The sequence below is a fragment of the Desmodus rotundus genome, chromosome 6 (genome assembly GCF_022682495.2).
Source record: "Desmodus rotundus isolate HL8 chromosome 6, HLdesRot8A.1, whole genome shotgun sequence".
Classification (NCBI taxonomy): Eukaryota; Metazoa; Chordata; class Mammalia; order Chiroptera; family Phyllostomidae; genus Desmodus; species Desmodus rotundus.
In genome coordinates, this window is record NC_071392.1 from 134,023,881 (window position 1) to 134,312,238 (window position 288,358).

General features: G+C 39.4%; 3 protein-coding genes across 5 annotated transcripts; 1 reads left to right on the plus strand and 2 right to left on the minus strand.

Moving 5' to 3' along the window:
- Positions 1-12,649: 12,649 nt before the first annotated feature.
- Positions 12,650-127,919, plus strand: XRN2 (5'-3' exoribonuclease 2). 3 transcript variants are annotated; one of them, XM_024559838.4, is made up of 30 exons: positions 12,650-12,829; positions 34,980-35,107; positions 35,185-35,296; positions 37,409-37,520; positions 38,918-38,976; positions 39,054-39,143; positions 42,049-42,121; positions 42,254-42,304; positions 42,799-42,956; positions 46,995-47,069; positions 47,154-47,287; positions 47,390-47,447; positions 47,532-47,639; positions 51,993-52,037; positions 55,440-55,571; positions 61,498-61,616; positions 63,993-64,128; positions 65,335-65,442; positions 65,530-65,619; positions 66,263-66,335; positions 71,504-71,587; positions 72,525-72,622; positions 73,251-73,330; positions 74,581-74,637; positions 88,440-88,508; positions 88,605-88,736; positions 91,029-91,156; positions 120,148-120,211; positions 125,165-125,303; positions 127,380-127,919. In XM_024559838.4, the coding sequence occupies exons 1-30, from the start codon at positions 12,755-12,757 to the stop codon at positions 127,443-127,445; spliced, it is 2,853 nt and encodes a 950-aa protein (XP_024415606.1). In that variant the 5' UTR covers positions 12,650-12,754; the 3' UTR covers positions 127,446-127,919. The 3 variants fall into 3 exon arrangements, with proteins under 3 accessions (XP_024415606.1, XP_053781923.1, XP_071077903.1); XM_071221802.1 differs by lacking the exon at positions 12,650-12,829 and adding an exon at positions 33,687-33,793; XM_053925948.2 differs by lacking the exon at positions 47,532-47,639.
- Positions 127,920-134,467: 6,548 nt separating this feature from the next.
- Positions 134,468-135,789, minus strand: NKX2-4 (NK2 homeobox 4). The gene is made up of 2 exons (XM_053925927.1): positions 135,336-135,789; positions 134,468-135,081 (listed from the first exon to the last, which is right to left on the minus strand). Exons 1-2 carry the CDS (start codon positions 135,784-135,786, stop codon positions 134,468-134,470), a joined length of 1,065 nt encoding a protein of 354 aa, XP_053781902.1. The 5' UTR covers positions 135,787-135,789.
- A 79,743-nt stretch (positions 135,790-215,532) lies between these two features.
- NKX2-2 (NK2 homeobox 2) lies at positions 215,533-217,392 on the minus strand. The gene is made up of 2 exons (XM_024559886.4): positions 217,106-217,392; positions 215,533-216,195 (listed from the first exon to the last, which is right to left on the minus strand). Exons 1-2 carry the CDS (start codon positions 217,362-217,364, stop codon positions 215,633-215,635), a joined length of 822 nt encoding a protein of 273 aa, XP_024415654.1. The 5' UTR covers positions 217,365-217,392; the 3' UTR covers positions 215,533-215,632.
- Between the last annotated feature and the right edge of the window lie 70,966 nt (positions 217,393-288,358).

Below are 288,358 nucleotides of genomic sequence, written 5' to 3' on the forward strand. Positions count from 1 at the left end.
AAAAAAAAACCTCCCTCACCCTGAGGCAAGCAAATGTTTACTGAGTATCTTTATCTTCCTAAAATCTGGGCTAGACCTTCCAGGTATGGAACCTAGCCGTTTGGACCACTTCTCCCTTTACATTGCAAATGTCCTCCTTTGATGTATTCAGCAACACCCTCTCCTGTGTCTGCAAAGATAACCACCCAAAACAAACCTTTGCATAGTAAAAGAGGACCTTCTTTGATGTAAGGTGCCGGGAAAACCAATAAAAGCTTAGTCAAGGCAGTAGTCAGCGGGCTCCCCCCTTGAGGGAGTGGCAGAGGCGCTCAGAAGGACTCTCCTTTTGAGAGAGTGGCCACACCATCCCTTTTCCCCCACAGGACCTCTGTAGTCCATGTGTATGTGTATTGGAATACTGAAACCTCAATAGCAGATCTTGCGGGCTGAGATCTGCGTCAACCCATAGCACATTGGTCCCATCTGGTGATGATTCTTGGGTGGGTCAGTTTATGTATGTCGGAGAGTTCTCTCCAACGAACTCTCTCGTGAGCCTGGCAGTTTCTCCCACTGCTGCAACCCCCACACATTCTTACAGCCAGAGGTTTTGAGGCTTAATTTTCCAGCACTGGAGCCCTGGGTTGTGCGGTCTGTCTTGCTCCCCAGTTATTCCTCGCGGCTTATCCACATGCAAATGTGGGGTTGTCTGGTCTGCCAGCTGCTGCCTTGCACACATAGTTCACTACCTTTCCATGATTCCTCTCCAGCACAGCTGCCCATCTCCACTCCTCCTACCAGTCTGGGTGAATGTTTCTTCTTTAAGTCCTTGGTTGTTGGACTTCCATACAGTTCAATTTTCTGGCAGTTCTGGTTGTTGTTTTTAAATCTGTTGTCCTTCTTTTGGTGGTGTGAGGAAGGAAGAAAAGCATATCTAACTACACCTCCATCTTGGCTGGAAATCTACCTTGGTCTTTTAAAATTGCTAGAGTACTCCTTTATATAATATACCACCTTTATCAAACCGTTCCTCCTTTCTACTCCAAAAAGTGCTGCCTTGAAATTTCCTGTACCTGACACTTCAGCCCTCATAGAGGGTATGGACCAGAGGTGATCATTTAAGACTTAGTCCCTTTCTTGTTTTGGTTCCAGCAAAATGTTGCTAATGAACTCTGGTGAGAATCAGCAAACAGTGCTTTGCTGAGAAATCCTGTTCTAAAAATCATTGTTTTCCCCATAAAGAAATTTTGCTGCTTGAACGCTTATCAGTGAGATTTCAGCCTCCCTCTCTTAATGGAGGGTAAGTGTTGTGGGTCACTTTGATGGGAACAATTAGCATCCATCCAATGCCTCCTCCCCCCACCATACAATATAACTATTTATATTAATTTCATAGATCCAAGGAAATAAGATCCTGGGTCCTCTCTCAGTCCTGACTTAACATTAACTCCTTCAAACACAACCCAGTATTTGAGTCCATCAAATACTGCTTTGTTCAGATTTTCCTTACCTAAATTTCACCTTTCCCCAATGCTAGAATGTCTTTGTCTCTTCTTTTGTTTGGTGAGACTCCATTAATTCCCCTGGAGTTTTCTCCCTTGTTGCAGCATGCAAATCTAACTTTACTGGACTTTAGATTTGGCCCTGATGGTCTTTAGCTCTTACACTCCATCACTGGCCACAGCATGACTTACCACTTTCTACTGCTTCCAGCCCTTCTTCTGGCCTGGGAATTTCTGCTCTGTCTATTGGCTGCCCAATACCTGGCTCCCAGACCCACAAGGCTCAACTCCAATTTGTAGTTTGTTTGGAAGATAAGGAAGAAGAGAAGCCCACCAGAGACCCTGCCAGTCACTTATGAGCCTAGCAATGCCTCAGAGTGTATAATGTCATTTTTGTGAGGCTAGAGGAGCCCTGAAGCCCTTGGGTTTTTCTATACTGGAAGCAGTATCTGCCTCTATCTTCCTATATAATTTTTTTAGTTTAACATACAAAAATTTAGTATTTTATATATAGTAGACCATTAGCTTTTGTTATTTTTGTAATTTCTATTCTTCTATTTGTTCTGATACTAAAGAATTTTCTCTCCTTGCTACATGTTGATGTATAAAAAACCACTTTAATATTTAATGGTCTGAAAAACAATTTATTATTATTTTTTATAATTCTGTGGGTTCACTGTACTTAGCCTGGTAGTGCTTGTATGTCACTATAAATATATGTGTAGGAATGCTTATCAGTTTGTAGGTTGAGGTCTTATCTTCAATACTTTTTTATTCTTTATTATCTTTCCAGCTTCCTCCATTTACATCTCCAGAGGAAATTATTACTGTTTGAAATATGTACTTTCTGTCATACAACCTGTGGATTTAAACAGAAATCTGCCAGAATTTTTTTTTAAATATGTTTATTGATTATGCTATTACAGTTGTCCCATTTCCCCACCCCCCCTCACTCCGCTCCATCCTGCCCACCCCCTCCCTCCCAAATTCCCCCCCTATAGTTCATGTCCATGGGTCATACTTATAAGTTCTTTGGCTTCTACATTTCCTACACTATTCTTACCCTCCCCCTATCTATTTTCCACCTATCATCTATGCTACTTATTCTCTGTACCTTCCCCCCCTCTCCCCCTCCCACTCCCCTATTGACAACCCTCCATGTGATCTCCATCTCTATGGTTCTGTTCCTGTTCTAGTTGTTTGCCTAGTTTGCTCTTGTTTTTGTTTTAGGTGTGGTCCTTAATAACTGTGAGTTTGCTGTCATTTTTACTGTTCCTATTTTTTATCTTCTTTTTCTTAGGTAACTCCCTTTAACATTTCATATAATAAGGGCTTGGTGATGATGAACTTCTTTAACTTGACCTTATCTGAGAAGCACTTTATCTGCCCTTCCATTCTAAATGAAAGCTTTGCTGGATACAGTAATCTTGGATGTAGGTCCTTGTCTTTCATGACTTCAAATACTTCTTTCCAGCCCCTTCTTGCCTGTAAGGTCTCTTTGGAGAAGTCAGCTGACAGTCTTATGGGAAGTCCTTTGTAGGTAACTGTCTCCTTATCTCTTGCTGCTTCTAAGATTCTCTCCTTCTGTTTCATCTTGGGTAATGTAATTATGATGTGCCTTGGTGTGTTCCTCCTTGGGTCCAGCTTCTTTGGGACTCTCTGAGCTTCCTGGACTTCCTGGAAGTCTATTTCCTTTGCCAGACTGGGGAAGTTCTCCTTCATTATTTGTTCAGATAAGTTTTCAATTTTTTGTTCTTCCTCTTCTCCTTCTGGCACCCCTATAATTCGGATGTTGGAACGTTTCAAGATGTCCTGGAGGTTCCTAAGCCTCTCCTCATTTTTCCAAGTTCTTGTTTCTTCTTTTCTGGTTGGATGTTTCTTTCTTCCTTCCGGTCCACACCGTTGATTTGAGTCCCAGGTTCCTTCGCACCACTATTGGTTCCTTGTACATTTTCCTTTGTTTCTCTTAGCATAGCCTTCATTTTTTCATCTAATTTGCGACCAAATTCAACCAATTCTGTGAGCATCTTGATAACCAGTGTTTTGAACTGTGCATCCAATAGGTTGGCTATCTCCTCCTCCCTTAGTTGTATTTTTTCTGGAGCTTTTAAGTATTCTGTCATTTGGGCCTTTTTTTTTTTTTGTCTTGGCATGTCTGTTAAAGGGGCAGAGCCTTAGGTGTTCCCTGGGGCGGGGTAATGCTGGTAGCTGAGCTGTGACGCTGTACGTGGAGGAGGGGCAGAGAGGGAGCAATGGTGCCCGCTTCACTCTCCTCCGGATTTCAATCTTTCACTCCGCTACCCACAATCAAACTGGGCCCCTCTGGTGCTGGTTCCCAAGTGGGTGGGCCTGTGCACACTCTAGGCCCCTGTGGGTCTCTCCAACGACCTCTCCTGTGAGGCTGGGAGTCCCTCCTGCTGCCGCCCCAACCCCCACGGGCGTTTTCAATCAGAGGTTTGAGGCTTTATTCCCCCCCGCCCCCCCCCCCCCCCCCCCGCGCTGGAGCCCTGGGTTACGCGGTCTACTTCGCTCCCCACCGTTTGTCTTGGTTTATCTGTGCGCGAGTGTGGGGCCGCGGGGTGCTACCTGCCGCTCTGCCTGCCCCGTTCTCTGCCACTCTGAGTCCGCCACTCTGAGTCCGGCCCTCTTGGTTTATCTGTGAGCGAATGTGGGGCCACAGGGTCTGCCAGTGGTCAGACTGCTTGCCCCTTTCGTCCCACACTCCGCCAGTCTCGGTCCCGCCACTGCCACGGGAGTCCTCTCCGCCCCGGTGCCCGTCTCCGCCCCTCCTACTGGTCTGGATGAATGTTTATTTTTTATCTACTTGGTGTCAGACTTCCTTGCCGTTCAATTTTCTGTCAGTTCTGGTTGTGCAAGGAGGCACAGTGTGTCTACCTACGCCGCCATCTTGGTTCTCTCATGTGTTGTCCAGAATTTTCTCATATGTCATATTAGGGAATGAAATGTAGTAGGAGTCTTTTATAGACTGGATCTAGGACTGCTTTACAAGCAAATCATATTCTACTGGGCTTTGACTGTTTGGGTTACATGAGCATGGGATTTGTTATCTAAATCCATGCAATAACAAGTATGGATGGACTTAAATTGGTGTTACTGGTAAAATCCTGTTCTTTGAAACCTAAGTATATACAGCCAAAGCTTGCTAAAACATCAATAGTGGTCTATACACAATTTTTTTGGGGGGGGGCATTACATGAAATCTTTAATGAAATTGGGGGAGGGACATGAACAAAACAGACGGGTGATGGGGCCAGGCTTGGAGACAAGGAGTGTGGGCATGGGGCTGGGCAAGGTGCTCTCCTCTTCCCCACAGCAACCCTCCCCCATCATCCCACTGACAGGGGGACCTATACACACTTCTATAGAGAGAGCATCATCTCCCAAAGTACCTGAGGGATACTAGGCCCATGAAATATCTTTTTTTAAAAAAGGTTTTTATGGTTAGAGAAATACAGAAAGGAGGCATATAACAAGGCTTTAAGGATGGCACTCTGCTTTGCTCAATTTAACTCAGAGCTGCCACAGTTATTTGACAACAGATCTTTCTCTCAAGCTTTGGGGCACAACGCCCATGGTTATGTCTTCAGTTAACTTGAGGTGTGTGCATAGACAGAGAAAGTTTGGAGTTAAACAATGTTTCTGAATATATTTAGCTATGTGTACATACTGAGGCCTTCAAAAGACATCTTTCAGTTATCTGCATATCTGAGCTTCCTTCTGAAGTTCCTTGATTATACATAGCTGAATATAAAATGAGTGATTTGTACATTTGCTCTCCCATGTCATGTTCATTTGTTCCTGTGAATTATGCTTGGTGATAATGATCACAAATTGCTGTAGGTAGCAAGGAAACTTTGAGACAAAATCCAGAAATCTGGAAAAGTAGCTTTGGGTGGGTTCTAAGAACAGAAACTTATAGATCCCATTTCTATTTTTATGGTCTAAGTCAGATATCTCAAAGTTTTTGGTGTCAGGCCTCCTTTATACTCTTAAAATTATTGAATACCCCAAGGAGCATTTGTTTAGGTCATCTATCTTATCAATATTTTACCATGTTAGAAATCAAATCTCAGAAAATTTAAAAATAAGTACTAATTCACTTAAAAATAACATGTTAACATGCCTTTATGAAAATATCTATATTTCCCAAATCTAAAAGAAATGAATGAGAAGACTGGCATTGTTCAACATTTTTTAAATTCTTCAAAATCTGGCATAATAGAAGAAAAATGATTGCCACAGTTGCTTATGATGTGATAACTCAATTGATGATTCAATCAACCAAGTTATCACATGTCACGTTGCCTCTGAAAATTTCCACAACAGCTGGAGAATGGGAGAAAAGGGGGCAAATCACATCTTAATATTTTGTGAAAAAAAGTTTTGACCTCATGGACCCCCTGCACTGTATTTTGAGAACTACTGCTTTAAGAATTCAGTTCAATAAAAATTGATAATACTGGATTCTGGCAAGATAAATAAATAGTTCCCTGCCTCCAGGGAACTTAAGTGTTTCCTTCCACCCTCATTTACAACCAAATATTACTGGTATTTTAAGACAGTGTTGTTCTGATTCCTCCCTATTATCTCTGATGACCCTGCTAGATTACTACATCTCTTTTCTTTTCTAAATGTCTCTGGCAATTATTGTTTGTGCAATTTATTTGATCATAAACTGCAGTAAGACTTCTTTATTGTTAGTCAGACTAACTTATTTTATTTTGTATTTTGTGGTTGTATCTTATCCTTGTTACTGATGGTTCACTCTTTATGAGGGCAATAACTTATTTTGCTTTTAGTACCCAACATATGCCTCAGACTGTGGATCTTAAATATATATACTTAGTAATTTGATTTGTAACTTAATTAAAAAGTGTGGCAGACCAAACCAAGAAATCAAGCTCAACCCAAAATATCTCACCTCACCCCAAATAGGAACAACCCCTATTACTGACCAACTTCAGCAATGAAAGAAAAGACTGACATCAGGGCATGACATCATTATGTTCCACATTAATTGCAGCAAAAGAGCAGAGAAGAGATGAAGCACTGGAAAGAATGCTCAGAGAGACTTCCAGTCAAGATGGAGGCATAGGTAGATACACTTTGTCTCCTCTCACAACCAAAAGAAGGACAACAAGGAATTAAAAACCAAAAAAAACCCAGAAATGCCAGAAAATCAAACTGTATGGAAGTCTGACAACAAAGGAGTTAAAGAAGAAAACATTCATCCAGACAGGTAGGAGGGGTGGAGATGAGCAGCTTGGTAAGAAAGTATGTGGCAAGGCAGCAGCTGAAGGACCAGGAAAGCGAGACAGTGGCTGGTGATCCCACATCTGTGTGTGGATAAACCAGGCGGAACAACTGGGGAGTGAGACAGACTGCACAACCCAGGGTTCCAGCATGGGAAAAGAAAGCCTCAAAACTTCTGGCTGCAAACACCTATGGGGGTTGTGGCAGTGGGAGAAACTCACAAGGCAGAAGGGTGTAGTTATTGAAAATTCTCTTGTTTTGTATATTTTATTGATTATGGACCCCGTGGTTTGGAGAGACCCACAGGGGGTCTTGTATGTACACAAATCCACCCACTCAAGAATCAACACCAGGAGTGCCCAATTTGCTTATGGGTAGCAGGAGAAGTGACTGAAACCTGGGTTAGAGTCCAGCAAGCACCCTTGTTCCCTCTCTGACCCCTTCCCCACAACACAACAATGTGGGTTGCCCTGGTGAATACCTAAGGCTCTGCCCCTTACAATGTAACAGGTGCACTGAAACAAAGAAATAAGGCCCAAATGAAAGAATAGATCAAAACTCCAGAAAAAGAACTAAGCAACGAGGAGGTAGACAACCTATCCGATGCAGAGTTCAAAACACTGGTAATTAGGATGCTCACAGAAATGGTTGACTATGGTCACAAAATAGAGGAAGAAATAAAGGCTCTGCAGAGTGAAATATAGAAAAATACACAGGGAATCAACAATGAAGGGAAGAAAACCAGGACTCAGATCAATGATTTAGAACAGAAGGAAGAAATAAACATTCAACCAGAACAGAATGAAGAAACAAGAATTCAAAAACAAGAAGAGAGGCTTAGGAACCCCTGAGACAACTTTAAACATTCCAACATCCTAATCATAGGGGTGCCAGAAGGAGAAGAGGAAGAGCAAGAAATTGAAAACTTATCTGAAAACATAATGAAGGAGAACTTCTTCAATCTGGCAAAGGAAATAGACTTCCTTCCAGGAAGTCCAGAGTACCAAAGAAGCTGGACGCAAGGAAGCACACACCAAAACACATTATAATTAAGTTACCCAAGATTAATGGTAAGGAGAGAATCTTAAAAGCAGCAAGAGAAAAAGAGACAGTTACCTACAAAGGAGTTCCTATAAGACTATTAGCTGATTTCTCCAAAGAAAACTTACAGGCAAGAAGAGGTTGGAAAGAAGTATTCGAAGTCATGAAAGGCAAGGACTTATGCCTAAGATTACTCTATCCAGCTATCCCTTAGCTATCATTTAGAATGGAAGGGCAGATAAAGTGCTTCCCAGATAAGGTCAAGTTAAAGAAGTTCATCATCACCAAGCCCTTATTATATGAAATGTTAAAGGGACTTATCTAAGAACAAGAAGATGAAAACTATGAACAGTAAAATGACAACAAATTCACAACTATCAACTGAACCTAAAAAAAGCAAACAGAAACAAACTAAGCAAACAACTAGAACAGGAACAAAATCACAGAAATGGAGATCACATCGAGGGTTATCAGTGGGGACTGGGAGTAGGGAGAATGGGGGAAAAGGTACAAGGAAATAAGAAGGATAATTGGTAGGCACAAAATAGACAGGGGGATGTTAAGAATAGTATTAGAAATGTGGAAGCCAAAGAACTTATATGTATGACCCATGGACCTGAGCTGGGGTGGGGCGCTGATGAGAGGAGTCATGGAGGGTGGAGGAGAATAAAGGGCAGGAAAAAATGAGATAACTATAATAGCATAATAATAAAATATGCAAAAAAAAAGAATGCTCAAAGAATTACACCCTTCCTCCTTGATTGTTTAGATTAGACTTGCAATCAAATACTAAAAATAAAGTAGCTATAAGTTGTTTGACTAACTTACCTGCTGTGGACTGAATTATGGTAGACCAAAATTCATATGTTGACACCCCTATCCCCTCATGTGACTGTGTTGGAGATAGGGCCTGTAAGGAGGATACTAAGGTTAAGTGAAGTCATAAGGGTAAAAGCCCTGATCCAAATAGAACTGTCCTTATAATATTAAGAGGAAGAGACAGACACCCAGAGCTGAGCTCTCTCTCCACCATGTGAGGACATGGTAAGAAGGCAGTTATCCACAGTAAGCCAGAAAGACTTTTCACCAGATGCAGGCCATTCCAGCACTTATCTTGATCTTGGATGACTTCCAGCCTCCAGAATTGTGAGAAAATAAATGTCTATTTGTTTTAAAAGAAAAAAAGAAGTATGGCAGAGATAAAACTATGTGTTCACCAATCCTGTTTCCTTTTCTTATTCTTGGGAACTCAGGACTAAGTACCTGATATTAGAAATAACGAAAGATTAGATTTCCTAATCTCCTTTGCAGGTGGGTTGGGACCATGTGACTGGGATTTGGTCAAATAGGGTATGAATAGAAATAATGTAAGCCACCACCAAGCCTGGCCCTTAAAGACAGTCCTCCTGACCTATCTTCCTTTCCAATAGTGACTAATGAGCTGAGCTGGTGGACCACAGGATGAAAGCAGTAGGATCCCTCAATCACCACATGGAGGAGAGCACTGGGGAGTTGCCCAGGCCCATATATGGTAAGCTAATGAGATTTCAGGCATTACTTGTTACTGCAGCAAAGCCTAGTTTATGCTGATGTAGACACACCTTGCAGATATTGCAGGTTTTGTTGCAGACCATCACAATAAAACAAGTTATAATCTTTATACTGGTGGAGGATTTTGCCCTCAATTTGAAAAAAAAACCCACAAAATCTGTGAAGCGCACTAAAGTGAAAACCAATAAAACAAGGCATGCCTGTATATGAGAGGAAAGAATGTTCACAAATGAAATAGGGAAATATATAAGATATAATACTATATATTAGAAGTCATGAAGTGCTATGGAAAATGAGAGTGGGCAGGAACCAAGTTTGGGCTTATGTGCCTGGAGAGATGTTTTGGAGGAGAAAAGAAAATGAGTAGAATTAGAATCGGCAGTATAAACTGGGTAAGGTAGGAATGAGCAGGAAACAGAGAGAGTGAAGACAGCCTTGATGTTAGAAAGTTAACACTAGATGGGGCCTGGAAAAATGAGGCTTTGCTAGATTATTAAATTGTCTAAAACCTTGTAAGTGGAACATGCTACTAAGATTGTGGGGTTTCTTCAAGTTAAAGCGTGAAACCCAACAGATAACCATTTAATGCATAACATTCACTAGGTACTTAGCATGTTTTGAGCTGTCCTGTGAGTGTTATATCATTGAATTTTCAGAGAAATCCTGTGAAGTGTATAATCCTCATTTTAAAGATGAAGAAAGTAAGGTTTAGAGAGGTTAAGCATCTTGACCAATATTAGTCAGGATTCTAACAGAGGAAAAGAACCAACAGGGTATGTGTGTATGTACATAAAAATTACATATATAAATACACAGACAGATGGGGTGGAGGGGATGATGTACTTTAAGGAATTAGCTCATGCAGTTGTGGAGGCTAGCTAGTCCAAAATCTGATGGTGTAGACTGGCAGGCTGGGGATTCAGGGAAGAGATGTAGTCTCCTGGCAGAATTCCTTCTTATTCAGCCCTGTGATTCTAGACCATAGTGACCCAAACATGAGACTTACCCTCTTTTTTGACTTCTAGAACAACAAAAGACACACACTAAGCCAAAGTCTAGTATATTTTACTGGTAACACTGAGCTGGGGAAGGTGTTACAATGCTTAGCCCATATCCTCCTGCCACCTTTCAGGTTCCCCTTCATCCTTCCCTTTCCTGAGTGCTCAGAATTCCAATTTTTATACCTCTTTTACGCAAAGCAATCTTAGCACCCAGGACAATTAGCTGTGTACTTCCCAGATTTTGTTAACTGGTTTTTTTGGACTCTTTCCTTTGTAAGGGATAGGAATTTAACTCAAACTAGCCAAGGGCAAAATAACTTATTGGCTCACGCAATTAAAGGACAGGTTTATCAACCAAACTGTAGGAAGATGGATTTGGCTGTACTCAAAACCACTGAACTACAGGCTTAAATCTGCTTCTTTCAATGCAAACTGGCAACAAGTCTATTCTTAGGTTCCAGCTTTCAACCACCTGGGAGGGGCTTCATTACCTTTCTTACAGTTTGAAGTTCAAAAAGCTGGGCAAGGACTGTCGTATCCCAATTTGCTCAGCTGCCCATCCCTGTGCCAACTGTCTATGGTGTGTGTGCTCCTATAGAAACACAGTACCTCCCAAATACTGATAAGAAGGGGCTATTTCTAGGAGAAATGAGGGAGTTCACCATAGACCTAATACTTTGGGACAGTTTTTGGTGTCCTTAAGTAAAATAGGGCTAACCATTTCACTGATTTCCACATCAGCAATTTAAACAAAGTAGCATCACACCACAGAGGAGGAGGGGGCAATGAATACTGCATGCCAGGTAGCATGGAGAAATACTTTCATAGAGGCCTCTTGAGGTGAGCCTTTAGGATTGAGTGTGATTTGGCAAACCAAGAGGGGATTCCCGGGAGACATACTTCCAGGTTTCAGAAAATGGAAATACTGTATTTTGCTGTGCATAATGTGCACTTTTTTGCCTAAATTTTAGAGGGAAAAAAATAAGGGTGCGCATTATACATGGGTACTACCTGAAGTACCTCGTATCTGTTCTTATATTTTGAAATTATGTTACATAAAATTTCTTGTACCATAATGTTTTCAAAAATGCTAAAATTCCTTTATAATACAAAAACCAAGTATCTAAATATAAATAAATAAATAATTAAATTAAAAATTAATATGAAAGATTTTTCTCCTGACAGTTTGGCCCAAAAACGTAGGTGTGTATTATACACGGGAGCGCAGTATACACTGCAAAAAACGGTAAATACCTCCTCTTCCAGACCTCTTTTTATATATGCTGAAAAAACGTATTTGAAGTCATGAGAAAACAAAGGATAAAAGTATACTGTTAGTGCAACGACAGGATTAAATAATCTTTACCTGGACTGAAGTATAAGCTGTGTGTATAAGAGTGTGATTTAACCACCGCCCCCGCCCCCCCGCAACTTGGCTTTGTCACAGTACTGAAAATAGCCACCTCAGAGCGCTAAAGTCACGATTAAAGGAGATAATCCCTTACCCCAGCTATCCCCAACCGTTTTGGCACCAGGGACAGGTTTTTCCGGGGTGGGGGGGGCGCCGGGGGGGGGGGGGGCGCGGAGACAGGAGGCAGAGCTCAGCCGGACTTCCCTCCCGGCGGTTCCTAACAGGACAAGGACCAATAACGGTCCGCGGCCCGGGGTTTGGGGACCCATGCCTTTGCCAATGCTTTAGCACATTTTAAGCACTTAAATAAATGCTGGAGATTTTCAGCAAATTTTAAACTCATAAATGTAGCTGGAAGGCTGAATTAGATACTAAATGCCCACAGGTTCCATCTAACACCTAAAGTGAGTTATTATGTAAGCCATCTACCATTAGTGCAAAATACTTAAAAAACACTCCTTTTGAAAGTCCAGGTACGTACAAGACCGGGTAAAACGAGGAAGTATAAATAACGAGTCACTTTAGACGCTTTGATGCTACTCTAAACTGAGCTAGGTGAGAAAGACGTGGCCAAATCCGCAAGGAGGAGCTCCCCAGCGGCTTTCAGAGCGCGGAGATCCCCACCCCAGGGGAACCCCAGGACTGGGGAAGCGAGGTAAGAAGAGAGCCGCGGCGAAGGCGCGCTCGACCTGGGGCTCCGGGAATGGCACCACCAAGATCTAGCGCGCGCCAAACAAGGCTGGTCGCGGCCTCAAGACCCGCTCGGCCGCTCACCTCACCTCCGACTACCCGCAGGACGGAATCTGACACCGCCCCGACCGGTAACGACCTTAGCTCACTAGAGCTTCCTTCTCGGCTTCCCCGTTGGCGCCCTCGTGATGTCACTTCCTGTCGCAGGCGCTCACGTAGGAGGAAGTGTCCGAGGCGGTAACTCTTGCTACTCTCTCCGTTACGTTAGTCCACTAGCCGGGCCGTTGCCTCTTAGCTGGGTCGCCGTTATGGGAGTCCCGGCGTTCTTTCGCTGGCTCAGCCGCAAGTACCCGTCTATCATTGTTAACTGCGTGGAAGAGAAGGTGAGCGGGAGCCTGGTGACCGGCGCGCTAAAACTGTGATCCCTAGCGCGCCAAGGCCGCGGCCCTCGGACCAGCCGCCTACCCCTGGGTCGTCCTGCCGTGGTCTTCGCCGCCCTGTCGGCCCCTCGGGAACCTATGGCCAGACACGCGGTGGAGCGCGGTCATTCGCTTTCTTGGCTTGCAGTTTAGCGGCCTGGGCGGGGCGAAGGGCGAGCTGGGCCTGAGCTCGTCGGCTCTTCCCCCGCTGGTTTTCCCTGGACCGGAAGGCTCCGCCCAAGGCTTTGTTTCTTCCCTGCACCGCGCGCTTTGGGTTTCTGAAGTGGCTCCGAGGCAATTGGGCCCTGTCGGGCTGCTTTACCGAGTTTGATAGTTAGGGATACGTGGATGCTGATTCCAGCCTTTAACGACCTTTTAAAGTAATCCCCCGCTACGAGCTTTTTGTTTACTGGAAAGCCTGAAAAGTTTTTTTCTTTTTTAGTGTTGTAGACCGTTTGTTGCTGGTGGAGCCTACCCTGAAAGCAGCACTTTAGAACATCTAGGGGCAAGAAAGAAGTGCCTCTTCTAGGTACCCCAACTGCTGGACAATATCGTTGAAATTTTCAGAATTCTTGGGAGCATTTGAACGTTACACTTTTGTTTTTAGTTTGCTGATGTGTATGTATTCTTGGCCAGTCTTGTGTTGTCTTTATCATTTCCATGATTTCTTCCGAGGTCAACATTGTACTCTTAATTAGCATTTCTGGAATGGGAAGGGTCAGGGGATTATCATGCTTTCCACCCCTTCGTTTTTGAAGGAGTGCCCGTCTGTCACAGCGAACTGATTTCTTTTGCATAGGTTGTTGAGATCTTGGGTTTTTTGTTTAGCTTCTGTCCAGGAAGGAACCAAAACCCTAATTTTGATGGCATTCTCAAGTATTCCTTGCGTTTTTCTCAAAGAGCAAGTGTTCAACTCAATGCCTGTTTCCTTTGTTTTAAAAACTTTTATCAAACGTTATTAACTTTATTTGAATCTCATCGCATTTTTACTCTCCAATGATAACCACTTTTAACTGTTTTGGTTCTCTCTCTAAATTTCATCCTTATTACCTGATTCACTGATTTTGAATTGTTGAATTCTAGCTATGATAGAAGAGGTTTTGGTCACTGATGCAGCCACACTCCCCACCCCCGCAAGCCTCACCCTCAAACCTCCTAATAATAGTAAATCACATCTTTATTTCTTCTAATGGTAAACTTAACATGCTTTTATTTTTTATTACATCTCCTATGTAAAGTATCTCTTGATTTTTATTTTTTGAAGTTAGGTACTATTTTTTCTAGCCCTGCCACCCCTACTCTTCACCCAAAGCTTGTGAGTTGTACTTATGCCCTGTTGGCATCCGATATTAAATTTTCAAGGTTTTGACTATACAAGTTTGTGTTAATAACTGAGAAACAAAATAGTATTGTTGATTATTGTCATTGTGCAAATTCAGGTTATGTACTGTGATTGTTTCTCTTCTTGTACAACTCTTGTCCTTTGCTTGGTTTTGCCTTTCTCTTTTCCTTTTTTACACGGATGCCCCTCCAAACTGTACTTTATTAGGTATTCTCTCGAGTCCGCTTTCTTAGAAACTTATTCTTAAGGTCTTTATTTTGTTGCTGTCACACCTGGTTATTTAGACGTGCTGGAAAGCTGCTGCTTAATATTTTTTTTTAAATTCCTTTCCTCAGTCGGAGGTTTTCTGATCTTTCTGGGCTTAAATTCCTCCTTGGTTTTTATTCTCAGTTCAGTTTTCAAGAAATGGTCTGTGGGATGTGAGTTTTCTGAGTCCATTCTACCCTTATACACACATATGCCCTTATGATCACTAGCTAGTCATAGAGTTTGAGTTTGAAAATTAGTTTTCCTCAAAACTTTGAAAGCCTTTTTTTAAAATACTGTCATCCAGTATTGTTATTGAGAAGTTGAATGTTAATGTGATATATTTATTTAACCAACACTTACATATGTTTACCACTTACCAGGCTCTGTTCTAGGCATTTTACAAATTAATTTATTAATTCCTATAACAACATGACTGCTACTATGTGCTTATTATTGTTATTATTGTTAATGGGAAAACTGAAATACAGAGGAGTGAGTTAATATACTCCATCTCTCTTGTCTAATACATGTCAGAGCCAAGAACATGCTTTTAATTTTTATGTTCTGGTTTCATTCTTTTGTAGTTGATCTGTTTTTCTTTCTGAAATGTTGTAAGATCTTTATCCTTGATAGTGTGAGTTTTCATGATTATGTATTTAAGTATAGGTTTTTTTAAGTTAAAATTTATTTTTTATTAGTACTTGGCTAACTGTGTTTGGAGACTTGTGTTCTTCAATTCTAGGGAGCATTCTTTATTACATACGATTTTTTTTTTTACCTCTTTCTCTGCCCCCTCTGAATTCTGGATACTAGTCCTGGGGAATGATTTTTCTTTTCTTTCTCTGTTCTCTTCTCCCTCAAGTCCTCCTCTTCCTCTTTTGCACATGTTTAATGTATACAATTTAATACATTTGACATGTGTTATTCATGAAACCATCATTACCACAATCAAGATAAGAAACAGCAACTCTAAAATATTCCCCTGCCTCTTTGTTATTCCTGCCACCCCTCCCTATTGCCTGTCTTTAGTCAACCACTGATTGATTTCTGACTCTGTAGATAAATTTTCATTTCATACAATTTTATATAGATGGAATTATACAGTATTTACTCTTTTTAACCTAACTCACTTCCATTCAGAATAATTATGTTGAAATTCATCCATGTTGTTAAATGTATCAATAGTTTCTTTCTACTTTTGAATAATATTCTATGTTGTACATATATCACATTTTGTTTATTCATTCCCCGGATTGGTGAACATTTTGAGAGAGATCTGACCAGATCACTGGGGGGTATTAGGGGAGGGGTCATAGGGGGGGTAGGTTGCCCAAGGCAATGGTAAACTCTAGGGTGGGATTGACAGGCTGGATGCCCCCAGAATGCATGGAATTATGGGCTACAAGATTGGAAATAAAAGAAAGGTTTTAGCTAGCTCTTCCTCTGGGATGCTGGATGATTGTGCTACAGCAGCCTGTGTTTCCCAATGGACAGTGTTTTGGATGGGAACTCTTGGAGCTGCCTAGGATCAGGTTGGCCTGGCAGAGTGGCAGGAGTTGTTCTTCTTCAGGTGTTCTAGAGGGGACCAGCTCTGAGGCAGAAGCCTGCCATTCTTCCAAAATTGGGTAACTTTTGCATCTTGTTGGTTCAGTTTGTTAACTCACCCCACAGAAATAAGATAATTGAAACTAAAAGAATGGGGGTGTCAAACTCATTTTCACTGGGGGCCACATCAGCCTTGCAGTTGCCTGCAAAGGGACGAGATAATTTAAGGACTGTATACATGTACCCTATTTTTTCAGACTATAAGACGCACCCCCCCAATTTGGGAGGAAAATGGGGGTGTGTCTTATAGTTTGAATGTAGCTTACCTGGCTTGGGGGGGGGGGATGCGGTGGAGCAGGGAGTTTTTTTTCCTATTTTCCTTCTCTAAAACCTAGGTGTGTCTTACGGTCCAGTGGGTCTTATAGTCCAAAAAATACGGTAACTACTCCTTGACTGTTAAGGAGTTGAAATTATGTTCGGCCCTTGAAGGCAGCGGAGAGGCTGATGTGGCCCCCCCCAGTAAAAATGAGTTTGACATCTCTGTAATAAAGGGATGATAGGAAAACTCAGTTGTTAAAGATTTTAGCCTTAATTGATAGGCTTAAGTGACTAACACATGTGGAAAGCTGTTTTTCCAAAACTGTGAAGCTTTTGAATAAAGACTCCTTTCCTTTATCACTAAACCTTTGCCTCTGGAATTTTGCCTACTGGGTCACAGCAGGCATCAGGACCCCACTTGCTGTTACCTAACAGTTTGAATTGTTTCCCCGTTTTTGGTTATTAAAAAAAAAATCTATGAAGGCTGCTGTACAAGTCTTGTTGTATATATGCTTTCATTTCATTTCTTTTAGTATTCTTTTTCTTTCACCTGAGGACATGCTATTGACTTTTTAGAGAGGGGGAAAGAAACATCCATGTGAGAGAGAAACATTAATTGCTTGCCTCTTGCACACGCCCCTAGTGGGGACCGAATGTGCAACCTAGGAATGTGCCCTGACTGAGAATCAAACCCAAGACCTTTCCGTTTACAGGATGGTGCTCCAGCCAATTGAGCCACATCAGCCAGGGCTATGCTTTCATTTCTGTAGAGAAACTACCTAAGAGTTCAATGTTTAAATTGTATGTTAGTGTGTGATTATTTAAAAAGAAAAACTTGCCAGACTGTTTTCCAAAGTAGTTGTGCCATTTTACATTCCCACCAACAGTGGATGAGAGTTCTAGCCACTCTCATTCCTTGTAAGCACTTTGCACGGTTAGTCTTTTTAGTTTTAGCCATTCCAATGTAGAGATGTTACGGTTTTAATTAGCATTTCTCTAGTGACAAATGATGTCGAGCATCTTTTTAGGTGCTTATTTGCCTTCCATGTATCTTGAATGAGGTGTGTATTCAGATCTTTTGCCTGTTTTTAAGTTGGGTTGTTTTCTTACATGTTAATATATCTTTTGCAAATATTTTCTCAATATGTGGTTTGCCTTTTTACTTCTTAGTCATGCAAAGAAAAGCAACGTTTTTTAATTTGAATAAAGTCTTGATTTATTTTTTCTTTTATATTCCTGCTTTTTGTGTTGTATTAAGAAATATTTGCCAAAGTCAAGGTTACTAAGATTTTCTTTTCTTGTAGAAATGTTTTATAATTTTAGTTCACCCTGTGGTTTCTGTTTTTGGTTTTTTAATATGGTAAATCACATAGATTTTAAAATGTTAAACTCATGTTGCATTCCTTGGGTAAACCCCACTTGGTGAATGCTATTGGATTCAATTTGATAAAGTTTTCTTGAGACTTTTTATACTTATGCTCAAAAAGTATATTTATTTATTACGTTCTTGTAATGTCTTTGTCTAGTTTTGCTATTAGAGTAACATTAGCTTCAGATTGAGTTTTGTGGTATATACCCTCTTCAAGAATTTTGAAAGTTTGTATAAAATTGATATTATTTCTTCCTTAAATGTTAGTAGAAATCACTAGTGAAGCCATCTGGACTTGAAGTTTTGGGGGAAGGTTTTTACCTATAGTTCAGTTTTTTTAGTAGACATAGAGCTATTCACATTATCTGTATCTTTTTGAATGAGGTTTTGTAGTTTATGTCTTCCACAGATTACTGTATTTTGCCATGTACTATGCACACTTCTTTGCCCAAATTTTTGAGGGAAAAATTAGGGCGCACATTATGGGTAGTACTAATTCATATCTATATAAATATTTTAAATTCTTTTATTTATGCTCATGTATTAAAAGTGTAACTCTAGAAAGCAATAATGATAGCAGCATGCAAAACAATACCCTGGAATATAATAATTGGTTTTGTTTCTAAACATAAATAAATAAATAATTGAATTAAAAAGTGAAGCCAAATACTTTTTTCCTAAAGTTTGGGCCAAAAACGTGGGTGCGCATTATACATGGCAGAATTATGGTATGTCGATTTCACCTAAGTAGTCAAATTTGTTGGCATAAAATAGTTCACAGTATTTCTTATCCGTTAAATAGTGATAGAACATGTAGTGATGTCACTTGTCTCATTCCTGATACTAATTTTGTCTTTTCTCTTGTATTCTGTATGTTGTTTTCCTCTATTATTCTGGCTAGACTGATCTGAAAAAACTGGCTTTTGGTTTCATTGATTTTTCTCTATTTTTCTGTTTTCTATTTCCTGATTTCTGCTGTTATTTTTATTACTTATTTCTTATGCAGACTTTGAGTTTAGCTTGTGTTTCTTAAGCTGAAAGTGGAAGTCAGTGCTTTGGTACATTGCTTCTCTGATATAGGTGTGAACTGCCATAACCTGCTTTCTAGGTACTGTTGCAGCAGCTCCATTGCCAGAAATACTGACATACAGAGTTTTCATTTTCATTCAGTAACAAATACATTCTAATATCCCCTTTGACTTCTTTGGCAGATTGGTTATTTGAGAGAGTTAATTTTCAAACATTTGGGAGATTTTCCAGGCATTTTTTCTGTGACTGATCTAATTCAGTTCCCTTGTCAGAGAGCACATACTTTCCATAATATGAATCTTTTTAAACCTTATCTGACTTGTTTTATGGTGTCTTGATAAATGTCTCATTTTTACTTGAAAAATATACAAGTTCAGCTGTTGTTGGGTGGAGTGTTCTGTGTCATTATGCTGGTTGATAGAATATGGAAAGCATGACCAAGACTGATTTTCTGTCTTCGTGTTCTGTTAATTACTGATAGGAGTGTGGAAGTCCACCATAATTTTTTGGATTTGTCTATTTCTTCTTTCAGTTCTGTTGGTTTTTGCTCCTTGCATTTTGAAGCTCTTTCATTAGGCACATGAACGCTTAGGAGTGTTTTCTTGATGAATAAACTCCTTTGTCATTATAAAATGACTTTATCCCTGGTAATCTTTGCTCTGAGATTTACTTTGTCCAATACTAGTATAGCCAAGTCTATTGACTAGTGTTAGCAAGGTCGGTTTCAGTCCTTTTGATGGGGGCGGGGGGGCTCTATAAGTCTTAATGAGTAGGTTTTTTAAAAAATCCTCGCCCAAGGTTGTTTTTTTATTGATTTCAGAAGGGGAGGGAGGGAGATGGAGAGGGAAGAAAACATCAGTCAGTTGCTTCCTATACATGCCCCAAGTAGGGATCAAACCTGCAACTTAGGTATGTGACCTGATCAGGGATCAAATTCTCAACCTTTTTGTGTCTGGGATAATACTCCAACAAAATAAGCCATTCAGCCAGGCCTAAAATGAGTGTTTTGTTTGTTTTTTTTGGGGGGGGGGGTGGTTGTAGGTAATGTAACAGTTGCATTTTGCTTTTTCAAACGTTCAATTTGATGATCTCTGCCATTTTTTTCATTGTGGCAAAATATACATAATATAAAAATTGTTCTTATAACCACTTTTAAATGTAAAATTGAGTGGCATTAAGTATACTCACAGTGTGTGCCAACATCATTTGTTTCTAGAACTTTTTCATTCATCCCAAATATAAACTCTATCCATTAAGCAATAATTCCCTGTTCCCCCTACTTTCTCCCTCTATGAATTTTCTTATTCTAAGTACCTAATATAAGTAGGATCATATAATATTTTTCATTTTGGTCTGGCCTAATTCACTTAGCATGTTTTCCAGATTCATCCATGTTTACCATGTTTTAGAGTTTTATTCCCTTTTAAGGCTAAATAATATCTCATTGTATATATCATATTTTGTTGGGACACTTGGTTATTTTTACCTTTTAGCTATTGTGAATAATGCCACTATGAACAACAGATTAGTGCTTTGGGTATATACTTACGACTGACTGCCTTTCTTTCATTTCTTTTGGGTATATGCCTATGAGTGGAATTGCTGGATCATATGATAATTCTGTGTTTACTTTTTGGGGGAACTGCCAGACTTTTCCCAGTCTCTGCCTTGTAATTGGGGCATTGTGGTTAGATTGAAATATGTCATCTTACTATTTGTTATCTATTTGTTTCCATTTTCCAATTCTGCTTCTTTTGGATTGAGTGTTTTTTTAATGATCCCATGTTATCTCTCCTCTCCCTTCCCCTCCCCATTCCTCTCCCCTCATCTCTATGTCTCTTAGCTTTTTAAGTACTCATTCAACCATCAGTTTCTTCACTTTGCTCATATAGTCCATTCATTAGTTTTCTGTTCTTAGGAAAATGACTTAAGCTCTCCTCAACTCTAAAGAACTGGAACTTCCTGCGTTACACTACACTGCTCCCTATTGTCTCCACGTTTTGGTCATTTCTATATGAAAGCTGAAATAAGGCAGTGTCACTTTGACCTCAGCTGGGAGTGTGGGTGTAGATTTTTTATAGTTCAGCTCATGTTTGCAAATGACATTGAGAGAGCCACAAATACGTATTTGGGGGCTACAGAAATTTTAGTGAGTAGGTGAATTTACAGAATCAGAATGTGTGGAAAATGAATATCAGCTATATATATATTGAATACTACATAGGGTGGTTGTGTGGATTAAGTCAATTAATACAATTTAAGTACTTCCAACAGTACCTTGCACAGAAGCCCTTGATATTTCAGAATTTTATTTGGTAGCTTAATTTTCAGTAGTTTGTATGTCCTGGTGAAAATGAAGATATTTTTGTATCTAACACTAGGTAACTATATAGTATATAGAATTGTGCACTGTTTTCATGTAGTGAAAGCCTGGTTTCTTAACCTGCTTCTTTTTTTTCTTCTCTCTTCCTTCTATTTCACTGAATACTTTTTAAATAACAGGCACTGCTGTAAGGACAGAGGGAATAATAATGAATTGGGGGTGGGGGTTGGTCTCTGAATCTGCATTTTATTTTCTTCAATATGATTTTTTTTTGGAGCTGGCTACTGTATTTTTTAAACAGTTTTATTGAGATATGGTTTACATACCATACAGTTAACCCATTTAAAGTCTATAATTCATTTTTTTCATATATTCACAGATGTATGCAACCATCACCATAGTCAGTTTTTGAACATTTTCATCACCTCAGAAAGAAACCTGTACCCTTTAGCTACCATTCCTTTATTCTCTGCTCTCACTTTCTCTGTCCCTAAGAAACCACTAATCTACTTTTCTATCTCTGACTTTCATATGAAAGGAATCATATAGTATATGGTTGGGGGGGCTGACTTCTTTCATTTAAAAAACATTAGGTTTTCAAGGTTATATTTATGTTGAGCCTGTATCAGTACTTCTTTTTTTTTTTTTTTTTTTAATGACCAAATAATGTTTCATTGTATGTGTATACCACATTTTGTTTATCCATTTGTGTGCCCATAGACATTGGGGTTGTTTTCACCTTTTGATTATTATGAATGGTGCTGCTACATTTATGTACAAGTTTGTATGGACATGTTTTCATTTTATTGGGTATATACCCAGGAGTGGAATTGCTGGGTAAACATGGTAACTCTGTGTTTAATTATTTAAGGAATTGCCAGGCTATTTTCCAAAGTGGCTGCAACATTTTACATTCCCACCAGCTATGTTTGAGGGATCCAGGTTCTTCAAGTAATTGCTGACACTTGTCATCTCCCCTCCCCCCCTTTTTAAGCCATCTTGGTGGGTGTGAAGTGGTATTTCATGGTAGTTTTGATTTACATTTCTCTTGTGGCTAATGATATTGAGCATTTTTTCATATGCTTATTGTTCATTTGTGTATTTGGAGAATAGTCTTTTCAGATAGTTTTTCTATTTTTAAATTGGGTTATCTTATTATTATTTCTTAGTCCTCACCTGAGGATATGTTTTATTGATTTTAGAGAGAAAGGAAGGGGGGGGAGAGAGGGAGAGGGAAAGAGAAAGAAAGAGAGAGATACATCTCACACATGCCCTGACCAGAGATTGAACCCACAACCTAGTGTGTGCCTTGACCGGGGATCCATTCCTGCAACCTTTTGTTCCGGAAAATGCTGCAACCTACTGAGCCACCTGGCCAGGACATGTCTTTTTGTTATTGAATTATAAGAGTTTTTAAAAACCTATATGTTACGAATACAAGTTCCTTGTTAGATACATGATTTTCAAGTTTGTTTTTTTCCATTCTGAGTTGGCTTTCCACTTTCTTCACAGTGTCCTTTTGTAACGGGAAGCCTGGGGTCCAGCCACTTGTCACCATGTATGTGCATACATGAAGATTGGTAGGGAACGAAATAGGTATTTAGAAACAGGGTTCCCAATTTGAAGGGCCTGGGAGCATTCCTGCTCTGAGCCAACCTGTCCCGCCAGACACTGAAAACTAGCCACCCCCAGGAAGATTAAGTCCAAATCCATGTCCAGAAGTTTCCCTATATTGTTTATCTGTAGCCCAAGGTTGCTACTTAACCATTCTGTCTCTACAGTTCCAGGCTCTCTCCCTCTGGTGCCATAGTTGCTATTGCCTCCCAGCAGCTCTCTCTCTTTCTCTCAGGATCTGGGGTGGGCTGACAAACCACTCCAGACGTTGTGCAAGGGAAGCTCCATTGTTGGGGAACTTCTCGGCTAACACCCCTGTGTGCTGTTCTTAGGGTGAGAGAGTGAAAGCAGTCTAGGGCCCATGTGCTGTGCTGCATTGGGTCACAAAGGCTGGTGCCCAGTGCAGCACACATCTGAGCTTGGAACCCTGCTTCCAGAAGCTGGTTTCCAACCCTGTGAGTGCTAACCCCCAAGCAGTCCCGGAGTCTGCTGCTCCCATCCATGCAGAGAAAAAGCAAGAACCCAAGAAGCCAAAAGGGCGAGTTGCCAAGAGACCAAGAGTGAGCGTCTTCCCACCTTCTGTTTAAAAGTCCTCTCCCAGAATCCCATGTGCTCTGGAAGCCAGTGTGAGTGTCCACCTTTTTATCCAATAAGAGCTGTTATGGACCATGTTTACCATTGCTGTTCTTTGAGCTGCCATGTTGCATAAGGGGGCAAAGTCTTGAACCACTGTGCTCTGTGGTACAAGGCTTCCTTTTCAGAGTCACAAGCTGCCCGATGCCTCTAGCAGTCTCCCTCAGCCCCTTCCTTCATCAGGAGGGCAAGCCACTTTTAATTATAAATTCCGTCTAGGGGTTTTCTCCCTGCCCCCTTCCTTTTCCAGCAATGTGGCCTGACACTCTGTTACATTTTGATGCATAAAAGTTCTTCATTTTAATGATGAAGTCTAGTTTTGTTATTGTTGCTTGTGCTTTGGGTATCATAAATAAGAATGTATTGCTAAATTTATGCCTGTGTTTTCGTCAAAGAGTTTTACAGTTTAAGCTCTTAAATTTAGGCATATGATTCCTTATAAATAAACTTTTATACATGGTGTGAGGTTAGGGGCAAACTTTATTTTTTTTGCATGTTCCTCTCCAGTTGTCACTACCATTTGTTGAAAACTGTTCTTTCCTCATTGAAAGGTCTTGACTCCCTTGTCAAAAGTCAGTTGACTATAGATGTATGGGTTTATTTCTGGTTTTTTAGTTCTCTTCCTTTAATATATATGTTTATCTTTGTACCAGTGCCACACTGTTTTGACTACTGTTGCTTTGTAGTTTTATTTTATTTATTTTTATTTTTAAAATTATACTTTATTGATTTTGCAATAACAGTTGTCCTGGTTTTTCGACCATTGCCCCCTTCCACCCAAAACCCCCACACGCTCAGGAAATAGCCCCACCATTGTTCATGTCCATGGTCATGTGTATAAGTTCTTTGGCTACTCCATTTCCTATACTGTATTTTACAGTCCCATGGCTATTCTGTAACTACCTATTTGTACTTAATACCCTCACCTCTTCACCTATGTGCCCACACCCCACTCCTATCTGGCAACCATCAAAACACTCTCAGTATCCATGATTCTGTCTCTTCTTGTTTGCTTAATGTGCTTCTTTAGATTCAATTGTTGATAGATTTGTAATTTTTGCCATTTTATTGTTCATAGTTTTGATCTTTTCTTAAATAAGTTCCTTTAACATTTCACATAATAATGGTTTGATGATGATGAACTCTGTTAGCTTTTTCTTTTCCGGGGTGCTCTTTCTGCCCTTCTATTATAAGTGATAGCTTCGCTGGGTAGAGCAATCTTGGCTGTAGGTCCCTGCTTTTCATGACTATGAATATTTCTTGCCAATCCCTTCTAGCCTGAAAGGTTCCTTTAGAGAAGTTGGCTAACAATCCTGTGGGATCTCCCCTGTAGGTGGCTAACTGCTTTTCTCTTTCTGCTTTTAAGATGCTCTCTTTCCTTTTAACCTTTGGCATTTTAATTATGATGTGTCTTGGAGTGGGCCTCTTAGCATCCATCTTGTTTGGAACTGTGTGCTTCCTGGACTTGCGTGTCTATTTCCTTTACCAAATTAGGGAAGTTTTCTTTCATTTTTTCAAATTTTCAATTTCTTGCTCTTTCTCGTCTCTTTCTGGCACCCGTATGATAGGAATGTTGGAACACTTGAAGTGTCTCAGAGGCTGCTTATACTATCCTCATTTTTTTGGATTCTTTTTTTACAATTGTTGTTCTAATTGGTTGTATTTTGCTTTCTTATATTCCAAATCATTGATTTGATTCTCATCTTCATGCATTCTACTGCTATTTCCCTGTAAATTGTTCTTGTTTCAATTAGTAAATCCTTTGTTTCTCCCTGGATCTTTTTTATGCTGTTGAGGTCCTTACTAAGCTCCATGAGCATCCTTATAAATAGTGTTTTGAGCTCTGCATCTAATAGATTGCTTATCTCCATTTCGTTTAGCTGTTTCTGGAGTTTTGATCTGTTCTTTCATTTGGGCTATGTTTCTTTGTCTTCTCCTTTTGGTAGCCTCCCTGTGTTTGTTTCTATGTATTAGGTAGAGCTGCTTTGACTCCATGTCTTTGTAGTGTGGCCTAATGTAGTAGGTGTCCTGTAGGGTCCAGTGGCACAGCCTCCCCTATCACCCAAACTGGGTACTCAAGGTGTGCCCTTTGCGTGGACTGAGTACACCCTTCTCTCGTAGTTGAGACTTGGTTGCTGTTAGCAGATCAATGGGAGGGATTTACCCAGGACTGTCAGCTGCAAGGATTGGCTGTGACCACTTACCACCAACCTCTGCCTTCTGTGTAGGATCAGCTGTGCAGGGGCAGGGTAATAGTGCTCCGACTGTGGTCTGTAGCTGTCCATTGGTTGTGTTGGCCCTGGTGTTTTTCAGGTGGTGCAGGCCAAGGTCAGCCCACACCTGTGTTTTGTCTGGGGTCACTCTGCCTGAGCTGTAAAGCAATCTGAGATGGCCGCTGCTTGTGCCGGATCTGGAGATTTCTAGGCAAAGCCAAGCTGTGAATCTATGCTGGCTGCTGCTAGCGCTAAGTCTGAGGCCAGCTGTTGCTTGTTTGAGAGGATTTAGGAAGTTGTGAAATGTGAGCCAAGAGCAATCATTCATATGGAAAAGCAGCTTGGGTGGGTCCATAAGTTGGGTAGAACATTGTCTTGGGGATCTCCAAGGTGGTTCACATAGTGTTAGCCAAGTTGATGGAGTCTCAGATACGGCATCAGCTTGCTGGCTCTGTGGGTGGAGGGTTTAGAAAAGGGATCATGGCCTCTGCTTGCCTTGATGCCAGACACTTCATTTTCTCCCTGTATGCCACTGGTGCCTTTGAAGCTGCTACCCCGGATCTGGAGCTCAGAAGGGGTGAGTCCGTGGGTGGGGTCTTTAAGAGGAACTACTTGGTGTCCCAGAAGTTGTGGGGACTTATCTTCCTGGTACTGGAACCCTGGGCTGGGGGGCCTGGTGTGGGGCTGGGACTCCTCATTCCCGAGATAGCCCTCCTGAATTTTTATCCTTGTGGGTGTAGGACCATCCTGTTCCATGTCTATGCCCCTTTCTACCAGCCTGGATGGATGTGGTTTCTTTAATTCCATAGTTTTCAGACTTCCCTTCAACTCAATTTCTGATGTTCCTGAGTGATGATTGTTCTATATTTTAGTTGTAATTTTGATATGGTTGTGCGAAGAGGCAAGTCATGTCTGCCTATGCTGCCATTTTGACTGGAAGTCCAACTGTAGTAAGTTTTGAAATTGGGAAGAATAAGTCTTCCTAGTTAGTCATTTTCAGGATTATTTTGATGATTCTGCTTCCCTCACAGTTCCATGATTTATTTATTAATTCATTCATTCATTTTTGAATAAATTCATTGAATTTATTGGGGTGATACTGGTGAACAAAGTCATACAGATTTTAGGTGCCCAGCTCTACAACACATCATCTATACACTGCATTATGTATTCACCACCCAAAGTCTCCTTCCATCACCATTTATCTCCCCATACCCTCTTCTGACCCCTACTACCCCACCTTTTCTCACCAATCAACACACTGTTGTCTGTATCCATGAGTTTTCTCATTTTTTTCTTTTTGGTTACTACCTCCATTCTCCCAGACCCTGATCCCATACCCCTCAACTGACAGTTGTCAGCCTGCTCCTTCTGAGTCTGTCTCTATTTTGCTTGTTAGTTCATTGTGTTCATTTGATCCCACTCAGTGAAATCATCTGGTACCTGTCTTTCTCTGACTGATTTATTTCACTTAGCATAATGTTCTCTAGGTCAATCCACGCTGACACAAAGGGTAAGATATCCTCTCTCTCTCTCTCTCTCTCTCTCTCTCTCTCTCTCTCTCTCTCTCTCTCTCTCTCTCTCTTTTGGCTAGGTAATATTCCATTGTGTAAATATACCAGGTTTTTTTATCCACTTATCTACTGGTGGACACTTGTGCTGCTTCCAAGTTTTGGCTGTTGTAAATAATGCTGCAGTGAACGTAGGGGTGCATATGTTTTTTCGAACCGTGTTTGGGTTTACTTGGATGCATACCTAGAAGTGGAATTGCTCAGTTATTAGGCAGTTTCATTTTAAATTTTTTGAGATATCTCCGTACTGCTTTCCATAGTGGCTGCACCACTCTGCATTCTCACCAACAGTGCACAGAGGTTCCCTTTTCTCCATATCCTCGCCAACACTTGTTTGTTGACTTACTGATGATAGCCATTCTGACAGGTGCAAGGTGATATCTCATTATAGTTTTAATTTGCATTTCTCTGATAATTAGTGGTGTTGAGCATCTTTTCATATGTCTATTGGCCATCTGTATATTCTCTTTGGAGAAGTAGCTATTCAGGTCCTTTGCCCATTTTTTTAATTGGGTTGTTTTTTTTTGGTGTTGAGTTTTATTACTTTCTTATAAATTTGAGGTATTAACCCCTTATCAAATGTATGGACAAGTACGTTCTTCCATTCAGTGGGTTGGTTATATTTTCATTTTGTTGATAGTTTCCTTTGCTGTGCTAAACCTTTTTAGTTTGATGTAGTCCCAATGGTTTATTTTTTTTCTTTTGTTTCCTCTGCCTGAGGAGATATATCAGAAAAAATAATCTTATGAAAAATATCTGAGATTTTACTGCCTGTGTTTTCTTCTAAAACTTTTATGGTTTTGAGTCTTACACTGAAATGTTTAATCTGTTTTGAGTTTATTGTTTTGTTGATGATTCTTTTTTATTTTTTAGCATTTTTTATTAATGTTTGAATACAGTTGTCTCCATTTTCCCACCACCAGTTTCCCCTGCCACACCCACCCCACCTCCCACCCTTAATTCTGCCCCCCTTTGCCTTTGTCCATGGGTCCTCTATACATGTTCTTTATTGACCCTTTTCCTTCTTTCCCCCGTTATTTTCCTCCCCGCCTCCCATAGATTTTATTCTTGTATAAGAAGGTTGTCTAGTTCCATTTTTTGCATGTACCTGTCCAATTTTCCCAACACCATTTATTGACTAGTCTATCTTTATCCCACTGTATGTTTGTGCCTCCTTTGTCAAATATTAATTGACTTTAAAGGTGCCCTCTGTTCTGCCCCATTTATCTATACGTCTTGTTTTTATGCCAGTACAATGTTGTTTTGATTACTATGGCCTTGTAGTATAGTTTGATATCAGGTAGTATGATCCCTCCAACTTTGTTCTTTCTCAAGATTGCTTGGCTCTTCAGGGTCTTTTTGGAATATTTGTTCTAGGTCTGTGAAATATGCCTTTGGTATCTTGGTGGGAGTTGCATTGAGTCTATAGATTGCTTTGGGTAGAATGGTCATTTTAATGATGTTAATTTTTTCTGCCCATGAACATAGTATATGCTCCCAGTGATTAGTACTTCAGTTTCTTCAGTGTCTCATAATTTTTCAAGTACAGGTTTTTGCATCTTTGTTTAAATATATTCCTAGGTATTTTATCCTTTTTGATGTAATTGTGAATGGGATTATTTTGTTGGTTTCCCTTTCTGATAGTTCATTATTGGTGTATAAAAATCCAACTGATTTATGGATATTTATTTTGTATCCTGCTTCTTTACTGAATTCATTATCAGTTCTAGTAGTTTCTTGGTGGAATCTTTACAGAGTTCTCTATATACAATATCATGTCATCTGCAAATAATGACTGTTTTACTTCTTTTCAGTTTGGATGCCTTTTATTTCTTCTTCTTGTCTGATTGCTGTGACTAGGACTTCCAGTACTCTGTTGAATAAGAATGGGGAAAGCAGATATCCCTGTCTCGTTCCTGATCCTAAGGGAAATGCTTGTGGTTTTTGTCCATTGAGTATGACATTGGCTGCAGGTTTGTCATATATGGCCTTTATTACATTGAGGTTTCCCTCTGTTCCCACTTTTTTGAGAGTTTTTTATCATAAATAAGTGCTGGACTTTATGAATTTTAGAATGAGCTACCAAGTTAGGTTTTTCTTTTTCTTTTAATTCTCACCTGAAGACATTTCTTTATTGCTTCTGGAGAGACGGGAGGGAGAAAGGATATCATCAGTGCAAGAGAGAAGCACCAATTGGTTGCCTCCTGTATGCTCCTGGGCCTGGTATTGTACATGCCCAGACCAAGGACTTAATCCACAATTTAGGTACGTGACATGACTGGGAATCCAACCTGCAACCCTTTGGTTTCGGGACAACACCCCATCCAACTGAGCCACATCAGCCAGAATGGTTTTTCATTTCTTTGGTTAATTATTTTAATAATTAATTTATTACTATTTTGGATACTGTTGTGAATGAAAGTTTCTTAATTTTATTTTTTGGATTGTTCATTGCAAGAAATTAAATTGGTTTTGCATATTCATCTTGAATCCTGCAACCTTAAAAAACTAATTTCTTTTAGTGGATTCCTTAGGATTTCTTACATAAAGATGATGTCATGCAAAATAGGGATAGTTTTATTTCCTTGTTTCCAATACAAATGCCTTTCTTTTCTTCCTTCCTCCCTGTCCTTCCTTCCTTCCTTTCTTTTCTTTATTTCTTCTTTCTTTGCCTAATTGTCCTAATTAGAACTTTCACTACAGATTAGAATAGAAATAGCAACAGTGGACATCCTTGTCTTACACCTGATCTTAGAGGGAAACCATCCACTATGTCATCATTAAGTATGACGTGAATTGGATTTTTTTTGTTTTGTAGGTACCCTTTATAGTGAGGAACTTCCCTTTTATTCCTAATTTATTCCTAATAAATTCCTAATTTATGAGTGGGTTCTTTTTTTTCTTAAATTATGAAAGGGTGTTGGATTTTGTCAAATGCTTTTTGTACATCCATTGAGATGGGCATGCAGATTTGTTTTTCATACTGTTTAATCTGATATGTTAATTAATTTTGGGATGTTAAGCCAACTTTGCATCCCTAGGATAAATCCCACTTAGTCATAATGTATAATTTTTTTTATATATTGCTGAATTCAGTTTGGTAGTATTTTTTGAGGAGTTTTACGTCCATGTTCTATAGATATGTTAATCTGTAATTTTGTTTCCTTATTAGATCTTTGTCTGGTTTTGGTATCAGGGTGATATTGGCCTCATATGTGTTGGAAAGTGTTTCTTCTACTTTTTGGAAGGTTTGTGAAGAATTGGTATTCTTCTTAAATGTTTAGTACCATTTAGTGGTGAAACCATCTAGACCTAGGCTTTTTTTGTGGTTAGCTTTTTGTTTACTGATTCAGTCATTTCACTTCTTATACTTTTATTCAAATTCTCTCTTGATTCTGTAGTATGTGTCTTCTTAGTAATTTGTCCATTTCAGAAAATAAATACATCATTTATTTGTTGGTATATTATTATATTGTTTTTTAATAATTCTTTCTTTTTCTCTAAGATTGGCAGTAATTTCTTCTCTTTTGTTTCTGATTCTAGTAATTTGAATCTTCTCTTTTTCTTGGTTATACTGACCAAAAGTTTGTCAGTCTTTTCAAAGAACCAGTTTCTGGTTTCATAAAGTTTTTTCTCTATTACTATTTTCTTGTTACCTGTTTTATTAATTCCCATTCTAATGTTTATTGTTTCCTTCCTTCTGATTGCTTTGGGTTTAGTTTGCTCATATTTTTCTAGTGTCTTAAGGTTAGATTTAAGGGAAATCTAAAACCAAGTTCTGTAGTTTGGAATCTGACTTAACAACAGTGGAAACTCATTCCAGTGGAACCTTTTTCTAATGTTAAACAAAAATACACCTACTTAGCTATTAGCAAAGAGTAGTGGTTTCTGCCTCATATTTGAGGAGCCAGAAAGCCTTATAATGTTGATGGGAACAGTAGGTAGGTATGAAATTCATTTTGGGGGTTTACTTCAAAACCTGTGGAGTGTTTTTTTCTTATACAGACTATTTGTATATTTGTACCATCTTTACGTTTTTAAGTACCTTCTTTATCTTGATCCCTTAGCTTTTTCCCCCCACACATAGGATATTTCCCACCTGCCTATTTGGGATACATATATCCTCCCTTTTCCCATGAAGTAGAGAAGTGGACTTCCCCATTGGCAGAACTACCTTGACCACCAGCCTTCTGGGTAGATGTGCTCCCTATTCCTCTTGGGAACTGCTAGTCAGCCAGCCAAAGTACTTCACTGCCCTTCATACTTAAGCACCCATGTTCTCTGGGAACATCTATATCCAAGTTGCCTTGTCCACATGGAGCCCCAGAGGGTGAGAGGAGAGGGAAGAGTGCAAGGGTGACCCACCTGGCTGTTCCTGCTGCTGCTGCTGCTAATGGATTATCCAGAGACTATCCCTTGAGCCCCCACACTGAGTCTCCCACTTCTTGGCAGCAGAGCTCCTCTCTGCATGTTTTAGGCTGTGCTCCATCTTGTCAGATCTACTAGTTTTGCACATTTCAAGTCACAGAGGGTTCTGGTTTTCTAGCACGCGGAGCAGTTGTGGGTATGTTTATTTTTAGTCTTGTGGTCTTGGGGTAGAAAGGGAAGGCTGGTCACTTTATCATCTGAAAAACCCAAAAGATAATGAAAAAGTGACTTGAAATGAATTGGTTTTAGGTTTCAGAGTGGCTTTTCTTTTAGCAGCCCTTTGATTAAAGACTCCTTAACCCAGGCATACTAGCATTGTTTTTGGCAGGGCTCTTGAGTGAGTTCCTTTGTTGAGCATTAAAATCTTCTCCTAAGGAAAGAATTTCTGGATTTACATAATTAATGTATTGAATATATCTATAGTACTCCTGAATGAAATATATGTTTAGTTTTCTTAATGGGAGTGGTTGAAGCTTATTTTTTTAATTAGTACCCACCATGCCCTCTTCCCCATGCTCTGCTTTTTCTGTAGTAGTAGTTCTCATGCAGCTATATTCAACATTCATCAAAGATCTATAATATGCCTAATGCTGCATTAGGTACCAGGGCAGAGATTAGCAAGCCAGTGACCTCTTGTTTTTGCCAGTGACCTCTTGTTTTTATAAACAAAGTTTTATTGGAACAGAGCCATATCCATTCATGTTCATATTATGACTGCTTGCACTTTACAAAGGCAGATAGGCATTGTAACTGAGGTAATACAAGTCTAAAATATTTATTAACTAACTTCCTGGGGAGCATAAAGAAAATAGGTCTCAACTCTCCTGAGTATAGTGTCTGCTTGGTGTAGGAGAAAGGAAAATGTGGAGTTTGGAGTGTAGAGTTTAGATGGAGACTTAGCCTCTTGCCTTCATAGTTTGTTGTTGTTTGGGGGTCATCGGATTATCTTCTATAGTATCCCTCAAAACTGACCTCCTGCTGTCTTTACCACTTATTCCATTCACTGCTTTTTTTTACTTTAAATTTTATTTTTCAATTACACTTAACATCCAGTGTTATTTTGTATTAGTTTCAGGTATACAGGATAGTGGTTAGACAATATATACTACCATTCACTGCTTCTGATCAAGCCCTTTTTTCCTGATTCACAGCATGTTTGTGTAGAATACTGGTAGCTTCTTTCCTGTTCTGCTTTAAATCCCTTTTGATATCCTTTACTCCCAATTATAAATATAAATTGAAGCCCAATTTCATTCCTGCCCCTCTCAAAGATAGTCACTGTCCTGATATTGGTGTTTATCCCTTGCTTTACTCTATGCTTTCCTTGCATGTGTATTCATCCCTGAATACACATGCAATGAAAGTATTATTTGTCTGTATTATAGTTTCTCGATGTGGTGTACTGTATACTTTTTATTCTGCAACTTGCTTTTTTGGCTCAGCAATATATTTGTGATTATCCTGCTCTATATTTTTGAATCTCATTTGTGTCTGGCATTCCAGTATATGAACATACCAGAGCTTATTAATACATTCAGTAGGCTCTTTTTTTGCTAATTAAGTTGACCTCTTAATTTTATTTTTTAAAAAGATTTTATTTATTTACTTTTAGAGAGGGGAAGCCAGAAAGAGAGGGAGAGAAACATCAATGTGTGGTTACCTCTTGCACACCCCCTACTGGGGACCTGGCCTGCAACCCAGGCATGTGCCCTAGACTGGGAATCGAACCAGTGACCCTTTAGTTCACAGGCCAGCGCTCAATCCACTGAGCCACGCCAGCCAGGGCCTTATTTTTTATTTTTTAACAGCTTTATTGAGATATATATCATAGAGTTTATCCATTTAAAGTAAAAAATTCAGTCGTTTTTAGTATGTATACAGAATTGTACAACATTTACCATTATTTAATTTTAGAACATTTTTAGCACTCCCAAAAGAAATTTTGTACCCATTTGCAGTCACTTCCTGTCTCCCTGTCCCTTCACCCACCTTCAGATTGAAGCCAATCTATTTCCGTTTCTAGATTCCGTTTCTGAATTGTATAAATGGTATATTTTATGGTCTTTTGTGCCTAGCTTTCACATAGCAGGTGTTTTTCAGATCCATCCATGCATGATGTGGTATATGCATAATGGGTATGTATTTATTTATCCTCACCTTTGGATATGTCCATTGATTTTTTTTTAGAGACAAAAAGGAACAGGGCATGGGGAGAGAAACATTGATGTGAGAGAGGAACATTGACTGGTTGTTTCCTGCATGCGCCCTGACTAGGGATTGAACTAGCAACATAGGTATGTGCCCTGACTGGGAATCAAACCCGCAACCTCTGGTCTATGGGAAGGCGCTCCAACCAGCTGAGCCTCCTGGCCAGGGCCATGATGAGTTTTTAAACTGTTCACTAACTTTTTTTTTGGCTATTACAAATGATGCTTTATATATATGGGGGAACTGGTATTTTTTTAAATGACTTCTACTGTTTGTAACAGTAAAAGTCTGATCTCATATTCTTATCATTGCTAAAGCCCTGGAAGAAAAAGACAAAGGTAATATTCACTACAAAAATATAAAAATGCTTCTAGGAGTAAGTAAGGCATAGTCCTTACCTTTTGAAGAACTCAGTGTGGTTGGATTAGAATGACTAATTATAAAACCATGGAAGAGTTATAAGTGAATAAACAATTCTGAGGAAATGCAGAAGAAAGAGCAGTTAGTTTTTGAGATAATGTATACAAAGTATTATAAAGTGAGTGACATTTAATCTCAGTCTAGACCTTGGAAAATAAATAGGATTTTGGAAAATGGAGGTTGGCAGGGAAGAAAAAGGAGAAACAGTGTGCAGAGGCACTGAGAGATGATAGAGCATTTTCCAGGAACTTAGAAGAGATAAGGTGTGCCTGATCAGTGTTGTGGCAGGACAGGAGACTAGTAAGGGTCCAGGCTCATTGGTGTGCACCTGCTGTGGGAATCATTGGAAAAATTAGGCAAGATTAAGACACAGCCACAGTTGTATTTTAGAAAGGAAACTGACAGCATAGATGGTGGACTGGAGATAGGAGAGTCTAGAGGTGGGGCAGTCCATAAAAGACTGTTCCTATCTTTCAGGTAAGAGATGATACTCTGATGTTGGTAATGGTAGTGGGAATAAGGAGAAGTGGAGATGCACTTTTCAGATTAAATTGACCAGATTTATTGATAATGGGTGGTGAGGGAAAAGAGTTCTAAGATAATTCCCCTGGTTTTTCACTTGGACATCTGAATGAGTTGAGACTTTGATAAGTATCTCCCATGTAATTAGGATTAATTTGTTGCATTGGAAGTTACTGCTTTCTGTAGGTGAAATGTCTGCTTCAGTTTGCTCTAAGGAGTAAAATAACTTTTTATCTTACAGTTCAATTCAGAAATGAAACCGTTTCATGCTGAGCCTAGGATGTGTTAATTTAGACTTGAACAAACTACTATTAATTATCTCTTTCTCAGCCAAAAGAATGCAATGGTGTAAAGATTCCTGTTGATGCCAGCAAACCTAATCCAAATGATGTGGAGTTTGATAATCTGTATTTGGATATGAATGGAATCATCCATCCCTGTACTCATCCTGAAGACAAGTATGTAACCCATTTTTGTCACCAATATCACAAGTTACAGAGGAGTACTATGTTACATTGTTTGCTTGTTATTATAGACCAGCACCAAAAAACGAAGATGAAATGATGGTTGCAATTTTTGAGTACATTGACAGACTTTTCAGTATTGTAAGACCAAGACGACTTCTCTACATGGCAATAGATGGAGTGGTGAGTAATAAAATTATTAACATAGAATCCTTTGTTTTTTGTTTTTGCTGTGTTTCTAGTGTTTACCGTGCAAGTAAGCTAAATAATGAAAAATGTTGACTCTGGTCAATTTGAGAAAACCTCATCCTTCAGTCCTTCAAACATTTTTCTGTGCCTCCTTTGTGCCAGGTACTGTGAGATGCTGGGGATATTGATGACTGTCTTTGTTTTTGAATGGCTTACCACTAAAGGGACAGAATCATAGTAAATGAGTGCAGTTAGTTACCAATTAATGGGCTTCATGGGCACTACTAAGTAACACAAGCATGGTGTTGAGCAGGGGTGTCAAACTCATTTTCACTGGGGGCGACATCAGCATTGCCTTCAAAGGGCCGAATGTAATTTTAGGACTGTAAAATGTAACTAATCATTAACTAGGGACAAGGACCTCAGCACTGCCTCAGGGTAGAAACAAGGCACCAGGCTGGATAAAACAAGGTAGAGGGCTGTGGGCCTTGTGTTTGCCACCTGTGGTGTAGAGGGAAGTGGGTGTCAGTGCTACTCAGGAACTTAGGAGATAGAGAGGAAGTGACTTCTGTCCCATTTCTCAAAGGATAAAAAATAATTGGAGGTTTGTGGGCAGTGGAGGGGAATAGTTGGGACAGACATGGGGAAGAAGGACCTTCCAAATTACTCAGATGTGCCATGCCTTTGACCACACTGACACATTTGGATGACTACAGGTGTTTTAGATTGGAAGGGAAAGCAGAACAATGGCTTGAGAACACCTTGCCTGCCACACTCAGGAGTTTTGATTTTATCCTATAGGCAGTGGATAGTCATCAAAATGACTTAAGAGAGGAATAACTTTCTGATCTATGATAACAATACCAAGTTGCTTAGGTTGTAAATAACCAGCCAACTACATTTTCAGGGTTCAGGGAAAATCAAGGTAAATCATCACCCTAAATTTATTTAGCCATATGCAAATAGATGTTCTTTCTTTTATATTTAATAATCCTAGTGGGTAATGGAATGATTTTGTAAATCCAGATAACTTTGGGTCCAAAAAGATTTTTTTCTGTGAGGTTCTATTTACTGAGTGAAAAATCTTGGCTACTTGATAACTTGTTAAGTTGTAGTTAAGTGGAATAGAGAATAAAGGGAACAGGAATGTGTTTTATTTGGAGCATATTTCAATTCACATTTAGCTAAATTTCTTGTAGAAAGTCTTTAACTTTAGTGTGCTAGATCAAGTATAAAACATGTGCCTATTTTTATGTATGTGTATATGTCTCGAAGACATTTTTTTATTAAGATAGAAGTGTAGATCATAGAACGTGGTACTTGAAGGAGATTGGGCGATCTCACTTTACAGGATTGGGAACTATCTAAAGAAAATATAACATAACTTACAGGTGTGGACAGGATATTTATGAGTCCCTTCCAACCCTAGAACTCAGTTCAAAAATTTCAAAACCTTACAGTCCGGTTCATTTCATTCAGGCTTATTTGGTGATTTGAATTGCATTTGGTCAGAGTGATTTAAAAGTACTTTTAGTTAAAACCTTGTTCCCTTTTTAACTGCTGTACCTTACTGTGGTGACAGTAGTAATTATGAACCTCACTGTGGGATATAAAGAGTAGAAATGCCATGAGGTCTTACAGATCAAGAAGTAGTTTTCTTTTGCTTTTTCTGGTGCTTTTATGGGGCAGTGTGCATCCCACTGGAGACCATCCTTCTTTTTAGGCTTGGACATAGAGGTCTCCCTGATTCTGGTTCTGTAGAAACTAATCAAAAAAGACCCTGCTGACTGGGTCTTTGAGTAAAATGAGCTTTCCTTGTTGGGAAACCATAACCCAGTGGAACTGATGTTAGGTGTGGGCCCTGCAGTGTTAAGTGCTATGCCTTCACAGAATGTTTGTCCATCTGACTGAGCTCAGTTTTTAGGTATTTGGTCCAAATTTAAGTTCTCGGGGTCTACTGTCTATTATGAAAAGTTTGTTAGAGATATTACTTAACCTTTTCCATCTTAGTGTACTGTTTTTATAAGAACAGCTGATTCAAAATGTATAGATTTAATTGTGAATATTTTGAATAGTATTATTTCAATATGAAATACATGTTTTTAGGCACCACGTGCTAAAATGAATCAACAGCGTTCTAGGAGGTTCAGAGCATCAAAAGAAGGAATGGAAGCAGCAGTAGAGAAACAGCGAGTCAGGGAAGAAATACTGGCAAAAGGTAAAGAATATGCTTCTTAAATTTGGACTTTTTACAAGATGTATGGAGAAGGAGATAGGGTGGTAGCTTTTTCTTATGAATAGGCAAAGTTTTAGTTTAGTTAGGATTCCAGAATACCTAAGGAAATTTTATGTTTACCGTTGAAGAAAAGTAGTTCGTCGAACCCTTCACTCCAATTAATAATCTTATTTATTTCCACACTATAATCAAAGGGAAGCTTGGAAATAAAAGGAGGGAATTCTGGTAGGGAGAGCACATTGTCAGTGTCTTTCAGGTCAGCTCTTAAGCTAACTTTTATGCATCTATAAAACAAATATATTAAGAGTGCTTCTTATTTCTATGGGGCTGTTAGAAAGCTGCATTTCTGTAAACATTTTTCACAGATCCACCTTGGTGGCTTGTTTATTGCTTCCCCTAAGAACTCAGGTCTATGTGAGGAGGCCTGGGATGATCCAGATTTACAGGCTTTCACTTTCAATATAGGTTGATGCCAGTAGGTGCTGAGGCAATGAGGTACCCAGGGTTTTCCCATGGGGGGATGTAGAATGGAGTGAGTCCCCAAAGCCTTGACATTTCTGATGCCCACTGGGACTGGTTCTCTCCCAAGACACCTGTGTGTGAGATGGGACATGGTTGTCACAGGGTGATTGTTTGGTATTTTATTATATAAGGCAATATAGCATGATAGACAACGAAAGCCATAATTTATTGGGTAGAGATATTACACTTGGCAGTTGAAAAGAAAGATACCTTAGTGTAGTCAGCTCAGGCCTGCAATTATAATAAATTTTTATGTTATTTTAATTTGCTGGAAGTATGCAAGTATATTGCCAATTAGCTGCAGCATGTACTTAATTCTCTAAAACCTGTTTGTATTTATAACAGGTTGTCTTTGATTTTAAACATGTCTTTTTTCTTGAAAATGTTATGAAATATATTTGTGTCTTGAGGAGAGGCTAATCAGTGATGCAGAGGAAAAGTACAATTTTAAAGGATTTTTATTGCTATTTAGTTGACAGTTTTGTTTCTTATATAAAGCTGTGATAAACTCAGCATTTTAATTTTGTTTTACTAAGGCACCTTTATCCTAAGTACTTATCAGAATTAAAACCCCTAACTCCATGTATGTGTGTGTGTTCTGCTGCAGAGAACATTAGGAAGAACATTAGCATTTTAATATTTTTATGTAACTATATTATCTTTTGTGTGCCATATATTGTTTTGCTGTCAAGTTAAAGCTTAAATTAAATTTGAGGTGAGGAATCTTACTTCCTCCAAAACGGGAGAACATTGTTCCTCAGGTGAAAGTACTTCTCTAACTTTTTGTTATTGCTCTAGCTTAATATTGAATAATTCACTTTTTTATGGAGAGGACAAAACATTGCCTTTTTCTTTAGGTGGCTTTCTTCCTCCAGAAGAGATAAAAGAAAGATTTGATAGCAACTGTATTACACCAGTAAGTAGTCTCATACTTTTCTAACTCTTGCTAACTCTTTAAGTCATAGGTTAATTTATTTCCTTGTTTCGTTTTAGGGAACTGAGTTCATGGACAATCTTGCTAAATGTCTTCGCTATTACATAGCTGATCGTTTAAATAATGACCCTGGGTGGAAAAATTTGACAGTAAGTTTCACATTTTGGTACTTCAGAAAGATTAGGGTGATCATTTGAGGTTGTACTTGTATGATTGATATTATTTGTCCTTTCTTCTCCCCGTAAAATGCTAGTTGACTGTTAGAGGATGAAAAGTATCCAGGGTTATTGGAAATGGGATGCCTTATATGATCCAGTTTTATAGACAGCAGAATTTTCTCTCAATGTCAATTTTGTCCTCTTATTATCAGATGAAGCCATAAAATTGGACTTAAATTTTATTTTATTTTTTAAAAGATTTTATTTATTTGTTTTTAAAGGGGAAGGGAGGGAAAAAGGGAGGGAAGTGTCAGTGTGTGGTTGCCTCTCATGTACCCCCTACCGGGGACCTAGCCCACAATCCAGGCATTTGCCCTGACTGGAAATAGAACCAGCAACCCTTTGCTTCATAGCCTGACACTCAGTCCACTGTGCCACACCGTCTAGGGCGCAACTTAAATTTTTAAAATATATATGTGTGTGTGTGTGTGTGTGTGTACATGAAAGTAATTTTTTAGTATATTTTATTGATTATACTATTACAGTTGTCCTATTTTTTTCTCCCTTTATCCCCCTCCGCCCTGTACCCCCTTCCCTCCAGAATTCCCTCATGTCCATGGGTCGTACATAGAAGTTCTTTGGCTTCTCCATTTCCTATATTAGTCTTAGCTCCCCCTGCCTATTTTGTACCTACCATTTATGCCTCTTATTCCCTGTATCTTTACCCCCATTCTCCTCCCTCCCCCTTCCCGCTGATAACCCTCCATGTAATCTCCATTTCTTCGATTCTGTTCCTGTTCTAGTTCTTTGCTTAGTTTTGTTTTGTTTTGTTTAGGTTCATTTGTTGATAGTTGTGAGTTTGTTGTCATTTTACTGTTCATAGTTCTTATCTTATTTTTCTTAGATAAGTTCCTTTAACATTTTATATAATAAAGGCTTGGCGATGATGAAATCCTTTAACTGGACCTTATCTGGGAAGCACTTTATCTGCCTTTCCATTCTAAGTGATAGCTTTGCGGGATAGAGTAATCTTGGGTGTAGGTCTTTGCCTTTCATGACTTTGAATACTTCTTTCCAGCCCCTTCTTGCCTGCAGTGTTTCTTTTGAGAAATCAGCTGATAGTTTTATGGGAACTCCTTTGTAAGTTAACTGTTTCCTTTTCTCTAGCTGCTTTTAAGATTCTCTCCTTATCTTTAATCTTGGGTGATTTAATTATGATGTGCCTTGGTGTGTGTTTCCTTGGGTCCAACTTCTTTTGGACTCTCTGAGCTTCCTGGACTTGCATGTGTATTCCCTTTCCCAGACTGGGAAAGTTCTCCTTCATTATTTTTTCAGATAACTTTTCAACTTCTTACTGTTCCTCTTCTCCTTCTGGCACCCCTATGATTTGGATGTTGGAACATTTAAAGTTGTCCTGGAGGTTCCTAAGCCTCTCCCCTTGTTTTTGAATTCTTGTTTATTCATTCTGTTCTGGTTGAATGTTTCTTTCTTTCTTCTGTTCCAAATCTTTGTTCTGAGTCCCAGTTTTCTTCCCTTCACTGTTGGTTCCCTGTGTATTTTTTTTTTATTTCACTTAGTTTAGCCTTCACTTCTTCCTTTATTTTGCATGCATATTGAACCATTTCTGTGAGCATCCTGATTACCAGTGTTTTGAACTCTGCACCAGATAGGTTGTCTATCTACTCGTTGCTTAGTTCTATTTTTGGAGCTTTGATCTGTTCTTTCATTTGGACCATATTTCTTTGGGCACACCTGTTATGTTGTTAGAGGCGGAGCTTTAAGTATTCACTATGGCAGGTTAACCCACTTCACTGTGTAGTGGTGCTGTCTGTGGGGGAGAGACCAGAAAGGGGAAAATGGTGCTTGCTGTCAGCTGGCTTTCAGTCACTTCCACTGCTGCCTACAAGCGCATTGGGCCCGTCTGGTGCTGATTCCCAGGTAGGTCTTTGTACATTCTGCGACACTGTTGGTCCCTCCAATGGACTCTGCTGTGAAACTGGGAGTTTTTCCTGCAGCCGCTACCTCCACAGGTTTTTATAACCAGGGGATTTGAGGCTTTATTTCCCTGCTCTGGATCCCTGGGTTGCAGTCTCTGTCGTTCTCCAATTGTTTTTCCAAGTTTACCCACAGGCAAATGTGGAACTGCCTGAACCAAGAGCAGCCGTTCAACCTTTCTGCCCCAGCTGCCTGTCTCTGCCCCTCCTACCAGTCTGGATGAATGTTTCTTCTTTAACTCCTTGGTTGTTGGAATTCCATACAGTTCGGTTTTCTGGCAGTTTTGGTTGCTTTTTGTTTTTAAATTGGCTATTGTCCTTCTTTCAGTTGTGCGAGGCAGCAAAGTGCATCTGCATGTGCCTCCATCTTGGCCAGAAGTCCTAAAAACAATTTTTAAATGAAAATGTATTAGAATCAAATAACAGCAAGATTAAATTTGTGGGTCTGCCTTTAAAGAATGGCTGTGTTCTCCTAAGTATTTAAGTAAATGTAAATGAGCTTTTATGTAATTTTAGGTTTACAAGCTTTTTTCTGTATTAATTAGATATCGCGAATTTAATGGGTATCTTTTATTGATTACTCCTTGACCCTGCATGGTTCAGTGCTACATTTTTGGAAAGTAGTGAGAGTAGTAGAAACTTGTGAACTGATCAGATATTCTAAAGGCTAAGGTTGACCCAAAGTTTACATTTTTGCTATTTCATGTAGTAAGTTAATCAGTGAAGTAATTTGGGTGTTTAACACACATGCACACACATCTTATTAAGAAAGGTTTGCAATTAATAAGACTATTTTAATATTATAGAGTTATTTCAATTTATTTTTAAGATAGTCAGTTCTGTTGATTTTTGTGTGATAAAATTGTGAATGAGCCAAAAGTGTTAAAACCGGTTTTTTATAGGTAATTTTATCTGATGCTAGTGCTCCTGGTGAAGGAGAACATAAAATCATGGATTACATTAGAAGACAAAGAGGTAAAGCTCATTTGTAAATATTTGATTATATATTCTATTAGAAAGACAAGCCATTATGTATAAAATGTTTAGTAAAATGTGATATTCCTATGGTAAAAATATATTTATAAATATTTGTTTTCCCCTCTTTAGCCCAGCCAAACCATGACCCAAACACACATCATTGCTTATGTGGAGCAGATGGTAAGTTTCTTTTTGGGCATTTGATTGTCTTTGATTAAACCATAGCAACTTGATGGGTTGGTGGGTAGTAATGGATTATTAATGGTTGCCTGGAAATTCTAAAATGCCTTGCCTATTTTATCTTTGATTGGACCTAGTTTTGAGTTATTTAATTTGTGATTGATTTACCTGTGTTTAATCATTTTTTACATTAAAACCTTAATATTGTTGCACATACCTTTAAAATGAAAATTTCCCTAGTGTTGACTCCTGAATGGTAGTCTAACTCTTAGGACCATGTATCTGGAGGACATCTTGTTGGCTGAGAACTACAAGGAATTGTTTGGCTTTTTGGCTTTGCCACCTGTTTATGTGCTCCTTTGGACTTTCCTTTGTGCTGGTGTCTGTCTTTTTTTTTTTTTTTTTTTTTTTTTTTTTGTAATGTCCTGTACCTTTCATTATGGTAAGGAACTTCTCAACGTGCTCACAGTTCTGTATTTTGTTGTTGTTGATAGCTGATCTCATCATGCTCGGCCTTGCTACACACGAACCCAACTTTACCATTATTAGAGAAGAATTCAAACCAAACAAACCCAAACCATGTGGTCTTTGTAATCAGTTTGGACATGAGGTCAAGGACTGTGAAGGTTTGCCAAGAGAAAAGATGGGAAAGGTAAGAGTTTGAGGTGGTAGTTGCCTCATTAAAAAATTTATTTTTTTAAAATTCTACTTCTGTATTGTGATAAAACATACTGTACAGGAATTGGCAAAAATAGGTTTATGGTTCATATGGGGAAAGACTATATGGTTAAGATTACAATAATACAAGAATAAACTTCCATGTACTCACAACTGTAAACCCACTTTTGCCCACTCCTGTATATTTTTATTGTAAAAAAAAAACAACAACAATGTTAACCATTTTAAGTGTGCAATTTAATGGAAATAAATATATTCAGGGTGCTTTGTTTTTAAAATGGATAGAGAAGACTCTGGTTGATTAGATTTTTACCTACTGTTCCATTACTCCTCACAGAGATATATCTTTTTTTCTCTTAAGATTTTTTTCACTTGTTCTTTTTTTTCAATTACAGTTCACATTCAATATTCTATATTAGTTTCAGGTGTACTGCATAATAGTTAGGCATTTGTATAATTTATGAACTGATCTCCCAGATAATTCTAGTACCCACTGGGCACCCTGCATAGTTATTGCAATATTATTGACTATATTCCCTATGCTGTACTTTCCATCCCCCTATTCTGTATCTACCAATTTGTACTTTGTAATTTCTTACCTTTTTTAACCAGACCTCAAATCCCCACTTCCATCCAGCAACCCTGTTCTCTGTATCTGAGTCTGTTTCTGTTTCTTTTTCTTAATTAGTTAATTTTTTTTTTTCAGATTTTGTTTATCTATTTTTAGAGAGAGGGGAAGGGAGGGAGAAAGAAGGGGAGAAATATCAATGTGGGAGAGAGATATAGATCAGTTGCCTCTTGCACGCCCCCAACCAGGGACCTGGCCCACAACCCAAGTGTGTGCTCTGACTGGGAATGGAACTAGCAATGTTTTGAATCACCGACCAGTGCTCAATCCACTGAGCCACACCAGCCAGGGCTCTTTCTGTTTTGTTAGTTTTCTTTGTTCTTTGGATTCCACATGTAAGTGACTTCATATAGTATTTGTTTTTCTCTGACTTATTTCACTGAGCATAATACCCTCTAGGTCCATCCATGTTGTTGCAAATCGTAAGATTTCATTCTTTTTTTTTTTTATGGCTGAGTATTGTATAATATATATGTAGCACTTCTTCTTTATCTACTTGTCTGTTGGTGGGCATTTATGTTGCTTCCACATCTTAGCTGTTGTAAACACAGGGGTGCATATATTCTTTTGAATTAGTGATTTTGATTTGTTCAGGTAAATACCCAGAAGTGAAATAGTGGGTCATGTAGTAGTTCTGTTTTTAATTTTTGAGGAACCTCCATATTGCTTTCCATAGTGGCTGCACCAGTTTTCAATATCACAAACTGTGCGCGAGGGTTCCCTTTTCTCCACATCCACACCAACACTTTTGTGGATTCACTGATGATAGGCATTTTGACAGGTGGGAGGTGATATGTCATTGTGGTTTTAATTTGCATTTCTCTGGCAATTAGTGACATTGAGCATCTTTTCATATGTCTGCTGGCCATCTATATGCCTTCTTTGGAGAAGTGTCTATTCAGGTCTTCTGCCCATTATTTAATTGGATTGTTTTTGGTGTTGAGTTTTCCCAGTGCTTTATAAATTTTAGATATTAACCCCTTATAAAATGTATCAATATCATTGGCAGATATCTTCCCCCATACAGTAGGTTGCCTTTTTTTTTGTTGTTAATGGTTTCCTTTGCTGTGCAAAAACTTTTTAGTTTAGTGTAGTCTCATTTATTTATTGTTCCTTTTGTTTCCCTTTCCCAAGGAGAGATGTCAGAAAAAAATATTACTTGGAGCAATGTCAGAGTTTACTGCCTGTGTTTTCTTTTAGGATTTTTGTGGTTTCAAATCTTACATTTAAGTCTTTAATCCATTATCAGAGTTTGCTTTTATATATGGTATAAGAAGGTAGTCTGGTCTCATGTTTTTTTTAATGCAGCTCTCCAGTTTTTTACAAGACTACTTACTGAATAGATTGTCTTTACCCCGTTGTATGTTCTTGCCTCCTTTGTCATATATTAATTGACAATATAGGCCTGGGTTTATTTCTGGTCTCTCTATTCTGTTCTATTGCTCTATGTATCTTTTTATGCCTGTACAATGTTGTTTCAATTACTATAGCTTTGTAGTATAGTTTGATATCAGGTAGCGTGATACCTCCAACTTCATTTTTCTTTCTCAAGATTGCTGTGGCTATTTGTGGTCTTTTGTGATTACATATAGATTTTAGGATTATTTGTTCTAGTTCTATGAAAAATGCCATTAGTATTTTGATACAGATTACAATCTTTAGATTGCTTTGTGTAGTATGGACATTTTAATGATGTTAATTCTTCCTCTTCATGAGCATGGTAAATGTTCCATTTATTTGTATCTTCAGTCTCTTTCTTCAGTGTCTTAGAATTTTCCAAGTACAGGTCTTTTACCTTTCTAAGTCAAATTTATTATTAGGTATTTAATTTTTTGATGCAATTGTAGATGGAATTATTTTCTTAATTTCTGATTGGTAGTTCATTATTGTATAAAAATGCAATCGATTCCTGAATATTAATTTTATACTTTACTGAATTCATCAGTTCTAGTAATTTTTTGGAGGAATCTTTTGGGTTCTCTATATATAGTATTGTGTCATTTGCAGATAGTGACAGTTTTACTTCTTTCCAATTTGAATGCCTTTTTTCCCCTTGTTTGATTGCTGTTGCTAGGACCTTCAATACCTATGTTGAATGTAAGTGGTAAAAGTGGACAACATAATCTTATGGAGAACAGTTGTTGTTTTTTCCTGTTGAGTGTGATGTTAGAGTTTGTTGTATGTGGCTTTTATTATATTGAGGTATGTTCCCACTAGTGATTCTCACTTTGCTGAGAATTTTTATAATAAATGGATGCTGGATTTTGTCAAATGCTTTTTTTCTGTGTCTATTTATATGATCATATGATTTTAAAGGGTTGTTTTTATTATTTATTACTTTTTAGAGAGGGGGGAAGGGAAGGAGAAAGAGGGAGAGAAACAGCAATGTGTGGTTGCCTCTCATGCATCCCCTGCTGGGGACCTGGCCTACAACCCAATCATGTGCCCTGACTGGGAATTGAACCGGTGACCCTTTGGTTCTCAGGCCAGCACTCAAGCCACTGATCCATACCAGCCAAGATGATTTTAAAGTTTTTAAGTAAACAAACATTTTAAAGCATGTACACACTCTTTCTATTTCCACTTTTTCTAACATATCTTGAGCCTTACATCTTATAGATAATAATGCCTATCACATATGATTTATTTGTAGGAGTTATTTGTTTCAGTCATTATTCTTAAAAGGAACTACAAATCAAATATGTTACACTTTTTGTTTTAAATATTGAAGTTAATAATGAACATATTAACTTTCTACGTATTTTGGGTCACTTGATTATATCCAGTCCCTTTTAAAATGGGTTGTATCTGTTTCAAGATTATAGAACCTTTTAAAAAGACATGGTGAGATTGCTGGGGTTGGGGCGGGGGGGGGGGGCTGGCGAGTATAAGAGGACTATATGATAATGGAAAAAATAAAGATTACATTTTTTTTTTTTAAATGACATGCTGAGTGAAAAAAAGCAGGTAACAAATATATGTTCACAGAGAAAGATCCAGAGGAATTTACAGGGGTTGGCAAACTACAGCTCTCCGGATCTAAGAATGATTTTTACCTATTTAATGGACTGTCAAAATAAATAGAACATAAAAACAATATGCAACAGAGACCATAATGTGACCCCCACGGGCTAAAATATTTACTGTTTCCTTTAAAAAAAAAAAGAAAGAAAAGAAAAAAACAAACATTTGCTTCTCCCTAGTGTGTGACTGGGATTATGGTTAATTTTTATTTTTAAAAATAAAAAATGGGTTTCATGAGTTTTTTATTTAAAAATTAAAGTATTAAAATGGATCTTGCTTTAGGCAAAGTCATATTTATTTGGTTAAGAAACTTACAGGGTTTAGAGTAGATTTGTTTAATCTTTACTCCCTTTCTTGTAGCACGATGAACTTGCAGATAGTCTTCCCTGCACAGAGGGAGAGTTTATCTTCCTTCGTCTTAATGTTCTTCGTGAGGTATGTAGTCATAATCATTGGAATCGGCACTCTAAAACAAGGCGATTTTAATAGCTTTAATGGCAGTGTTCTGTTTGGTCGTAGTATTTGGAAAGAGAGCTCACCATGGCCAGCCTACCATTCACATTTGATGTTGAGCGGAGCATTGATGACTGGGTCTTCATGTGCTTCTTTGTAGGAAATGACTTTCTTCCTCACCTACCATCATTAGAGATTAGGTATGTGTGTTTCCGTGAGTTTCTAAGAGACTACTGCTGTAGCCTCCTTGCCTTTATACTGCATACTGGCCCTAATGCATAATGTTTGTTTCCTGGTTGTAGGGAAGGTGCAATTGACCGTTTGGTTAACATATACAAAAATGTGGTACACAAAACTGGGGTAAGTTCATTCTTAGATAATTTCAAAACAGAAGTATTTGCTTTTTATAAGAAGGTCATTTTCTATGTATTTTATCACTTACAGGGTTACCTTACAGAAAGTGGTTATGTCAATCTGCAAAGAGTACAGATGATCATGTTAGCAGTTGGTGAAGTTGAGGATAGCATTTTTAAAAAGAGAAAGGATGATGAGGTAAAGTGTTTCTATTGCAGTAGCTAAATTGCTCCTGTCTCTAATAGGCTATGATGATCCTGTGATTGTACTTTTAACCTCTTTCAGTGCGTTCTTATATCATTATAGTGTATCAAACATCAGTGTAATCATTAGTGGTCAGTGCTTTAATTATTTAATAAAGGTTGTGATGCTTGCTGTGTGGAACTATATTGCACACTGTGTGAATTGCATTGTAATTTTTTTCTCTCTTCATGATCTTAATTAAGATATAAATTGAAGTGCTTGTCTAATCAGTAGGATGTAAAATGAGGGTTCCAAGGCTACAAGAATGCTGGGATTGAGCTAGTACCTGTCATGTTTATAGGACATATTTATTCTCTGGAAGAAAGGTTAAGAGCTAGGAGCTCTACCCTGCTAATAGAATGTACAGTATCTGGGTTGGATTGCATCAGCCATGGCAGATGGTTGCAGCTTTGAGTAAGAAATTTAAACATAAAAGAAGAAAATAAAATAACCAAGCTCTTAGAAATTGATTATATCTGATAAGGCGAGGGCTTAGGTAAGAAATCCAGGTTTTTGACTTGGTAGTTGGGAGTTTGCTGATGCCATTCCCTGAGATAGAAAGTACTGAGGTAAACAGGTCAGGGTGGTGACAAGGTAGAAATTGAGTTTCATTTTGGAGATAACTAAGTTTTAGGGACCCCTCAAGCACTCAGGACACTTGAAAGGGAAAGTATGGGAAGCAATTTGATAGATGTGTGAAAAGCTCAGAGAAGAAGTTTTTTAAAAGGAGGTATGAAAACCATTAGTAGTTGGAAGGTACTTCAAGTGATGAGTGTGAACTTGAAATCTCTGGGAGCTTGTGTGTAGTGAAATTGCCTCCAATGGAAACCTCAAGGAGAAGCGTGGACATCTAAGGAGAATGAAGAGCCAGTTCTAGAGAGATGGGAGGGAATACCTGAAGAGAGGGGAAGCCATTAATGCTGCCTGAGGTGTCAGAGCTATATGGACAGGTCCCTAGTCTTCAGCCAGGGGTTCAGAGGCCCTGGGGAGTGGGGGCAGCAGCCTGGAGGCTGAGTGTGTTGGAGGGTGATTGTGGGGGAGTGGGAAGGCAGGGTAAGCAGTGGGTAAAATGAACAGATAGTAGTAACTTCTTAGAAAGCAAAGGAAGTCCTTTTGGGAACTGATTTATAAAAGGTAATATGGCTATTTTGATCAAATAGCAACATAATATTGTTATACTGCTTCATGATCTAACAGATTCAAACATGTCATTGTATCTAATAAGATTCTTCAAGTTAGTTATTTTAGAACTTTGGGTAACATTTTAAGTAAAAGTAGACTGTTAGCATTCTTTCCAAAGCCTTTGGTATTTGGTATTTTTCACATGTAAAATTTAAATAACAGAACTAACTTTGTCTGGGATATCAAATGTCTACCAGAATATCTGCCATTTTTAACTACGTTTTCAACAATTATAGTGGCTTCACTTGACCTGCTACCATTTATGCTTAAGAAAAATATATATTTATTGTGTAATACTTCATGTAAAAACATCTTGTTAGAATAGTCCTTTTATGTGGCTTTAGCAAACTATATACTACTAAATATTGGTCATTTTTGGCATTAGAACAGGTTGTATGGGATTTGGTAGATACCAGAGTGCTTCAGATTTAGGTAATAATGGTTTTCAGATGGCCTGGCAAACACAGCATTTTAAAAGTATGGATCTTTTTGGTGTCCTTGACATCATATGATGTCCATCAGTGTGGTTGGGCATGGATGTGGGTGAGGGTTATGAAACCTCAGAAATTCAATATAAAAGTATATGGTGGTATGTATTTTCCTGGACAGTGTGTCCACTTTTGACAGATTTCCAGAGGAGTTGATAGCACCCAGATGGACTGTTCTGCTTATGTGTCACTACCACTCTTAGAAATACTGACCAGCAAAATAGATAGAAGAGGAATACCTTCAATATTTGTTACTAAAATTAAGGAATTAGGTCAGAAATGTGATGCTTTTTATTTTTGAGCTTTGAGGTTTGCCTTTTATCTTGCAAATATTGTTCATTTATTCAACAAATACTTAATGTGTTACCATGTGCCAGATAGTTTTCTGAGTGTTGCTGATACAACAAAAAAACAAATCAAAACAGAAAAACACAAAAATTCCTAACTTCACAGAGCTGACATTTTTCTGGAGGAAATGGATGATAAGTACAAAAACTTAAGCAAATTGAATAATGTGTTAGTGATAAGTGCCAGGAAGAAAATTAAAGCAGGTGAGGAAATATCTGGGAAGGTGGTGATAGGTAGTTTGCCATTCTAGAAAAGATGACTAGAGAGGACTGCACTGACAGATGACTTTGTATGAAGACCTGAAGGATGTGAGATGTTTACAGGAAAAGCATTTCAGATAGAGGGAGTAGCCACTGGAAAGCCTCTGGGGCAGGAGCATACCCAGATGTTCACAGAACAGCAAGGAGCCAGTGTGGTAGGAGCAGAGGAAGCAAAGGAAAGGTAATAGAAGTCAGAAAAATGATGGAGGGCTAGATCTGGTAGGACCCTTCAGGTCATTATGAGGACTTCAGCTTTCATTCTAGAGAGTTTTGAGTATGAAAGTGACAAGAATGTACACATATCAATCATAAAAGGCTCACTAGCTCTTACATTGAGACTCACTGTATGGAGGCAAAGATAGAGGCAATGACCCCATTTAGGAGAAGTGAACCCAGTTAGTATGGAGGCAAAGAAATGCTAAGCCAAGTCCAAGGGAGCTAGTGTAGTCATAATGGATATGACGGGAGATAGCTGGATTCTGTATGTTTTGAAGATGGAACTAATGAGATTGGCTAATGAGTTAAAGGCTAGGTGAGAGAAAGAAAGCTATAAAGAATGATTACAAGGCATTTTGTCTGAGCAGTTGAAAAATGGTCTGAACAACTGTGATGAGAAAACCTGGAGAGTGCAAATCTGGGGCAGGGATTCCATTTTAGATTCTGTGTGGGGAGAGATCCTCACTCTCCACTCAGTCATAAGCATATAGATGATGTTTAAAGCCATGAGGCTAGGTTATTTACTCCCGTGAGAGTAGAAAAGTGGCAAGGTCCAAGTATTGGTCTCAGATGAACACCAACATTAAGAGGTTGGGCAGTTGAGGAGTAAGGGCAAGCAGCAAGAGTGAAAGAGGAGAACCAGGTGAGTGTGGTGTCCTAGAAGACAAGTGAAGAGCGTGATTCAAGAAGGAAAGAGTCATGGTCAGATAAGGACTGAGAACAGAGTAATGGATTTTGCAGTTGTAAGTCAGTGGTGACTTAGGTAAGAGAAGTTTAATTAAAGATGGGGTAAAAGCTTGATTAAATAAGTTGGTGGTTTTCATATCTTGGGAGATTTCAAGGTAGTCAGTCACTGTGTATTCAACATTCAGGCCCTCTTTTGGCAGAAAACATTTTGTTAACACATATTGCAGTTGGCAGTAGTGATTGGAAGAGAGAGAAATGAAGCTAGTAGAATGACAGTACAGTACCAGATGGCCCTGTTTTAGGCCACAGCTGCAGCCACGGCCATCTTAGCTGTCATTTCAGTGCCTTCACAGGCACTGAATCTTGGGCATAAGAGGAGTGCTTTCGGGGATAGAGGAGGCCTTTGAATGGTCCAAATAGTGGAGAGCAAAATAACCCCAATCCTAGGAAGTTGAAACCATGGCTACATTTTGAAAACTTATCACTGCAGACAGGACCCTTTCCTGTGAGTTAAATTGGCACAGAATATGCAGTGCAAACATATGAATTTTTCTTTCTTGCATTAGATTGACTTTTTGGAACCAGAGGTGGGAGTAGTGTTTGTATAAAGCCCACTTCTCTCTTTACCCACTTATGCCATAGATGTTACAGAGTCAGAAACTGTCAAGCCTTTTTTTAGGTAACACAGGCTTGTTACTAAATTCTCTTGTCAACATCTTTAAATTTGATATCTTGATTATTAACTGAATTCAGCTACAACTTAGAATTATTTGTTTCCTTACTCATTTGTATCTTCTTCATATTGGGAGCCTGTTTGCTCCAGGCTAAAACCAATGGTCTTTGTCATGAGTCTTCCATACTTTGTGAAATTATATCAAAAACTGTGTGGGGAAAAAAAAGGAACAATTAAATTGTATCTAAACTCAATACAGAATGCTCTCTACCCATCTAAAGTTCTGGTAAGCAGCACTTTAAACATATAGTCCATTACATAGTTTAATTATGTACCTAGGTTTCTGAGGTCTTCCTTTAAAACTTTAATTGCCTCCTAAATTATTCCTGATAATGTTTAACTCTTACATTTTTGTGTAATTATTTGACAGAATATGTGGATTTTATACTTTTAGGACAGTTTTAGAAGACGACAGAAAGAAAAAAGAAAGAGAATGAAGGTGAGTTTGAATTAATTTTGAAACATTGGCTGTAGCATAACTTTACAGTTTGGGAGGAAGTAGTTTATTACAATAGCTTTTTATTCCTTATCCAGTGGGAGTTGGCTAGGGACATAGAGTTCACTGGGCTGCCTTCTTACCTAGAAAAAAAATGCAAGTGTCAATTTTATTTTATTTTAAAAAATTACATTTTATTCTTTATGCTATCACAGTTGTCCCCGTATTTCCACCTTTCCCCTCTCCACTCAGCCCCCTCCCTCCCTCAGGCAGTCCCAATGTCGTTATCCATGTTCATGGGTCATTCATATATGTTCTTTGCCTCCTCTATTCCCTATACAGTACTGACATCCTCATGACTATGCCGTAACTACCAATTTGTACTTCTTAATACTTTCACCTTTTTCACCCATTACCCACCCCTTCCTATTTGGCAACCATCAAAACATCCTCTGTATCCATGGTTTTGTTTCTGTTCTGCTTGTTTGTTTGCTTTGTTTTTTAGATTCAATTGTTGATAGATATGTATTATCACCATTTTATTGTTCACTTTTTTAATCTTCTTAAAGAAGACCCTTTAACATTTCATGTAATAGTGGTTTGGTGGTAATGAACTCCTCTAGCTTTTTCTTGTGTGGGAAGTTCTTTACTTGTCCTTCAATTCTAAATGATAGCTTTGCTGGTTAGAGTAATCTTAGGTGTGGGTTCTTGCTTTTCATCATTCTGAATATTTTTTGCTAGTCCCTTTTAGCCTGCAAAGTTTCTTTTGAGAAATCACCTTGAGTCTTACGGGAGCTCCCTTGGAGGTCACTAACTGCTTTTCTCTTGCTGCTTTTAAGATTCTCTCTTTATGGTTAACCTTTGGCATTTTAATTATGTTGTGCCTTGGTGTGGGCCTCTCTGAGTTCATTTTGCCTGGTTTGACACTCTGGGCTTCCTGGACTTAATCTATTTTCTTCACCAAGTTAAGGAAGTTATCTGTCATTATTTTTTCAAATAGGTTTCCAATTTCTTGTTCTTTTTCTTCTCCTTCTGGTGTCCCCCTGATGCAAATGATGGTGTGCTTGAAATTGTCTCAGAGGCACCTTACACCCTCCTCATTTGGGGGGATTTTTTTCTTCTTCCTGTTCTCATTGGTGGGGTTTTTTTTAAATTTTATTTTGGTTTTGGTTTTGGTTTTTTTTTTTGCTTCCTTACATCCCAAATGCTGATTTGATACTGGGCTTCATCCACTCTGCTATCGATTTCCTGTAAATTGGTCTTTATTTCAGTTAATGTATCCTTTGTTTCTGAGTGGATCTTTTTTACTCTGTTGAAGTTCTCACTAAGTTCATTGTGCATCCTTATATCCAGTGTTTGGAACTCTGCAGCTAGTAGATTGCTTGTCTCCATTTTGTTTGTTTTTTCTGGAGTTTTGTTCTGTTTTATTTGGGCCATGTTTCTTTGTCTCCTCATTTTGGCAGCCTCTGTTTGTTTCTGTGTATTAGATAGAGCTGCTATGTCTCCCAGGCTTGGTAGAGTGTCCTTATATAGTAGGTTTACTATAGGGTCCAGTGGCACAGCCTCCCCTATCACCCAAGCTAAGTACTCAAGGTGCATCCCCCAGCTCTTGGCCCTGGTGCTGGGCAGTTCAGTTCCTCCTCATATGTCTCTGGTGCCTTTCAGTCTGCTGCCCCTCTGCTGGAGCCCAGAGGGAGTAAGGCCAAGTAAGTCTGTGCACAGGACCTTTGAGAGGAACTGCCTGGGACTCCAGCAGTTTCGGTCTTCTGCAGCCTCAATCCTGCTTGTTTTTCTAGACTGAAGTTATGGAGACTTCTCTTCCTGGCATTGGAACCCTGGGCTGGAGGGCCTAGTGTGGGGCTGGGACCCTTCACTGTTGAGATATCCCTCCTGATTTTTGTCTGCCATACATGGGACCAACCTGTTCTGTGTCTCCACCCCTCTTTCTAGTCTTGGTGTGGTGTCTTTAATTCTGTAGTTGTAGGACTTCTGTTTACCTTGATTTCTGATGGTTCTGATGGTGGTTCTATACTTTAGTTGTTACATTGATAATAGTTGTGGGAAGAGGTGAGCTGTGTTTACCTGTGCCGCCATCTTGACTGGAAGTCCTAGTGTTGATTTTAAAGAAGTCCTTATTCTGGTCTGGCGTCTGAAGGGATACACTTGAGGGGCAGGAGGGGCTGGATGGCACTTAGTTATTTGAATTTTTTACAATAGTCAGGTAATACTTTTGTAATAAAAACAGTTAACCCTTTGTATCCTCTTGAAAGTTACTACAGTCTGTTTACGTCTTTGTTAGGTTGGTCTTCCCAGACCATGACACTCAAAACTTTGTTGTTTCTCTATGGAAATCATTAGTAACTCTCTGGTCCCCTCAGAATACAGTTTTTTCTTCATACGGCTTGCAGAGTACACAAGGATCTGGTTGAATTCTAGCTACCCAGCTTTTCTCCTTCTGCCTTTTATGCATATATATACCATATCCCTCCAGATTCAGAGCATTACTTTCATTTGGTACTTCCAAATGGATTTTTGACTTCACAACTCCTTCATATCTTGCCTTTTCCACAAAGTCTCCCTGTTGCTTCTGCTTGTAGTCTAAGTTTAAGAGTTTTTTCTTTTAACTCTGGTGCTTCTTGCTGTGATATTTGTTTTCTTAATTGCATGCTTTATAGTCACTTCTTTAGTTCTTGTTTTCTTGTCTTCCTTACAGATTTTAAATTCAGGGAATTTAGGGACTGCATTTTGTTACTGTATTTCATTGGAATTGAGCAATTTCAGGAACCTAGAAGGGAGAAAAGTAGAGTTGTTTATTAGCATTTAGGTTCAAAATCACTTAAATTGGGAAGGGCATATTTATTTCCTACCTTATATATAATTTCTTTCAGTAAATATCTATTTTAAAGATCTGTCTTTTATTAGCCAGCCACAACTGTTTCCTATTACAACTTTAAGCATAGCTCTAATTAAATAGAAAGAGTTAAATTCTGGTAAGGTGAAGAGTAAATTAAAATTATATTTTTAAGTATAAATCAAACTCTTCACTCATTTTTTATTTTAATAGTTTTATTTATTTGCCTAAAATTATGTCTTCAGTGTATTCTGAAATTTTAAGTAAACATAATAGAATAGAATGGCCTAATTAGATTTGAATAGATTTTCTGTATATATCATAACAGTGATTTATATATACTTGTAGAGCAGAGTTATAAAATATTACAGACTGTTGTTTACTGGGTAAGTTACAATCAAATTAGTGTCAATAATTTTGTAATATTAACGGAAATCCATTTTCATCTTTTAAGTGCTTACACTGGGGCTCTTTATTTTGTTGCCTTTTTTTTCTTCCAATCATCTGTGCTGTGATTTAATTTTAATTTCTACATCTATTTCCCTTTATGTTAGAGAGATCAACCAGCTTTCACTCCTGGTGGAATATTAACCCCTCATGCCTTGGGTTCAAGAAGTTCACCAATTTCTCAAGTAGCCAGTAATCCGAGACAAGCAGCCTATGAAATGAGGATGCAGAATAACTCTGTAAGTGACTGACTTTTATGTGGCATTGAAGAGTGATGAATATCAGGTGCCTCTTGCAGCTGTGTGTGAATTTTATTACTTAGGTGGGAGTTGTTTTATAGGTTATTTTTCAATTTCTTTTGCCTTGAAATATTTTTAATTTTGTTAAATTCATTTTTATCAATATGAAAATACGCAAATGATGTGAAAAAAATATATGTAAATATATACACATATAGCTAAGTGGCTGTAGTGATTCTGTAATGCAAATAGGACAAAGGTACTAGGTGATGATGCTAGAAGCATGATATGGTCATACAAATGTCTCATAGCTGGAGCAAGATAGTAATGTGGGCTATACTATTTCCCTTTTCCTTCTAGGGATCAGTGATGGTCATTTTGCAGAATAATCCTTGTTTCTCAAACATAGGTACTCTTAACTGCCTAAACTGTCACTCTCCAAACTCAGCTTCTTGTAATAGTGCCAATAGACCATGAGCTCACAGCACATGGTGGGGCAGCAGCAGGGGTGAGGGAATAGACTGTCAGCTGACATTCACAGACAGCAGATAATCAAAGTTACTGCTTTTTTGGGGATAGTAGGCATGAGTGAAAGAGAATGTGTTATAGAGGGAGGCAAGATAGTATATAATCATTGCTATGCTATACACAAGGAAATGGCATAAGTTTGGATGTTTAATTTTTATTCTGATAGTTACTGTGTTGATGCTAAATCCCTTATTACAGGGCAATACTGTATGTAGAAGTTTGGCCATATCAGGAGACTGATTGAATTTGCATTGCCATAAATTCATACCTAGAAATTTTTTAGGGAGCTTAGATTTGGAATTTGAGAACTGAGATTTTGTATCTCTTGGGAGAAGCAGCCTAGGCTTCTGTTGTGTTTTTGTTCTGTTTGACACTTGTTTTCTTGTCTTATTCCTTAAAGCGTTAGTAGAGTGGGATGTGGAAGGTCAGTGAAAGAGATTGCAATGAGACATGAATAGAACAGAAGAAAACTGATGTCCATTATTTAAGATGATAGTGATTATAGTCCCCTCTAGAGTAGAACTGAGAGTAACAAATATTCTCAAACAGCATGTTGATAATAGAATACTTTTCTCTTAATCTCAGGGAGGCAAGGTTTAAACTGTGCCAGCTATGATGCTTTGTGAAAGATTCCAATATTAAATTCAGATTTTATAGGACTAGACCCACTGTTGCGTCATGTCTGCCATGAGAATAGGAGTGGGGAGATTGATGATTAGGTTGCTTATTTGATCAGGTCTTAATTCCTCTTGACACAATTATTTCTTTGGAGTCTTTGTATGGAGGAATTTTCATCTAGAATGTTCCAAATTTAGAGAAATCATGAAGTAAAATTATAAAATTAATTTAAAATCATGATGTTAATTTAAAGGGAAGCCTTTAAGGTTATGTTTTATTTTTTCTAAATGTTTGGCATATTAGTCTCCAGTAGTTGACGAGAGTCTACTGATGGTCTGCATTGTTAATGCTCTATTACATAGCTTTTATTTCCTCGTACATGTTTTTAATTATTTCATATAAGTGCTTTTAAATATTGCATTCTGAAGTGTGCTTTCATTATATCTGTGGCCAGTCTTAGTTTAATAAGATTGATTGCAAAAATAGTATTTTCAAATAAAATTTGAGCCCTGGCTGGTGTGGCTCAGTGGATTGAGCACACTAGCCTGAGAACCAGAAGGTCATCAGTTCAATTCCCATGCCTGGGTCGCAGGCCAGGTCCACGGTAGGGGGTGCATGAGAGGCAACCACACATCGATGTTTCTCTCCCTCTCTTTCTCCCCCCCTTCCTCCTCTCTAAAAATAAATAAATAAAATCTTTTTTAAAACAGAAATTTGAAGTGTCACGAATCTGGTATGTTCAGGAAAGAATTACTTTTATTAGAAAAGATGGAACAGAAAGGAGAACTAGGAGATTTAGTATTGAAGAACAAATACCTTTTTTTTTCTTGAAGGTATAATATTATTTTTGTTATCTAAAGATAGAGTTTATGTGTTGTTTGTCAATTTGGGAAAGTTTGCTTTTTGTAACAACGACTCTGTACTAGTTCTGGCCAAAATGGAGGCGTAGGTAGAAACCCTTTGCTTCCTCACACAACCAAAAGGAGAAAAACAACCAATGGAAAATCAAACAACCAGAAGTGCCAGAAACTGCATGGATCTCTGACAACCACGGAATTAAAGAAACAGTCAAAGAGAGCAACCAGACTGGTAAGGTGAGGCAGTGGACTGTGGGGGTGGGGCTGGCTGCAGAGCGTTGGCAGGCTGCATAAGAGGGGCTGACTTAAGGGGAAACTGAGATTCAGTGGTGGTTGTAGATTACAACCATGGTTGTTGCACTGGGAAAAAAACCCAGTCTCACAGGAGAGTTCATTGAAGAGTATGCTAGAGACAAACAGGGGAGCTGCACTGTTCCCTCTCTGGTCCCTTTCCCACAGGCAGCACATTGGCGCAGAAAGAGGGCTGCCCTGCCTTGGTGAATACCGAAGATCCCGCCTGCTTACAACTTAACAGAAATAGGGCCAAAATGAAAGAACAGTGCAAAACCACAGAAAGAGAGCTAATCAGGGAGGATATAGCCAACCTATCTGATAGAGAATTTAAAGCCCTGGTAATCAAAATGCTCACAGAACTGATTGAGTTTGGTTGAAAAATGGAAGATACCCAAAATGAAATAAAGCAAAATATTCAGGGAACAAACAGTGACAGGAAGGAAACCAAGACTCAAAACAACGATTTGGAACAAAAGGAAGAAATAAACATCCAACAGGAACAGAATGAAGAAACAAGAATTCAAAAAAATAAAAAGAGACTGAGGAATCTCTGGGACAACCTGAAGTGTTCCAATATCTGAATTATAGGGGTGTCAGACAAAGAAGAACAACAACAAGAAATTGAAAACTTATTTGAACAAATAATGAAGGAAAACTTCCCTGATCTGGCGAAGGAAATAGAATTCCAGGAAGTCCAGGAAACCCAGAGAGTCCCAAAGAAGTTGGAACCAAGGAGGAACACACCAAGGTACATCATCATTAACTTACCCAATATTAAAGACAAACAGACAATCTTAAAAGCAGCAAGAGGGAAGGAAAGAGTTACCTACAAAGGAGTGGCCATAAGGCTATGAGCTGATTTCTCAAAAGAAACCTTACAGGCAAGAAGGGACTGGCAAGAAGTATTCCAAGTCATGAAAGGCAAGGGCCTACCTACATCCAAGATTACTGTATCCAGCAAAGCTATCATTTAGAATGGAAGGGCAGATAAAGTGCTTCCCAGATAAGGTCAAATTAAAGGAGCTCATCATCACCAAGCTATTATTATATGAAATATGAAAGGGACTTATCTAAGAAAAGGAAGATCAAAAATATGGCAGTAAAATGACAACAAATTCACAACGATCAAGAAATGAACCTAAAAAAACAAACAAACAAAAAAACTAAGCAAACAAGTAGAACAGGAACAGAATCAGAAATGGACATCACATGGAGGGTTTTCAGTGGGATGGGGGAGGAGAGAAAAAGTGGGGAAAGCTACAGGGAAGAAGCAGCATGATTGGTAAGCATTAAATAGATGGGGAGAGGGCAAAAATGGTATAGGAAACAGAGGACTCAAAGAACTTTATATGTACAACCATGGACATGAACTAAGGCGGGGGGATGCAGAGTGAAGGGGGAATAAAGGGGGGAAAGTTGCAAAAACTATAATAGCATAATCAATAGAATATAATTAAAAAATAATAAATATAAAGCAGCATTTCACAGGCCACCAAAAAAAAACCTTCTCTGTACTTAGTAGATAAAAACATAACTCTCATAATTGATCTAAGTGGATTACTGTTGGGTTTAAAAAATGACAAAGAACCCTGGCCAGTATGGCTCAGCAGGTTGGAGCATCATTTCCATAACCAAAAGGTTGCAGGTTCGATTCCCAGTCTGGGAACATGTGATCTCTGGTCTAGGCACAAGCAGTAAGCAACCAATTGATGCTTCTCTCTCCCATCGGTGTTTCTCTCTTTCCTTCCCGTCTCTCCAAAAAGCAATGAAAAAAAAATGTCCTCAGGGGAGGATAAAATAGAAAAAAACAATAATGATGATGAGCCCTGGCCAGGTAGTTCAGTCTGTTAGAGCCTCATCCCAATATGTCAAGGCTTCTAGTTTCATCCCCAGCCAGGCCACATGTGAGAATCAACCAATGAATATATAAGTGGAATAACAAATCATTGTTTCTTTCCCTCTCCCTCCCTCCCTGTTTCTCTCTTTCTCTGTTTCTGTTTCTCTCCCCTCTTTCTCTCCCTGTCTTTCTCCCTCCCCTTCCTGTCTCTCTAAAACCAATTTTTTTTAAAAAAAATGGTAAGTTACTGAATGGTTAACTACCTTGTGCCAGGCAGGTAGTATGTTATTAATCTTTCACACATTATTTTATTCCTTGCAATAACCTGTAAAGAGATAGAACATTATCATCTATCTCCATTTGAAGTGGAGGCTGACATAGGTTAAATAAAATGTGCAGGACCATACAGTCAGTAAAGATTAGACTTGCTGTTTCAAACTCAGATCTGTTTGTCTAAAATACCCATCTCATTTTCCAAGTACAACAACAGTTCCTTCCTGGGTTTATTTTTATTAATGTTTATTTTTTGACAGTATTGGCCATATAGTATCATGATAAAATTGATAATACGCATTTTGAAAGGGAAAGTGTCAAAGTGTCATAAACTCTGTGAAATACAATTTTGCTTTGTTGTAACTATTCTTGGCCTGTGGTATGAACCACCTTTATGCTAAGGTTTTAGTTATAGTACTAAAAGAGCCTTCTCAGCTCTCAACTTAAAAATAATTTAATTTAGTCAAAATATCTAGTATACTGTGAATAACAGAAGGAACTTGTACCATGAAAACCTTTTCTGCCAATGGTTTTGCTCATATAACATAAAACTAAGGTTTCAGAAGATTATAATTCTAATATTAAATATTAAAATACTTTAGGGTGCTACTATGTTCATTGAGTTAGGTACAGAGGGAAGATAATACTGATAATACATTTTTAAAAATTATTTTTTTTTAATTTTTAGAGAGTGAGAAAGAGGGAGGCCGAAAGAGAGATCTCGATTTGTTTTTCACTTATGTACGCATTCATTGGTTCATGCTTTTATATGCCCTGACCAGGGATCAAACCCACAATTTTGGTGTGTCAGGATGGCACTCTAACTGGCCACGCAGTCAGGGCCAGTACTAATAATTCACTTTAAAATAATACTTTAAATTGGCATCTAAGTCTGAAATAATAAAATCTGTATTTTTCTAAGATAACTAATAGATTTTTATTTGTACATTGAATTTTAAAACAGTATATATAAAATAGCTTAACAGTTATCTTGCAGAGTCTTGACAGTTGCTTTACAGAGTGGTTGTACTAGGTTGAACACTTACTATTTAACTTCGTTCTTACCAATATTGAATTTTAATGTATTATTTATACATTATTAATTTATATACATATTTTTTTTCCAATTATAACTTTGTTATGTAATTGATGGCAAGTGATCATGAATTTGTGATATGAGGGAACTACCAAAGAAAAAAATACTTAAGTCCTATCATTTTAAATGTGTAAAATTAAATTTTTCTTTTTTCTTTTGAAGCAGTTTTGTCCTTAGAGTGTTCAATTTTTTCTTTTTTTTAAATCTAAGCCCAAGAGGTTTGGTACTGTATTACTTGTTTGTGGGGAGGTGGAGTAGGCCAAGATCAGTCTTTGAACTTTCTAAATATATTTACCATATCTGTTTGATAGCTTTTAAAAAAATGTGGTATCACGAAACATGGTGGTAATAGAAGTTTGATGTAACTTCTTATGTGAAATGAATAATTAAATCCCTCCTCTGTAATGTTGCAATTGTCTGCAGAGTCCTTCAGTATCTCCTAATACAAGTTTCACTTCTGATGGTTCCCCGTCTCCGTTAGGAGGAATTAAACGAAAAGCAGATGACAGTGACAGTGAACCTGAGCCAGAGGATAACGTCAGGTGAAGCCATTTTTTTCATAGCATTTTGTTAGCAAATTGCTGAAATAGGTGCGGTCTAATTAATTCTATTTAGCTTAGAGCAGTAGTGCCTTCAGATGCTTGCCTGTGATCTTTTTATCCACTAGTAATTAATGTGGAGGGTTAGAATAGTCAGTAAATTCCAGTGAGATGTGTAAACCATAGCTGTTAAACTTAAGTGTCTATATTAGTATGCATGCAGGTTTTCATCCTGCATGCATACTAAAACCGCTTTTTCCTCTGAGACCAGGCACTAGATTGGCTAGACATGAGGTGTTTTCGATCACGTTACAGTTCTGAGACTAAATTTTCAAGTTGCTTAACCCAGAAAGTTCAGTTACACTTGCATACTTAATGTAGTTTGTTTTAATCTTCTCATTTGAAAAGGTTATTCCTCAAAATGAAATATGCAAAACATTTGGTTAAGAGATAAATATGTATATTTTTAAAAACCACAAACTTACCTAAAAACCACAAACTTACCTATGCACAGTTGTATTTCAGGGAGAGAAGTTTCCCTTTAGCTGTATATTTCAAACAGAAAACTTCGATTATTTAATTTACTCAGATGGTTTTTGGTCATTATATAACAATAGTATGTATAACAGCCTCTTGTGTAATTAAATCTAGGTTTGAGGCCTGGGCTCCAAATACAAAAGACCAACGATATCAGTAATTGTAACTCATTATGAATTTAGCGAAATGATATATGTCAGAGGTAAACAAACAATAATGGTCCACGGCTCATGCTGCTTTTATAGGACACAGCTGGTGTGTTTGTATTTATGATTAGAAACTTCACAACTGTCATGTGTGGTACTTCATTTTCCTAAATGTTCTTTGATGTGGTATTCTGAGTTCTCTGGTGGCCTGTGATTGAACATTTACCTGATCGGAGCTTTTATTCTCTGATTTTATAATTCTGGACTTCCTTCTTAGAGTGTTTTTTGTTTTACTGTGTAGCCATTATATCAATCAGTGAATACTAGCTTAATAGTTAACTTGATTAATTTAGTACGCTATTGTTTAATCCTGTTCCTGAAGACAATAAAGGTAGAAATGCTTGTATCAAAAAAATATTTGAGGTTTTAGGCATTTATTTTATTGATATTTTCTGTAAAATAGTGCTAATGCACATTATGGATAGTAGATATTTCTCCTACTTGATGTTCTGTGAATCCTGTGTGTGTGTGTGTGTTAGAGAGAGAAATTAAAATTGATATGGTATATTCTGAAACACAACTGCCGTTAATTTGTAAGATTTGATGCATAGTAGAAAATAGCCCGTTAATAGGGAATCATCTTGATGTTCTTGATCTGTCCTGGTGTTTTTGTCTTTTTATTTTAAAGTGGTCTTTGCCTCCTTTTCTTCCTTCAATAAAATGTTTAAATGTTTTTGAGAATGAAAAATGAGTACGTAAAAAAACATACTTTGGGTGAAAATGGGGTTCTTCTTCACATTATGTTTTTGGTGATTAGTGATAATTTAGCGAATCGATTGACTTGCTTCTCAATTTAGCAGAACGTACATACATACCTTAAGCCAACAGCAACTCTTTATCTCAAATAGGGATAAGGGGGCCCAAGGGTAGAATAGATATATACATAATGTCTGCTTGGTTCCTAGATTATTTTTTTAATAAACAATGTTTTTACCTTTTAAAAAATTAATTGTGCAAATTATTTTTTTAAAAAGCAATTTGACTATTTTTGTAAATTTAAATATGTTTTAACAAACCGAGGAACGTGACCAATATAAAATATGCTCAGTATTTGAATCTTAAAAGTGTAGTTTTAGAATTGTTCCACAATCAAAAACATGTAAAAGAGTCCTGGCTGGTGTGGTTCAGTGGATTGATGCCAACCTGTGAACCAAAGGGTCGCTGGTTGGATTCCCAGTCTAGGGCACATGCCTGGGTTGCAGGCCAGGTCCCCAGTTGGAAGCACGCAAGGGGCAACCACACATTGATGTTTCTCTCCCTCTCTTTCTCCCTTCCTTTCCTTCTCTAAAAATAAATAAATAAATAAATTTTTAAAATTAAAAAAAAAAAACCATGTAAAACAGTATGAAAATTTGAGCAAACAAGTGTTATTAAAGTAGTTTAAAAAATGGTTATTCTTTTTTTTAAATATAGTTTTATAATGGCCTTACTAGTTCATGTTTTGGTTTTTGGTGTTTTAAGTTCATAATAAATCCTGTGAAAGTGGACTTTTTAGAAATAACTAAATGAAGTTGTATTGGCATAACTGTTTAACTCATTTACATTTTACCTGGATGCTAAATGTAAGTTGATTTGGGTGATAAATTGGTAGACAGTTAACTGAATATTTATTCTACATGAACTGGCTTTGACTTAGGCTATGGGAAGCTGGTTGGAAGCAGCGGTACTACAAGAACAAGTTTGATGTTGATGCAGCTGATGAGAAATTTCGTCGTAAAGTTGTACAATCTTATGTTGAAGGGCTCTGCTGGGTTCTTCGATATTATTACCAGGTATAAAAAGAATTATTTTCCTCTAAATCCCCAGCTAATTTTAGGAAGATAGTGATTTCTATAATAATGTATGTTAATGAGCTATGTTCTAAAATTAAACCCACACTCCCTTTTTATAAGTTTCTTATTTAGAAGTTCATTACCTTAAATAATACTTGTTTGTAAAGCTCCTTAAATGTTAATGTATAAACAAAGGTAATTTTTGTTGTGTTGAAGAATTTCATCATTGAATTCTGTGGTCAAGTATACTTTGTCTTTCATATGATTAAAATTGGTGTTTTTTTAAAATTAGAATAAAATAACTGAATAATTAATAATCTGGAAAATGCTAGTAACAATTTGAAAGGAATTTGAATGATATCCTCTCCTCCATGTAATGTATTGATATTACGTGAAGTACATTCTAACTGAAGTAATATCTTAAAACCTTTGATAATTGAGATGTCAGACTGGTGAGAGATTAGTTAACATATATAGGATATAACATTGTTAGACAATACCTGGTGTGGAAAGCAAACCAAGTTAGGTTTGGTGTGACCTGGGAATAGATGAAGTTTCTTGATAAGTAGAAATTCATTTAATGCACTAAACAGTAATACAGTATTGATTGTAAAATATTCTAATTTCATATTTTATTCTACTCTTAAGATATTAATTCCCTAGGCACAGAATCAAAACACCGATCAGGAGGACTCGTCTTTTCTATGACTATAACTTGCTTTTGCTTTCTCTTTGAATGGTTTACTTAAATATTTTTACAGTAAATAGAAAGTTGTCCCATGAAAATATAATAGGGAATTGCAAAATGACGCTTTTGGCTGTTTTACTCTCAATCTTGTTTCAATGATGCCCCTTACTCATCTGTATAAATTCAGTGTCAGCTGCAACAGCTGCTTTTCATTATATTTGATGGTGGCAGCTCTAGAGTTGTAGAAAAATGTCACAAAACACATTTTAAGGATAAAAATCTTAACCAAATTATGTCTGTAAATGTTAAGTTTGGTGTTCATTGATTATTAAAGATGCCTTGCAGAAACCAGATTTAATCAAAACACATTTAGTACTTGTGGAAAAAATTAATATTTTGAATATATACTAGAAGTTGTATGTTTTATCGATGGAATATTGTAGGTTAATAGTCTATTATTTGGTTTTATGCTGTGGCTATTATTAATAGATTTTTGTTGTTGTTTTTAATGATTGTAGGGCTGTGCTTCCTGGAAGTGGTATTATCCATTCCATTATGCACCATTTGCTTCAGACTTCGAAGGTATTGCAGACATGCCTTCTGATTTTGAGAAGGGCACTAAACCGGTAAGCTTGATTATTTAGAGCCATTTAATTCCATAGAATTTTGGCTTAGAAATTGTGTCTTATCTTAAACTTTTTTCTTCCCTGAAGTTTAAACCACTGGAACAACTTATGGGAGTTTTTCCAGCTGCAAGTGGTAACTTTCTACCTCCATCATGGCGGAAGCTCATGAGTGATCCAGTGAGTCTTAGTATTTGGAATGTGTTGATAACTGGGTTTTTTTCATACATTTTACTAACATTAATCACAGTTGCTTTTGCATCTCAGTTGAAACAGTGAAGTAAAGAAACAAAAGTATTTGAGTTCTACTGTATATTTTTCACTTTTTCCCTCTGATTTCTTGTCATCAGTACCCCACCCCGTAAATAAAATGAATTTGTGTTTTGGAGAAATTCTTATGACAAGCTGTTTTGTTCTCAGCCTGTTTTTACTTGTTCCAGCCCTGTGTGGTGGCTATAAGAGCTCCAAATACTGACCTATCTCAAATCATTGAGCTTGCTTTGTGTGCTAGCTAGAAAGAGTGAGACCAAGCCAGGAAGTAGGAATTATTAGTCAGTAAAATCCTAGCTCACTGTCTTGAGTTGACAGTTGTCAGCTCTACAATTCTGTAATAATGACTTTTTTCCCATCATTTAAAATTAAATTGTTGATTTTTTTTTTTAACTAGATCTGGGATTAATGACCTGATATCTTAACAGTTTTTAGAAGGAATGAAACCTCAGTGTCTCATCAGGCTTGATAACTTAAATGAAAGTTTTATCAAATTCTATGTAACAGAACATGTAACTTTTGTTTTGAATCTTTACTTTTCTCCCTGATATAGGATTCTAGTATAATTGACTTCTACCCTGAAGATTTTGCTATTGACTTGAATGGGAAGAAATATGCATGGCAAGGTAAAATTTAGACATTATTTCTATTAGATAAAATAATTTTAACTTGTTGGTAAAACTGAGCAAACATTTATGGAATGAAAGAATTTTTATAAAAGATAAATATTTTAAGAATTATATGTTAAAATTTAATATTTTTATTTAAACTGGGATTAGCAATGATTAATAGTAATATTCTGATAAACAGTAAAGTGGGTTGAAATAGGTTAATCATCATATCTTTTATCTCCTTTGATTAAATTATGAGACTTCGGCTTTGCTTATTCCAGTTAGCAGCTCATTGACACCTTGTTACGTTTCTGACAGAGTGTGTCTGCGAAAATTGACTTGTACTACATGAAAACTTTTGGAAAATGTATTAGAAACTTAGTTTAAATACTTGACATTAATCATTACTTAAAATTTATCATTATTATTTTCTCATACCTTCTGTTCACAGATTTTGTAAGGATGGCAATATAAAATTAGTACTAAATTCAAGATGCTATTTACCACTCAACAGTATATGATAATGACTGACCGTAAAACAAAATAAAAAGTCTCTCACACAGTAAGCTAAGTATTGTTCCACACCAGTGCCCCTTTCAGCAAAATAATTTTAACCATTTCTTCCACCATATATGAGGGAAGACCCCCCCAAAAAAACATAATTATCTTCTGGAGGTCAGGCCCCTTGTAGTATATATGTAATATATGCTAGGTGAGTGTTCTAGGAACCCATCCGTACCATTGTACCAACTGGTGGTGGTGTGAGAGGCTTCATTCAGCTTCAGTGAAATTTTTTCAAGACTCAGCATGTTTGCCCAATTCATGATGGGTGATTTAGGAGCTCACCTGCCCACACCTTACTAAGAGTTCAGTTTTTGACCAAAAATGACATGAACCCCATGCCCCACCCTTCCTATTCACCTGATCTTGCCCCAAGGAACTGTTTTTGTTTCCCCATGAAAAAGTCCTCAAAGGGGAACCATTTTGCTGATGTGGAAGAGGTGAAACAAACAAACAGCAGAAGCAAAGAGGCATCAAAATTGACAAGTCCAAAAACTGTTTTGAGCAGTGGAAAAAACATCTCAATAGGTATATTGCATCAAATAGAGAATTTTTTGAAGATGACTGAAGTTTAAAGATGAAAGAATAAATACACAAGTTTTTATTCTTTCTGGGTTTTTTGGGGGTCCCCCCTCATATACATGTTTTCTCTTTTTCCTTAATTATTCCCCGTGATATGGATGACCAATAAAATGACTCAGTTGTGGGACAAAAGGAGCTAAGTAATAATTTATAATTGAAAATCATTATCTTTTGAGATTTTTAGGGTTGACTTTTGGTTTATATAGTAACAGAACTTTCATTTACTTTAATGGAATGATAGTGGGAAATGTAACCCATTAAATGGGGTTAAGTTTTGTGCTCTTTGGTCATATTTTGTTATAAGCAAATGGATTGGGTATTAGGTGGTTTTTGAACGTGCTTTGTGATGGAAGAGGAGGGATAGGAGAAGGGAAGGTGGTAAAGTAAAAATACATGTACATATATTTATGTTTTAAACTAGCCTTTACATGGGTTTGTCAAATAAATATATAAGTATGCAGATGATTTGCTGATTATGTCACTGTATTATAGTATAAATTCTTGGGAGGAAAAGTAAGGCAATCACAATAGTTATAGTTTTTTCACATCCTCGCCAATGTTTGTTAGTTTCTATTTTTTTGATAGTAACCATCCTAATGGGTAAGAAGTGGTATCTCACTGTTTTTGACATTCATTTCCTTAATGATAATTGATAGTGAGCAATTTTTCCATGTACTTATTGTCTATTTCTACATCTTTGGAAAAATGTTTATTCAAGTTCTTTGCCTATTTTTGAATTGGGTTTTTGTTGTTGTATAGTAGGGACACTTTATGTATTCTGGACACTAGTCTCTTACATGACATATATTTTCTTACATTCCGTGGGTTGTCTCTTCCCCCTTTGGTAGTGTTCTTTGATGCATAAACGTTTTTAATGTTAATGAAGTTCAGTTTTTATTGGACCTGTTGTTGCCTCTGCTTTTGGTATAATATTCAAGAAATTATTGCTAAATTTAATGTCATGAACCTTCCTCTCTCTGTTTCCTTCTAAAGGTTTTTAGTTCTAGTTCTTACATTTAGGTCTTTGATTCATTTTGAATTGATTTTTATATATGGTATAAAGTAAGGCTTTAACTGTATTCTTCTGCATCCAGTTTCCCAGTACCATTTATTGAAATGTCTGTCTTTTCCCCAGGTCTTGGCCCCCTCATTGAAAATCATGTGACTGTATGTAGTGAGGGTTTATTTCTGGGCTCTTTCTTTATGTTCATCAATGTGTCTGTCCTTGTGCCAACACCATACTATTTTAATTAGTCCATTAGCCAGTATCATACTAATTAATTACTGTAGCAATAAATTTTGAATCAGGAGGTACAGTCCTCTAGCTTTGTTTTTCTTTTCCGATGTGGACACCGGCCCGCAGTGTCCAAGGCGTTGTGACTGAGATGAGACAAATTCACACGGACTACTGAGTCCTGTGGAGGAAAAGGGACAGCACGGCCACTCGGCCACTCTCTCAAGAGGAGAGCTCACCAACCTTTGCCTTGAGAGGCTTTTATTGTTTTTTCTGGGCACATCACATAGAGGATGGTCCTCATTTACTATGCACAGGTTGATTAGGTGGTTACCTTTCACAGAAAACAAAGGAGAGGATGTTGCTAATTACATGAAAAAGGAAGGATATTTGCAAATGTAAAGGGAAATGTGGTTGAATGGTAACACTCCTCCCTGGGAGGTTTAGCAGTTTGCTGCCTCAATTCTGGGTGAGGAGGTTTTAGCAAAAAGCAAGTCTCAAAGCAGCCTAGGTACAATGCAGGCCTGATTCCCCAAGGGAGAACCCTTCCAAGGGCATGGGTCGCGCGTGCGCTTCCTTGTGCTGGACCTTGCTTTCCACTGGCCTTTCCGAGTGGGAGCTGGGTCCACGCCATGCAGAACAGTCTCCTATACTTTTCCAAGATTGTTTTGGATATTTGGGGTCCCTTGAGATTCCAAATGAATTTTAGGATGGTTTTAAACTCAGACCTTTAATGTTTTTATATTTCATATTATAGCTTATTTAAATATTTTAATTTATTTACTCTGTAGCAAGAATGCACCTTTCTTGAGGTAAAATTTAGTACTATTAGGAAATATAGTTATTTTTCCATATATATCTTTAAAACTTATTAAAATTAATTCTTGTCTAAGTTGAGTAAATCTTAAAAAGGTAGATTAAATGTATCTGGGTACTTTTTCAACATCTATTGAACATGTGTACTTAGCAACATTATATGTAATAATAATAATGTATTTTCATAATATTTGCTTAGTATATATATGAGGAATATTGCATAGTCATTTTGAATACTGGGCATTTTATATATGAACAGAGAATTTAAGTAATTTGACCAGTTAAACAGTGGCAGAACAAAGATCTGAACCCAAAGACTCTGACCGCTGTGTTTACCTTACTTGGGCTACCTACCTATTGGTTGTTGAGAGGGTTAAAGGAGCTAATGCATGTAACATAGAAAATAATTGCTAAGACAAATAGTGGCTGCTATTGTCATTTTTACTATTAGCTCCCTCTCAGTTACTACCATTTTCACATCTGGGTATAAGGTATTCCTTCCTACCCTGGCCAGTAGGACTGATTTCTTATTTAGTAACATAGTAACATTGCTGTCATTTGCACTGCAAGTTGCTTACTGTTTGGAGTTTGCTTCTAGTGTTAATATTGTAGGAAAATCTGATAATTTGTTTAGATCCTATATCTAGTAGGTAGTAAAGAAAAGATAGATAATGTTATAGTTTTTTATGATACAAGTTTTCTTAAGTGTATGACTAAATAAAACTTGAACAACTCCCTAGGTTTTTTTCCATGTGTTTTCCAATAACCAAATAGCCTGAATCAGATGATAGGTGTTTATATCTTTGAGATCACTTTTTAGACCTTCAAAATTCACATTAAAACTTACTTCTTTTTAACTTTAAAAAATATTCTAGGTGGTAAAATTGAACATGTTTTCTAACCTTGAAAATATGGTAGATAAATGATTGCTGACAACTTAGGAAATCTTTCATTTATCATCATTTTAAAGGCAATAATAACAAATATAGCAGTTTTGAGTAACAATAGTTTCAGAATTATTTAGCTGTATTTAGCATTTCTCTTTACTATGTATTTAAAAATTTTTATATAGCCAAAATACTATAGTATATATAACAGAACATATATAACTTCAATAACTTTGTATATTTTTCTAGTAATAGGTACTGTTCTTACTAATGTGCTCTTTGAAAATTATTCATATGTGTTCAAATAAAACAATGGCCTTAATTCTAGCACACTTCAGAAGACAATTTTCAGCCTGAAAATGAACACCTATTCTACACTGTGCCACCACCACCCTCCCCCCCAGTTATTTAAGCAAGTCTCTTAAAATGTTTTGTATATAATTATTAGGTTTTAAAATGTAAACATAATACTGTGCAGTTTTAGAGCTGGAAGGCACATTTCAAATATTCTAGTTGAAAAGCCCTTCTGTGTATTTTAGTTGTGTGATTTTTTTTGAAGGTGGGGAGTGAGAGGTGGGTAGAGAGAGAGGCATTGATCCGTTGCTCCTGTATCCTCCCCAACTGGGAATTGAACTGACAACCTTTTGGTGTACCAGGCAATGCTCCAACCAACTGAGCCACCCAGCCAAGACACCGTATAATCAGATCTGTTTTTACAAAAGAAGAAACCAGGTCCTAGAAAGATGAAAGGATAACCTCAAGCCCTTGTGAGATTAGTTGGCTTGACCAAGAGCATCCTCATAAGTAAGGTCCAGGTGGCCACTTGTTCATTTAATTCAAAAATTTTAGCATCACAGTTAAGATTCAACAAACATGGTTTTCTACATGAGCCATTTTAAGGATGGGAAATGTAAAGAATCTTTGCTTTTAACACCATGTGGAATACATTTACACCTTAATTTTGTCTAAATAGAGTTCAGTTTCGAAATGTTTTGCTATAAGGAGGGGTACTCTACTAGAAATGTTTATTGGTAGACTGAAGATTAGTTGGTATGTAGATGATCCTAATAGCTGGAGTGGGTGGTGTGCATTTGTTTCTCCAGGTGTTGCTCTGTTGCCATTTGTGGATGAGCGAAGGCTGCGAGCTGCCCTAGAAGAGGTATACCCAGACCTCACTCCAGAAGAGAGTAAGAATTGTAGTGCCACTTGGTCAACAGTCTGTGTAATATAAACTTTACATTTTCTTGTAAAATTCAACCCTCTTCTTTCATTTGTCACATTTCTCAAACGGGACATAAACCATTTATTTTACCTCTTTATAACAAAAGTTAACTTTGCTTCTTAAAACTTGTCCATAAATCAAATAGTAGTTAAAAAGTTTTAAGTTATAATGTTTGTTAAATTCATAAGCACCACTTTAAGAATATCCTTTAACTTTTTGATTCTTATATGACATCCACTCACAAAAGGATTTTTGTGTGTTAGGGAGGTATTATTAATTTCCTCTCTCTCCCTTTTTCCCATCATCTCCCCTAAAGAACAGAAACTTTGCTCGAAAGGTTATGTTGATACAAAAGCATTTGCCCTCAAGAATGCTAACTTTGAAATGTTATTATGCACAGAAAGCGGTATTTTGTCATGCTACTGACAGTTCAAAGTGTAGGGAAACTGCAAAGCTGAGCTCTACTGGAAAATTTATTCAATGCCAGTATAATAAGCCTATAGAAATAATTTCTCTTTCAGCCATCCTTAGAATAACTTTTGTTGTTACATGATGTTGTTAGATTCCCTGAGGAAATACAATTCATGTTTCCTCGGGGAATGTTCATTTCTTAGAGTAAGAAATTGAGTTCTGTATAAATATGAAAACTTTGTCTATCATCTTGCAATGTTATATTCAGATATTTTTTAGTGATAATTTTTCTGATAGTCATTGATCTTTGAAACTTTGTTAGAATTTTATTTCTATGAAGACCACATATGCAAGTCTTGTTGCTTTTAAATATTTTTTGTAAATTTGTAATTAAATTTTTAGAATTTAGATGATGCTTATTTCATTCTCATACATATCACTCTTGCAGATGTAATTGTTTGTTCTTTATTCTTTTCTTACTTCCCCCATAGCTAAAAGAAACAGTCTTGGAAGTGATGTCTTATTTGTTGGAAAATATCACCCACTCTATGACTTCATTGTAGAGCTATACCAGACAGGCTCCACAGAGGTATGGTCTCTTTTTTCAGTCATGAAGTGTTTTTAGACTATATTTAGTTAATTAGGAATGTGTTTTTAAGATTTTGGTAAAATAAAAAAATTTATTGCTTTAACCATTTTTAAGTTTATAGTTCAGTAGCATTAACACCATACACAATATTGTGCAACCATCACCAGTATCCATTTCCAAAACATTTTCATTTTTCCAATCAGAAACTCTGTACCTATTAAACAATATTAATAAATAGTACTTTCCCATTCTTCACTTCCCACCCTCTGAACCTCTCTCTTACTTCCTGTCTCTCTGAATTTACCTGTTCTTGATACCTCACTTAAATAGAATTATACAGTATTTGGGGGGTTTTTGTGTCTGATTCATTTCACTTAGCATGTTTTCAAGGTTAATGTAAGTTGTAGCATGTGGCAAGAATTTTACTTAACTTTTTGTGGCTGAATAATACCTATTATATGTATATACCAACTTTTGTTCATCCGTTCATCTGTTGATGGGAACTTGAGTTGTTTCCATCTTTTGGATATTAAGAATAATGCTACTATGATTTTGGTGTACAAGTATGTGTTAGAGTCCCTACTTTCCATTCTTTTGGGTATAAAATCAGGAATGCATTTATTCACAGCCAGTGGATTTACCACCTGAACTATGTCATGGGATTCAAGGAAAGTTTTCTTTGGATGAAGAAGCCATTCTTCCAGATCAGTAAGTATTTGTTTGTGTATAATTGGGGTACCTGGGACTAAGTTTAGTTAACATTTTTACCTTGTTGCCTAAATGTTCTGTTTTCTAGTAATGGCGAGAAAACAAAACAACAGGAAGCCTGTTGAACTAAAAAGAATCTTGATGTCAGAACCCAGCTCTTTGATATTAATAGCTGTGTTACTTTGTGTAGGGAGCCCAGGAGGTTCCCTAAAACCCTTTCAGGAAAGCCATAAGGTCAAAACTATTTTCTTAATAATACATAGACATTGTGGTGTTATTTACCATTGTCACTTTTTCTCTCTTGAGCATGCAATGTAGTTTTCCAGAGGCTATACGTAGCATGATAATCTCAAGAAATTGAATCAGAAGCATATAAGAGAATCAAGCTGTTAAGATAGATGGTAAAGAAATTTTCAAAAATGTAAAACAATGATCTCATTTTTTTGTTTTGCTTTGTAAAATAGTTTTTATTTAAAATGTTATTTAACTTAACATGCAATAGGTGTATTGTTGCTATCTTTAAGTTAGTAATTTTTAAATTTATTCATTTCATTTTTTGTTAGGTAAATTTTGATAGACTAAAACCAAAATAAAAAGTCTTTGGGGCCCTCAGTTTTTAAGAGTTTAAAAGGGTTCTGAGGTCCGAGCTTAAGAGCTGCTGCTCAAAGGTGTATATCCAGGAATAAAATTTGCTGGTTATGAGTATGTGTATCTTTATTTTTTCTAAATATTGGGTCATCTTCCAAAGTGATTACACTATTTTATAATCTCAACAGCAGTTTGTGAGAGCTCTTGTTATTCTCTGTTCTTGCAAAACCGTTGGAATTATCACAGCCTTAATTTTTGTCAACCTGATGGGTGCTGTTTGGCATTTCGTTGTGGTTTAGAGTTGCATTTCTCTGATTACTAATGAGAATGAGGCCAATATTTGGTTTTCTTCATTTATAAAATACCTGTTCTATTTTTCTGTTTATTTATCTGTTCCTCCATACCCCTGTTGGTTTGTACCATAGGTATTCTTTACAAATTCTGATAAGCCCTTTGTCCACAATTGTTTTATATTGATGAGATGACAGACTAGGCAGACACAGTCCTATTTTAAAGATGTAAATTATTATGATATAGTTTTTATTGGTGTGTTTTAATGATTTCTCTTTCTTAAAGCCTAACAAACGTAGCAACATCTTACTTCTACTTATCTATAAAGTTACACTTTACAAATAGATGCTCCTTCTCTTGTTTTTCCTTAGAATAGTAAGTTCTCCTGTTCCCGTGTTACGGGATCTGACACAGAACACTGCAATCAGGTAAGTTTTCCAAAATTCATGGCATTCAGAACACAGCTCTGAACTTCAAATAAGTTTAAGATTATTTCTGATTCACAAAGAAATGGCAGTTTTTATTCCACCAATGCTTTGAGATTAGAGAAGTTTGTGTGTTGCAGACTTCAGAGCAGAGCCTCTTGACTTTAAATTACATATATTGTTAAGGTTACTGATTTGCTTCTCTGCTTTCTGGTTTCCCCTGGCAACCTCTAATTTTTCCCGGATTAGGAAAGTGGGAGATAGAAAGTAGGAGTTTCTAGGGATAGTTTGCTGTAGGGTAGTAAACAGAGCTCTGCACACCAGAGGCCCATACAGCTTCACTTTAAAATAACAGATCATTTTAATTATACATGTGGCCCTGCAGAACTTAAAAATAAAACTATTGTATACTTTATTTTGGTTAAGATGAAATAGAATGAATCTCTGATCTTGTTGGCAGGGTTTGTTATTTTCTTCAGTCTTTAGAGGAAAGTAAGGCAAGCACATCCTAGTAAATCAGGGATTTTGTAAAAACTATTCCTGAATCCTCCTTTCCCACTCATTATTTCTCCTCTCACTCAGAAAATATTTTTGATTTTACTTAGATTGCTCTTTGTGAGTATAAGCATCTTTATGTTCCTATCTTTAATGGATTTAGAGAGCAACTGTCATACAAGAAAGGCTTTTATTTAAAGAAAACCATTGTGAATTTAGAAAATCTTCGTAGATTAGTTGCTTTTGTTTATCTTTACACATAATTTGTCCTCGCTCTTTGTCCTTGGGCTCTTTTGTTAAGGGTGGAGTTTAGAATTGTAAGCCGGACTCCCATGCCCATTAGGAACAATCTGGCTCCCACAGATCTGGTGTGGATACTCTGTATTAACACTTGGGGTCTCTGGCTTGCTGCAGTGCTTCTGGCCAGTTAATCCTACCAGTTCTGTCTTTGGATTGTCACATGTTTACTTGTATTCCTCAATTTCTGTGCATGTTTTCTAGGGCCTTCCTCCCCAGCCGTCTAGAAATAATTAATTCTACTTAACTTTCTAATTAGAAGGATAGAGAGTTGTCCAAGGGAAGAGTTATAAAATTGACAAATTCCAGAGTTTTTGATTATATGGTGTTGGTGGTGGTTGTTTTTTAATCCTGAAAGGACCTTTGGTATTATTTGTTATCTATTGTGTTCACAAGATTATTAAATTTATAAAGCAAATCTCAGATCCAGGTGCTTGTCAGGTATATGTTGAAAATAACTTCAAAATAAAATTGATTTAATTGAGTTAATATTGTAGAGATTCCTGAAACCAAAGTTAACTTTCACGTTATGAGTTAATTTTCAGTGTTTTCTTAGAGGGGTAATATTGAGGACAAGATTCAATTTACTGCAGTTTGGGGTTTGTTTCAGGGCTTCTCGTGTATCCTGGTGGTGTTTTTGCTTTATATACCTAAATCTGACATCTGGTCAGGATGGCAGCATAGGTAAACATGGCTTGCCTCCTCGACAACCACACCAAAATTGCAACTAAAATATAGAAAAACCATCACTCAGAACCATCAAAAGTTGAGTTGAATGGAAGTCTGACAACTACAGAATTAAAAGAAACCACATTTATCCAGACTGGTAGGAGGGGTGCAGAAGTGGAATGGGCTGGTCCCACATCCACATGTGGTGGATAAAAATTAAGGAGGGATATCTTGGGAGTGAGGAGTCCTAGCCCCACACCAGGCACCCCAGTTCAGGGTTCCAGTGCTAGGAAGGTAAGTCCCCATAATTTCTGGCTGAAAAATCAGTGTGAATTAATCACTGGAAGAAAATTCTGGAGTCACAAGCAGTTCCTCTTAACCCATACAGGGGAATTCCTCAGACTTCCTACGTCTGAGCTCCAGCACTGGGGTAGCAGCTTAAGGCACCAGTGGCATACAGGGAGAAATGAAGTGTCTGGCATCAAGGCGACAGCTGGGGGACAGCATTCTCCCAGACAGAAAGGTGGACAGAAGTCATTGTCCCTTTTCAGAACCCTCCCCCAACAGAGCCACAAAGCCAGCAGGCTGGAGCCATATCTGAGACTCCACCAACCTGGCTAACATTGTTCATTGTTTGCCCCACCCTGGATATGCCCCAAGACTCTGTCCTATCAAACTTGATGGCCCACCCAAGCTGCTGTTCCATATGAATGGCTGGTCTTGACTCTTTCTTCAGACCTTCCTAAATCCTCTCAAACAAGCAACTGCCAGCCTCTGGGAGCCCCCAGGCCCCATACCTCTTGCTCAGTGGTCCCAAGCACAGCGGCAGCAGGAACCAGCTTAAATTCACAGCTTGGCCCAGCACAAGTAGCAGCCATCTCAAGATTGCTTTACAGCTCAGGCAGGGTGGCCCCAGACAAAACACAGGTGGGGGTTGATCTTGGCTTGCACCACCCCAGAAACCCAAAGCCAGCCCACTCAGTGGATGACACAGATTCATAACGGCTCTAGAAACAAACACAGGGAGGCTGCGAAAATGAACAGACAAAGAAACATGGCCCAAATGAAAGAACAGATAAAAACTCCAGAAAAAGAGCTAAATGAAATTGAAATAAACAATCTCTCAGATGCAGAGCTCAAAATACTGGTTATAAGGATACTCAAGGAACTTAATGAGGATCTCAGCATCATAAAAAAGATCCATTCAGAAGCGAAGAATACACTAAATGAACTAAAGTACAATTCACAGATAAACAACTGTAAAGTGGATGAATGGATGGAGCTGAGAATCAAATCAATGATTTGGAACATGAGGAAACAAAAACAACAATCAGAACAGGAAGAAAAAAGAATCCAAAAATATAAGTATACAGTAAGCAGCTTCTGGGACAATTTCAAACGTTCCAGTATTCGCATCAGAGACGTACCAGAAGGAGAAGAGAAAGCAAGAAATTGGAAATCTATTTGAAAAGTAATGGAAGAAATTTGGTGAAGGAAATAAACATGCAAGTCCTGGAAGCACAGAGTCCCAAACAAGATGGATACAAAGAGGCCCACTCCAAGACACATCCTAATTAAAATGCCAAAGTTTAAAGATAGAGAATCCTTTTTTCTTTTATTTTTTTTTACGTTTAATGTATTGATTATGGTATTATGTTGTCTCATTTTTTTTCTACCCTTTATCCTCCTCCACCCTGCACTCTCCCTGCCACCATCATTCTTCCACCTTAGTTCATGTCTGTGGGTCATACATATAAGTTCTTTGGCTTCTCCATTTCCCATACTATTCTTAACCTTCCCCTGTCTATTTTGTACCTACCATTTATGCTTCTTATTCCTGTACCTTTTCCCTCACACTCCCCCCTCCACCTCCCTGCTGATAACCCTCCAGATCTCTATTTCTGTGAATCTGTTCCTGTTCTACTTGTTTGCTTAGTTTGTTTTTGTTGTTCTTTCTTTAGGTTAAGTTGTTAATAGTTGTGAGTTTGTTTTCATTTTACTGTTCATATTTTTGATCTTCTCCTTTTTCTTAGATAAGTCCATTTAACATTTCATGTAATAAGGGCATGGTGATGATGAACTCCTTTAACTTGACCTTATCTGGGAAGTTCTTTATCTGCTCTTCCATTCTGAATGATAGCTTTGCTGGATAGAGTAATCTTGGATGGAGGTCCTTCCTTTCATGACTTAGAATACTTTTTTCCCAGCCCTTTCTTGCCTGTAAGATTTCTTTTGAGAAATCAGCTGATAGTCTTATGGGCTCTCCTTTGTAGGTAACTATTTCCTTTTCTCTTGCCGCTTTTAAGATTCTTTCCTTTATCTTTACTCTTGGGTAATGTAATGGTGATGTACCTTGGTGTGTCCTTCCTTGGTTCCAACTTCTTTGGGATTCTCTGAGCTTCCCGGACTTCCTCTATTTCCTTCACCAAATTGGGGAAGTTCTCCTTCATTATTTTTTCAAATAAGTTTTCAATTTGTTGCTCTTCCTCTTCTTCTGGCATCCCTATGGTTTGAATGTTGGAACAGTTAAAGTTGTCCTAGAGGTTCCTAAGCCTCTCATCATTTTTTTTTTAATTCTTGTTTTTTCATTCTGTTCTGTTTGGAAGTTTATTTCTTCCTTCTGCTCCAAATGGTTGGTTTGAGTCCCAGTTTCCTTCCCTTTACTTCTATCCATTTTCCTCTATTTCACTTTTCAGAGCCTTCCCTTTTTTCTCTATTTTGCAACCATACTCAACCCTTTCTGTGAGTATTCTGATTACCAGTGTTTTGAGCTCTGCATCTGATAGGTTGGCTATCTCTTCTTCACTTAGCTGTATTTTTTCTGGAGCTTTGATCTGTTTTTTCATTTGGCCCATATATTTTTGTTTCAGCGCACCTGTTATATAGTAAGGGGTGGAGCCTGAGGATTCACCGGGGCACAGCAACCCACGTCACTGCATTGGGGTGTCATATGTGGGTGAGGTGTCTGAGAGGGAACAAGGTTCTTGCTTAGCTTTCTGCTGGCTTTCAGTCACTTCCTCCACTACCCACAAGCAAATTTGGCCCTTTTGGTGCTGATCCTCAGGAGGCTTGCCCTTTGTACCTTCTAGGACCCTGTGGGTGTCTCCAACAACATCTCGTGTAAGGCTGGGAGTTTCTCCTGCTACCACTACCCTCAGGTTTTTTCAGTCAGAGGTTTTGAGGCTTTATTTCCCCACACTGGAACTCTGGGTTTCACGGTCTGTATCAGTCCCCAGTTGTTCCAGTTTGTCCGCTTGCAAATATGGGACTGGCCTCTCCTCCAGCCAGTGCCTCACCTGCAACAGTCCTCCAGCTGCCACTTTGCCAGATGTCCTGTCCACCCCTCCTACTGGTCTAGATGAATGTTTCTTCTTTTAACTCCTTGGTTGTCAGACTTCCATACAGTTTGATTTTCTGGCAGTTCTGGTTATTTTTTGTTTTTAAATTTGTTGTTTTTCTTCTTTTGGTTGTGTGAGGAGGCAAAGTGTATCTACCTATGCCTCCATCTTGGCCAGAAATAAAGAGAGAATCTTAAAAGCAGAAAGATAAAAGCAGTTACCATATTTTGTTGTGTATAATGCAGTTTTTTTCCCCAAACTTTTGAGGGAAAAATAAGCATTCACATTATAATGGGTAGTGCTAATTCTGTATCTCTGTAATATTTTTAATTCTTTTACTTATGCTTATGCTTTAAAACTGTAACTCTAGAAATCAATAATGATATCCATATGCAAAGTAACATCCTGGAATATGATAATTGGTTTTGTTTCTAAATTTAAATAAATGAAAAATTGAATTAAAAAAATTAAAACAAAAGCTCTTTATTCCTGATAGTTTGAGTCAAAACATGGGTGAGCATTATACACAGAAGCATGTTATACATGGCCGATAGTTACCTACAGGGGAATTCCCATAAGACTGCCAGTTAATTTCTCAAAATAAACTTTGCAGGCTAGAAGGGATTGGCAAGAAATATTCAAAGTCATGAAAAGCAGGGACCTATAGCAAAGATTGTTCTACCCAGCAAAGATATCATTTAGAATCAATAGGGCAGATAAAGAGTTCCCAGACAAGAAAAAGCTAAAGGAGTTCATTGTCACCAAGCCATTATTATATGAAATGTTACAGGGACTTATTTAAGAATAAGATCAAAACTGTGAACAATAAAATGGCAGTAAAGACACATCTGTCAACAATTGAATCTAACAAACGAATTAAGCAAAGAACAGAGACAGAATCATGGATACAGAGAGTTTTGATGGTTGCTGATTGGAGGGGGACATGGGGGAATGGGTGAAGAGTTATGGGGATTAATTAGTATAAATAGGTAGTTATAGAATAGCCATGGAGATGAGAAGGACAGTATAGGAAATGGAGTAGCCAAAGAACTTTTATGCATGACCCATGGACATGAACAATAGTAGGATTTCCACTATGAACATAGTGAGGGTGTGGGGGGTGCTTGGTGGAGGCAGAAAGGGGGAAAAATTAGGACAACTGTAATAGCATAATCAATAAAATAAAATTTTAACCAAAGAAAAAAATATAAACCTAAATCTGAAAATGAAGCCTCTGGTGCCAGTTGTCAGTTACTTTTCTCTGTTTTGACTCCTGGCATTATTTTCCGTTCTCTGTTTGGATGCATTCAGCATTCTATCCCATATTTGAAGAGATGTTTCCTCAAGTTGAGTTTAGGTGAATTCTTCACATCATATTAGGTGTTATCTATAGTGTTGAGAAGGTTTATTATAGAGATTATTGAAGTGTCTTAAAACTCATGGAAGGACCTGGTAAGAATATATAGTTAGCTGTGGTTTAGGAGATTTTTTTTCCAATTCTTTTTTCATAAATCATTCAACTTATTAATTGCTTACCTTTTAATAGAACTGAGCTATCTCCCTTAATTTAACTTATCCTGATCTTCCTCCACCATTACAATTTGCTTAGACATATTTATTTCTAGGGTAACTCTTTGTAAACCATAAATATGTAAATTCTGCATATAATTTTAAATGACAAAAAAGTTATTTTCCTGGTTCAGTTTTCTCTTCCTCCAGTCCTGTATACACACACACACACACACACACACACACACACACACACACCCCTTTGTTTGCCTCAGACTCCGACTTTGTTCCTTTCCCCTTGCCAGTTCTCCTGGCTCATTTCTCCTTTCGGTCCCTCGACCTCCTGTTTTCTCAGTTGCCCAGATTTAAGAGCTCATTTATATGCATTGGCTTCTCACTTCACATCACTCCCAGCCTGTTTAGATTTTACTTATTTACTTTCAGAGAGAGGGGAAGGGGAAAGGAGTGAGAAAGAGAGGGAAAGAAACATGCAAGAGATACATGGATTGGTTGCCTATCACATGCCCCCAACTGGGGACCTGGCCTGCAACCCAGGTATGTGCCCTGACTGGGAATTGAACCAGCAACCCTTATATTTGCAGGGTGGGGCTCAGTCCACTGAGCCACACCATCCAGGGCATCCCAATAAACCTCTTTTGTACTCTCCTCTTGGATTACTATATTAATCTCGCAGCTGATTCATTTGACTCCACCCTTCTTCCCACTGAATGTATTTGTATGTGATCTGAGGCTTTTATTTTTCTCTCTCTTAAAGACTATCACCCTTTAGAAATCTTTGGTTACTCTCTAGTGCTGATAGGGTTACACTCTTGCTTTTTCAAGGCCTGTCATAATTTAGCAGAGCTATACTTCTGTGCCTGAATTCCCACAGTTCCTCAAGGACACCTCCTTACCCACAGGGATCCCTTCAGTATTCCGTTGACCTTTGTGCCTTCCTCCCGTAGTTTGGAATGCTATAAATGGATTTGTAGCCTACCCTCCATTATTTCTCTTCTAAAAGGTAATCTGTAATTTATATTATCTTTATTGTTCTTTTTATCAGTATCATTGTCAGGTTTTAGCATAGTTCTAAACTTAAGTAAAAGCTCAGTTATTTGTAGTGTTGGAACTAGTGTTTACCAAAGTCTTCTAGGGGCCCAAACTTATTTCTTCAGAAGAGTGTTTCTCAAACTTTGTATTCACCTTTGGATGGATCAGGCAAGGAGGTATAGAATGTTACATCTCTTCAAGTAGATTTTTTAAAAACACAAATGTGTGTGAAGATGGGTTTGTTTGTTTCTTTGTTTGTCTCTTTTTTAATGTAATCATTAACTGTAGTTGATTGTAAGGCTTGTGGTTGGCAAACAGACAACTCAAAATCCAAAGCCTGAAAGAGGTGGAGTTAGTAACAGACTTAATGGTTGAAAACACTTGGGAGGGTTTAACTTTGACTGCCTTTAATACTTCCTAGGACACTGAACTGGTCTAGAAAGTCAGAAAAGATGTCTTAAGTCCTATAAACTCTTTAAGTGTTTTTAAAATGTCAAGTATATTAATCAAAGTGTTCTCTGCAAAAACAGTTTGCATTGGTATGCTGATTTAGCATTTATTATGGAATGTAGCAAGGAAAGGTAGAGTGAAAATTAAACTTGATATATGGAGTTTTCTGCTTTCTTTGTGAAGTATGCTAACACTCTCAATAATAGTACTTAAAAGAGCATTTCTAAGGATAATTCTTAAAGTGAATTGAATTGGAAAAAGGTGGTATGCATTCTAATCCTTTTCTATTGAGACTATAGTATATTCTTGCAAACATTTTTGAAGTGCTTCTTGTATAAATAAAAGCACTGTTCAGTTTCCTTATTTTCAACCATGCTTCAGTTTTAAATTTATATTTATTTTGTCCTTAGTGTGTTTATGAAGACAATTACGTGATTAAAATAATACGAAAGTTACCTGCCAAGGAAGGGATCCATTATGCTACCCCTGGGTCAGAGCTGATCTGGTGGATAGAACCTTATGCTGGGTGTGTCAGCATTATTCCACCTGGAAGAAAAGGTTAAATATATTTCTCCCATTTACCAAACTTGATGAAACTATATAAGTCAAAACACAATTCTCTTACCTCAGCTGGGCAGCCTGTTGAATCCATAGTCTGTTCTGTTAACGCATTTTCTCCCTGAGAGTCCTTCTGTCTTATCTCAGTGTTATCCCTCTCCTGATAAACTCTCCCTAATTAATCACTTTTGTTTCTGGTGGTAGAAATTTGTCAGTGAGTAATCTGTATTGTTTCCCCTTTATGATTTACAGTATTTTTATTTCTATACTTAACTAAAATAAAATTACTTTTATTTTTAATCCTCTACCTATACGAATTTCAATTACATATATCTGAAAAACAACAGAACTTCAAAAGTTTGGATAAGATGAAAGTTACCCCTTTGTTTTTGCTTAATGGGTTCCTGCCTAGTCTACATCTCTCACTTTTGGAGGTCTGTTTAAGTTGTAGCTTATCACACTGGAAAAGAATAGTTGAGTTGCACTCTAGCTTCTTTTGTTATTTATTTTGTTATTTTTAAAAGCAATAGTAGTTCTAAGTATATTTTGGGGAACAAATCAAAATACTAAAAATCTTTTAACCAGTGAAAGTTTAGCTCATTTTAGGAGAGAGTAAGTCTTCAAATTGTTCCCAAAGATCCAACAGAAAAGAATGCTTTAATCTTTGAGATCATTAATTGTGTCCCTTGTCCTGTTAGTAGGGACCTCCAAACTTATTTTTAGATATTCCTTTCTGTCTCTTAATGGTTTGTACCATGTTGATAATGTAGATCATTCTATTGAGTATGGTTCTGAGGGAAGCTAAGAGAGATACAGAGATTGTTTTCCTATTAGCTTAGAAATATTTCTCTTTTCAGAGTGTAAACATGAATAACAGAATTTTTAAAACTATTTTATTGAGGAATAATTGACATTCAGTAAACTGCACATGTTTGAGAAATAAGTGGGTTTGTTTTCCCAAACATTAGTTTCAGCTATCTTATTAAATTTCTTGTTATAACCATTGTCCTTCAGAAGAGATTATCCCTGTGACCCCAAGATTATCTCTCCTCCCTGGGAGCTTGTTACTTTGTCTGTCTCCTTCATTTTCTTAGTTTCACCTCTTTTCTCTGCATGACTTGCAGATCTTCATCTTGAACCCTCACTTGAATGTGCGCTTCATTTCGTTGCCAGCCCTGCCATTTCTTTTGCTTGCCCAACATTTCTACCTCAAGCACATGTTGAAGCTCCTTTTGGTTCTCTCCCCCTGCTCTCTTATACACTGCTGCTGGGTAGTTCTTTTTGAATTGCATCTTTGATTGCTTTTACTCCCTTACTAACATCTTGAAGTGGTTTTACGTTGTGGTCAGAATAAGCGCTTCACAACAGTATCCCATTTCAGCTGTCCTGTCTTGTTTCCCACTACTGTTCACATACTTTGGCACTCCAGTTTAGCCCTTCACAACTGGGGTCCCACCTGATAGCTGAGTCTGAGAACTTGAAGCATTTTTTGTATGTAACAAATCAGTTTTTGTCCAGTGCCTCTAGAATCATACTAGTCACATATCTTCCTTGGGAGAATAGAGGATGTAGTCACTCAAATCATTTTTTGAGGGCTTACTTCTTTCCCTGATCCCCATTAAGAAAACTGCTCCAATAAAACTGAGTAACTCCTTGTTCCTGGGACCCCTTTCTGTGTCTTTGTTCCATTGTTTCTTCTGCCATTCTGTAACCATAATCTTTTAGATGATGGTGTTTTCATTAGTCCCAGGTAACAGAATCCCCTTACCCCACCACTTTCCACACATGCCTTTAGCCCACACTCACAAAGACTTGCATGTGGAAGGCGTATGCACACACATGCTTTGACTCAGCATCTTTTCTGTAGGTATTGTTTCCTTTTCCACTTTATTCCTTATAAATCTTATTAAACATTTCCTATTTTCTTTATTAGAAGAGAAGGCAGGCTCAATGTGTGTGGACCTCCACCCCCACCATGAGACCATACATGCAGCAAGCACTAAAAGTTTGGTAAACTGCTGAAAAGTCCTGCTGAAACAGAGATAACTGCTTTGAGACACTGTAATTGCAAGTCTTGCTTAATTACCAAATTTCTGTCTTTAATTTGTATTTGCAAAGCACTAACAAGCCCAAATACTTAACTACTGTTCTGTCTATCATCCTCTTAAAACTTTAACATTGCCTGTCTTGACTCGCCCTGACTAAGCCACCTGGCCCAGTAGAGAACATTTGAGATAAAGACTTAGAGTAAAAAGTGAGTTGTAAGAGGAACAGATTGAGTAAATGAAGTGTCGTTCATTTGTTCTTGAGCTCATAGCACTTTTATTATAAATGAAGCTACTTTTGTGTACTTAGTTAAATATATAGTTAAATCCTACTGTAAGAAAATTTCTTTATAACAGATGGGCCATAATAATTTACAGTGCAGTATTTGAATAGAATAAAAGTTAGCTATCTAAAATATCAACCAGTTCACTAAAACCTTTTTAAAACAATTTGTAACCGTTGGAGGAATTTTGGAAAATATAAAAAGGAACAAAGAAGGAAAGGATAGGTTGATTGTACACAGAACATCACTGGTCACCTTTGCTAATTATATGTCTAGTCTCTTGTATATTTTTCACATGTCATTGTTCTATTACTAAAATGTTTAACAACTAAGAATTTCATTTTTAGGAAGAACCATAGTTTCTATAACCAATCTGCCATTATTCATGAACTTAGGATTTACAGTTTTTCTATATTGTGAACACTGATGTTATGAGCGTCTTTAAGTATAAATCAGACATACATCCAGAGTTCTAGAGAGGCTTTGCTCTGTCATAAGGAAGACTGTGTACTTAACCAAACTTTGGGATAGACTCATACAACCGGAGAGGAAATTGGACCCAGCTTGTTAATGTACAAAGTCTGAATGTACATCCGTATAAAAAAAGTCATTGTGAGGTTTTCAAAAACATAATAGAGCAGGATATATAGGGTTCAACTGGAAAGTTTACTGTTTTCCCCCCACAGATTATCTATGTATAAATTTTGACTTTGTAACTGTTTATATTGGTGTTTCCATCTTTTTCTTATTGCAAAGAGATGATCTTCCCTAGAATGTTAGAGGGAGAGAGGCTTTGCCAGGGACTCAACAAAATGAAAAGTGTTTTCTTGGTATTGTTGTAAACCTCTTCAGTCTGTTTCCTTTGTTTTTTAAATGTATTTCATTGATTATGTTATTACACTTGTCCCAGTTTTTTCTACCCTTTATTCGCCTGCACCCTGTGCTCCCCCTCCCACCAGCCTTCCCCACCTCCCCTTAGTTCATGTCCATGGGTTGTACATATAGGCTCCATTTCTTATACTATTCTTAACCTCCCCCCTGTCTATTTTGTACCTGCCATTTATGTTTCTTATTCCCTGTACCTTTTCCCCCATACTCCTCTATCACCCTCTGCTGATAACCCTCCATGTGATCTCTATTTCTGAGAATCTGTTCCTGTTCTAGTTGTTTGCTTTAGTTTGTCTTTGGGTTTTTGTTTGTTTGTTTGTTTGTTTACATTCAGTTGTTGATAGGTGTGAGTTTGTTGTCATTTTACTGTTTGTATTCTTGATCTTCTTTTTATTAGATAAAGTCCATTTAGCATTTCATATAATAAGGGCTTGGTGATGATGAACTCCTTTAACTTGACCTTATCTGGGTAGCACTTTATTAACCTTTCCATTCTAAATGATAGCTTTGCTGGATAGAGTAATGTTGAATGTAGGTCCTTGCCTTTCATGACTTGGAATACTTCTTTCCAGCCCCTTCTTGCCTGCAAGGTTTCTTCAGAGAAATCAGCTGATAGTTTTATGGGAACTCTTTTGTAGGTTAACTGTCTCCTTTTCTCTGCTTATAAGATTCTCTCTTTATCTTTAATCTTGGGTAATGTAATTATGATGTGCCTTGGTGTGTACTTCTTTGGGTCCAACTTTGGGACTCTCTGAGCTTCCTGGACTTCCTGGAAGTCCTACTTCCTTTGCCATGGTAGGGAAGTTCTCCTTCACTATTTTTTCAAATAAGTTTTCAATTTGTTGCTCTTCCTCTTCTCTTTCTGGCACCCCTATGGTTTAGTTGTTGGAGCGTTCAAAGTTGTCCTGGAGGTTCCTGAGCCTCTCCCCACTTTTTTGAATTCTTGTTTCTTCATTCTGTTCTGATTGAATGTTTGTTTCTTCCTTCTTCTCCAAATGGTTGGTTTGAATCCCAGTTTCTTTCTCTTTACTGCTGGTTCCCTGTCCATTTTCCTCTATTTCACTTTTCATAGCCTTCTCTTTTTTCTCTATTTTGCAACCACACTCAACCATTTCTGTGAGTATCCTGATTACCAGTGTTTTGAACTCTGCATCTGATAGTTTGGCTATCTCTTTGGGCTTAGTTCTATTTTTGTAGCTTGGCTCTGTTCTTTCATTTGGGCTTTTTTTTTTTTTTTTTTTTTTGGTCTCAGGACACCTGTTATGTAGTAAGGCACAGAGCCTTAGGTGTTTGCCAGAGCGGGGCAACCCACTTGCTGTGTTGTTGCACTGTACGTGGAGGAGACATCTGAGAGAGAACAGTGACACTTGCTCGGCCCTTGAGTGGCTTTCAGTCACTTCTCCCAATACCCACAAGCAAATTGGGCCCTTCTCGTGCTGATTCCCAGGTGGATGGGTTTGTGTACATTCTAGGACCCTGTGGGTCCCTCCAAGGAACTCTCCCGTGAGGCTGAGGGTTTCTCCTGCCACCAAAATCCCCACAGATTTTTACAGTCAGAGGTTTTGAGGCTTTTATCTCCCTGTGCTGGAACCCTTGGTTGCATGGTCTGTCTCGCTCCCTAGTTGTTCCTTCTGGTTTATCTGCATGCAGATGTGGGGCTGCCTGGTCAGCCAGCCACCACCTCACCTGGTCTGCCAGCTGCTGCCTTGCCTGCCCCGATCTTCCAGCTACCACCTTGCAGTGAGTCCTCTCTGCCCTGCCCTCATGTCTCTGCCCCTCCTACCAGTGTGGATAAATGTTTCTTCTTTAACTCCTTGGTTGTCAGACTTCCAATACAGTTCGATTTTCTGGCAGTTCTGGTTAATTTTTGTTTTTAAATTTGTTGTTTTCTTTTGGTTGTGCAAGGAGGCAAAGTATATCTACCTACCTGTTTCTAATATTATATTAGAATTTCTTCAAAATTGAGGCAATGTCTATCATATATCTGTGATCACCCACAGTTAGCTAGAGTGTGCCTTTTCCCATAGAAAGTTTCATGAAGGCTGTGTATTAGAAATTAGCGGCAGTTTGGTGAGGAAGATATTTATTGACCAAAATAATTTTTGGAGAAGACTTCTGAATTTTAGTTATTCTGTTTAAAAATGAGAAGTACCTCAGTCTATATGATGGTTAAGTCAGGTTGATATAATAATATTATTAAATTGTGTATTGTTCTTTTCTAGTATTAATTTTAAAGACCCACACTTTGCTGAAGATTACATTTTTAAAGCTGTAATTCTTCCAGGAGCAAGGTAAAAACAGTACAGATATAAAATATAAACTATCTAGATTTTTTTTTTTAATGAACAACATTTATCCTTGTAACTCTCATATTTCCAAATGGTCAGAAAACCAGCACCAGTACTGAAACCTAGTGACTGGGAAAAATCCAGCAATGGACGGCAGTGGAAGCCCCAGCTCGGCTTTAATCGGGACCGGCGGCCTGTCCACCTGGATCAGGCAGCATTCAGGACTTTGGGGTGAGTGGTAGGTTTCTGTCCTTTGTATATTTTACTTTTTCTGAACCATCCACAAAGCATTAAGTTAGTATTTATACCACAGATACTTAAGAGACTATTAAATATAATTTTTTGCGATATTTTAATGACTTTCATACTTTACTGTTTTCTTCTGTTTTTAAAATTCACTGGTGTTCCTTTGGTTTATATCACTATTTATTGATTGTGAATTCCATTGTTTCCTCTTAAAATTTTTCTATCTGTCTGAAAGTTATTTCAAGGGAATAAAATATTTTCTTTATCCTCAAGAAAGTTTTAGCTGAACTAATCCCTTAAAAGTGTTAACCAGTACGTTAGTACACAAAGCCACCCGTCTTCTAGATTTTTTTGTAACCACTATTCAAACAGTGATATTTCATTGTTGCTTGAATTTTCATTCCTTTGCCTATTAGATTGAGTCTCTTAATATGTATACTTGTAATTTGTATTTCCTCTTCAGGGAATTTCTGATTTATTTTTTATGCTTTGCTGTTACTAGCTGTTGAATTGTCTTTTTCCTAGCTACAGGAAAAACTATATGTAGAGAGGGGACTTTGAAACAATAACAGGTAAAAAGCTGGAATTAAAAGAACAACAGACTGGGGGAAATATTAATGAGCTATTGTTTATGAATTAATGATAACATATAAATACATATCTCCAATTCATAGGAAAACCTTAAGATTCAAAATTAGATTTAGGCGTTAGGTCATTAGCAGCATATACTTTATATAGTAAATAGTAAAGGACAGTGAGTGTGCATAGTAGTTAAGAGCATGGGTTTTGGATCTTAAATGTCTGTTTAAATACCTTTTCTAACACTTGATATTTTTGTACAAGTTACTGAACAGCTCTATGCCTCCATTTCCTGTGTGTAGAATGGGAATAATTATTATACCTAACTCAGGAACTTGTAATGAGGATTAAGTGAGCTAATATCTATCAAGTGCTAAGGATAGTTCCTCAGCACTGGAAATGTTGGCTTGGGTGTTTGGTTGTTTTGGAAGTCTTTATTCCTAATAGTAAAAGAAATGCAAATTTAAAATATTGTTAAGATATCTTTTTGTAATATTTCACCTGTTTTCTAAAGCAACGTAGAAGTACCTCTAAATGGAGTTATGAGTTCTGAAGATAGTCTTAACTTTGATCCAAATTTCTAATTTTTGGAATTTATCCTAAGAAAATAATTTTAGAGGAGCATAAAGTTAATCTGCCTAATCATCTCTAAAGCATTGTTATCTGTAATACAAGTACCATATGAAAGTAATGGTTTAGTAAAATATGAGACATAAACATTGTAAAGTATTGTGTAGTTGTACATATTACAAATTGTGAATACTATGAAAGATAGAGGGAAGTGTTTGATATGGTAAATTGAAAGTAGCATGATATAGAGTAGTAGTGTATATAGTTGCCACTCTGTATCCACAGTTTTCACATTCATGGAGTCAACCAACCCTGGATCAAATATATTGTGGGGAGTCCTGGCCCGGTTGGCTCAGTTGGTTGGACCTTCATTCTATACACCAAAGGGTTGCGGGTTTCATCCCCAGTCAGGACACATACATAGATTGTGGGTTCAGTCCCCCGTTGGGGTGCTTATGGGAGGCAACCAATCGATGTTTCTCTATCACATCAGTGTTTCTCTCTCCCTTCCTCTCTCTAAAATCAGTAACCATAGCCTTGGGTGGGAATTTTAAAAATACATATATTGTGGGGGAAAATCCCCAAAAGTTCCAAAAAGCAAAACTTGAATTTGCCATATGCTAAGTACTACACTGAGTCCATGTGAACAAAGTGATTTTATGCATACACTGCTGTAGCTTATGTACAAATATAGATTATGTAACAAATACTATACCATTTTATTAAGGGACTCCTTGGATTTTGGTATCCTCAAAGGGTCTAGATCAAATCCCCTGCATACCAAGAGTCATCTGTATAGTGATAGCAGTAGCATGGGTCCTTTAGGACAAAAGTGAAATACAATGGAAAGAAAGAAAAATAGACTCACTTCCTTTTACTTAGTGTACTAAGTAAATATTTAAATGATTATCCATTAAGAATCGTGGTGTGAGAAATGAACATGTATTGTCACCATTGATATCAGGTACTGTTTTGAACTTCCTTAGTAATCTTTGAAATTTTCATTATCTTGATCAGATCTAGTAGTAAAGAGATGGCTAGTAGCACTTGTTTAATTTGTGTCAACTGTGATGTAATGGACATATCTAGATATAATTTTTTTTTCCTGGTTGTGGGGTCCTTTTACAGCCATGTTATGCCGAGAGGCTCAGGAACTGGTGTTTACAGCAATACTGCGCCACCACCCATGACTTACCAGGGTAACATATACAGGCCGCTGTTGAGAGGACAAGCCCAGATTCCGAAACTTATGTCAAGTAAGTTTTTACTAATTGGTTATTTTACATGCTAAATTAAATATTACCCCAAAGATTGGTTTCTGATCTTCATTGCTAAAAAGATTTATTGTATCCATGCAGAAGTAGTAGACTTAAAAACATTAATTCAGCAGAACTCTTAAGAACGTATTTCATGCAGCCTTCAGATATTTTTATGGTGTATATATAGTTAATTGAATATATGAATTGGTATTTATCTTCATTTATAAATCTTTTGAGTTAGCATATGTAAAAACATGTATGTGGAATGCATTGCAATTTATTCCATTAATACAAGTATTGGGGCAATTAAATCACATGCAGTAGATATGTAATAAACAACCACTTAATTGAAAGACAACAGTATCCCTTTCTCTTTTTTTTTCCTTTTTTAAATTAATTAATTTATTTTTATTTAGTTACAATTGTCTGCATTTTCTCCCCATCTCTCCACCCCACCCCAGCCAGTCTCACCTCCCTCCCCCACCTCTACCCTCCCCCTTGATTTTGTCCTTGTGTCCTTTATAGTAGCTCCTATAGACCCCTCTCCCCAATATCCCCTCCCCACTCACCTCTGGCTATTGTTACAATGTTCTTAATTTCAATGTCTCTGGTTATATTTTGCTTTTTTTCTTTTGTTGATTATGTTCCAGTTAAAGGTGAGATCATATGGTATTTGTCCCTCACCATCTGGCTTATTTCACTTAGCATAATGCTCTCCAGTTCCATCCATGCTGTTGCAAAGGGTATAAGCTCCTTCTTTCTCTCTGCTGCATAGAATTCCATTGTGTAAATATACCAGAGTTTTTGGATCCACTCGTTTGCTGATGGGCACTTAGGTTGCTTCCAGTACTTGGCTATTGTAAATTGTGCTGCTATGAACATTGGGGTGCATAGGTTCTTTTGGATTGGTGTTTCAGGGTTCTTAGGGTATAATCCCAGCAGCGGAATTGCTGGGTCAAAGGGCAGTTCCATTTTTAGTTTTCTGAGGAAATTCCTTACTGTTTTCCACAGTGGCCGCACCAGTCTGCATTCCCACCAACAATGTACTAGGGTTCCCTTTTTTCCACATCCTCTCCAACATTTGTTTGTTGATTTGTTTATGTTGGCCACTCTAGTATCCCTTTCTTGAACGACTATATCTTGGAACCACCAAAGATAAAGCCAGGCATTGCTTTAGATAGGAATATATCTGTAACCCTGTGGTTCTGAGAAGACTTTGTTTTTTTCCTGACCTCTTATAACTTGTTTTGTGGACAGAAGTGGTTCAGAAATGGTAACCATGAAAATAATTACATGGCATTTGGATTGCAGTGGAAAAGGGACAAAATAGTTGAATGTTAATGCTTCACAGACTTTGCATTAAGTTTAAATTGTATCCCATTTAATGTTATTTTTGAGCTCTGTGTCTGTGTTCCTTTATCAAAGAAGTCTAAGTCACATGGCAAATTTTCAAAACCACTTTCTTCATGAAGCCCTTTCTTCTTCATTCCTGGTTGTCTGGTTGCTACCTAACCAGACAACGTCAGAATGGTAATGGAAGAAAGTGTGGCAAATGCTAACATTTGTTAAATCTAAGTATAATATTTTAGTATTTTTCTGAGTCTTTGGACTATTTCATAAAAATTAAATTTATAAAAAGGGCTCTGTTACTTATGTTGTACATTACATTCCTGTGAATTAACAACTGGAAGTTTGTACATCTTAATTTCTTTTCCTTTCCTGCCCATTTCTCCCCACTCCTCTCTTCTCTGGCAACCATCAGGTTGTTCTTTGTATCTATGTTTGTTTCTGTTTCGTTTTAATTTGTTTTGTTTTTTAGATCCCACATATAAGTGAAATTATATGATATTTGTCATTCTCAGTCTGTCTTATGTCATTCAACATAATACTCTCAAAATCCAATCCATGTTGTGGCAAATAGCAAGAGTTCATTCTTTTTTATGGCTGAGTATTATTCATTGTGTGTGTGTCACATCCTCTTTAACCATTCATTTATTGATGAACCTACATTGTTTTTATACCCTGGCTATTTTAAAGTGTTTCAGTGAACTTAGGAGTGCGTAGATCTTTGTGGATTATTTTCATTTTAATCAGATAAATACCCAGAAGTAGAGTTGCTGGGTTGTACAATAGCTCTATCTTTAATATTTTGAGGAATCACCATACTGTTTTTCATAGTGGCTCCTGTAGTTTACAGTCCCACCAACAGTGCCCAATGATTTCCTTTTTCCGCATCTTCATCACCACTTACTATTTTTTTGATAATAGTTTTTGATAGTATTACAGTTTTTCATAGTAGTCATTCCGATAGGTGTGACTTTGATCTTCATTTCCCTGACGATCTTTGATTTGAGCATCTTTTAATGTGCTTACTGGCCATCTCTTTGTCTTCTTGGGATTGTTTGGTTTTAGATGATGAGTTGTATGAGTCCCTTTACATATTTTGGATATTGGTCCCTTATAGGATCAGTCATTTGCAAATACCTTCTCGTTCAGTAGATACTTCCTTTTTGTCTTGATGGTTTCCTTTGATGTGCAAAAGCTTTTTAGTCTGATATAGTCCCATTTGTTTATTTTTGCTTTTGTTGCCTTTGCCTAAGGAGAACTATCCAAAAAAAAAATACTTACAAGACTAATGTCAGAGTTTACTGCCTATGTTTTCTTCTAGGAGTTTTATGGTTTTAGATCTTAGATTTAAGTCTTTAATCCATTCTGTGTTAATTTTTTTATATGATGTAAGAAAGTAGCCTAGTTGCATGTATGTGTATCTGTCTAGTTTTCGCAGCACAATTTATGAAGAGGCTCTTTCCCCAGTTGTATATTCTTTCCCCCTTTTTTTGTAGATTAATTGATCACATAACCATTTGTTTATTTCTAGGTCCTCTATTTAATATAGTTTGAAATTGGTGAGGGTGATACCTCCAACCTTGTTCTTCTTTCTCAAGATTGCTTTGGCTATTTGTTTTTTGTTGTGGTTCCATATAAGTTTTAGAATTACTTGTTCTGTGAAAAATGTCATTGGTATTTTAATAGGATTGTATTGAATCTATATGTCGCTTTGGATAATATGCACATTTTAATGATACCAGTTTTTCCAATCCATGAGTACAGTGTTTTCTTCCATTTGTATCTTTATTTCTTTCATCAGCGTCTTGTAATTTTCAGAGTATAGGTCTTTTACCTCCATGTTTAAATTTATTCCTAGGGATTTTTTTAAGGTTTTATTTATTTATTTTTAGAGAGAGGGGAAAAGAGGGAGAAGGAGAGAAACATCCATGCGTGGTTGCCTCTCACATGCTCCCAACAGGACAGCTGGCCCAGAACCCAGGCATGTGCCCTGACTGGGAATCGAACTTGAGACCCTTTGGTTCAAAGGCCGGCACTAAATCCATTCAGCCATACCAGCAAGGTTTCCCTACCCTGCCCCGGTGTATGTTTTTTTAATCAGTTGTAAATGAGGTTGTTTTCTTAATTTCTTTTTCTAATAGTTTATTAATGATGTATAAAAACACAACTGATTTCTGAATATTAATTTTGTATCCTGAAACTTCACTGAATTCATTTATTAGTTTTGATAGTGAAGGAGTGGGTCTGATTGCTGTGGCTAGAACTGCCAGTACTATGTTGACTAAGAGTGGTGAGAGGAGGCATCCCTGTCTTGTTACTGATCATAGAGAAAAAAAACTTTCACCTTTTTATCATTGAGTATGTTGTTAACTATGAGTTTGTTATAGTTGGCCTTTATTATTATGTTGAGGTATGTTCCTTCACACCCACCTTGTTGAGAGTTTTTATCATAAATTGATGTTGAATTTTAGCAAATGCTTTTTCTGCATCTATTGAAATGATAATATGATTTTATCCTTTTATTTGTTTATGTGGTATATCATGTTGATTGATTTGCAGATATTGAATTGTCTTTCTATTTCTGGAATAAATCCCACTTCATCATGGTGTATGATCTTTTTAATGTATTCTGATTTTGCTTTTCTAATATTTTGTTGAAGATCTTTGAATCAATGTTGATGGAAGGATATTGGCCTATAATGTTCTCTTTTTGTAGTGTCTTTTGGTTTTGGAATCAGAGTAATGCTGATCTATTAGAATGAATTGGGAAGCTTTCCCTCCTCTTCCATTTTTTGGAGTAGCTTGAGAAAGCCACCCTTCTTTCAGTGGTAGAATTTACCTGTGAAGCCATTTGATTCTGGACTTTAGTTTGGTGAGAGTTTTTGATTACTGATTCAATTTTGTTTCTAGTAATTGGTCTGTTCAGATTTTCTATTTCTTCTCCATTCAGTCTTGGGATATTATGTTTCTAGGAATTTACCCATTCCTTCCAGGTTGTCTAATTTCTTGTTATATAATGTTCTTTTGTAATCCTTTCTATGGCTTTGGTTATCAATTTTCATTTCTTATTTTATTTATTTAGGCCCGCTTTTTTTCATTGATGAGTGTCAAGGTTTATCTATGTTGTTTATCTTTTCAGAACCACTTCTTGGTTTCATTGGTCTTTTGTATTGTTTTTTTAGTCTGTATTTATTTCCACTGTGGTCTTTATGATACTTTCCTTCCTTCTACTCACTTTGGGCTTTCATCTTATTTTTCTAGTTTCTTTGGGTGTAAGTTTAGATTGTTTATTTGAGATTTTTCTTGTTTCTTGCAGTAGGCCTGTTTCACAATGAATTTCCCTCTTAGAACCACTTATGTTGTGTCCAAAGATTTTGGATTATTTTTCTATTTTGATTTGTCTCAATATATTTTTTAATTTTTTCTTTGATTTCTTCATTAATCCATTCATTGTTTAGTAGCATTATGTTTAACCACCATGTGGGGGGGAGATTCCAATTTTATTTTTGTAATTCCTATCTAGTTTCATACTGTTATGATGAGAGAAACTGGTTGATATGATTTCAGACTTCTTAAATTTACTGAGATGTGTTTTGTGCCCTAACATGTGGTGTATCCTGGAAAAGGCTTCATGTATATTTGAATGTGTATTGTACTGGTTTGGGGAGGAATGTTCTGAAAATATGAAGGCCACTATTTCCCTGTTGATTTTTCTTTCTGGATGATCTTTTCCTTCTTTTATTTTTGTTTTAATTTTAATTTTGTATTGTTATTCAATTACAGTTCTGTGCCTTTCTCCCCATCCTCCACCCCAACCCAGCTGAACCCCCCTCCCTCCCCCACCTCCACCCTCCCCCTTGATTTTATCCATGTGTCCTTTATAGTAGTTCCTGTAATCCCCTCTCCTCAATGTCGCCTCCCCACTCCCCCCTGCCCATTCTTAGATTGTTCTTAACTTCAATGTCTCTGGTTATATTTTTTTCCTTTTTTCTTCTATTTATTATGTTCCACTTAAAGGTGAGATCATATGGTATTTGTCCCTCACCACCTGGCTTATTTCACTTAGCATAATGCTCTCCAGTTCCATCCATGCTGTTGCAAAGGGTATAAGCTCCTTCTTTCTCTCTGCTGCATAAAATTCCATTGTGCAAATGTACCATAGTTTTTGGATCCACTCGTTTGCTGATGGGCACTTAGGTTGCTTCCAGTACTTGGCTATTGTAAATTGTGCTGCTATGATCATTGGGGTGCACAGATTCTTTTGGATTGGTGTTTCAGGGTTCTTAGGGTATAATCCCAGTAGCAAAATTGCTGGGTCAAGGGCAGTTCCATTTTTAGTTTTCTGAGGCAATTCCATACTGTTTTCCACACTGGCCTCACCAGTCTGCATTCCCACCAACAGTTCACTAGGGTTCCCTTTTCTCTGCATCCTCTCCAACATTTGTTTGTGGATTTGTTTATGTTGGCCACTCTAACTGGTGTGAGATGGTACCTCATTCTGGTTCTAATTTGCATTTCTCTTGATGGCTAGTGATGCTGAGCATCTTTTCATATGTCTCTGGGCCCTCTCTATGTCTTCCTTGGAGAAGTGTCTATTCAAGTCCTTTGCCCATTTTTTAATTGGGTTTTTTGTCTTCCTGGAGTGGAGTCATGTGAGTTCTTTATATGTTTTGGAGATCAAGCCCTTGTCTGAGGTATCATTAGCAAATATGTTTTCCCATACTGTTGGGTCTTTTTGCAATTTGGTGCTGTTTTCTTTAGCCATGCAGAAGCTTTTTATTTTCATGAGGTCCCATTTGTTTATTCTTTCCTTTATGTCCCTTGCATTAGGGACATGTCTGTGAGGATGTTGCTGTGTGGAATGTCTGAGATTTTCCTGCCAATGTTTTCCTCTAGGACTTTTATGGTATTACGACTTATATTTAAGTCTTTTATCCATCTTGAGTTTATTTTTGTGTATGGCATAAGTTACTGATCGAGTTTCATTTTTTTGAATGTAGCCATCCACATCTCCGAACACCATCTGTTGAAGAGGCTGTTTTTGCTCCATTTTATGCTCCTGCCTCCTTTGTCAAATATTAATTGATCGTATAGACTTGAGTTTATTTCTGGGCTCTCTATTCTGTTCCATTGGTATATGTGCCTTTTTTTATGCCCGTACCACGCTGTTTTGATTACAGTGGCCTTGTAATACAGTTTGATATCAGGTATTGTGATCCCTCCTGCTTTGTTCTTCTTTCTCAAAATTACTGGAGCTATTCGGGGAACTTCATGGTTCCATATGAATTTCTGAAATTTTTGTTCTATATCTGTGAAATATGTCATGGGTACTCTAATAGGAATTGCATTGAATCTATAAATTGCTTTGGGTAGTATGGCCATTTTGATAATGTTAATTCTTCTGATTCATGAACACGGTATATGTTTCCATTTGTTTGTGTCTTCCTTAATATCTCTTCAGCGTTGTGTAGTTTTCTGAGTACAGCTCTTTTGCCTCCTTGGTTAGGTTTCTTCCTAGGTACTTTATTTTTCTGTTGCTATATCAAATGGGATTTTTTTTCCTGATTTCTGTTTCTGCAGTTTCATTGTTGGTATACGGAATGCCTTTGATTTCTGAGTATTGACTTTGTATCCAGCTGTTTTGCCAAATTCATTTATTAGGTCGAGTAGTTTTTTGGTGGAGTCTATAGGATCTTCCATGTCCACTATCATGTCATCTGCAAACAGTGACAGTTTCATTTCCTCCTTTCCAATTTGGATGCCTTTTATTTCTTTTTCTTGCCTGATTGCTGTGGCTAGGACGTCTAATACTATGTTGAATAGGAGTGGTGAGAGAGGGCATCCTTGTTTTGTTCCTGATCTTAGTGGGAAAGCTCTAAGTTTTTGTCCATTGAGTATGATGTTGGCTGTAGGTCTCTCATATATGGCCTTTATTATGTTGAGGAATGCTCCCTTTATTCACAGTTTGCTGAGTGTTTTTATCATAAATGGGTGCTGTATCTTATCAAATGCTTTTTCCGCATCTATTGATATGATCATGTGATTTTTGTCTTTGCTGTTGTTGATGTGATGTATTATGTTTATTGATTTGCGAATATTGTACCATCCTTGCATCCCTGGGATGAATCCTACTTGGTCATGGTGTATGATCTTTTTAATGTATTGCTGGATGCGGTTTGCCAATATTTTGTTGAGAATTTTAGCATCTTTGTTCATCAGCGATATTGGCCTGAAGTTTCCTTTCTTTGTTGTGTCTTTATCTGGTTTTGGTATTAGGATGATGCTGGCTTCATAAAAAGAGTTTGGGAGTCTTACATCAATTTGGATTTTTTTGAATAGTCTGTGAAGGATAGGGGTTAGCTCTTCTTGAATGCTTTGTAGGATTCTCCTGTGAAACCATCTGGTCCAGGGCTTTTGTATGTTGGGAGTTTTTTGATGACTGCTTCAATTTCGTCTGCTGTTATTGGTCTGTTCAGTCTTTCGCTTCTTCTTCATTCAGTTTTGAAAGATTATATTTTTCTAGAAATGTGTCCATTTCTCCTAGGTTTTCAAATTTCTTCGCATACAGTTCTTCGTAGTAATTTCTTACAGTCCTTTGTATTTCTGTGGTATCAGTTGTAATCTCTCCTCTTTCTCTTCTGATTGTGTTTATTTGGATCCTGTCTTTTTTTCTTGATGAGCCTACTTAGAGGCTTGTCGATTTTGTTTATCTTTTCAAAGAACCAGCTCCTGGATTCATTGATCCTTAGAATTGTACTTTTAGTCTCTATGTCATTTAGTTCTGCTCTGATCTTGGTTATTTCCTTCCTTTTGCTTGCTCTGGGCTGTCTTTGTTGTTGTTCCTCCAGTTCTTGTAGGCGTAGGGTTAGGTTGTTTGTTTGAAATGTTTCTATCTTTTTAAGGTAGGCCTGTATTGCTATGAACTTCCCTCTCAGGACTGCCTTTGCTGTGTCCCATAGGTTTTCGGTTGTTGTCAGTTCATTTTCATTTGTTTCCAGAAAGTTTTTGATTTCTTCCCTAATCTCGTTCTTGACCCATTCATTGTTTAATAACATACTATTCAGCCTCCATGATTTTGAGTGTTTTGGGGTTTTCCCTTTGGGGTTGGTTTCTAGTTTCAGTCCCTTGTGGTCAGAGAAAATGCTTGGTATGATTTCAAGTTTCTTGAATTTGTTGAGGCTTGCTTTGTGTCCTATCATGTGGTCTGTCTCTGAAAAAGTTCCATGTACACTTGAAAGGAATGTGTATTTTGCTTCTTTGGGATGAAAAGCTCTATATATATCAGTTAAGTCCATTTCATCTAGGGTATTGTTAAGTGACACAATATCCTTGTTGATATTTTATTTGGAAGACCTGTCCATTTTTGACAGTGGAGTGTTAAATTCCCCTACTATAATTGTGTTGCTGTCAATATCTTTCTTGAAGTCCTCCAAGATTTTCTTTATGTATTTGGGGGGTCCTATCTTGGGTGCATATATATTTACAATGTTTATGTCTTCTTGGTGTATTCTTCCTTTGAGTATTATGACTTTACTTTCGGGGTTTCTCTTTATGGCCCTTCTTTTGAAGTCTATTTTGTCTGATATGAGTATTGCTACCCCTGCTTTTGTTCCCTGTCCGTTTGCTTGGAAAATTTGTTTCCAGCCCTTCACTTTCAGTCTGTGTAAGTCTTTTGTCCTGAGGTGGGTCTCTTGTAGACAGCATATGTGTGGGTCATGTTTTCTTATCCATTCAGCTATTCTGTGTCTTTTGATTGGAACATTTAATCCATTTACGTTTAAGGTTATTATGGATAGGTAGTTATTCATTCCCATTTTTTCCTACTTGTGTTCCTCTCTCTTTCTCTTTTCCTTCCTTTCCTTAAAGCAGTCCCTTTAGCATGTCTTGCAGAGCTGGTTCTGTGGAAGTGTATTCTTTTAGACTTCTTTTGTCTGGGAAACTCGTTATTTGGCCTTCTATCTTGATTGAGAGCCTTGCTGGATAAAGTAGTCTTGGTTGCAGGCCTCTGGTTCTCATTACTTGGAATATTTTTTGCCATTCTCTTCTGGCTTGGAGCGTTTCCATTGAGAAGTCAGTTGCTAACCGTATTGGGGCCCCCTTGTATGTTACTTCCTGTTTCTCCCTTGCTGCCTTTAAGACCCTCTCTTTGTCTTGGAATTTTGCCATTTTAATTATGATGTGTCTTGCAGTAGGCCTCTTTGGGTTCCTCTTGCTTGGGCCTCTCTTTGTTTCCTGGATTTGGGTGACTTTTTCTCTCCTCAGATTAGGGAAATTTTCCATCATTACTTTTTCAAACAGGTTTTCTATCCCTTGCTCTTCTTCTTTTCTTTCTGGTATTCCTGTTATACGGTTATTGTTACGTTTCATGTTGTCCTGCATTTCCCTGAATCCCTCTTCATTCTTTCTGAGCCTCTTTTCCTTTTCTTGCTATTTCTGGGTGTTTTTTTCTACTTTGTACTCCAGCTCCCTGATCCGATCCTCTGCTTCATCAAGTCTGCTTTTCATTCCTTCTACTGTGTTCTTCAATTCAGAAATTGTATTCTTCATTTCCTCTTGGCCCTTATTGATAGTTTCTATTTCCTTTTTCATGTTGATATAGTTTTCACGGAGTTTATTGTAGTTTCCCTGTAGTTTCTGGTAGTTCTCTGTGAGCTCAGAGAGCTCAGTGAGCTTCCCGATAACCATTGCTTTGAACTCAGTATCTGATAGTTGACTTGCCTCTTTTTCAGTTAGCGTTCTTTCTGAGGCTTCCTCCTTTCCTTTCATTTGGGGATCGTTTCTTTGTCTTCCCATTGTTTGTGAGACTCTTCTTGTTAGCCTCTGCTTCTTAAATTGATCTGTTCTCACTCCCTGGGTTTATGGCATGAACTTCTGTGGTAGAATGCCAGTGGGATTCGGTGGTGCGATGTCCTTAATCTCCTGAGCTCACTGGTGTTGAGTCTATCTGACGTTTTTGGGTCTATCTGTGCCTAACTCTGGTTTTTTCAGCTCTGCAGGTTTTGTTTTCTCACCTGTGGGAAAAAGAGAAAGGGGAGGGGAGTGAAAGAATGTAAGGAGGGAAAAAGGGAATAGAAAAGTAAAGGAAGGAAGGAAAAAGGAATAAAGAAAGATCGGAGGCAAGATAAGAAGGAATTTTAACAAAAATTAAAACAAAAGAATAAATAAAAGAAGGCCGGAAGAAGGAATAAAAAAGGTAAAGGATGGAAGGAAGAAGGAATAAAAAAAGAAAGAAGGACAGAAAGGAAGAAGGAATTCAGGGGGAAAGGAGGAAAGGGGAAAAAAATAGTCTTCTGCTGGCTTTAAACCTGTCAGGTTCGTTCTGCTGGTCTTCCTGTCTGTGGAAAGGGAGGGGGTGTTTGGAAGGATTGGTTTCACTTTTCTCCCTTCCTGAGCCACACTCTTCACTGTTGTTCTGCCTCCAGTCCAGTTCCTCATGGTCCTTCTGCTCCCCACTAGGCCTTTAGTTCACTAGTTGTGCTGTCCTTGAGTTGCACTAATTATGGGCAACTCAAACTCCCCCTTCTTGCTCTCTGCTGTCTTAGATGCTAGGGGCTCTCGTCGCTGCTATGGGGTAGTTCAGCCCCCTACTGGGTCTTGTCCTTATGGGAATGCAGTCTCCCCTAGCCCTGCAGTTCCCCTGTGCTGGGTGTTCTGCCTTCCTCCTAGAGAGCCAGTAGGCCCTGCAGGGCTCTGTGCGCAGGGGCTAGGTGGGAGTTCTTCAGAACCGATGCTTTTAGGTGTGGTCCCTTGCAGGCAGCCAGGCCATTGATCAGCCCATCTGGTGGTTGGGCCTGGGTCGCGCTAGGCCAGCTGGTCTGCTGGTCTGGGCCTGAGTTGTGCGGCCCTGTGGTCCGCTGCTTTGGGCCTGTGGGTGAGGCAGCCAGTCTCTGCTCCCGGTGCACACCCACCCTAGGTTTCAGGTGTGGGCGCCCCGCCGGGATTTCACGTGTGGGCCCCAAGTCCACTAATCTGGGTGCGCGCAACTGGGCTTCAGGTGAGCTCCTCGGCTGCTTATCTCGAGTTCACACTCCAGGGGCTGAGGGGGGAGGGGCGGTAGAGGCCTCGGCTGCTGAGGAGAGTTCTCTAACTAGCTCCTGAGTCCCTCTATTTTCTTTTTCTTTTTGAGAAATTCTTCCTATTCAAGCCCCCCCCTGGTCCAAACAAGCACCTGTCTGCTCACACAGTTCAGCCTGGCTTTCTCCCAAGAATCCTGCAGCAGACCCTGCGCAGGGGCGGGGGCTTCAGCCGCTGTGGGTCCCTTGCTTGTCCCAGGGACCTTATTGTCCTTAAGCACTCTCCTTACCATCAGGTCTTTCAATGTCCTCTATCTTTGGTCTCCGATCTTCATATATGCTAGAATACCGTTGGCTGTTCGCTCTGGTCCTCAGATCAGCTAGGTGTTTCACTGGTGTTGAGGGGAAGTGGACGCTGCTCCCACCTATCTCGCCGCCATCTTGCAATCCCTGGATGATCTTTTCATTGATATATATGACGTGTTAAAGTCTGCCGTTACTGGGTTAACACCAATCTCTCCCTCATGTCTGCCGATACTTGCTTTCTAGTTTATGTTCTCGTACTTTGGTACCTAGCTATATAAAAGTGTTATATCTTCTTGCTGGATCGATCCCTTTATTCTTGTAAATGCCCTTCTTTGTTTCTTGTTCATCTTCATTTTAAAACTTTTGTCTGATAGGATTGTTGCTACCCCAGCTGTTTATTGCATTTGTATGAAATACCTTTTTTCATTTCTTCACTTTGTCTATGTACATCTCTCAATCTGAAGTGAGTCTCTTGTAGACTACATGTACACTTTTTTAATCCATTTGGCACAGCAGCCCTGTGCCTTTTGGTTGGAGCATTTAGTTCCCTTACATTTAATGTAATTACAGGTAAGTGCTTACTTTGTTTTCTGGTTGTTTTGTAGTTCTCTGCTCCTTCTTCTCGTGCTCTCTTGTACAATGATGTAATGATTGGTTTTTGTTCCTTTTTCTATTTTTGCGTATCTGATAAAGCTTTATTGTTTGTGGATACCATAAAATTCATATGTAACTAGCTGTCTTTATAGCAGTCTATTTTAAGTTAATGTTTTCTTAAGTTCTGTGTTCTAAAAGCACTGTATTTTTTACTCACCCTCCTTACCAATTTTTTTTTGTCATCATATTTTATATCTGTGTGTGTATATGTATCCCTTAATTTATTCCTATAGTTACACATGATCTTAATACTTTTGTCTTTTAACCTTCATACTAGCTTTGTAATTGGTTGATCCACTACATTCACTAGATGTTTGCCTGTTAGAGATTTTTTCTTTCCTATGTTTTCTTAAGTTTTGCCCCTTTTTTGCTGAAAGTAGTTCCTTTAATAATTCTTGAAATTCAGATTTAGTGATGAACTCCTTTATCTTTTGCTTGTCTAGGAAACTAACTCTTTCAATTCTGAATGATAACCTTTCTGGGTAGAGTATTCTTGACTACAGGTTTCTACCCTTTCACCACTTGCAATATATAGTGCCATTCCCCTATGAGCTGCTGAGTTTCTGCTGAAAAATCAGGTGATAGTCCTTTGTATATAACTAGCTGTTTTTCTCTTGATGCTTTAAGAATCTCTTTTCATTTTTAACTTTTGACATTTTAATTATAATGTGTCTTGGTGTGGGCATGTTTAAGTTCATCATATTTGGGACTTTTGTGCTTCCTGGACTTCGATGTCTGTTTACCAGGTTAAGAGAAGTTTTCAGCCTTTATTTTTTTTTTGATATATTTATTGATTATGCTATTACAGTTGTCACATTTCCCCCTCTTCACTCAACTCCATCCTGTCCTCCCCTCCCTCCCACATTCCCCCCCTATAGTTCATGTCCATGGGTCATACTTATAAGTTCTTTGGCTTCTACATTTCCTACACTATTCTTACCCTCCCCCTGCCTATTTTCCAGCTATCATTTATGCTATTTATTCTCTGTACCTTTCCCCCCTCTCTCCCCCTCCCAATCCCCTATTGATAACCCTCCATGTGATCTCCATTTCTGTGTTTCTGTTTCTGTTCTAGTTGTTTGCTTAGTTTGCTTTTGTTTTGGTTTTAGGTGTGGTTGTTAATAACTGAGTTTGCTGTCCTTTTTACTGTTCATATTTTTTATCTTCTTTTTCTTAGATAAGTCCCTTTAACATTTCATATAATAATGGCTTGGTGATGATGAACTCCTTTAATTAGACCTTATCTGGAAGCACTTTATCTTCCCTTTCATTCTAAATGATAGCTTTGCTGGATACAGTAATCTTGGATGTAGGCCCTTGCCTTTCATGACGTGGAATACTTCTTGCCAGCCCCTTCTTGCCTGTAAGGTCTCTTTTGAGAAATCAGCTGACAGTCTTATGGGAACCCCTTTGTAGGTAACTGTGTCCTTTTCTCTTGCTACTTCTAAGATTCTCTCCTTCTGTTTCATCTTGAGTAATGTAATTATGATGTGCCTTGGTGTGTTCCTCCTTGGGTCCAGCTTCTTTGGGACTCTCTGAGCTTCCTGGACTTCCTGGAAGCCTATTTCCTTTGACAGACAGGGAATGTTCTCCTTCATTATTTGTTCAAATAAGTTTTCAATTTTTTGTTCTTCCTCTTCTCCTTATGGCACCCCTATAATTCGGATGTTGGAACGTTTCAAGATGTCCTGGAGGTTCCTAAGCCTGTCCTCATTTTTCCGAATTCTAGTTTCTTCATTCTTTTCTGGTTGGATGTTTCTTTCTTCCTTCTGGTCCACACCATTCATTTGAGTCCCAGTTTCCTTCCCATCACTATTGGCTCCCTGTACATTTTCCTTTGTTTCTCTTAGCATAGGCTTCATTTTTTCATCTACTTTTCGAACAAATTCAACCAATTCTGTGAGCGTCTAATAACCAGTGTTTTGATGTGTGCATCCGATAGGTTGGCTATCTCTTCCTCGCTTAGTTGTATTTTTCTGGACCTTTGAAGTGTTCTGTAATTGGGCCTTTATTTGTTTGTTTGTTTTGTCTTGGCATGTCTGTTACTTAAAGGGGCGGAGCCTTAGGTGTTCACCAGGGCAGGGTGACACTGGTCACTGCACTGTGACGCTGTACGTGGCGGAGGGGCGGAGAGGGAGCAATGGCGCCCGCTCCACTCTCCACCGGATTTCAGCCACTCCCTCTGCTACTCACAATCAAATTGGGCCCCTCTGGTGCTGTTTCCCGAGTGGGTGGGCTTGTGCACACTCCAGGCCCCTGTGGGTCTCTCCAACAACCTCTCCTGTGAGGCTGGGAGTCTCTCCTGCTGCCGCCCCAACCCCCACAGGTGTTTTCAATCAGAGGTTTGAGGCTTTATTTCCCTGCACTGGAGCCCTGGGTTGCGCAGTCTGCTTTGCTCCCGCCTTTTGTCCCGGTTTATCTGGGCGGGAATGTGGGGCCACAGGGTCTGCTAGTGGTCAGACTGCCTGCCCCGTTTGTCCCACACGCCGCCAGTCTCGGTCCCACTATGGCCATGTGAGTCCTCTGCGCCCTGGTGCCTGTCTCTGCCCCTCCTACCGGTCTGGATGTATGTGTTTCTTTTTTATCTACTTGGTGTCGGACTTCCTTGCCGTTCGATTTTCTGTCAGTTCTGGTTGTGCAAGGAGGCGCAGTGTGTCTACCTACGCCGCCATCTTGGTTCTCCAGAGCCATTATTTTTTTAAAATAGGTTTTGTGGCCCCTTTCTTCTTCTTCTGGGATCCCTTGATTCAAATGTTTGTGCGCTTGATGTTGCCCCAAACATGCCTTAAACTCTTCTCATTTTTTAAAAATTTCTTTTGCTGCACCAATTAGGTGATTTCCAGTGGGAAATTGATGACTCATTCTGTATCATCTAATCTGCTATTGATTTTCTCTAGAAAATTTTTTTCATTTCAGCTATTGTTTGTTGGTTCTTCAGTCCTGTTGGTTCTTTGAGGGGGTGGTAGTTTTATATTTTCTTTCTCTCTGTTGAAATTTTCATTGAGTTTATCTTTTCTTCTCCCAAGTTCATTGAGCATCTTTATAACCATTGTTTTGAACTCTTTATCAAGTGTTGCTTGTCTCCATTTCAGTTAGCTCACTCTTAGGTTTATTCCTGTTCTTTCATTTGGAATATATTTCTGTGTCTCCTTATTTTAGCTGCCTCTCTGTGTTTGTTTGTATGAGTCATGTGAATCCGCAACCTCTCCTGGTTTTGAAGGAGCGGCCTTTTATAGGAGCTTCCCTTTTGTAGACTTTGTGCTGAGTGTCTTTTTGGCAAGCCAGCTGGAGGTGGAGCAGGTGTAGACTGCATGGAGACCTGGGGCAGGCTGTGCCAGCACCAGTTAGTCAGGCCCATTATAACTGTAGTTGTATCTGGCTCAGGCCATGGGGAGTCCAGAGGCAAGCCATGCTGGAGCCCCCTTGGTAGGAATGTTGGAGCTGGAGCCTGAGCAGATGCAAGCTGTGGGGAGTCCTGGGGCAAATCCTACACTGCCATGTTGGACTGGAGGCTGGCTTAATGCTATTGAATGGAGCATTGTTAGACTCCATCCTGAAGTATGCAGACTTCTGCAGTTTTCTTTTATTTAGTGCAGCACGAAATGAGTACAGAGGTCCTCTTGGGGAACTGATTTGATGCAGTAGTATACTTACCTGCTTTTCCTCCAAGATTTAGTAAATAACATTTCTGAGTATTTTCACACACACACACACACACACACACACGGAATATGTGTCCAGCCATACCACATACAAGTGAATGGTCTAAAGCACTATCTATGCCTTGAGATTTTATCAATCCATGGGGAAAATTTATCCAGATTATTGTTAAAGCTAGCTGTTTATTGACATATTCTTATCAGTTTCTTTTTTCTTACGGTTCTTTGGCATTTACTTCTATCCATAATGGTATCACAGCTTCCAAATAGGAAGAAAAGTTGAAATGCAAACTGCTAGAGCCAGGCATAATCCCTGTGGGTTAGTTAGTTTAGCCACTATTTCTGAAGATGACGGTTATAAGGAATTTCTGATGTTATTGCACTGAGTAAACTGAAGAGGACTGGAAAGAGATTTGATTAGCAAAGGTGAAAGCATGCATTCTTTGTTACGCAGCTTCCTTCCATTTCACATGGTCTATCTAGATGTTTTCACCTAGATAGCTACTTACTTAAATCCTTGAAAATTCTTTTAACTGAAATTAGTTTTTAAAAATTATATCAATACTACAACATTATGGATATGGTGTGGTTGTGTTTTTTCAAATATACATCAAATTAAATATAGGTATAAAGACAAGTTTCATGGCCCATAAGTTTCTTGGACCCCTAGACAATCATCTTGAGTACCCGCTGTGGTAGGCATACCTCACTTTGGGAAATGTTGCCTCGATCAGTGGTTCTTAACTTTTAGGGAATCATAGGCCTGTGTGGGAATTCGTAAAAGCCCGTGATTTACTCAAGAAAATCACTTCATTGTGGGGTTCATGTAATTTTGAGTGCTCGATTTGAGGTTCCCTTCTAGCATTTGGGGTCCCACTCCAACAGTAAGAGAAAGAAAAAAGTCAGGAAGTTATTCAATTTATGAAGAACACACCAGAGGTAAAGAATTTCATGCCTTTAGAGGTCTGCAATTCTGTAGTTTTTATTTGCCCTCTTTGGAAACAGACAACTCTTGTCAGCATCTGGGCATTTTATTTCAAATGGTGGGGTACTCCTCTTTTATTATTTTGAGTAACTCCTCATTTGCCATTGTTATATCGCTTATTACCTGTAATTTTTTATACTTAAAAAGAAATTTTGATTAGGTTGTCTTTCAGTTAAAATCTTTTTAAGTATGTAATTAAAAAATAGGAAATGTGTTCTGTATAGTAGAGATTGACTTTCAGCAAGTGGCCCTCTCTGCCCCGTGACTTGTAAACATTGAGTCCCTGTTAATTAGTACTGGCACTCTAATTATATTTAACATCTTTCAAAGGAGGTGGGGATGGGAGCAGTAAAAACATGTATAGAAGAAAATCAGCAAGAATGTGATATTTAAATTGAACGAACAGAGGGGAATTAAGATACTCTGGGCTGAGAGAAAATAATGAGTTTGAAGTACAGGGTAAGTAGAAATAGTATTAAGCTTAGAATAACTGATGTAAAATTAGTCTGGGAGCATTTACTGGAACAGAGTATAAACAGGCTGATTTTTAAAAATATTTTTAGCAATATTTAAAACGTATATTACAGCTTCACTACATGTTAAATAAAATGTGATACAAAACAGTAAAACTTAAGAAAACCACTAGTAATTTCACCAACCTGTAATAATCAGTGTTTTTTTCATTAGTCTTCATATATGCAGTTTTGAGGATTGGGTTATACATATATTTTTACATATACTTTTTATTGAAATCAGTAGCCATCAGAGTGCCAGATCAGTAACAATCAGAATGCCAGGTCATAAGTATGCAGTTTGGTTAACTTTTATGAAATGAATATTCTCAAGTAACCACCTCTCATAACAAGAAATACAGAATTACCAATGCCCAAGAAGTGCCCTTATTGTGTCCTCTCCCAAATATTACCCCAGTCCATTAAAATAACCATCATCCTTACTACAATACCATAGAATAGATTTGTCTTCATTTTTAACTTTTATCTAACAGACTCTTGTACTATTACCCTTTTTAAAGTTTTCCCCCTTTTGTTCAATGCGTTTCTGAGATCCACGTTGTTGCTTGCAGTAATAATTCATTCTTTCTCATTGCTTGCAGTGTTCTATCATATGACTTTTATCACCATTTATTTCTCCAGTTGGGATAATGTTTGGGTTGGTTCCCAGTTTGGAGCTGCTGGAATAGTACTGCTGTGAAATTCTCATGTCTTTGGTACACATGTGTAAACATTTTTGATGGCTAAATACATAGCAGTAGAATTGCAGAGTTAGGGTTATGTGCATGCTCAGCTTTAGTGAATAAAATGCCAGGCACACTTCCCAAATTACATTCCGTTTGTACCTATTTACTTTCCTACTGGAAGGCAGTGGTACCTCATTGATGTTTTAATTAGCATCTTCTTCATTACTTAGTTGAGTTTTTTTCACGTTTGTTGACTACTTGTATATTTGTGTGTGGTGTGCCTGCTTGAGACTTTTGTCCATGTTTCTATTGGGCTTGGGTTTTTTTGGTCTTTTTGTTTTGTAGGAGTAGTTTTATATTCTGGTTATTAGATTTTTAAATTGGGAATACCATTTTCCACTTGAGAACTTGACTTTTCACTTTATTTGGTAGCATGTAATGATCAGAAGTTTATGCCAACATTTGGGGAATATGGGTGGAAGACATGTGGGAATTTTTTGTGCTTTTTTACAGTAGTTTTTCTCTGAGTCCTGAAATCATCACAGAAATATTGAGGACAAGGAGAAAAATTCCTAGATTTATGCTGTGTTTTGTTGTTTTTGTAATACCTTTTAAATGCTGTTTCCAATTGCTTGTATGTAAAACTAGAATTAATTTTTGACTTTATATCTACAACCTTACTAAATTCATTTATTTCTGAAGTTTTTCTGTACTTTTATATTTTTTTTGCCTACTCAATCATGTCATCTACAAGCAGTGACATCTTTTACTGTCATTTTCTGTTCTTAACATCTTTGGTCTTTTTGTTTTATTACACTGGCTAAGACCTCTAGTTTAATTTAACATCCTTGTTTGATTCTCAGTCTTAAGAAAAAAACTTGTAATATTTCACCATTAAATGTTATGTTTGTTACAGTTTTTTTCCTTCATAGGTTAACATCTATTAAATTGAGGATTTTTGTTTCTAGTATCTATTGATTGAATTTTATCAAATGCTTTTCCTCCATCTTTTGAGATGGTAGTGTTTTCTTCTTACGTTTCTTCTGTTAGGCAGTAAGTTACATGGATTAATTTTCGTCTATTATGGCATTCCTGGGATAAGCCTAATTTAGTGTTGTAACCATGCAAACTGGGGCTCAGCCACTTGGCACCTTGATCCACATGACCCAGTGATTTATGTTGAAGGAAACAAGTCTTTAGTAACAGGCTTTCAGCCTTGGGGTTTGCTGAGAGCACTCCTGCTCTGAGCCCTTCTCTCCCATGAGACCTAGAACTTCTCTTGCTCCCCAAGAGACTACAAGCCAAAACCATGCCCAGAAGTTTCCCATTTTCTTATCTGTTCTTAAGCTGGTCATGCAAACAGATCTCCATCCTCTCTGGAATGTGCACTTGCAACTTTCAAAGTCACTATCCTCTCGTAGCCGCTGTCTCCTTCAGGATCTGGCACGTACTGTTCTCAGTCTCCATGTAGTAGTCCAGAAACTGTGTGCCAGGCTACACTGGATGGATTGTGGTGTCCCAGATGCTGGAGCCCAGGAAGGCACATGTCCCTGAGTGGGACCCTATCTTCAGGAGTGGGCTCTTATCCTCTGTGTGGTCTAAGCTCCTGGTGGACCTGGCATCTTCTGTTTCCTTGAGTGCTCCTATCCAAGCGGGGAGCAGGGCCAGAGGCTCAGGATATCCAAAGTGCCAAAAGCTCAGAGGGAGAACTTGCACACCTCGTTCCAAAGCAAGAGAGTAATTTCTCTATACCAAGCATCCATACCAAGAGTGCAAGTGAGAGAGTCTGCGTGCCTTTGCTTTTTCAGAGAAGGCCCTCCTGAAATCCCATGTGTACAGGAAGCCAGTGGGAGCATCCAGCTTTTCCTGTGGTGCACCAGTGTCCACCATTTTTGTCAGCTCCCCATTGTCTTTGACCCACTTTCGGTTGCCATTTTTAGTAAGGGCAAAATATTCCCAGCCACACATGGACCCACGTGTATCTGTTCATCCTGAGTTTGGCCCCTGCAGCCCACACAGGCACTGTGTGAGCTTCCCCCCCACATCCCAACCCCCATGTCATGAGTAACCTTGCCTGCTCACATTCTCACAGTCACATTACAGTTTGATTACATTTTGCCCTAGGTGGCAGCCTTCTTCTGCAGCCCCTTCCTTCAGGAAGGCACAGGCTGTTTTATCCGCCTTGGTTACCTTAAACCTGTGCCTTCTGTTCCATTGGCACCCTTTCCTGCCCTCCTGCCTTTTTGGCAGGATGCAGGGGGCGGTCCCCTATTTTCCAGGGACCTATACTCTGACCTACCCTATTACAATAAAATATTTTTCTTTTTCACATGTCACTATGTTCTGTGTGTCAGTATATGTAGGGTACTTTTTCATCCATGTAAAATGAGAAAGATTAGCTTGTAACTTGTTTTTTTCACACATTTTGGCTTCATAAAACAAGTTAAAAAGTATTCCCTACGTTTCTGTTTTCTGTAAGGGTTATTGTGAGATTGTTGTCATGTCTTAGTTTTTAGAAGACTTCAATGGTGAAGCCATTTGGGCCTAGCAATTTCTTCATGAAAAGGTTTTTAATGGTAGATTCAAATTCTTAAGTAGATATAGGTTCTTTGTTCTTTTAATTTTTTTAGTTATTGTGTTGATTTGGTAACCTTCCCTTTTTTTATAGGTATGTACCCATTTATTCTAAAATTTCAAATTTATTGCTAGAAGTTGTTCATGATATACTCTTCTTTTGTTGTTTGATTTCTTTTTTTTTTCACTTTGTATTTTTTAATTTAATTTTCAGTTAGAGTTGACATATGTATATCAGTTTCAAATTTACAACATAGTGATTAGATATTTATATACCTTACAAAGTAATCCCACCTGACCCTATGCATACCCATTATAGTGATATTGACTATATTCCATATGCTATACTTTGCATCCGCTTAACTGTTTTGTTATTGCCAATTTGTGCTTCTCAATCCCTTTACCTTTTTCACCCATCTCCATCCCCTCCTTTCATCTACAAACCGTAAGTTCTCTTTTTTTGTGAGTTTATTTCTGTATTTTTGTGTGTTTGTTTTTCTTTAGAGTCCACATATAAATAAAATCATATGGTATTTGTCTTTAGCATAATACCTTCTCATTCCATCCATGCTGTAATGATCATTCTTTTTTATGGGCCAAGTAATATGCCATTGTATATATGTACCACATCTTTATTCAGTCGTCCTTCAGTGGATAGTTTGGTTGCTTCCGTATCTTTGCTGTTGTATTTTAATATTTTGAGGAATCTCCGTATTATTTTCCATAGTGTCTCCACCAATATGCAATTCCACCAGCAATGCATGAGGGTTCCCTTTTCTCCACATCTTCATCAGCACTTGTTTGTTGATTTATTGATGGTAGTCATTCTGACAGATAGGAGGTGATACCTCATTGTGGTTTTAATTTGCATTTCTCTGGTGATTAGTGTAATTGAGTATCTTTCCATATGTCTGTTGCCCATCTGCATGTGCTCTTTGGAGAAATGTCTGTTCAAGTACTCTGCCCATTTTTTAATCAGATTATTTGTGGTTTTGGTGTAAAGTTGAGTGAGTTCCTTATATATTTTGGATACCAGTCCCTTATTGTAGGTATCATTGGCAAGTGTCTTTCTCCATTTAGTAGGTGTTCTTCTCTTTTCTTTTTTTTTTTTTTTTAAGATGTTATTTGTTTATTTTTAGAGAGAGAGGAAGGGAGGAAGAAAGAGGAAGAGAAACATCATGTGAGAGAGATATATCACTCAGTTGCCTCTTGCATGCCTCCAACTGGGCACCCAGCCCACAATCCAGGCAGGTGCCCTGATGGGGAATTGGACCAGCAACCTTTTGATTTTCAGGCTTGGAGTCAATCCACTGAGCCACATCAGCCAGGGCCAGTAGGTGTTCTTTTTCTTTTGTTCGTAGTGTCCTTTGCTGTGCAAAAACTTTTTAGTTTAATGCTGTTCTGTTTACTTTTATTTTTGTTTCCCTTGCTGAAGGAGACATATCCAAAAAAATGTTGCTAGGACTGATGTCAGAGAGTTGACTGCCTATGTTTTCTTTTAGGAGTTTTATGATTTCAGGTCTTACATTTGTTGGGTTGGCCAAAAAGTCCGTTATATTTTTTTCTGTAAAATAAAAGGCATATCTTCATTTTCACCAATAATTTTATTGATTTGAATAGTTTGAGTATGTCAGCTATCTCCCACTATTGGCTTCTAGTGGATAGAGGCCAGAGCTGCTGTTTAACATCTTCCAATGCATAAGACAGCCCCACAGCAAAGAATTATTTGGCCAAGTGTCAGTAGTACCAAGAAACTTCACAAAACACTTTTGACTCATTCGATCAGTCACAGCACCTTCTCTATGCACTGCACAAATCTTTTTACATTTCAGTTGTGTTTTTTCCTTTCTTGAAATAATAAAGCATACTATGCTGAAAATGTTGCTTATTTTTTCCCATCTTCAATATTAAAATGGCTGTACAAAAATTCACCAACTTTGATAACTTTTTTTTAATGCACACTGTCACAATACAATCTAACAAAAATTGTTCGAATGAAGTTAAAGACAGCTAAGCACTAGACCCATCATACAGAAAAAAACAAACGAACTTTTCGGCCAACTCAATAAGTTTTCAGTTCATTTTGAGTTTATTTTTGGTATAAGAAAATGGTCCAGTTTCATTTTTTTGCATGTATCTGTTCAGTTTTCCCAACACCATTTATTGAAGAGGCCATCTTTAACTCATTATATATTCTTGCCTCTCTTGTCTCATGATGTACTCTGAATATCTTTTTAATGTCTATAAGACTTTAAAATTAAATTCTTGATATTGGTAATGGATACTGTTCCTCTTCTTGATTAATGTTGTTAAGAACTATTTAACATTATTGGTTTAGTTTTTTGTGTTTTCATTGAACTAATTTCTAGTTTTGTGGGGGTTTTCCCCCATTGTATATTTTCTACTGATTTCTGTTTTTGTCTTCGTTATTCCCTTCTAGTTTCTTTGGAATAAATAGCTATTCTTTTACTGATTTGGAGATGGAAATGTAGGTAATTTATTTGCAGTCTTCCTTATCTAATATATGCCCTTGAGTGCTATAAATTTCACTTTAGCTTTATGTCATATATTCCTTTTGTTCTGTGTCGTATGTTCATTGTCATTCAGTTCATAATATTGATTTCCAATTTTTAAAATTACATACTCATAGCCCTGGCTGGTGTGGCTTAGTGGTTTGAGTGCCAACATGTGAACCAAAGGGTTGCCAGTTCAATTCCCAGTCAGGGCACATGCTTGGGTTGTGGGCCAGGTCCCTGGTAGGGGGCACATGAGAGGCAATCGCACATTGATGTTTCCCTCCCTCTCTTTCTCCCTCCCTTCCCCTCTCTAAAAATAAACAAATAAAATCTTTAAAAAATAAAAAAAAATCTTGCTAATTTGATAAGCAAAGGATTATGTATCTTTCCCTTAGAGTATGATTGTTTAATTGCTGCTTTGACACATTTTTACGAACCAGTTTTTCTTTCATAAATTGTTCTTTTCCCTTGCTGATTTATTAATTTGTGTGCAAGTTTTCCCTTTTTATTTGTAAGCAGAAGAGTGCACAGGTACATCTTTTTTTCTAGAATCATAACTGTTGATTATGGAAAAGACTTGGTGGTGGTTCTATGTAGAGACAGATAAAGAAAGAAGTGATCTGTGGCAAAGTAGATTCAAATGGAGAGGGTAGGAGAGGATGAACTGAAGGCTGAGTAATTGAATGTGATAAGTGAGGGAGAGAGAAGATTCAAAATAAGGCCCATCTGTGCACTGGGGACTCCTGGACTTTAGAATATGGGAACCCAGGAGGGTGAAAGAATGTGCAAGAATATAATGAATCTGATTTTTGTCAAGGACATTGAAGTCATATGCCAGGAGATAAATATGGGTCTGATACTTGCTCAAGAGAGAAAATTGGAAACTATCTACATATAAGCCAGAAATGTAAAAGTTCAAGAAGGATTTGGATAGGTTAATGAATTTTAATGGCCCTTGGTTATAAGAGAACCTAGAAAAACTTGGAGTTGTGAGGTTGGGCTTCCTAGAAGGTAATCATGTCATACATATCACTATTCCCTGATAACCTTTTTAAGACACATGTTGGATAAATAATTGGCCTAATCTAGAATGGTCATTGTTGGATAGTAAATGGCCACAGGTGTACGATAAGCCCAGAAAATGCTGCTGACTATCAAGAAAGGAAACCCCATGTTCTGTGATTTTTTTTTCCCCAGTACTCTTGTACATGGTTCAATATATGATTTGACTTTTGTTTTCTTTAGTTTACTGTCATTAATACTTTTGTGGCATATTTATTTTATGGCTTATTGTGACTTCTAGATTTCATATTTATACAGACAGACTAATCCCCACCTTTCTGTCTATATCTTGTCATTTTTATCTGATCCCTTATTTTGATGTTTTTTTGAATACTGAATCTTTTAGGGTAGGTAACATTACCCTTTTTAAAAGGGAAGTGATTTCAAATATTTTAACCAAGATCTTTTTTTTTCTTCTCATGAATCTTTGTTTGTCAAGGTGCTTACTACCAAAGTGTAATTAAGCATTTGTTAAGTATGTCTATTTTTCCTTCCTGTGTTATTACATAATTTATATTATTCTGTTAATTCTACACTTTGGAAAAGTTGAAAGTTTTCAAAACCCTAATTCTGCCTTCTTGAAAAACCCCAAGCTTCTGAGCCTCCTGATTGAGGTGGTTCTCCTCTGGTCCATCTGAAATAAAATAACATGAAGAATCATCTCTGCCAACAGCACAAGTGCATGTGAAACTTGGAGTAGCGTAGTGTATTGGGGAGTGGTTAAGAGAACTTATCCTGTGGCTTTTACTCTGTCCTGTAATAGCCTTGCGATCTCAGCAGGTTTTTGTCAGTACTCATGTTTCCTCATTTCTAAAATGGTACAGAGAATACCCATCTCACAGAATATTCACAATAAATGAATTTAAGTTATTAAGCACTTGAAACAGTACCTGGCAGATAGTAAGTACTGTGGAAGTACTAAATGATACAAAAAGACCTGATTTTCTTTTTATAGAACTTTGAACTTTATATGATGGTCAGAAATAGTTTGTTTTAGTAAAATTGGCATATAAACCATTTCATTAATCTTTTAAAAATATTTTTAGTTTCATACCTATTTTATGTGGTAAAAAATTACACTCAAGAAGGGCCATTTGGTCAAACTACCAAGTGTCAAATGTCTGCTGTAAGTGTTTCTTACTGTTGGTCTTTAATTTGTCTTTGATGTGTCATTTTTTGGCTGATAAATAATTGTCCAGTTACTGATAACTTCGTGGAGTCAAGGGCAGCCCTGAATACTCAGTGCGAATAAAGCATTTCATTTCTACAACCCAGAGAACCTGATTTGTCACTTCTCTTAATTTCAGTAAGTAAACTTGTCAATTAGCCCTATTTGAAGTGTGATTTTTTGATTAGTAAACATGGAATTTTTTTCTCTGATTGCCACACTGGTTAGCTAAATTGTCACTTGAGTTATTGGTGAAGCCTTGGTCTGTGTGGCCTTTAGGAGCTCTAGGAGAGGGATACCTTTTTAATGACTAGAGTAAAAATTAACTATCATTTTTCCTGTCTCACCTGTACCATTCTTAAGTGCAATTCACTGTCTCAGAATTATGTTTTGTAGCTTTCAAATGGATCTTCTGTTAGAGCCATACAAATGAGTGATAAGTTTATTTTACCTTCTGCTTTATTACTTATCAGCCAGGAAATATTTCTTCTTTATGAATACTTCAGGGATATATATATGTATGTATGTATGTATGTGTATATATATATATTGCTCAGGGCCACATGAAGAGATTTGTTTAAAGGTTGCCTTCAAGTTTGCCTTTGATCCATTTTATTTTTCTTCTTTAGGATTGAAAGCAAGAGATATTTTAATAATTGTGTGACACAAATTTTTTAAGTTTCTCAAGATTTGATTAGGTTTTAACAAAGAACTGTAGTTTCTGCATGTGCTGAGTGTTTTATGTGGGAAAAATATCATTCTGGAGATGAGAAATAGTAAAAGCTCAATAGAGTAGGAAGTACCTGGCATACTAGAAGTGATGGAATGGGAACTTGTGCCATATTTCTGGGTACTTACAGGTGTATAGGTAGACTGTTGAAGGGTTCCCCCTCTCCAAAAAGCATTTATACTTAATGAACCTTACATTCCAATTCCACTTAGAAATATTGGTATGCTTAATCTAACATTTAGCATATTTGAATCTGATGAATATGTATTGTTGATGGTGATGATATTCCCTCTATCTGTACTGTTCCTAGGAGAAAATATACAAGCTTTTTTCTGCATTTATTTTTCATAAAACATTAAGATGAGTATTTCTGAGGGCTTTTCTTAATGAAAATGTATTATTTTTTAATTAAATTTATTAGTGATCCAGGATGGAAGCTTCTGTGAGTACCAGAGAGAGTATGTATGCTTGTTGTTGTTGTTTTTTTAAGATTTTATTTATTTATTTCCAGAGAAGGGAAGGGAGGGAGAAATAGAGGGGGAGAAACATTAGTGTGTAGTTGCCTCTCACATGCTCCCTACTGGGGACCTGGCCCGCAACCCAGGCATGTGCCCTAGTCTGGGAATCAAACTGGCAACCCTTTGGTTTACAGACTGGCGCTCAATCCACTGAGCCACACCAGCCAGGGCGAGAGTATATATTCTTTAATACTACCATATATAAAGCAACACTATGGAACTAGAATCAAGGAATTAAGTCTTAATTGTGAAAGGTGGCATGTTTTTCAGACTGACCACGATTGTGGGACGTGTGAAGTACAGCATTAGACAGGAGTCTGAATGAAACTCACTTTATTTCTTTCAACTTGTGTTATATTAGCTTATTTTGTATATGCAACACACTAAAATAAAATACTTCTGGGAACATATTTAACTGATTTTCACTAAACCTAATTTTTGTACATAATCTGAATAGACCAATGGACTGCAAGTTTAACAAAGTAATGACCAGAAAAAGTAGCCCAAATGTTGATTTTGCTTTCATAGATTGCTTTCTCACTGAAAATTACATAATGTGTTAACGTAAGTGTATCTTGAGTTTTTCCATAGAATTAAACCACACAGATGAAATGATGGTTGTCTTCTAAGAATTTCTGGTTTTACCTCCTCTAATTATGATTTTCTGATATTAGTAGTGATTCAGAAGTTATTCTGGGTCTACACTAGTGATCCATCTTGCCCTGTTTTCTGTGGATTGTATAGTGATTAGCCTTCTAAGTTTGCATTCAGGTTTAGAATATGTAATGACCATTGTGCAAACTCCTCAGCGTTGTTTCTCAGTTTGACTGCTACTAGTTTGATTTTTATGAGGTTAAAAAGTGTCTTAATTCAAATCAACTAGATATGCCACTTCTCCTTCAATTTAGAATGGGATTCTTCTGGGAATAATGGTGGTGAAACCTTCCTTGTTCCTTTCCAAGAGCAACATCTCGTGAGTTTGGCTGCTGTGGACCTAGGGGCAGCAGGCTATGGAGCTATAGATATCACTTATCACAGCTGCTCCCTCAAGGGTAGCTTGTCCATCTAGGAAACTTTCTTCAGTCTAACAATGACAGCTGAGTTGAGGTGGGAAGAAGCCCAGGGCAGAAATTGCCAGTTTTCTCATGCAGCCATGTACTGAAATTGTTCCATATTCTCCTTTGTTGGGGGCTTCTTAAAACACAATTTCACTTTTTTCTCTTTCCTTTTTGTTTTAAGTAAACCCAGGTCGCATTTGTTGGTGGGGGAGGATTAGAATTCCAGAGATAAGCTTTCATTTCTTCTTTCCTTTAAAAAAGTAGTTTTGAAAAGCATGTTTCTAGTTTGTGTCTCCATTAAAATGTGAGCCTGAATACATTATGGTAAGCCTTGTTGTCCTTGGGTCTCAGGAGTGTGGAGGAGGTTACTGTCCTCACACAGTGAACTCATTAGACAACTCCTGGAACCAGCTGTTTTAATTAGGTCACACGCAGACCTGGCTGAAGGGTGGCCGAGGTGACTACAAGACTGGAGACCAGAGTGGTTTTTGGTTGATACCAGCCTACTGAGATACTGAACTCCCCTCTTGACCAGTGTTGTAGAGTGTTCCCTTAATCCTGCTTATGTAGTGGAGCAGTAGCCATTTAATTGTTTCTTATAGCTGTATGTAGCTAGTTCAGCTTTGTGTTAGGGGAAGAGTTTTGACTATCAGAAAACAATAGAAAAGTGGGTGGTCCCTTTATTAACAAGTCTTTCTGGCCTGTGTTGGAGAGATTGTGTGCTCTCTGCTGTATGCTATGGTAGCTAGGTAAGTCAGTGTCCCTTTTGAATTAACACATTTTATGGAGAATATTTCAGGATTTCTGTTATTCAAGTTACTGTATGTTAAGTTTGTATTTATGGGAAAAATGTATTCCCGTTAGCACAGCACTTAAAATATAAATGTAAAAATATACATGTATACCTTTACATACACATGCACACATAGAGAAATGTGAGAGTTTAATGACCAAGGTTACTAAAACTGTTCCATTACCAAAGGAAAAGTAATAAAGTGAACAAACTTATTGACCCTGCTGGTTTTGTATGTTTTTCCATTTCCAGTCTATAATTATATTAGTTTATTTAGTTTATATTGTCTGAATTTTTTGCAAGATTTTCTATAAAATGCATAGGTAGCTGAATAGTGATTACTTACACACACACACACACACACACAAAACACAACTCCTGATAACTCTTCCCTGTTTATTTTCCAGATATGAGGCCCCAGGATTCCTGGCGTGGGCCTCCTCCCCTTTTCCAGCAACAAAGATTCGACAGGTAATAATGAAACAAACAGCACTTTAAAATATTTTTCCACATCAACATTTAAGGTTTGTGCTTTCTGTTTGAAATATACTTTTTTCCCTCTAAGCAGTTTCTCTTGTGCCTATCCTTTAGGAAAATAGATGGTTAACACATTGAAGTAAAAGGCTCATGTTTATATACTTTCCTACTTTTCTTGGTTCTTGGCCTTTATTTTGTTGAAACTTTTGAGGTGCCCTGAAAAATGCAACAGAGAGAGCTTAAAATTGTATTAGGTTTTGGGATCACTAAACAAATTTCTTTTTAGAAGGGTTGTGCAGCTTAATGAGGCATAACTAATGGTGTTCCACTTCTATCATTTCTGTGCCGGCAACACAGCATTAGTACAGACTAACCATTGATTCTTGCTACAAACCTCTTGAAGTCCTAATCAGCTTCTTTGGTACAACTTCTTCAAGGCTGACAAGCCTATTGTATGGCAGTGTCACTGTAGGTCAGTAGTTATTAGTTGCCACTGAAAACAGTTTCTTTAACTACTTAAGACTGAACTGAATTAAACGCAGAAGGGACTCAGAAGAGGATTATGGGATCTGCAGTCTAATAAGTACCATGGACTAGGGCGAATGTGACATGGTTTAATAACAAGGGATGTTTGACATGTGTTCTTTCATTGGTAAGTTGTGTGCTTTTAAGTCAGTTGGCCTCTACATGACAAGACAGCTAGACATGTTATGAATAATTATATTAACATCTGTAGAATAATTTCTGAAGGACACCTGTAAAATCTATCATTTTATGCTAGTTTTGTCACCTCAGTGCTAAAACATGATAGTGCTAAGCCCCATCATGGTAATAAGGCTTTCTTCTTTGCCTTCCTAGTTTTAATCTGTTTTGTCCCCTTCTCCTCTAGCGTTTTTAGCAGTCTGATCTGTTCACATCTAAAATTGTTATGAACACAGTTATAAATGTTGCACCCCTTTTAAGAAAACCTTTTCTTCAGAATCTCCAAAAGATAAGAGACTTTCAAAAGGATAAAAGAAAACGTGGTATTCAACTGTTTATTAATAAATAGTATCACTATTTATTGTAAGCTGCATTTTCAATTTAAGACAACTGAAAATGCCTGTATTCGTTTTGTTTTCAATGTAATTGCTCAAAGCACACTGATGTACTATTTCCAATCCTCAGTTGCACCATTTCCCAAACAGAAATTAAATGAGTAAAGGGTAATTTTTTCCCAAGTTATATATTATCATGTAAGAGCTCATCTCTTTAAATAACAGTCTTTCTGAATTGCTTTTGTCAGGTTTAATTTTAAGACTTGATTTCGCTACCCCGTTGCTTTCCTTTTTACCATATTATTAATAATTGCTAGCTAACATTTATTATCTGCTTTCAAAGTGTCAGCACTGTGCTAATTATGCTTTTAAACACACAACTTCACTCATTCCTCCTAGCAACCCTTTAAAGATGTTATTTTTACAGATGAGGAAACGAAGGCAAAGAGAAGTTCAGTAGCTTACTTAAGGCCTTCCTTCTGTACTGTTCTTTACTAAGAAACTTTTCACTTGAACAAAACTCATCAGAATACTTGTTTTGAGCATAGTATTATAGTAAAGACACAGGGACTTAAAGGATGTAAAGGACCTACTTCCACTTCTGAGGCACACTTTGTTTCCCAATAGCTTTTCTTTCCTCTACATATTAAAAGTTTTCCTAAGATTATCACCAATGTCCTGATGTCCATCATATTTTGGGGGGGGGGGTCTGCCCTAGTCAAGTATTGGTATTATTCTGACTGACTTTGTGAACCTAGCATATTAGGTACAAATTTTGTGAGGGTTTTTTGGTTTAGTTCTAGTCATAAACTTAAAATCATGCCTTTAAACAAAAGTTTAATGTGAGCATAATAGAATTCTGTCTTATGTCTTAAATCATGGTCATTTAAGAAGTAAACCATTGATTCATAAACAGAGTTTGAATGCAGCCATCCTAAACTTCATTAGCCTATTAGTAAATGCAGTACATCACTCATTTTGGTAGCACTTGTTAATCATTCCAGGCTTACAAAACATAGAGGAGAAAATATAGTCAATGTGACTTTGCTAATATGTCACAACTAGTAAATAGTAGAATTCTTATTAGAACAAGGTATTATTCATCCTTATTTCAGTACTTTTCCACTGCACTATTTTGAATGTTTGGTTGAGAGTCCTGTGGAAAAGAAAAATTTTAGTGTACCTTTTTTTCTAAACTATACTATTTTTTTAATTATCTCCTCTTTTGAGATAGCATTTATAATTCATATATTCATTTCACTTAAAAATACAAGAGGAACACACACAACCCTTGCCTCTCCATGCAAAGACAGCCTAGTGTTAATATATGCAGAGATGTCCAGCACTTGGCATCACTTGAGTTCTGGCCCATTTTTTATGTAAAGAAGCTTCTCTTTTCTGGCCATATTCAAAGTAGCCATTTAGTGTTTAGTAGCTCAGTTAGTCATGGAAAAAATCTTTAAAAACTCTGATTTGCCATGCCTATAAAAAACAAAAACCAATCCAAATTGGAGTCACTACTTCACATTGCCAGCTACTTTCCAAAGCATTAATTTAGATACTTAAGAATATTCTTGCTATCCATGATGCCAAATGCCTCCTCAAATTAGTTGCCTCAATCAGTAGCTGTTAATTTTTAAAAGTTAAATGTATTAACCCCAATACTTCTATCACATATTTAAATGTATTTTCTAAGGCAAATTTCAGTTTGTAAACATTTACAAATATAATAGTATAAAAATATAATAGGATAGAAATATGATAAACTTGTGGAAAATAAAAAACCTTTATGCCAGTAAAGGGCAAAAAAAGAAAAAAATCCTGTCCCTTGTTCTTTCTGTTTAATTTTAATTAGGTTATTTTATGACAATTATCTTTGTCAAAAACATTTTAGATAATCATTTTTTTAAAGATTTTACTTAACTTACTTTTTAGAGAGAGGGAAAGGGAGGGAGAAAGAGACAGAGAGAAACACCAATGTGTGAGAAATACCCTGATCCGTTGCCTCTTGCCAACTGGGGAACCCGGCCCGCAACCCAGACCAGGAATCAAACCGGTGTTTTAGTTCGCAGGCCAGCACTCAATCCACTGAGCCACACCAACCAGGATTTCAATAATCATTTTAAACAAAAAGGAGAACTTTGTGTTTTTAAACTGTGGCTTTGTTCATAACCTATCTATAGGTCATAAAATTATGTAAAGTTACATTTATAATGTATATTTTTTATACTAGCAGATTTACCTGTAACCCAATTGAGTTTTATTGTAAAACTGAAAAAAAAAATCAATCATAGTTAATACAATGTGTAAGTTGCATTTTTCATGTGTGGGTTTTGCATTAATGCCCCAGTTTTGATGAACAACTTTGGTACAGCACAAATCTTCACCCCTTACTCCTGCAGAGACCGGAAGAGACCATTCCTGTCTCTGCCTAAGGAGCTATTATTACTAAACAGATGAGGCATTTTTGCTAAAGTATATTTGTATTCATAATGAACCCGAAAAATAAGTAAAGGCCCTGCAGATATGCATGTTCTTTCTGAAATGTAGATTTATTTTTTATTTTATTTACTTACAGCAAGTTATATTATTAGAGCTTTGGTTTCACTACTAACCGTGAAGAATAGCATTGGCCTTTTAAGAGTTCTTCAGAGAGCTATTCTTCAAGCTATCACACAAAAATAACCATCTTTAGTGTTTAAAAAAAAAAAAAATAAGGCAAGCCCAAGTAAAGGGAGGAGATTGGGGAGTAGAGAGGATGGTTTCAGACTTGAATAGCTTTGAGAAGAAAGCATTTATCCAATGAGCCCAACTTAGGGTTTTTTTTCCTAAGACCCAGGAGATGAAATTCATATGCTGATACAGTTATAACTGATTCCAGCTCATCGGTGCTTTAGCAAATTTAAAGTTTGGTTGTAATTTTTCCTAACATCTTTAATGGCCCCAAAGCTTCTAATTTTAAAATATATTGGAGAATTTTGCTTTTGTTTATTATTTATAGTGACTATTCTATAAAATCGAAGTTGATTAAAATGCCTCAAGGAGAAAGTTACGTTTTAAATGGTGATTGCCTTTTGAAAGTTGTCTTTGCTACATTGTTTATGTGATAGTTTTAAATTATGATTTCATACATCATACCTGTTGCTTTGTATCTGCAATGTTAAAAAAGGCACTTGAAGGCAATTAAAACATTTCTTTTTGACTAGTAATCTGGGCCAGCAAACTGGGTTATAATAGCTGTTGAATCTGTGTTCCCATGTAAACTGTACACCAAATGCCAGTCAGCCCATACCAATTAGTGCTCATGTTGCTAGGTCACCGTGGTCAATTGAGAGCTGCATCAATAGAACTTGAAAAGGTTTCCTCCCGATCAGACCTTCTGACATATTGAGCAGAATAATGGATGGGAAAAAACAGCCAAGTTCCCTACCCTAGATTCAAAAAACTCAGCAGTAAGAATTCATTTGCAACCTGCAATTAACTAGAAAGAATAGACTCCAAGAATAAGTCTGGACATTTTAAAAAATAAAGCCTCATTCTCCTGTCTTGTACATGTTTACTCTGTAGATAACATCTTAAATGTAGCCAAGTTGGAGATCTTGGTCCACATCTTTATATGACTAAAAAGGAAATTTCACAATTGAAAATGAACAAAGTGTTTTTTAAAGTCAGGCCTTTGTGAATTATTTGAGTTTTAAACACCCTTTTTAATAAATGCTGATACTTCATGAAACATTAGACTACACTGGCTATGTGGGATTACAAAGGCCACTTTGATATTACATATCCCATATGACAAATGCAGCAGAATCGGATTTTCCTAAAATTTACATATGATAACCTTCCAGTTTTAGGCTTTGGGCTGTATAACATGCTTGACTTTTAATGCACACATGATGCTTTTCTGCAGAAGCGTTGGGGCTGAACCTCTGCTGCCATGGAACCGGATGCTCCAAAACCAAAATGCAACCTTCCAGCCAAACCAGTACCAGATGCTAGCTGGGCCTGGTGGCTATCCACCCAGACGCGATGATCGTGGAGGAAGACAGGTGATATGGTGTGGGATGTGGAACGAAAAGCAATACTGCTCACTTTCTACTTAGCCATGCTTCTCAGGACTCAGTATTTTCATAATAACATTTCTGGATAAGATGTTAGTAGAGTAGCTCAGCTGAACTTGGGTCTCTAATTAAAAATACATATTGGGTGAGTATCTGCCTTACTAAGTAGATTATACCTTGAAGATGCCAAACAATTTCCAGACCAAAAGCCTTTCTAATCATAGTAATCAGTGACATTTAATACAAATGTGGTCAGTTCCCAAAACACATTGTTTATTCTCTAAGGATACTGCTTTTTGTTTTACTACAAACTAGATCTCTATAATAGATCTCTATTCACTAGAAGATGAATGCAGGAATCTACCTTTTCAGTTGTTACCTTTATCTTAGAAGTTTTCTCTCTTGATTTATTTGACATCTCTCCTCATGGAAGTAAATCTCTCCTTCATAAAAAAAAAAATGTTTCTATATATTTTTCTACAAAATGTAAACAGCTATACATTGAATGAGTATAATAATTTCTGGGTACCTTTAATAGATGTAAGCTTCATTTCTTTTTCTTATAGCATGCAGTTTTAGCAACATTTAAAACTGAGGTCTATTTGCTTCATTCTCTTTGTCTCCCAGCCATTGACACCCTATCCAGTATTAACATGCTCTTGAATCAAATCCTTGCCAGAGAATAGGATCAGAATGCTGTGATTCAGAGTATATGGTGTTTGTGGAGTTTGGTACCTATGGTGATGTGAAGTGGTTTTAAATTGCTTACCTGGTGTTGCCTACATGCCTTTCTTAGTGTTTGCAATATTAATTTTGTAACTCAAGATCTTACTTTGTGTCCCTTGTTCTGATAGCTAAGAAAAGTCTTTTTTTACACTTTTTCAGTGTAGTCATACAAGTCACTGTTCACTTTACAAAGAAATAATCATCTTAATTATCTTTTGAGAGAATTTTGTTAGTTTATTAGACTCAGTTCATAGAATTATACTTTAGAAACCTTTATCATATTGTAGATTGAAACTCTTTATTCTACTAGAATCAATGATACTAGGCAATCTAAATAATATTATTGAAATGACGACATCTTGGAGAATGTTAGTCCAGTCATCTTATTTTCCCAGTCAGGAATTGAAACTCTAAACACTTGCAGTTTGGCAGCAAAGCTGGGAACTTCTGTAATTCTGACCCCAGTCATTGTCTTTCCTGCCTCCTGTAGAGAAGACCGTCCCTTTGAAGGAGCACTCAACTGTTACAGGATGTAAAATTCTTAATCATTTAGGAGATCAAAACCACTTGGTAAATTTATAATTCTTTTAGGACCTTTTGGAAGTACATTTCTTTTTCTCAATCTCTTTCACTGATTTTTATTAAATCACAATTATTGAAGTACTGTTAAATTGTAGCACTTCATTGTTAAAAACAATATAATTGTGACTTCACTATATTTTTAGTGAAGTTTATATAACTAAACAAGACCTTAACCTACAGTGTGTCTTTGAAGGGTCTACAGAAATGTTATTTGCATGCATTCTAAGGTATATTATGGATGTCACTAGTAATTGATTATATAATAATCTAATTTAATGCTCTACTGTTTATAGCTACAAAGAAAAATCCCTAAAATTAATAGTTCTTTAGCTCTTAATTGGCTTCTTGCCTTGGTTAAGGAAATGTACTTTCCTGGTGTAAATGTATGAACAATATGACCTGCCAGGGCTGGTAGGGAAGATTGAGAATTTCAAGGATTTTACACAAAATATTTAACTATATACTTTATTTATGTGGATTTCAAGGAATTTTGAAATTGCTTTTGTTAAGGCTTGTTTGGTTAGTTGTCAGTAATAACATTTGTGCTATTACTAATGTCCAACTTTATAACTAGCTTTGTATAAATAAAGCTGTAGACCAAAAGCACCTGTGTATTTATGGAGACTTTCCATGAGATTTATCTTTAAGACGTATTTGCCTTCTTTATGGTTTATTTTTCCATAGAGATGAAAAATTACATTTCTTTGCAGTGGTATTAATCCAGAATATAAAATTCTTTCATTTGCTTGTTTTCAGGGATATCCCAGAGAAGGAAGGAAATACCCTCTGCCACCACCCTCAGGAAGATACAGTTGGAATTAGGCTTTTGTAAAGCTTTACCAAATTCTTTCATCATTCTACAATTTTATGCTATTTGCGGAAAGATTTCTTTCTCAAGTAGTAGTTTTTAAGAAAACTACAGTACTTTGTGTATTTCTTTTAACTGTATATTTCTACTGATCTGATCTCACTGTTTTATGTTGCTCTCCAAAGATGTGTGTTGCATAATACAGTGGATCTGAATTTATTACTGCTTGTAAAACACTTTGATAGAATAGGAATACTGGTTTTTCATTATGGTTAAAAATCAAACCAGCTGTGGATTTAAAAACACAGTGTATTCTAGATCATCTATGATCCATGCTGATTTTTAATGCAGAAGAATTAGGTATGAACTCTTGAGCTGGAACCCTCAGCCAATGAGAATATATATTGTTCAGTATTTCTTTGGAAACATTTCATTACTTGTACTTGTCTTACGAAATTTCTGGACTTTAGTAAAAAAAAAAGCGAAAACAACTTTGGTCTCTTGTGTTCTTATTCTTTTATAGTATTTCAACTTTGAAAAATCTTTGCCAAGTATCAAGTTTTTAATCAGTTTTTCAGAAAACATTTCATTTCTACAATTAGATGTCGAAAGGAAATCAGTGAAGTAGATGTTAAGATGATATATATGCTCAGCAAGACCACCCAACCAACCCATACATTAGTGTGTCTGTCAGCTACTGATTTGGCTAACTATAAAATCTTTATGAGACTAAATTGTTTACATTTTACAAATTTCATGTAGACTCCTGTACCAGTTATAAGGACTTTTTGAAATTTTTAAGAAAGGTTAAAAAGTGAAATTCATAGGTAAATAGTCCATGCTCCTTAGCATTTGTGTGTGTGTGTATGTGTGTGTGTTATTCATAATAGATTCCAATTTGTACTCATTTTTTTCCCTTGCTACTAAACACACTATAATTCCTTAAATTTATGGTTGGAGTTCACACACAGCACTTCCATATGTGTTTTTATTTGATCACCACAACAAACTGAGATACATTATAAAGACTTGCTGCCTTGTTCCTTCTTTCCATTCTAGCCTAAGATTGTTAAAATAAGATTTCTCTTTGACCTTCTGATTTAGAACATTTTTGCTTTAATATTGGACTAAGTCACATCTGTTAGTCTTATTCTCTGGGGGGGGGGGAATCCCACCTTAATCTTAAAAAAGAAGGTACGTGTATTTTGAAGCTATTGAGTTAATTGCTGTTGATGGGAAAATAGAGCAGAGTCCTTTATTTTTGAGACAGTCTCTCCACTGGGAATTAATACAACCCTTGTGTATTACTTTCACAATACATTAAAATGATAATGCCTTTTGTTAAATTTCTCTAATTTCTCTTCCAAATACTAAAAATATATAGCCACCTAAATCAAGTATTGAATATTCCAAAGGAGCTTAAGAATGTCTTACTGCGTATAGGTACCCAAAGCCCACACTTCAATAGAACCTATATTTTCTCAAATCTTTATTTTTTGGTTTAGTTTAGTATTGTTTTAAGCTATCATGAGTGTGTGTATAAAATAATTACATTTCAACTTGGCTTTTACACAGTTACATGTTAACTGTTCAATTTAACTTTGAAAATTAATGTTTAAAGTGTTGTTTTGGAGACACCCAAGCAAAAAGCCTGATGGAAAAGTTAAGATGTTGGGTTCCCTCTAGCAGATGTTGTGCCCTGACGGACATCTGCCAGGTAGCTGAACCCTTACTTCTGGCCTCAGTTATTTTACCCTTGCTTCTTTCTCTCCTTATATTAACCACCCGCATTCCAAATTGTCCCCATCTTTGAGTGTTCCAGAAAATGTCCTTTATTTCAACAAGCAAAAGCTTTTAAAAACTTTATTTTTAAAAAGGATTTTATTTATTTATTCTTACAGAGAGGGAAAGGGAGGAAGGAAAGTGGGAGACAAACATCAGTGTGAGAAAAATTGATGGGTTGTCTCTCCTCCATGCGGGGAGCTGACAGCCAGTCCTTTGCTCTGAAGAACCGGGGATTGGAACCTGCCACATGTTCCTTTGCAGGACAATGCCCAACCAACTGAGCTACACTAGTCAGGGCAGCTATTGAGAACTTGAAATGTTTAAAACTATAAATATCCCCCTCCACATAATAGGCCAGTTTTAAATGATTAACTGTACTCCATTATATTTAAGGCAGAGTTTTTCAGGATCTTTAAAGATTCTTAAAAATCTTAGAATCTGAAACCGGCCTGACTTTATTGTGGTGCTAAGGGCCCTTACTGAGCAATGGCCTTCCCTTTAAAGATCAAATGAGGTAATGCACGTTAAAAGTACAAAGCCATCTACAAATGACTATTAGATTGCCATTTAACGTTACAAAGGTAAATTGGGTGTAATGACCGGTAGGTCAACTTTAGTGCAGTAAAAGGAGGGATATGGGTGGAGGTGGCAGGCTGAGGCAGGGTTTGGGGCCCTGAGCTCGCATTTTCCTTCGGGCTCGTTGGGAGGTCAGGCGTACCTCTGCGGAGTCAAGGTTCCCAGGCGAGGCGGCTTTCCCAACAGGATGCTGTTGGCGCTTGGAAGCCGCAAGACTGGTGCAATGGGCACAGAGGTGCTGTTCTTCAGAAGCAGGGTCCTGGATCTGCCATCCTAGTCACGGGGGGGGGGGGGGGGGGGGGGAGGAAGCTCTCGGTCCTCGGGGCACGTGGAGCGTGTCTTGCGCCCCGCTCCTGTTCGCTCCGCTGCGCCCCCCGCCCCCCATCCGGTACCCCACCGCTGCCCTAGGAGCCCTGTGACCTGTGAGCATGGAGCAGGGTGAGCGCGAGAAAGATCTCTAACCCTTAAGGTGGTCCTGTGTCCCCGCCGCCATGAGGTTGCCCAAGCCATAACACTGCGGCATCAACTCTGGGTTTCCCGGACGCAGCACCACAGCTCATCAATCTAACCAGTTTCATCATCTCAAATCCCTGCATGAATGCACGCAACCTGAAAGGGAAGAGCGGGAATTGTTCTTCCCTCCATGGCTGATGTTTTAAGTTCTGAGTCTGAATATAACCCGATTTAGCTGTGCTTAAAAATCAGAAATGTAGAAATTCTCCGTAGAGTCCACTAAGATTCCCCATTCCCGGCCGGCAGAGTACCTGCGTGGCACCACGACCTTACAGGACGCTTCTTTCTGCCCACTCCAGAGGGTCGTGGAGCTGAGATCTCGCCAGACTGTACCTGGCGATTTACTTGCTCTACTAATTCTAACCAGGAAAATAAGTCAACGAACTAATAAAATAACAAGCAGCCCACTCAAGTTCAAATTTAATCAATACTTGTGCTGCTTGTTTCCCTCACTGTGTTAATGGAATGAGGCCAAGAGAGAACACGCTTTGATTTTTATGTATGAAATGGGAATAGAGCTATTCACTACTGCAGAATAGTTTGCACAACTTAGAGTTAAGCAAATTAGTCGTTAAACTCCTATTAGAGAAGTCACCCAAACAATTGCTGAAATTAGGTTACATGGAATTTAAAACAGGCATTTCATTCAATTGCAGGTAAACCTTCAAAATCAAAAAAAAAGAAAGAAAACAAAAATCGTCTCCCAGAAGCTTTCATTACCTCCTAATTTAAAAATAATTTTTAAAAGTGATCTTGAAGTCACAGTTATCTCAATATCTCAATGGAGAGAGCCATTTCCTGACCAGATGTTGATGAAGTTCGACATCTGAGTATAATCTTTAAATCCTCTCATCAATTCTCACTAGCAGTAAAGGACTACTTATTTTCTTAATAAAATCTCTCCTTGTTCCCTGTCTCATTGGGTTTGAACATAGCAAGTAGCAGTATTTTAAAAAACTGGCCTGAAATAATTAAAATACTGGTTTTTATCCATGTTAGTGTTGTGTTAAACAGTTCAGCAATATCATTCATGCTTTGAACTTATCTGAAATTTATATTGCCACCATATAATTCATCATTTTCTCTTATGCACAGATTCATATCTAAAAAGTGCAATCTTTGGGTCTTTATGTGATTATTGTCCACAAATTTATTCTAAGAGTCTTTCTAAATCATCAATATTCCATGCAGTTAACAAAGCAAATGTTTGGAAGGTGCTTGCATTTAGTGAACAGGATTGAGTCTCTGATTTGCTTTACATTGAAAGTAACAGTCGCTAGCAGAGTGAGTTTGAACACAACATCAGTTGATAAAAAGTCTGATTGACTTACTTGTTCTGAGCAAAGCTTTAAATAGAAGACAACTGGATTACATCCCCACCCTTCCATATACAAAACACCCTTCCTGTTTACATCAACACTGCACACACACAATAGTTTAATTTACATCCCAATGCAGATTACAGAAAAGTACCTGAAATCCCTGCTGGTCCTCTCCACAATTTTGATTCTGGATTTTGGTTCCTGTGTCTCAATTAGAAAAGATAAGTTAGGTTGTTGTAAAACCCCAAAACATTTAGGAAAATGTCCCATCTGCAGTTAGCATTTCTGAAACTGATTTTGGCTGTGGCCTCTGCTAAGCTTGGAGGGGGCTTTGTTTCACTCAAACCCTGTGCCAACTCTCCCTCTTGCTTGTGAAGACACTTCTCCTCCTCTCCAGTTAATGAGTTTCACCTAGTCTGGCTATTTGTGTTTTACAAAAGATCTGGAAGGCACTGACTGCAAAGGAAAAACAAGGTGTTTTGTGTTAATCAGAATGTGGAATTCTGCAGTAAAAACATTTTTAAAATTTCATGTTTCAAGAATCAAACCTTTTTCTACTTTTAGGATGTGCACACAAACAGTAGTTCTTGGGTGCAGAAATGTTAAGACCTCTGGCAGCAACTACTTCTGGCTTGGGTCCTTTACTACTTAAAAGAATGCTGAAAGGAAAAACATATGCCTGTACCAAATATACTTTTAGAAAATACTGTACAAAGAAGCTGTTTATTCTTAATGATCTTTTTGATACTGACTTCACTTAGTCTGAGGGATTCTTTTTTCCAGGAATAAATTATAAAGTAAAAAATTCCATGAATATTTATTTTTTAAGTGTTACTTGGAGCCCTTAGTCCATAAGCTGTTATTGTTCTTAAGAGTTGGGCTGATTGTCTCTCTCTCTCTCTCTCTGTGTCTCTCTGTCTGTCTCTCTGTCTCTCTGTCTCTCTCTCTCCATATATAATCAAGCCATGTGGACTTTTGGAACATGCTTTCTAAAAGTAAAAATTTTGAATTCTGGTACTATTTACTATGGCAGAATCAAATCAATATAAACAGTATTTTGAAATTTGGCACATCAGTAATAGTTATGCTTGCTTGGGTAACATTTTGAAAGTCAATTCCATCAATACACAAAAAACAAAATTGGGAGATTTTTTTTGTATGTGTATTGCACCATTTCATACTACTTTTTTGTTCAAATTATTTTTGTGTAAAATGTTTTAAAAAATGAATTCTCATTTTCCAAAAATGCATTCCCAGCACCTTGATAAAGGCTAATTCCCTTGCTGCATTCGTGGGTTTTTTGCTCTGTGAAAGTGTCTGGAATTTATTATTACTATGTAAAATACAGTTAAAGAAAATGTAAGTTTAACTTCTAAAACACCTTCCTAAGGATCCCATTTTGCACATTCAGAAACAAGTCCAAAAAATGAAATGAAATAAAATGTTTCAACCTTAAACTAATTTTTCACATGTAGAAGAGGTTTAGAGTCCCTGGTAACTGTTTCAATAATTTATAAATCACACTTTATCCATGTTGTGTCTTTAATTTTCATTAATTTTTTAAGTTTGTGTATTTTTTAGCTTTTAGTATTTTTACTCCGACACCAGTTATTTCAATTTTAAGTAAACTGAGCCTTGTTGTCGATTGTGCCAACTATTATAAATAACAAAACCAAACCTATAACAGTGGAAAAGAAATGACCTTGACTTTCACAAAAAGTACTTGTTTCTTTTGTTATATTTAAATATCCATTTGAAACATATGAAATATAAATTGACATATTAAAGAGTAAATACATTACTCTTACAATAAAACAACAAAAACAGAGTGCAATCCCTCTTAAGTTCTAATGTGATGGAAATATTTTAAAATGTTGTATTTATTCTCTACATCCTGACTACAATTTAATAAATCACCTATTCTCTCCCTTCTTCTTGACATTCTTTGAAATATAGATTAATTTGATGTCAATTTTAGCAATTTTGCTTGCTTGGTCTAGTATATTGTCAAAGTATTCAAAATCAGACAAGCAAATACCTTAGAAAGAGTAAATAACATGTCTACACAAGAATGGGTGTATTTATTTTATCAGGTGATTTTGGGAGACCAGATTCCGTGTAAAAGTAGTTCACAATCCTTCTTATGATGTACTGTATTGTGGGGCGGTCCTCTTTTAGGGTAATACACACTCATTTGCTAAATAATGATCAAGACATTTAAAAATCATTAAATTTAAAAAGCTATATCCATATATACAGTATTTTATCTTTATTCCATTTCTCTATTACCTAAATGGCAATAATTCCTCTGCGATAATGTTACTATGTGCATGATCCACCAATTTACTTTCAATCAAACATCTACGAAATTGCACTTCGGGGACGGGGGAGGGGTGCTCTTCGAAAATGAATCTCCCAAGGTAAATTCCACTTTCAAAAGGATTCATTGTTAAAGCTGAGTTGATTTTTGGAGTTACAAACACCAACAAAGTTTCCAACGTTTGAAACTGCGAGCTTCGGCTAGGAACACGGTGGATGTGGACTCGGCCAGCTTTTCTCAAAATTTCGAACTTCTAGAAGGAGGAAATCACCACCTCAAAGCCTCCTGGCATGTTACATTATTTGGTCCTGAGGCTGTTACTGTCTCCGCCCCCAATATAAAGAGGTTCAGAGCCTGCCCCTCTCCATGGCCCGTTCCTTCGTTTTGATAGCCGCTGGTTCGTTTTGATAGCCGCATACACTTAAGTCAGTTTGGATACGTTTCCTCTATTCTTTCTCGCAGTTTTTTTCGCAAACCCTTCAGGCCTCAGGCAGGACACCGCCCCAGGGCACCCACGCGGTCACCAGGTCCTGCCATAGAGCAGGTTGGCGCCGAGCACTCCGCCGCCGTAGTCCCCCGCGGCAGCGTCCAGGGCCGCTAGCCCACCCCCGGGGCCGTGCAGCGCCGGCGGGCTGGGCGACAGCTCCTCCAGTTCCGGCGCCGGCGTCGGGGCAGGTGGCTGCGGGCCCGCCTGGCCAGTCGTCGGCGTGCCGGCGCTGTTCTGGCACGGCTTGCCGTCCTTGACCAGCACGGGCACAGCCACGCGGCGCGGGGAAGAAGGCGGCGGCGGCGGGGCCAGGCCGCTCTCCGGCTGCAGCTGCTGCGCCGCCTTGTCTTTGGCCTGCCGCTTCATTTTGTAGCGGTGGTTCTGGAACCAGATCTTGACCTGCGTAGGAGTCAGGTGGATCATGCTGGCCAAGTGCTCGCGCTCGGGCGCCGACAGGTACTTCTGCTGCTTGAAGCGCCGCTCCAGCTCGTAGACCTGCGCTTGGGAGAAGAGCACGCGGCGCTTCCTGCGCGGCGCTGCCGCCGATGGGTGCAAGGGCGCCAGCGACTTCGCGGCGTCCGCGATGCCAGTCAGCGACCCCATGCCGGCCACGTTCACGCCCGCCGATGGCCCCATGAACCTGGAAACTGGGGAGGGGCCGAAGGGGGAAGCCCGGTGAGCGCGAGGCCTTCTTCCCACCGCGGCGATCTCGACGCCAGCGGGACCCAGCGTGGGTCCCAGCACCCCTCGCCCGCCCCCAGTCCTGTCCCGGGACATCGCGCGCGCACCAGGCTAGAGCCCCACGCGCGCCTGGACACCGGCACCCCCGCGCCCCACGCTGTGGCGGAAAGAGCCCGCGCCGTCCGCCTGCCCTCGGTCCCGCGCTCCTGGCCCCGCTCACTTGACGAGTAGCGCGGGTCCGGATTGGCTCCGTACCAGCCGGTGGCCGCGGGGGCCGTGCCGCCCCGCATGCTATCCGGGTAGGCGGGCAGCTCGCCCACGTTGCCCAGGCCGCCGTTGCAGTAGCCGCCCATGGCGCCAGGCGGGAACTGCGAGACGCCTGGGGGCATGTGGTACGTGGCGGCCGCTGCCGCTGCTGCCGCCGCCGCCGCCGCCGCGGCCGCCGCGTTGTGCCCCGCCAGGCCGTGGGGCTGCACCCCAGCCCCTGCCGCCCCCTGCGAGGAGGGCCCCGGCTGCGCGCGATAGGCGGCGGCGGCCGCGGTCCCCAGGGGCGCCCCCAGGCCAGGCGGCGCGCCGTCCATGGCACCGCTGAACTTCTTGTAGGTCTCCTCGATAGGGCTCAGGATGTCGGACACTGAGAAGGGCGTCGTGTGCTTGGGGCTCAACGACATGGCTCGGCGGGCCGCCGGGGAGGGGAGCCCGGGGCGGGAGCGGGCGGGATGCGGCAGCCGCTTGTTGCCGCCACCCCAGCCGCGCCGCAGCGCCTCTGAGGAGGAGTCGGAGGCGCCGCACGTCCCGGGAGCTGCGGATCTGGGGTTTATTTCAGTCCCGCTCCAGGTTTACGACAGACTCGGGGGGCGGAGCAACATCCCAAACGAGCAAACAATGGTCATCGGCATTTTTTCTCTCGCACCCCCCTCCGCACAACAGAGGCAAAAATGGTAAAAGGGGCAGTTGGATGTTTCTTGACAACATCACCCCTCTTTGCCTTCTCCATGCTCCTGCCTCTGTCCCCGGCAGTCACGCCAGCCCTCGAGCACCAGAATTAGAAACTCCCAGGCCGGCGTCTAGGCTTGACGAGAAGAGCTGAGAGCTTCTCCGATCCAGAGTCCTGTTTTCCCAAAGTGACTTTGTAGCCAAGTCCAGCATAATTGTGGATGGGAAATGTGGTACTAAATTGGGGTAGGGGTGGGGGGCGTGCGGGGCTAGTTTCGTCTCCCGCTACCCTCCCCTCGGTCAATCATCTAAAGTGTCTTAAATACACACACACACACACAAACCTCTTGGGTCCAACCCTAAGAGCGCATAAAGAGAAGAGGTACAATGACCGTCCTTTGCCATTGTAGGGTTCCTAATTTATGCATCTTTAGACTCTTAAGCATCATTTTGTGGGCAAGCAAACAAGCACTTCTAAATTAGCTAAAAGTGTATCCAAATCCAGAGAAGAGAGAAAACCCACAGAGAGAGACACAAATACACACATGCTGACTTGTAAGTATTCTGTTTTTACCTTGTTGGGATGGAAGCTGAGGTTGATTACGGGAAAGAGAGTAACTTTTATTTGCTAATATATTTCACTTTCGATTTGCACCTGTAAAGTTCTTTACCGTTTTCTTTCCCTTCTCCCCGCACCCCGCCCCCCCACCCCGGCGCGCGCGCGCGGTCTCTCTTTCTCCTCTTAGGGATTAGTCTCCTATCACCAGCACGATCAAAAAGAAGAGGGGGGGAACCCCAAAGTATTACAAGCATTTTTAGCTGTTCGAAATGAGTCTTTTGTTGTCGGAAAAATATAACTTGTTCAAAGATGGAATATGACGTGGATGCAATAATTAGGTGAAAAATAGTGGTTTCTCTTTTAAAAAACGAAAATGGTAGTTTCTTTAAAAAATTATCCTTTGACTTGCAAATTTACCTGCATAGCAAAGAACAGATATTGTGAACTCTCCACCAAATGCTGAGTACAACAAATAAGGCAAAGGAAGTATGCAAAATATATTGGCTAAATTTTGAAAATAATCTTACAGTTAAAATTATGAAGGGGAAATGACGATGCAATTTTTAAGTTTTTCTGGAGAGTGGGATAGGAGAAAGACAAGGAACAAGGAAAGTGCTTTCTAAAGCAAGATTTTATTGTTTAAGAAAGATGAAAAGGATGTGCGAAAATCATTTCAGTTTAACCTAGCTGTACATGTCTTGAAGACAAGACAGTGTGACCTATTACTTTTCCTGTGTTATTTCAACCCTTTGTTTGGAATGTTCTCTGAGATTTTGCTTTTATTGTTTTAAACATTGTTTCGTTCTTTCTTTGTACTTCTGCAAAGAATCTGCCCTTGGGTTGTGGGGGGTGGGACTAGTATGATCACCTATGGGAAGAAAGTATTAACAAGGCAAGTGTGTACAGTACTTTAAAATACTAAGAGAACAAAATACAAGATTACTTAAATTGTTTGCAGTCATCAGTTATTGACTTAGCTATTGCTTCAGTTTTAACATGATGCTACTTTTACAGGCCTTTCATGAACTTGAAACACTTGGGCTAGTTCTTCATTCTCACCTGTACTGGAATGCCTACTCAGTATTTTTTTTTTTTTTTTTTTTTTACTTAATGATACACAAAGAAGCATTTACATGTATATTTAAGTGGTTGCTGGAATCCTGAAAACTGTAGTTTGGGTTTTAAGTTTTAGTTTAAGTCAGTATTGTTTACTTGTGTTAACTTAAATAAAAAGTAGTAGAAAGTCTTTCATTTCAAACTTAGAGACAACAGGGTAAGTAAAAAATAGTTGTTATAATATCTGTGGATATGAAAGTCACTTGTAAACCATTTTATTTTATTTTTCAAGTTCACATGCTTCAGAAATAAACCCAATAATCATGATCTTCATATTGCTTAGTTATCAAAATTGAAAACATTTACAGTTACAGTTCTTTCCCCCAGACTATTATTATTTACCTTTTTCAGGCTATACATTTTATCTTCTGTAATTTTTTTAAAAAATAGAACTTTGGGAGAGTAGTTCACATAAGCCAGGGGTGTCAAACTCATTTTAACTGGGGGCCACATCAGCTTCACATTTGCCTTCAACGGACAAAATGTAATTTCAACTCCTTAACAGTTGAGGAGAAGTTACATTTATTCAGTCCTAAAATTATTTCGGCTCTTGGAAGGCAACCTCGAGGCTGATGTGCTCCCCCCACCTCCATGAAAATGAGTTTGACACCCCTGACATAAGCGGTTATATCACAATTGTTGCTTATTTTGTTTTTCAACATGATTGGGTCCTGCTACAGGTACATTTACATCTGGAAGGTTCCCATCTTTCAATAAAAGAGCACTTTATCTCGTATCTGGAGGCTTTCTGTAGAGAGTCACTTTCTGACTACTTAGGAAATTGATACCACCCTAAATAGTACTCCTTCACTGGTGAGCAGTCCTGAAAAAAAATCCACAATCTTTAACATTTCTCCCTATCAATTATTTGTGTCTCGTTCCATAAATTATATACTTCCATGCTGGACTATTTGGATGTGTGCAGATGATTCTGAAAATAAATATAGTCTGGAGAGTTCATATGTACATTTATGTACAGACACAAATAAAAATCCATTTAATATTCCATTAAAGATTTTCATCAAATTGATTTCATCAGATTATTGTCTGCCTAAATTATATATGGAAATTTATACTCGGTACATACTTAAATACTATTGACTAAATTGGATTTCAAGGGAAATGTATTTTAGGGATGTTCTCTTTCCTGAAAAAAAATGTTGCCAATCAGAAAAACAAAAAGCAAATACTGTCAAAGGGAGTTGAGTAAAAAGTTTCCCTCTTCAGAGGCACCATTACCTATTTCTTCTGGGATGTCCTATTCATCTAGAAGCCTACAACTATTTCACACACAAGTGGTAGTATGTTCTATATTGTTTGGTACTTTTTAAAAAATATATAGTTTAGACTTAATAAATGGGCTGTGGCACATACAGGAAATTTTCAGGGACAAAAAGATTCAGCAGGATTTCTTGGCTTTCTGACAAAAATGTGGTATTTGTTAAAAATTTCTTACGTGTTAGGTAACTTTAGAGCCAAAGATATTTGACAAAAAATTTCTGAAGTAGATGCCTTTCCTAGATTTGGGATTCGCTGTTGTCAGAAGCTCAGAGAAAGGGGGCTGAGGAATGTTGAGAAACCTTCTGCATATCTAGACAGTACTTAATGGGAAATAGTATTTTTCTAGAGTAGTGTAATGAACTTCTTTATAATGTGTAACGAATTTCTTTATAAAAACAAACTGTTTGACAATATAACTTTCTGCTTGATACTAAAGAAGGTAAGTACTTTTTAGAAATGAGAGACCTGAAATATTTGTGATTAGTTTAAAACACATATAATTTGATTAATAAAATTTTCATTTTGTGGAAGTAGCTTTAAATTGTCATCTTTGCAGTTGGGAATGAATACAGAAATATGTCATATCAACAAATGAATGCATAAATAAGTAGAACAAAATCAATGTTTTTCCCTCTCTCTGTCTCCCCCTTCCTCTCCCTCTCAAAAATCTGTAAATAAAAAAATAAATAAATATGTCAGAATACTAGTGTTTTGTAGCAAAATTTAAGGTTATGAAGAGGAAACAAAACTGCTATAGAAATGAAACACAATTGAATTATTTTTTAAATTTGTGCTAATTTCACCAGTTTCTAAAATCTGGCTTTTATTTCTTTTCAGTCCTCCTAAAAGCTTTTTGTTTGAACATTCATTTCAGTTATTTTGAATCTCTTATGATAATTTCTCACTAGTATTTATGACTTTATTTCTATGTGACAGTAATCCTTTCATATTTTCTTCACAAAATGCAATGCTCTCCTTGGAATTTAATTCCTATAAAAAACTCATAAGTCATCTTCTCCTGAGATCAAATATTTTAGAGTGATAATAGTTTTTTAGTTTTTGACCAATGAATTTCTTTTAAATTAACATTATTAGTACTATGTGAGAATGAATGATAGTAGGTGTTAAAGACATTATTATTGTTGAAGTCTTTATAATAATTAGTTCAATTAAGTGATTTCTAAAAAATAAAAACTAGAAGCCTCCCCTTCTACAGTCCAGCTGTAATAATAGTTTTTAAAGCCATGGTAGAGTATAATATTAGGCTATACTAGGGGTGTAAAACTATGAAAATTGCCTAGTATGTCACAACCCTTTCAACCTAGGATTGTGAGCTTGAGCTAGAAATTTAATTTTTGTGTGTATTTATTTATTTATTTTTAGAGAGAGAGGAAGGAGGGCAGGGAGGGGAGGGAGAGAGACATCGATTTGTTTCACTTATTTTTGTATTCTTTGGTTGATTCTTATATGTTCCCTCACCAGGGATCAAAGCCACAACCTTGGCATATTGGGTTGATGCTCTAGCCAACTGAGCTACATGGCCAGGACCTAATTTTTATTTTTAAAATTATTTTTTTGAGTAATAAAATACATGACATGGAAAAATAAGTTTACTTGTATATCTTGCTTACACAGAAAGCTTAAACCTTTTTAGAATACAGTGCATTTCTATTGAGCAATATAGTTGACATTTTAAAGTGTTTTGGAATGTCATCAAATGGCTTTTATAGGAAAAAATTCTTTGCATTATAAGCAAAATTCTATTTCTATTTATTATTCTGTATGAGGAGCTACTCATTCTAAAAGTTCTAGCATATCTCTATGCATATCTGATTAGAGTGAATACATGTAGCTTTAAAAAAATAGGTACTTTTATAAATTTTTCTCACATGTTCTCAATTTTACCAAATCTAAGAGGTTCAGTTAATTTAATGTAAAGTATCTTTCTGCCCTATGGTTTGCATTAAAATCATACCACCTTACATTTACAAATTAATTTGTAATTATAGAGGAGATATCAGTCTTTTCACCTGAATCAGGTAATTGAGTTATTTTCATTGCTATCACTTACTTGAAGGATAAATTGCAATTTTTGATAGTTTGATAAATTATTTGTTGCATTTATTTTTTAAAATACTTTATTTATTTATTTTTAGAGAGAGAGGAAGGGAGGGAGAAAGAGAGGGAGAGAAATATCAATCAGTTTCTTCTCACACGCCCCCAGCTGGGAACTTGACTCTGGTCTGCAACCCAACCATGTGCCCTGACCAGGAATCAAACCGATGACCTTTTGAGTTCTTTTATTAGGTTTCACTTATGGATGATATTATATGGTATTTGTCTTTCACCACCTGGCTCATTACACTTAGAATAATACTCTCCAGTTTCATCCATGCTGTCGCAAAGGGTAGGAGCTCCTTCTTTCTGCTGCATAGTATTCTATTGTATAAATGTACCACAGTTTTTTGATCCACTCACTTACTGATGGGCACTTAGGCTGTTTCCAGCACTTGGCTTGTAAATAATGCTGCTATGAACATGGGTGTGCATAGGTTCTTTTAGATTGGTGTTTCAGGGTTTTTAGGGTATAATCCCAGCAGTGGAATTGCTGGGGTCAAAAGGCAGTTCCGTTCTTAGTTTTTTCAAGAAATTTCATACTGTTTTCCACAGTGGCTGCACCAGTCAGCAATCCCACCAACAGTGCACTAGGGTTCCCTTTTCTCTGCATTCTCTCCAGTACTTGCCCTTTGTTGATTTGTTAATGATGGCCATTCTGACTGGTGTGAGAAGAGGAGAAGAGGGGGAAGAAAGAGAGGGGGAGAAGCATCGATGTGAGAGAGAGAAACATTGATCAGTTTTCTCTCACATGTGCCCTGACTGGGGACTGAACCCACAATACATGCATGTTCTATTCCCTACTGGGAACTAGCAACCTTTCCTTTCCAGGATGATGCGCAACCAACTGAGCCACACTGGTCAGGGCCTCTTGTATTATTTTTTTCTGAGCATTCAGATCAGCTTCCTAGACATTAACCCACTGAAATTTGACTAAGAAATTTACTGTCCTTTAGAAGTCATTATCCTCACCCCCCCAAACTCCACCTGAAATAAAGTCAAATGTGCATTAAAAAAAAAAAAAAAACCCTCCAGCAACCTTTTGGTTTGTCGGATGACGCCCAACACACTGAGCACACCAGTAAGGGCTGTTGCATTTATTATTAAGTTTTACTATATACATTTCAAAAGAAAGAACTGTGACAATAATTTAATGAGAGAGTAATTTGCCTAATTTTATGTTGTATTGTTCTGAGCAATGCTAACATTGAGGGAGATATTTGACAGATATTTGCATGTATCTGTCCTCATTTCAGGTTGAGAATTGTGTTTGAGGCAGTAGGCTAGTGTACATTTCATAAATCAATGTCAGTTTTGGTAGTTTTTAATCAATTAATTATTGATTCAATATTTTGCATTAAAAAAACTTAATGTGTAATAACTTCATTAGTCTACTTCATACAGACATAGTGTCATAAAGAGAACCTGACTGATAAAAGTTGCCTCATAAGGTTTCCTTAAAAACAAAACCTAATGAGTCTTAAACCACAACAAACATGTCAAATGCACTTGAATATTACTAATAATCTCCTCAAAATATCCAGTTTGTGAAGTAAACTAATAATGAAATCTGACTCGTCAGTAAATACAGTGTTAATTAAGTTCTTGAAAATTAAGTTGTAAATTTAAAAGCTAGTTTGATTTTGTCACTGTGTAGGGAATTATGCAGGGGCCATACTGAAAAGGTGATTCAAACTTTTTCTCTTTTAGAAATAATGGAAATTTCACAAAAGTTCTACAAACCACAAACTATTAGAATTGAGCAAAAAATGCCATGCTAGAGGAATAAGAGTTGCTTGAGAAAATCAGTACAAGCTTGAATGAAAGCAGCTTATCATTGGTATATAGCATGTCTTTTATTGATAAAAATGTAATTATCTAATAGAAGAAATATATGCCATTTGAGGTCATCCCTTCCAAAATAAAAAGCATATATAACCAAAATAAATTTAAAAATAAAATTAACTTAACCATAAGAATAAATGGCAAACCTCAATGGGTGAAAGATTTTTTAAAATTACACAGTAAAAAGAGAGAGATTTGAAATTGAATTTAATATTATTTAAATTTAATTTTTTAATGAGATAAGTAAATCTTGAACTGTGAAGGGCATATTAAGGTTGAATGTTATGCATAAGTTGTTCTAGGAATTAAATAATGGAATACTTTATAACATGATTGTTTTAATATGTTTTCTGTATGCTTTATATACTTCCTATAAGAGACAGAAAGTACTCTGAAAAGTCTGAATGAAAACTATTATATATATGAAGTTTTATTTTTCTATAATAGTCTAGTGTGTATGATGGTTTCTTCTAGAGTTGATTTTCTTAAATGCAGTATTTCTTTAGGATAATCAGTGAGGGTGCATATGTGATTGAGCTACCATTGTGAACAAAACTGACGGCAGACGGCCTTGATGCAGCTTTTACCAACAATTTGCAGAGATTAAAAGGGTGATGGAAATAGTGATTTAAGAATTGCTTTCTAAGGACACTGGATTATCAAAAATAAACCTGGAGTTTCCAGTGCTCTGAAATCATTTTCACATAAAACCTAGGTTTAGTACATACAAGTGTTGTTAAGTGCTTTACTCATGGAAAAAAAATATTTATGTGGCATAAAAAGATTATTTGGTCATGGGCTGTAAATGTATATGTTGGAGTATCTATCTCTATTTCAAAAAGAGTACCTATTTCAAAAAGAGAAGTGAAAACCATTCTGAATATTCAATGTTCCTTATGTGGTTGTCATGAGCTACATAGCCAATAAATGAGTATAGGTAAATACTCATAAAAATCATACACTTTTAGTACCCAAGAAAGTCTGATCATGAACTGTGCTTGGTTTTCTACATATAGATTGTCACATTTCCTTGTGGTCAAGCAAGTAAGTTGTATCTCTCTCACATAGATATTTTGACCTAGAGACTCATGAAAGAAAAACTTAATTATACATTTAATCTTCCTCAACCTTGATTCGTAAAGGCTATGAGGTAGTTTATAAATAAGGAAATTGGTGTACTTTAAACTCTTACTAAGAATCAGGACTCATAAATAAGGATTCTATAAAAGAGTAGAAAGTTCAGGTAGGGTGAAAAAAAAAAAACCTATATAGACCACAAAGCCTACCAACTTGGCTCTAAGCTTCCTAATGGTTAATTGAAAAAGCCAGTTAGGCTTTGCATTTTTTTTAGGAAGTAAAACACCCCTGATTCCTTGGGGAAAAGAAGCTTTTCCTAACACTTGGTTCTAAAAGCAATTTCTCCTGGGTTTGGGGGTGGGCTTCACATAGTGAGCACTGAATGTAAAATTCTATAACAGATGAAGTTATTTCCTAAAGTTGGCTCATTACAGTGACCATTCCTCAAAAATACGAAACTTCAACACCAAATCAGCTCAGTTAAGGTAACTCTGAGGGGTGGAAGCAAAATAATAGGGCCCAGGTATGTAGCTTTCTTATGTTCCAGGAACAAACTGCATATATTTCAAAGATGACTTCATAAAAACCACCACATTATTCTACAGTCTGGTTATTAGAAAGTTCTTATACTGAGGTTAAATATGTCACTGTAACTTGCCAGTATCAGTCCTTATTCAGTCCTTTGATGCCAAACTATAAGAGAAGTCCCTTCCCATAAAGCTCTCTAAATATAAAAAAAGATACTGTATTGTTATTACATTATTCTACCTGTTTCCTCTTTTCATACAAAAAATCCCCCAGAATGAAAAGATCTGGAATGACTGTATATAATTCTACAAACCAAGAATTTATTGAGTAAATTATATGCTTGAGAGTGTCCTGAGTGCTTTAGAAAATTGGTTAGGGAACCCCTTTTATACTAGAGAGAGGAAGTTTCTTCTTGGCATTCATACACTAATCTTGAAACAGTACTTTTAAATTGTATATACATATGTGTATTACTTATGTATTATTTAAAATTATATGTACATATGTATATATGTTTATACATATGCATGTGAATGTATATGAATATTTCTGTCTAGGAAAATGCATACCATTTAAAATAATAATTCTAAATAATTTACTTACTAATGAAATTTTTAGAATATATAACATTTGTAAGGTAGAGATAAAGCTGAAACCACTAACATTTATTAATTTTTACTAATATACTAGGTACATTCATCATCTTTATGTATTTATCTCATTTAATAGTTACAATAGAAGAGAACATAAAGTGTGACCAAATTGATAATGATTTCAAGTGAAAAAATATTCTAAAAAAGAGTTAGAAAGAGATCTCAGAATGATTTATATGTACTGCTTTCCTGCATCTCTACAAGGCTGATAGATCAGGATTTGTTGTTGTTTGTTGTTGTTGTTGTTCAAGTACAGTTTTCTGCCTTTTCACCCCACTCCTCCCCACCACTCAAGCCCTCCCCGCCTCCCTCCCCTGTTTCCACCTCCCCTTGTTATTGTCCATGTGTCCTTTATAATTAAATGATATTTGAATATTATTAATGAGATTATCCTTACATTGTCAGACAATTTTGATATCTATCTAGACTAAAGTTTACAAACTTAATATTCAACTGGTTGTTTGTTTTGCATAGATTTTCTTTATAAGGACACTAGAAAGTTTGGAAGTTTCAGGTGGCTCTAAGTAGAGTTAATGGAGCAGTGATAAAAAGTGTTTCTTTTTATAGTTACTACAGTGGTAAAATAATTACCTTAGAGCCCTGACCAGTGTAGATCAGTTGGTTTGGCGTGGTTCAGCAAAGCTAGAGGTCACTGCTTCCGTTCCTGGTCAGGGCACATGCCTGGGTGGCAGGCCTAAACCCTGGTGTGCGAGAGGCAACCAAGAGATGTTTCTTTGTCCTTCCCCTTCCCTTCCCCTCTCTATAAGAATAAGTAAATATTTTTTAAAGTAATTTCCTTCAAAAAACTAACACTATAATTTCTCAAGTTATAATGAATTATATTTTTATTTGTAGATCATAACATTAATTATTGATATCAGCTCAATATTAAACTTATTGAAGTAATAAATAAATATGAGCTATTTGTAAAACAATTCAAAATAATATAAAAGTATGTAGACTTATTTAATCAATCCTCTATTAATGAGTTTAGGCCCTTCCCTTCCCTTCCTTTCCCTTAATTTCTTTCTCTTCCTTCTTCCTCTCTCTCTCTCTCTCTCTCTCTCTTTATCTATTAACAAACAGGGAACATACAGATATTTACGCACTGGTACACATATTCCTGCAGGATAGAGTTGTAGAAGTAAAATTTGAAGGGTAAGTATATTATACATTTTGGTAGAGGTCTGCAAAGACTGTATCAATTTACATGTCAGCAGTGTATGATGTACCCTTTTCTCCCCACATATCTCACTAATATATAATTTTTAAATTTTTTACCAGTCTAGTTCAGTTTGACATACATGCTTTAGTATCTCTTTAATATTTTTCTATTTACTGAAGTACTATTGCTTGTTTAGAAAAAAAACAAAAAGAAAATAAAATTAACCAAGAATTAGAACTACTTAACTAAGTATTCAAGCTACAAATTTTAGCTTAGAACTCTAATATATTTGTAATTTTATTCTTGTCACTTTTCTTTTAGAGAAATATGGGATAGTAAAAAGCAATTATGTTTTGGAATTAAAATAAGTTGAAAACTAATATAAAACAATGTTGAATGTAAACTATAATTGGAAACAAATTTTTAGAAAGATGTCAGTTGAATCCTACTTTACCAAACTGTAAAATTGGGTGGCAAATTCTATTTAACCTTTGGAATCTCAGTTTTCTGATCTGTAAAAATGTGAAAGTTAGATTAAAAAGTTTCAAGAAATAGATGAGCACCTATCATTGCTGTTCCATAAAATATTTGCTTTATTTATTGCTTTTTTTTTTTTGCTCTCACTGCTTTCTTTCTGAGAAAAAAAGGATGTATTTTATAAAATATTGTCATGTTTCATTGCAGAACTTGCTGGCCCATGATATGTCAAAGGAGATAGTCATAATGATGGACCTGGACTTGTAGAAAGAAAGATTTATTCCTTTGAGGACCGTCTTCTTGCTACCCCCTGATATCTCCCCTTCACTTAATCACATCTTGTTCCATGATATTCTAAAATCAAAATGTTGAATAATATTATCCTTCCTTTTGGGAAAACATGAATCTTCAAGCATAAAAGAACTACCTTTCCTTTCCTTTGGAAGAAAATAAACTGGATAATTCTGGAATTAACCAAACAGAAGTTTCTCATGCAGATAATTTGCCTTTGGAAAGTTCCATGCTAAGTTAGAAACACCTTGAAGGTTATGTCTTGGAAAACTCAGTGGGGGCTCTTTAATATTTATCATATTGTATGCTACTAAAGGACATCTCTGTAACTAGTATATTGAATATAAATTTATTCCAGTACTGTTTGGTTGCTAAACTAACAACTGCAGAATCTGTCTAGAGATGGAGTGGCTTTTTAGGTCTTGGAGAAAACACCTACAGGAATATGTGCTCTATCCACTCAATCCCTTGTCCAATAAACATTTGTGTACTGCCCACAACATGCCATGCTGTAGATACAGAGAAAAAGACAGGATGGGCTCTGTCCTCAATGAAGCCCTCCTGGGGAGCAAGGAAGGGGAAAGGTAAGAGAGAGAAGTGAGCCAATATTTACAATTAATTGTATTTATTAATATGTTTTATTGATTATACTATTACAGTTGTCCCATTTTCTCTCCTTTATTGCCCTCCACCCTGCACACACCCTCTCACCTGCATTCCCCTCCTTTAGTTTCTGTCCATGGGTTGTACATGTGAGTTCTTTGGCTTCTCCATTTCCTATACTATTCTTAACCTCCACCTGTCTATTTTGTGCCTACCTATTTTGCTTCTTATTCCTGTACCTTTTCCCCCATTTCCCCCTCCCCCTCCCCACTGTTAATTTTCCATGTGATCTTCATTTCTGTGATTCTGTTCCTATTCTAGTCATTTGCTTAGTTTTTGTTTTCTAGATTCAGTTGTTAATAGTTGTGAGTTTGTTGTGATTTTACTGTTCACATTTTTCATCTTATTTTCCTTAGATAAGTCCCTTTAACATTTCATATAATAAGGGCTTGGTGATGATGAATTCCTTTAACTTGACCTTATCTGGGAAGCTCTTTATCTGCCCTTCCATTCTAAGTGATAGATTTGCTGGATAGACTAATCTTGGATGTAGCCTTTCATGACTTCGAATACTTCTTTCCCATCCCCTTCTTGCCTGCAAGGTTTCTTTTGAGAAATCAGCTGATAGTCTTATGGGAACTCCTTTGTAGGTAACTCCACTTATCTTGTTGCTTTTAAGATTATCTCCTTGGCAAATATCTTTTCCCATACAGCTGGTTCTCTTTTCATTTTAATGCGGTGGGGAGGGGGGTAAATGTAGACAACTGTACTTGAACAACAATAAAATAAAAAATTAAATAAATAAAAAAAGAATACATTCAATTAAAAAATTCTCTCCTTATCTTTAATCTTGGTTAACTTAATTATGTGCCTTGGTGTGTTCCTCCTTGGGTCCAATTTCTTTGGGACTCTGGGCTTTCTGGACTTCCTGGAAGTCTATTTCCTTTGCCAGATTGAGGAATGTTTCCTTCACTATTTGTTCAAATAAGTTTTAAATGTCTTGCTCTTCCTCTTCTCCTTCTGGCACCCCTATGATTCGGATGTTGGAGCATTTACAGTTGTCCCAGAGGTTCCTCAGCCTCTCCTCATTTTTGTGAATTGTTTCTTCATTCTGTTCATGTTGGATGTTTATTTCTTCCTTTTGTTCCAAATCATTGATCTGAGTCCCAGTTTCCTTCCCTTCACTGTTCATTCCCTGTACATTTTCCTTTATTTCACTTTGTATAGCCTTCACTTCTTCCTTTATTTTGCATCCATACTCAGTCATTTCTCTGAGCATCCTGATTAGCAGTGTTTTGAACTCTGCATCTGACAGATTGTCTATCTCCTGGTTGCTTAGTTCTTTTTCTAGAGTTTTGATCTGTTCTTTCATTTGGGCCATATTTCTTCCACTCGGGGCACCTGTCATTGTAAGGGACAGAGTCATGGGTATATGCCAGGGCAGGGCAACCCTCTTTGCTGCATTGTGGTGCTTTCTGAGAGGGAGGGATCAGAAAGGGAACAATGCCATTTGCTTAGCTCTGGCCCCACTTTCTGTCACTTCCCATAAGCAGATTGTGCCCTTTCAGGTGCTGATTCGCAGGTGGGTGGCTTTATGTACATTATCTAGGACCCTGTGGGCCTCTCCAATGGGCTCTCCTGTGAGACTGGGAGTTTCTCCCACTGCTGCAACCCCCACAGATTTTTACAGCCAGAGGTCTTGAGTTGTTAGTTTCCTGCATTGAAACCCTGGGTTTTGCAGCCTGTCTTTCTCCCCATTTGTTCTTCCCAACTTATACGCACATGAATGTGGGTGGAGTCAGCCAGCCCTCACCTCACCTGTATGGTCTGCCACATTGCCTGGCTGGCATCCTCTCTGCTCCCATCTCTGCCCCTCCAACCAGTCTGGATGAATGTTTATTTAACTCCTTTGTGTCAGATTTCCATGCAGTTTTATTTTCTGGCAATTCTGGTTGTTTTTGTTTTTAAATTGGTTGTTATCCTTCTTTTGGTTGTGTGAGGAAGCAAAGCATTTCTACCGATGTCTCCCTCTTGGCCAGAACTAAGAAGAATCTCTGAAATTAATTCTTGATGGGTCTGTTGAAATAGAATCTTATGACCACCATTGAAGTTGAATGGAACCAAGAGCCCAGTTTGTTTACATTGGTTGTATCTACACAGTGGTTTACGCAATTGCCCCACATATTTCATACTTAAATGAAAAGAAGAGCCTATGATTTTTTTGTTATTAAGTTGAACAAATCTTTGGTTTCCAGCATTGACCAAATACATAATCAGCTTTATAATTTCTAGGCTATTAACCAGTTAGCCTAGATTTTTCTGTATAAGGGGGAACAAGTCTGACTAAGCAATATGTTATTAATTACTATTATAGTCACTCTGAGAAACAGAATGGATACCCTCTTAAGATTTATTTCAGATGTGGAGATTGATGATGCCATGTACACACCAAGAGGATGTGAAAAGGTTAATTATGTCTCTGGGGAGAGCAGGGCAGGCATCCAAGGAAGTCTGAAGTGGCTTCAGAGAGTGAGGAAAAGATACTGGCACATTTATTGTGGTCAGAGTGGGTCTAGGTAGAGAATTCCTGTGTGTGGGCAGGTACTTGCCTAATTTGAATCCTCCTCTGATGTATGTCAAAGGAGGGAACACACAGGCTTTCTTCCCAGCTTGCCCAGATTTGGAGAAAAGGAGCAGAGGGAGGGGTGTGGCTTAAAAGGTGATAGCAGTCAGATTCCTTATTATAACCACCAACCATTGAACAATCACATTTACATACCATTAGGCTCCTAGAAGTAGCCACATGGGTATACATGACCTTTTATAGTCCTGTAGCAGTAGTGCCTCAGTCCTGAGTTTTTCAATTACATGGTAAGTTAGTTAGTAATGTCCTATGAATCAGGTGTCAACAATGTATTTATTTCTAGAACACTTAGTATCAAAGTTTGGATAAACTGTGGCTTTTCTCCTTTGTGGAAATTCTATTCGTTGATATGTGATTTTCTCATTTCTTCCTGAAATCATTTCATCATTGTCAGTAATTTTGTTTTCTCTCTTTAGGCAGCAGTTACTGCACTTGACTGCTTGCTTCTCAGATTTTCTGTAATCAGTACAAACTGACATAGTGGAGCATTTATTTTTTAGATATTCCTGCTTTTGTTGAGAGTATAAATGACCATTTGATTCCAGTGGTTTCTTCAACTTAGATTAGTTACATATATCTTTGTGAACATATTTAGTTTTGAGATAACTTGGGCTTCATGTTCAATACTAATTTCCAAGGCCTGAATGATTGGTTGGGATAACTGAAGAATCAAATATTACTCATTTTTTCACCACTTAATGCTATGCTATGTGATTAAATTTTTCATTCTGTAAAAGCCTATCATATATACCAAGCTCTTGAGTCATAAATCTCACTTATAGTTATTTGTTTTTAAAGAGCTTTATTCTGCTCTTTTATTTTATACTGCTACATCTTTACTAATTCTTTGATCTATGTTTCCTATACAGGTTTTCATTGTCTGTACAAATAACTTGTTTTCTTTTTCAAAGTATTACTCGAGTGTCTTTCACTGCATACATTTTTATTCTATTTTTTCTGCTTGTTGGAATTCTATACCATATATATCTATACCTATATCTATATCTAATCTATATCTATCTGTATATCTATCTATATCTATATCTGTCTGTCTCTCTATCATTTCTCCGGAGAACCCTAATACAACTGATAACTTAAAAATTAATAATATAAAATATAAAGGACTCCCAAACCCAATATGTAACAATACCTTCATTTTACTTTAAACTTGGCTCAGTGTTTTATTTTAACCTAAACAGTATGCTTGAAAGTGTTTAATTTTAAAAAAAATATTTTTTAATTAATTAATTAATTAATTTTTAGACAGAGGGGAAGAGAGGGAGAAAGAGAGAGAAAAATGTCAATGTGTGTTTGCCTCTCTTGTGATCCTACTGGGGACCTGGCCCACAACCCAGGCTTGTATTCTGACTGGGAATAGAACCAGTGACCCTTTGGTCTGCAGGCCAGCATTCAATCCACTGAGCCACACTGGCCAGGGTGAAATTGCTTATTTTTAATTCTGTTTCTTCCTCAACAATTGTTTCTGTGTTTTGGGACCTATTGGGTATTATGCTTCACACTGACATTGAAAAATGGCTTTTGTGTGTGGTGCTAAATCACATAGAAAAGAATTATGGTATTAATTTCTAGTCTGAAAAGATAGAATTGACCATTGTGGCCTTCCCCATAATTTGGAACACCTTGTTTCACATGCCTTGTGACAAATTACAAAAGTCAGTATTTCTGTTGGGCTAAGGCTGAGATGCAGAACAAATTAATACTCCTTATGCCCTCTTTCCTTGCCCTTCCATTCCAGTGTGTCTTTAAAAGTAAAGTTGGTTAATCTAGAAGGGTAAAGAAGTCACAGAATGCTTATGTGATCTAACATTTGTGTGTGAAAGTGAGAAGAGGCAGTCATATTCTCTCTGGTGGTGGCAGTGGTGGTAGTGTTACAGGTCAAATAGGCTTATAGAGCACCAGCTGATGCTCTTATTCTCATCTATCACTGCATGGTTACCAATTAGTGAAAAAGCGTAGGAACCCCTGAAACATGTGGCTTCCTGTTATCTCTCTTTGCCATTTGATTATTCATTTGAATATGCTGTCAAGATTTATTGAGCACCTAGAATGTACCAGGACTTGTTTTAACAGCTGGTGTTATGGAATATGAGTAAAATCCAGCTTCTGCACCAGTTATATTATACTCTCATAATGCAGTACAACAAATATTATAACAAAGGTTTGTAAAAATGAACCATGGAAAGACCATCCTTTCTTCACTTCTTTGCAGTCTCTTTTGTCACAAATCTAGGCTTGGGTCTCTATGGATTCTGTTCTGTGCCATTAGTCCATTTGTCTTTCCATGTACTAATGCAATGCTGTCTTATTTACTGTAATGTTATAATAAGTTTTTATATCTAATTAAGATTTCCTACTATGCTCTTCTTCAATATTGTCTAGACTCTTCTTGGTCCTATACATTTCCATATAAGTTTTAGAATCACTTTTTGTCATTTTTCTATAAAAAAGAGGTTGGGGGATTTTGTTTGGGAACAGCAGTGATTCTACATATATATCAATTTTGAAGAATTGACTTATTATTAAGTGAGTTTTCCAATCCATAAACATGGCTTGTCTCTCCGTTTGTTTGTCTACGTTAATGTTTCATGGTTTACTGTACAAAGGTCTTATATATATTTCGTTAGATTTATTTTGAGGAAAATGACTTTTAAAATGTTATTGTATAGGAATATTTAATTTTTTGTTTTCTAATGGTTGCTTTTTATAGACATATAGCTAAATAAAAATACTTTAAGTCCAGAAATTTCACTAAATACACTAATTTTAATAATTTATTTGTAGATTATCTTGAACTTTCTACACATAAAATTATATTGACTATGATAATGAACAGTTTTAATTCTTCCTTTTCTTTCTTATAATACTTTATGACAAAGCAGGCTTGTCAAATATTTTAAAATTAATTAAAGTAACTCACTAGGTAAACAGTAGAAAGAAGGAAAAGCATGTAATCACTTCAATAGATGCAGAAAGAGCATTTGATAAAATTCAATATCCATTCATGATTTAAAAAAAAGAAACCTCTCTGAAAACTACAACCAAAAGGCAACTTCCTCAACCTGAAAAGATATATATACAAAAAAAAATCCTACAGCTAACATCAAACTTGATAAGATTGCATGCTTTCTCCCTAATATTGGGAACACAGCATGAAAGTCCACTCTCACTGCTCCTACTCAGCATTGAAGTGGAGATCCTAAACAGTTGGCTAAGGCAAGAAAAATTAAATGCATATATCTTACAAAAAAAGAAATAAAATTGTGTCTATTTGAAGGCTACATAATTGTGTATATAGAAAATCTCAAGATATCTTCAGTAAAGCTACTAGAAACCTATGGATTGGGAGAAAATAATTGCAAATTGTATATATGATAAGGAGTAAATAGCCAAAATATATAAACAAACTCATACAACTCAATAGAAAAAAAATAATCTGATTTAAAAATGGGCAGAAGATCTGTCTAAATAGATATTTTTCCAAAGCAAATATACAAATGCCCAAAAGGTACAACAAAAAGTGCTTAACATCACTAATTATCAGGGAAATGCAAATCAAAACCACAATGAAATATCACCTCATACCTGTCACAATGGATATTATCAAAATGACAAGAAATATCAAGTATTGGTCAGGATATGAAGAAAAGGGAATCCTTGTGTATTGCTGGTATGAGTATAAGTTGGTGCAGCCACTAAAGAAAACACTATGAAGGGTCTTCAAAAAATTAAAAATATAACTTCCATATGAAGCAGCAATTCCACTTCTGGGTATCTGTCCAAAGGAAACAAAATCACTATCTTAAAAATTATATATGCATTCCCACTTTTATTGCAGGATTATTTATTCACTTTTTTAAAGATTTTAATTTATTTTTAGACAGAGGGGAAGGGAGGGAGGAAGAGAGGGAAAGAAAATTAGATGTGTGAAAAGTAAAGCAAAGCCAACATCATACTGAATGGGCAAAAACTAAAAACTTTCCCAGTAAGATCAGGAACAAGACAAGGATGTCTGTTTTCACCACTTTTATTCAAGATGGTATTGGAATTTGTAGCCACAGCCATCAGACAAGAAAAAGAAATAAAAGGCATCCAACCTGGAAAGGAGGATGCAAAACTGTCATTGTTTGCAGATGACATGATAGTATACAGAGAAAATCCTATAGAATCCACCAAAAAACTACTCAACCTAATAAGTGAATTTGGCAAAACAGCGGGATACAAAGTCAATATTCAGAAATTGAAGCCATTTTTTGAACACCAACAATGAAATATCAGAAGCAGAAATCAAGAAAAAAATTCTATTTGATATAGCAACAAGAAAAATAAAGTACCTAGGACTAAACCTAACCAAGAAGGTAAAAGACCTGTAGTCAGAAAACTACACAACACTGAAGAAAGAAATTAAGGAAGACACAAACAAATGGAAGCATGTACCATGCTCATGGATTGGAAGAAATAACATCATCAAAATGGCCATACTACCCAAAGCAACTGACATATTCAATGCAATCCCTATTGAAGTATCAATGACATATTTCACAGATATAGAACAAACATTTCAAAAATTTATATGGAAGTATAAACAACCCCTAATAGCTGCAGCAATTTTGAGAAAGAAGAACAAAGCAGGAGAAATCACAATACCTGATATCAAACTATATTACAAGGACATTGTAATCAAAACAGCCTGGTACTGGCATAAGAACAGACACATAGACCAATGGAAGAGAATAGAGAGCCCAGAAATAAACCCAAGTCTCTATGGTCAATCAATATTTGACAAAGGGGGCAGAAGCATAAAATGGCATAAAAATAGCCTCTTCAAAAAATGGTGTTGGGAGATCTGGACAGCTACATGTAAAAAAATGAATCCCGATCAGCATCTTAAACCATACACAAAAATAAATTTAAGGTGGATAAAAGACTTAAATATAAGTTGTGACACTATGAAAGTCATAGAGGAAAAGATAAGTAGGAAAATCTCAGATACTCCATGCAGCAATATTTTCACCGATATGTCCCCTAGAGTAAGGCACATAAAGGAAAGAATAAAACAAATGGGACTTCATCAAAATAAAAAGCTTCTGCACAGCTAAAGAAAACAGCATTAACATGAAAAGAAAACCAACTGTATGGGAAAACATACTTGCCAATGATACCTCAGACAAGGGTTTGATATCTAAAATATATAAAGAACTCACACAACTCCACTCCAGGAAGACAAACAACCCAATTAAAAATGGGCAAAGGACTTGAACAGACACTTCTCCAAGGAAGATATACAGAGGGCCCAGAGACATATGAAAAGACGCTCAGCATCACTAGCCATCAGAGAGATGCAAATTAAAACCACAATGAGATACCACCTCACTCCGGTCAGAATGGCCACCATAAACAAAGCAACAAACAAGTGTTGGACAGGATGTGGAGAAAAGGGAACCCTAGTGCACTGTTGGTGGGAATGAAGACTGGTGAGGCCACTGTGGAAAACAGTATGGAATTTCCTCAGAAAACTAAAAATAGAACTGCCTTTTGACCCAGCAATTCTGCTGCTGGGATTATACCCTAACAACCCTGAAACACCAACCCAAAAGAACCTATGCACTCCAATGTTCCTAGCAGCACAACTTACAATAGCCAAGTGCTGGAAGCAACATGCCCATCAGTAAATGAATGGATCAAAAACCATGGGACATTTACACAATGGAATTCTACACAGCAGAGAGAAAGAAGGAGCTCCTACGCTTTGTGACAGCATGTTTGGAACTGGAGAGCATTATGCTAGGTGAAATAAGCCATGCTGTGAGGGACAAATACCATGTGATCTCACCTATGATTGGAACCTAATCAACAAAACAAACAAACAAGCAAAATATAACCAGAGACATTGAAATTAAGAACAAACTGACAATAACCAGAGGTGAGGTGGGAGGGAATAATGGGGGGAAAAGGGGCTCGGTTTTCAGGAACAACTATAAAGGACACATGGACAAAACCAAGGGGTGGAATCAGGGGACAGATGTGAGGATGGCTGGGGTGGGGGGAGTGTTGGGGGGAAAATGTTGACAACTGTACTTAAACAACAATAAAATAAAATTAAATAAAATAATGTGTCAAAAGGATTATTAAATAAAAAATATTCCAAAGGGTCTAGGGTTATCCAACAGGTACACTCAGTTTCAACAAAACAGTTCACCTGAATTTTTATTGGAATTGTGTTGAACCTATGGATTTGTTTGTGGAAAATTGTTATCCTGACAATATTGAGTTCTCCAGTTCATAAACTTTAGGTCTTCTCTAATTTCTATCAGTAATGTTTTAGGATTTGAAGTGTATACATATTGCATAGACTTAATTAAATTTATCTCTAAGTGTTTTATGGTTTGTTGCTATTATAAATGATATATATTCATTTATTTTTTTATTATTGTTAGTGTATGAAATACAATTGAATTTTGCATATTAACCTTCCATCCTGAGAACTCGTGAGATTTATTTATTAGTTCTAGTATGTTTTTGTAGATTTTTTTGGAATTTTTACATACAAGGTAGGGCAAAAGTAGGTTTACAGTTGTTTACATGGACAATAATACAATAATAAATAATACAAGAATAAATTGTTTCAGGTACTCACAACTGTAAACCTCCTTTTGCCCCACCATGTATATGATCACATCTGTTAATACAGATAGTTTTATTTCTTCTTCTTCAGTCTCTATGCTTTTTATTTCTTTTTCTTACCCTACAGGAAAGATCAAGACCTCTAGACCATACTGAATAGAGGTGATGAAAGGAGACATCCTGGCCTTGTTTCCAATCTTAGGGGGAAATCATTCAGTCTTTCACTATTTTTTTCCCATAACAACTATTCAACAATTTTGCTGTTTATTTGTGTGTTCAAGTATTGTTACAATGGTCAATGGTCCTGACTTCTTTGAGTATAACATGCTACCCATAAAAACACGGAGTAAACTAATAATTAGTACTTACCAAACAAGGTATGAAGTAAATAGTAGGAAAATCACGATAAGAAAACCACCACCTGAACCACCATGAACCCAAATTTTTACTCAGCCATCTGTTTAAAATTGAGATAAATTAGTAAGCTTAGCATACAAAAAATTTATTTTTCATCTGAATTCTAAGTCTCTCATTAGTCATAAACAGAAATACCCAACTTTGAAGTTATCAAATGTAAAACATTAGTCTATGAAAAATTTCACAGTGCTAAACAACACCAAAAATCATTACTTCATAAAATCTAACTGGCAAGCTCTTTTGAATTTATTTTCATCTGTGTATTTTCTTACACATGTCACACAAAAGTATGGTAGAACATCTTGACTACATAAATAGAACAAGAAAATAAATTATAATTAAGAAACAATCCTGCATGCAAAGAAAAATACTGTGATCATTTTTGTTGATTTTGCTTCCTGAATAATGTTGAGTGACCAAAACCTGCATGACCAAATAAGCTAATCTATCTACCAAATTACTGTAAAATTATAACCATATGTGTAAAAATATACATTTTTATTTGATACTTTCCAGAGTTAAAGAAAAATAGATTAACCAAATAGTCTGATCAATTTTGTGACTTCTATATAAGGTATAACTTGAGTGTATGCATTGTTTTCTATATATGATAGATATTTGTTTCTGAAACTCTAGCATGATTTGCTCTATTTTATGTGCACATATAGTTAACTAAACATATGTGCTGAAAGAAACTGTATTCCTTTTTGAAAGATATATACACACAGAAGGTTCATTATACTATATGAATGTAATTAACTGCAGGTCTAAAATACAGATATTAGCATCTTATTCTAAATGTTTCCATAGGATCAAGAATAATAAAAACCTGTTGTAAATAATACTTCTTTGGAATAAAATCATAATTACCATTCTGTTATATTATGACCACTTACAGTAGTTTTGCTTATAAGACACTTTCAAGTTTTGGGATGAGGTTTCAGTGTAGTAATGATATCTTTCTGTGGTCAAAAGTCTTTTTATGAAGCTTTGACTATGACTTCTTTAAAACGTTAATGATGAAATCCCACAGTCTGACTTTTTACATTGATAATTTTAAAAAGGCTTCCCTGAGTGAACATGCTCTTTTAATCTTATTACCCCTACACCTAACAGAGTTGAAGTATTGGGAGAATCCAGTGTTTTTAAATCCCCAGTGGAGAAGTATGTGATCCATGATCTTTAATTATGTTACTGAAAAAAAAGGATTAAGCCCCAGCTGGTGTGGCTCAGTGGATTGAACACCAGCCTGCGAACCAAAGGGTTGCCGGTTTCATTCCCAGGCAGGCCACCTGCCTGGGTTTCGGGCCAGGCCCCTGGTGGGGGCGCATGGGAGGTAACCATATATTGATATTCTCTCCCTCTCTTTCTCCCTTCCTTCCCCTCTTTCTAAAAATAAATAAAATATTTTGAAGAGGATTAATATAACTTTTTATAATAACATAATGGATAGGGCCAAATTCAACTTTTAAAAAAAGATATGTAGTGAAAAATAAGTCTTTCTGCCACCCTCTCTCAGTTCCCCACCCATGAGTTATCACTGTTACCAGTTTCCTTATGAACATTTTTCTGCAAATGCAAGCAAATGAGTATGTACACATAGGTGTACACATACACATTTTTTAAAAGACATAAATGATGTGTACCATTCCCTTTGATTTGCACTTATTTTCACTTAACATATGTTAGAAATATTTTCATTCTAGTTCATGAAAGTCTATTTTATTCTTTTTAATATATCTAGGATATATATTACCTAATTGTATCACTTTGTTTTTTCCTTATTCTATTTATACACATTTACGTTGTTTCCACTCATTTGCTATAAAACAAGTGATCAGTCTTTCACTAGTAAGTGCTATGTTAGCTATATGTTTTCTGCTAATGCCTTTTTATCAATTTAAGGAAGTTTTCTTCCATTTCTAGGTTGCTGAGAGTTGGGGTTTTTTTTTTTTAGAACTATTATTGTCTTTGGTAAATGTTGAATTTTGACAAACACTTTTCCTACATATATTGAAATTATTATACAGAATCTGGCAGAAGTAATGCCTGTTTGACTGTGGTTGGTAGGGTAATAATATGGGTGTAATAATTTAGTTTTAATTTGAACATCTCACTTAAAATGTCATATGGTTTGCTTGAGTGTGATATTGTTATGTTACAGAAGTACATTCTTATGATTTTATAATGAAAGATTTTGTAACAAAAAGGGGTATTTGTGTCAACCACACTCAAGCAGGCATTACTTCTGCCAGACCCTGTATTTATATATACATATTTTTATGTTGCTTTTTTCACCAAAAAGTATGATATGGAGATCACTCCATAAAGACAAAGATGTATTTTCTGTTCTTTTTTACACTCCATTGTATGGATATACCTATTCAACTACTCCCCTAGTTTAGCAGTCCCCAACCACTGGGGTGAGGGGGTTGGGAGGACACTGGAGGCATTGCTCAGGTGAGTTTCATTCCCCTGCTGTGTTGTGGATGGGGAAGAGGGAGACACAGGAGGCAGAGCTCAGGCGATCTTTGCTTGCAGACGGGTCCTAATGGTACTGGTACTAGTCCTTGGCCCTGAGGACTGGGGACCCCTGCCCTAGTTGATGGATATTTAGGTTGTTCCAGTCTTTTGCTATTACAAATGGTGCTGCAGTAAATAGCACTCTTTATTGACCTCCTTCTTTTTTCTGCTTACTTCCCCAATCCTAGGGATGCTTTTACGGATCGCCCTCCGGTAAACCACTTGCACTAAAATCCTTGTCTCAAGACCTGCTTTTGGAGGAACCAAAACCAAAACATCTGCACTTACTGGCACTTACTGTTGAGTGAGACAAATCATCATGTATATGATCATATAATTAATTCATATTAGGCATCATTAAACTTCTATTTGTAACTGAATGTACTTCTTTTAAGTGCTGGGGAAGACATTTTATTTTGGAAATGGCTGGTGAATTGTTTAAAAGACTCATTAAAAAAAAAAACAACAACATTTAACACATACCAAATATATGAAGTATAAAAAACACTTGCAGAGGGAAGGGGGTTGAGGAGGCTATGAGAAGAATAAATAGTAATGGAAAAAAATAAAATAAAAAATAAACATTAATGTGGCACCATCCAATGGTATAAACATGTGTGATGTATATGCAGATGAAATACATGTATGATATATATGGATATAAAGCTTTATGGTAAAGTAGAAAAATTTGCAAGTTATTTCATTTTAAAATACTTACCATTTGACATTATTGACATATAACTCACCCTGACTCACATACATTCTGGTCAGATTTTTTAATTCTTTTTTTAAAAGTATATTTTATTAATTATGCTATTACAGTTTTCTCAATTTTTCCCCCTTTAACACTCCTCCACCCTGCAACGCCCAACCCCCCAGCATTCCCCACCCCCTTAGTTCATGTCCATGGGTTGTACATATAAGTTCTTTGAGTTGTTTCCTATACCTTTTTTTTGTTTTTATTTATTTATTATTTTTATTCAGTCACGATTGTCTGCATTTTCTCCCCATCCCTCCACCCCACCCCAGCCAGTCCCACCTCCCTCCCCCACTCTACCCTCCCCCTTGATTTTGTCCTTGTGTCCTTTATAGTAGCTCCTATAGACCCCTCGCCTCACTATCCCCTCCCCACTCCCCTCTGGCTATTGTTATATTGTTCTTAATTTCAATGTCTCTGGTTATATTTTGTTTTACATGATTCTGCTGGAATTCTGCACAGCAGAGAGAAGGAAGGAGCTTATACCCTTTGCAATGGCATGGATGGAACTGGAGAGCATTATACTAAGTGAAATAAGCCAGGCGGTGAGGGACAAATACCATATGATCCTATACTATTTTTGACCTCTCCCAGTCTATTTAATGCCCACTGATTATGCTTCTTCTTCCCTGTACCTTTTCCCTCCTTCCCCCTCCCCAATGAAAATCCTCCAGGTAATGTCCATTTCTCTGGTTCTCTTCCTGTTCTAGTTGTTTGCTTAGTTTTTGTTTTCACTGTTTTTCTTTCTTTCTTTTTTTTAAGGTTCATTTGTTGATAGTTGTGTTTGTTGTCATTTTACTGTTCATATTTTTGATCTTCTTTTTCTTAGATAAGTCCCTTTAACATTTCTTATAATAATGGCTTGGTGATGATGAACTCCTTTAACTTGACCTTATCTAGGAAGCACTTTATCTGCCCTCCCATTCTAAATGATAGCTTTGCTGGATAGAATATTCTTGGATGTAGGTTGTTGCCTTTCATGACTTGGAATACTTCTTTCCAGCCCCTTCTTGCCTGCAAGGTCTCTTTGGAGAAATCAGCTGGTAGTCTTATGGGAACTCCTTTATAGGTAACTCTTTCCTTTCCTCTTGCTGCTTTGAAGGTTCTCTCTTTGTCTTTAATCTTGGGTAACTTAATGATGATGCACCTTGGTGTGTTCCTCTTTGGGTCCCACTTTTTTGGGACTCTCTGGGTTTCCTGGACTTCCTGGAAGTCTATTTCCTTTGCCAGATTGGGGAAGTTTTCTTTCATTATTTGTTCAAACAGGCTTTCAATTTCTTGCTATTGTTCTTCTCCTTCAGGCACCCCTATAATTCAGATATTGGAATGTTCCAACTTGTCCCAGAGATTCAAAAGTCTCTCTTCATTTTTTTGAATTCTTGTTTCTTCATTCTGTTCCAGTTGGATGTTTATTTCTTCTTTTTGTTCCAAATCGTTGATTTGAGTCCTGGTTTCCTTCCACTGTTGGTTCCCTGAATATTTTGCTTTATTTCATTTTGGGTATCTTTCATTTGGTCTTTCATTTTTTGACCAAGTTCAATCAGTTCTGTGAGCATTTTGATTACTAGGGCTTTAAAGTCTCCATCAGATAAGTTGGCTATCTTCTCATTGCTTAGCTCTCTTTCTGAGGTTTCACTCTGTTCTTTAATTTTGGCCCTATTTCTTTGCTCAGGGCCTCTGTGAAGTTGTAAGGGGGGCTGGGGCCTTAGGTATTCAGCAGGGCAGGGCAACCCTCCTTGCAGTGCTGGCGCTGCTTGTGGAGGAGGGGCCAGAGAGGGAATAATGCAGCTCCCCTGCTTGCCTCTAGCCCACTTTCCAATGAACTCTTGTGTGAGACTGGGAGTTTCTCCCACCTCAGCAACCAGCATAGTTCATAGCCAGCTCTGAGTCTCAGTTTCCCCTTAAGTCAGCCCTGCCTGTGCAGCCCACCACCTTGCCACAGCCAGCCCCACCCTCACGGTCCACCACCTTGTCTCCGTTCTCTTTGTCTGCTGCCTTAACGGTCTGGTTGTTCTGTTTACTTTCTTTAATTCTGTGGTTGCTGGAGTTCCATGCAGTTTGATTTCTGGCACTTCTGGTTGTTTATTGACTTTAGATTGGTTGTTATCCTCCTTATGGTTGTATGAGGAAGTGAAGGATTTCTAGTACACCTCCATCTTGGCTGGAACCCTTGATCATATTTCTTAAGTGAGAGAGAAGTACCTGGTATCATAGGCAGGGAGCTGAGGTTTAGTAAAAGTCACAGTTGAGATTAGCAATGCCTCAGCACACAGGGTGCTTTATTTAAATAAATATCATCTGTCACAAGTAGTAACTCAAACCAAGATCACAAGGAACCAATCAGGTAGTGGAAATACATCTGTATATACCTATACACTTGACATGAAACCTTTTCAGAAATGTCATTGTAGAAGAGACTGTCTCTCCTATTTGTCTAGACTGTATTTCTGCAAAGATGGGATTGAAGAAACATGCATGAAATCTGGAAGCAGAGGAAAATATTTAAGATTTGTTTTTCAATAATCTGATGATCCTCATGCTTTTCATTATGTTTGAGCCAAGCACTGTTATTGTCACTGAACATCATTTGAAATTGCTCTATAGTGAAATCTTTCTATCTGAGATGGTTTTATTTCTTAGATGGAATAAATAAAATCTGACAAGCTAAAAAAAGAAAAGAAAATCATTTGCATAAGCTACAGGAAGGAAGTATTAAGTAAAAGTGAATCCAAAAATAGTTTCTAACTTCTTTGATTTTTGAATTCTGAAGAAGATAGAACAAACACAGACACAGACAAGAAAGTCAGAATATTGTGTTTGTGGATTTGTTTCTAATCACTGCTTCCTGTTTTTGTGCTTTTATGATCAGAAAACACCTGAAAATGGTAGTTGCTTATACAGTCAGATGCTTGACAATAATCCCAGGAAAATTATCCTTATCTTTCTTTTATAATGAATTTCAGGAACAATCAGGTCAATGGAAAATTTTAGATGCTGCTGAGAACTACCAATTTTGTGACAATCATTGAGATTATGCTGCATTATAGTTTCTTTGAGGACATACAAGCAAAGCCAGGATGTAAATAACCCTCTTTATTTTTCTTATTTCATCTGTGTTTTTCCCCCACTTCAATCAAACCCAATGTTATTGAAGACAATATGACATAGAAAAGTATATCTGATTTTCCCCCAGGCAGTTATTATATTTTACAATTATCTGGAAAAATAAGAATCAAAATTCAGTCAGTCCCCATATGCGAGACATTCTCCTTCTGCAGTATTTACAATACACAAAAACCTACATAGCAAACATGGAGAAATATAATACATTCGGGAACCAAAAATTTGATCATGACTGCCTGTTTCTAGGTAAGATGAGCTAAGGTGTAAAATGGAGTTTTATGGAGAGACTGTTTTATAATCGTAAGTAATGATATGTAAACCTCTCTTCACAGAGACACTGTAATGTGGAAAAAGCAGTGGGCTTAGAAGGCTGCTGTCAGCCACTTAGGTGACCTGAGACAAGTGTGTTCACTGCTTTGGGTCTCAATTTTCTTATCTGCAAATTTAAGGGTTTTTACTGGATGCTCTTCCCGTCCTTCCATGTCAAGATGTAATCCACCTCCCCCAGAAGCTCAGGTTCCAGAGAAGAGGGCAAGAAAGAGAATGATGGGGCATCAGGATAGTGCAGGATGCCTGACTAGCACTCAGCATAAGGCTGGGCAGAGGTAAGAACCAAAGTGGAAGCCAAGACCTTATCTATGGTGCCACAATTGAGCAGTAGAGAAAGCAGTGACGAGCTATAATTAGCACACTTTGTTAGAAATGTCTCAGGGCAACTAACATAATGGTACTATGCAGAAATGAACATATTTTAAAACATCTTATGGGAGAATACCATGGGCTTGAGAGTTGCTGGAAATCAAAAATGAATCATACATAGCCCTGTCTTCTAGGATTTTAAAATGTAGAGGGACAGGTATGTACACCACTAACTAGGCTATACTTGCATTTGAAGATACCACTAAAACAGGAGTTTAAATCAAGTGCTGTGGGAACTCAGAAAATTAAAGTAAATCTTGTTTAATTAATTAGCAGGAGGGATAAGGCTTAATTATGTCAGTGATCTCTGAGGAGGATTGGGTCATCAGGTGGAGAATTAGAGAAGAGGAGAGAGAACAGCCTGTGAAGAGGAGTTAAGGAGTGGACAGCATGATGTGCCTGGCATACAGGAAGAGCTGAGTATAAATGGAGCATGAGGAGTGCTGCAGAAGCACTAGGGGTGAAGCAAGAAGACAGGGTACCCCTGGATTAGGAAGGGTTTTGACTCTCATGCTAGGGATTTGGGCCACAGTCCAGGAAGGGTCTGGATGACATCACTAATATCAGCCACTCTAGTAGGTTTCCAGTAGTCACCCAGGCCCAGCCCTTGTTGAAGGCCAAGAGTAAGGGAGAGGATGAGGTGGCAGAGTAAGGAAGGGAGAGGAGTTAAAGCAATCTTGCAATTCAAAGCTAAATTGAGTGGTTATGGATTTTAGTGATTGAGATATGGACTACAGAAGAAGGTTTGAAGGGAGAGAGATGAAAAGTTGTATTTTGGTAAAATTGGGAACATCTACAAGAAGTACATAATTTGGCTCTTGATAATGTGGTTTTGGAATTTGGAAGAGAACCAGGCTGGTTATAACTGCTTGGGGGAGAACAGTGGAAATGGATGAAATGCCTAGGGAGAGAATGGTGAATGGAAAGAGGGGAAAGCGAAGATGTCTTGTGGGACAACCACCTGATGCGTAGCCAGTGAATGTACCAAGAAAGATGAGAAAAGTAGGGTAGAAATGAGAGTTGTATTGTGGAATCCCAGGAAATTAAGATTTTACAGGAGAATCAGGATTTTTTTTTTAAATATCATTTTATTGTTGTTCAATTACAGTTGTCTGCATTTACTTCCCTCCACTCCCCTCCTCCACCCCAGTCATCACCACCTCCCTCTTCTGTTTCCACCACCCCCTTGGTTTTTGTCCATGTGTCCTTTATACTTGTTCCTGAAAACCCTTCTCCCCACTATCCCTTCCCACCTCCACTCTGGTTATTGTAATATTGTTCTTAATTTCAATGTCTCTGGTTATGTTTTTCTTACTTGTTTGTTTTGTTGATTAGGTTCCAGTTAAAGGTGAGATCATATGGCATTTGTTCCTCACTGCCTGGCTTATTTTGAGAATCAGGAATTTTTAAAAGCTCAAAGGAGCTCAAGATGGATGAGAAATAAAAAGAGGTAATTGGATTTATATGAACACAAAATTAGGGAGTGGAGTCAGTATAAGAATGAAATCATAGGAGAAGAGAGAAACAAGTTGGTTGCTAGCTCTAGGAGGAGCTAGAGTCTAAAGAATGTTTGGTGATGTTTTATTCACATAAAATCTCAAACTTGCAGAAAGGTTGCAAAAATAATACAGAGAGCCCCCATATACCCGCATTCAGCATATACTGTTTGCTAACATTTTACCTCATTGCTTTCTCATCCTTTCTCTCTGTTTTTAAGTAATTTTAGTTACAGGCATCATGCCCTCTCTACCTCTAAGTATTTCAGTGTGTATTTCCTAAGAACAAGGCTATTATTTTCCATACCAATAGTACAGTTATCAGAATGAGAAATGTCACATAGAAATAATAGTTATCTAACTACATTCCATATTTAAATTTTAGTAATTATTTGCAAAATATCCTTAATAGGTATTTTTCCTCCATTCTGGGTCCAAATCAAGATTGTGCATTTCATTTAGTTGTAATGTTTCTTTGGTTCCCTTGAATCCAGAACAATTTCTAAGCCTTTCTTTGTCTTTCATGACATTAACATTTTTGAGGAGCACAGACTATTTTACAGAATGTCTCTCAATGTGGGTTTGATAATCTTATTCAAAATTTGATCAAGTTTACTAATTTTTTTCAGGAATACCTGAGAAGTGATGTTATGTTCTTCTCAGGGCATCATATAAGGAGGCATGCGATATGTTTAGTCCCCTTATTAGGGGTATGAATTAGATAACTTGGCAAGGTGATGCCTACTGTGTTTCTCCCCTGTAAAAGTAGCCATTTTCCTTCTATAATTAGTAATTTGTGAACATATACTTTGAGACTATATAAATACCCTGTTTCCCATTAGATAATGACCTACTAGTTTTAGTATACATTGATGATTTTTGCCTGAATCAATTATTACTATGTTTATAAAATGTGATTTTTTCCCAGAAAAATTGTCCCTTCTGCATTTATTAGTTGGTTTATTATTATAAGGAAGAACTCTCCATTTATGTATGTATGTATGTATGTATGTATATATGTATATTATTGTGGATAAGGAAGTTTTTCTAAAAAAATAATGTGGGAAGATTGGACTTTCTTATAGATGGAATGAAAAGAGCTAATGGGTAAGGTAGAGCATATAGGGGATAATTAAAACAAGCAACCAAGTCTAAAGAAGGGGTGGGATTAAGAGTGCAGATTGAAGGAGCTGTCCTGGGCAGGTGTGGGAACTATGCAATCTCAAACCTGAAAGAAAATTTATATCTGATGCCTCTCATTGCTTACATGAAATATATGGTAATGTCAGCCACATATGTGCCTGATTTGCTGAAAATGTCATAATCCCTGCCCTTAAGTCACTGGTGAGATGAACAATAATTTCAATACCAAATACTGTGGTAAGCATTAGGTATAGGTCCACAATACCACATCCCAAACCCTTGAGGCCAGAGGTATTATGGAATCTAGAATGGCAGGCAATATCATACATATACCATACTTTATGCAATATCTCCAGCAGGAATCTGGGGCAGCATGCAGTGATCACACCCAATTTGTATTTCTTAAATGAAGTCAATATTTCTAAAGTGAAGTATGAGTTTTTACACTGACTATGAATTGTTTCATGTCAGTTTAGATTAGATAGATTAGGCTACCAAAAATGTTTGCATCAAAATTACAAAAAGAAGTTTTGATTTTTAGAGCATTTGCATTTCTGAACTATGCATGAAGGAATGTGGACCCGTATAGACAGTCCTATAACAGCAAGTACTTCCAACTCAAGAAGTCAAGGAAGCATTGCAAAGGGGATGATGCTTGAACAAAGTCTTGAAAACAGTGTAGGCTTTTAGATTAGCAAAAAATGGGAATTAGAGGTGGGATAGAAGAAAGGACATTCCAAATAGAGTGAAGAATTTGAGCAAAGTTAGGAAAGTCTCTGGCTTGAGTGGTAATTATTGGTAATCTCAGGACACAGGCTGGTGGGAGGGAATAGAAAAAAAGTCAAGCTGGGTTGGAACCTGAACACCAAGCCCTCTGAACATCATTTTCAAGGTTTGAAACTTTATTATACCATCAGTGGGGAGTGGCATGGTCACATCTCTGCTGTTGTTAGGTGAAACTAATTGGGTTTCTTCCCAGTGCCAGTGCAGAGGACTGATTGGAGTGGGGAGACTAAGGCAGAGAGACCATTGCAGTAGTGGAGCACAGATTTTTTTAAATATCTTTTTTTATTGTTCAAGTACAATTTTCTGCCTTTTCCCCCCTCCCCTGCCCAGCCCCCTAGCCCTCCCCACCTCCCTCCCATTTCCACTCCCCCCAACTCCAGCCATCCCCACTTCCCACCCTTGATCCTATCCCCCGTTGGTTTTGTCCATGTGTACTTTATAGATGTTCCTGCAATCCCTTCACCCTTTTCCCCTTAAATTCCCTCCCCTTTCCCCTCTGTTCACTGTCAGCCTGTTCTCAATTTCAGTGTCTTTGGTTATATTTTTCTTGTTTGTTCGTTTTGTTGATTAGGTTCCTGTTAAAGGTGAGATCATATGGTACTTATCTTTCACTGCCTGGCTTATTTCGCTTAACATAATGCTTTCCAGTTCCATCCATGCTGTCACAAAGGGTAGGAGCTCCTTCTTTCTTTCTGCTGCATAGAATTCCATTGTGTAAATGTCCCATAGTTTTTTCATCCACTCATTTACTGATGGGCACCTAGGTTGCTTCCAGCACTTGGCTATTGTAAATTGTACTGCTATGAACATTGTAGTGCATAGGTTCTTTTGCATTGGTGTTTCAGGGTTCTTAGGATATAATCCTAGCACAGATTTGATGAGAGCTGGTGCAAGCCCAGCCATGGGGAGAAAGGAGATGTTAGAGCCAAGAATGAGTGGTTTTGAAGGCCAAATTAGAATCAGTGGGACCTGAATAATTGAATAGAGAGGGTAGAGTACAGGGAGATTCAAAGATTGGCTCCATGATGAACCTGGAGTATAGAGAGCAGGACATTATGTTGAGTAATGAAAACTGAGAGCTCAGGTATTCACCTGCCAGGGCTTATACCACAGTTCTAACTTCCTACCTGTGAGAATTGCAGCAAAGAACTTACTTAGCCTTCTCATTCTCTGCAAATGGAAATAATAACAACTTTCTGAAAGGATAATAGTGTGGCTTAAGTGAGTTAATCCATATAAATACTGATCACAGGACCTGACACATAGGAAACATACCACAAATATTTCCAAATTTTCTTGATGATTTTGATGGTGATGGCATTGAGTGAGTTAGAGATCCTAAAAAGATGTTTCAATTCTGGAATTGTCTATAGATGGACTTGTAATTATAGGGTCATTACAGGAAAGTTTCTCATTTGTACCTCTTTGAATATTTGATATCCCTTGTTTCTTCCAAAAAAATTATGCAGAGTAAAACAAGACCCTGGCAACATTCTTCAAGGTCTGATAACAGAAAGATGTTTCCTGGTTTTAAGATAAGATATATACTCTATCCCTATGTTTCTTATGAGTACTTTTAAGAAACAATCAATCTCCAAAACACTGCTATTAACTGGAGGGAAAGGGGCTCTAGAGTGGGTGAGGGCTGTAGGCTATAGGTTGAAGGTGCAGTGAAATAATAAAATACTGCTCATGGATAAAATTTTATCAAGGTAAAATAAAAAAAACTGGTCAGAGATATATTCAAAATGGTATTGATTAATATGGCAGATATTAAAGGATGATTTTGAATTTAAATCTGATTGGAGAGCTGCTTGTCAATTAGGCTTTCACAAGAAGCTTTGTGTGATCATATAGTATTTGTCTTTCACTGCCTGGCTTATTTCACTTAGTACAATGCTCTCCAGATCCATCCATGCTGTTGCAAAGGGTAGGAGCTCCTTTTTTCTGCTGTGTAGTATTACATCATGTAAATGTACCATAGTTTTTAATCAACAAAACAAACAAGCAAACAAACCAGACAAACAAACAAGCAAACCAAACAAGCCAAATATAACCAGAGACATTGAAATTAAGAACAAACTGATAGTGACCAGTTTGGGTGATGGAAGGGAGTAATGGGGGGAAAAGGGAAAGGGTTTTCAGGAACATGTATAAAGGACACATGGACAAAATCAAAGGGGGGTAGGATCAAGGGTGGGAAGTAGGGATGGCTGGGGTTGGGGGGAGTGGTGGGAGGAAAATGGAGACAACTGTACTTGAATGATAAAAAATGTGGAAAAAAATAAATAAATGGAATAAAGCTAAAAAAAGACAAAAAAAAAACAAGAAAAAGACACTTTGTGTGGCTTGGCCTCTTTAAATTATTTAAAAGAATTGCTTTGTCATATATATATAAAATTGTACTCCTTCCTATCAAGAAGTGTCCAGCTTTCCTGAGCTTATGTCAGATGACTTGATGTTCAGCTCTCTCTGACATAGAGATGTGCTCGAAGCCTTGTGAGCATCCTTCAGAAAGTGTTTGTTGCAGGGAAATGGGGAGCATTAATAACATATTTATCAAGATGTGTTGGCCATGTAACTTAAGCAAACTGATGAAAACCTTCAAAAATTACTGACCACAATCACGTTCTTAATGAAGAAAGAGTTGCAATTGCTGAGACTCTAGGTAGAAAATTCAAGTGCAGATTGAGAGACACGTGAGAAAATGTCTCTGTGGCAATTAGGCTCTATATGTATTGAGTTACATAAACTTATAAACATTATAATAAAAAATGTTATCTAAAAATAAATAAATTTAAAAAACTAATGTTATCTATAAAACATTTCTCTTATGTATTTCTCTTATGTGCCATCTTGATTTAGCAGTTGTTTTTTTTTTTAAATCTTGCCTCACTTTAAGCAAACTGTTCTGTACTTGGAAGACTCAGATATCCTAAGTGCATATAATGAAAAACTTCTGATATAAAGTACCATTATCATATTTTCTTTTTTAAAAAATTTTTTATTGTTATTTAATTACAGTTGTATGCCTTTTCTCCCCATCCCTCCACCCCACCCCAGCTAAACCCACCTCCCTCCCCCACCTCCACCCTCCCCCTTGGTTTTGTCCATGTGTACTTTATAGTAGTTCCTGTAATCCCCTCTTCCCACTGTCCCCCCCCCCCCCCCCGCGGCTACTGTTAGATTGTTCTTAACTTCAATGTCTCTGGTTATATTTTGTTTGCTTTTTTCTTCTATTGATTATGTTCCAGTTAAAGGTGAGATCATATGGTATCTGTCCCTCACCGCCTGGCTTATTTCACTTAGCATAATGCTCTCCAGTTCCATCCATGCTGTTGCAAAGGGTATAAGCTCCTTCTTTCTCTCTGCTGCATAGAATTCCATTGTGTAAATATACCATAGTTTTTGGATCCACTCGTTTGCTGATGGGCATTTAGGTTGCTTCCAGTACTTGGCTATTGTAAATTGTGCTGCTATGAACATTGGGGTGCATAGGTTCTTTTGGATTGGTGTTTCAGGATTCTTAGGGTATAATCCCAGCAGCGGAATTGCTGGGTCAAAGGGCAGTTCCATTTTTAGTTTTCTGAGGAAATTCCTTACTGTTTTCCATAGTGGCCTCACCAGTCTGCATTCCCACCAACAGTGCACTAGGGTTCCCTTTTCACCGCATCCTGTCCAACATTTGTTTGTGGATTTGTTTATGCTGGCCACTCTGACTGGTGTGAGATGGTACCTCATTGTGGTTTTAATTTGCATCTCTCTGATGGCTAGTGATTCTGAGCATCTTTTCATATGTCTCTGGGCCCTCTGTATGTCTTCCTTGGAGAAGTGTGTGTTCAAGTCCTTTGCCCATTTTTTAATTGGGTTGTTTGTCTTCCTGGAGTGGAGTCATGTGAGTTCTTTATATATTTTGGAAATCAGGCCCTTGTCTGAGCTATCATTGGCAAATATGTTTTCCCATACTGTTGGTTCTCTTTGTAATTTGGTGCTATTTTCTTTAGCCTTGCAGAAACTTTTTATTTTGATGAGGCCCCATTTGTTTATTCTTTCCTTTATGTCCCTTGCTTTAGGGGACATGTCTGTGAGGATGTTGCTGTGTGGAATGTCTGAGATTTTCCTGCCAAAGTTTTCCTTGAGGACTTTTATGGCGTTACGACTTATATTTAAGTCTTTTATCCATCTTGAGTTTATTTTTCTGTATGGCATAAGTTGGTGATCAAGTTTCATTTTTTTGCACGTAGCTGTCCAGATCTCCCAACACCATCTGTTGAAGAGGCTGTTTTTGCTCCATTTTATGCTCCTGCCTCCTTTGTCAAATATGAATTGACCGTAAAGACTTGAGTTTATTTCTGGGCTCTCTGTTCTGTTCCATTGGTCTATGTGCCTGTTTTTATACCAGTACCAGGCTGTTTTGATTACAGTGGCCTTGTAATACAGTTTGATATGAGGTATTGTGATCCCTCCTGCTTTGTTCTTCTTCCTCAAAATTACTGGAGCTATTCGGGGTCATTTATGGTTCCATATAAATTTCTGAAATGTTTGTTCTATATCTGTGAAATATGTCATGGGTACTCTAATAGGGATTGCATTGAATCTATAAATAGCTTTGGGTAGTATGGCCATTTTGATGATGTGAATTCTTCCAATCCATGAGCATGGTACATGCTTCCATTTGTTGGTGTCTTCCTTAAGTTCTTTCTTCAATGTTGTGTAGTTTTCCGAGTACGGTCTTTTACCTCCTTGGTTAGGTTGATTCCTAGGTACTTTATTTTTCTTGTTGCTATATCAAATGGGATTTTTTTCCTGATTTCTGTTTCTGCAGTTTCATTGTTGGTGTACAGGAATGCCTTTGATTTCTGGGTATTGACTTTGTATCCAGCTGTTTTGCCAAATTCATTTATTAGGTCGAGTAGTTTTTTGGTGGAGTCTATAGGATTTTCCATGTACACTATCATGTCATCTACAAACAGTGACAGTTTCATTTCCTCCTTTCCAGTTTGGATGCCTTTTATTTCTATTTCTTGTCTGATTGCTGTGGCAAGGACTTCCAATACTATGTTCAATAGGAGTGGTGAGAGAGGGCATCCTTGTCTTGTTCCTGATCTTAGTGGGAAAGCTCTAACTTTTTGTCCACTGAGTATGATGTTGGCTGTAGGTCTCTCATATATGGCCTTTATTATGTTGAGGAATGCTCCCTCTATTCCCACTTTGCTGAGTGTTTTTATCAGAAATGGGTGCTGTATCTTATCAAATGCTTTTTCCTCATCTATTGATATGATCATGTGATTTTCGTCTTTGCTGTTGTTGATGTGATGTATTGTGTTTATTGATTTGCAAATATTGTACCATCCTTGCATCCCTGGGATGAATCCCACTTGGTCATGGTGGATGATCTTTTTAATGTATTGCTGGATGCGGTTTGCCAATATTTTGTTGAGAATTTTTGCATCTATGTTCATCAGAGATATTGGCCTGAAGTTTTCTTTCTTCGTTGTGTCTTTATCTGGTTTTGGGATTAGGATGATGCTGGCTTCATAAAAAGAGTTTGGGAATCTTCCATCAGTTTGGATTTTTTCGAATAGTCTGTGAAGGATAGGGGTTAGCTCTTCCTTAAATGCTTTGTAGAATTCTCCTGTGAAACCATCTGGTCCAGGGCTTTTGTGTGTTGGGAGTTTTTTGATGACTGCTTCAATTTTGTCTGCTGTTATTGGTCTGTTCAGGTTTTCTGCTTCTTCTTCATTCAGTTTTGGAAGATTATATTTTTCTAGAAATGTGTTGTCTCACCTGTGGGAAAAAGAGAAAGGGGGGAAGAAAAAAAAAAGAAGGGAAGGAGGGAAAAAGGAAATAGAAAAGGAGGAAAGGAAGGAAGGAAGAAGGAATAAAGAAAGATCGGAGGCAAGATAAGAAGGAATTTTAACAAAAATTAAAACATGGGAATAGATAAAACAAGGCAGGAAGAAGGCATAAAAAAGGTAAAGGATGGGAGGAAGAAGGGATAAAAAAAAAAAAGGAAGGAAGAAGGAATTCAATGGGGAAAGGAGGAAAGGGAAAAAAAAAATCTTTCTGCTGGCTTTAAACCGGTCAGGTTAGTTCTGCTGGTCGTCCTGTCTGTCGAATGGGAGGGGGTGGTTGGAGGGATTGGTTTCACTTTTCTCCCTTCCTGCACCACACTCTTCGCTGTTGTTCAGCCTGCAGTCTCCCCTAGCCCTGCAGCTCCCCTCTGCTGGGTGTTCTGCCTTTGTGCTAGAGAGCTAGTAGGCCCTGCAGGACTCTGTGCGCATGTGTTAGGAAGGGGTTGTAGGTATGGTCCCTGGCAGGCAGTCAGGCCGTTGATCAGCCAATCCAGCCGCTTTGTGCTTGGGTTTCGCGCAGCCGGCGGATCCAGCGACTTTTTGCTAGGGATGCGAGCAGCAGGCCGATCCAGCCGCCCTCGGCTTGAGTCTCTAGGGCAGGCTGGGCCGCCCTGGGACTGAGTCACGTGGCACTCGGGTCCGCTGTTTTTGTCCTGTGGGTGGAGCAGCTAGCCTCTGCTCCAGATGCTCTCCCACCTGAGGTTTCAGGTGTGGGCGCCCCTCCGGGGTTTCATGTGTGGGCCACCAGTTTGCTAATCTGCGTGCGTGCAACCGGGCCTCAGGTGAGCGTTGGGGCTGCCTATCCTGCTCTCGCAGTCAAGGGGCGGAGGGGGAGGGGCGCCAGGGGCCGCGGCTGCTGCCGAGAGTTCTCTAACTAGCCCCTGAGTGCCTCTATTTTCTTTTTCTTTTTGAGAAATTCTTCCTATTCAAGCCCCCCTGGTCCAAACAAGCACCTGGCTGCTCACAGCTCAGCCTGGCCCTCTCCCAAGACTCCTGCAGCAGCCCCTGCGCCTGGGCTGGCGCTTCTGTGGCCCTTGTCCCGCGCGGGTCCTGGGTCCCAGGGACCTTATTGTCCTTAAGCACTCTTCTTACCGTCAGATCTTTCAATGTCCTCTATCTTTGGTCTCTGATCTTCATATATGCTGGAATACTGTTGGCTGTCCGCTCTGCTCCTTAGATCAGCTAGGTATTTCCCAGGCGTTGAGGGGAAGTGGACTCCGCTCTCACCTATGTTGCTGCCATCTTCCCTTCCCATGTGGAGAATCTATCATATTTTCTAGAGTTAAGAAATGTTTGCTCTCTGGCTTGTATGGCTTAGTTGGCTAAAGTGTCATCCTGTAGACTAAAAAGTTGCAGGTTCTATTCCTGGTCAGGGCACATACCCAGGTTGGTGGTTCGATCCACGAGAAGGCAACCAATTGATGTTTCTCTCAGTCTCTCTCCCTCCCTCCCTTTTTTCCCTTCCTTTGTCTCTCTAAAAGCAATTTAAAAAATGTCTCAAGTGAGGATTAAAAAAATGTTTGAGAAAAGAATATTTTTTAATTTTAGGATGTAATTCATATATCTATTATATAAAGAAGCCAGTGGGGGCCCTTGTGTATTCAATATTAACAAATATGTGTTCTCTAAAAAACGAGGTGAAAAAATCACCAGTATGAAGTGCAGATTCTAGGGATAATGAATTATCCTGAAACATAATCATTTTAGAGGATTACTAATATAGTATAGTAATAGCAAACATATAATACAATGTTATATATTCATATGGATCTATGCATTATGGAGGAAATGAATTCTTCAGTGGTTCTAATATCAGGGAATTGAAATAAGGCAAAACTTGAATGCTTCTGCAACTATTTGATAATGGAGTTATTACAAAGAACTGAAAGACATCAGAAGAAAAGCTATGTTCAACAAGCACTTTGAACATTTAACTTTTTACATTCTACACAAATAAGTCAATGTTAAGCTAGAATAACCTTTCAAAGTTAAGTAGTATATTATTTAATAAACTGTTTCTGCTTATTGAAAGTTAAGACAAGACCTGTACAAATGACCCAGTTCAAATAAATAGCACTCTTATTTCCCTTTTATCTGAAATATCTATGTAAATTTTCTTTTGGTCTTGAATTTGTTTCTTCATTATATTTTGCATGTATAAATAGAACCTAAAAGAGATGAGTTAACATTATTGAAATTAATATGAAAACACACACATATGCATGTCAACCAGGAAAAAAAATCAACTTAACTTTTGAGAGCTTTAAGACTATTCTGTAGCACCTAATTTAAAAATATTGCAGGTGACAGGAGTAGAGTACTTATATTTAAAAATAAATCTCTAATCTTAACAAATCCCAGCAATAAAAAAAGAAACATAAAAGAAGTCTCAAATAAACGAAGACACTTTTGTTTCTGGGGAGATGGCTAATTTGGGTAATGAGACCTAATTCTCAAACTAGATAATTTAAGGCAATTTAAGACTTGGTTTTGAGGATTTTAGAAGTAATTCTAAAGTTCATCTGAAAGAAATAAAAAGGCAGATATTTTAAAGCCAGTGAGAGGAGATTCCCTATAAAATGTAAAACCATACTTTAAACTTACATCATTTAAAACAGAGTGGTTAAGGCATAAAAATAGGTAGGTGTAACAAAATAGCTATATGATTGTACTTATACCTGAAGACAATATTTGATAAAAGAAGCATCTTCACAGATTAATAGGTAAAAGATGGATAATTCAATAAAACCTTTAAGAAAGTTTGCAAGCTACTTATGGGAAATACAGATTCTTCTCTGCTAAAACCTTATATACATTTTAGATAGGTCTAGAATTAAATGTAAAAGAATTAAGTCATAATATTTGAAAGTAAATTTGATCAATATTTAACTGACATCTAGAAGACATTTTCTAAGCATAATGGAAAAATCACAAAAAGATCAGTATTTTTGAGTTTATAAAATTTTATCTCTATACTTGACCCAGGTATCAACTTTATTAAACCACAGGTTTTAAAGCATATTTCATTATATTTAAGGGTAAATAAAATCTCATTGTGGTCATTTTTAAAAGTGTAATATTTCCTATTTTCTTCTTCCTTTGGATTTTCTCTTTAATCAGAGATGGGAGAAGGTATGAGGGAGAAGTAAATACCCCTCCTTCTTTCTCCTCTTGCTCCCTCCTCTTGCAACTGGATGCCAAAGGACACAGGAGCCCAAATAATGTGGCTTATAAGGAGGTCAGGCTCCCAGGGCACAAAGCAGAGATGGGCAGAGAAGGGTGGAAAATGGGCCTAGGGGAGAATCCCCAGCATGAAGATAAAGTATGATGGTCTCTTCCTTATGGAGTGCATGGGCTCAATCTATGCTTCTGATCATCCATGGCAGAAAGACAATCTTTGTGTCAGTGACCTCAAACTCCAGGTCTCCCTCTCCTTTTCCTCTTTAATCTAGAAAGGAGAATAAAGCCTCAAACAGACCCAGGTGGTGATGGCCTTTGGAAAGGAAACTCACATGTCTGCTACAAAAGAGACCATAATCTTTAAGAAGGAAGTGCTTATCCACAGTGCTTAAGGGAATAAGGTCTGAATCTAGGCAAGATTCAAAACAATTAATACACTTTAATAATGATTATAGGTTGCTTGAAAAATTCTAATCAGAAAAAACAAATATTGTGAATCAGAACATGTTCTTCTTTCCAGAAATAACTGAAAGTTTTATTTACTACATGGTCAAAAGAGTACTGTAAAATAAAAAAAAGATCATGATAATTAGTGACAGAATGCATTTTCCAAACAAGGAGCTCCGGCACCCTTCCCATATGCTCTTGTTACAAATGTGATCTTGATAGTCCTCCTATCCATTGATGAGGTGTTTATCTTCTTCTGATGAAACTGGATGGGCTTTTGTGGCTCAAGTACTAGAGATAGTGTAAAGGATGTCATATACTACCTGAAACTAGATCATAAAAGTGCCAGACACATCTGTTTTGCTCTTTTGACAGAGACACCAAGTTGTGAGGAAGCCCAAGCAGCCTGTGGAGAAGTCTCTGTGGAGATGAACCCCTGGACCACAGATTGAGCTCCTGACTGATAACCAGTCCCAAGTTACCAACCATGTGAATGAGCTATTTAAAAGCAAATCCCCCATCACCCAGTCTCACCTTCTCAGCTGATGCCACATACAGCAGAGATGACATGTCCCTATTCAACTCTACACACAGCAAATTCCTGAAAAAAATAAAGTTGTTATTATTTAAGCCATCAAGTTTGAAGTGTTTTGTATGCAGTAATAACTGAAACATGAATCCTTGAAAGATGGAAGGCAATGCTTCCATCAATTTTATGCCCTTGAATCTTCACTTGACTCACCTAAATCTTGGCCTTCTCAAGTAATGATTTTTTTTTGCAGGTATGATGATTTTTTTTCAGGTGTGTTCATAGTTCCATAACAACACATCCATATTTTTAAAAGATATGTATTATGGCAGGGAGGAGTGAAATGATGTGCCTGGGATTTCCTTTAAAACACTGCAGCAAGAAAAACTGGAGGTAAAAAAAAAAAAGGACAGACGAAGCAGATGCGGCAACATTTAGGTAACTGTGGAAACTGGGTGATGCCTACATGGGGATTCATTGTACATTCTTCTTTTGAATATTTGAAAAATTTCATAATAAACTTGGTTTTTAAACTGGATAATAGCAGTTGCCATTGCAACATAAATAATGGCCTCACCCAGATAGTATTTGCTGACCTCCCAAATCTTCCTGTTCCCTGGCATCCTTTATTCTTAGCTTGTTGTCCCCTTCCCAGGCCTGAAAGCAGACTATGTGACTCCCTTCCCACCACCAGTGGGAAATTCTGCTCTGCTAGGAAATTCAGGGCATCACTGTCCAGGTTTCTCCTGGTGACCTGGACAGGATGGGAGCCACTGTGGATATATACTTTACCTGAAATTTTAAAAGTAAAGAGGAATTATTTGAGGCCCCCCAAATAAACTAGGAGTTGAAGTGGGTTCAAGGACAAAGGATCACACCTGTTGGTTCATATCTCATCTCTGCCCTCAGCAAATTAACTTTTCTGAGCCTTGATTTCTTTGGTTGTAAAAATAGGAATATTAATATTTATCCTAAAAGGATTGCTTTGAAGAGAGATAACATTTGTGATAACGCCTAGCACCTTGCCTAAGAAGACATGGTAGATGCTTTCTCTTTTAACTCCTTCCTTAAAGGAGAGAAGTTCTCTGCATCTTTTTGCTTTAGTTTTGCATTATAGGATGATATTTCTTTCTTCCTGGGATATAAATGCTGCCCTTTCTGAGAAACTTGGATTACCCCTGTTCTTCTTACTCACTTATAGTCTGACTGACTTTGAGTTCTGTTATTCATGACTCTCTGGGTCTAAAGGGGTTGTAGAGTTTTTCTCTGTGAGGATTCTGGCAATGATTGCAACCACCCAGGATCCATACCTGTTGAATTCCACTTCCCTGCTCTTCCCACTTCAGTTCCCCAGGACTGGCCCTCTCACCCCGAGTCACTGCTCTGCTAGACCACATTCTCCTGTTGCCCGAGAAGTTCTGACTCTACAACTAAATGGCGGAATCTCCTGATGATGAGTCAATTTGCTAGTGTCTGAATTTTCTCTCTAGACCTTCCAGTGGATGTCTTGCTGAGGCCTCTGTATTACCTTTGTATGAGCACATGATAGCTTGTGAGAGAACCAGGGGACTCTGATGCAGAGTCCATCTTGAGACTTAGAATCTGTTTTATCCAGCCACTAATTCTTGGGCAACAAAAGTGTTCTTCTTAACATTCTCTTTTATATTTGTATAAAAATAAAGACACATAATGTGCATATTAACTCAGGTAGTTCTGAACCTAATAATAATGAGTACATAAACAGCAGGTGTAGGCTTTGGCTGGAATAGTTTGGAATGGCTTCAAGGGGGACGTGGTGGTGGATGAAGGGGAAAATTGGAGGCTGAGTAGGTAAAAAAAAAAAAAAAAAGGAGGGATGGAAGATATTCAGGATCTTGACTTCCACTCAAGAACCTATTAGATTATTACTTATAATTTATAATCAGAAACATCCAGAAAAGCTATCACATGAGTTTGTTTTAGAGTAAGCTGAAAAATAGGTAATATTGGGAAACTCAGGAGAGAGAGAATATGGTGGAGGAGTGAATGGAAGTCACTCTAACCTCCCAGGACCAATCTGGAATTACAACTAAATTGTGGAGAAATCACCCAGAACAAACAACTGAACAATAGTGATAGAGAAGCCTTATAACCTCAGACAGTCAGAAAAATGAGCTTCAGTACAACCTGATTGGTAAGGAGTGCAGTGGAGACTTGAGAAGGCTGGCTGGGCACCCACAGGCAGCAGCACCAGAGTAGTAATTAAGCAGCTACTTGGATCCCCCTAAGAAGAGTGGGGTCTAAACCCTAAGCTGGGATCCCCAGCCTCGAGCACCAAAGCCCAAAAAGTACATAGATAAAACCAGTGGTGAAAAGCACCAGGGTTGCTCTCTGCCAGAGATAGATGGCTGGAGATGAAAAAAACTGTTTAAAGAGCCAACACACAAATTTTCACTTGCAGCCACTTACCTGGGACTCTGGCAAACGTTGGGGTGGAGGGGGCTGGAGAAGCTTGAGGAAAGGCTGAGGACAGAAGCTTAGGGGAGAGAACTGAGAGAGTAGACACCGGGATCCTGATGCGGAGTCATCCCCCACACTGCAGCAGCCACTTTGCTCAGGCAGACCACTCCCCTCCCAGTGGCAGCAGCCTGAGGGGAAACAATAGGGGAAACAATAGGGGAAACAACCAGGAAGAACTCTGCCCTGCCCTATGGTGCCTAATCCTGTCTACTGAGTGAAGAGTGACTAGATTACCAACTGAAGGTATCAGCCACAGACAGTAGATCCCTGGAAGTCTCAAACAGGCTGCCTAAAGTCAGACAGGGTCACCATCTGACATCACCAGGGGCAAATCCAGAAAGGAAAAAACAGTGTACCTGCACAACATCATACAAGATGTGGTGGGCAGAGTGACCCCTAGTCAACCAGCTGGAGGGAAGGACCCACCAAAGAATGACCCAACAACAATCAAAACCCAATAACATCCAGAGAACCAACATAAATGGCATAAAGGGCATCCCAAGAGCATCAAGTTCAGGAGATCAAGGAGATTGCACCACTGAATCTCACCAGTCTTCTACCATAGCAGAACACACCACAAAGTCAAGGAGTCAGAACAGATCAATTTAAGAAGCAAAAGCAAACAAGATGAGTCTGCCCTAAAATGGGGAGACAAAGAAACAACCTCCAATCAAAAGGAAAGGAGGAATCCTCAGAAAGAGTACTAAATGAAAAAGAGGCAAGTCAGCTATCATATATTGAGTTCAAAACAATGGTTATGAGGAAGCTCAGTGAGCTCAGTGAGAATTACCAAAAACTACAGGGAAGCTATGAGGAACTTACTGCACATTACATCAGCATGAAAAAGGACACAGAAACTATCAACAAAAGCTAAGAGGAAATGAAGAATACAATTTGTGAACTGAAGAAGACAGTGGAAGGAATCAAAAACAGGCTAGATGAAATAGAGGATCAAATCACCAAGCTGGAGGACAAGATAGAAAAATACTCACAGAAAGAGCAAAAAGGAAAAAAGACTGAAAAAGAACAAAGAGGGGTTAAGGGAACTACAGGATAACATGAAATATAGTAATATCCATTTTATGTTTAATAATGTTATACTTATTAAACATAAGTATAATAGGGATCCTGGAAGGAGAAGAGAAGAGCAAGGGATAGAAAACCTGTTTGAAAAAGTAATGATGGAAAACTTCAGCAACTTGATGAGAGAAAAAGCCACACATGTCCAGGAAACACAGAGGATCCCAATCAGGAGAAACCCAAAGAGACCCACTCCAAGACACATGATAATTAAAATGGCAAAATTCAAAGACAAAGACAGAATCTTAAAGACAGTAAGAGAGAAACAGGAAGTAACATACAAGGGAGCCCTGATAAGGCTAGTAGTTGACTTCTCAACAGAAACACTGGAAGCCAGAAGGGAATAGAAAACTCAGACCACAGTTCAGTATCATTTCTGAGTGTTTGTGAAGGTAGTGCACATACAACCATAGGCAGGCTAAGCTGATGCTGCTCTGAGATGGCTTCCTCTGTTCTTATCATGCAGAAGGTAAACCAAGGGGTAATATGAGATTTTTGCCATTACTACAGCTTATATTTTTAATCTTCCTTATCACAATGATCCTGAGCATGCACTTTGATGAGCAGGTTTCTTTTTCAGGCTACTGTATGATTGAAGCAGCAGGGTGAGCAGTCAGTGGGTGCAAGGGTAGAGGGAGGATTAGTGGAGAAGCTCATGAGAAGAGAAGAGACTAAGCTTAACACTGGACAGAGTTGCTGAGGTGCCACAGGCCTGGGTACCTGCTTTGGCCTGAAGCACCTCCTCCTGCCCTGAGCCTTCTTCTGGGAATCCTGTGATGCCAGATCCACACAGCAGGAGCTCCCACACCAGTAGACATACTTTCAAAAAAACTCAGTGCCTGGCAAAGGACATCAGAATTGCTAGTGTGAGATACAGGCATTTATATTTTTAAAAGCCCTCTAGTTAATCTAATGTGCAGCCAAAGTTGAAAATCTCTGCTCTAAATATTAACACTGTAGTACCAGAACCTGGCTGCATACTCAAACCAACTTTGAAAATTACCTAACCTTCTAGATCCATACCCAGATTTTCTGGTATTATTGGTGTGGGGTGGGCCAGCTTAGGCATTGGTAATTTTAAAAAGATCTCCAAAGTGATTCCAATGAGCAACTAAGGTGGGGGAACAACTGTACTAATTTTAAAGAGAGCATCTAACAACTAAGGCCAGAAACCATCACCCTATACTCTATCCAAGAAGCTGCAGAAACAACTTATCACATCCTTCTACAAGCAACCCAGCCCTCTCCTCCTCTTCTGCTCAGGAACTCTCTGAGCCTTGAGGAAGGGAAATGTTAATGAGTCAGGTTATCCTCATTCTCTTCCTCCCAACATTAAAATGGGAGTGCTCCCTGACCCCATGGCCAAGTAAGGAAGGAGGCTGCCATAGGACTCCAAAAGAAATAGAGGTCTGAAAGAAGGGAGAATGCAAGCAGTTCCTAGCAGAGTGGCTCTCCCATGTCAGGGAACTTGGGAAAAGCTGCTTCTCCTGGCTGTTCCTCAAATTTATTCTAATGCCCCATGAGAGCTTAGTGGGAATTACCAAAAATTACAAGGGCGCTATGAGGAACTTACTGCATGGAGCCTGCCTCAATGAGGGCCTCAGGACCAGGTATTCTCAGCCACAGAAGTAGTGACACCAGGGTGAGAGAATGCCAGCTGAGGAAGAGGTACAGTTATATCCCTATCCATCTCAACATCCCTTCCTACCCTGTGCACCCTATTCTCACACCCCACTCCATGCAGTCATTGTCCCTGCTAGAGCCCACATTGGGGACAGTAGAAGATGAGATCTCAATGGAGTTCCATAGACTGAATTTAATAACCAAAAAAAACTAGGGAAGTTTATTTTTTTTTAATTCTCATCCAAGGATATGTTTATTGATTTGAGAGAGAGAGAGAGTAGGGAGAGGAAGAGGGAGAGACAGAGAGAGAGAGAAACATCAATGTGAGAAATAGCAATCAGTTGCTTCCCACGTGCACCCCGACCAGATATTGAATCTGCAACCTAGGCATATACCCTGACTGGGGATTGAGCCCTCAACCTCTTGGTGCATGGGATGATGCTTCAACCAACTGAGTCACTGGCCAGGGTGGGAAATTTTTTTAAAAAACTGAGATACAGTTGACATAAAACTTGTGCAAATTTATGATATGTAATGTGTTGATTTGATACATTTATATATATTTCAACATGATTACCAGCACACCATTAGCTATCACCTCCATCACATCACAAAATTATCATTCCATTTTTGGTGAGAACATTTAAGATATAGGGTTTTTTTTAGCAACTTTGAAGTATATAACACCATATTGTTGACTAATCATCATGCTGTGCATTATGTCTACAGAACTTAATTCATCTTATAACTGAAGTTTGTACCCACATCTTCCCAACAACCCCACCTCAGCTCCTGGTAACCTCCATTCTATTCTCTGTTTCTATGAATTTGGCTTTTTTAGATTCTGCATATAAGTGAGATTATTTATCTGTTTGTGTGTGACTTAGCTCACTTAACATAATGGCCTCAAGGTCCATCCATGTTGTTGCAAATGGCAAGATTTCCTTCTTTCTCATGGTTGAACAATATTACAGTTTATATTTTTACTACATCTTCTTTAATGGTTTATCCATTGATGGACACTAAGGTTGTTTTTATTTTGTCTACTGTGAATAATTCTGTAATCAACATGGGAGTATGGATACTTTCTCATATCCTGTTGTCATTTCCTTTGGGTATATGCCCAGAAGTGGGATTGCTAGACCATATTGTAGTTCTATTTTCAATATTTTGAGGAACTTCTATAATTTTTCCATAACAGCTGAATGAAGGAAGTTATATATAGATAGACCTAAGATGTTAAGGACCACAACAGGGGCAGCTAATGTGGCTCAGTTGGAAGCAGAGGCTGGAGAAAAGTAAATCATTTTCTGTCTATGGATGGACTACTAAGAAAGGCCTGCCTTATACATCAGTTACACATGCATCATGTCCCACCACCAGAATTTAAGGTCCTTGAGGGCAGGGAATGAGTCTAATGCTTTTGAAGCAACCAGAGGCCAGCTCTGTGCTGGGCATAAAATAGGGGCTTCCTGCACACATGATGCTTGATAAGGAATTCTCCACATGGGTTGTGCCCCACTTTCTGGGTGACATTTATGTTCTGCTTTGTCTATTAGTAGCACAGATTTTTTTTGTTTTAAATTGGGGATTTCTCATTTTGGGGGTGGGAAGATTATTTTAAAATAAATGTACTTCTCAGCTATGTTATTTGCAGTGGCTGAGCAATATGGCATTGGCAGAAACTAAACAACAAAAACTAAGCTATTTTATAATTTTAAAAGGTTTTGTTTGTCTCTTAGGCTGGATATCTATAAGTCTACAGATATTGCCTTGGTGTTCCTTGGCAGCCAATGATAGAATTTATGATCTGTGGACCTCAGGTGTTTTGTACTGACCCTCAGTATGAACAATTCTGAAGGTATTTATTAATCTCTTAAGTCAACCAATCTTCACCACTCAGAATGTTGCAAGCATTCAAGTGGAAAGATCTTTACCATTGAGTATGTATATGGCAATGACACACCCTGAAATCATTATGTTAAGAAATTAATTACATGAAACATTGTAGGACAGGTTATTGCCTCAACTGTCCCCTATCAACCTTTGTTTTGAGACACTTGGAGGTTCCTTGGGAATAGGATGGAGGGATTTCTATACTTTGGCCCCCTCAAATCAAGAAGAGAAACAAGCATGCTAGTTTTAGTGTTAAAATAAGTTGATACAAACACCTATCCTGTTATTTATATTGATGATCTAAGAAACAACAATCTGAAAATAAGGTTGGAGGGAGGAAGGCTGTCAGGAATGATATGTGTATAAGAAAGTAGTTTAATATGCAGAAAACTGCTTTTAAGATATATTAGCTGGAGGGGGAACCAAGATGGCGGCGTAGGTAGACACACTGCGCCTCCTCGCACAACCAGAACTGACAGAGAATCGAACAGCAAGGGGGACTGACACCAAGGAAATAGAAAATAAACACATCCAGACTGGTAGGAGGGGCGAAGACGGGCACCGGGGTGGAGAGGACTCGCGTGGCTGTGGCGGGACTGAGACTGGCGGAGTGTGGGACAAATGGCGCAGGCAGTCTGAGCACTAGCAGACCCTGCGGCCCCACATTTGCACAGATAAACCCAGAGGGCCGGACTCAGAGTGGCGGAGAGTGGGGCAGGTAGAGTGGCGGGTAGCACCCCGCGGCACCACATTCGCCCACAGATAAACCTGACGAACCGCGGGCAGCGAAGCAGACCGTGCAACCCAGGGTTCCAGCTCGGGGAAATAAAGCCTCAAACCTCTGATTGAAAGCGCCCCTGGGGGTTGGGGCAGCAGCAGGAGAGACTCCCAGCCTCACAGGAGAGGTTGTTGGAGAGACCCACAGGGGCCTAGAGTGTGCACAGGCCCACTTACTCGGGAACCAGCACCAGAGTGGCCCAGTTTGATTGTGGGTATCGGAGTGAAAGATTGAAATCCGGAGGAGAGTGAGGCGGGCGCCATTGCTCCCACTTGGCCCCTCCCCCACGTACAGCGTCACAGCGCAGCTACCAGCATTACCTCGCCCCCGGTGAACACCTAAGGCTCCGCCCCTTAAAGTAACAGACGCGCCAAGACAAACAAACAAACAAAAATGGCCCAAATGACAGAATACTTCAAAGCTCCAGAAAAAATACAACTAAGCAATGAAGAGATAGCCAACCTATCGGATGCACAGTTCAAAGCACTGGTTATCAATATGCTCACAGACTTGGTTGAATCTGTTCAAAAAACAGATGAAAAAATGAAGCCTATGCTAAGAGAAACAAAGGAAAATGTACAGGGAACCAATAGTGATGAGAAGGAAACTGGGACTCAAATCAATGGTGTGGACCAGAAGGAAGAAACAAACATCCAACCAGAAAAGAATGAAGAAACAAGAAGTTGGAAAATGAGGAGAGGCTTAGGAACCTCCAGGACACCTTGAAATGTTCCAACATCCGAATTATAGGGGTGCCAGAAGGAGAAGAGGAAGAACAAAAAATTGAAAACTTATTTGAACAAATAATGGAGAACTTCCCCGATCTGGCAAAGGAAATAGACTTCCAGGAAGTCCAGGAAGCTCAGAGAGTCCCAAAGAAGCTGGACCCAAGGAGGAACACAACAAGGCACATCATAATTATATTACCCAAGATTAAACGCAAGGACCTACATCCAAGATTACTGTATCCAGCAAAGCTATCATTTAGAATGGAAGGGAAGATAAAGTGCTTCTCAGATAAGGTCAAGTTAAAGAAGCTCTTCATCACCAAGCCCTTATTATATGAAATGTTAAAGGGAGTTACCTAAGAAAAAGAAGATCAAAAATAGGAACAGTAAAAATGACAGCAAACTCACAGTTATTAACGGCCACACATAAAACAAAAACGAGAGCAAACTAGGCAAACAACTAGAACATGAGGGTTGTCAATAAGGGAGTGGGAGGGGGAGAGGGGGGTAAAGGTACAGAGAATAAGTAGCATAGATGATAGGTGGAAAATAGACAGGGGGAGGGTAAAAATAGTGTAGGAAATGTAGAAGCCAAAGAACTTATAAGTATGACCCATGGACATGAACTACGGGGGGGGAATGTGGGAGGGAGGGGGGTGGGCAGGATGGAGTGGAGTGTGGGGGGAAATGGGACAACTGTAATAGCATAATTAATAAATATATTTAAAAAAGATATATTAGCTGGTATTTACTGAGGAAAACAATTGCTCTTAAGATTGCACCATGTACCATACTTCCTTCAGACTTTTTTCATATTCACATTTTACAAGGATATAAATCATTTATGAGGTTTATCCAGAAAAAGTCCAGCCATTGATAATCTAATGAGAACAGTTTGCACAATATTGATGTAACCTGGCAGTCAAGGAGAGTGGACTGGAATGCACATGCATGAATAATGATGACTTCACTGTACTAATCAGTGGGTGTGGTACACACTGTTGAGTGAGTATATGTGCTGTGTGGCTGTCACATTCAAAATGAGTGAGCGAGTAGAGCAAGGAATCTGCATACAATTTTGCATTAAGTTGAACATCCCTCCTCGGAAACTATTTGGATGATTCAGAAGGCCACAACAATGGGCATCTGGTGATTGGCAGCTTCATCACAACAATGTGCCTGCCCATGCATCACATCTCATACAGAGTTTTTTGGGAAACATCAAATCACCCAGGTGACTCAGCCCCCTACAGTCCATATTCAGTGTCCTGTGACTTCTGTCTTTTCCCAAAACTGAAATCACCTTTGAAAGGGAAGAGATTTCAGACTGTCAATGAGAGTCAGGAAAATACAATGGGGCAGCTGATAGTGATAGGGAGAAGTGTGTTGGGTCCCAAGGTTTCTACTTTGAGGAGACTGAGGTGTCATTGTCCTGAGTACAATGTTTCTTGTATCTTGTATCTTCTTCAATAAATGTCTCTGTTTTCCAAAATACATAGCTGGATACCTTCTGTGCACACTATATAAATTATGTTTATAACATATATACAATTTTGCATTTCTTTTTTTAATATCTAGCATAAATGTGTTCATGTTATTAGTCTTGGTAACCATAATTCTAATGGTTGAAAAATGTTTTATTAGGTCACTTAAAATAGCCAAGTACTGGAAGCAACCTAAGTGCCCATCAGCAAATGAGTGGATCAAAAAACTATGGTACATTTACACAGTGGAATTCTACGCAGCAGAGAGAAAGAAGGAGCTTATACCCTTTGCAATGGCATGGATGGAACTGGAGAGCATTATGCTAAGTGAAATAAGCCAGATGGTGAGGGACAAATACGATATGATCTCACCTTTAATTGGAACATAATCAACAAAAGAAAAAAGCAAACAAAATATAACCAGAGACATTGAAATTAAGAACATTGTAACAATAGCCACAGGGGAGTGGGGAGGGGATAGTGGAGAGAGGGGTCTATAGGAGCTACTATAAAGGACACAAGGACAAAATCAAGGGGGAGGGTAGAGGTGAGGGAGGGAGGTGGGACTGGCTGGGGTGGGGTGGAGGGAAGGGGAGAAAATGCAGACAATTGTAACTGAATAAAAATAAATAAAGAAATTTTAAAAAATTTATTTAAATATAACCTCAGGTAAGAATTTGGGTTTGCTTCCAATTTTATTATAAATATACCATTTCTGCTATTAAAATTGTGTGTTTTTGTAATGTGCTATTTTATTATCTTGAATTATTTTAGTAGATTCCCAGAAGTGGAGTTTTGGGGCACAGTGTTTGTAGTCTTTAGTTCTTCATAAAATTGACACATTTCTCTTCAAAGATATTATACCAATGCACAATTCTACAATTTGCAGCCTTTTTAATGGTCTTCTTTTATTTATAAATGCACTTCTTTTATTTATTGAGTAAAGGGTGGAAGCCATTTGTTTGGTGGTATGCAGGATGTCCTGAAATAAAAATAGAATATGTACATATTTGAAGGGAGAAGAAATGGTAGAGAATTATGTATAGGACCATCACAGCAGTGTGTGTGTGTGTGTGTGTGTGTGTGTGTTGGGCAGTGTGGAGAATTGGGCTTAATGTACCTAACAAATGATTAATCTTTTGCCTGAAAATCAGGTTGAGCTGACCAGATGGTGCGTGGGATGAAATCACTTTCCTACCATTGTGTGCAAGATTTCGAACACTTTGTTACCCACTCTGTTCTTCGGCAATAAAGGCAATGGGGATGCTTGCTTGCAAATGACAGAAGGCAAAACTCCATTTCTGCTCCAATTTTTCATCACTTGTTCAGCACCTATTCCTTTAGACTTCTGTTTTTAATATGTGTATGTTCATTTGGCAATAAAGGAATGTTCTTTCTTTTCTTTTCTTTTTCTTTTTTTTTGTTTGGTTTCTCTCTTTGCTGAAATCATGATGCATCCAAATGTAGTGGACATAGTATTCCTTCATCTGAGTCTCTTTTATTCTTTTAATTCTAAACTGCTGCTCTTCCTGGAGAGCTGTGTTACAAAAGAATTGAATTTTCAAGACCATGTTTAGTACATAATTGTTTTAAGAGGCTTCATGTTTGCAAGAGACAAATTAAGCAGACTTTTCTAATATGTAGGCAACATCTGTTACACAAATCACCATTAATGAAAACACCTGGATCTCCTTTGTGGATAATTTTTATCCACATCCAACTGCACCTACCCATAAAAGGTGCCAGCCAAGAGAGGTACATTTATTTGTCAGTTCAGAATGACCAGAAAACAGAACACAGACCCAAAGCAAATCTTTGTTAACCTATGAAATCAGAGCCTCCATAAATCACTGCTAAGGACAGCTTATAACCTCCTCACAGCCAACTCACCATCTCTATTTGGTGTTTTATAAGATTCTCCAAATTTGAGAATGGCAATACAGAAGAAAGCTACACACCAAGAAACTGAGCCTTAAAGCACTACCTGTAAAGGGACCAACATGCCCGTTAACCGGTTAGTTACAAGTTCTCACGCCAAAGCTTTATTCAGACAACATTCCCATTTATACCAACAGAACTGTGTGGGACATAATTGTTCACTGACTCATTTTCTTTCATTATCATTAATCAGGGGTATATTTTCAAGTGTCTTTGTCCCATTTGGTAAATTGCATTAAATTCTTTATCCCTTTTTGGATCTGTGTCCTTTGCCATGTAACTTTGCAGTGCCCCACATACCTTAACCTTAACTGTAATCCTAACCCTAACCCTAATCCCAATTCCTGATTTTGGCCAAATGACTTACTTTGGCCAATGGGATATTGGTAGATGAAACACAAGCAAAAGCTTGGACAGCCCTTGTGGACTCGCTCTTTTGCTTCTGTCATCAGCATGAAAAGGACATACTTAGGCTAATCTGCCAGTCTCAGGAGGAACATGAAAGTAGACCAGAGCTGAGTCAGCCTAGCCAAACCCAGTCTAGACTGGTGGATGCCCAGACGTACAGATTGGTGAACAAAGTAGTGCTTATTGTTGTATGCTCCTGAGACTTTTTGGAGAGTGTTTATTGTGCAGCAATAATTAACTCATGTCACATTGCTACCACACTTATAGGCCACTTTAAAAAAATCGAATTGGAGATCCTGAAAGTTATGTTCATTTGTACCCATTATGGGCCTAGATTCAAAATTGAACTCCCAATTTCAAATTTCATAACCATATTCATCAGGCCTGGTTGTTTACACTTCCTTATTGGCACCTACTCCAGATTTTCCTTCAAAAACCACCACAGCTGTTCAAAGGGGCCAAGGACTAGAGGGTTGTGCTAGCGGCAGAAGGGTGACGTTTGCAGCCCTAATCTCATAATGCTGTGACACAGCCTGACCGTGGTATACGACCCAGCATCCTAGCCTGATACAGGGATGCTAATGAAGGATACAAATCCTCTTTTAAAGCTGGGGTGTATGCTGTAGAACCTTCTAAATGGCTGCAATTAGTATAAATTGCAGCATACTAGCTGAATCTTGGGATGTGCTTAATTGCCCAGGGTAGCTTGATCTTCAGCCCTGCCAGTTGTGGGAGGATTACTTGTCTTTGGTGAACTCAGTAGAGAGTTGAAAGTAAATTTGCTTAAACAATAGTAGAGTTTAGAATAGGCATAACAGGATAATCATAAATAAACTGCTACTGAAATGTGAACAACAACCAAATCTAAGCCTGGTCCAAACAAAGGACTGCTTTCTTGAAGGAAAAAAAGCACCATATCTCTTGATTTAAGCTTTTATTAAGCATGATATCAGTCATGAGAAGAATAGCGGGGTCTATTTAAAGTAATAGGAATGACCAGAGCAACATGACCATCATCTCAAAGCTACATTTCCCTCAGCAAGTGGGGGGAATGAAAGGGTTTTGTGGATCCTGAGCTTCAATGGCCCTAAATAAATGGAAATGAGGTAGCCTTGGTTCTTAATCAACTCACAAATTGTTTTCTTTTAAAAATTTTTTCTGAAAAGTGCTACAAGAAGATGGTAAAATTTCTTTCTAAAGGCAGGGAAGTAATGGAGTTTAGCCTTCCTCATTTGCCTTTTATTCTTTTTATTTTTTATTTATTGATTGATTGTTTAGATATTGAGAGACTGGGAGAGAGCGAGAGACAGAGGGGAGAGAGACATTGATTTGTTGTTCTACCCATTTATGCATTCAATGGTTATCTCTTGCACATCCCTGACCAGAAATCCAACTCGAAACCTTGGCATATAGGGACAATGCTCTAACCAACTGAGCTACCTGACCAGGGCTGCCCTTTATTCTTAATCCCTAGTTCACCTGAGCTGAGTGGGGTATCTTATTCTTTGAGATACGGATAGAACTATCCATAATTCACTAAAAAAACTGAACATTTCTCTGCATTATTTTGTGTTTAAGATTTTTTTTAGTATTAAAATAAGATTATTTTCTCAATACTATTATCAAAATAATTGCTTAACTTTAACTCTCGACAAAGTGCAAGGGAGGGGTTAGTGGGGAGAGGGGTTTTCAGGAACTACTATAAAGGACACATGGGCAAAGCCAACGGGGAGGGTGGAAGCAGGGCAGAAGGTGCGTTTGGCTGGGGTGGGGTAGAGAGGTGGGGAGAAAATGCAGACAACTGTAATTGAACAACAATGAAATAATTTAAAATTTGGAAAAAAATAAAAAAATAAAACCTCGTGGAGCTGTACATGTGAGATTATGCACTATGTTTTAGTCATAGTTCAATAGAAAGGAAGGAAGAAAAAAGAGAGAGAATGAGAATAGTGGGGGTGGGGGATTGAGGGAGAGGACAAGAGAGGAAGAAAGGAAGAAAAAGAAAGAAAAAACCAAATCCAAGAATGAATGTGTCCTCACTGAGCTACTGAGGCTATTAGCAGTGGCAGACCCAGAAGTCCACAATAAGGAGTGAGGTGGTAAAAGAATGAATTTGAGAACAAGAGATTTATAATGCTATTATAAAAGCATTGAGCCCCATATATACCTCCAATGGTAATGGCAGGGCTAAAACAGGGACATCGTCTACTGAGTGGCCAGAAAAAGAGAAGGAATTTTTATTTATTATCCCTATACCACTACTTGCAAGTCGTACTTGGTGTCAGTGAATGAAAAAGGTTTTGGCCTTGTAGTAACAGTGCTTTTTAATGCTGCACCAAATCTGCATTTGCCAGGGCCTGAAAGAGATGCCATGAGTTCATTTGCTGCTGCTGCTGCTTCAGAGGCTCAGAAGAAATATGGAAGCACAGCTATAAGGATTCAGTTCACCTGGAAATAACAGAAAATTCTGAAAGACAGTAGCTTATCTCAGAAATTTCTTTTCCTCTCTCACAAAATAAATTGGAGTCAGATGGTCCAGGAAAGGTGGGGCAGCTCTGCAAATTCATCAGGAGCTCAGGCTCTCTGAAGTTCTCTGTTCTACTATCCCTATAATGATCCTTGTTCTCATGATCCAAAATAGTGATGGGAGGCCTAGCCATCATATCCACATTTCAGGCTTGCTGGCAATGTGCTTACATCAAAGAAACATGTGCTTCTGCCCTTGAGGGGGTATCACACAACATTTCTACTTTCAACCATTGGCTAAAACCTAGTCACATGGCCACAACCAGCTGGGAAGTGGGAAATAAAGCCTTCTGTTGGATTACATGTTTGTCCTAAGTAAAACTGAGCTTGTTTTATAAAGGAAGAAGGAAAGAAGAGGTTTGGTAGTAGGCAAAAAGCAATCTTTCACGGCAGCAAATGTATATGAAGTTACAATACTTTTTACCTCCATAATACATAATGTTATCTACTTTTTTGTCTTTTTTTATTGTTGTTCAATTACAGTTGTCTGCATTTTCTTCCCACCTCTCTACCCCACCCCAGCCAAACCTACCTCTCTCTGCTGCTTCCACCCTCTCCCTTGGTTTTGCCCATGTGTCCTTTTAGTAGTTCCTGAAAACCCTTCTCCCCACTGTCCCTTCCCCTCTCTCCTCTGCTATTGTTAGATTGTTCTTCAAGGTCTCTGGTTATATTTTGTTTGCTTTTTTCTTCTGTTGATTATGTTCCAATTAAAGGTGAGATCATATGGTATTTATCCATCACCTCCTGGCCTATTTCATTTAGCATAATGCTCTCCAGTTCCATCCATGCTGTCACAAAGGGTATAAGCTCCTTCTTTTTCTCTGCTGCATAGAATTCCATTGTGTAAGTGTACCACAGTTTTTGGATCCACTCAGTTGCTGATGGGCACTTAGGTTGCTTCCAGTAGTTGGCTATTGAAAATTGTGCTGCTATGAACATTGGGGTGCATAGGTTCTTTTGGATTGGTGTTTCAGGGTTCTTAGGGTATAATTCCAGCAGTGGAATTGCTGGGTCAAAGGGCAGTTCCATTTTTAGTTTTCTGAGGAAATTCCATACTGTTTTCCACAGTGGCCTCACCAGTCTGCATTCCCGTCAACAGTGCACTAGGGTTCCCTTTTCTCCGCATCCTTTCCAACATTTGTTTGTGGATTTGTTTATGTTGGCCATTCTGACTGGTGTGAGATGGTACCTCACTGTGGTTTTAATTTGCATCTCTCTGATGGCTAGTGATGCTGAGCATCTTTTCATATGTCTCTAACCCCTCTATGTCTTCCTTGGAGAAGTGTCCAAGTCCTTTGCCCATTTTTTAATTGGGTTGTTTGTCTTCCTGGAGTGGAGTCGTGTGAGTTCTTTATATATTTTGGAGATCAGACCCTTGTCTGAGGTATCATTGCCAAATATGTTTTCCTATACTGTTGGTTCTCTTTTTATTTTACTGCTATTTTCTTTCTTTTTTTCAGTATTACATTTTTTTAATTTTAATTTTGTATTGTTATTCAATTACACTTGTGTGCCTTTTCTCCCCATCCCTCCACCCCACCCCAGCTGAACTCCCCTCCCTCCCCCACCTACACCCTCCCCCTTGATTTGCTCCATGTGTCCTTTATAGTAGTTCCTGTAATCCCCTGTCCTCACTGTCCCCTCCCCACTCCACTCCCCCTTGCCCACTGTTAGATTGTTCTTAACTTCAATGTCTCTGGTTATATTTTGTTTCCTTTCTTCTTCTATTTATTATGTTCCAGCCAAATGTGAGATCACACAAATACCAAATGCTGTTTTCTATAGTCATGCAGAAGCTTTTTATTTTGATGACATCCCATTTGTTTATTCTTTCCTTTTTTCCCTTGCTTTAGGGGACCTGTCTGTGAAGATGTTGTTGCGTGGAATGTCTGAGATTTTCCTGCCAATGTTTTCTTCTAGGACTTTGATGGTGTTAGGACTTATATTTAAGTCTTTCATTCACCTTGAATTTATTTTTGTGTATGGTGTAATTTGGCGATCGTGGTTCTTTTCTTTCTTTCTTTCTTTCTTTTTCTTTCTTTCTTTCTTTCTTTCTTTCTTTCTTTCTTTCTTTCTTTCTTTCTTTCTTTCTTTCTTTCCTTCTTTCCTTCTTTCTTTCTTTCTTTCTTGCAGGTAGCTGTCCAGATCTCCCAACACCATTTGTTGAAGAGGCTATTTTTGCTCCATTTTATCCTCCTTCCTCCTTTTTCAACTATTAATTGACCATAGAGACTTAGGTTTATTTCTAGGCTCTGTGTTCTGTTCCATTGGTCTATGTGCCTGTTTTTATGCCAGTACCAGGTTGTTCAAAGCATAAATTTAAAGGAAAGATCATTAAAAGTGTTCTTTTGAATTGGAATTGTCCAAATATAGACAGTTGCTTTGGCAGGTTTCATTGGCTTTCAGATAGAAAGTCATAAAATTGCCTCAAGATGTTATAATATAGAGCTATTCAAAAAAGATTCTTCCCACCTTAAGAGAACACTGAAATACCAAAAAAGTAAAGCTTTCCCAGAAGACAAAATGTGTCATCCTTTGATTCAGTGAAAGAAAACATACACTGGTATACTGCCAAATACAATTACATGCATGTGGAAAAGAAATTCATATTTGTCCAACTGTCATCTTCTCACAGAACATTTGAAATTCTGACTTTTTGAAAGCATAGTAGGAGACTTAGTGGTGTATTCTTTGGTTAATCTTTTCTTAACTCTAGAAAGCCAGATAAACATGGCTGTTACAACCTGCTTACAGTTTTAAGAGTACTCCTGTACTAACATTGGAGGAGACTGGAAAATGTGTGCACTTTTATTTGTGAAACTTCTTTGCTTTTCACAAAGTTGGTCTAGAACTTTTTAAAGAATGTACTTTTTCACCCTAATAATTCCCCCAGAAGAACCCAAGCATAGCCTATTCCTTGAATTCATATTAAACTAGACCTCTCACAGGCTAAATATTTAAAATTCATGAAGTGACACATGCCAGGAAGAAAGCACCTCCTGGATTCACTGATGCACTTCAGAGTTCTTTCATCAAGGTGACGATTAATAATCTAAAAAGTGACATTTCAATTAACACCTTCAATTTCCACCATGCTTTGTGGGTTTGAGCACTTTTTCTCATCTTATTTCAGCAGCAATAGCACACATTGATCAGCTTAGCAGGAGTCGGACTTGGAGATCTTGTCCTGAGTCACTGCCAGCCTAACTGAAGAGTGGAGTGAATGCAAAGGATCAAGCCTCACCATCACCCTCCCCCACCCAATTTAGAAATTGGGAACCAGGGCAGGAAAAAGGAGCTGAATTTGGGGTAGATTAAAAAAAAAACTTTTTGAGCTAAGACAGAAGGATGGAAAGTGGATGAACATGCAAATGAGGACAGCCTCCTAAGCCAAAATGCACAAAACTTGGTATTTTATGGTATGGATAGTGAGGAGATGCTTAACTTTTTAAAACAAGAATGTATAAAATTGTATTTATGATGATTTATTTGAAACAACATGTAGAATCATTGAGAACTAGGGAAGAAACTGAAGAAGACTAACTGGTAGCTAATAAAATGATCTGACATTACTTAACCAGGATCATGCTAAAGGCTTTATATGCATAATCACATATCATCTACCCAGTATCCTGGTGACTAGGTCGCTATTATCCCCATTCTATAGAACAAGAAAGAAAGAGGTAGAAAAAAAATTTTAAATAATTCTTTTTATTTTCAATTACATACAATATTATGTAGTTTCAGGTGTACAACATAGTGATTAAACATTTGTATAAATTATGAAATGATCACCTTGGTAAGTCTAGTATCCATCTGACACCACACATAGTTATTACAGTATTATTTACTATGTTCCCTATGCTGTACTTCACACTCCCACGACTGTTTTTATAACTGCCAATTTGTACTTTTTAATCCCTTCACCCTTTTCACCCTTCCCTTCAACTCCCTCCCATCTAGCAACCATCACTTTGTTTGAAGAGAGTAAGTCACAGAGCTGGGACTTTAAACCAGTACTTAGCATTCAGGCAATAATCCTGATGGTAATAATAGGAAAAATACCAAAGGAAATGACCCTGTGTTAAATGTCCCTTGCAGAGAGGCCGTGTTCTAGGTGCTTTGTACATATTTGGTTCTAGGAGTGAAGTTGTTAGGTGGGCCCTCTTATCTTCAAGAATGCAGACTATGAGCAATTGTAAAAGCCTGGACTCCAGGTAGAGTAGGGTGGGGAAGAAGTGGGTTCAGCATTATAAATGTCGGTGGCAGGGAAAAGTGAAATATTACATAAGACCTGTGTGGTGAAGGCCAGGGAGGCAGGCACCTGGTAGAGAAGGAGGAGGGAGCACTCTTTTGCTTTCAGTAAAGCTGGAGACCATATCCTGGTCTTGCAGGGGGGAAAGGATTGTGCCCATTAAAAAAAAGAAAAGGGTGAACTTTCTTAAATTTTATCTAAGCCATGTTAGCTTTAATTTTTGAAGGGTGTATTAAGTTATAGACTGGTCTCAATGAGTTTGAAATCATTAAAAACCATAATCCAATTAAATAGATAAGTTTAGTTAGCATTATCCTTAATTTGCTGAAGTCTTATAAAAAGGAATAATTTATTTTATTTTATTAATTTACTTTAAGAGATAGAGGAAAGGAGGGAGAAATAGAAGGAGAGAAACCTTGATGTGTGAGAGATCCATCAATTGGCTGCCTCTCATATGGCGGCCTCTTGGCTGCACTTGCCCTGACTGGGAATCAAACTGGCAACCTTCTGGTCCATGGTCCAGCGTTCAATCCACTAAGCCACCCCAGCCAGTGCATAAAAGGGAAGAATTTTTATTCACATAAAAAATCATTTGGAATAGTTAGAGAATTTTGTCTCAAACTATTGCCTTATATTTTTCTGCTCAACTGTATATTTAAAAAGTCAAACCTTTAGCTATTATTGTTGGAGTTATTATGCATGTAGAAATATACATTCAAATGGTATACTGTAGACGGTACAAAATGAAAATATAAATATGCTAGTCCTACTCCTCACAGATACCATATTTGATCATGTCTATTTTTGGTTCTTATGGTTATTCACACTGAATTTAAATTGTTTATTTACTCAGAAAGGACACATATTTTGAAGCTTATTAAAAGCTGAATTGTGTACAAAACAGTATGGCATATAGTGGTACTTTTACTAAGAGGAATTAACCCACCATACTTTTTAAAAACAGACTTTTGGTCGGAGAACCAAGATGGAGGCGTAGGTAGACACACTGCGCCTCCTTGCACAACCAGAACTGACAGAAAATCGAACGGCAAGGAAGTCCAACACCAAGGAGATAAAAAATAAACATTCATCCAGACTGGTAGGAGGGGCGGAGATGGGCAGCTGGTGCGGAGAGGACTCGAGTTGCCCTGGCGGGACCGAGACTGGCGGAGTGAGAGACAAATGGGGCAGGCAGTCTGACCACTAGCAGACCCTGTGGCCCTACATTTGCACACAGATAAACAGAGAGGGCCGGACTCAGAGTGGCAGAGAACGGGGCAGGCAGCGTGGTAGGTAGCAGACCCCATGGCCCCACATTCGCACATAGATAAACTGGGACGAACAGCAGGGAGCAAAGCAGACTGCGCAACCCAGGGCTCCAGTGCAGGGAAATAAAGCCTCAAACCTCTGATTGAAAACACGTGTGGGGGTTGGGGCGGCAGCAGGAGAAACTCCCAGCCTCACAGGAGAGGTCGTTGGAGAGACCCACAGGGGCCTAGAGTGTGCACAAGCCCACCCACTCAGGAACCAGCACCAGAGGGGCCCAATTTGATTGTAGGTAGCAGAGGGAGTGACTCAAACCTGGTGGAGAGTGGAGCAGGCACCATTGCTCCCTCTCGGCCCCCCCTCCCCCCACGTACAGTGTCACAGCACAGCGACCAGCGTTACCCCGCCTCGGGGAACACCTAACGCTCCGCCCCTTTAAGTAACAGATGCCCCAAGGAAAAAAAAAATGGCCCAAATGACAGAATACTTCAAAGCTCCAGAAATTACTCAACTAAGCAGTGAACAGATAGCCAACCTATCAGATGCACAGTTCAAAACGCTGGTAATTAGGACGCTCACAGAATTGGTTGAATTTTTTCGAAAACTAGATGAAAAAATGAAGGCTATGCTAAGAGAGACAAAGGAAAATGTACAGGGAACCAATAGTGATACGAAGGAAACTGAGACTCAAATCAACGGTGTGGACCAGGAGGAAGAAAGAAACATCCGACCAGAAAGAATGAAGAAACAAGAATTCAGAAAAATGAGGAGAGGCTTAGGAACCTCCAGGACATCTTGAAACATTCCAACATCCAAATTATAGGGGTGCCAGAAGGAGAAGAGGAAGAACAAAAAATTGAAAACTTATTCGAACAAATAATGAAGGAGAACTTCCCTAGTCTGGCAAAGGAAATAGACTTCCAGGAAGTCCAGGAAGCTCAGAGAGTCCCAAAGAAGCTGGACCCAAGGAGGAACACACCAAGGCACATCATAATTACATTATCCAAGATGAAACAGAAGGAGAGAATCTTAGAAGCAGCAAGAGAAAAGGACACAGTTACCTACAAAGGAGTTCCCATAAGACTGTCAGCTGATTTCTCAAAAGAGACCTTACAGGCAGGAAGGGGCTGGCAAGAAGTATTCCACGTCATGAAAGGCAAGGACCTACATCCAAGATTACTGTATCCAGCAAAGCTATCATTTAGAATGAAAAGGCAGATAAAGTGCTTCTCAGATAAGGTCAAGTTAAAGGAGTTCATCATCACCAAGCCCTTATTATATGAAATGTTAAAGGGACTTATCTAAGAAAAAGAAGATAAAAAATATGAACAGTAAAAATGACAGCAAACTCACAGTTATTAACAACCACGCCTAAAACAAAAACAAAAGCAAATTAAGCAAACAACTGGAACAGGAACAGAACCATAGAGATGGACATCACATGGAGGGTTGTCAATAGGGGAGCGGGAGGGGGAGAGTGGGGGAAAAGGTACAGAGAATAAGTAGCATAGATGATAGGTGGAAAATAGACAGGGGGAGGGTAAGAATAGTGTAGGCAATGTAGAAGCCAAAGAACTTATAAGTATGATCCACTGACATGAACTATAGGGGGGGAATGTGGGAGGGAGGGGGTGGGCAGGATGGAGTTGAGGGAAGGGGGGGAATGGGACAACTGTAATAGTATAATCAATAAATATATTAAAAAATAAAAAATAAAAAATAAAAACAGACTTTTTTGAAACTTCCAGCAGAGAGCTCTAAAATGTTAATATTTAATGTAAAAGTATGATTTTAGTGCCTGACACAGCCACAAACAGCTTCATTGCAAGCATTCATAAAAATACATTAAAATATTTGATTAACTTTCATGCCTTGTAAAATCTGAAAAATATGTTAAATTTATATGGTGTTAAAATATTTAACCAAATAGGAGTTCTAGCCAAGATGGAGAAACTCCCAGTCTCACAGGAGAGTTTGCTGGAGAGACACATGGGATCCTAGAACTTACACAAACCTACCCACCTGGGAATCAGTACCTGAAAGCCCACAATCCATTTGTGAGAAGTAAGGGAAGTGACAGAAAGTAGGGCTAGAGAAGAGCAGTGAGCAGTATTGTTCCCTCTCTGACCCCTCCCCTACATACATGCAGCAAGTGGGTTGCCTTGCCCTGGTAAATACCTAAGGCTCCACCCCTTACAACATGACAGGTATGCCAAAACAAAGAAATATGACCCAAATGAAAGAACAGATCAAAACTCCAGAAAAAGAACTAAGTGACCAGGAGATAGACAACCTGTCAGATGCAGAGTTCAAAACACTGGTAATCAGGATGCTCACAGAGATGATTGAGTAGGGTTGCAAAATGAAGGGAGACATGAAGGCTACACAAAGTGAAATAAACCAAAATATATAGGGAGCCAACAGTGAAGGGAAGGAAACCAGTACTCAAATCAAAGCTTTGGAACGGAAGGAAGAAATAAAAATTGAACCATAACAGAATGAAGAAACAAGTATTCACAAAAATGAGGAGAGGCTGAGGAACCTCAGGGACAACTTTAAGTGATCCAACATCAGAACTATAGGGGTGCCAGAGGAGAAGAGGAAGAGCAAGAAATTGAAAACTTATTTGAACAAATAATGAAGGAAAATTTCCCCAGTCTGGCAAAGGAAATAGACTTCCAGAAGTCCAGGAAGCCCAGAGCATCCCAAAGAAATTGGACCCAAGGAGGAACACACCAAGGCACATCATAATTACATTACCCAAGATTAAAGATAAGGAGAAAATCTTAAAATCAGCAAGAGGTAAGGAGAGAGTTACTTGTAAAGGAGTTCCCATATGACATCAGCTGATTTCTTAAAAGAAACCTTACAGGCAAAAAGGGACTGGAAAGAAGTATTTGAAGTCATGAAAGGCAAGGACGTACATCCAAGATTACTCCATCCAGCAAAGCTATTATTTAGAATGGGAGGGCAGATAAAGTGCTTCCCCAATAAGGTAAAGTTTATGGAGTTCATCATTACCAAGGCCTTATTATATGAAATGTTAACAGGACTTATCTAAGAAATAGAAGAAGATCAAAAACTATGAACAGTAAAATGACAACAAACTCACAACTATCAAGAACTTAACCTAAAAAACCAAAACAAAAACTAAGCACACAACTAGAACAGGAACAGAATCACAGAAATGGAGATTGCATGGAAGGTTACCAGTGGGGAGGGGGAGGGGGAAAATGGGGGGAAAGATACAGGGACTACGAAGCATAGTTGGTAGGCACAGAATAGACAGTGGGAGGGTAAGTATAGTATAGGAAATGTAGAAGCCAAAGAACTTATGTGTACAATCCATGGACATGAATTAAAGTGGGGGCGGGAATGCTGGAGGGGATTGCAGGGCAGAGGGGGTGTAAGGGGGAGAAAAATATTGGGAAAACTGTAATAGCATAATCATTAAAATATACTTAAAAAGAGAATAATGAATTCAAAAAATAATTTTGCTTCTAAGATCAGCTTTATTAGAATCCATTAATGTTATATTGTAGCACAAATCTGAATACTATAAATACTGGGGGAACAAAAAGAAAAAATCTAGGATGGTAAAAATTTCTGTCAGATGTAATATGTTACTAGTTTATTATTCTGGGATCATTATCTAAGGGTTCATTAATATGGCCTTCACTAACTTTTCAACCACACAGTTGAACTCTATCACAGCATGATCTCCAACTTAGAGTCATTAAAAGTAAGGATTCAGAAAATAATGGATTGCCCTGTTTGTTTTGCACCCTTTGCATTCAAATGCTCTGGATCACTGGTGCAAGGTGGATTTTTATCTTGTTTCATTTGATTAATTAATTCAGCTGCAATAATTGTTTCAGCATCTGCCTGCACATACACCCTCTCCAACCACATTGCCCAAGTCTCCATTAGAGCCTTTCATTTCAACCAGCAGGTCTGGGAGGTGCTTGACAACAGCATTCATAATTGCTGTGTCTAATTGCAAGGGATCAGGGTGGTAAACTTTAAAATAGTGTTTGTATGAAGAGTGGTATTTCAATTTGCCTTGTTACTTTCTCCTGTTGCTGGTATCATGTCTAATTTTACAAAATGTCATTATGTCTGCAGAAAGGAGTGAAATAGAAATTGGGAAGGGTTAATGTGGAGTAAAAGCTGGTCCCTTAAAACCAAAATTCTGCATCAGGGCAGTACTGTTCTTCTACTGTCTCACCATGACTGACTACTTACTGGTGACTTCAGACACTCTTCCTTAACACAGAAGGCAGTACTCTGCCTTCCAGAGAAGAAGGCAAGTCCTCAACAGCAGGAAGACAAACAATCCAATTAAAAAATGGGCAAAGGATCTGAATAAACACTTCTCCAAGGAGGACATACAGATGGTCCATAGACATATGAAAGGATGCTCAGCATATCACCAGCCATCAGAGAGATGCAAATTAAAGCCACATTGAGATATCACCTCACACCTGTCAGAATGGCCATAATTAATAAATCAACAAACGATAAGTTCTGATGTGGATGTGGAGAAAAGGGAACCCTAGTGCACCATTGGGAATGCAGACTGCAGCAGCCACTGTGGAAAACAGTATGGAATTTCCTTAAAAAACTAAAAATGGAACTGCCTTTTGGCCCAGTGATTCCACTGCTGGGAATCCTGAGTCACCAACTCAAAAGAACTTATGCAACCCTATGTTCATAGTGGTGCTATTTACAATAGCCATGTGCTATAAACAGTGTTAAGCGCCCATCAGTAAATGAGTGGATCAAAAAACTATGGTACATTTACATAATGGAATACTATGCAGCAGAAAGAAGGAACTCCTACCTTTTGCTACAGCATGGACGTAATTGGAGAATATTATGCTAAGTGAAATAAGCCAGTCAGTGAAAGACAAATGCCATATGATCTCACCTATAAGTGGAATCTAATAAAGTAAACTAACGAATGAAATGGAACCACAGGCATGGAAACATGGATCAGACTGAAAGTGACCAGAGGGGAGGAGGAGGGAGACAATGGTAAAAAGAAGGGGACGGGGCTATACAAAGAACATGTATGAATGACTCATGAACATGGACAACAGTGTGGGAATTGACTGTGAGAGCAGGGGTTGGGATAGGCAGAGGAAGGTGAAGGGGGAATAATTGAGAGAACTCTAGTAGAATAACAATTACAAAATAATTTTTTTAAAAAAGAAGACAAGTCCTGGTTGGTCTTCTTGTCCTGATTCCCCAAGTTGGCAGAGCGGGCAGCTGGTGGGAAAGAGGACCGTGGTGGCTAAGGGGACTCAGTCTCTCTGCTGAAATTAAGGAGCTCTTAATCTGAAGTTTTTCATCCCCAAGGAGTAGAATTACATTTCAATTTAATTTCCTTTATACCCAAAATTCATTCTTCTGAGAAAGGTTCCATAGGATTTTCCAGACTGTCAAAGGGATTTTTGGTACACAAAGAGATTAAGAACCTATGGGAGGGGCTGGGCATTAAGACATTTGTCCCACCCCTATCCTACCTCATTCTAGTCAGATACATAGTAAGAAATCAAACAAGACTCCTAATTAAAAAAAAAAATCCTTTCTATTTTTTATGGAATTTTATCTAGTTTGAGGCATTTCTAATTGAGGGTAGAAAGAGTGTGTAAAAGGATAAATATACATCCCCACACCCACTTCATTTCCCAACACTTGACACCGCAGCTCTTCATTTCATAGTGAACTGAGGGTTTCATAAGAACAGTTTAAGAGTTGTGAATGGTGGTTAATTGCAATGATGTTAATTTGCATTTGATAGGGTGGTAAGAAGGGCCAACTCAGATTTTTTCTTTTACAGCTCCATACAAATATTGGGTATGGTCTAGATGTCCCCTGTCCAATACTGGAGTCACTGGTCACACGTAGTTATTTAAATTTAAGTTAATAAGAATAAAATAAAATTAAAAAATCAGTTCTGCAGTCATACTGGCCACATTTCCAGGGCTTGATAGCCTCATGTGGCTTGTGGCTACCATACTGGAGAGCACAAACATAGGACATTTCTCTCATCGCAGAAATACTCACTGGACGGGGTACCTCAAGAACTTCTTTATCTCGTTCACCTTTCATTCCAGAGCCTAGCCTGGGCCTGCCCCCTCAACTTTCTCCTTTTCTCTTCCAACATCCTCCATTGCCACTCATTCTTAGTATTTGACCCCCAACTTCCTCACCTCACCCAAGTCCTGTGCCATGATGGTGTGTGTGAGGGGATTCCTACAGGGAATTCAGCCCTACAATTTTCAAATGTTTTGACACATTTACTACTTCCTTGTGATGCCCTTCGAATTAGGAAGGACAGCTACATATACCTTAAAATTTTTAACCAGTGGGGAACAGTCTCAGAGAGCACAAGTAACTTGTCCAAGGTTGTATGTGACCCAGGCCATCTTCCAATTTCTGGTACAGGCTTCTTCTCATGGTTTGTGCTTTGTAAAAGTTTATTCCAGTCACATGGTCTTAATTTTGAAAGTGGGTAAGTTGACTCTTTGTTATGTGTCTTGAGCAAGGTGTGACTATGAAGGGGAAATGTGTTGGTGGCAGGAATCCAGCTTCAAGTTCCCTGCCTCTGTTATGAGTCACCTGGCTGTGTGACCTGGGGCAGACATTTCCCACTTGGTGTCTCAATTTCCTCACCTGAGAAATTCTGGGAGATAAGATTTTGGGATGCTAAAATTTCTCCAGCTCGAAAAGTCAACTTATATTTTGGATTACTTTTTACTCATATGGCTCTTGATTATTTATTTCCCAAATGATTCAAAGACCTTTAAAAAATTTGCCTTCCCTTATTTTGGGGTGGCCATAATTCTAGCAGGGTTTCTATTGGTAATTTAATAGGGTCATCTTTAGTAAGACATGTGAAGTTTCATCTAGGCCCTTGCTACCCCAAAGATAGCCTTGCACCAACAGCAGTGGCAGTCCCTGGGAGCTTGTTAGAAATGCAGAGTCTCAGGTCTGCTGAATTGTAATTTTATCAAAATCCTAAGTGATTCATTTGTGTCCCAAAGTTTGGGCAACTCTTACCCCGGTCCAGGGGAGACAAAACAAAATGCAATTACTCGAAACCTGCCTTAGAAGGACCAGGCATATATAGGGAGCTTGCTTGTGCTCCAAACCATGCCAACCTCTCCCCTTGGGCATTTTCCACTTAGGCTTTGAGCTCCTTCCCAGGGCAGGGATATATTTTTGCCTACATCTGAGAGAATTTGTGGAGAACACTGTTGGCCCTAGAGTCCACCTTTACTTAGGGAATCACATCTGCTCTTACAGCTTCTTTCTTGCATGTCATTTAGACTCCGACTAAAGCTCTCTGGCTGACAGCAGCCTTTCCATGCACACCCCATGGTACTGCAAGGCCTGTGAAATTGCAGACTAGAATACTGGGTCCAGGGATACACTTGGAGTCAGGTGGACTCTGGGCAATGTGGCCATGAGTCACTAAATGGCTCAAAGGAATTTTGGATTGACATCCCTGCAGTCCACCAGCAGCCTAGAGAAACACACTCTCTCTCATCATGCAGGGAGGGAGAGCAGGTTCTGTTAGATCAGGAACTTGGGAAGTGGTTATTTCAATCTTGACAAGAGGACAAGGTGGGATTCAGGATACAAAAGTCCCAGACTGGGTGAAATTCATAGGCTATGGGATTTTTAAGTGCCTTTGTGTGTGAGCTTGCTTGGGCTGCCATAACAAAGTAACAAAGACAGAAGGGAGGAAGCGACAGCCATCTTTTCTCACAGTCCAGAGGCTAAAGTTTGAGAACAAACTGTCAGCAGGGTTAGTCTTCTAAAGCTCCTCCTTTGCTTGTAGTTGGCTGTCTTCTTGCTGTGTCCTCACATGGTCTTACCTCTGTGCATGCTGACATCCTAATTTTCTCCCTTATAAGTCTCTAATAACCTCACTTAAAAAATTACCCCTTCAAAGACCCTGTCTGCAAATACACACTCTAGGGTACTGGGTGTTGGGACTACAACATATGAATTTGAGGTGACACAATTCAGTTTATAACATGCCATCCTAAATAACCTCCGTATGTGGGTGCCACACCATGTGGCTGTGCTGTGTTCCTAAGACAGAAGTCACCATGGAGTTTGGACTTTAGGGAAGCCAACTGCTCATCAGGACCCAGGTTCTGTTTTGGACCCAGAACCTGACCAATGGGACTCTGCAAACTGTAGAGTGCCTGCTTGACCCAATCACGTTTTCCCTCTTGGGAAGTAGGAAATGAGCCATGGTCAGAGAAGCTGGGAGCTCCTTTCTGATGGGAAAATACCAAGTCACTAGCCTTTTGGCTGGATCCTGAGGGAATGAGAGCCACAGTTCTGGGTCTATGAGAGATCAGCTGTACTTCCCAGGCTTGATCAAGAGGAGCCAGAGTGACTGGTCAGTCCCCATGTTCCATATCACACAGTTGCCAGGACTCACTCATTCCTTGCCACCCCAAACTCTAATTTGAACAGAGAGATGTATGAATGGTGGACATTGCCAAGAAACACATGGGGAAAGGGACACTTGAATGGGCTATTAGGTGACCTCTGAGAGACCAACATCAGGTCCAGGATGAAGAAAGAAGTGAGGTCTCAAGTAACTCTCAGTTTGGGCTCCCCCAGAAGCAGATACTGAGACAGATTTGTATGCAAGTAGTTAATAAGGGAGACGATCCCAGGAAGGACCAACAAAGAAGTAGGGAGATAAGACAAGGAAGGAAAAGAAGCCAATATAGGGTGTGCTAATGAGATTGCCACTGAAAGCAACTAGTGACCTCTGGGGGATGAAATAGAATGTGTCTCCCAGTTCCATCTGCCTCAAGGAAGCTACAGTATTTATCCATCAACCTTACCTGAAATTGGTTGAAGACCATGAACTTCCCTGCACTTGCAAACTGTTCCAGGGGTCTCACACCCTCCTGCTCCCCCTTTAGGCAGTGACTTGCAAGTGCTGGCAGTAGGCAGCTGTAGGCACATGTGGGAAGAGGGAGTACCCTGCTTGGGGTTGTGGGCATCCCGCTGCTATCTGCAATGAACACTTCCTCCTATCCAGAAATGCGTCTTTTCATGCTTGAAGTAGTTGACCATATGAACTAGTAGAGAAGGACTGGACATTGTCGTCAGACTATTGGGTGTCTTCCTTATCAAACCCTCAAAATTGAATTCTTTTGGCTTCACTTCATAAATCCAACTCTCCCCCCTTTTACTTTGGTCTACGCTTAGATCATTCTTTTATGTTGTTGCTAGCAGAGTTAAAGAAACATGGAGAGGTCTGAAATTAAATACTTAAGTAAATTATTGTAAATCTCTCAGATTAGGGAACATAGCACTATACTCAAATGGATCTTTTAACTTATTTTCTGTTTTCTCCACATCAGGTAAAAAATAGGTAATTATTTAAAGATATGAGATCAACTGGTATAAAGTCTATCTTTCTTGTACTCTGAATCATTCCAGGGGTAGAGGGAACTTGCTTTTGTCACCAAAGAGATGTCAGGCCACAGGTTCAGGAGTGAGAACATATGGAGTATGCCCCTCAGGTGGGCCCCTGGGCCTGTTTGTCTTTACACAGTACCTCATGGAGGTGGTGGGGGAAGTATTGGGCAGGCTGCTTGGAATAAGTCAAGGGGTTACAGCCCAGACAAGCCTGGCTAGAACTTGAGGTTCCCTGCTAATGGGAACTGGTAGAGCCCTGCTCCGTGGAGAAGCCTGCCACCCAGCTGCCTTCTGCAGAATGGGAGGAAGTCTTTGGCTTTCTCCATCCCTTCCCTCCCCTCTTGTAAATCGCACGTGCACTGTTTGGACTTGTTCTTTGTAAGAATGCTGCCTTGTTCATACAAGCGGGTGATTAACTTCTCTCAGACTCAGTTTCCTCATTTGTTGAAGACTGTTTTGGTGGGAGAATCAAGTAAGAGGATGTAGAAATGCTTAGCAGGTGTCTATACATAGTATATATTCAATAAAAGGTGGTGGTAGTCATTGTCTTCAGGTATGGGGGCTGAAGGCAGATAATTTTGGCTTTCTCTCTACTATTTACTAAACAAAGGTAAAATACCACTGGGGGAGATAAGAAGAAAAGAGATGGGTTTTTAAAAAGTTTTCACTTTATATCTGTAAGTATTTTGGTAGGAGAAAACATTTTGGGGTGATGGAAATGTCCTATGTCTTGCCTGTGGTAGTGACAGTTACATACGTGTCAGTATCAGCAGCCCAAGAGAGGGGGAGGCTATTTAACTTTAGCCTCTTCCATCACATTTTAGGCGCCAAGTCCTGGAATTAAGATTTAACCACCTGTTCTTTCTTCTCCAAAATAAGTGGACAACACCTCCCTACAAACACACACCCCACCACCACTGCTCTGGTGTGAAGGGCACCTCATCCAGACATCTCTTAAATCCTGCACGGGTTGGAGATTCATTCCATCGTCCAGGGCAGTGTCCGTAGGGGAAGTCTTTCCTTATCCAATCGCGCCACCGGGCGGACAACTTGGGCACTGCAAAGTCCTTAATATCGATTCGCTAGTACACGGGTGGGGGGCTTAAGAAAGTGAAGGGGTAGAGGTGGGGGAGGGAGGTGGGACTGGCTGGGGTGGGGTGGAGGGAAGGGAGAAAATGCAGACAATTGTAACTGAATAAAAATTAATTAATTAATTAAAAATTAAAAAAAAAAAGAAAGTGAAGGGATGGGGGGACTGCCTGACGGAGTGGGGGGTGCTGGGTCGAGGGGGGCAAAATGGGAGAATCAGGACAACTGTAATAGCATAATCAATAAAATATAATTAAAAAGAAAGTGAAGGGATCAACGTTTGGAGCCACGAATGTCTTTGATGGTAGGCAGTTTCACGTCATGCATTCACGAAAAAGCTAGAATTTCTGGCCACATTTGGGAGGGACGGACACAGAGATTTAACCCTTACGGTTTCTGGTCCGCTGCCTAGAACCATCCTCTTAGAAAGGCAACATGGCGGGGGTGGAGGTAAGAGTCATCTACAATCCGGTCTCCTTTCCACTCTCGGATAACCCTGCGCTCCAATCGAGGCCTCAATACAAGGTAATCTCAGCTGGGGTAGGGGACGTTTTCTCGCCTGCATTACCCAGACCCCAGAGCTGGTGTCAGCGTGGCGTCTCCTCTTGTTGACCACATGGCGCCATTGCACCGCTCTTCCGTGGCATCTCTTTGCGTTTTTCAGCGGCACAAGAAATTTGGGGGGATAATTTGGATGCAGGAGTAGCTGCAGCCTCGACGCGGTGGTGGGCGATATGTAAGGGTCTCTTCTTCCTAATACTCCTTCCCTTCTCCCCCTAACCAAAACCAGAAGCCTTCTGCATCATTCTCTCTGAACCAACTGGACTCACCGCACCCTTGCTGAACTGCCCATCCCGCATTTCCCCACTGGACTCCAAACGTTTGTAGGAATCACTTCAGATGGAGGAGGCCGCACCCTGGTGCTCCTGTGGAGCCCTCCTCGTGCCCAGCGCGCGCCCCCGCCACCGGAGGAGTTCACTGTCCTGATAGAAGCTGGGGTGGAGACAGGAGATGGCACGCACGTGGTGGAAGAATGGGGGAAAGTTACAAACAAGGAAAATGTGTCCCCAAGTGCAGATGGCACCTGTCGACGACGCACACTTTCCAAGCCTGCGCTGCACCGGTAGGCAGACGGGGAGCTGACGGATCCCGCCGCCAGGGGACTTGAAAGCTCTAATTCTGCTTGGGACCGCAGAGACGCTGCGGGAGCGCGGAGCTCCGGCGCCTCCTGGCGGTGGCGGTGGCCACGAAGTTACTCCCGCACGAGGCTGTTAAGTCTGTGGGGCACTGGTTTCGCCCGCGGGCCTGCTTTTTCCAAGTCGTTCGAGTGGCGGCGCCGAGGCCTATTCGTCTTTTTATTAACAACGGTGCCCCAGGAGGAAAAAGAAAATTAAAGCCTTTAAAAAACAGGGTGGGAGAAACGGGGCAGGGAGAGAGCGAGCGAGTTGGGGCGTTGGTGAAAGCAATAAAACTCAGATCGCTTCCTTAGAGAGATAGCGGCGTTTATAATGAGATGGGGGAAATCAGGAGTTTATTTGAAGATCCTGGATAAAAAGATGATATATCGACACAGTTTAGAGTGTCATTGCGCCTGGCCTCTCAGGAAGCCACAAGTACATATTTCCTGAAATACCGGCCAACACAATATCTAATCCACATGCCACTTAAACATGGGAAGGGAACCTCAGCATTTCACAAGTTCACGCTTGGTTTCCAAGTTCTGGGTGGGAAGACCACTCCCGGGAAGGCTTTGGGACCCCTGGAGGCTCCTCCCCTGGCCTATGTCTTCAGTCGAAGTAATCACTTAGACATGGGCTTTAATAAATACGTCTGGGAACTGTCCTTATGTTCGGTAAATATTGGATTAGCTTTTCAATGACCAGGCTCTTGAAAAGGCTCCAGAAATCCACACCAGGTCTCAACTAAGCCTAACAGTCAATAGGTAAGAAAAATAAGTGGTTTTTTTTTTAAGGGTAAGGGGTGTTGAAAAAGGGACTCCTACTCTTTTCAAGTTATCTGATTCTACTAAATATGACAGTAGCACTAATTAGGAAAAGAAGGAGTGCCCAAATTTTGGATTAGCTGTAATTCCCACCATCTCTGTTGTGCTCTTTAGGGCTGAGCCACTTTGCCCGTAGGAGAGTACATGTGGGTTCTGTTTTTATTTCCACAGCGCTCAGCATCAACTCTCTTTGTTTAGCACATATTTTTTGTTTGGGGTTGCTTATGGAAGTTTTTGACCTAGTTATTGGAGAGGCACATGGCCCAAAAGATCTCCCACTGCCCCACACTAACTCAGACAGCTTAGATGAGGCAAAAACAGAAAAACAAAAAAGAAACCCCACCCAGCAAATTCCTTGGAAGCTCTGCTCTGCCTCCCTGTTACCAAAATTTGCTAACAAAACGATGCTGGAGACATCAAGAATTAAAAAGGAAGTCCTTCTCTCCTCCAACATGGGGTAAGGGGTGAAGGTGGGGATGGTAAAAGAAGTTTATGAACTGGTTTTCCATCACACCAAGATGCCAGTGGGATCTCTGCACATAATTCGAATGACATGAGGTTGGTATCTGAGTGGGGCAAAGTTTATGTGGTTCAGAACCAGCTAAGTCCGAGATCCACCTAGGCCCAGGATTGAGGGGTCCCTTGGCCTCTCCAATCCTTTCCTGCAATGCCTGCAAAGGTGGCTTAGTGTGCCAGGGCATCAGAATGAGACCGGTACAGGAACCAGGGGACTGGGTATTCACCTACCCTGGAGCCCAGAAGCCCAAGAGCGAGGGGCATCCCCCAGGCCCTGGGCAACCAATTTCTTTCTGAGCCCGGCAGTCCTACAGCTTGCACGTGGGGCTCCCAGGTAGAAGAAGCCTAGCTGCCAGCTCTGACTAACCTGAGCAAGTAAAATGCGGGTAATGAGCCCAAACACTGAAGGCCGGAGCCCTAGAGTTACAGCAGATATTTGGTAGAAAGGGAGTTGGGGGGAGAGGAGGAAAAAGAGAGAGAGATCCAGCTCTCTGTGTGTCACGGGTCCTAGGCGGGGCAAGCGCCCTCTGAATCCATCAAAGACAGGGGTGGCTTTTTTCCCCTCCTCCAACCTCCTCCCCAATAGATATAGCACGAATTTTTAATGCGTCTTCCTTTCACAGACAACAATAAAGGGTTTGAAAGCCGGACACAATTTGGGTTTTGTGCGGATCCCTCCTCGCGCTCCCTTGGCCCAGCTGGCCATATGGAATCCAGCATGGAGCCCGTGGATGACAAAGGGACCCAGTGACAGGCCCAACAAAACCCCAAGGAGACTTCTGCCTGACTCCGGGATTCACTGCCCGCGATAAGCGCACTGAATGGTGCGGGGTGGATGGGGGGGCCGGGGGAGGGCGGGCCCCTTCTCCCTCTTTCCTTCTCTCGGTCCCCTGAAATCCATTCTCTGTCCCTTTTTAATATGCACGCCTCTAACATCCCCAGCTCCCAGCTCTCCCATTGTGCCGTTTTGTGCGTTCCGCTATAGATTGGGCGAAGATAGACTGCCGAAACGGACCTGGCGCCGGGTGCGCTACAAGGGCACTGGGGTTAGGGCCACACAGGGCTCTGCGGGCGCTTTTATTGACTCCAGGGGGACCCGAGGACAGAGAGAGGCAGCCGCCGGGCCCACCTCCTTGCCGCTCAGTGCACACCCAGACTGAGGCCTGCGGTGTGCCCCAAACGCACACACCGTGGAAACCTGCGAGAATTTGGACTTTCCATGCCACCTCCTTCTTTCCTGGAAGCCTGGAAGTTCCAATGATCCATCTTGGCCCCTAGAAGCTGTGAGCCAAGAATGTAGTCTTGAGGCCGTGCCTCAGGCCTCCTGACAAACCCACTCCAAGAGGCTCTGAGCTCTCATCTCCCTTCCCAGTGGATTTGTGGGTTACAGAAAAGTTACCAGTGCGATGCTCAGTGGTTGGTACCGGGACAAGTTGGGCATTGGACTATTGCACAACATGCGACTGGGGGAGAATTTTCCTGGCTTTTACAAACGTCGAGAACAGCTTCCACGCTAGTGTGGGGAATAAAGGGAGATTTTTCAGCATTTAGGAAAACCTGGATGAACCCACATGAACCCGGAGATGGGAAAGGACATTTAGGAGCGTATTAGAAAGACTCCCGCACCCTCAATTATCCAGGGCTGGTGTGCAATTTGGAAATAACGTGTAATCACCTCCCAGGGTGTGCAGCGCTGAGTGCTATTGACACGCAGATTTGGTCACAAGGATAATCATGTTTGCTTTAGATATTGAATTAAATCTGATCATCAACTAGAGGGAGTGAGAAAGTCAGCTGGGACCGCTCTCTTTGCTCAGACATCTCGCCCCCTCCTCCGACCCCATCCATCTACAAAAGTAGAGCTGGGGAAGGTAGGAGACGTACGCTTTCCCAATGCGGCAGACTTTCAATGCGGAGGCGTCTCAGAGCGCCCCTTTGGCTTTCAGCTACAGAACTCCGGGTAAGATAGAAGAGAGACGCCCCCTCTTCTCAAGTCCGCACGACCCCTGAGACGCTCCCCCCTGTGGGCAAGAATGCACCAGCATCCTCCAAAGATATCTCCCTGCGAAGAGGGTGGGATAGAATTAGTAGAATCAGCTGTCTACCAGAGAAGGACCCACGCGCTCTCCCCTGGACAAACCCGGGGCTTTTTGCTCACTTCACGCCCAGTCTTGGAGGCCGGAGCTCACTACCCCATCTTCAACCCCCTACTTTCCAGCAAGCAATCCACCCGACTTCACGCCAAAAAGCTGGTATGGGAGACTGCACTCAGCCAAATGCTAGGAGATGACTAGGATGAAGATCCAGTTCCAGGGCAGGGGAATGGAAACCCGGAAAGGATCGGGGCGGAAAGGAGAAGGGAGCCTCGGTCAGCAGGGATTGCCACTGACTACAGCTCCCTGACTCTCCCAGGCCAAATTGCCTAGAGGAGGCACAGCACCCACTCCCTCTCCGGCGCCCCTCTTTATAGCAAAAGCCTAGAGCTTCTCGAAACCCACAATCCGCTCCTGAGCCAAGTCCTGGGAGCAGTCTCCTAAGCCACCGCAGGTCGGTGGATTTTGAAAAAGAGTGAAGGGCGGGGTGGGGGAGGCGGAATAGAGAGAAAGCCGAGGACTCTCAGCCTCGTCGCCACTGCCACCGCCCCCCTCCGTTCCTGGCCTTCTTAGCGCGAGGTAAATCAAATGCAACAAAGTGAAAGTCAACGAGTGTAGTGGCTTCAACAGCTACTCTGCCTGAAGGAGCCACTCGTAGATTTGGGCGAGAGAGGGGGGCTTACTCCCTCGCCTTTGCGTTTTCCAAAGTCACTTTTTCTGCCAAAGCCAGAACGCCGCAGCCCGGGATTCAGGCAGCGCAGGAGGCCGGTAGAAAAGGCAACGGTGAAGGCGGGCGACCCCGGGTTTCGGGTCCACAGCTCTCCGGCCCGAGGCCAACTGCTCGCTCCCCGGCTCAGGGTCCGAGATGCAGGGCATGAACTGCCCTCCCGGGTAACGCTGGTCGGGGGGCATCTCCTGCGTCCGGGCACCCCTGGCCAGAACCCCGCTCCCCGCCCAGAGGAGAATCGTGGGTAAGAGAGCTGCAAGTGGCTTGGCCCAGGTCCTTGCCCGAAGCCTAGGCCCGACGCAGTGCGACAAAGTATGACAAACGGGAGGGCCGGGCTTGTTTTTTCCAAACACAGGATTTTTATTAAAATTCTTATTCAAAAAATCGAAAGCTTTCAGCGCCCGGCGCTCTTGGGGAACCTCATGGAACCACTGAGCTCCAAGTTCCGGGGCTCAGGACTCCCGCGGTGGGGCATGGGGCTTCACGCCTATACACTTTTCCTTTTTTTTATATTTGAGAAATGTTTACACTGAACAAAATAAAAAAAAAGAAAATAAGAAAACAGAGGTAACCAAACATAAGCAAACCAAAACAAACCACAGAGTAAGGAGTTGGGCCTTTAGAGAGAACAGGCCCATCTCGAACGAAGGTCATTTTGGCATCACCACCGATATTTACAACGAAAAGCGAAATCTGCCACCAGCTGTCAGAACGTTTACATGGCCATAAATATTTAGCATTTTATTATAAAAGGGGGGAAATCCTCTATATTTTAAAGTGTTCTCCACTTGCTTTAGAAGAAGACGGTTGACAATATCGCTACTGACACACATATTTAACAAAATTCACAAAAGCAGGGGGAGGGGAAGGGGAGTTGGCCTTTTTCTCCTTCTCGAGTTAGGACTTTTAACATTGGGTCGATTTGGTCCTCCCCGCCACGCCCCGGGGAGAGGCAGAGAAGTGAAGCTGCGCAAAAACATTCTGTAAACACCACTTATGGTTCAGCCCTCTGCAAAGGTTCAAAAGCAGAGACGGACGGGGCAGCGCAGGGTGGATGAAATCTGCCACTCTAAGGAGGCGCAGGCACGTTCCTGGCGCCTCCTCTACGGAGCCGAGAGTCAACGCAACTCCACGATAATAATTATAATAATAATAATAACCACCACCTTAAGGACCAAGTCCTCCTCGCCGCTGCCGCCTCCGCCGCCGCCAGGGTGGAGCCTGGGCCTGCGGCCACCAGTCTCAGAGGGGCGGCGCTCACCAAGTCCATTGCTGGGCCTGGACCAGGGGGTGTGCTGTCGGGTACTGGGGAGTGCCCGCGGAGCTGTACTGGGCGTTGTACTGCATGTGCTGCAGAGACTGCGCGCTGTAAGCCGAAAAGGGGATGCCCGTCTGGAAGGTGGCGGCTGCCAAGTCCTGGGCTTTGAGCGCGTGGCACGGTTTGCCGTCCCTGACCAAAACAGGTACGGCCACCCGGCGTGGCGAGGGCAGGGGCGTCACCTCCATACCTTTCTCGGCCCGGGCGCGCTTCATCTTGTATCGGTGGTTCTGGAACCAGATCTTAACCTGCGTGGGCGTGAGGCGGATGAGGCTGGCCAGGTGCTCGCGCTCGGGCGCGGACAGGTACCTCTGCTGCCGGAAACGCCTCTCCAGCTCGTAGGTCTGCGCTTTGGAGAACAGCACCCGCCGCTTCCGCTTCTTGCCCGCGTCCCCCACGCCGCCTGGGGTTTCCTTGTCATTGTCTGGTGACTCGTCTGCCGAAGGCTCGGGAGACTTGGAGCTCGAGTCCTGGGGCGCCGCTCCGGCCGCCAGTCCGTGCACTGCGGAAGAGACAAGCGCGTCACGCTCCGGGAGGCAGCACGCGGAACGGGCCAGATCCTGCGCGCCCGGATCCTCCATGCGCCATAGGCCCTCCGCGCCCCACATCCCGACCCCACTGCCTTCGCCTTGTCCCGCTACCCCAGTCCTGCTCCACGTCTGTCAGGCTGTCGGCGTCCACCAGGCGAAAGAGGAGAAGCTGCAGGAGTGGGGATTCGGGGCATGTGTTTCTAGGGGTTTGCACAGTGGGTGCATATCGGAAGGAGTGGCGCGCTGAGATCATCGCGGGTTAAAGGATTCTGCCCCCTTAAGCAATTTTCTTTCCGGAGAGACGTGGGCAGATTTTTAAAAGAAAAACCCCACAATTCGGGCATTGATCAGCTAGGTCATTAAAGGCAGGTTTTGGGGGGCTTTCGTTTTCTGTTTTTGGACTTTTTCAACACCCTCCTCCCCACACAAAGCGTCCTCTATGATCGGTCAGGGGGCAGGGTGAACTATTTATACCCAGACCACCAGGAGCCTCCCCCACCCTCGGTCGCTGAGGCTTGCTGGCTTGCTCCACTGCTCTAAGGCTAGTCTCTCCCGGCTGTAGGAATGGGGGTGGGTGTGGGGGGCTACAGCAGGAGCCATCAGTCCCGGTTGACTTCTGTAACTGGCCTTTGGAGGTATTCCCTCCCTCTGTTCCTCTTAGTTTCTCTCTTTGAAAAAAATACCTGAGACCAAGTCCTTTTACAGGACTAGGAGCGCTTGAAGAGTTAAGCCATCCTAAAAAAGTGTTAAAAATCTTTGTAGAAGCACGGGGTGAGGAATCCGGGCTTCAATGGCTCTTCCCCTTCCTCTCCACTGCGTCCAGTGCTGCTGCCACAGAAGCACAGGCGGCCACGACCAAGAGAGCCAAGTTTCGCTACTTACGGGAATACTGGAGGCCTTCGGTGCTGGCCAGCCAGCGCGTATATGGGTTGTCGCTGCTGTCGTAGAAAGGATTCTTCAGGGGCAGACTCTGCACGGTGTCCAGGGCGCCCTGCTCCAGCTGCCCGGCTCTCTTGGCGGTCTCTGGCCCCTCACTCTCCTCCTCCGGCTCTTCGGCCACCGAGCCCTCCTCATCGTTGGTGTCCGGCAAGTCCAAGATGTCCTTGACTGAAAACCCCGTCTTTGTGTTGGTCAGAGACATGTCTCGGGACCCCAGAATTTAAGCCTCAAAGTTGTAGCTTCACTTGGCCAATTCTTGGCGCTCCTCAGTTGGGGCGGGGAGAGGGTAATGGGGGAAGGGGTTGGGGGAGGGGAAGGAAGGGGGATGGGTTTTAATTACTGATATAATTATTTTTTAAAAGAGAAAAAATCTGTGGGAAGGGGCGGGATAAAAGCCCAGCGCAGCGGCTATGTCTTCTTTGAAAGGACGCGGAAATGGACTCAGGGAGCTGGGTGGCCTGAGTGCCGGGCCCTAGTTTGTAACTCCAGGAGGGGTGCCAATGCGGCGTCAGCTCCGGCTCCAGGGGCCGCTGGGCGCGCGGTGGCGGTTGGTGGCGAGGAAAAAATGGGCCATTGCCCGAGCGATCAGTCCATATAAGGCTGGGCTCCACTCGCGAACCTGAGAAGAGGGGGAGAAGGGGGGAGAAAGAGAGGGAGGGAAACAGGGAGGGAGGGACGGAGGGAGGGAGGGGGAGCGAGTGAGGGAGCGAGAGAAGGGTGGAAAAAAAGGGGGGGGGTAAGACATTAAAACCCAAAGGTTGGACACGTGTGGGCGGGTCTTGGAAGTCAAGTGGATGAAGACAGTATTTGCAGATTTGAAATTGTGGGTTTTGGGGAGCTCCGCGCTGCCAGCCAACGGCCCTCTAGAGCGAGATGAGAGGTGTAACGTGTCAATTAATTGCAAAGACCGGCGGAGCCTTATTTTTTTTTTTTTACCCAGTATTTACATACAAAGGATCACCGCGTCGCTCGCGAGTCCACACACTTGAAAGAGCCGTTTTAACAAATTGCATCTTTCAAAAGGTGAGAGTAGGAGAGAAAACAAAACAGAAACCGAGAGGAGGAAAAAAAAATTCTTCATAATATTCACAGGTTCCTATACCCCCACCCCCCGCCCCCAGCAAGCCGGAAAATTGGCAATTTGTGGGGTGTTTGGAAAAGGGGTAGGAGGCGCAGGGTGAGCCGCGGAAATCTCTCCTTCCCATCGCTGGTGGCTCCCTAAACAAGATCCGGTTCAAATGGCAAGAGCCCAACTTCTGTAAGCCTCCTAGGTCAATATTTTGGTTGAGGCTTAAGGATGAGTACTAGAAATGACAAGGCAACTAATTGATTCTAGTTAACGCCGAAAGAGCCCGAAACCAAGAAGAGGCATGGCTGGGGCTGGCCGATGCCACCTCCAGGCGACCCCCCCCCCCCCCCACTATTTGCTAAAGATTTATTTCCCTCACTCCGCCTCCCTCTCCATCGCTTTGCGCGGGAGAAGGGCTGCGCAGTTCACTTGCGGCTTTGCAAGTGGCCCTGGGAGGAGCGGTGGGGTGGGGGTGGGGTATCCTAACTTAGGCGGAGTTGGGATCCAGGCCCGGAAGCCAGGGGAATCCGCTGGCTCTGTTCTCCCGGTGGAAGGCGGTAGGGCAGGCTGCCCTGCAACCTTCCTGCCCCCTATTATGTCACTCTCACCAGCCCCTCCTTCTCCAGCCTCTAGCGGTGGTGGAGAGCGGGAAGGGAGTGGAGGTGGGGGAAGTGGGGTGCGGGGGCGCTGTCTCCAGACTGCGTGAGGACTCCAAAAGCCGCGGAGGTGAGGGTCCCAGGTTGGGAGGATGATGATGCGTTTTCTCTTCCAAGCGGGCCCTTTAATTTTGTCTCCTTTTGGACGCCCCAGGGGCTCATTCCTAGATCAAGATCCAGGCTCCCAGCTCGCGTTAGGTGTGGGTAAAGTTCCCAACCTCTCTACAGCCTGGGAACAGAACTTTCCTGGGACAGCACCTCTACTTTGGCGCCGCACTTCTTACTCCTCCCTCCAGTTTGGGGGGAGTGGAGGAGGGGAGTGTTGCTACCGGGTGTGTATCCACACCCTACACGGCTTCAGGAAGGAGCTTTGCTTGGAGGCAGGAGGGATTAGACAAGGCCGCGCGCTGGAGTCCGGGTCTTGCCTCCTTCAACTCGTAGCCCAGGCCGCCCCAGCACCGGCCCTGCTGAGTGTGAGGGCGTCGCGTCATTCTCGCGTGCACCTGCGGTCGCCGCTGCGCTCCTGTTGTCCCTGTGTTGCCAGCGCCCGGCGAGGGTGCCTCTTCCCGAGCCGCTCGGTGGCTTTCTTCAGCCCGCGCTGCCTCTCTAGTATGTGACGTGGGTGACAAAGGCCCAGGTTAGAGCGAGCTCCTCCGTCGGCGCGTCCTGGGTGGTCAGACTCCAGCAAACACAAATACAAACCGATTGCTAAGCTGCGGACAATGAGCGAAATGTAGACAAATGTCCTGCTCCCGTTGGAAGCCTTTGTCCCTGCTCGGTTTTTGCATTTATTTCAGTGGTGAAATAATACATGATTGACGCTCTCTTTCAAAGTGTCCTAACTGTTTGGAATAAATCTAAGGTTGTTCCTAGTTGTCATGGCATTCAACCCTTTTCAATGGACTATCTCTTCATTCATTTCTGAATCCGTCTACAATATTAAGGAAACCCCTTCATGTCGACGCTCCCCATTCCTCTCTTTTTCTTCCTACTTTTTCTTTGCTGCGTTCCCCCTCCTTCCTTTTCCCCCAATGAAAGAATTAGAACTGGTTTGAATCGCGTTCCTCGAACCCATTACTTTTCGTGCTTTTTACCCTCTCTCTTTCCAGTCTTTCTCAACCTCCTTCCTCCTTGTCTCCCCTTCCCCCACTTTCACGTGGGAGCTCTCTGCCCAGTCTGTCGGAGGAGGGAAGTTGGTTCTCCAGAAGTTGGGGGAGGGGGTTGGAAACAGAGGCGGGTGGGCCTGCCGCAGCCATTGTTACTCAGCTGCTGAATAAATAACTGGCCAGAAAAAAGTTCCTCAATCCAAGCACTGCAGAAAAGATTCTCCATGGTTTCTCCTCTTACTCCTCTGTCCTAGGGGGAGGGGCAGGATGTCTCTTGATGACCAGAACAGGCTTTAGGGATGGGGAAGGGGCAGGCCAGTTCTTGAGTTAGGTGGAAATGGCCTTTTGGTGAGAAGTGTCCCTTTTTGCATGTCCCCTGAAGCATCATTGGGCAGAGGAGTCATTACCCCCACCCCCACCCCACTCAATGCCTTCCAGGGAGTGTGCTCATTTCTTCACCTTGGAACCACCTGGTTTCATTTACTTCCCAACTTTTCCTTCCCTTCCCCCCGACATAGTCTTCTCCTTGGAACTAATCAGCACTGCCACTGTTGATCGAGATCCTGCCTAGGGGCCTGTACCTCAGAGACCTGACAGACAGCCGTTTCTTGTGGCAATCCTGGCTCAAGGGAATTGATCCTGAAGAGGGAGTGCTGACAATGGCACCTTGAGAAGGAGGGCTCCTCACACCACCTTCACCTACTCCTCCGCCTCAACCTATTCGAGACCTTCTACGCTGCAGGTTGCAGGTTCCCCTTCCAGGAGCACTTTCAGGGCCACACTTCTCTCTCCCGCCCATGCCGTCGCCTGGATGTCCGCTCCCTAACAACACTCACCGAGCCTGTGCTTTCTTTTTTCACCTTCCCCTGACCACGGGGCAGCGGGATAGGAAGGGAACTGGAGGTAGCCTCTGCCTTGAATCCTGATGCGGCCCAGCCAGAGCCACTGCACTCTGTTTCTCTCCTGGGACTTCAAGAGTCCACTTCCCCCAGCACTTCTTCACCCTTGCGATCCCGCGTCCACTCCCAAAGCGCTGACATTTGCAATTGAAATGGTGCAGGAAGGCCGCAGGGAGGCTGCTCATAATTGAAGGGGAGAAACTCGGCTTGTTAAAAGATCACAAAATGAAAGTCCTCCAGGAGTAGGCTGCGGGAGCCGGGAGGTCTGTCGGGACCAGCTGGCGGATGAGGGCAAGTCCCGTGCCCAAAGCAGGATCTTGTGTCTTCCGGATTTCCTGCGGCCGGAAGAGCAGGGCCCAGACACCAAACTCACCTTTCCACACAAATGAACCAGATGATTGCATTCCGAGGACTCCACAAGAGGTCTTCGTCAGCACCACATCCCGGATCTTCGCGGTTGGGTGAGATTCCGCACACCCAGTAGGCTGAGAGGACCCAGCCCCGCGCCCCTGCCTCTTATCCAGAGTCCCTCTTATCCTCACCTTGTCATTTCTGAACATATCATTGTCCCCTTGCCTTGTAGTTTCCACTGTACATTGGATATGATCTAGTCTGCCCATCTCGAATTCTTTAGTAAATAAATTCTTTTAGGTTCCGTTTGGTAGGGAGAAGACAACATCCTGCATTCCATTAGGTCTGGGTTTGGGCTTTGGGCTCTTTGGCCGGCATTTGGGGAGCTTCTGAATGCTCTGCTTTGAGCTTGTCTGCCGCAAACTTGGGAACGAAGTTAAGACGCGTGCTGAAGTTTGATGACAGTATGTAGGCCGGAGGGAGACAGGCATTGGTCTCTTTGGTTTGTGAACTCCGCCTATCACCCCTGCCAGGTTCACCTGAGCACGCGGAGGTCCTCTGCCCCTGGTCTTTATTCTCAGCATTGAGGCTCCAGTTTCCTTACAAATCTCGAGCTCTGTATTCCTTCTTCCCAGGTTTAGGATGGGTGCAAAGGGAGTTGCAGGCCCCGGGGGGAGGAAGAGAATCATTCTTCCCGGAGGCTGGAGAGAACCAGCTTTGGGAAGCCCCCTCAGGCCGGAAAAGCTGTTTTTATCTATCTATCTATCTATCTATCTATCTATCTATCTATCTATCTATCTATCCATCCATCCATCCATCCATCCATCCCTTTCAGGGCTCCGAAGAGACTGAAGCTCCGGCGGCCAGAGAGGGCGACGGGGGCGCTGAACAATCGGCGGAGGCCCAGGAGGGCAGGTGAATGTACACAGGCTAAGTGTTCCCACTCGAGGACAAGTGGCCCTCCAAGTCGGCTCTGTGTTTTTACCTGTTTACTTTCCAAGGTAGCTCAAACACGAGAGCCTTTTCGGAGCTACGGAGCCTGGGAGCGGCCCTGGAGTGCCTGGTGTTTCTCGTTCCTCACTTTCCCACACCGCAGCTTTACGCCCTCTGTTGGGGGAGGGGTGAGGCCTAAACGCCAGCAAAGGAGGCAGAAAGGAAGACACTTGGAAAGTGAGGAGAGGCCTGGGCACACCCCATGCCTAGGAGACGGGCTCGGTGGGCCTGTGGATGAAGTGGGCGAGCTGGGTTGACATACACCCCAAGCCCCATCTCTTTTCCTTGGTCCCGAGCTTCAGGACCAAGTGGGAGGGCTTTCTGCTCACATGCTTCCCCTTTCAGGCTGGTGAAGGCTTGCTGGGTAGGTGAGTCCTCTAAGTGGAGTTTATCTCAGGAAATGGCCTGGGGGCGGGGGAGTAGTACCTTGGGGGCGGGCTCTAAAGGGGGGGTGGCCTTGAGGAGCCAAAGCTTGGACAGCCTTAGGCTGCACCCCTTGCTCTCCCCACCCACAAAAGCGCTTCCAATAATTAAAAATACAAGGTCTTTTCCCATTATTTGGGAACACTGATTTGTTTGACTTCATTACTTCCTTTCCTTTCTTTCTTCTTCGTCTTTTTTTTTTTTTGAATGAAAAGAGGTTGAAAAGAAACTCCATTTCTAGTACAGTGTGTGGCTGAGCTCTCATCCCCCCCCAACCCCTCCCAACCCACGCACATCCCATCTCAGATAACAGCCTTCAAGTGGATTAGTTTATTGTCTGGTTAGCGCCAAGGTGCAAGCGTCTGTCTTCATTCACTCTCGAAACAAAGCGCGTTGTACCTTCCTGCTCCAGCGAGGATTAGCAGCGCGGACACAAAGGTTTTATCAAAGGGGGGAAGGTTTATTTTATCTCGGATTCAAGATCTGAGCTTGGCACGCACTCGAAATCAATGGGGAAGGAAAACGTTGCCCAGTCTGGTCCCTGAGCCTGGAGCTAAAGAAGCTCACCTTTGAGATGTGCACCACCAAAATGTCCCAAAAGGCATCTTCGACTTTAGGCAGGGGAAGCAAACGCTGCAAGAGCGGGGTTGTCAGCTCTGGCTTGCAGATGAAAGAAGTCGAGGAGTGTGGTCCAGGGTACCCCTCAAGCAGGACCTTTCATTACCAGAGAACTGAGAGTTGGGCTTGTCTCTGGTGGGTCCACACACCAACTGGCATTGCCTTTTGCCCCTGAGAGAAGAAAGCTGAGGCCTCTGGAAGTCCCTGTAGCTTTTGGGGAAAGAGTGGAGCCACTGGGTTGGGGAGGCCCAAAGCCCTGTCAGTGTGCAACTTTAATGAGGCCAGAGCATGATAGGGGCTGGGCAGAAGAGACCCACAGCTCAGTGGAACCTGAAAGTAAGGGCTAGTGTGAAGGGAAAGGAAATTTCAGTCCAAGCTGAAGGTGAATATTTTCTTTCTTTGGCTCATATTGTGTTGACCCTTAAAATTGCCCCAGGAGAAAAAGAATAAGTGGGTGCCTCCTGTGACAAGGAGAGTCCTGCCATGTCACCAAGAAGGTGTTGGGCAGGTTTTTCAGACCTAGAGACAAAGCTCTGATTCTGTGTCTAGGGAAAAGGCCCCTCCTCTATTCCTTTCCTTGGGGACCCAGGGACTCTGTGAAGCCATGGAGAGAACGAGGATCTAGAGCTTGGAGTCACTGTGCAGTTAATTGTGGGTGCAGGACGCGGGCATCCGATTAGCTACCTCCTCCCTTTTTTCAATTGGCGAAATACACATTTCCCCAATTATCAGTCTTTAAAAAAGGCAGATATCTCCAGAGGACATAAATTGTAATAGAAATTAGGATTTCTCTTTTTATTAATCAGCCTCATTGTGTGGTTGTAAGACCCCGCGGACATATGTTAGGACTTTGATAAATGCACTTTAATGAAATCTTTGAAAATGCATCCAATAAAATAAAAGGCGAGAAAAGCCCTTTAGCTTTCATGGATGTTAAATTGAACACGAAATGTGGCTCGGGGCGCGCTACAAAATGCAACCAGTCTGTCTCCAATATTTTCTTTTAAAACGCACATCTAAGCCCCCCTTGGGCCAAATGAGCCTGTCCCAGCCAATCCATTGTCAACGGTTTATTGGGGGAACCAAAAGCCACGTTCCCAGCCCCCCTTCCCCCGCCGCTGGGCAAAACCCTTTGCTTCATTCGTTCGCACTGCTCTAATGATTAAATATGTTACAATGAGATTACGCATCCTCAATGTAGCCTTCAGGAACGTTGGTCCAGCCAAGCCCTACCTTCCCCCACAAGGGCGATCTCAAAGCTGGAGATTTGGGCGATCTCAAAGCTGGAGATTTGGGTTTCTCAAGGAAACATGGCGATGAAAGCACATTCTTATCTGAATTTACTTAACACGTGACAAACTCATTACCACAGGACTTCGAAAAACAAGCGGCCTCTCCTAACGGGTTAAAAATTCAGCACTCAAAGCTGGCCCAGCAGGCCGAAGTGAATGAAATGCAGTCGTCGCTGTCACCGGGAAGCCGCGCTCTCTGCCTGCGATGGGAAGGGCTGGGGCCTGGAAGGACAAGGAACGAACCCTCGAGGGTCCTGGGACAAGAGAAAAGGGGCTTCCTGGGGGATCTCCCTTTTATTTCTCCAATCTGAGCACCAGAGGTTTACAACCCTCCTCCAGACGCAACCCCCCCTTTCCACCCCAAGTACCACCAATGTGGCTCTGTGCAGTGTGTGTGTGTGTGTGTGTGTGTGTGTGTGTAAGTGGGGGGTGGTTGGAGAAGAGGGGTCGCCCCTTGGAGACCAAGACCTCAGCTGACCCTATCGAGGCTTATTTCTGATCCTCTGGCGGTCTCTACTGACGCAAACGAGAACTGTCCGGTTCCTGGCGCGGCCCGGGCGACACTCGCCCCCTCAAAGTCCAAGCTGGAGCCGCCTCCCTAGGGACCCCCGACCGCTGCTTTTACCCCGGGCCATGGTCCTTCTGTACCTTTCACCTCATCACAGCCCCTCATCTCATTACTCAGTTCCACCTGGAGAGAACCCTTTTCTCCACTAGGTGCTTTCTCCAAATTACCTTCGGGACTTCTGCCTCTGCCTGGATCACCAATCGTGAGCCCCCACGACGTACAGGGGGAGACTTACCGGGCAGATCCGGTACCTTCCTTATTGCCGCATGGGCAGCAGAGAAACATCCGGCACGCGGCAATGGGGAAGCGGCTGGCAAGGCACTCCGCGGTGCCCGCTCCGCCTCCAGCTCGCCGGCGCTGCGGCTATAGCCCAGCCCCACCGCATTTCCAGGCGCGTCTTTATCTAGCTCTGCACCTACCCGACCCCTTTCCAAGGAGCCCCTCCCCCACTGCGCGCTCTCCAGGCGGGGCTTGGAGAACCTAAGCGGTGCCGGCAGCCCCCTTCCCCCACCCTTTTCCACCTCTTGGTCCCCGCATCCGCCTAGCATCCCCAGGGCCGTCCAGCTCGTCCAGTAGTATCGGGAAGTGAGCAGAGGCCGGGCACCTGGCCTCTGCGGCAGGTAAAACTTTTCCTGTCCGTGGGCGGTTGGGTGCAGGCCCTGCTCCTTCCAAAGTGATCCTCTTCCGGACCAGCGAAGTCCGCTGAGGACTTTAGACGCCTAGCTTTGCCGACTTGCTGCTTCAGCACTCCACGGCTTGGGGAGGGAGCCGAGTTGAAGCCGCAAGAGCAACGGGCGCTCAAACTGTCTCGCGGAGACCACGAACCGAACCATGGCACGGCTTAGTGGGAAAGGCGGTGCCCGTTCCCTGGCCCGCCGCAGCTCGTTCGGGTCTAAGCAGCGGCGGAGGCCCGTGCGGGGCTGGGGCAGGAAGAGCCGATGGTCCCTGCCTGACAGAGTGGCGATGCTGGGCTCCTTCGGGGCTCCCCGCCCGCCGCGTTCCCTGCGTCCCGCAGACCACCCGGCCACGCACTGGAGCTGGAGGCTCACCTGGAGCGCGGCTACGCCGCTGGACCGGGACTCCGCGAGCCGGAAGATCCCCGGCCCCTCTGTTTCTCCAGCCGCGGGCGGCTGCGGAGTAGCGGGCGCTCGGGCGGTGGCGCGGCGAGGCTCTGCTCCTCGGGCGAGCGCCCCGCTCCAGGCCCCAGCTCCCGGCCTTGCCGCCCCACCCTCCCGGTCCGGGCACAGCAGCCGCGCCGCCCCAGCGAAAGGGGCCGCGCCCCCAAGCCGGGCGATCTCTGTTTGTTTTTCTTGCCTGACTGACGTGAGTCAAAATACAGGCCATATGTTCAGAGGTAATAAATTGGGCATGAGCGCAAACACACTTGGGCTTCGATGGCTCTTTCAGCTGCCACATGGCCGGCTTGGGGGATGGGGTTGCCACCTTGCGAGGGCCCCAACCCCCAAATAGGCGGGTAGGCTCCCTCTCCTTAGCTCCCTTCTGAGCTGGAGATCTGAGACCCAGGTCTCTTCATCGCCCTTCCTCCGTCCCCAGCCCTGCCTTGGACCTGGCAGCTCCTAGGGAACCCGGGCTGCTGGTTAACAAGGTCGCCATCTATAAATTACTCGGTCGCTAAAACGCCATAAAACCGAAAGGCCAGATGTGGCACGTTATTTATGTGTGAAACTGAGTTTACACAAGATACGCCGCCGATCTGAGGCTGATAGCACGACTTCGCGGGCTCCAGGGTCTTCCTCCAGCACACTCTCCATCCAGATTGAGGTGTGTTGGTGTTTCTGGGAAAGGGAGTCAGCTCTTGGCAGCCCAGGAAGAAAGTGATTTCAGTGCACTTGTGCCAAGGTGCCACCTGTCCAGGATTAGAGGCAGCCTTTGTGATTTATCTCTGTAGCTTTTCTGTTTCCTTTCTTTCTCAGGGCCAGGGAGGCTGCGTATTTTCCAGGCGGTTGTTAAGTTCTGTGAGACTTTGGTCTGAACAGGAAAGATGGTATTTGAAAGCTGAAGATGTTCAAGCCTGCTCATGGGTGGGATCTGAGGGTGTGGGCATCCTGACCGGTTGGGGAGAATGTTTTGGGGGAAATGTTTTGGGGGAGGGGAGGCAGAGATGGCAGTACAACAGTTAACCTGTTTGAGGGAGCTGAGACTATTTCTACCTCAAGTCTGACTGTGGACTCCAGTGCCACATGTTAAGCACCTTATTAAATCCAATGGCAGCCAAGGCACACAGAGACAATCCTGGCATTGGACATGAAATCCCAGCGGCCCTGTGTGTTTTAGGAAAGGGAGGTAAATATTGTGTAGAAATAGAAAAGAGTTGCTTTACTTTTCTACTCCAGAGGGAAGGTGGCCTCTGGACTGCATGTCTCCAAACTGGTCACCTCACACTTTACACCTTGAATTCATGAGGAGTTATTATCTCTCTTGTGCCATTATTTTACTGTTTCTTGAACTGAACCAAATTCTCTCTGTGGTTGATAAGCACTGAGCGAGGTCCCCTGCCTTCCTTTTCATCTTCAAAACACCTGGGGTTCTCTGAATGACATCTTCCACCTGGCCAAAGAAAATAGGAGGTGAAAAATGTTGCCCTACTGCAGGGAAAAACATAAGCATTTGACTTCACCATTAAAAGTTACTCTGGGTTTGTGTTCACTGGATAACTGTCCTTATGTTTTCCAACCAGTTAGGGTTGGAAAAATGTTGCTGTTGAAAGTGGGTGGAAAAGAAGGGGAGAATTGATGTGGGCAGAGGTAGGAAGGAGGAACCTATTCAACAGGTGGAAAAAAGAACTGTAAAATGAACCTTAGGTGCTAAGCACAAACAATGCTTTTCCAGGTCTGCTATCCTAGGTCTTCTTAAAAAAATATTTTATTGATTATATGATTACAGTTGTCCCAATTTTCCCCCTTTGCCCCCCTCTGCCCACTACCCGCATTCCCTCTAGCAATCCCACCCCTTTACTTAATGTCCATGGGTCGTGCATATAAGTTTTTTGGCTTCTCTATTTCCTCTACTGTTTTTAACATCCCCCTGTCTATTTTGTACTTACCAATTGTGCTTCTTAATCCCTGCACCTTTCCCTCCATTCTGCACCTTTCCCCTCTCAACTGATAATCTGCCATATTATCTCCATAACTATGATTCTGTTCCTGTTCTGGTTGTTTGCTTAGTTTGTTTTTTTTTAGATTCAGTACTCGATGGTTGTGAGTTTTTTGCCATTTTAATGTTCATAGTTTTGATCTTCTTCTTTTCCTTAAATAAGTCCTCTGAATATTTCATGTAATAATGACTTGGTGATGATGAATTCCTTTAGCTTTACCTTGTCTGGGAAGTACTTTATCTGCCCTTCCATTCTAAATGATAGCTTTGCTGGATAGCATAATCTAGGTTCGAGGTCTGTGCTTTTCATCACTTTGAATACTGCTTATTGGAAAAGTTTCTTTTGAGAAATCAGCTGATAGTCTTATGGGAACTCCTTTGTAGGTAACTCTCTGGTTTTCTCTTGCTGCTTTTAAGATTCTGTATTTATCTTTAACCTTTGGCATTTTAATTATGATGTGTCTTGGTGTGGTCCTCTTTGGGTCCAACTTGTTAGGAACTCTTTATGCCTCCTGGACTTGTATATCCATATCCTTGGCTAAATTAGGGAGGTTTCCTTTCATTATTTTTTCAAATAAGTTTTCAATTTCTTGCTCTTCCTCTTCTCCTTCTGGCATCCCTATGATTCAGAGGTTGATATGTTTGGAGATGTCCCAGAGGATCCTTATACTATCCTTGTTTTTCCCAAATTCTTTTTTCTTCTTGCTGTTTGGGATGAATGCTTATTTCTTACTTACATTCCAAATCATTGATTTGAATACAAGCTTCCTCCTCTCCACTGATGGTTCCCTGTAGATTTTTCTTTATTTCACTTAGTGTAACCTTCTTTCTTCCATTATGTTGTCATGTTCAATGAGTTCTTTGAGCATCCTGATCACTAGTATTATGAACTCTGTATCTGATAGGTTGGTTATCTTGATTTCATTTAGTTCTTTTTCTGGGGTTTTGTTCTGTTCTTTCATTGGGCCATATTTCTTTGTCTCCTCAATTTGACAGACTCCCTGTGTTTGTTTCTGTGTGTTATGTAGAGCTCCTTTGACTCCCTGTCTTAGTAATGTGGCCTATTGTAGAAAAGACACCTGTAAATTGTGTGGGGTGGAGCCTTAGGTATTTGCTGGGGTGGGGCAATACACTTCACTGCCTTGTAGTTCTGTGTGGGGTGAGGCTCAATATGGGACAGTGCTGCTGCCTGGATTCTTGAGGTTTGTCTGGCACTGGCCCCATTTCCAGTCACTTCACTCACTTCCTGGTGCGACTAGCGCCCTTCCAGCTGTTGACTTGGTGGTGAATCTCAGAGTGGGTGGGTTTGTGTATGTTCTAAGTCCATGCAGGCCCTTTAAATGGAGTTTCTTGAAAGTTTCTTTCACTCCCCCAACCCCCACTAGTTTTTACAGCCAGAAGTTATGGGGATTTATCTTCCTGGAGATGGAACCCTGGACTGTGTGATCTGGCCTGGGGTTGGGATTATTTTCTCTCAAGGTATCCCTCCTGATTTTTATCCATCTGTGAGTGTAGGATTGTCTGTTCCACTGGTGCTGCCTCCTCACCCACCTCTGCGATTCTGCCCCTCCTATCCATCTGGATGAATGTGGCTTCTTTAAGTCCTTGGTTGTCTGACTTCCATACAGATTGGTTTTCTGATGGTTCTGGGTGTTATTTGTTTTGAGATCTAATTGTAATTTTTCTATGGTTGCACGAGGAGTGGAGCGTGTCTACCTATGCCTGCATCTTGACTGGAAGTCTATCGTGGGTCTTAAAGTAAGCTCCTAGAAGTCTTTAGGTACTGCAGAGAAATCTGGGGCAAGATGGAAATAATTATTTATCTTGGAAAATTACCACTGTAGTAAAAAAAAAAAAACTAGAGTGTACTTTTGAGTTTATATCACCTCTAAGTATAAATTCTGGGATCACTAACGAATAGCTTCTCTGGGTGAAAATACTACTTCATGCTCAAAATTGGACAATGTGGTCTTCATGTGAATGGGTGTCTGTATCTAACGAGAACCCTGTAGAAATGTCCTTATATTTTCCTTATCAATATCACTTGTATCTGCTATCTATTGAACAGAGATGAAAACAACAAGCTTATAGAGAGTCTGCATATGGTAGTCTTGGAGTGGGAAATTGAGAGATGTGAAGCAAATAGTATATCAAGTCAGTCTCTATATCTTTCCCTATTAAGAAAACCTGAGTTAAAAATAGTAAATGTACCAGGCTACCAAGTAGGTAATTGATGATAATAATCTATCACAAAGGAGATGCAGTTAGAAGCAGGATTTCAATGAAATACAATGATTAAATACAACTCATGTGTACTCTTTTCGGGCTTATCCAGTGCTAAACTTGATACACTTAAGCATCCTTAGATCTAAACAGATTTCATGCAGTGTCTTTTCTTATTTCCATAGTCATTTATGTTATCATTATTTCAGAGACGTTTTTGCCCAATCCATGGACTCAAAATTCACACATTTTCAACCCTGGCTGGAAAAACCTTCCTCCATGAAGTTCTCTAAAGGTATTGTCAGCAGTGAGGTGCTTATATTGTTCCTCTTTGTGAGTGAGCAGTTCTCGGTACTTACAAGTAAAAGTCAATAGAAACAAACAAACAAACAAAATCTTTAAACTGATTTAAACCAAGCCATGATATAATTGCATTGTCTTGAGAAGCGTTATACAGTGATTCCCTCACAGAGAGTTCCTCCCTCTTTACAGCTGCCTGGGTGTCTACACAGTCCAGTCAATCAAAGATGGCAAGCATCTTACTCGAGCTTTACCTTAGCATTACACATGGTGGAAAAAGTGGCTCTATATGGAGATAAGATCTGAGATGAACTAGAAGGAAAGTCAGTGCCCACCACCGCTGACAATCTGGGGCTTTAAGGAAGCTCTGTGCATCTGAGAATATCATCAGAATGAAAAATGGAGTGAGGGCGAGATTCTGCAGATGGGCAATGCCCCTTCCAGTGTACTCAACCAGTGAAAGGGTCCACTAAGCTAATCTGGTGTGTTTGGAAGAAGACCTGCTGCTTTTCTTCCAGTTCATTCCTCAGCAGAACCAGAAGGAAAACAGCATGGTGTTATGAGGCCCTTGGACCCCCAGAGGCTGAGAATGGCAATAGTTTCCTCTTATCTTCTGCAGAGAATCTGGGTGGGCAAACCCAGCAAGACACAGATCATTTGGTTAAAGCGTTGGCAGCAGCCAAGGAATTTGGCAATATATGTCAAATCTTCAAGAAATGCATCTAGAGCTAGAAACTAGTTAAGTGCTTGCCTAGGATTGGGGACCATGGGAAGACTGGGGAGTGATGGCTAAAGAGTGGGAGATTTCTTTCTAGGGTAATGAAAATGTTTTAAAAATGATTGTGCTGATGGTTGCACAACTCCACGAATATACTAGAAGCCATTGAAATGTACACATTAAATTGAGTGAATTGCATGGTACGTGAATTATATTTCAATAAAGCTGTTTAAAATAATTAAAGGCATTTTTTCATCTGGGCTAGAAGCTAGGAGGGGATGGAGGAGGTGGGGGAAGACAAGTGACCCTTAAGGTTGTTTTTCGTTGTTCCGATTTTTATTATGAGTATTTTCAAACACACAGAAAAGTTGAAAGAATAGTAGAATGAACATTTGTATGCCCTCTACTTGGATTCAACAGTTGTTAATGTTTGTCATATATGCTTTATCACTGTATATAAATGCATGTTTTTTAATTAAAGTATTTGGCATTAAGATTGTAGAAATCATGACACTTCCCCACTGAATATTTCAGCATGTGTCCCGTTTTAGAAATTTTCAACATAATTACAACACCATTATCATACTTTAGAAAATTACCAATAATTCCTTAATTTATCTGATATTCATTCCTTATTCAATTTTTTAAATTTTACCTCCCCAAATGTATTTTTTATGGCCAGTTTATTTTTTCCAGACCCAGAACCTCCTCAAGGTTTATGCACTGCATTACTACATTGCATTATTATTATTTTGTAGTTTTTTATGTTCATATTTTATTACTTTACAACCATGACTGTCCTTTTTGCCTTCCTTCCTTCCTCCCTTCCCTCCATCCTTCTCTCCTTTCTGGCATTTACTCTTGAAAACCCAGACCATTTGTAGAATACTCCCCCACTTCAGGATTTACCAGACCATTTTCTCCTGGTGTGATCACTCTTGCTCCTCCACCCTCTGCGCAGTCACAAACTGTATGTTAGATTTAGAGTCTGCATTATGTTGTGTGACACATTCACAATAGGAATGCCACATGTGTGGTATGTCACATGGCATCTCATTAGGAAGCAAATCATTAATGAAGCTAAGTTTGGTTAAAATGGAGACTGCTAGGTCATCCCAGGTGAATTAGTGAGCGATTAGTAAGTAATTTGAGGGGTAAGCAATGTTTTGACAATATTCTGTGTCACTGTGTATGTATCCCCCATATTCCCCAATAAATTTTATCCATTGGTTTCTAGCATCTATTGCCTGAATTCTGTTGTTCATTCCACATAACTTGCTGGTATTTTTCTGTACAGCTTCCTTTCCCTAAGCCCACATCATGGGCTTATAAAATTAAAAAAACGTAATGTTACAATCAATTAACACCATTCTTTTGATGCTCAAATTATCCCAACTGGTCAGTGCATAGCAATGCAATAGAAAGTGATAAGGGAAAAGTTAGACATAGAAAATGATGAAAGAATTGGAAGAACCCATGAACCTATGGAATTAACAATTCTTAGTGGTTGTCAGCAACTCAAGTTATCACAGCAGACTTCTGTTTACATTTCCAAACAACAATGAATGACTCATCACCAACCACAAAAAAGCTCCTATTTTACATTTCCAGAGTGCTCAAAGGTGTTACAGATTAAAAACCATCAACATACGGAATGTTTATCAAGTATTATACAATTAAAATAAGACAAAACAAAAGGGACTGATTTTAAGGAATTGGCCCATGTGATTACAGAGGCTGGCAAATCTGCTATGGCTGGCAGCTAATGTTGCAGTTAAAATCTGAAGAAACCATCAGGCTAGAGAATTCCTTCTTGCTCAGGGGAGGAATACTCATCTTTTGTTCTGTCCAAGTTTTCAAATGAATGGTGAAGCCTACCCATATTATGGAGGGTAATCTGCTTTACTCAAATCCTACTAACTTAAGGGTTTTTTTACATGTTAACCAATAACTATTGATTTGGATATTTTGAGTATGTTGGCTATCTCCCACATGGTATAATGTTTTTCTTTCCTTCTGTTATTTTTTTCCTTAATAAAATGTCTTTAAAGTTCATCCATGTTGTATCATGTGTTAAATTTTCTTCCTGATTTTTAAAATATATTTTATTGATTGTGCTATTACAGTTGTCCCATTTTTTCTCCCCTTTATTCCTCTCCACCCTGTACCCTCCTCCAACCATCATTCCCCCAACTTAGTTCATGTCCATGGTCATACATATAAGTTCTTTGGCTCCTCCATTTCCCATACTATTCTTGACCTTCCCCTGTCTATTTTGTACCTACCATTTATTCTTCTTATTCCCTGTACCTTTCCCCCCATTCTCTCCCCTCCTCTCTCCTCCTCCTCACTGATAACCTTCCATGTGTTCTCTATTTCTGTATATCTGTTCCTGTTTTAGTTTTTTGCTTAGTTTGGTTTTGTTTTTGTTTTTTTGTAGGCTCGGGTGTTGATAGCTGTGACTTTATTGTCATATTACTGTTTGTATTTTTGATCTTCTCTTTCTTAGATAAGACCCTTTAACATTTCATATAATAGGGGCTTGGTGATGATGAATTCCTCTAACTTGACCTTATCTGGGAAGCACTTTATCTGCCCTTCCATTCTAAATGATAGCTTTGCTGGGTACAGTAATCTTGGATGGAGGTCCTTGCCTTTCATGACTTGGAATACTTTTTTCCAGCCCCTTTTTGCCTGCAATGTTTCTTTTGAGAAATCACTGATAGTCTAGAGGGAACTCCTTTGTAGGTAACTGTCTCCTTTTCTCTTGCGGCTTTTAAGATTCTCTCCTTATTTTCAATCTTAGGTAATGTAATGGTGATATGCCTTGGTGTGTGCTTCCTTGGTTCCAACTTCTTTGGGACTCTCTGAGCTTCCTGGACTTCCTGGAAGTTTATTTCCTTTGCCAGATAGGGGAAGTTCTCCTCCATTATGTTTTCAAATAAGTTTTCAATTTCTTGCTATTCCCCTTCTCCTAGTGGCACCCTCATGATTCGGATGTTGGAACATTTAAAGTTGTCCTGGAGGTTCCTAAGCCTCTCCTCATTTTTTTGGAATTCTTGTTTCTTCATTCTGTTTTGGTTGAATGTTTATTTTTTTTTCCTTTTGCTCCAAATCGCTGATTTGAGTCCCAGTTTCCTTCCCTTCATTGTTGGTTCCCTTTACTCCCCTTTGCATAGCCTTCACTTTGTCCTGTATTTTGCAACCATACTCAACCATTTCTGTGAGCATTCTGATTACCGGTATTTTGAACTCTGCATTTTTTTTTCTTTTAACATTTTTTTTTAAATTTATCTTTTATTGTTATACAACTGTAATTGAACTCTGCATTTGATAGGTTGGCTATCTCTTCATCTCTTAGCTGTATTTTTTCTGGAGCTTTGATCTGTTCTTTCATTTGGACCATATTTCTTTGTTTTGGCACACCTGTTACTTAGTAAGGGGCAGAGCCTTAGGTACTTGCCAGCGTGGGGCAACAGATGTCAATGTATTTTCTCGCTATATGTGGGGGAGGGATCAGAGAGGGAACAATGCTGCTTGCTCAGCTCTCAACCAGCTTTCATTCACTTTCTCCGCTATCCACAAGCAAATTGGGCCCTTCTGGTGCTGATTCCCAGGTGGGTAGGTTTGTGTACATTCTAGGACCCTGTGGATCTCTCCAATAAACTCTCCTGTGAGGCTGGGAGTTTCTCCTGCAGACTTAACTCCCACAGGTGTTTTTAGTCAGAGGTTTTGAGGCTATATTTCCCTTCATGGGAACCCTGCATTTTGTGGTTTGTCTTACTCCCCAGTTGTTCCTCCCCGTTTATCTTCATGCAAATGTAGTATTACTGGGTCCTCCAGCTGCTGCCTTGTCAGGCATCCTCTCCACCTTGGCTGCCTGTCTCTGCCCCTCCTGCTGGTCTGGATCAATGTTTCTTCTTTAACTCCTTGGTTGTTGGACTTCCATACAGTTCTATTTTCTGGCAGTTCTGGTTATTTTTTGTTTTTAAATTTGTTGTTGTCCTTCTTTTGGTTGTGTGAGGAGTCAAAATGTATCTACCTACAACTCTATCTTGGCTGAAAGTCTAATTTAAATGTTAATTTCATACAAAAACATCCTTACAGAAACATCCATAATTATGTTTGACCACATATCTGAGCTGTGGCTCAGCCACGCTGACACATAACATTAATCATCATACCCCCTGATTAACTGATTAACCTGATTAACTGAATTCTGGAAATTCTGTTCCAGAATTTAGGAGTGTTTGTGAAAAGTCTTGAGCTAATTTTTTGGGCAGTTACAGCCACACAATGCTACTTCATGCCATGTCTTCTGCTCCAAATCTTGCCCTTCCTCTTTCCTAACATTGGCCTGGACATTCACTGTGACATTCTTGGTAAATACTCTGCATTATAATTCATACTTTTGAATCAGACATTGGATGTGTTTCCTGTAAGAAAAATCCATTTGACCAAGATAACACATTTTGTAGCCCGTGAAAATACTTAGCTATTTGTAGTTGGGAGGAAGATCAGGAACTTGTTTTGCATTTGGAGTGTGAAATTAGTCCTGTGGAAGCTGAATGGCCAAGATCGGATCCCTAAATGTTTTTTTTATGAGTCCCTAAATCTTTAATCATCCTAGCTTTGTGTTATACTCTGAAACAATGTTGGTCTCTGTCTGGATTCTTTGAATGAATTAAGAGGCCTGCCAACATTTTAAAGGCCATATGACTGCCTTCTTTCCAAATAAGGATATTAGATTTCAAGAACCATGCAAATTTGAGATAAGCTATGCTTAATAGTGGGCTAATTTTTAGAAGAGAATGATGAGCAGTATGAAATGGGCATTGACTACAATTTTGGGCCATTTTGAGTAGTTATCATTTAACTTCTAGCGAGTGTAGGGGATTGGATCTTGGCAGTATGTATTTTGTTATACACTTACTATGTCCTTGTCACTGTGCCAAGGCTCCTTATGTGTATCATTTTACTTAATTTTTACAACTTTCCATGAGTTAGGGAATATCAGTTATTACTTTTATTTTAAAGATAAGAAAACTGATGTTTAAGGACACAGATTCTGGAGTCTGAGTGCATGGGCCTAAATCTTTTCTCTTTCTTATGACCTCAGCAAATTACATAATCTCTTTGAGCCTCATTTCCATCCTGTGTAAAAGGGAGCTCATAGCAACCTGTTCTGAGTATTTTGAGGATGAGATGAGATAATGTAAAGTACAGAGTCTGCTAGTGCCTGGTGCATAGTAGACACTCTGTAACTTATTGCTTTAGTTACTATCATTATTAGTTCTGGTTAATCTAGATTTACCTGACCCCCAAATCACAGGACTTTGTTACTGGGTGGCAGCTAGAGATATTTCAGAGAATGATTTCTTTCCTAGAAGGGAACTTTCTTGGTTTTTCTCATCCATTCCTTTTTAAAAAAATTTTTCCCCTTATAATATTTTCTTCCTCTTTGATTTATAGTCTATTTTATTGGTGGCAATGAAGGACTCAGTCTTGACTGCTAACATTCAAGACTAGATAAACAATAGACTCATGGATGGTTTTATTGCTTTCCAGTTCAAAGGATGCAGCAGAAGACTTTGGAAGTTTGAGATGGAAAATCATGTCACTGTCAAGTAACACTGGTTTAGAGAAGTATTGCATTTTAAATGTAAGCTAAGTGTTATTCTTTGGGTTCTGGTTTGGAGGTTATGTCTCCATGGTGTATTTTTTTATTTAAGAAATTATTTATTTTTTTCATTACCATTTAGTCCCCTTACACCCCTGCCCCCTGCAATCACCACACTGTTGTCCATGTCCATGAATCCTTTTTCCTTTTTGCTCAATCTCTCCACCCCCTACCTTCTTCCTGCAGCTTAGCTGTCATCCTGCCCTCTATCTGTGGGTGTGTTTCTATTTTCCCTGTTACATGTTTGTTTTTTTTGTTTTTTTTTTTTTTTTTGGCAAAGGGTATCATTAGACAAGAGTAAGACTTTGTTGAATAAAATCCTGTGGTTAGGTGGGGCCAGCTCTTATCACCCGAAGTTCTCCGTAGGTTAACTCCTTATCTCCCCTACTTCAAGAATCATGGTACACACTCCCACTCACTTCTTTGTCCTGTATCCCTCTTGCGGGTGATGAGGTTCCCACTAAGGAAGTTAATGTCTTAGTACTAATTGGATAAGGATCAAGGGTGGGAAGTGGGGATAGCTAGGGTGGGGAGGAGTGGTGGGGGGAAAATGGAGACAACTGTACTTGAACAACAATAAAAGAATGTTAAAAAAAAAGAGAGAGAAACAACTGGCTTTGATTTTCCTAGAAGGCAACTGACCTCACTGCAATATTGCAAGCAAAACTGTTTAGAACAAGACATGGAGAGTGAGTGAAATAGAATTTCCTCTAGTTATTCTGGGTACATGGTCACTGGCTCCCTGACATGTAAACATGCTAGGAATAGGAGAATGAAGGTAAGAAATTATACTAGGTTATACTTTCCTCATCTTGAGCAGATTTCCATAGGTGATGGGCAATCCATTGGCTGAATTACAAGTTTGCTTTTAAGCCCTTTAGGGTTTTCTTGGAGAAGTTAATATTTATCTGATTTTGGTGAGTTTAACTCTTTGGGTGATCTTTTGGGGAAAAAGGTATCATGGCTGGTATCACAGTAAAGCAAGTGATAGCGTCTGAGCAATTATAGCAGTGGAGGAAGAATAAATTACATTCAGACCCAATCACAAAATTGTCATCTAGATTATGGTTGTCAGATTTTAACCCATGTAGATGTTGCTGTTGGGGGAAAAAACTCATCCTAAATCCCAGTGATTCCTTGACAGTTTTCAATTTCAATGGGAAGCATAATGAAAGTGAATTTGATAAAGGACTTGGCAATGAAGAAAAAGTTTCCATTTTTCTCTGTTCAATTTAAAGATCATCTGAGAATTTACAAATCTTGTTGGGCTTAAGGTTAAAATTGTTTGCATATTAACTATTTATATTGTGAGGATTTCACTTCAGAGGAAATGGCATGACCATTTTCTCATTCACAGAGGGAACAGAATGACTCTCATTTCTTCTAAAATTATTTGATCAATCAGACAGTCAATCAATTAACAAGCTTGTTTTTACATTGGCCATAAGTTTACTTGGTGTATCAGTTTGCAAGGGCTGCAGTAACAAATACCACAAACTGGGTAGCTTAAACAATAAAAATTTATTGTTTCACAGTTTCGGAGACTACAAGTTCAAAATCATGGTGTTGGTAGGTTTGGTTCCTTCAGAGGACTTCAGAGAAAGATCTCTTCCAGGCCTCTTTCCATGGCTTGTGAATGGCTGTCTTCTCTTTGTATGTCTTTACATTGTGTTTTCTGTGTGCCTGTCTTCCCATGTTTCCAAATATTCTCCTTTTATAAGGACACTAATAATATTGGATTAAGGCCCATCCTAATGATCTCATTTAATGTGATTAGCTCTGTAAAGACACTAATACAGTCACATTCTCTGCTTAGGGTCTTAACATATCTTATTTTCTTTTTTAAAAGAGGACACAATTCGGGAAGAGAACCAAGATGGCGGCGTAGGTAGACACACTGCGCCTCCTCGCACAACCAGAACTGACAGAGAATCGAACAGCAAGGGGGACCAACACCAAGAAAATAGAAAATAACCATTCATCCAGACTGGTAGGAGGGGCGGAGACGGGCACCGGGGTGGAGAGGACTCGCGTGGCTGTGGCGGGACTGAGACTGGCGGAGTGTGGGACAATTGGCGCAGGCAGTCCGAGCACTAGCAGACCCTGCGGCCCCACATCTGCGCAGATAAACCGAGAGGGCCGGACTCAGAGTGGCGGAGAGTGGGGCAGGCAGAGCAGCGGGTAGCACCCCGCGGCACCAAATTCGCCCACAGATAAACCTGACTAACGGCAGGCAACGAAGCAGACCGTGCAACCCAGGGCTCCAGCTCCAGGAAATAAAGCCTCAAACCTCTGATTGAAAGCGCCCCTGGGGGTTGGGGAGGCAGCAGGAGAGACTCCCAGCCTCACAGAAGAGGTTGTTGGAGAGACCCACAGGGGCCTAGAGTGTGCACAGGCCCACTTACTCGGAACCAGCACCAGAGTGGCCCAGTTTGATTGTGGGTAGCGGAGTGAAAGATTGAAAGCCGGAGGACAGTGAGGCCGGCGCCATTGCTCCCGCTCGGCCCCTCCCCCACGTACAGCGTCACAGCTCAGCGACCAGCGTTACCCCGCCCTGGTGAACACCTAAGGCTCCGTCCCTTAAAGTAACAGACGCGCCAAGACAAAAAAAAAAAAAAAAAATGGCCCAAATGACAGAACACTTCAAAGCTCCAGAAAAAATACAACTAAGCGACGAAGAGATAGCCAACCTATCGGATGCACAGTTCAAAGCACTGGTTATCAATATGCTCACAGACTTGGTTGAATCTGTTCGAAAAACAGATGAAAAAATGAAGCCTATGCTAAGAGAAACAAAGGTAAATGTACAGGGAACCAATAGTGATGAGAAGGAAACTGGGACTCAAATCAATGGTGTGGACCAGAAGGAAGAAACAAACATCCAAACAGAAAAGAATGAAGAAACAAGAACTTGGAAAAATGAGGAGAGGCTTAGGAACCTCCCGGACGCCTTGAAACGTTCCCACATCCGAATTATAGGGGTGCCAGAAGGAGAAGAGGAAGAACAAAAAATTGAAAACTTATTTGAACAAATAATGAAGGAGAACTTCCCTAATCTGGCAAAGGAAATAGACTTCCGGGAAGTACTGGAAGCTCAGAGAGTCCCAAAGAAGCTGGACCCAAGGAGGAACACACCAAGGCACATTATAATTACATTACCCAAGATTAAACGCAAGGACCTACATCCAAGATTACTGTGTCCAGCAAAGCTATCACTTAGAATGGAAGGGAAGATAAAGTGCTTCTCAGATAAGGTCAAGTTAAAGAAGCTCATCATCACCAAGCCCTTATTATATGAAATGTTAAAGGGAGTTACCTAAGAAAAAGAAGATCAAAAATTGGAACAGTAAAAATGACAGCAAACTCACAGTTATTAACGGCCACACATAAAACAAAAATGAGAGCAAACTAGGCAAACAACTAGAACATGAGGGTTGTCATTAAGGGAGTGGGAGGGGGAGAGAGGGGGAAAGGTACAGAGAATAAGTAGCATAGATGATAGGTGGAATATAGACAGGGGGAGGGTAAAAATAGTGTAGGAAATGTAGAAGCCAAAGAACTTATAAGTATGACCTATGGACATGAACTATAGGGGGGGAATGTGGGAGGGAGGGGGGTGGGCAGGATGGAGTGGAGTGGGGGGGAAATGGGACAACTGTAATAGCATAATCAATAAATATATTAAAAAAATAAAAAAAATAAAAGAAAAAAGAGGACACAATTCAATCTATGACACTTGGGATGGGTTTAGGGTACGAGTGACAAAGATCATGAATGCCCCAAAGCACCAAGCCATGCCCTGTGATGCCAAAGTAAAATCTAATTCTACTACCTGACTTTGAGTAAAAAAACCTTGGGGTTGGGTATGCAGTTGATGATGGGCATTTGGTGTTCAAGGTATAGTATATGAACAGGATGATGGCAGTGAGATAGGTGGGAGTAGAGTCCACTTCCCCCTGTGCACAGGTGAAATACCTAGTTGATCTTCTGAGGAACACAGCAAACAGCCAATGGTTTTCCAGCATACAAGAAGATTGGAGACCAAAAATTGTAGAGGACGTTGAAAAATCAGATGGTGAGACAATAAAACCTGGAGCAATGAAAAAACCAGAGTTAGACTCAAACAGGGATCATTCTAATAACCGAGACAGTGAGACAAATTTAACTTTGCTACCCCAGAGAACTTGCAAGGTGAGAGTGGTGAACACCAGTATACCTGCTGGAAGAGGAAACCCACCAACAAAGGAACCACCAACAGATAACAATGGAAGAAGTTGAAGGAGGGAGTGGAAGTCACACTAACCTCAGCCCAAGACTGATCGAATTTACAACTAAACAGTGGAGAAATTACTCAGAACAAACAACTGAACAAGAATGAGAGAGAAGCCTCAAAACCTGTACACAGAGAAGAAACAGCTTCAACACAATCTGTCCACACCTGCACAACTGAATACAAGACGTGTTGGACAGACTGACCCTCAGTTAACCAGCTAGAGGGAAGGACCTACCAAAGAAAGACCCAACAACAATCAAAACCCAAAGACATCAGAGGGCCAACATAAACAAAAGCCAAAGACAAGTGAGCACAGGAGATTAAGGAGACTGCACCACTGAATCCCACAGGGATTCTACCATAGAAATTCACACCATAAATCCATGGAGTCAGGACAGATCAATTTAAGAAGCAGAGGCTAACAAGAAGAGACTCACAAACAATGGGAAGAAAAGTAACAATCCCCAAATGAAAGGAAAGAAGGAAGCCTCAGAAACCATGCTAAATGAAATAAAGGCAAGTCAACTATCAGATATTGAGTTCAAAGAATTGGTTATAAGGAAGCTCAATCAGCTCACAGAGAACTATCAAAAACTACAGGGGAACTACAATGAACTCACTGCAAACTATATCAACATGAAAAAGGAAATAGAAACTATCAACAAGAGCCAAGAGGAAATGAAGAATACAATTTCTGAACTGAAGAACACAGTAGAAGGAATTGAAAGCAGACTTGAAGAAGCAGAGGATCGGATCAGCGAGCTGGAGGACAAGGAAGAAAAAAACACCCAGAAAGAGCAAGAAAAGGAAAAGAGGCCCAGAAAGAATGAAGAGGGATTAAGGGAAATGCAGGACACCATGAAATGTAATAATATCCATATAATAGGGATACCAGAAGGAGAAGAAGAAGAGCAAGGGATAGAAAACCTGTTTGAAAAAGTAATGATGGAAAACTTCCCTAATTTGATGAGAGAAAAAGTCACACAAATGCAGGAAAAACAGAGAATCCCAAGCAAGAGGAACCCAAAGAGGCCCACTTCAAGACACATCATAATTAAAATGGCAAAATTCCAAGACAAAGACAGGATCTTAAAGGCAGCAAGGGAGAAACAGGAAGTAACATACAAGGGAGCCCCCTAAAGGTTAGCAGCTGACTTTTCAATGGAAACGCTCCAAGCCAGAAGAGAATGGCAAAATATATTTCAAGTACTGAGAACCAGAGGCCTGCCACCAAGGCTACATTACCCAGAAAGGCTCTCAATCAAGAAAGAAGGCCAAATAAGGAGCTTCCCAGACAAAAGAAGTCTAAAAGAATATACCTCCACGAAACCAGCTCTGAAAGAGATGCTAAAGGGACTCCTTTAAGGAAAGGAAGGAAAAGAGAGAGAGGAGAGAGAGAGAGAGAGAGAGAGAGAGAGAGAGAGAGAGAGAGAGAGAGAGAAACACAGGTTAAAAAAATCTGCAATGAATAAATACATATCAATAATAACCTTAAATGTAAATGGATTACATGTTCCAATCAAAAGACATAGAATAGCTGAATGGATAAGAAATCACCACCCACACATATGCTGCCTACAAGAGACCCACCTCAGGATAAAAAACCTACACAGACTGAAAGTGGAGAGCTGGAAACAAATTTTCCAAATGAACAGACAGAAAAAAAAGCAGGGGTAGAAATGCTCTTATCAGACAAAATAGACTTAAAAAAAAAAAAGGCCATAAAGAGAGACCCAGAAGGCCACTTCATAATATCAAAGGAAGAATCCACCAAGAACACATAAACATTGTAAATACATATGCACCCAACATAGGAGCACCCAAATACATAAAGAAAATCTTGGAGGACTTCAAGAAAGATATCAACAACAACACAATTATAGTAGGGGATTTCAATACCCCACTGTCAAAAATGGACAGATCTTCCAAACAAAATATCAACAAAGATATTGTGTCATTGAACAATGCCCTACATGAAATGGACTTAACTGATATATATATAGAGAGTGTTTCATCCCCAACAGGCAAAATACACTTTCTTTTCAAATACACATGGAACATTTTTAAAGATAGACCGCATGATAGGACACGAAACAAGCCTCAACAAGTTCAAGAAAACTGGAATCATATCAAGCATTTTCTCTGACCACAAGGGACTAAAACTAGAAACCAACCCCAAGGAAAAACCCCCCAAACATTCAAAAACATGGAGATTGAATAGCATGCTATGAAACAATGAATGGTTGAAGAATGAGATTAGGAAAGAAATAAAAAACTTTCTGGAAACACATGAAAATGAACTCACAGCAACCCAAAACTTATGGGACACAGCAAAGGCAGTCCCGAGAGGGAAGTTCATAGCAATACAGGCCTACCTAAAAAGAATAGAAACTTTTCAAATGAACAGTCTAACCCTTTGTCTACAAGAACTCGAGGAACAACAACAAAGACAGCCCAGAGCAGTTAGAAGGAAGGAAATAACCAAGCTCCCAGCATAGTTATATGACATAGAGACTAAAAACACAATTGTAAGGATCAATGAATCCAGGAGCTGGTTCCTTGAAAAGATAAACAAAATCAACAAGCCTTTAAGCAGGCTCATCAAGAAAAAAAGAGGATCCAAATGAACACAATCAGAAATGAAAGAGGAGAGATTACAACTGATACCACAGAAATACAAACGACTGTAAGAAATTACTATGAAGAACTGTATGCCAAGAAATTTGAAAACCTAGGTGAAATGGACAAAATTCTAGAAAAATATAATCTTCCAAAACTCAGTGAAGAAAAGCAGAAAGCATGAACAGACCAGTAACAGCAGACGAAATTGAAGCAGTAATCAAAAGACTTCTGACACACAAAAGCCCTGGACCAGATGGTTTCACAGGAGAATTCTACAAACATTTAAGGAAGAGCTAACCCCTATCCTTCACAGACTACTCTGAAAAATCCAAACTTATGGAAGACTCCCAAACTCTTTTTATGAAACCAGCATCATCCCAAAACTAGATAAAGACACAACAAGTAAAGAAAACTTTAGGCCAATATCGCTGATGAGCATAGATGCTAAAATACTCAACAAACTATTGGGAAACCGCATCTAGCAATACATTAAAAAGATCATACACCATGACCAAATGGGATTCTTCCCAGGGATGAAAGGATGGTACAATATTCACAAATCAAGAAACATAATACATCACATCAACAACAGCAAAGACAAAAATCACATGATCATATCAATAGATGTGGAAAAAGCATTTGATAAGGTACAGCACCCATTTCTGGTAAAAACACTCAGCAAAGTGGGAATAGATGAAGCATTCCTGAACATAAAGGCCATATATGAGAGACCTACAGCCAACATCATATTCAATGGACAAAAATTTAGAGCTTTCCCATTAAGATCAGGAACAAGACAAGACTGTCCAGTTTCACTACTCTATTCAACATAGTATTGGAAGTCCTGGCCACAGCAATCAGACAAGAAAAAGAAATAAAAGGCATCCAAATTTGAAAGAAGGAAACAAAACTGTCATTGTTTGCAGATGACATGATAGTATACATAGAAAATCCTAGAGACTCCGCCAGATAACTGCTCGACCTAATAAATGAATTTGGGCAAACAGCGGGATACGAAGTCAATATCCAGAAATCAAAGGCATTTTTGTATACCAACAGTGAAACATGAGAAACAGAAATCAGGAAATAAATCCCATTTGATATAGCAATGAGAAAATTAAAATACCTAGGAATAAACCTAACCAAGGAGGTAAAAGACCTATACTCAGAAAACTACACAACACTGAAGAAAGAAATTAAAGAAGACACCAACAAATGGAAGCATGTACCATGCTCATGGATTGGAAGAATTAACATCATCAAATGTCCATACTCCCCAAAGAGTATGGACATTTTATAGATTCAATGCAATGCCTATTAAAGAACCCATGACATATTTCATAGATATAGAGCAAACACTTAAAAAATTTATATGGAACTATAAGCGACCCTGAATAGCTGCAGCACTTTTGAGAAAGAAGAACAAAGCAGGAGGGGTCACAATACCTGATATCAAACTGTATTACAAAACCACTGTAATCAAAACAGCCTGGTACTGGCATGAAAACGGACAGATAGACCAATGGAACAAAACAGAGAGCTTAGAATTGAACCCTAGTCTCTACAGTCAGTTAATTTTCAACAAAGGGCGTAGCAGTATAAAATGGAGTAAAAATAGCCTCTTTGAGAAATGGTATTGGGAGAGCTGGACAGCTAAATCCAAAAAAAATGAAACTGGAGCACCAACCTACACCATAAAGAAAAATAAATTCCAGGTGCTTAAAAGACTTAAATATAAGTTGTGACACCAATAAAGTCATAGAGGAGAACATAGGCAAAAAAATCTCAGATATTTCACACTGCATTGTTTTCACTGATATGTCCCCTAGAACAAGGGACATAAAGGAAAGGATAAACAAATGGGACCTCATCAAAATAAAAAGCTTCTGCACGATTAAAGAAAACAGCATTAAAATGAAAAGAAAACCAACCATATCGGAAATGTATTTGCCAATGACACCTCAGACAAGGGTTTGAGCTCCAAAATATATAAAGAATTCACATGACTCCACTCTACAACGACAAAGAACCCAATTAAAAAATGGGCACAGGACTTGAACATACACTTCTCCAAGGAGGATATACACAGGGTCCAGAGATGTATGAGGAGATGCTCAGTATCGCTAACTATCAGAGAGATGCAAATTAAAACCACAATGAGATAGCAGCTCATACCAGTGAGAATGGCCATCATAAACAAAGCAACAAACAACAAGTGTTAGAGAGGTTGTGGAGAAAAGGGAACCCTAGTGCACTGTTGGTGGGATTGCAGACTCGTGCAACCACTATGGGAAACAATGTGGAATTTCCTCAGAAAACTAAAAATTTATCTACCTTTTGGCCCAGGAATTCCACTGCTAGGAGTGTATCCTACGAACCCTGAAACACCAGTCCAAAATATCCTATGCACTCAATGTTCATAGCAGCACAATTTACAATAGCCAAGTACTGGAGGCAACCTAAGTGCCCATCAGTAAATGAATGGATGAAAAAACTATGGGACATTTACACAATGGAATTCTATGCAGCAGAAAGAAAGAAGGAGCTCCTACCTTTTGCGACAGCATGGATGGAACTGGAAAGCATTCTGCTAAGTGAAATAAGCCAGGCAGTGAAAGACAAATACCATATGATCTCACCTTTAACAAGAACATAATCAACAAAACAAATGAACAAGCAAAATATAACCAAAGACACTGAAATTGAGAACAGGCTGTCAGTGATCAGAAGGGTGAGGGGAGGGAATTTTAGGGGAAAAGTGTGAAGCCTTTTTAGGGACAATTTTAAAGGTCACATGGACAATAATGGCGGTGGGGTGGAAACAGGAGGGAGGTGGGGAGGGCTGGGGGTTAGGCTGGGGAGGGCTGAAAAGGCAGAGAACTGTACTTGAAGAACAATAAAATTCAAAAAAAAGGAAAAGAAAAAAGTATAGTATATGAATTTTTTCAACATACATGACTTTTAAATGAATAAAAATAATTTAGAATAATAATCTCATTAGGAAAATGGGCATAGATATATTAAATAGATTAGGAAAAATAAGCAAGTTACCCAGGACTATTCTTCCTGCTGACGAAACAACTATAAACTTTGTATATTTGAACTCTGCCTACTATTTTCCTGTCACATCCTTTTTCTCATCCTTATTTTTTAATATTGAAGTATCTAACTTTATGTTTCCAGACATCTAATTCTCCCTGAGTTAATTGGAGACTTTAGACCTTCCTAATAACTGCCAGTTAATATTAAGATGTAATTTTAGTTCCTTGATGTTACTATGACTTATGACTTTTAGGTGTTCCCGGCATATGCAGTATGGTCCCATTACAGAGGTTTACAGAATCCTCTTACCATCACTTGGACCTGAGTTGCAAGTATCACTACTTTCATCTTGAGGGAGGAAAACCAAAACAATAGAATAGGAAAGTGTATTGTCTAACACCACAAAAAGGGTAGTAAGGGCCATACTGTCCCTTTGCCACATCCTTTATTCTAGAGAGTTCTCTATCGAGATTGTTTTCCAAAGCAATCCTTATGCTCTATTTTAGCATCCCCAGTTGCTGTTTGTGTACGCTGCCTGACGTCTGGGGCAGGAGCAGTTCTGGATGAATTGCGAAGAAAAATGACAAGACTTCTATTATAATGCACTGTTTATTATTGGATCAATATGATCGATGTCCACCTGTCAGATCTGTAACATTATCTCAGAACCAGCAGATGGAGCTGTTACAGATAACATTCAGAGGTTTGTTTATTCTCCCCAGCAACGTGTTTCTATCCTGAGGGAAATACCACTTCATTGTTAGAGCAAAGTTGTTTGTAGCCAGATGTTGAACATGCTTTTTCTCTTGTCCCAAGTTTGCAGAATTGGACGATCGTTAGGTGAAGTGCCATGGTTTTCATGTGGAAAACTTATGATGACAGTCTTGGCCTCCTCATGGCAGCAATGAATGTTTGCTGTATACAAGGAGAAAGCTAGATATACTGCTTTCTGGAAAGCCCACACTTAGGATCACAGAAGTGTTTACATATGGCAGACTACAAGTGGAAAGAGAGACTTTGCAAACACAGCATCAATATTGATAAACCCCAAAAGGATGTATATGCAGAATGCCCCTTGGGATTTATAGGGACTGTTTGTCCAGGTGAGCATCCAGTACTATTCCTTCCAGCTGGACACAACAGATGCCTCTTACTTCTGTTATGGAGGGTGGAGGTGGGTTATTCTTTCCATCTTATGCTTTTGAGCATACACAGAAAATGTAAAATGTACCCATGCTCTCCTTATTATGGTAGGTGTTTATTTCCTGGGGGAGAAATGGAAACTTATTAATGATTTCCAAGTATATAAAAGACCACCAGCAGGAAGAGTGGACTTGGCTTTCCACCTCTGATGTGATGAGAAGGAAAGGAAATTTGTTTTGGGGCAGCATGAAGAACGTGTAGTAACAAGATGTTCCAACAGCAAAGGCTGATAAATATTGAAACATGTCCCCATGGCCTTTGCCTCTGGGTAGTTAATACATACTGATTTTGAAAATAATAGCAGAAGAATCTGAGATTTCATGTGAGACAATGGGGGAAGAAAGAAAACTCTGTGGTGGTTTATGAATTAGGAGTCTTTGAAGCCCATTTATTGATTTTTCTGAAGAAAGATGGTATGAAGTTCATCAACACCAGACACTTTTTAAAAATGTTCAAACCTTTAAAAAATTAAAAACCCCACACTATAAATAATTATTGGGATTTTGGACCAAATATTTATTTTATTCACTTCTAGCCTATATAATACTTTAAGAGTAAAAATTTATATCATAACAAATCCTTGAAGAATCAGATTTTATGGTTATAACAATTAAATTTTAACTTAGAGCTAATGTAATTTTTTTGGTTTCAGTCTATAGTTGGAAGTATTTCTAGAATATATTTGTCTATATTATTCCAAAGAGATTATAGTACAGTAATGATAATTGATCATTTTAATAAGTATTCTAGGATCTTTAAATTTCTGGAATTATTGTACAGTTTTGGAAGACAAACAATGTGGGCAGTTAGACTGTGTTCTAATACTAGGGAGCAACCTGGACTCCCTCCTTGGAGTGGGGGAAGTGATTCCTTATTCCTGATCTGAGTAACTCCATCCCTTTGATGGACTGCCACATTTCTTTAATTGGTGGCATGTTGAAATTGACTGGGGTTCTGATTAGTTCTACTCAATTAAAGCTTCATTGGAGTCATGACTATCATTTAGGATATCATTCCTAAAGGAGTCATGACTGTTTAGGATATCACTTTCCAAATAGTTTTAAAAGAAAAAGGATGGAACTGGAGAGCATTATGCTAAGTGAAATAAGCCAAGTTGTGAGGGACAAATACCAAATGATCTCACCTTTCATTAGGTTCTAACTGGAACCTAATTAACAAAACAAAGAAGCAAGCAAAATATAACCTGAGATATTGAAATTAAGAACAATCTGACAGTAACCAGAGGGGAGGTGGGAGGGAATAATAAGGAGAAGGGGGAAAGGTTTTTTTTTTAATATATTTATTGATTATGCTATTACAGTTGTCCCATTTCCCCCCCCCCACTCCACTCCATCCTGCCCACCCCCGCCCTCCCACATTCCCCCCTATAGTTCATGTCCATGGGTCATACTTATAAGTTCTTTGGCTTCTACATTTCCTACACTATTCTTACCCTCCCCCTGTCTATTTTCCACCTATCATCTATGCTACTTATTCTCTGTACCTTTCCCTCCCTCTCCCTCTCCCACTCCCCTACTGACACCTCTCCATGTGATCTCCATCTCTATGGTTCTGTTCCTGTTCTAGTTGTTTGCCTAGTTTGCTCTTGTTTTTGTTTTAGGTGTGGTCGTTAATAACTGTGAGTTTGCTGTCATTTTTACTGTTCATATTTTTTATCTTCTTTTTCTTAGGTAACTCCCTTTAACATTTCATATAATAAGGGCTTGGTGATGATGAACTTCTTTAACTTGACCTTATCTGAGAAGCACTTTATCTTCCCTTCCATTCTTAATGATAGCTTTGCTGGATACAGTAATCTTGGATGGAGGTCCTTGCGTTTAATCTTGGGTAATGTAATTATGATGTGCCTTAGTGTGTTCCTCCTTGGGTCCAGCTTCTTTGGGAATCTCTGAGCTTCCTGGACTTCCTGGAAGTCTGTTTCCTTTGCCAGATTAGGAAAGTTCTCCTTCATTATTTGTTCAAATAAGTTTTCAATTTTTTGTTCTTCCTCTTCTCCTTCTGGCACCCCTATAATTCGGATGTTGGAACTTTTTGAGATGTCCTGGAGGTTCCTATGCCTCTCCTCATTTTTCCGAGTTCTTGTTTCTTCATTCTTTTCTGGTTGGATGTTTGTTTCTTCCTTCTGGTCCACAGCTTTAATTTGAGTCCCAGTTTCCTTCGCATCACTATTGGTTCCCTGTACATTTTCCTTTGTTTCTATTTGCATAGGCTTCATTTTTTCATCTACTTTTCGAACAGATTCAACCAATTCTGTGAGCATATTGATAACCAGTGCTTTGAACTGTGCATCCGATAGGTTGGCTATCTCTTCGTCACTTAGTTGTATTTTTTCTGGAGCTTTGAAGTGTTCTGTCATTTGGGCCATTTTTTTCTTTCTTTTTTTTTTTTTTTGGTCTTGGCACTTCTGTTACTTTAAGGGGTGGAGCCTTAGGTGTTCACTGGGGCAGGGTAACGCTGATTGCTGTGCCGTACGTGGGGGAGGGGGCGAGAGGGAGCAATGGCGCCCGCCTCACTCTCCTCCAGATTTCAGTCTTTCACTCCGATACCCACAATCAAACTGGGCCCCTCTGGTGCTGGTTCCCCAGTAGGTGGGCTTGTGCACACTCTAGGCCCCTGTGGGTCTCTCCAATGACCTCTCCTGTGAGGCTGGGAGTCTCTCCTGCTGCTGCCCCAACCCCCACGGGCGCTTTCAATCAGAGATTTGAGGCTTTATTTCCCGGAGCTGGAGCCTTGTGTTGCGCAGTCTGCTTCGCTCCCTGCGCGTGGTTTATCTGTGTGCGAATGTGGGGCCCCGGGGTGCTACCCACTGCTCTGCCTGCCCCGCTCTCCGCCACTCCAAGTCCGGCCCTCTCGGTTTATCTGCACAAATGTAGGGTTGCAGGGTCTGCTAGTGCTCGGACTGCCTGCACCGTTCGTCCCACACTCTGCCAGTCTCAGTCCCCCCACGGCCACGTGAGTCCTCTCCACCCCGGTTCCCGTCTCCTACCGGTCTGGATGAATGTTTATTTTGTATTTCCTTGGTGTTGGACCCCCTTGCCGTTGGATTTGCTGTCAGTTCTGGTTGTGCGAGGAGGCGCAGTGTGTCTACCTACGCTGCCATCTTGGTTCTAAGTCTCGGGAAAGGGTTTTCAGGAACAACTATAAAGGACACATGGATAAAACCAAAGGGGGGGGTGTGGAAGCAGGGAAGGGAGGTGGGGATAGCTGAGGTGGTGGGAAGTAGTGGGAAGTAAATGCAGACCACTGTAATTGAACAACAATAAAATAATTTAAAAAGAAAGAAAAGAGCACTTTTCTATTCAGATTTTTAAATTTACTGTGACATTTTCCCCTAAATGTGGGAGTGCTTTGAAGAGAATGACTTTTCTAATTTGCATAAAACCTCATATAGATAGTACTGAGTTTACATTTACACATACATATTATGAATATATAGTCACATCTATTTTATCTATATAATATTTTATATATTATGGGATACAATATCATCACTCTGCCTATTTTAAACTTATCAATATAACTTAAAGATCTTAGTATGTCTCTCTCTCATAGTTAAAAAAGATTATTGTCGTTCTATTACAGTTGACCCAATTTTCCCCCATTGCTCTGCCTTGCCCTGCCTACCTACTGTCACATCAATGCCCACCCTGTTGTCCATGTCTATGGGTCCTTTATACTTGTTCTTTAACTAGATCATTCCCCTTCTTTCCTCCCTTTTCCCCCACCTGCCTCCCCTCTGGTCCCTGTCAGTTTGTCCCTTGTTTCTATGTCTCCGGTTCTATTTTGCTCATTTGTTTGTTTTGTTCATTAGGTTCCTGTTATAGGTAAGATCATATGGTATTTGCCTTTCGCTGCCTGCTTATTTCACTGAGCATAATACTCTCCAGTTTCATCCATGCTGTTGCAAAGAAAGGGTAGGAGTTCATTTTTTCTGCTGTGTAGTATTCCATTGTGTAACTGTACTACAGTTTTTTTATCCACTCACTTACTGTTGGGCACTTAGATTGCTTCCAGCACTTGGCTATTGTAAATAATGCTGCTATGAACTTTGGGATGCATAGGTTCTTTTGAATTGGTGTTTCAAGAGTCTTGGGGCATAATCCCAGCAATGGGATCACTGGGTCAAAAGGCAGTTCCACTTTTGGCTTTTTAAGGAAATTCTATACTGTTTTCCACAGTGGCTGCACCAGTCCGCATTCTCACCAATAGTGCACTTAGGGTTCCCTTTTCTCCACATCCTTGCCAGCACTTGTTGTTTGTTGATTTGTTAATGATGGCCATTCTAACCAGTGTGGGGTGGTATCTCATTGTGGTTTTAATCTGCATCTCTCTGATGGCTATGCTAGTGATGCTGAGCATCCTTTCATATGTCTCTGGGTCCTCTGTATATACTCTTTGGAGAAGAGTCTGTTCAGGTCCTTTGCCCATTTTTTAATTGGATTGTTTGTTTTCCTGGTGTTGACTCCTATGAGTTCTTTATACATTTTGGATATCAAACCCTTTGGAAAATATGTTTTTCTATATGATCAGTTCCTTTTTCATTTTCCTGATGTTTTCTTTAGCTGTGCAGAAGCTTTTTAACTTGATATAGTCCCATTTGTTTATTTGTTCCTTTATTTCCCTTGCCCTAGAGGATGTATTGGTCAAAATATTGCTGGGTGGGATATCTGAAGTTTTACTGCCTATGTTTTCCTCTAAGACTTTCATGGTGTCACAGCTTATGTTTAAACTTTTTATCCATTTTGAGTTTATTCTGGTGTATGGTGTAAGTTGGTGGTCTAGTTTCTTTTCTTTTCTTTTTTTTTGCATGTAGCATTCCAGAGCTCCCAGCACCATTTGTTGAAAAGCTATTTTTACTCCATTTTATGCTTCTTCCCCCTTTGTCGAATGTTAATTGACCATAGAAACATGGGTTTATTTCTGGGCTCAATTCTGTTCTATTGATCTATGTGCCTGTTCTTATGCTAGAACCAGACTCTTCTGATTACATTGGCCTTGTTGTATAGTTTGATATCAGGTATTGTGATATCTCTACTTTGTTCTTTTTTCTCAAGATTGCTGAGGCTATTTGGGATGATTTTGGTTCCATATAAATTTTTGAAATATTTGTTCTAAATCTGTGAAATTTGCCATTGGTATTTTAATAGATGTTGCAACGAATCTATAGATGGCTTTACATAGTATGGACATTTTAATGATGTTGATTTTTCCAATCCATGAATACAGTATATGCTTCCATTTGTTTGTATCTTCCTTAATTTCTTCATTGTTTTGTAGTTTTCCAATACAAGTCTTTTATCTCCTTGCTTAGGTTTATTCCTAGGTACTTTATTTTTCTTGTTGCTATAGTAAATGGGATTTTCCCCTAGTTTCTACTTCTGATGTTCCATTGTCGATGTACAAAAATGCCTTCGATTTCTGCATATTGACTTGTATCCACTATTTTGCCAAATTCACTTATTAAGTAGAGTAGTTTTTTTTGTGGTGCCTATAGGGTTTTCTATGTACACTCTCATGTCATCTGCAAACAATGACAGTTTTACTTCCTCCTTTCCAATTTGGTTGCTTTTAGTTTCTTATTCTTCTCTGATCACTGTAGCTAGATCTTCCAATACTATGTTGAATAAAAGTGGTGAAAGGAGACATCCTTGTCTTCTTCCTGATATTAATGTGAGAGCTTTTAGTTTTTGATTATGATGATAGCTGTAGGGTTCTCATATATGTCCTTTATTATGTTGAGGTATGCTTCCTCTATTCCCACTTACCTGAGTGTTTTTATCATGAATGAGTGCTGTAATTTATCAAATGCTTTTTCAGTGTGTATTGATATGATCATGTGATTTTTGTCTTTACTTTTGTTTATGTGACGTATTATGTTGATTGATTTATGAATATTGTACCATCCTTGCATCCCTGGGATGAATCCCACTTGATTATGCTGTATGATCTTTTTAATGTATTGCTGGATGTGGTTTGCCAATAGTTTGCGGAGGATTTTAGCATACATGTTCATCAGTGATGCTGGCCTGTAGTTTTCTGTACTTGTTGTGTCTTTACCTGGTTTTGCAGTAGGATAATACTGGCCTTATAAAAAGAGTCTGGGAGTCTTCCCTATTCTTTAATTTTTTTTGGAATATTTTGAGAAGGATAAGAGTAAGCTCTTCCCAAAATATTTGGTAAAATTCATCTGTGAGGTTGTCTAGTCCAGGGTTTTATTGTGCCAGGAGTTTTTTGATTACTGCTTCAATTTCACTAATTGTTACCAGTCTTTTTGGGCTTTCTGTTTCTTCTTGATTCAATTTTGGAAAATTATATGTTTCTAGAAATTTTCCCCTTTCACCAGATGGGCAGATTTCTTGGCATATAGTTGTTTGTAGTAATTTCTTACAATCTTCTGTGTTTCTGTGATATCAGTTGTAATTTCTCCTCTTTCATTTGTGATTGTATTTCATTTGGGTTGTCCCTTTTTTTCCTTGATGAGTCCGGTTAAGGCTTGTCAATTTTTTAAAAATCTTTTCAAAGAACTAGTTCTGGATTTATTTATCCTTTGAATTGTTCTTTTAGTCTCTGTGTCATTTAATTCTGTTCTCATCTTGATTATTCCCTTTTTTTTGTACTCGCTCTGGGCTTTGTTCTTTGATATTCCTCTAGTTCTTATAGATGCAGGGTTAGGTTGTTTATTTGAAATGTTTCTCTCTTTTTTAGGTAGGCCTGTAGGCTATGAACTTCCCTCTCAGGACTCTTTAGCTGTGTCCTATAGGTTTTGGGCTGTTGTGTATTTATTTTCATTTGTTTCCAGAAATTTTTTGATTTCATCTTTGATTTCATTTTTAATCCATTCACTATTTAATAGCATACTATTCAGTCTCCATGAATTTGAATGTTTTTGGATTTTTTCCTTTAAGTTGGTTTCTAGTTTTAAGACATTGTGATCTGAGAAGATGCTTGATATGATTTTAATTTTCTTGAGTTTGTTGAGGCTTTTTCTGTGACCTACCATGTGGCCTATCTTTGGAAATATGCAATGTGCATTTGAAATGAATGTATTTTTGCTTTTTGGGGTCAAAATGTCCTCTATATATCAATTAAGTCCACTTGATCTACTGTTGTTCAATGCCACAATATCCTTATTGATTCATTTTCTTTAAATATTTTATTTATTTATTTTTAGAGAGGGGAAGGGAGGGAGGAAGAGAGGGAGAGAAACATTAATGTGTGGTTGCCTCTTGTGTGTCCCCTACTGGGGACCTGGCCCACACCCTAGGCATGTGCCCAAGACTGGGAATTGAACCAGTGACTCTTTGGTTTTCAGGTTGGCACTCAATCCACTGAGCCACACCAGCCAGGGCTATTGTTGATTTTTTGGTTGGAAGATCTACCCATTGTTGACAATGGGGTGTTAAAATCCCTTACTATGAGTGTGTTACTGTCAATATCTTTCTTGATGTTCTTCAAGATTTTACTTGTATATTTTGGTGCTCCTACATTGGGTACATATATATTTACAAGGGGTATAACTTCTCGATGGAGTCTTCCCTTAACTATTATATAACTCCATCCTTTGTCTCTTTTTATAGCCTTTGTTTAGAAATCTATTTTGTCTGATATAAGTATTGTTATCCCAGCATTTTTTTTCATGTCTTTTTTCTTGGAATATTTTTTTCCCTTCCTTCCCTTTCAGTCTGTGTAGATCTTTTGTTCTGTGGTGGGTCTCTCATAGACAGCATGTTTGCGGGTCATGTTTTCTTATCCATTCAGCAACCCTATGTCTTTTGATTGGAGCATTTAATCTATTTACATTTAAGGTTATTATTGATAAATACCTACTCATTGCCATTTTTCCCTTTGTTATGTTCCTCTCTCTCTCCTCTTTCTTCATTTTCTTAAAGCAGTCCTTTAGCGTATCTTGCAATGCTGGATTGGTGGAGGTGTATTCTTTTATCCTTTTGTCTGGAAAACTCGTTTCTCTTTTCATTTTAAATGAGAGCCTTGCTAAGTAGAGTAGTCTTGGTTACAGACCTTTGTTTTTCATTAGTTGTAATATTTCTTGCCATCCCCTTCTGGCTTGTAGTGTTTCTGTTGAAGAATCAGCTGATAGACTTATTTGGGCTCCCCAGTATATTACTAGCTGTTTCTCCCTTGCTGCTTTTAACATTCTCTTTTTGTCTTTAGAGTTTGCCATTTTCATTATCATGTACCTTGTAGTAGGCCTCTTTGAAGTCATCTTGATTGGGACCCTCTGTACTTCTTGGACTTGGGTGACTTTTTCTCTCCTCAAGTTAGGGAGGTATTCTGTCATTACTTTTTCAAACAGATTTTCAATGCCTTGCTCCTCTTCTCCTTCTGGTATTCCTATGATACTTACATTACTATATTTCATTACTATATGATACTTACATACTATGTTGTTCTGCTGCTCCTTTAACCCCTTTTCATTCTTTTTGAGTCTTTTTTTTTGTTTTGTTTCTCTGCCTGGGAATTTTTTTCTACCTTGACCTTCATCTCACTGATTTGATCCTTTTCTTCATCTAGCGTGCTTTTAATTCCTTCTATTGTGTTCTTCAGTTCAGAAATCATATTCTTTATTTCCTCCTGGCTCTTGTTGATAGTTTGTATGTCTTGTTACATGTTGATGTAATTTGCAGTAAGTTCTTTGCAGCTTCCTTGTAGTACTTTGTAGTTCTCATTGAGCTCATTTAGCTTCCTTATAACAATTATTTTGAACTCAGTGTCTGATAGTTTACTTGCCTCTATTTTATTTAGCACTCTTTCTGAGGATTCCTCCTTTTCTTTTGATTGAGTGTTGTTTCTCTGTCTCGACATTTTGGGTACTCTTTTTTAAAAAATATATTTATTGATTATGCTATTACAGTTGTCCCTTTTCTGCCACTTCACTCAACTCCATCCTACCCACCCCCTCCCTCCTACATTCCCCCCTTATAGTTCATGTCCATGGGTCATACTTATAAGTTCTTTGGCTTCTACATTTCCTACACTATTCTTACCCTCCCCCTGTCTATTTTCCACCTATCCTTTATGCTATTTATTCTCTGTACCTTTCCCCCCTCTCTCCCCCTCCCAATCCCCTATTGATAACCCTCCATGTGATCTCCATTTCTGTGGTTCTGTTTCTGTTCTACTTGTTTGCTTAGTTTTCTTTTGTTTTGGTTTTAGCTGTGGTCATTACTAACTGTGAGTTTGCTGTCATTTTTACTGTTCCTATTTTTGCTCTTCTTTTTCTTAGATAAGTCCCTTTAACATTTCATATAATAAGGGCTTGATGATGATGAACTCCTTTAATTTGACCTTATCTGAGAAGCACTTTATCTTCCCTTCCATTCTAAATGATAGCTTTGCTGGATAGAGCAATCTTGGATGTAGGTCCTTGCCTTTCATGACTTGGAATACTTCTTGCCAGCCCCTTCTTGCCTGTAAGGTCTCTTTGGAGAAATCAGCTGACAGTCTTATGGGAACCCCTTTGTAGGTAACTGTCTCCTTGTCTCTTGCTGCTTCTAGGATTCTCTCCTTCTGTGTAATCTTGGGTAATGTAACTATGATGTGCCTTGGTGTGTTCCTCCTTGGGTCCAGCTTCTTTGGGACTCTCTGAGCTTCCTGGACTTCCTGGAAGTCTATTTCCTTTGCCAGATGAGGGAAGTTCTCCTTCATTATTTGTTCAAATAAGTTTTCAATTTTTTGTTCTTCCTCTTCTCCTTCTGGCACCCCTATAATTTGGATGTTGGAATGTTTCAAGATGTCCTGGAGGTTCCTAAGCCTCTCCTCATTTTTCCGAATTCTTGTTTCTTCATTCTTTTCTGGTTGGATGTTTCTTTCTTCCTTCTGGTCCACACCATTGATTTGAGTCCCAGTTTCCTTCTCATCACTATTGGTTCCCTGTACATTTTCCTTTGTTTCTCTTAGCATAGGCTTCATTTTTTTCATGTACTTTTCAAGCAAATTCAACCAATTCTGTGAGCATCTTGATAACCAGTGTTTTGAACTGTGCATCTGATAGGTTGGCTATCTTTTCCTCACTTAGTTGTATTTTTTCTGGAGCTTTGAAGTGTTCTGTCATTTGGGCCATTTTTTTTTTTTTTTTTGTCTTGGTGCGTCTGTTACTTTAAGGGGCGGAGCCTTAGGTGTTCACCAGGGCGGGGTAATGCTGGTTGCTGCGCTGTGATGACTGCTGTATGTGGGGGAGGGGCTGAGAGGGAGCAATGATGCCCGCTCCCCTCTCCACCGGACCTCAATCTTTCACTCCTCTACCCACAATCAAAGTGGGCCCCTCTGGTGCTGGTTCCCGAGTCGGTGGGCTTGTGCACACTCTAGATCCCTGTGGATCTCTCCAACGACCTCTCCTGTGAGGCTGGGAGTCTCTCCTGCTGCCGCCCCAACCCCCAAGGGCGCTTTCAATCAGAAGTTTGAGGCTTTATTTTCCCTCGCCAGAGCCCTGGGTTACTCGGACTGCTTTGCTCCCCTCCGTTCTTCCCGGTTTATCTGTGTGCAAGTGTGGGGCCGCAGTGTGATACCCACGCTCTGCCTGCCCTGTTCTCCGCCACTCTGAGTCCGGCCCTCTCGGTTTATCTGCGCGAATGTGGGGTCACAGGGTCTGCTAGTGGTCAGACTGCCTGCCCCATTTGTCCCACACTCCTCCAGTCTAGGTCCCGCCAAGGCAACTCGAGTCCTCTCCACTCCAGCTGCCCGTCTCTGCCCCTCCTACCGGTCTGGATGAATGTCTACCCTTTATTTACTTGGTGTGGGACTTCCTTGCCGTTTGATTTTCTGTCAGTTCTGATTGTGCGAGGAGGCGCAGTGTGTCTACCTATGCCGCCATCTTGGTTCTCCCATTTTGTGTACTCTTCTTGTTTGTTTCTGTTTCTTAGATTTATCTTCTTTGATTCCCTGTCTTCATGGTGTGAGCTTCTATGGTAGGAGACCTGTAGGACTCAGTGGTACAGTCTGTTTGATATCCCGAACTTGATACTTTTGGGATGCACTTATGCCATTTATGTTGGCTCTCTAGTTGTAATTGTGTGTTGATTATTGTTTGGTAATTCTTTAATGGGCCCTTTCCTCTGGCTGGCTGACTGAGTGTCACTCTGCTCACCATGTCTTGTATGCTGCTATGCAGGTGCACTGGTTTTTTTTTTTCCTGGATCCACTTCTGGTGATGTCAGATGGTAGCCCACTCTAGCCTTAGGCAGCCTGTTCAAAACTACCAGGGATCTATATTCTATGGTTGACTCCTTCAGTTGTTAATCTAGTTCTCTGTAATCAGCAGTCAGACTTAAGCACCACAGGGTGGGGCAGAGTAATTCCTGTGGGCAGGGCTATTGCTTTCCCTCAGGCTGATGCCTCTTGGAGGGGAGTGGTCTGCCTGAGCCAGATGGCTCCTGCAGTGTGGGGGATGACTCAGCCCTAGCATCCTGGTGGCTGCTCCCTCAGTTCTTTCCCCAAGGCCACTGTCCCAGTCTGTCCTCAAGTATCTGTAGTTCACTATAGAGCTACTATCTGTAGCTCTGCCCTTTGCTGGTGCCCAGGGTAAGTGGCTGCAAATGAAATTTTATGCATTGGCCCTTTAAAGGCTCTCTGTGACTCCAGCCATCTGTCCCTGGCAGAGAGAGACCCTGCCACTTTTCACAGCTGGACATCATATGGGTTCTTTTCTGGCTCGGTGTTGTAGGCTGGGGAGCCCAGCTTAGGGCTTAGAACCCACACTTCTTATGGGGAACACTTCCTGCCTCTGTCTGCTGAAATATTCCTCCCATACTTCAGTTGTCACCTGTGGGAACCCAGCCAGCCCTCTCACGTCTCCTGTGCACTCCATACCAGTTACATTGTGCTGAAGCTGTTTCTTATATCTGTGCATGGTTATAAGACTTCTCTCCTGCTGTTGTTTAGTTGTTCATTCTGGATGATTTCTTTACAAGTTAGTTGTAGCTCCAGATTGGTCCTGGTAGGAGGTTAGTGTAGCTTCCACTTATTCCTCCACCATCTTTGATGTCTCCTTCATTCTTTTTAATGACTGCATAATGATTGAAAGTAGCAATGCATCACAGCATCACAATTTATTTAACTTACTTCCTAATGAGGTACATTAAATTATTTCCAAATTTTCACTATATTAAATTCTGCACCAAAAAAAATCCTTGAATGTATCAATATTTGAATTGATACGAGAATATTTATTTAGAATAGTTTTGAAGAAGAAGAATTTATAGGTTAAAAGTCTTACTTTAACATATTAAAACATATTGCCGATCTAAGGCATTTGCCTATACATCCACCTCTCAGTCAATAATGTAGCTCATTTAAATGCCAGTCACCTTCACTAAGGGCTCACTTTCCAAAAACCAAAGATGTGTCTAAATATAGCATCTTGTCAGATATGCAACGAAACAGGTAAGGGACTACCTCCTTTTCCCCTACATTACATATTTGAAATGAAAATTACACATAAATTACAGAGGTCAAAATTCATATGAGTTTTTATGATAAAATAAACCTGTCAGGAAATTTCAAACCTACTGTTGGTTGCTTCAAATGATATTAGCCAAATAAACCAAAAAGTTTATCTTCATTTACTTTAAACTCTGATTTTTACCATCTTTTCTATCTGGAATGTTAGGTAAGTAAACTAGACTGCCTTTCTTTAATAACTAAGTAATCATTGAAATGCCCCTCTTTGCCATTTTAGGGGCATGTTTCTTTAAAAAAATACAGGGGAAGTACAGAACCCTGAGAACCTTGGAGACACCTGTTAGCTCTCAAATTGTTTTTAAAGTTGGCCAGACTTTCACTCTCCTTCTGGCTTGTCACTAAGGTGGGGCTCTCCCTGAAGAGTGCCAAAACCTAAAAGAAAGTGTTTCTCTGAATGAGTCTCCAATGTCTCTGGCACAAATGATTTTTCACCAGGAGCAGATGTAGCCCTTGTTTAGGGCTGAGCTAAACTAAATTGCATATTTCAGGTGAAAATGCTGTGTTTGTTTCCTGCACAAACACATGTAGGCAGCTTACCATCTTCCAAAGTGGCACATACCACTTTGCGTAAGTACCTCGCATAAAACCATACTCTGAAGGGACTCAGAATGCACTTTTGATGATGGAAAACAAATAGAAGCTGAGACACTAACCTGCCTACCCTCACCTTCCTCAGTGAGCTGAGCAGAGCTGCAGAATACACCCACCTGGGTGGAACACATGGTGCCCTGGTACTATTGTTATTTTACAGTCTGCCTGAATGACAAACTGAAAGGCCAAGGAAAGCATGTAGACCTGCAGTTAAATGGGATTGTGCCCCCCAAGAAAGGATTCCATCATTCTGATGGAGTCAAGTATGGCTCCTCATCACAGAGAAAGTGAGGACAATTGAGATGTTTTCAGAAGCAGTATTTATATAATGACTCCTAATAGATGATTTCTAGGACACTGCATCATTGAACTGTTTGAGCTTCTTGTTAGGAGCTTCCTGGAGGATGGCTGCTGCTTGTCTGGATTTTGAATTTCCATTGCTTACAGCAGCCAGAATCACCATCTTGCACATATGAAGGTCATATACATTTTATTTGATATTCCCAAAATATGACTATTCTGCAAAAATTATTTGGATGAAAATGTCTGATTGACAAGCACACACCCTATGTATGAAAACTTGGGAGGCTAGCTTATGAGAAGCTCCTGATGGGTTGTATTAATTCTTAATGTGCAAAGACAGCCACATGTTGGAAACTAATACTCTAGCAAGGTGTAAATCTATTATTATTTCAGAGTATTATCATTGTTTGGTGTGGAATAACTTAACTGTAATGACACATTGAGAAATCTGTATGACTCCAGAGCCAGTGTTCATTTTCTTAAAGATGAACTGCTTGATGGTTTTAGCAATGTTTTAACAGAAGGAATAAACAAATTTCAAAAGTAAATTAATCAGAAACTGCAAGTAATAGATTTGTAGTGCATAAATGATTTTGGTTTAGCTTGAGATTATCAGCATATTGTCCTAGAAATATATATTATGGTCTTTTACTTTGAGTGTAAATTATTCTAAATGTTCTATAGTTACACATGTTTGATATATTTCATGGACTTGTCATGCATCATCAAGAAACTCAAATTTTATTCTCTTAATGGACACTCAATTTAGTATTGCTTGACAAGGTTTATGAAATGCTGAAGCTGGAGAGAAGAAAAGTTGGACTAGAACTTTAGTGACCAAAAGAAAAAATAATATCCTCCCTAAAATTCCCTTATTTTCTCAAAGTAGAAATATTTTTAATTTTTGCTGTTAATTATAAGAAAGTTAAATGCTTATTGATAGTGATTTAAATAATGTGAAAGTATAAAGTAAAAGACAAAGGCACCTTTGTAATCTCACCCAACAGAGATTACAGCTATTAATGATTTGATACATATGTATCTTTCTCAATTTTTAAATGCATGGATATAAATAAATACATATAAATAAAATAAATGAAGTTATTCTGTATCCACTGCTCTGTAGGCTGATTTTACATTTGACTAGATCTCTAGGATGACCTTCTATGTCATCAAATACAGGCTGACATTAAAAACAGTGTTCCATCATTCAGCTCACTAGTCCCCTGCTGATAGATGTTTAGTTGGTTTCCAATTTTCCACTTTTATAACCAACACTGCAGTAATTATTTTATATATACATTGGTGTGTATATTTAAAATTATATTGTTGGGATAAATTATTATAGGTGCTGTCAATGTTTTTTCAGAAAGAACTTTAAGCATAATACCTAGGTTTTAGGGTATAAGCCACTTTCAATCTTCATATAGTGGGTGATACTGAACTCCCCCACAGTGATACTGAACTCCCTCCTCAACATCTCCTGTCACCAGTGGTTGTAGCAGGCAGGATTCTATGGTGGTCCTGAAGACTCTAGCCTCTGTGCCATACCTTCCTGTATGATCCCTCCCCTTCAGTGTGGTCAGGACTGTGAATATAATAGGATGTTTCCCCTATAATTGGGCTACTACCAATTAACTTTGAATGTATCACAGGGGAGATAATCTGGGTAGGCCTGACTTAATAAGTTGAACCCTTTAAACTAAGGTGGTCAAAAAGGAAGCCAACAGCCATACTGGGATTTGCCTAGGGGGCCACATGGCTAAGAATCTAGAGCAGCCTGTAGTAGTTAAGATGGGTACATGACTAAAGACATCAGCCCTACAACCACAGTCAATTTGAAAGTGGACCCCAAATGACAATTGTAGCCCCTGTCTAATACCCAGTCAACTTGTACTTGGGTTAAATTTGTCTTGTTCAAGTGATAATTCAACTTGTTGTGTGGTAATTCATTACACAGTAATAGAGAACTAATAGCAGAGTGAACTGAGGTAAGGCTCTGACACAAAGTTGCAGATTTTGCTTGTGGCTGTCATATCTGGTGGAATAAAACCTTCCCAAGTACCCACCCTTTACAGAGATGAATGTGCCAGCCTGAGATGTGAGCCCAAAGCTCTGTGGACATGGTTTTCTTCTTGTAGATCACATTGAGCACCTCAGTCCACAGGCTTGCACTTCAGGAGGATTTCTCTGGATAAGAAAAATCCAGTTTTAAAAGAACATATATGCATAACCCACAGATATAGACAACAGTGGGGTGAAGGCCAGAGGGAAGGAAAAAGTAGGGACTGGGTGGAGATGAACAAAAGGGGGAAAAATTGGAGCCTTTGTAACAATGTCAACAATAAAAATAAAGTTAAAATAATCCGGCTTTACCTTCTCACTACTTAGAACTTGGGCCAGCTGACTAGAGGGTCTTTCTTAGAGATTCTTGTTACTCTAGCAGTTTTAAATTATTTGATTGATTTTCCCCAAGATATAAATGATGAATGAATATTAGTATGAGTTCTTGGATTCTTATTTTATTTAAAAGATTATACACTGTTATTATCATTATGATGCTCAAATTGTCATAGTTTTCCAAGTGGGTGTTCCTTCAAGCTGGCTCCTGTGTCCTTTTGACATATCTGCTCATTTTTGAGCACAAGAAAGTATTTCAGATTCACCTTGTACTTTCTCTAGAATCAACCATTTATTTCTACAAGGATCCCTGGTCCCTTTCAGTGGGGAATAGTACTTAGAAACCAAGAGCTGAGACATAGAAGGGCTTCTAGGCCCTTCTGAGCTGTGAAATTTCTTTTCTTCCTTTTTTTCGTCTTTTCTTCTGTTCCTCCCTCCCTTCTTTCCTTCCTCCTTCTCTCCCTCCCTTCCTTTCATCCTTTCTTCCTTCTTTCTTTCCTTTTTTTCTGTGTCTCCATCTATCCATCTATCTATGTTAAACACCACAAGTTCATCCTAAAACCAAACCTCATTTTGACACCATGGAATTTACTATTTCTAACTCCCTTCCCCAACAGTGGGAAATCTGGCTCTTATTGGTTACTCATTTGCTCAATCCTACACAGTACAGAAAAAGCTTCAGTATTATAAATAAATACCACTGAGAGAACCAACCATTCCAATTAGAGTTCAATATTTATTTATAGTTCTTTTTGGTTTTAGACTGAGAGTAAAGTTACTTGATTTAGTTGTTTTCTATTATTTTTCTCCTTTGTAATTGTTATTCATTTGAAATACAATTAAGTATGTTTGTTTCTGTTTAATTTATCCTGTCTTAATTTACTTTTTAGTCCTTTGCAGATGATCCTTATTATCCATATTAGGCAGGACATATCTTAGTAAGAGTTATCCCCACAAGACTTGCAGAAATCTTGCTTGCTCTGGAAAGGGAGTTCCAAATCCAAGGATCCCCTTGGCTTCAAATGAAGTCACCTTGGGGACATGTGTTGGCCCCACAGCTTCTCTAGTCAGGCTATCCAGACCTGCTTGCAACCCTAGAAGTCAGCTGTAGAACTGATCTCATCTGTAAGTGAATCCTTATGGCAGAGAGACACATTTTCCTATGGATTACTTCTGATTACAAAAAGTGATGCTCCACTGCCTCCTTCCCATACTTCTATATTGTTCTTCATCAAAGTATAGAGAGCAAGGCCTACAACAATACAAGGGGAAACACACAAAACAAAATAACCCAAAGTAGCTCTGCCTAGTCTCTCTCAATCCTAAGGATTATGAAGAACACAAAATAAGGATACTGGATTGGATTTTGGGTTGAGAAAATATTTCTCTGAAGGACAATGTTGGGAAAACTGATTAAATGTGAATAAAGATAATATTAGATATATTTGATATTATATAACAACATTGTATCAAATGTTCAATTTCCTGAATTTAATATTTGGTCTTTGGTTATATAAGAGAGGGTTCTTTTCCTTCAGAGACATACACTAAAAAGTCAAGAAGTGAAGGGTCATTTAACTTTCAACTTACTCTCAAATGGTTCACATAAAACACACAAAAGCAACATGGCAAAATGTTAGGAGTTGGTGAAGAGTACATGGGAGTTTGTTCTTGCAAATACTATTCTTGCAAATTTTCTGCAGTTTTTAATTTTTTCAAAATAAAAGTAAAACTATCATATCTGTCACTTGAAACCTATATAATTTTATTAACCAATATCACCCAATAAATTTAATTTAAAAATATATTTACAAAAAAGGAAAAAAGTAAAAATATTGATAATTCATAAGATAGAACCATTTTACATATGATAGATTGACCACATTATTTATATATACATATATATATAACAAATCCTATATACTTTTATGAAGACACCATATAACAATCACAAAAAATGGACCACATTTTAAGGTACAAAGAAAACTCCCATAAATTCCAGAAATTAGAAAGTTAATACTTTCATTATTAAATAAGAAAGAATAAAACCAAAAAAATTAGTATTCAAGAAGTTAAAAGACCAACAAAATATCTAAATAAAGAAGAAGGGTAGATGAGATCGGGCACGTTCAGGGTGGTATGGCCGTAGACATACAACTGTAATTGAATAACAATAAAAATTAAAAAAAAAAAAAAAAGAAGAAGGGTAGAACTACTATAAAATAAAAAAAAAATAAGTGAATCAGAAAACAAAAAACCAGTCATTGAAAAATAAACCTAGACACCAGTCCTTTTTAATAAAATTTTTATTGTTATTCAATTACAGTTGTCTGCATTTTCTCCCCATCCCTCCACCCCACCCCAGCAAAACCCACCTCCCTTCCCCGCCTCCACCCTCCCTCTTGAATTTGTCCATGTGTCCTTTATAGTAGCTCCTGTAAACCCCTCTCCCCACTATTCCCTCCCCACTCCCCTCTGGCTATTGTTAGATTGTTCTTAACTTCAATTAGATGCCTGTTCTTTGAAACAACCAATGACAGAGATGAACTATCCCTGGTTTAATTTAAAAACACAAAGTTATGAATTAATTCCACCTTATGGAGAGTGAATCAAAATCTCGTTATGTAGTTCATCCTATTGATAAAACAATGAAGAAAAATCATATTAGATGGAGAGTGAATCAAAATCTCATTATGTAGTTCATCCTATTGATAAAACAATGAAGAAAAATCATATTAGAATCTCTAGAGTTGTCAAAAGTTATTTAATGAATATCAATGTTCTCTGAAAGTGATGGGCCTCGAGGCTTTAAGCTGCATCAGTCGTGCAAAATTCACGTAAATCCACCTTTGGATTCTCAAGGGCTATTGAAGAAATTTCTAGGGGCCACCCAAGATAGAATGTATTTGCCTGAGCCAAGGAAACACCTGTAGGAGTGGGCTGTGGGAGCCTCCAAAGAAGCCAGAATCTTTAAGAGCTCCAGGAAATTCCTAAGAGTGGAAGTCCAATTTAACATCTGCCAGATTAAGGGAATAAACCACTGATGAGCATGCACTGTTGGCTGCTTTGCCTCCTACCACACTCATGCATGTGTATGAGGGGAAAGAGGGTGGGTCAAAGCAGCACCCAGTGGGTGGAAGCAGAGGTGAGTGTAGATGGAAAGAGAGTGGAGGTCACCCATACACTTTCCTGGAGGCAGGGAGAAGAGACAGATGAAAGGTGGGTAAAAGCCTTATTATTACCAAAGTGAAGGCTTTGATTAAGGTCTTGGACTGAGCAAGCTGAGTTTTGACAGAGACAGTGTTTGTGGCTTAATGTGATTGTAAGGTTTCTCCCTAAGAATGAGCTGGAAAGTCAAGCCAAGTTTCCATCCATGGTAGAGGAGGCTTCCCCGCTACTGAATAAAGTTTTACAGAGCCAGTGGCCACAGACATAAATGTATTTTGATAACACTCTTCTCTCAACTTCTTTCTCTCTTTTAAAATTTCTCACATCATAAGCAGCAAGAAGAGACCAGGTGATACCTTTAACCTTGTTGTTGTAAATCTCTTTAACTAGATAGCCAAATTCATCAGGTACATATTTTACTTTTTATGTAACTGTACATGACAATTTTTCTAAGCACTCTGCCAGTACATAACAAGAATTCCCTTCCCCTAGTTTCCAGTAACAATCTCCTTATTTCCTTTGAGCCCCCCCTAGCATCATCCTCAAAGTTCAGATTTCTGCTAACCTGGTATGTTTTTCGCCTTTTCTACCATTTTGCTCAAAAGCCTTCTAGCTTCTACTCACTGCCTGGTTCCAAATCCACTACCAGATTTTAATTATTTGTTACAGCATTACCCCATTTCCAGGTACCAAAATCTATGTTACATATCTATTGCCATGTAACAATTATCACAACCTTAGCAGCCTAAAATAATGCATTTTTTTCCCTCACAGTTTCTGTGGGCCAGTAATTCAGGAATTCAGTTTCTGTGGGCCAGGATTGGCTTAGCTGGACTCTGCTTTAGGGTTTCTCACAAGACTGCAGTCAAAGTGTGGCCAGTGCTGGGCTTGACTAGGACAGGGTCTGTTACTGAGCTCATGTACATGGTTGTTGGTAGGGGTCAGTTCCTTTTGTGTTGTTGGACTGAGGGCCTCAGTTCTTATCTGGCTATTGGCCAGAGCCCACCCTCCATTTTGTGACTTGTAGACCTCTCCAACATGGCAACTGGCTTGATCAAAACCAGCAAGGATAGAGTCTGCTAGCAATCTTACATAATATGATCATAGAAGTAGTATCACATCACCATTGCTGTATATTATGACTTTGTAGGATACATTTTTGTAACTGACTTCTGATGAAGGTTTGAAAATTAATTTTGAAAATATAGATTCATTTGGGATAGAATTTAAAGGAGACATTATGAGTTTATTGAAATTGTTGAAAAAGATTTTCTTCCATTCCTGAAAAGTGTACCTTTGGGAACTGGTTTCTTTGCTATGAAAGTTATTAATGCCAAACTAGAAACACTTTAACTGTAAATAATGCCCAGGGAGTATAATTGTCAATCCAATCTGGGTCATATATGTTAACAACTAAGGAGAAATCTCATTGGTTATATTAAAAACTGGAAATAATTTGCTTTTTCTTATTTTGGTTATCTGTTTCATATAACAAACTGCTCCCAAAATATAGGGGTTTAAACTCAACAACCATTTTATTATATATCATGAATTTTTATGTTAATAATTCAGGCATGGCTCAGCTAGGTAATTCTGTCTTGCCTGTCATTGACTGGGATCATAGGGTGCTATCCAGCTGGTGGGTGCTCTGGTCTGGAGGGTCTAAGGCATGCCCACTAACATGCCTGATGCCTTGGAGAGGATGGCTAGAACATTGGGCTGAGTCGAGTTCTCTCTTTGTCTCTGTGACAAAGTACCTGGAATTCCTGTGTGGTCATTTAGGGTTCCAAGACTGAGTGTTCTAAGACATAGAAAATAGGACTTTCTTGACTCTTGAGTTTCATGCCTAGTAACTGGTACAGTGTGACTTCCACCACTTTCTCGTGATTGCGGTCATGGAATCTGCTCAGAGTCAAGGGGAGGGGATAGTCCCAACTCCCAATGGGGGAGGTGTTAAAGAATGTTTGTTCCAGATTAATTGTCCCACAATTGCAACTGATGAACAGCAAAAACTGTGAGTGTAATTGAAATTTTGTATACAAGAGAGGTCAAAAGTAGATTAAATTACCAGTCATCATTACCTAAAACATAAGTCATAAGTAACTGATATAAAACAAAATAATAATAATAAAAAGGAAAAGACAAATAATCAAATAAATAAATAGAAAAATAATAATTCAAGAATAAACTGTGTTGTGTACTCACAACTGTAAGCCTACTTTTGCCCACCCATGTCTCTGCCTCCCCCTTCAAAAGAATACGTCCAATTTTTATAATTCTTTCATTTTTCTTATTATATTTGTTTTTGTTGTATTGAAATGTAATTTTATGTCTGGTTAATATAAAAATTAAATTTTGGCTTTTATTTTATGTAATTTTAATTTTTTGATGTTATTTTTATTGTATATTATAAAAGTATTGGTCTGAGGCTCATTGAAAAATTTTAAAAAATATTGGTATTTCCTTTCTGATAGTTTGATAAATGTTCTTATAGATGATTCAGTTGTCAGAGTAATGAGTGATAGCAGGTGAATTGGAGCAGCAGGTACTGGGTAGGGAGCTGGGATCTGCTCCCAACAACAAGCTGAGTTTCTTGGAACCCAATGCCCAGTCAGTGTAGGGATAACGTTCTCTTCTCGAACACACATGGAATTAACTTGGTGAACCAACAGGCAGCTTCCTCCCAGAGGGGTAGTTTTTCCAAGTCATCCTCCCAGAGGGACAACTGTCCCTTGCCAAGTCATCAGACTAGACAGAGGGAAAGCTATTTCCAACTGGCACAGAGGTCCCTACGTACTTTTGGTGGTGGTGTGAATCAGATCTTTATAATAAAAAGATCTTTATCATAAAAAAAGGTATTTAGATTTAGATGTAAAGGCTTACTTTTGTATAGTCACAAACCAATAACACAAGTACAGAATGGGAAAAGAGCTTTTGTTGATACTAAGTAATAACTTAGAAAGAAGGTGTTTGTACATTTTATTTATGGAAATTCATATCTGGAATGAAGGAAGTGAAAAGTGAGAGTTCCCCTATATTCCATCCCATTGAGAAAATGTTTTCATCTACTCATTAATTATTAATGGGCTATCTTCTGGGCTGGACATTAGGATACAAAAATAAATAAGATCCAGTTCCAGTCCCAGAGACGCAGCTATTTATTTCCCTATTACTCAGAATATGGTATTTATACTTGGGATAACTGCAGAGAGGTTCAGTTCTGATGCCATATGTTCACAGGGATGTGGAAAATTAGAGTGAATTCTTTTTTTAAAAACTTTTTTATTGTTTAAGTATAGTTTTCTGCCTCCTCCCCACCCCCCAGCCCTCCCCACCTCCTTCCCCTGTTTCCATCCCCCTTGTTATTGTCTATGTGTCCTTTATAATTGTTCCTGCAAACCCTTCACACTTTCCCCCTATAATCCCCTCCCCTCTCCCCTCTGGTCACTGTCAGCTTGTTTTCAAAGACAGAACTGGAAGGCGAAAGACTCAAATGATCGCATATGGATAATGTTTAAAAGAACTAAAAACATTTGATCTGATGAAGAAAAGAGAGGGAGCACTTGCTGCCATTTTTTAATACCCAAAATTGTGCTGACCAACCCAAACGCCATTAACCACATGGGGTTATTTAAATTAAAACTAACTAAAATTAAAAATTCTGTTCTTTAGATGCAGTAGTCACTTTCCAAAGTCAATGGCCATGAGTGCCTAGAGACTGCCATATTGAACAGAACAGCTGTGGAATGTTTCCATCATCACAAGAAGTTCTATGCAACAGCATGAAGAGCATTATGCTAAATGAAATAAGCCAGACGGTGAGGGACAAATACCATATGATCTTACCTTTAACTGGAACATAATCAACAAAAGAAAAAAGCAAACAAAATATAACCAGAGACATTGAAATTAAGAAAATTGTAACAATAGCCAGAGGGGAGTAGGGAGGGGATAGTGGGGAGAGGGGTCTATAGGAGCTACTATAAAGGACACAAGGACAAAATCAGGGCGAGGGTAGAGGTGGAGGAGGGAGGTGGGACTGGCTGGGGTGGGGTGGAGGGAAGGGGAGAAAATGCAGACAATTGTAACTGAATAAAAATAAATAAATAAATTTAAAAAAAAGAACAATCTAACAATAGCCATGGGGGAGTGGGGAGGGGACAGTGAGGAGAGGGGATTACAGGAACTACTATAAAGGTCACATTGACAAAATCAAGGGGGAGGGTTGGGGTGGGGGAGGGAGGTGGGTTCAGCTGGGGTGGGGTGGAGGCATGGGGAGAAAAGGCGTACAACTGTAATTGAGTAACAGTAAAAATTAAAAAAAAAAAGAAGTTCTATGGGCAGTGTTGGAAGGGCTTTGAAATGGAAGAGGATTCCTCACATCCTTCCTTTGTCTAAAGTTGAGGTTAAAATAATGATGATAAATTGGTACAAATTCAATGATAAAAAGTACAGCTTCATGCTTTCCCTACCTAATGACATTTATCATTTCAACAATTCTGCAAGTCAGGTAACATTATCCCCTTTTTACAGATGAGAAAACAGACTAAGCAAGGTAAGTTGCCTGAGTTCTGGGAAGCACAATGGATTAATGGATTTTTTGGCCTGATCTCAAAGCTCTTAACTGGTATACTTTTCTCCTGAAACTAGCAGATGCTCAATAAATATTGGTTGATTGAACAAAGTGCACCAAGTAAATACATTAATTTCTGAAAAATGAACAAACAACAAAACAAACTTCTCTTGTATGGCTTATATAGTATGGTCTCAACATATTAGAAATACATTATCTCAAAAAGAAAGAATATTATTGACAAAATATTAACATTAGTTCTTGGAAGGATTAGATTTTATTTTCCATTTTAAAAGAACAACATATATTGTCATTTATTCAAAAAACAAGTTTTACTTAAAAGTGTAATATATGCACTGAGAGAACTTATTGCCTACATAGAGCATCAATTAACTGTGCAATTACAGTGCACTATAAACCACCCCACAACATAGTGGCTTAAAACAATTATTTATTATTTTTCATGATTATGTGGGGTGGCTGGGTGGTTTGCTGGCTAGTCCCCTGGACTCCCCACGCAGTACCATTCAGCTGGAGGTTGGCTGGGCTGGAAGATCCCCGGTACCCTCACGTACATAGCTGGCAGTTGGTGCTGACTCCTCCACATGTCTATCACCCTGCAAGAGGTTTCACCTGCTTCTTACCTTAGTGGTTTCTAGGCCGCATTCCAAGAGGACATCAGTGGAAGGCAATATTCTCTTGAGGCTTAAGGTCTGGAACATGTTACTGCACTATTTCTGCCACATTCTGTGGCAAAAAGCCATCGTAGATTCAAGGGATAGGGAAATAGACTTCATGTCTTGATGGGGTGAGCTGAAAAATATTACAGCCATGTTTTAACATCATCTATAGCAAAGCAGGCATTTAACCTCATGTAATGGGGCAGAGAATAGTCTATGAATTGTCTCAAATATCATTTCTATATGTTGGATTAATTTCCTTGTGGTCTGTGGATGATTTATTTAACATTATCACTCACAGCTGCCATTCATGATGTTCTTACCTCTGTATACATCTTACTTTTGGCCTGTGATGACTAAAATACAATTCACTTTGTATTTTAATGTCTTTGTATTTAAAATGTCTGAACACTTTCAAATGTCCAGACATTTTACTTTTAAATGATTATGTTCAACTGGAAATAGTAGGTTTTTATCCAAGTAAAGGATCTCTGAATGATATTTTCAGAAGGGATTGATGGTTTGAAAGATAAAAGAAAGAAAAACTTGATCCAGCAAGCAATCTATATGTCCACCGAAAGACGAATGGATAAAGGATATGTGGTATATACACACAATGGAATATTATTCAGCCTTAGAAAAGAAGGAAAGTGTGCCACAAGCTACAGCATGTATGAAACTTGAGGACATTATGCTAAATGAAATAAGGCAGTCACAAAAAGACAAATACTGCACTATTCCACTTACATGAGACATCTAAAGTACTCAAATTCATAGAAACAAAAGTAGAATGATGGTTGCCAGGGGCTGGGGGAGGGGAAAATGGGGAGATGTTCAGTGGGTACAGAATTTTAGTTTTGAGAGATAAAAGCTTTGAAAATCCATGACACAATATGAATATACATAACAGAACTGAACTGTACACTTAGAATTAGTTAATGTGGTAAATTTTATGTGTGATTTCTAAAAATAAAAATTAAAAAATGATTTGACCAAGTTTTTTAAAAAATTGTTTTTAGTTTTTAGTTTTAGATAAAGGGGAAGGGAGGAAGAATGGGAGGAAAACATCAGTGTGTGGTTGCCTCTAATACGCCCCCCACTGGGGAACTGGCCTGCAACCCAGGTATGTGCTCTGACTGGATATCAAACCAGCAACCATTTGGGTTCATGGCTGGTGACCAATCCACTGAACCACAACAGCCAGGGCAATTTGATCAAGTTTTTAAGAATACAGTGTTCATGATAAGGTACAGCACCCATTTATGATAAAAACACTAAGCAAAGTGGGAATAGAGGGAGCATTCCTCAACATAATAAAGGCCATATATGAGAGACCTACAGCCAACATCATACTCAATGGACAAAAACTTAGAGCTTTCCCACTAAGATCAGGAACTAGACAAGGATACCCTCTCTCACCACTTCTATTCAACATAGTATTGGAAGTCCTAGCCACAGCAATCAGACAAGAAAAGGAAATAAAAGGCATCCAAATTTGAAAGGAGGAAACAAAATTGTCATTGTTTGCAGATGACATGATAGTGTATATGGAAAATCCTATAGATGCCACCAAAAAACTACTCGACCTAATAAATGAATTTGGCAAAACAGCCAGATACAAATTCAATACTCAGAAATCAAAGGCATTCTTGTATACCAACAATGAAACTGCAGAAACAGAAATCAGGAAAAAAAATCCCATTTGATATAGCAACAAGAAAAATAAAATACCTAGGAATAAACCTAACCAAGGAGGTAAAAGACCTGTACTCAGAAAACTATACAACATGGAAGAAACAAATTAAGGAAGACACCAACAAATGGAAGCATGTGCCATGTCCATGGATTGGAAGAATTAACATCATCAAAATGGCCATACTACCCAAAGTAATTTATAGATTCAGTGCAATCCCTATTAAAATACCCATAACATATTTCACAAATATAGAACAAACATTTCAGAAATTTATGTGGAACCATAAATGACCCCAAATAGTTGCAGCAATTTTGAGAAAGAAGAACAAAGCAGGAGGGATCACAATACCTGATATCAAACTGTATTACATGGCCACTGTAATCAAAACAGCCTGGTACTGGCATAAAAACAGGCGCATATACCAATGGAACAGAACAGAAAGCCCAGAAATAAATCCAAGTCTCTATGGTCAATTAATATTTGACAAGGGAGGAAGGAGCATAAAATGGAGCAAAAATAGCCTCTTCAACAAATGGTGTTGGGACAGCTGATCAGCTACATGTAAAAAAAAATAAAACTCAATCACCAACTTCCACTATACACAAAAATAAATTCAAGGTGGATAAAAGACTTAAATATAAGTTGTAACACCATAAAAGTCCTAGAGGAAAACATTGGCAGGAAAATCTCAGACATTCCACGCAGCAACATCCTCACAGACATGTCCCCTAAAGCAAGGGACATAAAGGAAAGAATAAACAAATGGGACCTCATCAAAATAAAAAGCTTCTGCATGGCTAAAGAAAACAGCACCAAATTACAAAGAGAACCAACAGTATGGGAAAACATATTTGCTAATGATACCTCAGACAAAGGTCTGATCTCCAAAATATATAAAGAACTCACAGGACTCCACTCCAGGAAGACAAACAACCCAATTAAAAAATGGGCAAAGGACTTGAACACACACTTCTCCAAGGAAGACATACAGAGGGCCCAGAGACATATGAAAAGATGCTCAGCATCACTAGCCATCAGAGAGATGCAGATTAAAACCAGAATGAGGTACCATCTCACACCAGTCAGAGTGGCCAACATAAACAAATCCACAAACAAATGTTGGAGAGGATGCAGAGAAACGGGAACCCTAGTGCACTGTTGGTGGAAATGCAGACTGGTGAGGTCATTGTGGAAAACAGTATGGAATTTCCTCAGAAAACTAAAAATGGAACTGCCCTTTGACCCAGCAATTCTGCTGCTGGGATTATACCCTAAAAACCTTGAAACACCAATCCAAAAGAACCTGTGCACCCCAATGTTCATAGGAGCACAATTTACAATAGCCAAGTACTGGAAGCAACCTAAGTGCCCATCAGGAAACGAGTGGATCCAAAAACTATGGTATATTTACACAATGGAATTCTATGCAGCAGAGAGAAAGGAGCTTATACCCTTTGCAACAGCATGGATGGAACTGGAGAGCATTATGCTAAATGAAATAGGCCAGGAGGTGAGGGACAAATACCATATGATCTCACCTTTAACTGGAACATAATAAATAGAAAAAAAAAGGAAACAAAATATAACCAGAGACATTGAAGTTAAGAACAATCTAACAATGGACAGGAGGGGAGTGGGGAGAGGACAGTGAAGAGAGGGGATTACAGGAACTACTATAAAGGACACATGGACAAAATCAAGAGGGAGTTTGGAGGTGGGGGAGGGAGGGGTTTTGGCTGGGGTGGGGTGGAGGGATGGGGAGAAAAGGCACACAACTGTAACTGAATAGCAATAAAAAATTAAAATTAAAAAAAAACCTATGGTACATTTACACAGTGGAATTCTATGCAGCAGAGAGAAAGAAGGAGTTTATACCCTTTGTGACAGCATGGGTGGAACTGGAGAGCATTATGCTAAATGAAATAGGCCAGGAGGTGAGGGACAAATACCATATGATCTCACCTTTAACTGGAACATAATAAATAGAAAAAAAAAGGAAACAAAATATAACCAGAGACATTGAAGTTAAGAACAATCTAACAATGGACAGGAGGGGAGTGGGGAGAGGACAGTGAAGAGAGGGGATTACAGGAACTACTATAAAGGACACATGGACAAAATCAAGAGGGAGTTTGGAGGTGGGGGAGGGAGGGGTTTTGGCTGGGGTGGGGTGGAGGGATGGGGAGAAAAGGCACACAACTGTAACTGAATAGCAATAAAAAATTAAAATTAAAAAAAAACCTATGGTACATTTACACAGTGGAATTCTATGCAGCAGAGAGAAAGAAGGAGTTTATACCCTTTGTGACAGCATGGGTGGAACTGGAGAGCATTATGCTAAATGAAATAGGCCAGGAGGTGAGGGACAAATACCATATGATCTTACCTTTAACTGGAGTATAATCAACAAAAGAAAAAAGCAAACAAAGTATAACCAGAGACATTGAAATTAAGAACAATCTAACAATAGCCAGAGGGGAGAGGGGGAGGGACCATGGGGAGAAGGGTTTTCAGGAACTACTATAAAGGACACATGGACAAAACCAAGGGGGAGGGTGGATTCAGGGGAGGGAGGTGGGTTTGGCTGGGGGTGGTCAGAGGGGTGGGGAGAAAGTCGGTCAACTGTAATTGAACAACAATAAAATAATTAAAATAAAGAATGCAGTGTTCATATTCAGAGCTCTGATCACTACAGTCCAGTTCACACCATGTCCCTTCTGTGCCTTTAGCTTAGGAAGCTCTGCTTTTCAGTGAGAATGGAATCAGGAGACCCCTTGAAGGATGAAAACAGTAATCTGGAGATGACAGGGTTCCCAAATTAGGAAAGTCCAAATACATTCTCCATAGTTTGGTTGGAGCGGTTGAGTTGTAAGCCACTCCACGTTTATCAGAGTACTTTCTCTGTACCATTTGTTGGAACCATATTACAGTATGGATGTCAATGGAACTCAGTGCCTTAAATGCTACATGTAGTGATAAAATTAAAATCTTATGATTGTGAAACATTTAGTCAGTTTTTGCCCTGAGCGTTTGCAAATGCTCTTCATTTGGCCCAAAGTTTCTGTGCTGAAGAGAAGGGTAATTTTCTTATTGAAATCACCTCCAGATTAACTAAGAATCAAAGTTTCTGTCTATGGGTTTCTCCCTTCTTCTACATTGATTGGTTACACAGTTGTGTTGGTATCTTTCAGAAATGAATTCTGCTGCAAGTTACAGAACACCTGACTGCTGGGCCAGATACGAATAGGGCTTTTTCCCTAAGTAACAAGAAGCCTTGAGTAGGTAGTCGAGGTTGGTCAAGACCTCTTCTATGTTTCAATTCCTTTTGTTTATGAACTAAAGTGTGGCTACTCCCATTTTTCAGGCCTCATGTTTGCTTTCCAGGCAGGGAGAAAGGGGTACTAATTAAAGGACAAAGACAGATACTGGATGTCTGTGTATTCATCAGGAAGGCAAAACTTTTCTGGAAGCCCCAACTTGTAGACATCTGGCCAAAAGCAGAACCTTGTCATATGATCACCATTAGCTGCAAAGTCATGGGAGAACAGGGCATTTAGAATGGACGGGGTTACAGTTAGTAAATCTACTGCAATCAGCCACCTTCTTAAAGTGGTGCAAATCCATATAATGTTCACTGTCTGCATAGCACTGCCTTCCAGAATATCGCAAGCTGGAAACTGAGATCCACCCTGATGGCAGGGAAAGTTTGCAGATTCCTCTCTGAGCTGCCAGCCCATGTCTACCAGTCACTTTCCAGTTCTTACTCCCAACAGTTCCCTATGTAAGAATATATCTCTTAAAGACAGACAGATTTTGCATATCTCTGTATACCCTGAGGCATAGCCTGGCATTGCATTTCGTTTGTGCTAAATATATTCATAAATTTGATTTTTTTGGAATAATTGGATCTCTTTCTTATCTGAAGATAATTCTAGACTATTTTAGGGCTCGTCATTGAGAATGGAAAATGGAAGAGCTTCTGTTAGAACATAACATTTGAATTTTCTTCATTATGGCAGAGTGACATCCCTTGACGTAAGCTCCTCCTTATGGCCCAGTGCTTTATTTTCATGGTTTATCCTTCACCCTCCATCTCTTACTGGGTCTCTGTCAGCAGGTGTTTTCAGATATACTCAGTAGCTGAGTTGGTGATACAGTGAAGTAAAAAATACACACCCTCTAATTTCCACCTGATGAAAATCACAGGGTTGTTTAAACAGGGCTTTTGAAAACAAGAGACTTTATTTATATTTAGAGAGAGGGGAAGGAAGGGAGAGACACATTGATGTCCCAGGGAAACAGCAATTAGTTGTCTCTCCCACACCCTGAAGCAGAGACCTGGCCCACAACCCAGGCTTTTACCATAACTGGGAATCAAACCAGCAAACTTATACTTTGCAGTATGATGCCAATCCCAATGAGCCACACCAGTCAGGGCAATAGTAGGCGCTTTTCTTTTTTTTTCCATTAAAAAAATTTTATTGTTGTTTAAGTACAGTTGTCTGCCTTTTCCCCCCACATCTCCACCCCACCCCAGCCATCCCCACCTCCCTCCCAATTCCACACCTTCTTGGTTTTGTGCATGTGTCCTTTACAGTTGTTCCTGAAAAACCTTCAGTCTTTACCCCCTCCCCCCATTATCCCCTCCCATCTCCCTTCTGGTTTCGTTCTTTTTGTTCTTAATTTCAATGTCTCTGGTTGTATTTGGCTTGCTTGTTTGCTTTGTTGATTAGGTCCCACTTAAAGGTGAGATAATATGGTGTTTGTCTTTCACTGCCTGGCTTATTTCACTTAGCATATGCTCTCCAGTTCCATCCATCCATCCAAGGGTAGGAGTTCCTTCTTTCTGCTGCATAGTATCCCACTGTGTAAATGTAATATGTTTTTTTGATCCATACATTTACTGATGGGCACTTAAGTTGCTTCCAGCACTTGGCTATTGTAAGTTGTGCTGCTATGAACATTGGGGTGCATAGGTTCTTTTCAAATGGTGTTTCAGGGTTCATAGGGTGTAATCCCAGCGGCAGAATTGCTGGGTCAAAAGGCAGTTCCATTTTTAGTTTTCTGAGGAAATTCCATACTGTTTTCCACAGTGGCCTCACCAGTCTGCATTCCCACCAACAGTGCACTAGGGTTCCCGTTTCTCTGCATCCTCTCCAACACTTGTTTGTTGCTTCGTTTATGATCGGAATTATCACCTGTGTGAAGTCGTATCCCATTGTGGTTTTAATTTTCATCTCTCTTATGGCTAGCAACACTGAGCACCTTTTCATATGCCTGTGGACCCTTTGTATGTTCTCCTAGGAAATGTCTGTTCAAAACCTTTGCCCATTTTTTAATTGAGTTGTTTGTCTTTGTAGAGTGGAGTCATGTGAATTCTTTATATATTTTGGAGCTCAAACCCTTGTCTGAGGTGTCATTGGCAAATACGTTTCCCATATGGTTGGTTTTCTTTTCATTTAATGCTGTTTTCTTTAGTTGTGCAGAAGCTTTTTATTTTTATGAGATCCCATTTGTTTATTCTTTCCTTTATGTCCCTTGTTTTAGGGGACATATAAGTGAAAATATTGCTGTGCAGAATGTCTGAGATTTTCCTGCCTGTGTTCTCCTCTAGGACTTTTATGGTATCATGACTTATATTTAAGTCTTTTATCCACCTTGAATTTATCTTTTTGTATGGTGTAAGTTGGTGATCAAGTTTCACTTTTTTACATGTGGCTGTCCAGCTCTTCCAACACCATTTGGTGAAGAGACTATTTTTACTCCATTTTATGCTGCTGCCCTCTTTGTCAAGTACTAATTGACCATTGAGACTTGGGTTTATTTCTTGGCTCTCTCTTCTGTTCCATTTGCCTATGTGTTTGTGCTTCTGCCAGGACGGGGCTGTTTTGATTACAGTGGCCTTGTAATACAGTTTGATAGCAGATATTGTGATCCTTCCTAGTTTGCTCTTCTTTCTCAAAATCGCTGCAGCTATTTGGGGTCATTTATCATTCCATATAAATTTTTGAAGCATTTGTACTATGTCTGTGATATATGCCTTTGGTACTTTAATAGGTATTGCACTGAATCTATAAATTGCTTTGGGTAGTATGGCCATTTTGATAATGTTAATTCTTCCTATCCATGGACATGGCACATGCTTCCATTTGTTTGTGTCTTCCTTAATTTCTTTCCTTAGTGTTGTGTAGTTTTCTGAGTACAGGTCTTTTACCTCCTTGGTTTGGTTTATTCCTAGGTACTTTATTTTTCTTGTTGCTATATCAAATGGGATTTTTTTCCTGATTTCTGTTTCTGCAGTTTCATTGTTGGTATACAAGAATGCCTTTGATTTCTGAGTATTGACTTTGTATACAGCTGTTTTGCCAAATTCATTTATTAGGTCGAGTAGTTTTTTGGTGGAGTCTGTAGGGTTTTCTATGTACACTATTATGTCATCTGTAAACAATGATAGTTTCATTTACTCTTCTCCAATTTGCATGCCTCTTATCTCATTTTCTTGTCTGATTGCTGTGGCCAGGACTTCCAATACTATGTTGACTAGAAGTGGTGAAAGTGGACGACCTTGTCTTGTTCTTGATCTTAGTGGGAGAGGCCTAAGTTTTTGTCCATTGAGTATGATGTTGGCTGTAGGTCTCTCCTATATGGTCTTTATTATGTTGAGGAATGCTCCCTCTATTCCCACTTTGCTGAGTGTTTTTATCAGAAATGGGTGCTGTACCTTATCAAATGCTTTCTCCACGGCTATTGATATGATCATGTGATTTTTGTCTTGCTGTTGTTTATGTGATGTATTATGTTTATTGATTTGCGAATATTGTACCATCCTTGCATCCCTGGGATGAATCTCACTTGGTCATGGTGTATGATCTTTTGAATGTATTGCTGGATGCGGTTTGCCAGTATTTTGTTGATAATTTTAGCGTCTATGTTCATCAGAGATATTGGCCTGAAGTTTTCTTTCATTCTTATGTCTTTATCTGGTGTTGGGATTAGGAAGAAGTTGGATTCATAAAATGACTTTGGTAGTCTTCCATCTTCTTGAATTTTTTGAGATAATCTTTGGAGGATGGGGATTTATTAGCTCTCCCTTAAATGCTGTGTAGAATTCTCCTGGGAACCATTTGACCCAGGGCTTTTGTGTGTTGGAAGCTTTTGATTACTGTTTCATCTGGTGTTATAATCAATTTCATCAGGTGTTATTGTTCTGTTCAGGCTTTCTGCTTCTTCTTCATTGAGTTTTTGAAGGCGATATTTTTCTAATAATTTGTCTATTTCATCTAGGTTTTCACATTTCTTGGCATATAGTTCTGTGTAGTAATTTCTTACAATCTTTTGTATTTCTGTGGTATCAGTTGTAGTCTGTCCTCTTTCATTTCTGATTGTATTTATTTGGGTTCTGTCTCTTTTTTTCTTAATGAGCCTCCTTAAGGCCTTGTTGATTTTTTTTATCTTTTAAGTGAACCAGCTCCTGGATTCATTGATCCTTACAATTGTGCTTTTGGTCTCTATGTGTTTTAATTCTGCTGTGATCTTGATTATTTCCTTCCTTTTAATTGCTCTGGGCTGTCTTTGTTGTTGTTCCTCGAGTTGTAGGTGTAGGCTTAGGTTGTTTATTTGAAATGTTTGTATTCTTTTTAGGTAGGCCTGTATTGCTATGAACTTCCCTCTCAGAACTGCCTTTGCTGTGTCCCATAGGTTCTGGATTGTTGTGTGTTCATTTTCATTTGTTTCCAGAAACTTTTTGATTTCTTCCCTTATTCATGCTTCACACATTCATTGTTTAATAGCATGCTATTCAATCTCCATGGGATTGAGCAGTTTGAGTTTTTTCCTTGATGTTGGTTTCTAGTTTCAGTCCCTTGAGGTCGGGGAAAGTGCTTGATATGATTCCAATTTTCTTGAACTTGTTGAGGTTTGTTTTGTGTCCTATCATGTGGTCTATGTTTGAAAATGTTCCGTGCCCACCAGGCCCGCTGCAGGACTCATGGGAGAGAGCCAAGTTAATGGCTCCCTCCCGTGACAAACAGGGCTTGATTAGCACTGAGAGAAACCTGGTTGCTTGAAGTCGCAGGGAGGGTAATACGGATGAAGTGGTAAACCCACGGAGACTGTGGGTGCTAGCTGGGGAGAGTTGAGAGTTGGCCATGTGGGGACCTTACCCAGACAGTCCCAGTCTAGTTAGAGAGGTGGGCTGTGTGAGAGGACAAGCCCTTCCTTGTATGGAGCAGCAGGGTTGGGCAGGAGGATTTTCTCAAAAAGAAACAGACCCTCAGGGGCAGTTTGAGGAATTCGGCAACAATAGCTCTAGTGTCCCCTCCACCCAGCAGCCAGGTGCTCCTGTGGAAGTTTGGAGGGTAGTAAGCCCAAATCCAAAGCACCGGGGAAAGTGCAACTTGGAGGGACCTGAGACCACAGGCACTTGGGAGAGTGTGCATGATGGAAGGCTGGGCGCCCTCACCTATAGCCCTGAGGAGGGTAAGTGCCTGAAACTGTGGTTCTGGGGGCCACTGGAGAGCGGGGCTGGAGGCTGCCAGAGTGCTAGTTGGGAAGGCAGAATACCTGGGCTAGGCCCCCTGAGTTGGCTGCATACAAAGAGACGAGCAAAACTGGCTAGGCCAGTTTGAAACCAGGAGGCTTTTTTTTTCTTTTCTTTTTTGAAAAGTAATTATTATTATTTTTTCATTTCTTTTTCTTTTTTTTCACACCTTCTTCCTCTCTTTCTTTCTTTCTCCTTCTACTCCTTCTTTCTCTCCCTTTATATCTCTTCTTCCTTCCATCTTATTTTTATTTTTTTAATTCCCCACAAGTGAGACAATAAAACCTAGAACTGTGAGAAGATGAGAGTTGGACCCAAAGAGGGTCATCCCAACAGCTGAGACAGTGAAACAAATTTCACTTTGCTACTCCAAAAAACTCGCAAGTTATTGCATATTTGTATTATTATTATTTTTCATTATTCTTACATCACTCATTTTATTAGTATTTTTGTATCTCCCATCTTTCTGTTTTGTCTTTTTCACTTAACTGGTTAATTTGCATTGTATGACTGATTTCCCCTTGTTCTCTCTTTCATACTGTATTGTTAATTAACTGTCTTTCACTTCACTTGTGTTCCATTACCACACTCTAGGACCTACACTCCCTATTCTAGTTATCCAGATCACATACATTCTGTCATATGATTGTTGCTCCATTACTATTGTAAATAATAGCTGTTCCATACATTTCTAAATACTACACAGAACCACTCCCAGATCTCAGCCCACTTCACTGTTTCCTGAACTTTATTACTGTTGTGGTAAACTCTATTTTCTCACACATTACACCTATTTTCTACCCTTTACTTGCACATTACCTCATAATTTGACCTCCCAGAAGCTCACACCTTTCTAGATCCAACTCACAACCCTGCCCCTCACAACAAAAGTCTTATCTTCTTTCCACCCTTTCTAAAAAGTGGTTAGGTGCGTCAATTATCACTGTTAACAATATATATATCCAAAGGATCTCCTATATCTTCTCTGAGGGCTGGTACTTTAAATATCATAGGATACACTCCTGCTCTCTTAAACCATTTCGACTTCCCCCTACAACCTATCACAAAAAAAGATAGGTAGGAACTGTGAACAACAAGATACCCCCTAGAAGAGGAAACCTACCAACAAAGGAAACACCAACAGCTAAAAACAGAAGAAGGTGAAGGAGGGAGTGGAAGTCACACTAACTCAACCCAGGGCCTATCTGCAAACACAAATAAAGAGTGAAGGAATTACTGAGAACAAACAACTGACAAAGAGCAAGAGAAAAGCCTCAAAACCTTGTACCCATGGAAGAACCGGATCCAACACAACCTGCCCACACATGCAAAACAGAAAAAAGAGGTAGGAGACAGACTGACCCTCAGAAAACCAGCTGGTGAGAAGGACCCACAAAGGAAAGACCCAACAGCAACCAAAAACCAAATACATGCACAGAGCCAATAAACCACAGCCCAAGATCACTGAGCTCGGGAGATCAAGGAGACTGTACCACTGAATCTCACAGGTATTCTACCACAGAAGTTTACACCATAAATCCAGGGGGTCAGAACAGAACAACTTAAGAAGCAGAGGTTAACAGGAAGAATATCACAAACAATGGGAAGACAAAGAAACAATCCCCAAATGAAAGGAAAGGAGAAAGTCTCTGAAACAATGATAAATGCAAAAGAGGCAAGTTAACTATCAGATGCTGTGTTCAAAGTATTGGTTATAAGGCAGCTCAATGAGCTCACAGATAGTTACCACAAACTACAGGGAAACTACAATGAACTCATTGCAAATTATATCAACATGAAAAAGGAAATACAAACTATCAACGAGGACCAAGAGAAAATGAAGAATAAAATTTCTAAATTGAAGAACACAGTAGAAGGAATCAAAAGCATGCTAACAGAAGCAGAAGATCGTATTAGCGAAATGGAGGACAAGGTATAAAAAAACACCCAGAATGAGCAAGAAAAGGAAAAGAGGTTCAGAAAAAATGGAGAAGGCTTAAGGGAAATGCACGACAACATGAAACATAATAATATCCATATAATAGGGATAGCAGATGGAGAAGAGGAAGAAAACCAAGGTATAGAAACTTGTTTTAATACATAATGATGAAAATTTCCAAAATTTGATGAGAGAAAAAGGTACACAATTCCAGGAAACCAGAGAGTCCCAAAAAAGAAGAACCCAAAGAGGCCCACTTCAAGACACATCATAATTAAAATAGCAAAATTCCAAGACAAAGAGAGATCTAAAGGCAATAAGGGAGAGACGGGAAGTAACATACAAGGGAGACCTGATAAGGTTAGCAGCTGACTTTTCAATGCAAATGCTCCAAACCAGAAGAGAATGACAAAAAAGATTCCAAGTAATGAGAACCAGAGCCCAGCCACCAAGGCTACTTTACCCAGCAAGGCTCTCAATCAAGATAGAAGGCCAAATAAGGAGTTTACCAGACCAAAGAAGTCTAAAAGAATATACTCCCACCAACCCTGCTCTGCAAGAGATGCTGAATAGACTGCTTTAAGGAAAGGAAGGAAAAGAGAGAGAGAGAGAAAGGAAGACAGGTACAAAAAATGGCAATGAATAAGTACCTATCAATAATAACCTTAAATATAAATGGATTAAATGCTCCAATCAAAAGACATAGAATAGCTGAATGGATAAGAAATTACCACCCATACATATGCTGCCTACAAGCGATCCACCTCAGGACAAAAGACCTACACAGACTGAAAGTGAAGGGCTGGAAACAAATTTTCCAAGCAAACGGACAGGAAAAAAAAGCTGGGGCAGCAATATTCATATCAGACAAAATAGACTTCAAAAGAAGGGCCATAAAGAGAGTTCCAGAAGGTCACTTCATAATACTCAAAGGAGAATCCACCAAGAAGACATAAACATTGTAAATAGATATGCACCCAACATAGGAGCACCCAAATACATAAAGAAAATCTTGGAGGACTTCAAGAAAGATATTGACAGCAACACAGTTACACTCGGGGATTTTAACACCCCAGTGTCTCAGATGGACAGATCTTCCAAACAAAATATCAACAAAGATATTGTGTCATTGAGCAATGCCCTAGAGGAAATGGACTTAACTGATATATAGAGAGCCTTTTGCTTCTGTCATTCCAAAGAAGCAAAATGCACATTCTTTTCAAGTGCACATGGGGACTTCTGGCCAAGATGGTGGCTTAGGTAGACACACTAAGGTGCCTCCTCCTATAACCCAATGAAGGACAAGAACAATTAAACAAACAAACAAACAAACCCAGAACGGATAGAAAATCGAACTGTATGGAAGTCCGACAACCAAGGACATAAAGAAAACACACTCATCCAGACAGATAGGAAGGGAGGAGATGGGCAGATGAGCAGAGAGGACTCATGACAAGGCAGTGTCTGGCAGACCCAGCGAGGCAGCAGCTGGTGGAGTGGACGATCTCACATTCAAACACAGATAAACCAGGAGGAACAATTGGGGAGTGAAACAGACCACACAACCCAGGGTCCCAGCATGCGGAAATAAAGCCACAAACCACTGATTGAAAACACCTGTGGAGGTTGAGACAGCAGGAGAAATTCCCAGCCTCACAACAGAGTTCATTGGACAGATCAACAGGGACCTAGAATGTACACAAAACCACCCACCCAAGAATCAGCACCAGAAGGGCCCACTTTGCTTCTGAGTAACAGGGGAAGTGACTGAAATCCGGCAGAGAGCCGAGGAAGTGCCATTGTTCCCTCTGGAACCCCTTCCCCATATACAGTGTCACAATGTACCCACGTGGGTTACCCAACCCTGGTAAATACCTAAGGCTCTGTCCCTTACTATGTAACAGGTGTGTCAAGACAAAGAAAAAAATGGATTCTCGAGAAGGAGGCGATATAGGTGGGAATGGAATACATTTCCCCCTGCACATGGGTGAAACACCTAGACGATCTACTGAGGAACAAAGCAAACAGCCAACAGTACCCCAGCATTTATGAAGATAGGAGATCAAAAAGTATAGAGGACACTAAAAAAACAGACCATAAGGGGATTGCTTCAGGACAAAAAGGTCCCTGGGATCAGCGCGGGGAATAGGGCAACTGGTCAAATGCCGTCTCCTTAATCTCCTGAGCGCGCTGGTCTTTGTTTGTCGTTTATGGGTCTAACAGGGTCTAACTCTGGTCTGTTCAGAGCTCCATGTTTTATTGTCTCACATGTGGGAAAAGGGGGAGAAAAAAAAAGAAAAAGGGAAGGAAGGAAAAAAGAATAGAAAAGGAAAGGAAGGAAGGAAGGAAGAAGGAATAAAGATCGAAAGAAAGAAAAGAAGAAGGAATTTTAATTAAAATAAAATAAATAAAAGAAGGCAGGAAGAAGGAATAAAAAAGTAAAGGAAAGAAGGAAGACAGAATAAAAAAAGAAAGAAGGATAGAAAGGAAGAAGGAGAGAAAAAAAGGAAAAAAAAAGTCTTCTGCTGGCTTTAAACTGGTCAGATCAGTTCTACTGGTCTTCCTGTCTGTGAAACAGGAGGGAGTGGGTGGAGGGATTGGTTTCACTTTTCTACCTTCCTGAACCACACTCTTCGCTGTTGTCCAGCCTCCAGTCCAGTTCCTCAGGGTCCTTCTGCTCCCCCCCCACCAGGCCTTTAGTTCACCAGTTGTGCTGTCCTTGAGGTGCACCAAATAGGGGCAACTCACACTCCACCTTCTTGCTCTTTGTTGTCCTAGATGCTAGGGGCTCTCAGTACTCCTTCAGGGTAGTTCAACCCCCTACTGAGTCAAGTCTTTCCAGGGACTGTAGTCTCCCCTAGCCCTGCAGCTCCCCTCTGCTGGGCATTCTGCCTTCTTCCTAGAGAGCGAGAAGGCCTTGCAGGGCTCTGTGTGTAGGGACTAGGTGGGAGTTTTTCAGTCCTCAGTGCTTCAGGCATGGTCGCCGGTGGGCATCCAGGCTGTTGATCGGGTTGCGCACCAATCTTGGGCTTTGGATCTGTGTGCCTGGGCAGCCGGGCTGCTGATCAGAGTAGGCACCCACCCGGGGTTTCAGGTGTGGGCACCCAGGCTACTGATTGGGGTGTGCACCAACCGGGCTTCAGGTGTGTGCTGGGGCTACTTATCTGGTGTTCACAGTCCAGGGGCTGAGGGAGTGGGAGTGGAAGAGGCCATGGCTGCTGTGAAGAATTCTCTAAACAGCCGCTGAGTGCCTCTCTTTTCTCTTTTTCTTTTTGAGTAATTCCTCCTATTCAAGCTCCCCTGGTCCAAACAAGCACCTGGCCTCTCACACAGTCCAGTGTGGCTCTCTCCCAAGAATCCTGCAGCAGACCCTGTGCCCCAGCTGGGGCTTCAGCCGCCCTGGTCCCTGCACTGGTCCCAGGGACATTAATGTCCTTAAGCACTCTTCTTACCATCTAATCTTTCAATGTCCTCTACAGTCTTGGTCTCCGATCTTCATATATGCTGGAGTATCCTTGGCTGTTCACTCTGTTCCTCAGATCAGCTAGGCATTTCACTGGTGCTGAGGGGAAGTGGACTCCATTCCCACCTATCTCGCCCCCACCTTCTGATTCGTTGGGTTCTCTCTTTTAGCAGGTATACTGATGTTCGCAGCTTCT

Coding starts and splice junctions, on each gene's coding strand:
- NKX2-4 (XM_053925927.1), bottom strand. CDS start 135,786: ATGTCGTTGAGCCCCAAGCACACGACGCCCTTCTCAGTGTCCGACATC. Junction 135,082..135,335: donor GGACCCGCGCTACTCGTCAA/GTGAGCGGGGCC, acceptor GCCCCTCCCCAG/TTTCCAGGTTCATGGGGCCA.
- NKX2-2 (XM_024559886.4), bottom strand. CDS start 217,364: ATGTCTCTGACCAACACAAAGACGGGGTTTTCAGTCAAGGACATCTTG. Junction 216,196..217,105: donor CGAAGGCCTCCAGTATTCCC/GTAAGTAGCGAA, acceptor TCTCTTCCGCAG/TGCACGGACTGGCGGCCGGA.
- XRN2 (XM_024559838.4), top strand. CDS start 12,755: ATGGGAGTCCCGGCGTTCTTTCGCTGGCTCAGCCGCAAGTACCCGTCT. Junction 47,448..47,531: donor ATGTGGTACACAAAACTGGG/GTAAGTTCATTC, acceptor TATCACTTACAG/GGTTACCTTACAGAAAGTGG. Junction 64,129..65,334: donor TTCTTCGATATTATTACCAG/GTATAAAAAGAA, acceptor TAATGATTGTAG/GGCTGTGCTTCCTGGAAGTG.